The sequence below is a fragment of the Engraulis encrasicolus genome, chromosome 10 (assembly GCF_034702125.1).
Source record: "Engraulis encrasicolus isolate BLACKSEA-1 chromosome 10, IST_EnEncr_1.0, whole genome shotgun sequence".
In the NCBI taxonomy this organism is placed as follows: Eukaryota; Metazoa; Chordata; class Actinopteri; order Clupeiformes; family Engraulidae; genus Engraulis; species Engraulis encrasicolus.
The window spans coordinates 31497077-31785434 of NC_085866.1; the positions used below are offsets into that span (position 1 = coordinate 31497077).

Below are 288358 nucleotides of genomic sequence, written 5' to 3' on the forward strand. Positions count from 1 at the left end.
GTAATCAAACATTTCAAACAAGCAATTTAGGGTTAGGTTTAGGGTCAAGGTTAGGGTTAGGGTTAGGGTTAGGGTTAAGGTTAGGGTTAGGTTTAGGGTTAAGTAGGGTTAAGGTTAGGGTAAGGTTTAGGTTTAGGTTTAGGGGACATAAGGCGTAAGTACCGAAAGGGCGTCGAATTAGTGAGTCCCGAGTGTATCAGCAGTGTTCTGTCAGCACCCCCTCCCCGCCCCTGCAGACGTTTGGATAACCATAGCAGCAGTGGGGCAATTCAAGTGAATAGGCAGTGTGAAAATTAATCTATTATTTTCGTGAAGACTTTACGAAAGGCGGGCAATAACGTGAATGCACCACGAAAATTACTCTATTTTTTTCGTGAAGACTTTATGAAAGGCGTGAGATAGGGCTCGCAGATCAGAGGGAATCCTTGCTTGCTAGGCTAACACATAATGCTACTAAAACACTACTCCTCACCCACCCCTGCCTTCGTACCTTACCTCACCTACACTGCCATCACCGTGTGCAGGCCTGTGTTACAAAGGGAATCCTTACTGGCAACCCTAGGGTTGTCAACCGTCCCTTGAAATACAGAATCGTCCCGTATTTATAAACAAAAGTATGGTACAACACAGGGGCGGAGTGGCCCACCTTTTCCCACCGGGAGAATTTTCCCCTTGGCGGCCCTCTTTAAAAAAAAAAAAAAAGCGAACAACATGGTTTCCTAACCAAAAAGACAAAAGCCACGAAATCTGCAGTCGTACTATATGTGAACATTAGTGTTGTCAAAATATCAACCTGAATTGGAGAATTTAGCCTACACCTTGATGAAATGCACAGCCAGTGGTGTAGTCGTAAAACGAAGTATTATACACACCCATTTCAAAATTTCAGGGATTACAGTATACCCACTTAAAATTGTTTGATCCATTATTTACAATAGCACAAATATATACATAGTACACATCAAAAAATGCTCAAATATACAGTATACCCACTTCAAAAAGTAGACTACACCACTGGAGCCATCATCACAGTCCAAAGCATTCATAGGCCTACTAGGTTAGGCTACATCACGCTACTGTTCCATGGAAATGTGCACTCCACTGTCATTTTGACAGTTTGAAATTGAAATATCGTTAAGGAAGACAGGATTAGCATGGGCACAAAGTTTTGAGTGTGGGGATTTTTAGAAGAGTAGGCTTACAAAACATATAGTAGCCTATAGCTTACAAAAAGTCTGTCTACATTGTGCAATAAACCCACCATGCAGCAAATAAGCCAAACCTAGCTACTTCAAAGCACAACCATAAGTCAACAAAATGTATAACCAAACGGTGTAGGCCTACCTTAAAACGCTTTCTTCATCGCAGCAAATGTCTTTGCTTCTTGCAATTACATTTTAATCCACAGTTTAGGCTACACACCCAGCACTGCTCACATCAGAATTTGTGGTAATTATTTTGTTCCATTTCTTCAGACATTACATAGGCTACATCCTAAATGTGCCACATATAAATATATGTATGATATACATTATACTGTAAGGAGATATAGGCCTACCGCTAGTTCTAACAAACCAATGCCATCAAAACATGTACAACGTGTTTTCCTGCTTAGCTGCAGTTCACCTCCTTACCACTTGGTGGAGTCTGTTCGTAACCCAAGTCAATAACCACAGAACAAGTGAATCTGGAGTGGCAGACTGTAAACTGTAACAGTCATGTGGAAATCGGAAAATAAATAACAACTTACTAATATTTCCATTCCTTGGTAACCAATATAAATATCACAGGTTCTTGAAATACTGAAAACGAAACTATGTTACTAAGATCTAGTAAACATCCGCGATCTACGGTGTATGAACATTATCAGTAGAGAAGGGGTGTGGCCAAATTACTGTTTGACACCGTCACTGAGGTATTGCGGTGGGGTAGACGGTATATATAGTGGTGAGTCAATGTTTTAACTGTAAGTAATGAATTGGAGTTAGTTAATCTATGCAATACCGCACGAACATTTCGGGCCGGCTGAGAACATAAGGGGTCTGACACACCAAGGCGGTAAAGCGGCGCGGAACGGCCGCGTTTTTTACCGGCGTCAGTGAAAATACATTGAAACCTATCTGTCCTTACACACCAACCGGCGGTAGTCGGGCGTCAGCGGCGCGGGAGCCGGCTCCGCGCCGCGCTGGATTTGGAAAATAGAACTCGAGCGTATTTTTCACGCCGGCGACCGGCGGTGTCTCATTCAAATGAATGGCAAAGTAGCATGCTAGCTTTGGCTGTGGGGAGGGTTTTGAATGGGACTGGCCGCGCACGCCGACGCTGTCAGTGTGCAAGGCAGAGAAAAGCACGCCGGCCAAAACTAAGCAGAAAGACCGCGTCCGCCCTGCGACCGTTCCGTTCCGCCTTGGTATGTTTTGGCCCTAATGTGGTCAAGCACTGCGTGGCCGGCCGAGAACATAATGCGGCCGCTGAAATATATTTCGCGGCCGCGGCCCACCGGGACAAGTCCCCGATCTCCCGATGGCCACTCCGCGCCTGGTACAACATTTCCTGGGGGATGGCCCCAGACCACTGCGAGAATGAGCGGCATTTCTCAAAGTGAATTGGTCTAGCCTTGCTAGGACGACTAACGCCCATTTTTCGTGGATAGTTATCCATAGTTCTAAGTGCAATTGATAATTGGATACACCTTGGAAAAATTGGCAAATATAGCAAGGCTAGGACACTTCACTTTGAGAAGTACCCACTGTCTCCTGTTTTTGTCCCACACAGAGTTGGCAACCCTAAGCAACAACACTAACACATATTGCCTCCTGCTCCTGCTTCTCCTGCCACCCAATCTATCTACCCTACCCACACCTTCTACTGCTGTCATCAACCATCTTCTGTTGAGCTTACTTTCCTCACAGCATATATTTTGGATGATGGTCAGCGAGAATCATGGATAATGGTAGTGAAAAATCCTAAGGTGATGTAGGCCTATATATTTGAATGTAGTTATGGAGTTGGACATCTTGAAGGTTGTTTTTTGCTTCCTGACATTCATAATTGCTTTGATATCAGTGATCTCAAAATGTGTCGAATGTTTTGGATCTACCTCAAAAGATATCCAGTTACATGAAATTGACACATACTGAGTGAATGTTGCCAGTTAATGTGAACATACACTGTAAATCAAATCTCCTCTTTCCCATCCTCCCCTTCCCTTATTCTGCTCTTCATCTCTTCCCCTCTCCCCCACCTACTCCTCCTCCTCCTCTTCTCTTCACCTTCTTCTTCTTCTTCTTCTTCTTCTTCTTTTGTTCCCCCTATCCCTTTCCACTCTCCAAACATCACATGCAGACCTGTGACACCACAGATCTGTACCCTTCCCACCCTTCCACTCCCTATGTTACTCCATGGCTGAGGTGCCCATGAGCAAGAGACCTAACCCCACACTGCTCCAGGGACTGTAACCAATACCCTGTATCTAAAAATAACTGTAAGTTTCCTTGGATAAAAGTATCAGCTAAGTGTAATATAATTTAATGACACAGACTGAATCCTGCTTGCTATCTAGCATATACCTCAATTTTTTTCTCTGTTCTTATCATCCTTCCCCTTCTCCTCTTTCCCATCCACCCCTTCCCTTCTTTTCCTCTCCTCCTCTTCCTCTCCTCTCCAGGCCCGTGATGCCGAGAGCGACGCCGACGCGGCAGACGCACCTGTGGACGTGAGAGACCACCTGTAAACACCACCTGACCTGGGGGACCTGCCACCCCAATGGCAGTGGCTAGCGAGGACCCCCACCTGGGCGTGGGGCCCGACCCCGACCTGTCCGAGTGCTCCCTGGCCGGGGAAAGCGACGACTCGGGGAGCGTCCTGTCGGAGGACTCGGTCCTGCCGGCGTACGAGCGGGAGGAGCAGCAGGGAGGCCCCATCAACACCCTGTACCAGGCCTGCAGCAGGAACGCACCTGCCTCTCTGAAGAGGATCCTGGAGCGCGGAGTCACCAAGGAGGAGGTCATGGAGCTGGACATCAACGGCAGAGTAAGATTGATTGATGGACGATTTGTTTGGGTCATAGCCAGGGATATATACTTACTATACAAAGAACTTGGATATCGAGGACAGTCATCTGATTCACTCATCATGGTTGCCTGGCAAGCCAGACTAAATGTGAGATGAAATGTGAATATTTAGTCCGGCCCAGATCAATGAGACATTGGAAGATTGTTGATGGGAACAACCCATTGTTTTTCAAATCGTGTCTGTGCCTGTAGGCCAACGCTCTGACCAAAACCCAGCCCGATTTGCATCCAAAGATTCAAAACAAATCTCCTGCGTTGTGATTGGTCATGCCTAATTCATTCAGTTATTTACTAAATATACGACTACATTGTTCCCATAAGAGTCGTGACTTGTGTTGCATTGAAGTGCTCTGTACATACTGTACCATGAAGCATGGGCATGCTGTCTTTATTGGATAAGATTAACAGGAATCAAGTGGAAAAGAGAGAGAGAGAAAGAGAGAGAGAGAGAGGGGTTGAAAAATGACCCAGGGCAGATTTCAAACTGGGTCCCCATGGACAGGTGCATTAGCCTTTTTTATTTGGGCAAAGTTTGAAGATTTCAGATGATTTTAGCCCACATTAGCAATGGAGTTGTGTATACGCTTCACAGTAAGAGTTGAGACAGGTCCCATTAGAACCAGAGTGTTTAGTGGCTGCTCTTGGATGATAGTCCCTATCCAGCTCAGTAAACAACAGTAACAACAGTTAGCAGTATATAATAAACAAAGCCCTATTGCATCACTATGTGTGTTGTTATATAGCTCAAGGTATGTTGTTTAGTCTAACCGCGCAAACACACTGAACACGTCATAAGCGACAACGACAATGGAAGTAATTTACTTTATATAGAGGAGCTGGTGACAAAAAAGACAAAAACAATTTGGGTGACAAGAACGACAGTTTGTAGTTGAACTTCAGCGAATATTATGGTAATGATCTATGATGCGACTCTTAACCTACAGACTCAGCAGCCAATTGGAATGTTGTAAATACTTGCATGCTGCTTTTATTGGTCCTCCTCTGCTGCTTTTATCACCCGTGTTACTCTTGATATGAAAACAGTCCAGCGGGCCCTGCCGTGGCCATCTGGTGGGGCACTCACTTGCCGTGCAGCTGACCCGGGTTCAATTCCCGGCCCGGGGCCTTTGCCGACCCCTCCCCAAAAAATATCTTTCAAAAAAAATAAGAAAAGGAAAATAATGAAAACGTCCAGCGTCTCTTCTGGTGTGTTTGTGCGGTTCCAAGTTCCATCTTGTGTTTACTTCATGTATACTTGATACATGTTTTATGTATTAAGAAGAGACTTGAGACTTGATTTAGACAACATACTTTTTTATAAAGACTGTAACGATGTGAAAAAGATGTGAAAAATCGTGTACTTAGAGTAATCATTACCGCTGTATACAATAATTGAATGAAATAACTTCAGAGCAACAAGATGACTTATTTCAGATGAGCTGAGTCAGAAAATATGTTTTACAGTGTTTCAAATCCGGCCTTTTTGTCTTTATTGTATGTTTTTCTCTCTTCACTCTACCTCAGAATGGACTGATGACGGCAGTGGCCAAAGGCCTCATAGACATAGTGAGCATACTCCATACGTGTCCCTACATTGACATCAACCACCAAGACAACGACGGACACACAGCTCTTATGCTGGCAGCACATTCAGGTTGGCATCGCCTCTACGAATAACACTCTCAGTGCTAATTCAACACTTTGGGAGTTAAATATAGCACTCATGGTGTTGGTGCTACCTTCTAATTGTTGAATTAACGCTCACAGCTCACTCACTCGCTAGCTCGCCCACTCACTCACAAGTCACTCACTCATTCATTTATTTACTCATTCATTGATTCACTAACTCACTCACTCACTCACTCACTCACTCACTCACTCACTCACTCACTCACTCACTCACTCACTCACTCACTCACAAGTCATTCACTCACTCACTTTCACACTCTCTCACTCACTCACTCATTCACTAACTCATTCACTCACTCCCTCACTCACTCACTCACTCACTCAATTAACATTCATTGTGTAGCAGCTAGCATACAGTTTATGGTGTCCAAATAGTTGTAGGCAAATTGTTATTATTGGACTTCTTATTGAACCTTGAAAGACGTTTAGTTCTTCAACTGAGGGTCATTGATTGAAGAATGACAAGTCTTTCACGTTCCAAGAAGGTCTGTTGGTTAGAGCTGAACTTTTTGGATAACATGACCTGGAGCAATGAGAATGTTCAAAAACATTTCGGGTAACTCTGTGTTTCTCAAACTCATTGGGTTAGAGGTGAGCCCCAAACATTTGTCAACATTTCAAACGGGCACCAAGTTGTACGGCGTTGCGAAGGATACAGATGAGTGGGGCGGGGCTTAGTTCCCATTGGAGGGCATTAGTCTATTTTATTTGTCAATACTAAGGGGGGGCATTTGCAGACTTATGATCAGGTCAAGGGGGCGTTTGGAGGCTTATGATGAAGTCAAGGAGGCGTTTGTTCAAAAGGTTGAGGAGCCACTGGTCTAGAGTGTATTTGGTCCCAGATTAGGCCTACTCTCTATGTGATGAATTAAAGCATTTTTACTGTGCTTCTCCCTTGCAAGTGGTTCCCTGGGTGTGGTGCTGTGTTACTCACTCACCTGCCCTTACACAGTGTGAACCAGTCACTGGATTCACCTCTTATTCCCTGGCCTTCCCTTACCTGCATATCACTAACCAGGTCTACCTTCATACAGAAAATGCTTCATTCTTTTCCAGCACCAGCTTTTCTATCACTCACCGGTCCTCCTTAGATAGTGTTATCAGCTTCCTGTGTCCATTTCTCAACTCGTCGTAATGTACACAGAACTAACCAGTCCCTGTACCCACCACCCTTCATCCACTGTCTTTTTCTCGGTTGGGATTGGGGAAAGCTTTTTTTTTTACTGCTGTGTTTCTGCTTTAGTTGGCACAGTCCAAGCTGTTTTCTACATGACTTCACCTCCTAGATATATAAAAATGTGAAATTCGTCCGTCTAGTCCCATTTTAAAAGAAAAAGTAAACCTCTCTGTGTGCCCTCTGTCTGTCTCTGTTCCCAGGTTTCGTGACCATCCTCAACTACATCCTGAACTATTATCCTGGAGTGGAGGTGGAGCTGATGGACACCAGAGGCTTCACGGCCCTGCTCAAGGCATCCATCGCGGGACACAATGATTGTGTGTCCACCCTTGTGATGGCAGGTGAGTACATGGCATGGGCATAACTTTCTCTTTGTGTGGCATAGTGTTTCTCAACAGGGGCGCTACAGCCCCCCAGGAGACGTTGGGGGGAACGTTGGGGGGCGTTGCGAAGTAGCCTATACAGATGAGTGGGGCGGGGCTTAGTTCCCATTGGGGGGCATTAGTCTATTTTATGTTTTAATACTAATGGGGGTGTTGGGAGGCTTATGATGATGTCAAGGGGGCATTTGTTCAAAAAAGGTCAAGAACCACTGGAGCAGCACAATATCCCAGCTGCAGTTGACTCAAAGTGCTTTCATTCACACACATAATCCTACACACCAGCACACACACACCAGCACTGGAAACTCCCATGAAGGTTGAAGAACAGTGGTGTCATCTTGGGTTCAGGAAGTAACACACACCTACCAGAGCTTGACATTTACTTTTTCACTCACCGGACACTGTGGCTAGTGGTATTTGTGAGTCGCTAGCCATTCAGGTATTCCACTAGCCACAGATTTTATATTGTGTTTTTTTTTCTTTATCATGATAGTGGACGTCTCACCTCAGAAGATGAGGTGCTAATTCAAGATGAGTGTATAGCTTTCTACATGGAAGTATATAGCAAATAGAAACTTTTAAGTTGAGCTTAAATACAAACAATTGATACACAAGGGGCAAACATTAGAATATAGGCTACTATGATGTGTATGTCAAACTAAGGAATAAGCTGCCAGCCAAATTAGCTAGTAACACTGACAGTGTTACTAGCCACAGACAAGTTTTACCAGCATTTGCCGGGTTGTCAGGTGCCAATGTCAAGCCTTGACACATACACACAAACACCATTTCCATCCATGTAGGAGCTGACATTGTAGCACTACAGGAGTGTCAAGAGAGCCAACCAGAAATGTCATGTTCATAAATGCAAAGCCTGTATAATTAGTCCCCACCACTTTTTCAACAATATTATGCAAAAATAGCATACCTGGACAATTTGCCATGTCCCCACCACTTTCCAAGCCAAACCTACACCTTTGGGTGAGTGGCTCACCAGACTTCCAATCTGTATCTTTTCTTTAGTTATTGTAGACACACATCAGGGTGCATATTATGGCGGCCTTATACATTCACTTGCAAAAACAATTGTCCAAAGATAACATTTCTGAATGGGTAGTACGCATTTTAGAACATAAACTGCTACATCCTCTACCTTTAATGTACAAAAATAGAGGATTGGTCCCATATCTCTAGAGACTGTTAAGAAACTTTCAAAACATTTTCTGGTTTATGAGTAAGGATGTGTGTGTGTGTGTGTGTGTGTGTGTGTGTGTGTGTGTGTGTGTGTGTGTGTGTGTGTGTGTGTGTGTGTGTGTGTGTGTGTGTGTGTCTGTGTGTCTGTGTGTGTCTCTGTGTGTGTGTGTGTGTGTGTGTGTACGTTCTACTGTATGTGTGTTGTGTTACACGGTTACACGTGGGGTGATGATGACGCAAATGCAGGTTTAAGGCCCAAACCTGAGGACAGTGACTTTTGCTGATCCTCCAGCTAATCTGCAGCCACTCTTGGCTAGCGCTGGATTAGCCATGTGTGGACTTAGAGGGAAGTTATTTTGGGCCCTTGGCTTGCCTTGCCTTCGCCTTTGCCTGGCTGACTGGACTAGAGCTATTTATTCCTGACACGCCTATTAATGGCACCATCAAATTAGCGGGAGTCAAAAATCAACTCGCAGATTTCTTTTTCTGTCAGTCTGCGCGGCCCCGCGAGCTAGCATCGTTTCCTGATTTAAACAATACATGAGGTGACGGGCTGTCTGCAGACTGTGTGGGGGTGTGTAACGTAATGCAAGGGACCAACTTAGTAGCGAGACAAGTACGTTATTGATCATTTATTTTCTTAAAATATAAATACTGTAAATGACCAAGTGACCATTTTATCATGATGAATGCTTTCATTCTCATGTACAGTATGAAAAAGTACAGTCAAACTAAATCCTGATATATTCCTTACAACATCTGTTCCATTTATGACCACAGGGTGGGGTGATAGTAGTCATGAGCTTTCCTTTCTCTTGCAAGATGAGCCTTTTTTTCCCCTAGAATACTTGAAAGACCATTCACACATTGCTTCGCAAATAATTTTTTGGGTTAACAAATCTTATATCGGGTAAAGAAGAAATCGGCCACTTATTCCTCCATCTAGTTATGGCATCCTTCAATCTATTGATGTATGTATCCTCCATCTGTGCTTTGTTGTTTTGCAACTCATTTTTAAGTGGTACGCACGCACACACACACACACACACACACACACACACATACACACACACGCGCGCGCGCGCACACACACACACACACACACACACACACACACACACACACACACACACACACACACACACACACACACACACACACACACACACACACACACACGCTCATTTGCACCTTTTTGACAGACAGGCTGGTGTACCTGCTTGTTCATTGCTCATTATTTGACTTTTCATTCATCATCAGGTGATTTACGTAGATGAATCAGAGCTGTTTGAAATAAACTTTGCTGCAAGCTTTGCAGCAGAAATTGTAGAGATTGATATTTCTGGTTGGCTCTCCTGTCACTCCTGTAGTGCTATAATGTCAGCTCCCGCATGGATGAAAATGGTGTTTAGGTGTGTAGGTTTGTATTACTTCCTGAACCCCAGATTCACACCGCTGTTCAACCTTCATGGGAGTTTCCAGTGCTGGTGTGTGTGCTGGTGTGTAGGAGTATGTGTGTGAATAAAAGCACTTTTGGTCAAGCGGCAGCTGGGATATTGTGCTACACAAATAAATGCTGATTGATTTGATTTGGGAAACAGCGTAGCCCCATAATGCATGCAGTTCGACCAGTGGAGCACTGTAATAGTCATTGTAAAGTTAATGCCCATAGTCTAACACTACTATAACATTACACAGGGACTTTAGCAACAGTACACTATGACATGGCCATTGCCATTCTGCTAACCGCAGATTTATAATGCCGTGTCTTAATGGCTTACGTTAAGACATGGCGTTAGAAATTTGCTGTTACCATAATAGCAATGACCAAGTCGTAGTGCATTACTAAAGGCCTAGTGTTACACTGTGGTACTATGGTAGGTTTTATGTTAGTAATCATATCCATGACTATTATAGTGTGCCACTGGAGGTACGGCATGCATTAAGGAGCTACAAAAACTATTAAAAACTATCCATTGAAAACTCATGACTCATGATTTCTCTTGCCTGTGCTCAGGAGCCGACGTGAACGCCGTGGACGGCCACCATCTGAAGGACGCGCGCGACTGGGCCCTGAAGACGGGCCACTGGGAGACCTTCCAGCGCATCCGGCGGCTGGCGGCCAAGCCGCGCGCCGACCAGTTCTGCGACAGCTACGTGCCCGAGTGGCCCGACCTGAAGGAGCTGGTCGCCAAGGCAACCGCCCCGCGGAGCGTCGGGCAGCGCGTGGCGCACAAGCTGCGGCAGACCTTCACCTTCACCTTCCCTCAGGACCCGCAGGACGGCGGCGTGCTCGACAGCATGGTGCGGATGACCAGCAGCGTCCACAGTCCCCTGATCGCCACGGGCTGCCACCCGCTCTGCCCCACCAGCCCGCCCGAGGTGGGCAAGCGGCGCATGGCCGTGCCCGAGCTGTCGCAGGTGCACTCGGGCAAGGAGCTGGAGGGCCGGACGCGCCACAGCGCCGACCGCGCGTCCATGTCGTCCGGCTCCTCTGGCTCCTCGGCGGCCTCCGCCTCCTCCGTGTCGATGTCGTGCGCCAACGGCGTCAAGACCTTCATCCCCAGGAACGTGGGACGCCGCAACAGCGTCTTCCCCGCCGGCTGCATCCCGCAGATCCGCGTGACCAAGTCCAGCGAGCCCACGCCCAAGAAGGAGAAGAAGAAGAAGAGGTCCAAGTCCAAGACCCACCTGGAGCCGCCCATCTGGAAGTACAAGGAGGCCAAGGAGGAGAAGAAGAAGGAGAAGAAACGGCTGGAGAAGGAGGCCAAAGAGAAGGAGAAGGAAAAGAACAAGAACAAGAAGAAGTAAATAAACGAGACAGTGCCATCGTGGCAACCGGCCAGTTGTTTGGAGCACACCTCTTTATGCTGCTGGGCGGCTCACAGCGATGCTAGCGGACCTCCCTGCCAACTAGCATTCGTTTGTTTTTGCACTGTTGTTCCAACACACATGGCTTCTGAATGGAGATACTCTGCTGACTCTTTTGATGTTACAGAGTCCTCAGGCCATGTTGGCAGTTCTGCCCTGCACTGTGTCGCAGTGTGTCCACTACTTTTGGGGAGAGTGACATGTACTGTACATGTACCACTGTACTGGCAAGGACTTTGTGGCCAAAGCACTGAGATTATACCTAAACTAATGTTTTTTTTTTAGCTAAGGGCCCTGGAACTGAAACGAATGAGCCCATCACCGAAAAGACGGGTGTGAATTCTTCTCATATGGGCCTGGTTTTGATATCCAGATACAGATATGTAATGTATGTTTCACTCGAATATGAATCTTCTTGCTTCCTTTTTTGAGCCATGGAAAGTACCCAACGCTTGTCACACCATCCAGAGTTGTGTTTTAGGACATCATGTGTCAGGATTCACATACTACATTTTTTCTCCCACTATCTATATTTACCAAGCAAACAGAAGGAGGCACCTGAAAGAGCCTTTGCCAATTGTTTATTGGGGGATTAGCGAAGTCTCCATATGTTGTCTGCTAATTAGTCCAAGGCTTCAGGGCCGCTGCTAAGGTGTTGGAGGGCCTAAGCACAACTGGTCAGGAGGCCCCCCTCAAAAAGAAATAATAGTAATAATAATAATAGGCCTACGTTTTTTTTAGTTAGTCTCAATTTAGGAGGCCCCCATTTTGGGGCCAAAGTGGTGGAGGCCCTAAGCACTCTGCTTACTCTGCTTATGCCAAGTGGCGGCCCTGCAAGGCTCTGTGCTGCTCCCTGTGCACCTCCTGGCAGCAGTGATGTCTCACTACAAGGTGTCCAGCTTTCAGAGGTTTTACTTTCCCCAGGGCTGTTGATGAAAGCCATAACTTCACGCACACACATGCACATGCACACGCACACGCACACGCACACACGCGCGCGTGCACACGCACACACACACACGCACACGCACACACACGCGCGCGTGCACACGCACACGCGCACGCGCGCGCACACACACACACAAGCATGCAATGTGAGCACATGTACTACAGTACATGTCTATCAGCTTTGCAAGTCTTTTCTCAGGGCTGTTAAAAAAGGCCACAGCTGTCCATAAGTCATAATGTACAGGTTTGTTTATGGATGTCAAAGGACACTTGTTGATGTTTGTCTTTTTCCTCCCTCTTTGCTCATGTCGTTTGCGTGTAGGGAAAACATATTGACCCATTTTTGCCATCAAAAGGACTTGCTAAATAAGCACTCTCATTACCACTCTCAGTGATTGGCTGTGTGACCTTGGTACACTACTCCACTACACTCAATACATAATAATAATAACAATAACAATAATAATAATACCATCATGATAATAATAATGATACAGTACACCACAAATGACCACAATGTCAAAGTCACACTGCCGGTTTACAGTTTTTTGGTTAGTAGTTTCTGTGTATGGAACCCTGTATGCAGTGGCTTAATGCTATGTCTCCTCCAAGTGCTACACTATGCCCAAACATACAAGAAGAAAATAATGCTAGCAGAACCTCAGCACCTCAGCCAAATGAAAAAGTATTGTATTAATAATTACTTATCTCTGTACAGTATATAAATTGTTGACAGTAATTTTGTAAATACCCTGGAGTTACATCAAGAAGTAGCATCTTGCAGCCGAACGTAAATTCTTAAGTATGTACACTGGGTTTAATGTAAAATAAAAGTGTATAGGTCTTTTAGACGGTAAATACTGTTATGTTGTACTGTTTTCCTTATGACTATGACTATTATGGCACACTACGGGGTAAAAAATGCATTGTTTATTCTACAATAAGATGTTCATTCTTCTATCAGATGTTGAATCAACTCTCTAAGTGATGACATGTAAACACTATATGTTTACTGTGTACTAGAAAGAAGACACTGAGAGTGTAGAAGCACTACTATGTACATACTCTTGTTACATTGGCAGGGCCTTTTATGTAGAATGATGCATTTGTATACCATGTACTGTATCTAAGGTACAACATGGTATTTTGGGGGTGCAAGATTATACAGCCAAAGCAAAACGATCCGTTATAATCCCATATTACTTTAGCAAAAACACAATTGTTTTACAAAAAGGTTCTTCCATTGTGAATAGCTAAGGAACAGAGTAGTGCAAAGTAAAACATGCATTGTTAATTCAACACTTAGTAATATGTATTAGTAATATGGGACCAAATATTCTCCAAGAAGATGTTAAATTGACTCTCTAAGTATTGAACTAATATTTCATTTTTTTTACAGAGTACTTCCATTTCTGTATATGTGTGAGTGGGTATTTTGATTCCTATTGTGATTTTTCTGTCAAGACGTCAGCGTATATGACATGTTATCAGGAGGGAGAGAGAGAGAGAGAGAGAGAGAGAGAGAGAGAGAGAGAGAGAGAGAGAGAGAGAGAGAGGTGAGTAAATGAAGATATCAGTTAGATAATTTGTGCTATTATAGGATCTGGGAGGGTTTACTGTGGCAAGGCTGGTCTCAAACTGGTAATCCACTCACAGAGGTAATGTTGCGCAACAGCACACACCTCCAAAGCTGCTCTGGCCTCGTGTGATTAAAGATAATCGGCGACACCAACCGTGGCCTGCACATGGCTGCTCAAACCATAAGCTCTACGTTGTTTTGCTGTTGGTTTTTGTTGGTTTTGAATGAAGGAAGCAAAGGACAGCACTCTTCAGATTTTTCTGTGTTTATTCGCCCACAGTGGACAAATAAACACAGAAAAATCTGAAGAGTGCTGTCCTTTGCTTCCTTTATTCATTCATGGTTTATGTGGGATTCGGCACCCAGTTAAGAACGGTGAAAACCATTAGGCGATAGTGTGAGCGCGTCTTCTTTACTTTTTTTGTTTTTGGTGGTTTTGCTCACACTTCCCACACAAGTATCACTCTGGAATGTTCAAATCTAAAAAAGGTCGCCCCAAATGGAGAAATCTCGAAGGCACTTCAGGAGAAAGAGGAACGAAAGTTTTGAACCTCTTGTGAAATGCTATTAAATCATGGGAGTGTACGTAAGTCTTGTGACAGCAACATTTCTGTGTGGAAGTTCTAGTTCATATGTCACGAGAAAGACTATTCTCACTGCGTAAACAAAACTTGCACTTAACTCAGCTGAACTGCAGTTCCCTTTTTATACACTTTTCAAGACAGCACAAATATAGCCTCTACTTTTTAGATGCGTCCCACGCATCTCTATAAGAGGCTTTGGTGTCCGTCCGTCCGTCCGTCCGTCCCTCCGTCCGTCCGTCCGCCCTCCCGTGATGTGTTTCCCTCCCGTGATGCGTTTCTGAATTGTGATTCCCTCCTGTGATTCCCTCTTGTGTCCACAAGGTGGCAGTCGCTCAGTTTTGGCCTGGAGCTCATGCGTGCAAACCAACCGTGCTCTTTGCCAGTGAGAAAAACATGGCGGCACTTCCTGTTGATTTTCACATGAAAGTTTTGCTTAATTTAAAGTCCCTAAGCGACTATAAATGTTGTGGCTTCCATATATTGATGTAAAAGTGCCCCACGAAGTAATGAAGCACAACAAAGTTACTCCACATTACCATTTGACCACTCGTTTTTCTATGCTAACAGGGTAGCTAATGTAGCATTGTAAATGATCCAGGGAGAAAGGGGGAAATGTTGTGATTTCAGTCCGCCTGAGGCAACGATTTTCGTGGGGAAGATGACCTGCATCTCGGTGGCATTGAACCACGCCCCCGTGCCTTATTTGGCTCGCTCAGCACGTGCGTCCTCAGTCCAATCGCAATGCTTTATTTTCCCCAGACGTTTAATCGCATTTAAGTGAAAGTGCCATGTATACACATCGCAAAATAACTCTTAATCCGATCTATTTAAATCGCATTTATTAAATCGGACTTAAAAACATCATGTACACGTAGCCAATGTCTCATTGATTAGTTTATGGAACTTACGGTTTGTCTGTTACGGTCCACGAAGACAATATCCACGTGAAAACGCAAACGCCTGCAAACCACTGTTTTGACAGAAATACAGTTCACCTGTCGCCTACTCTGTTTTCTTCCCAAAGCGGCATTTAAAAGTATTCCATGAAATCCAACATCAACGTCACTTCAAATAGGTGACAGCATCATGCTCACACATGAAATAACACTTCAGTGAGGGGGGGACATCACTGCTCTCATATTAAAGTGAAAAGAGAATTTCACATTTTAGTTTATTTAATGTAGGCCTATGCAAAATTGCAAATAGCCTATTCATTGAAATCTGTCCAGAAAGGGTTGTAATGTTTGCCTGTTTTTTATGTTTGTAATTTAAAAAAAAAAAAAAAAAAAAAAAAAAAGGTATTTAAAAATAAATAAATAAAAAAAATAGAGATTTTATGTTAAAAAAAATGTGATATGGGATGGACCGATGGCCCCCCTAAGCTAAATTCGCCTTAGGTCCCCACATTGCTAAATGTAGTGTAAGGGATTATTTTGAAAAGACAGTAACATGTAATCAGCAATGCATTACAGTTTTTCAGTAAATTGCCCAACACTGTTGAAATCCTATGGTACTTTTTCAAATCCAGGCTTATACAGTACATGGTAGGCTTATTGATAAATTGCCTTGACAGGTTATGAGGAGGCCAAGGGGGCGTTTGGGCAAAAAAGGTTCAGAACGGGCATAGACGGACGCATCTGTTGTCCGCCTGTCGGACTTGTTTTCTGAAACAAAAGCACTGAGCACTGGCACCAGGAAATGGTTACTTTGTCTGACAACTCTTTTTTTCTAATGCTAACATGAAGCGTTGTCAGGTTGATGCAAGGCTTGTCGTTAGACATACAGTAGAACATGCTTTGTATATGTTGCCCAAATCTATATGCTAATCTGTATTCAATGTATAGTCATACTGTACAATACAATACATTGATAGGTGCAGCAGTGGCCTTGTGGTTCAGGAACTGGACTTCAGATCAGAGAGTTTCAGGTTCAAATATCACCCTTCCACTATATCTCAGAACATGGCTGAGGTGCCATTGATCAAGACACCAAACCCCACACTGCTCCAGGGACTGCAGCCAATACCCTGTACTCAAAGATAGTAATAAGTCGCTTTAGATAAAAGCATCAGCGATATGTAATATGATGTTATTATTGAGTGGCATAGTAAACATGTTTCTCATTAGGCTGCATGATGCGCAAGCAGTGAATTGGGCGGTGGTGGCTCAGGTGGTAGAGGAGCCTGTTCGCTAACCAGAAGGTTGCAGGTTTGAGCCTCACTATGCTTAACCTTAATTGCTCCTGGTGGCAGGGTGGTACCACAGTGGGTTTACATACAGTGTCCAAACTCGCCATCTAACCCGTGCCTGCAGTTCACCTAGGGAGCGCTGTCGAGACAGCGCAGCCCATAAGGCTGGCGCTAATAACTGACAATTGTGCTCGCTGTCGGCTGAAACCTGACAATATTACTGTGGGTTCTGAGAAACCAATGTGGATTTAAATGAAATGTACAATAACCTGGGAGTTATATCCTGATTTCGTACAGGTTTGGCATTTATGAGTCAGTCTCCGCTTGCATCTTGCTAACGAAATTGCTTTACGGCAGTCATGATCAGCAATGCAATCGGTCGACCAATCCAAACGCAGCCTCTGCGCTCCTCTGTGCTCCTTGTTTGGCACCACTTAGTGGACAGTGCCACCCGGAAAAAGTCGGGAGTTTTGTCAGTCGTAATCCCCATAGACACAGGGCCGGAGCTATAGGGAGGGCGAGCAGGGCACTTGCCCCTGGGCCCAGGGCCCTCCTGTGATGGTGGTGGGGGCCCTATTGTGAGCTTGGCAAGCTGTATGGGGGGCCCTATAAGTGTCTTGCCCTGGGGCCCTGTGTGCAATTGTTCCGCCACTGCCATAGACCCTCTCTGGTGGTACCCTCAGTGGAAGCCACCAGTGTGTGAATGGGTGAATGTGAGGCATGCAATGTAAAGCGCTTTCAGAAGCAGTGGAAATGCAGTCCATTTAACATTTTAATTTATACAGTGAAATAATGGTTATTCAACACTTAAAATGTGTTATAATGGCTATTCCACAATTGCAGTGATTACTATTGATATTTATAGTAGGGTTATAGGCTTATAAAAGATAGGCTGCATGTTACTAATGACATTACATTGCACTTAGCTGACGCTTTCATTTATTCAAAGCGACTTACAACTATTATTTCTCAGGGTATTGGTTACAGTCCCTGGAGCAATGTGGGGTTAGGTGCCTTGCTCAAGGGCACTCCAGCCATGGATGGAGATGTAGGGAGAGGTCAGGGGGGATTCGAACCGGCAACCCCTAGATTGAAAGGCCAACTCTCTAACCACTAGGCCACGGCTGCCCCACATAATGACATAAGACATAAAAATAGAATAGAATTAGACTGTGGCGGAACAATCGCACAGGGCCCCAGGGCAAAACACTGATAGGGCCCCCCATACGTTCTACAAAGGTCATAATAGGGCCCATATGGCATGGCTCTAGGCCCAGGGGCAAATGCCCTGCTAGTGCCCCCCTATAGCTCCGCCCCTGAAATCAGGCAGCTTCTTTACTGCAGATGAACCTGTCAACAGACTTATTCACTCTACTGAAAACACTGAACCATAGCCTGGGCAGTCATGGGTAGGCGGTTAGGGTGTTAGACTTCCATCCCAAAGGTTGCCAGTTCGACTCCCGACCCGCCAGGTTGATGGGGGTAGTAATTAACCTGTGCTTTCCCCCATCCTCCTCCATGACTGAGGTACCCTGAGCATGGTACCGTCCCGCCGCACTGCTCCCTTGGGATGCCATTGGGGGCTGCCCCCTTGCACGGATGAGGCATAAATGCAATATCATTGTGTGCAGTGAACACCTTTGTGCTGTGTCACAATTACAATGGGAGTTGGAGTTTCCCAGTTGGGCTTTAAGTGGCATGGCTACAATGCTTGTGCGTTTCACTTAATGTGCTTGTCTTAAAGACCTCATCTGGTGATGCTGAGATTTGGTCTGTGTTCCTTTCCTTGCTAGCAGTAGCAGTAACTTCTGAGCTTCTGAACTTCTGAGCACAACAGTAACGTCACGTTGAGGATGCAGAGCTTAAAGCAAAGCTTGACATCACATTCCATAACCTGAAATCGTGACAGATGAGTATTTTCATCATGTAAAGATCTTATATAGTTATTGTAAAAAAAGAAAAGTATCATTGTGTTTATTACTTATGATATATGCCTAGCCATTTAAAATTAAGCTAAAGTTCGGGTGGATTGAATTCAGTGGAATCTCAACTAGCTGATGGGTTTTGGCAGTTAAGGGTGTGTGTGTGTGTTCCTGAACATCCTATTAAAAGAAACCATGTCTTCTACAACAATGCATGATTCAGAAACTCTACATCTATTTTCCATGGAAGCCCAACGTTCTTCAGACTGTTCATTGTCCAAACATTCCCGTCACACCAGACTGTAGGTGGGAAGGGGAACAGACAAAACCAATGACTGTCTTCCTCACAGTGCTATGTAGTGTGATGGATCTCAGCTGTGCATGAAGACCCAGGCCAAAGGCACAGATAAGGCGCATTGAGAAAATACAGCGAGCCCAGTCCAGAATATCAATTTACACACGTAATAGAAAGGGAGTTGTGTTTGTTTAAGATTATGTTGTATTTCCTCATAACTCCTCCACTCCAATGCGACTGAGTGACACACCAGATAAGAATGCCCACTTTTGATCCTGTGGTCCTAGATGGGTTATTTTAGTTACTTCAAAGCTGTAGGCCTACCTCATATAATGTTTCAATATAGTCATAATTTTAAAGCCTAAAAAACAGTGATGTCTAAAACATCCAATAAAAGAAACCATATAAAACCATATAAAAGAAAACAAAATTATAGGTAGGCCTATCGTCTATACCATTGTTGCCACACTTCTGGGGAGAGGACCAGAAGTCACTCTAGTCTGTACTGTGTTGTGAGGGCCATTGGGCATGGCACAAAGGGATTCTATTTGCTGCATCATAGACAGTCGCCGAAAGCCGAAAGCCCAACCGGGAAACTCTAACTCCCATTGTCATTGTGACACAGCACTCCACAGCACACAACAAAATTGCATTTATGCTTCACCCATGCAAGAGGGCAGCCCCCAATGGCGCCCGAAGTGAGCTGTGCGGTGGGACTGTACCATGCTCAGGGTACAGTCACGGAGGAGAATGGGGGAGAGCACTGGTTAATTACTACCCCCACAAACCTGGCGAGTCGGGAGTCGAACTGGCAACCTATGGGATACAAGTCTGACGCCCTAACTGCTTACCCATGACTGCCAGCAGCAGTTCTAGCCATTTGGGGGCCCTAGGCAAAATATAGACATGAGTCCTCCTTGTAAATTACTTTTCCTGGGATTTTCCATGACAGGGGTGCCTGTTGGGGGCCCCTACAGAGGGGCAAATTTGCTGGGGCCCTTAACTGCCTAGTCGTCTTATTAGTAAATCCGTCTCTGATAATAGTTAGTTGGTAATTTCACAGAAGGCACCAATCTGCACTGTTAAACAGTCTCAATGGGCATTCTGATCCCTAGTCTGGTGGTGTATAGAAGAATAAGCTATTCACCTAATGACAGGCTATGTGGTATTGGGCCTGAAGTTGTCTTCTGAAGTCTGAAGTCATGCCTTAATGACAGTGGCGTGGAACTGAACGGCACGCAGTTGAAATATATATTTAATTATTTTATGAGAAAAGCATTTGGTCTGACCTCGGTGATATCCGTTAAACGTCAAAAAAGTGCTCTATTCATAGACGGCAGCTAGTGGAAAAAGAAAAAAGGCAGAGAAAATGAAAGGTTTGCCTGCAACAGGAAAACAGCTATGTGAACGCATTCCAAGCGGACCACGTCTGAGACAATGAGGGGTGGGACATAATTGTATATTTAAAATCGGCAATCTTACCCAAAGATCAGGAACACAACAAAGTTCGCTTGTACTTATTGAGTATGTTGCCGGGGGAAGGAGACGCTGTTTGTATGTTTATTACAAAGCGGAAGACGTCTAGTCTCCCTCTCTTGCCCGCCGAGTCGAGTTTTCGTTTTTATCAGCAGGAGATTTAGCGTCGAGATACAGCTGCCTCGAGCGCGTTGACGGGACAAATCTCAGAACACGGCCGCTCGAGAAGGATGTCGATGTGCGACAGATCTGTGCCCACACAACAATATTATTACCAAAAAAATAACCTCTGCTGAAAGCTACGCTTTTATGTGAGTCGCTGAGAATGGATATGCGTCGAGTTTGGGATATTTTCGAGCCCGTGATTCAGAAGAGGAGGATCTGAACGACTTGAATCCGGCACATCTGGAGATGGAGCCCTCTACATAACTGCCACAGCCTATTCAACGTGTTTCTTTCGGTAATGGCTATAATGTGTTTTTCCCCATTTGTCCTACGATGGGACTTGATTGGCGTTTGAAAAAGAAAAATGAGTTTGTGAGAGATTTGTGAGATTTGTGAGAGAATTTGAACGCGAACTGACCTGTTGCTGTTAAACTGTAAACCCAGGTGAAACCAGGTGCTGAAATTAGATTGACTTTGCACGAGTTTATGTAGGATTTGAATAGCGTATTGTTGTTTTACTTGACTGGTTAGGCTAAAAATATGCTATCCAAAGCCATATGGAACAGTTTCTTAAAAGTGTTATGATCGCTCTCTACGCACGGATGTTCCCTTGATCACTAACTATTCTGCTTCATTGATTCAAACCCATTTCATATAGGCTACATTTTTTTTAAATGTCACTTAATATCACACGTCTGTGAGTAGTCTGCTTGTACTTCGCAAACATGGTTTACTGTAGCAAGCCCTTCTGCCATTGCATTACGCCCAAGGTATTTTTAAAACAAATTCCTTAATCTACTATCAGATTGTCCAATCGCGAAAATAACCATATTTACATTCCAGCCCTTTGGAATGCCATTATCCTTCATTCTAGGTAGGGCCTACCCTACCCTCACTGTTTTCCAACTTTCATAAACCAATACAGAAAACTGAAAATAGACATATGCTCTGTAGCCTATATGGTTGCAGGGAAATGTCCATGCTGACATAGACCTATAGGCCTAGGCTACTCTTGGATTTATTTTGTAACTTCGTAAACGGCACCAACAAATACAAGCAGACAGATTTATAAACATTTATATTTTTGTAAATGAAGGCACTGGGCACAATGGGAACTTGGATTAATGCGGCTGAAGCTGGGACCTCAAAAATGAAGTCAGGTCATACGGAATAGATAGCCAGCAGCTAGAATAGAGCGCTGAAAAGACTAGTAGAAGTAGCCTATAGAATAATCTAGAATAATCTATTGTTATTATAATATGTATAATATTATATACAGTGAGTCCAATATGTATTTGATCCCTTGCTGATTTTGCCCGTTTGCCTACTAACAAAGACATGATCAGTCAATAAATGTTATGATAATATGTATTCTAATATGGAGAGAAAGAATATCAAAAAGAAAATCCAGAAATTAACTGAAGAGAATATATATTAATTTATTTCCATTTCATCGAGCAAAATAAGTATTTGATCCCCTACCAACTGATTACAGTACCGGGCCCACAGACCAGATGGGCACTTCCGATCAACTTGTCATCTGAATTAAAGACACCTGTACATACTAACATGCATAAAAGACACATTGAATCAGGGGAATCAGTCCATAGCATGAGTGAATCAGTCACACTCCAACCTCACCAGCATGGGAAAGACCAAAGAGTGGTCAAATGATATCAGGGACACGATTTTAGACCTGAACAAAGATTAAATGGGCTGCAAAGCCACAAAAAGAGACTGGGTATTAATGACCCAGCTGTTAATGCGTTTCTTCCAAAATGTTAGGAATACAAAACGACTATCCATCAGCCTGTCTGGGGTTCTATACAAGATTTGACCTTTTGTATGGATTTGATAACCATGAGAACAGAAGGAAATCACCCTAGAGTTGTACGGGATGAACTAGGCAATGATATCAAAGCTACTGGGACCAAAATCACTGAGAAAACTACTGGTAGCACTTAATGCCACAGAGGTTTAAATTCCTGTAGTGCACACATGGTACCTCTACTTCAGAAGGAACCTGTGCAGTCCCACTTGAGGTTTGCCAACGGACATCAGACTGGTTTAGGATATGATAAGGAGGTGCTGTAGTCAGATGAAACCAAAAGCAAGCTGTTTGGCATTATCACAATTCAATGTGTTTTGAGAAAGAGCACTTCTCTCTATGATACCAAGAACACCCTCCTCACCATCATGCATGAAAATGGTATGATTATGGTTTGAGGGTGTTTGTCTGGCCAAGGCACAGGACAACTTCACATCATCAACGAATGGATGGAGGGAGACATGCAATGTGCAATCCTGAGTGCTAACGTCCTTCCCTCCACCACTACACTGAAGGGTGGGCCATTTTTGGATCTCCCAACATGACAATAATACACAACATACAGTCAAAGCAACGAAGGAGTGGCTCAATAAGAAGCATATTAAAGTCGTGAAGTAGCCTAGACAGTCTCCAAATATTAACCCTATAGTAATTCTATGGAGAGAACTGAACCTCCCATTTGCCAAGCTACAGCCACAAACTATTAATGTTTTAGAGATAATGTGCAAAGAAAAATGGGCAAAAATATGTTCTACTATATGCACAAACATTGTCATCAACTAAAAGAAGCATCTGACCTCAGTGCTAGACAACTAGGGCTTTGCCACGAAGCACTTTATCTTCTTTAGCTAGAGGGGTCAAATACTTATTTGCCTAAATTAAAGACAAATAAATTAAAATATATTATTTTAAGTTATTTTCTGGAATTTCTTTTTGATATTCTGTCTCTCCATGTTTGAATACATATTATCATAAATTTATAGACTGATCATGTCTTTATTAGTGGGTAAACCGGCAAAATCAGCAAGGGATCAAATACATATTGGACTCACTGTATCTGTCAGCCTGTTGTCAGTTAGTCAGAGATATGCAACCTGTTGAACGTGAGTCATGCTCTGGCCTCTGAGAGACAGACACCTGTGGACCACAACAAAGAGCTGTGTCAAGGGGAAGGCATTTCCCACAGTAACCATAAACCAGTTCCTTACTTACATACTCACAGAATGGTAGCCTTTGCTCACTGTACTACTACAGGCTACTAATAGATAGCCTAGCGCAGTTATGTATGGTGCAGTTTATTATGGTAGCCTAAATGACCTTTTGCATTGCTTCACTGAGACAAATGAACAAGTGAAACAAATGAAAAGCACCAGGTTTGATTCTCTAAACTTGTATTACGTAGCCTATGTTATATGAACCAGTGCATAGACATATCATAGAGTAGACAATGAGAGATCAAGACACTGGCTAATAATACATGCCTACATAGCTCTAAAGGAGGAGTGAAAACATTGGAATGTGCATTTGAATATTCATATATACACAGTAAAAAATGCAATGATAGTTCAACACGAGTCGAATTAACATCCTCTACAGTGCATTTGGTCCCAGAGTACTGAGAGTGTTGAAATAACACTGTATTTTTTAGTGTAGGCCTACAGTGTGCTTTGTCCCGCATTGCACACATCCAATGAAAAAAACTCTTGCAAAGATTATGATGATCACTGCTGAAATTGTAGTGGGCCGAGTTAGTGGAGCTCTGTAGTCGATTTCATCTCTCTAAAGGAAATTGTTGGAGTCAGAAGCCTGGAACCTATTACGATATGGTGGGTGGTAGGTTTTTGGTAGCTGGAGAAAGGCGCAGTGTATTATTCTGCACAACATACATCACTCCCACCACAGAACAGGATACTGTAGCATAATGAGCCTGCCTCGTTTCTCAGGGCACAGTCTCAGTAAACAAACATAACTTGGCAAAGCATATAGTAAACAAGTCTGTGGAAAAACAAACAAATAAGTAGAAAAAACAATGCAACATAAATCAGCAATGTTGTGGATAAATGTTGTGGATAAACGCTCCAGAAGACCATACATACATATAGCCTACGTGTCATCTGTAATCTATGAATAATGTGATGTATAATATACATAATACTGTATAAAGACTGTGTAAAAGAGACACGTGAGGCTTTCGCTAGCCGAGTGAAAGTCTCTCAGTAAGTTTCAAAGGCCTAAACAAACACTCAGCAAGAAGAGAAGCAAGAACGAGGGAGAGGAAGTGTACTCTGAAAAGTTGAAACTGTGAATAGTACGAGCTGAGCCAGAGCGACTTGAGAAACTCTCTGTATCTCTCGTGCCATTTTGAGGAGGTTTTATTTTATACTCTCTCTGTATCTGTATCTGTCTCTGTCTCTGTCTCCGTCTCTTTGTCTTTTCCCTTTCTCTCTATCTGTCTGTGTCTCTCTCTCTCTCTCTCTCTCTCTCTCTCTCTCTCTCTCTCTCTCTCTCTCTCTCTCTCTCTCTCTCTCTGTCTGTCTTGTGCCATTTTGTAGAAGTTTTACATTCTATTCTCACTCACTGCCCTTTCCAAGACTCAAGAACATCTCTCTCTCTCTCTCTCTCTCTCTCTCTCTCTCTCTCTCTCTCTCTCTCTCTCTCTCTCTCTCTCTCTCTCTCTCTCTCTCTCTCTCTCTCTCTCTCTCTCTCTCTCTCTCTCTCTCTCTTGTGCCATTTCATTGAGGTCGGTTTTTCATTCTATTCTCATGCACTGTCCTCTCAAGAATCTCCCCCCCCTCCCTACCTCTCTCTCTCTCTCTCTCTCTCTCTCTCTCTCTCTCTCTCTCTCTCTCTCTCTCTCTCTCTCTCTCTCGTCTTCATCTGATTTAGCAGGGCGACAGCAGCAGCAGCAGGGAAATGATGGACAGTTATGTGGTTCCGTGGAGGATAGTCGCAGTCTAACGAGGAGGCACTGTGTTTATGTTCGGTGCTCTCTCTAATGGCTCACAAATTACACACGTCCAGTCCAGTACACAAATCCCCCCTTTCGGGACCCCAGGAGGCCGCGTTCTGTAGCCTTAACTTTCAACATCTGTAAACTCACAGTTGCAATTTGTAGCTGAGGCAGTCTTGTCTCTCTCTCTCGCTTCGAAGTGAAGTGAAGTGAAGGGTGCAGGCCACCCCCATGGAAAAGGGAGGAATGTGTCTTTCTTTCTTTATGATAGGACAGTGAAGGTGGTGACAGAAAGCAAGTGGGGATTGAGAGACGGGGAAGGACCGGCAAAGGACCTGGACCGAGAATCGAACCCGGGTCAGCCGCATGGTAGACGAGTGCCCTACTGTTTGGCCACGGCAGGGCCTCGAATCTATATATCTGCCTGTCGAGTCAGCCAGTCATTCAGTTCGCCATTTCTGTCAAACACAAATGTTACTGTTAGTTGAAAGTTCCTGCCCTTTTAGTGCAGTGAAGTGAAATGTGTAAGCCCACCTGGGAAACTCAAACTCCCTTTGTCATTGTGACACAGCACAGTACACAAGTGTGTGCACACAACGAAATTGCATTTATGCCTCACTAGTGTAAGGGGGCAGCCCCCAATGGTACCCCAAGTCATGGAGGAGGATGGGGCAGAGCACTGGTTAATTACTCTCCCCAACAACCTTGCGGGTCGAACACCGCAACCTTTGGGTTACAAGTGTGTAACGCCCTAGCCGCTTACCCTTGACTGCCCAACCGCTTACTCATGACTGTATGCTATGACTGTAATGTGCTACGACCTGCAATCTTTCAGAGACATCATGGTATCACACAGTATTGAATACAGTGTTAATTGAACACTTGGAGAGTACTCTGGGACCACATACACTCCAGAAGATATTACATTTACTCTGTAGGTGTTATAAATAACACCTGGAATAACACTGCATTTTTACTGTACTGTACTGTACTGTACTGTTCATTAAGCTCACTGACAGAAACAGTTGAGCCAGTCCATGTTTACTTTGAGGCTCTGAGACTGCGTTCGACTGGCAGCAGCAATGAAGTCACTTTTGGTTATCTGGTACATGCAAAGTCACCCCAAACCATTACAATGTCCAATAGATTGTGCAGATCTGATGGAGAAGAAGCAGTGTTGCCAAATTAAGCGGTTTCCCGCCCAACTGGGCTGTTGAGGTTGGCTGAAATGGTCAAAAGCGGGCATTGGTTGGGTTTTGCGTAGATTTATGGCCATAGAAATCAATTCAATTTGGTTCAAATGGGGTTCAGGCTTTTTTTAGCCTTATTTAGGCTGGACATTATCAGCCACATCTGGCAACCCTGTGGCGAGGCTTTCTGCATATACAGGTGAACAGACAGGAACCGCAGAGTGCTGCATCATGGCCTTATTTGAAGTCACAATCTGGCGGATGTGGCATTATTGGCTGCTGTGCTGTGACTTGTATATGTAATCTCTTATAACAATCTCTTGTAAGATACCAGACACACACTAAGCATTATACAGAAAAAAATAAATATAAATATACAACAAGAGCTATTGGACACGGCAACCTGGCCCCATGCCCAATGTAGATGCATGTGATGGTGTGTGTACTTGTGTGGTGTGTATTATGCAGTATATTATATTATATAGTATATTATAAGTATATTATAAGTATATTTCTTGGTGTATGACTTTACCTGCGACATACACACACCTCGGGTATACAGACAGACAGACAGATAGACAGACAGACAGACAGACAGGGTCATAGCGATACACATCGATACATTCATTACATTATTGCACATGTATCCAAAGTGGCATACAGATGAGGACATAAAAAAACTACAGATGTGGGTCAGGGACATATTTAGGAAAGTATTCAGGAGAATGGAGTTGATTAAACATTATTGCATACTAAATATTTTAGCAGCTATCAAACCGTAGGCGCCACAGCCATTTAGTTTAGTTTGGACGGGCTGTTGATGGCCCTTATTTCTTTACTCGCCAACGATTGAACGCTTTGTTGTGCCAACCGATGAGCGATGTGATTCTTGCTTGTGAGAAGCGGGCCCCGTTCAACAGGAGATTAATCTGTGTGTCATCGCCGGGGCCTGGGAATGAAGCTACTCCTACGGGAAACATAATACAGGAAAAGACTCGACTTGACTCGGGCGCTCTCTCGCTAGCTGGCATCAATTTTACAGCAAGCACGCCACAATAACTTAAGGGCCATCCTCCAGAGCAGAGCAGAGCAGGAGGGAGAAGACAAGAGCAGGGCCTGCTGGGACGTTTTTAAATAATAATTTTGCTCGTCTTCGCTGCTGTGTGTTTTTATAATGTTTTTATGCACAATGGAAAAAATGTGAATGGATACAAATGACTCAAGCTGGGGTGCACTGTTATGAAAGTGTCAAAAGCAAAGACATCAAAAATATTTGACTCAAAACGTCTAACAGCTGTGTCTTCCGTGGTACTGTGTATAGGTGTGATAAGAATAACTGTAAACATATTTTAGCTGGCTTAAGTATTTCATGCAATTATGTTACACTTATGTATGGAGATTGCGCAATCGGTCTCACTCTTTGAGGAAAGGCACTAGTTCACAAACACAAATGCACACTCACCCTCTCTCTCTTACACACACACATACACACCCACACACACACACACACACACACACACACACACACACACACACACACACACACACAAAGACACACACTCGCCGTCAGCCATGTTATGTGACTGCGTGCGTGACCCGGTGCAAGCTAGCTGCCCCTGAGTTCCCGGCTGGCGTCCTGTCCTGTCCTGTCCTGTCCTGCGCCGCTCTGTTCTGGGTTGGGCTGGGGTGGTGGGCGCAGGGCTGGACTGGCCATCTGGCATGGCGGGCATTTCCCAGTTGGCCCTGCACCCTCGTGGGCCCCTATTTTTGAGAAATGTAAAAAAAAAACACTGAAAATAGGGGCCCACGAGGGTGCGGGGTCCACCGATGAGTCAATTCTGCGCCGCTAATTATGAGGAGGAGGCCCTTTAAAGTGCCCGGGCCCTATTTCTCCCCCAGTTCAGCCCTGGAGTGGGCTGGGTGCGGGCCCTCAATGGCAGGAAGCATGGCCATCAATATTTACTCTGCCTGTGGAGGAGCCATGCAGGCTCCAGCCAGTCAGCCGGCCAGCCAGTAAGGGAGGCAGGACAGCCATGAAAGGGGAGGCAGGGAGGCAGGACGCAACACAGTCAGGTCTGCACACTCACTCACTCTCTTTCTCACCCACACACTTGCTGTCTCTCTCTCCCTCTCTCTTTCTCTCTCACCTCTCTCTCTCCCTCTCTCTTTCTCTCTCACCTCTCTCTCTCTCTCTCTCTCTCTCTCTCTCTCTCTCTCTCTCTCTCTCTCTCTCTCTCTCTCTCTCTCTCTCTCTCTTCTCCTCTCCCTTATATGCTGCCTCTTTCTTTCACTCTCTCTTAATCATCTCCCTTATCTACACTCTCTCTCTCTCTCTCTCTCTCTCTCTCTCTCTCTCTCTCTCTCTCCTCATCTCCCTTACTCCCTTTTTTCTTTCTTTTCTATGTATTTCTTTTCTCTCATGTCTCCTCATCTGCCACACCTCCTTCCCCACACCCTTTCTTTCACTTGTTCCCTCAGTCCTCATCCCCTTCGCCCCGTCTCTGCCTCATTCTCTTTCTCTATCTATCTCTCTCTCCTCATCTCCTTCCCTCTCTGTCTTTAGCAGTCTCTCAGTCCATCTTCCCCGCCTCTTTCTCTGTCCTCATCTCTATCACTCCCTTTGTCTCTTCCTCTCTTTCTTTTTCTTTTTAGACTCACCCCTCATATCCCTCACCGCCCTTCTCTCTTCCTCCTTCTCTCCCCTCTCGCCCTCTCTCTCACCCCTCTCCCCTCCTCTCTCTCCCAGTACGGCCACCCTCTTTGTCTCTCCCTCTCTTCCTTTTTAAACTTACCTCTCATATCCCTCACCACCCTTCTCTCTTCCTCTTTCTCTCTCTCTCTCTCTCTCTCTCTCTCTCTCTCTCTCTCTCTCTCTCTCTCTCTTTCTCCTCCTTCTCTCTGCCCCCCTCTCTCTTCCTCCTTCTCTCTCTTCCCTCTCCACCCCTCCCTTCCTCCTTCTCCCCCCCCCTCTCCCCCAGTGCTGCCTGTAATTAAAGAGGCAGCCAGAGTGGCTGGATTGGATACATGGCTGTGTGTGTCTGTTGTTATTTCAGCTCTGTCTGGACCTCCTCCATGGAGACACAGAGACAATGCTGTGTGGGAGTGTCACTGGCCGCGTTTACATGCACAAACATAACAAAGATGATGAGTTTATATCTTATTATTCAAGTGCTCACGCTAACAGAATAAACTGATTATCTGAAAAATCTGGTTAATGTACTGTAGGTAGAATATCGGCACTAATTCTTCAAGACTTGTACATGTAAAAACCTTTGTCCGTTTTCTGACGTTCTAGAATCTTGCAGTGTCCAATCACAAGCTTTGAATGAATTAATGTCACACACGTGGGTTTTTTGTGTGTCATTGTTTCCGTATGTGTCTATGTATTCGTGTGTATGTGGTAACGGAAATTCATGTTTGACCTGTGACACAGTAAGAGGTCAACTATTTTGAATGTCTGCTTTGCTTTGCAGAGATGGGAGCAGCTGCCACTCTCAGGGCTCTGCTGGCCGCGGCCTGGATTCTAACTATTAACGCAGGTGAGTCACTGCTGTCACCAGTCACCACAAACCACTGTCACCACGCTTCCTCTCTCTCTCTCTCTCTCTCTCTCTCTCTCTCTCTCTCTCTCTCTCTCTCTCTCTCTCTCTCTCTCTCTCGCTCTTTTCAAGTGTGTGTGTGTGTGTGTGTGTGTCTGTGTGCGCGTGTGTGTGTGTGTGAATCAGATGCAGATGTGTTGATTGTGTGCCGTGTGCAGTAGCAAGACAATGAAAGGGAGGAAGTGGGGGCCTTCCTGCAATGTGCCCGTTAGTTCAACTCTCAAACGGCAACCTTGCCTGCTCTCAACCTGTGGGTGGTGTTGCAATACACTTGCACACACACACACACACACACACACACACACACAAACACACACACACACACACATGCACATACACACACACACACACACGGACACATGCGTGCGGACACACACACATGCACGGATACATGCACGCTGACACTCACACACACACCAACCATTCAACCTCTCACAGAGCGAGGGAGAGTGAGGGAAAGAGAAAGAGAGAGAGGTAGAGAGAGAGACAGAGAGAGGGCTTCCTATCCAGTGCTATGTGTCAAAACCTCTCCTGCTTACCGTTGAGCAGCACTAAGTAGTTTTCCTCTACAGGTTGATAGTGAAATGAAGTCGTCTCTAACTCAGACTGCAGAGAGACAACGCACTCCTCCATTTGGGACTCGCAGAGCGAATTCAGAAGAATAGTTCACTTGTTAGAAGCAGAGGTGTATAATGTAGAAGAGTCGAGTAGAGTAGGATGACATTTATTGATGCCCAAGAAAAGTTGCCTCTTACTGCAGATGGGCCCTATTCACTCTGCTGAAAACACTCAACTACATCATAACCAGAGCCAAATCTGGGGTCAGCTGGGGCCCCAATCAAAAACTCAATGGAATGTACATTTGAACAAAAATCGCCACAATTGCTGTAAAGTGTGAGCAGTGATTTACCACCTAGGGGCTTGGGGGACAAGATACGCCAGTGATCATAACAACATCGCTATGACAATGCAGTGAGTCTTAAGTAACCAATTAAGACTTGGTCATTACGGCCCTACCATCGCTCTAACGGTAGGGCACTGGGCTTCTTGATTCCGGCCCGGGTCCTTTGCCAAGCCTTCCCCATCTCTCTCCCCACTCATTTCCTGTCCAATCTCTCACTGTCCTGTCATAAATTAACTAATAAAAGACTTTGATATGACGTAGAACAGCTAGGGTGTTGCTTTATCGTGTCTCAGCCTTGAGTTTGAGGAGGAGTAGGAAAAACCAGAACGTGAGACCTTAACATGTGTTTCTGTATGACACATTGCCAACTCATACTTTTTTCAATCTTGCAGATCTGATAACAGACCCGCTCTTCACACAGGATGGTAAGGACCTTCTCACTCTCCATTCAGCAAGTTCAGCTTATGTGTGAAACATTTCCACTGATAAGTGTTACAGTGAAAATGCAATGTGGTGATATGTATCGCATAGCTCAGTCTTTGTCGCATTATTATTTCTTAGAAAAAGAAGGTATCGCACACCCACATCACTTCAAACAAAACATGGAGCAGAGTGTGCAGCATTTTCTTTGCCATTATTACTTCTATGAAAGGGGGTTATGTTTCTGACGCCGCTCATTTTACAGTACGAATACACTGAGTGCAGCAGAAGCGCCGGATGTAATTGACTTTGTGCAGGCTCAAAATTACATTACATTACAATTAGCTGACGTATTTATCCAAAGCGTCTTACAGTTATTTACAAGTGTTAAGAAAACTAATTAGCCTAATATACAACTAGATCACAGCAATCAGATCATGTTCACAATTGACTTCAGCGAAAGGATAGAGATTGAGAAGCCTGGAAAACGTGTTCCTCGCTTGGCTTCCTTGGTCTCTCTGTCTCTCCTTTCCACGCGGCCGTTTTAGTGAAGACACAGAGAAAAATCACAGTGGTTACACAGGTGTGGAGAGAATTCTTTTGCACTTTTGCATCTTATCAGAAATGGCCTTGACTGTCTCTTCCTAGTCAGAGTTACTTTGGGAAACTGAGAAAGGGAACAGATATAAAAGGGAACAGAGTCCAACAGATATAAAAGTGAATAAAGTCTTTGCTACAGATTATTATAATTATTTCTACAACAGGGTATTGGTTACAGTCCCTGGAGCAGTGTGGGGGTAGGTGCCTCGCTCAAGGGCACCTCAGCCATGGAGTGAGGTAGGGAGTTGAAGGGTGGGATTTGAACCAGCAACCCTCTGATCTAAAGGCCCTCTCCTTAAACACTAGGCCACAGCTATCCAAAAAAATGCATAAGAATGAAGTGTTTCATGTGGACTACACAAGTTGTATATGCCACATACCATAGAAGAAGGCCATTTGTGACCTTCCTCATGTATGAATAAGGCACCCATGCATATTCCATCTACAATGATTATATAGCAACATAATTGTAGATGGAATGTCAATGTGTGCTATAATGTACTGGCCGCATTCTCATTTTGTGGGCAGTCATAAGCAATTAGGATGCCAGGCTTGTAGTCCAAGGGTTGCCACATCTGGGTGGGTGGGGGGAGTGAATAACCAGTGCTCTTTCAGTGCTCACTATAACCGTATGGGGCAGCCATGGCGTAATGGGTGGTGGTGTAATGGCTAGGGAATTGAACTTTACAGTAGATCACAGGGTTGCAGGTTTCAATCCCCTCCATAGCTGAAGTGCCCGTGAGCAAGACACCTACGTATCCCTACACTGCTCCAGGGACTGAACCTGGGTCGCCAGCCTATGGTATGGTGTGTAAGTTAGCGTACTGCGCCACAGCACCTTGTACGTAAGTTTCATTTATTTGTATCCTGTGGGCTCTTCAGGTGGTCTGGGCTCCGAGTCGGCGCCCACGGTGGTGGAGTGTGTGTGTGAGAACTACCACATGTGCGAAGGCGGCGTGTGCAAAGGCCACTACTGCTACTTCTTCATGTACCATGGCAGCGAGCAGCGCGGCTGCCTGGAGGTGGAGCAGAAGGACCAGTGTGGTTCCGGGTTCGACAACCTGTACATGAAGTGCTGCACGGAGCACCACTGCAACTCCAACATCACCAAGCCAGAGGAACCAGGTCAGGACCAGCCATAGAATACAGTACTGCCCCCCACAAAGGCAAAATGCAGTAACTACATTTTTTTTTGTTAAAATTGAGTATAGAGTGAAAATGGTCTTCATTACACTCACATCTTGTGACAAAGCCTTATGATCCAAATGTGATCCAAATATGTCCCGTGTCAGAGACATTGCGTCAAATTTGCAGTAACTCCAGTATCCAACTTAATACCAAGGTTTTGAATGCATTTTTCTCAGTTTTGATGTTGGTATTGTTACACTTTGCCTTTGTAGGGCAGAATAGACTGGAAATGGTGCATATCGTGTTGCATTTATCACATATAACCAGGGCTCTAATTTAACTTTTTTTATCACAAGCCAAAATGGCTGATGTTACAGTAATCTTACTAGCCAAACACACACTCACTAATGGGTCGAAGTGGCTTGTAAGTTACCATTTTCTACCTGCCAAACTGAAATTTCACCAGCATTTTTTACCAGCCCTGTATATGATATGTATCTCTAACATGTTATAATAATAATAAAATCGGTGATCCTAAAATAGAATTGGATTGGGTTGGGCTGAGTTGAATTGAAAGGAATGAGTTTTTATTGTCATTATACTACTGTGTCTTCACAACTACACATTTGCACCATGACATCAGTCGTCGGTCTGAGTGGTAGGCTATGAATGATGTGGTGTAATGATTTCTTTATGACCTAAAATGAAAAGAAAATCTGCTAGAAAGTCAACGGGTGTGTGCCTGTTTTTACAAGGCGATTGATTAGCCAAGGTTTCAATATTTTTCTCTTATTTCAAATTTGTCCCTTACGAATTAGCAAATAACAATTACATGCTAGCCTCTCCCCCTACCCTCTCACATGAGTGAGACGGTACGGACTCCGCAGTAAACAATGGCTATGTCTCAAATGGCGCACTTTTGTCAGTGCACTGACAGTCAGTGCATAGTGCACACAGTGCTCTGAGGTCTTTAGTGCATAGTGTCGAGGAAAAATGTGAGCACTATGCACTGTGCCCTCGCTGGAAGTGACGGCTGAGCATGCCATTAGCTTGCCAAAATATGAGTTGGCTACCGTTTACAATGCACAGCGTCTGGTGCTTGTATTTCCATGTCCTTCACCCCAAAGGACAACAATCACACATACAATGCTTTGGTTTGCATGAAAAGGTTGGTGTCCCATCAACATTACTTACAGAATTAGGAGACTGTTGACCAAACTCTTCTACTGAACTGAATGCCACATTTCCTCCTTGTCATAGTCAACATGGCCGCCGTTTAGTGCGTGTCCATCATTCAAGCACTGCATTTTTCCGCCATTGTTAGATCATCCTGGCACTTTCAGTGCACTGGCTCAACTGAAATTTTCACCATGAGCGCCCTAGGCACTGAAAAACAGTGCCTGAAGTCCACAAGTGCGGCATTTGAGACACAGCCAATGTATTGTGCCCCTAGGGCCATTTGTTGCAAATGGGATGCTGCCACCTAGTGGTTATTGATATGCACTTGCTATTTAGGACTCCATCCTTCAACAAATGGCTCACAGTGACGGAAGATGAATACATTCTGTTGACATATAGGATGGAGAATGTCTGTGTGTGCGTGCGTGCATTTGTGCATGTGTGTTTATGAAGGTGAGTGTGTGTGCATACATACTAGACATACGCGCTCATTGCTTGCCCCCACAACTGACTCTACATGTGCCTTGCTTTGCCTCAACCACTTGGAACACACTGGAACATGGCTCATGTAATTAGTCAAATGTGTTTAATACAATGACAGATATTTCTAATACAATGATTAATAATGCTGGCTATAAGCCCTACACAGTGTGTGCATGCATATTAGATTACATTATATTACATTTGGCAGACGCTTTATAACCAAAGCGACTTACAAACGAGGACATAATCATAGCCAACATCCCTAGCAGATACAAAGCGCACAGGAAATATACAGAGCAACAAGTGCAGATGCAAAAAAGGGTTAGTTAGGCTTTTTTATAACGTAGAGTACACACACACACACACACACACACACACACACACACACACACACACACACACACACACACACACACACACACACACACGTGTGTGCAGTCACTGCTTCTCCACACACTTGACTCTTCTTCACGTGTCCCTTGCCTTGCCTTGCCTTGCCTTGCCTTGTCCACAGAGCCGACGGAGGAGGGCGGTGCCAGCCTGGTGATGCTGGTGGCGGTGCCTGTGCTGGTGCTGGTCCTGGTGGGCATGGGAGCGTGTGCCCTGCTGCTCTGGCTGAGGTCCAGGAAGCCCCACTACAGGCTGCCAGAGGAGCACAACAACACCACACTCATCAAGGTCCCCGCCGGGGTCGACCCTACCTATGGGGTAAATGCATCATGCGTGTGTGTGTGTGTGCGTGCGCGTGAATGCGTGTTTGTGTGTGTGTGTGTGTGTGTGTGTGTGTGTGTGTGTGTGTGTGCATGTTGAGTATGTGTATACTTGTGTTCCACATACCTGGGTGATGTAAAATCATCGGACATGCTTAAAAAATAGGCAAATATTTTATGCAGTTGTTTTCAACATAATGAATAATGAAGTCTAATGAATACCAGTAGTCTATGTCAGTGTCAAGTTTTTAACTGAGTTATCAATGTGGTGTAAATGTGTACATATCCCATCCACATGGTCATACTACAGAGTGTTTGTGTGTTTCCTGTAGGACATCTTTGATGAGTTCTGCACCTCAGGCAGTGGGACAGGACTGCCCTATCTGGTGCAGAGGACCATGGCCAGACAGATCTCCCTGGTGGAGTGTGTTGGTAAGTACAGCTTTTGGAGTTTTGGGTAGGGTGCGCACATCCAAAAACATTGCTTTTTAAATAATGAAGTTCATTTTTTGGAGCGTAAGTACAGCTTGTGGCCATCAATTTCTATCTAGCTAATAGACACCAACATCACAGACAGGGTGTGTTAGGAAGATGCAGGGTAATTGTGGAGGATTCCATAGTATATATGTTAATATATATGTTAAATGTTCACTGTTAAATGTTATATCACTATTTATACTCTATCACTTATTGTTACTGGTGTATCACTGGTCCATCACTGTCACTCATCAATGTTAAATGCTAAGTTATTTTGTTTATTACTTCATCACTTTACTGTTATTGGTCCATCACTGCTACTTGTCCTGTCTCACACTTTGATGTCAGTCTGTAAATGTCAGTCCTGTGCATGTCTATGTCCTTTCATGGTATAGAGAGAAAAACGTAATTTGACCTGTGCATATGAAGAAACTAACAACAAAAGTTGACTTGACTTGACTACATTTTGCAGTGTTAACCCAACACGCAGAGAATCAAATTGAGTACATTTGCCATTTAGTATTACAGATGGAACATAAAACATAAAATCATATTTTCAACTTTTTAAAATGTTTTGTATTTATGATGTATGTTGATTTGCATGGGTGTGCACTCTTGCATGTGTGTGTGCATGTATATGTGATTGTGCGTGGATGGGTTTGTGTGTGTGTGTGTGTGTGTGTGTGTGTGTGTGTGTGTGTGTGTGTGTGTGTGTGTGTGTGTGTGTGTGTGTGTGTGTGTGTGTGTGTGTGTGTGTGTGTGTGTGTGTGTGTGTGTGTGTGTGTGTGTGTAGGCAAGGGCCGGTATGGCGAGGTGTGGCGGGGCACGTGGATGGGGGAGAGTGTAGCTGTGAAGATCTTCTCGTCTCGTGATGAGCAGTCCTGGTTCCGGGAGACGGAGATCTACAACACCGTACAGCTCAGACACGACAACATCCTGGGTGAGACCACATATGAATCTCTCACAGGCCATGGAACCAGGGCTGGACTGGCCATCTGGCATAGCAGGCATTTCCCGGTGGGCCCTGCACCTTCGTGGGCTCCTATTTTCAGAAATGCAAACAGTGCATGTCCTGCAACTGAAGGAGGAGTCTGAACCAGGCTTTACTCTTCCATGTCTCCCGTTAGGCTTCATTGCGTCCGACAGGACGTCCAAGCCTCTTCTCTGACTTTCAATTTTACTTCATTGCATCTGCTGCCATACAGGGCTCTGAATTAACACCAGCCAACCGACCAAATGCTGGTGAAATTTCGGTTTGACTGGTAGAAAAAACAACTTACTAGCCACTCTGACCCTATTAGTGAGCATGTGTTTGGCTAGTAAGATTAGCATCTACTAGCCATTTTGGCTAGTGATAAATAAAGTTAATTTAGAGCGCTGTTGCCATATGACTGATAAACAAAATAACACATACTAGAAACAACGAAACAACGCTTGCAAATACACTGTTTGTTTTAGAACCTGGTGGCCCTTTCTCCTCACGCTTACGCTGAATCCATGTCTCCCGTTAGGCTTCATCGCGTCCGACATGACGTCCAAGAACTCCAGCACGCAGCTGTGGCTGATCACGCACTTCCACGAGCTGGGCTCTCTCTACGACTTCCTGCAGTACAGCAGCGTGGACCCCGAGGGCTGCCTGCGCATGTGCCTGTCAGTGGCCAGCGGCCTGGTCCACCTTCACACGGAGATCCAGAGCACGCAGGGCAAGCCGGCCATCGCCCACCGCGACCTCAAGAGCCGCAACATACTGGTCAAGCGCAACGGGCAGTGCTGCATCGCCGACCTGGGTAGGCTCTGTTCTGCTCTGCTCTGGCTGGCTGGGGAGTCAGGATCATAGACACACACATGACAGCTACACAAGCACAAACACACACACACACACACACACACACACACACACACACACACACACACACACACACACACACACACACACACACACACACACACACACACACACACACACACACAGACACACATATGATATAGAATAGAATAGAGTAGAATAAAATAGAATAGAATAGAATAAAGTAGAAATAAAGCCGTAATTGACATTATATACCATACAACGTAATGTCCTTTGAAGACAGAGATAGTCTTTACCAGAAGTCATTATTTTGCCATTACACTCCAAATATAGTCAATGATTGTCCACCAAAGTGCTGAATGATTCACTATATAGGGCAGTAAAGGGGCTATGAGTTGGGTCGTGCAGTGAGTGGGTCGTGAGTCATCATTTATGGGACACTCTGGCAAAGGTTTGACTCTGTTGCAAGACTCTTATGTCTGATGACGGTCTAGCAAAGGAATGCTATAGCAGCCGCAGAAAAGCCTTCATGCTTGAAGACTATAAGTGTGCAGATTTTAACAATCTAACAAATTCCTCAATAATGTGGACATTTTTTAAAAAGCCTAGCTGTCTTAAAATTGTACCACTCAGTCACTGCCTTCATAAGTACATAGGGTTTGAGACTGTACCGTAGTTGTGTCCCCAATGTAGTAAATGTGTGTAAATTGTTGTAATCAATAAGGGGTGTGAGTCTGGCATTAGACAGCATTAGCAGTGACATGTTATGAGGACATTCTTTTACATTTCAATCTAAGGTAGCATCAGGGCATTAGGATCTGAGTTCAAGTTATCTGAATTGTGATTATACTGCGATTAAAGGAGAACCAAGAGAAAAGCATGTAATATGGCTACATACACTAAAGCCAGGGGGGCATTTTGTCACCAGGCAAGGCAGGCAGCTGTTTGGGGTCCCCAAACCTATAACAGCCTATAACAACCTAAAACAGCTCAACTTTAAACTATAATGGTGGCGATTTGTTTTGAATGTTCATTCCTTTCGTTTTTTTGCTCGGGGCCCCCACAAACATTAGAATCGCCTCTGACTAAAGCAATTCTTATTGTTATTTGCGTGACTGACAGGCCTGGCAGTGATTCACTCGCAGAGCAACGACGTCCTGGATGTGGGCAACAACCCGCGCGTGGGCACCAAGCGCTACATGGCTCCCGAGGTGCTGGACGAGAGCATCCGCGTGGACGTCTTCGAGTCCTACAAGCAGACCGACATCTGGGCACTGGGCCTCGTGCTCTGGGAAATCACACGACGCACCATCGTCAATGGTACTTTTACAGTCCCTTAGTGTGTGTGTGTGTGTGTGTGTGTGCACCCACTTCCACGTGCGTGTGTGTGTGTGTGTGTGTGTGTGTGTGTGTGTGTGTGTGTGTGTGTGTGTGTGTGTGTGTGTGTGTGTGTGTGTGTGTGTGTGTGTGTGTGTGTGTGTGCGGGCATGTGTGTGTGTGTGTGCGGGCACGTGTGTGTGTGTGTGTGTGTGTGTGTGTGTGTGTGTGTGTGTGTGTGTGTGTGTGTGTGTGTGTGTGCGGGCACGTGTGTGTGTGTGTGTGTGTGTGTGTGTGTGTGTGTGTGTGTGTGTGTGTGTGTGTGTGTGTGTGTGTGTGTGTGTGTGTGTGTGTGTGTGTGAGAATCACTTTTGCTCTGGGTGTAGTATGGGAAATGACCTCTCTCTCATTCTGAAACTGAGCCAAAGAGTTGAGCTGTGCCATGCTAATGTATGATTATGATCATCATGGCCTCTTATTAAAATACAATCATAGTATGAATCAGTTCTTTACTGCCTGCAGAATCAGATGCATATCATAATGACCTGCTCACTATCTCTCTTCATCTTGTCTGCGTTTACGAGGAAAACAGTTAAGATCTCCAGCAAGAATGTCTCGTTATTAGTTAGGTGTGTTTAATCATGCTCCAAAACCTTCTGAGCTGGACATGCCTCCTCAGGCAGTTAGATAATAATTAAGATAAAGAGAGATTAGCTAATTAGTGAGGACCCGAAGGCAGTAGGAGTATATTTGGCAGGACACCTACTTTCTCAGTCCAGTTTCTCCACCTCGAATGGTCCTGTTCATTTGGAGGAAGATGCAGTTTGCAAAAAAGAAAAAGGGAAAAACCATAATAAAATCTATAATAAAAAAACATATAAATCTTATCATTTACAAATATATATATTATATAAACATATTACATAAATACATGTATAAATATATACTGTATTCAGAGTGTCCTGGTCATTGCTGGGTTTTAGTGGCTAGGCCCAGCCCAGTGGGGTTTTTTTTCTGCTAATGACCGCCGTTCGCACTCTCACACACACTCTAAAATTGAGCTGTCACGAGTGGCCGTAAATTGAACTCATTTGCGAGTCCGTAGGCCAGATTAATCAACCCCCCGAAGTCAAGAGCTTTGCCTCGCAGCCTGTATAAATTCTTTACCAGTGACAGCGGCCGGAACGATGCAGTTAGTCATGACTGAATGAACTGTAGATTCTCGCTGATAAGAGTAAGACCCCCACCACCTCCCTCCCTCCCCCGCTCATATTAATTCTCAGCGATGGAAAATACTTGTAACCGAGCCGGAACCCGAGGCCACTGGGGACCTCTCCCAATCAGACATTACTCAGTTGGGAAGGTGATTATGAAATTGCTTCCCCTCTCTCTCTCCGATGGGGAATTGCAATGTCCATGTTTGTGTTGTATGCTGAACTGGCCAAAGCATGTTCCACATATCTCTCCTCGCCTTGTCTCCCTCTCCCTATCTCATCCTCTCTCAGTCTTCTCTCTCTCTGTCTCTCTCTCTCTCTCTCTCTCTCTCTTTTGCTCTCATGCTCTCTGTCTCTGTACAATGTATATAGATTTGCCTCTCCTTGTCATTCTTTCTATTCAGTATCCATCCTCTATCTCTCTCTCTCTCTCTCTCTCTCTCTCTCTCTCTCTCTCTCTCTCTCTCTCTCTCCGTCTGCCCTGCCTGTCTGTCTGCTGTGTCTGCCGCTATCCTCTTCCCTGATTAGCAGGGCAGTAATTATAAACAGTGCTATCTGGTGTCAGCACCCTCTCCCTCATACAGTCCAGATGCTCAGGCCAGGCCCCTAACCAACACACTCCGCCTGGCTCCGTGCTGCTCTGCTCTCCCCACACAATACACTCTCCAGGGATCCAGTATCAGAGCCTCACTCTCTTTCTCTTTCTTTCTTTCTTTCATTTTTTCTTTTCCTGTCTCTCACCCCCCATCTTTTTTGTTCTCTTACACGTACTGTATTGCCCACGGCCCCTTGCAAACCGAGCCCTAATCTCCAGCTTCGTGTCGGCACAAATGTTGTCTTTTATTTGAGCTGGTGAAATTCGAGGCACCTTACGTATTTAATTCCAGTGTAATCTCCTGGGTAGATACTCCCTCTCTCCCTCTCCCTCTCTCCCTCCCTGTCCCTGTCTCCCTCCCTCTCCCTCCCGGCTGCTTGCCTCAAACTTCACTTTTCTTTACATTGCTTTGCACTGCTGTCCTTTCTTCTTCTCCCCTAAGGCCTGAGCTGGGTCTGAGCCTGGCTGCAGTCCAGAAAAACTCCCACAGAGCCGGTCTCAGGTTTTCACCATCTTACTCACATACCTCATGTGTGATAGATACAGACAGCCTTCACCCATCTCACTCACTCACATAGACCTTCATGGGATATGCCTACAGATAACTAGAGAGTTGAGTTTTAATCATGACTTCGGGCTTTTGCTTTCTCGCTCTTTTGTCAGTTATGTCGCAACAAAAGCACACCATCCTCCTCCTCCTCCTCTCTCAAGCCAAATCACTGACCAGTGTGTGTATGTGTGTGTATGTGTGTGTGTGTGTGTGTGTGTGTGTGTGCGTCTGCATGTGTGCGTGTTGTTGTTATTGCAGGAATTGTGGAGGAGTACCGCCCGCCCTTCTTTGACATGGTGCCGTCGGATCCCAGCTTTGAGGAGATGAGGAAAGTGGTGTGTGTGGACCAACACAGGCCCAGCTTGCACAACAGACTCTACTCCCATCCGGTGAGGCATATGCACGCACACACACACACATACTTAGACTTAGACACACACACGCGCGCACACACACACACAAGCATGCATACACAGTACACGCATACACACATATGCATACACACACACACACACACACACACACACACACACACACACACACACACACACACACACACACACACACACACACACACACACACACACACACACACACACACACACATGCATACACAGTATACACACACACACACGCACACACACTGGTCAGTGCTAGAAGACACACGCATGTGTAAATACAGTACACCACAATGAAACAACATCTCTGTGTGCTTGCTGTGTGAAGTGTTTTATGGAGCTCGGTGGGAGACTAAGAGGGTGTTGTTTCAGCTGTATGTGTTTGCCATCGAACTCTACCCAGCATGCCCCCATCGCATCTAGTCCTGACGAGATGCAGAGAAAAAAATCTGCTTTAATCTGGCTGATATCTCCTTTGATTTTTTATTGTGCAACAAGTTTTATTATTTAGCAAGTTATTTTGTTATCGAGCAGTTTATGTGTAGTAGTTAATAGTTCTATTGAAAGAATCTCACAAATGCATGTGGGAATATGTGTTATGGTCTGATGAAACCGAGGTTGAACATTTTTGACATAATTCCAAAAGGACGACAACAAAAAACTCCACTACATCACCAAGGTAACACACCATGCGTAAAGTGATGCATGGTGGTGGCAGCATCCTGCTACGTGACTGCTGTTCTTCAGCTGTAACTGGGGCTTTAGTCAGGGAGGAGGGAATAATGAACAGTTCCACCTGGGCAGTGGTAGTGGCACAAAACCTTGGGCCCCTGTTGGAAAGGTGAAGATGCAGAGGAACTTAATCTTTCAGAACAAAAATGACCTTAGGCGCACGCCTAAATCAACAGAATAATGGCTTCACCAGAATAACTCTGAGGTTTTGGAATGGCCTGACAGAGTATCCCAATGAACATCTGTTGGGCGATCTGATGGGAACTGTGCACAGGAGATTTATTCGCAATCTGGCAGATTTGTAGGGTTTTTGCAAAGACAAATTTTGCCATATCAACATGTGCCATGCTGATAGACTCTTACCCAAAAAAGACTGAGTGCTGTAATCTAATATAAAAGGTGCTGCAACAAAGCATTCATTTATATTTGTGCAACCATGTTAATCTAAGTTTTTATTTTCTATTCTTTCCCTTTAAATCTTCAAGTTTGTTTCTCCATTGCTTTGTACAGGATTAAAGTTTAGATTTAAGTGGGAAAAGTTTCAGACATTTTTTCAAATCACAAAAACCTGCCATTTCAACAGGGGTGTGTAGACCTTTTATAGGCACTGTACATCCATAATGACAGTAAAGGCCTTCTATTCTATTCTGTTCTATGTGCAGCTGATAAGCACTTGAGCATGACACCGTATTCTGCAACCCTGTATCTAAATACAGGTGACTACCGTTAATTTGCTTTGGATGAAAGTGTCAGCTAATGTCATCTCCTTTTTGTGCTTGCCATCAGATTCTGTCCACCATCGCCAAGGTGATGAAAGAGTGTTGGTTCCAGAGTCCTCCAGCTCGTCTGACTGCCCTCCGGGTTCGCAAGACCATCGCCAAGCTGGACCAAGACACGGATCTGATCATGGACAAGCTAAAGCAAGATGTCTGAGCAACCAATGTCTTCAGCAAACCAAAGTTCATGCCTTGGACTCTGGGCCAAGACGTTAGTTATGGAGTTCAACCTTCAAGGATTGATATTAATGTTTTTTTTTGTTATAATTATTATTATTTTTATTAGGTCCTGCTCTCTCTTACTGCCTTGGACGTTGAATTTCATGTTCAAGCCAGGCTGGCAAATTTGCCAATTTCAGTTCTCCCGGATCCAGAAAAATCTGGCAACAAAGAAAAAAACAAACGCAATGTGCGTGCCATCAAAGAAAGACATTTTGATATCGTCTGTGGCAACTTCCAGTCTGTGGGAGGCTTGCCAGATCAAAGTTGTGTCTGCATTGCAGGAGTCTGGTGCGACAGCCAGGCTCTGTCTTCTCTGCCAGGACTGGAATGTTTTCCCTCTTTAGAATTTGGAATGTTTTGCTCTGAAGGATTTGGAATCTTGTCGTCAGTGTTCTCTTCCTGGAGATGGTCTGTCCCTGGTAGGCCTCTGTGTAGACAGCCCTCTCGATCCATTCCAACCTATGACATCACTGTCCACTCTCGTTGCTTGTTTTGATGGCGCCAGAAGTCTCTTATGACTTCCGACTTCCTTAGCGTCTCAAAGCTATTAGCCACTGTTTTGGACCGTGCTGCAATCTGACTTCAATCCTACTGCTGCTGCTGTTGCTGCTGCTGTTTTTTTTCATCTACATGTTCCTGTTTGCCCTTTTTCTTTTTTTGTACAGGAATGTAATCCCGGATTTAGTGCCTTCTTGGCGTCGTAAAAGCCAGTCATGTGCTGCGAACGGCGCAGCAACTGAACAAATGACACTGGGGAAAGTTGATGTCCTTACTTAAGAGAGTAAGAGTTAAGGCAAGGGACTTATAGAGACTTACAGTAATTTGGCTTGCAAGTCTTGTTGTCCTTCTCGGTTTTCCGAGGCTTTTGTTGGTGCCAGGATGTGCGTGTCATGCTGGCTTCCCCAAAACATTTCCGCAAATTCCTAAAGGATTTTCCTGCCATTCCTGGAGGAGGTATTTTGTTCCAAATAGCTGAGCTGGGTGGGATCTGTCTCCCATTCAGTCTGTGTGTGTGTGCGTGTGTGTGTGTGCGTGTGTGTGTGTGCGTGTGTGTGTGTGTGTGTGTGTGTGTGTGTGTGTGTGTGTGTGTGTGTGTGTGTGTGTGTGTGTGTGTGTGTGTGTGTGTGTGTGTGTGTGCGTGTTTGTGTGTGTGTGTGTGTGCCCATTTATGTGTGTGTGCGCCCGTGTGTGTGTGTGCGTGCGTGCGTGTTTGGGTGTGTGGACGAGACATATTGATTTGACTGATTCCTGGAAGTCCAGTGTAGCATGCATGATGCTCATTTTCAGTAAAAACACCACGTTCTATATCACTTACACATGCTTGGCCACTAGACACACATACCACTACAAGTATGATCAAATAAGTACACATGCAAGCAGCTACACGTATGATTAAATAAGTTGAAAATGTATCTGTTGCTCTTAGGCCTATTGTGTCACATATTTTTGTGACACATCCGTGTCACATATTTTTGTATGATATATCTTTTTTATTGGCAGGATTTTTTTAATCATTATTTTAAGGACGTACATACTATTTTGTAATTGTAAAACATAATGCAATACAGGAGTCTCCAACTGGTAGGCCTATTTCAGAAGCCTTCCAGATACTTCATTAAGAAAAGGCTCTGTAATGAATGCTAAGAACAATGTAATCTTCAAGTTTTGGCAAAGGACGCGCTCAACTTCTTGGAAAAACGAAAGTCTTTGGGTGTGCGATAAAATGTATCAACTTAAGGAAGAAAAATCCACACTCACAAGCTGCGTCTCATTATTTATTTACAGTTGAGGACGATATTACTAGCCCCCCTCCTGAAATTAGACATATCTCTTCATTGATCATTGAGAATGATCATTATTAATAAATGTGTGTTATTCTGGAAACAAATACACCATGGAGATAGTATCCAATAAGTTAAATTTGGACTTTTCCATTTTCACAATGAGTTTAAACAAAAAAGTGTAAAAATGGCAAGGACAAAATTATTAGCCCCCTTATCATTAATAGTCAATACAGTGCCATTTATGAACAAAAATTGACACCAGGCACTTTGATTAGTTGTTAACTATGTTGGCACATGTCCTACCAGGGATTTTGGCCCATTTTTTTCATCGCAAATAGTTAAGCTGGTCCAAATGGCATGGATGTTGAGGATGGACATTCATTTTCAGCACTCTTCAAATACTATCTAAAGGATTGAGGTCTGAACCACTCCATGACCATGGTTTTAGTATCCTTGAGGAACATTTGAACTATTTTGGATGCAAGTTTTGGGTTATTATCTTATTGAAAGATCCAGTGAAGATCTTAGCTCCCTCTATGAGCATATTTTTGCAAGGTCACTTTCCACATTCTATCATAATTTTCAGTTTGTATGGTGCCGTACACCCAAACAAGATTTCCTGTGGCTGAGGCTGCCACAGAATGATGCATCCACCACCATGTTTAATTGTGGAAACCATCTTATAACGATTCAAGGCCTATCCCTTTCTTCACCTGACAGAAGCAGAATTCATGCATCAAAGCAGGTGCAATTGAATATCATCAGATGAAAGCAGAGATGTTCAAAACTCATTTTTGACTTTGAAATGTTCACAGGCAAAGCTCAATAACACTCTGATATGCACTGCCTTTAGTAAAGGGGTTCTTCTGTGATGATGGCCCCAAAGCCCAATATGATGACAATCCCTAACAACTGTCTTTCTTGGTGGGGAAAAAAACTCCAGGTGAGGCCAGGTCAATAACAATCATCTAGGCAGGTGTCCAATGCTTCTTTGGTCTAATGAGGCCAAGCAGTTTCTACAGTTACACACAGTGATGGGTCATCAAGTTTAGTCTGTTATTCAGCCTCAGACACAGTGAGTCTGGGTCTGAATCTAGATTGCTGGGTCTTCCAACAACATTGTAACCCAAAGCATACATTTAGATTAGTTCAGAGGTTCTTCAAGGACACTAAAACCATGATATTGGAATCACCCGCTCATAGTCCAGTCCTCAATCCCACTGAGAGTCTGTGGTTAATGTCTATGCTCAGCATCCATGCAATTTGGACCAGCTAGAACACTTTGCAGTGAAGAAATGGGCCAAAATCCCTAGTGGGGCATGTGCCAACCTATGTAGCAACTTATCAGAGCCTGTTGTCAGTTTTGGTTCATAAATGCCGCCATATTGACTATTAATGATCAGGGGGCTAATAATTTTGTCCTTGTCATTTTTGCCCTTTTTTGTTTAAACTCATCGTAACAATAGAAAAATCCAAATTCAACTCATTGAACATTATCTCCATCAGTGTATTTGTTTCCAGAATAACAGAAACGGTTAATAATGGTCATTCTTACTGAGAAATCAAGAGAAATGTCTAATTTCAGGAGGGGGGCTAATAATATCGTCCTCAACTGTATATTACCACCATGTCCAAAAAGCAAACGTACCACGTATCACGCACTGATGAAGGCTTGATAGCCGAAACGCGTTTGCTTTTTGGACATGGTGGTAATTTAAATAAATAATGAGACGCAGTTTGTGAGTGTGGATTTTTCTTCCTTAAGAACAATGTGATCTCACAGACACAGAAACAAAGGTAAAGCTTTTAACATTCCTGTGAGTTTAAACACATTCCTATTCAGAAATCCTGAATGATTTGGTCTTAAAAGGCTGTTTTCCACTTAACTACTCGTTACATGCTTTTTTTGTTTGGATAGCTAATGATGTTGACTGGCTATTGGTGACAGACCAGTTGACAATACCTAGGCTAATCTCTCTGCACTTATGGAAATGTAACATCTATGATCAATGAAAGTCAAGAATTTCTTTGAGTTTCAATTGAGAAGGGCCAAATACCTGTTGAAATGTGCCATAACTGTTGGCAACATGAACAAATTATGTTGGAGATCCCTGATCTAAGCTGTAACTGTACAGGGTAAAATATTTTAAAGAAAAAATAAATAAACACCATGTTACATCACTTTCTCTTTCAGCTGTTTTGGCTGCCTTCTATTTCCAGTTGTTGGATTAAGTGTTTATTTATAGTGGATAGTCTTGTGCTTACTAATTTCACACCAGGGTAAAAAGGTCTATGACGGCCACAAGGGGGCACCAAACCATTGTGGACTTCGAGTTGGTCCATGTCTATAGCCTCCTTTCAACAGTTTTGGTGATCTTGCATTATTGTTCTGCGATATTGTGTTTCACCAAAAAGTAAACATTTTGCTATAAGTATACACAAATATAATTTATGTTCAGATACAACCATGTGTTTAAGGCCAGTTTGTCTAAAGCAATATTTGGGCTGCTTTTGGCTGACAAAAATTGTAGAGAAATGTTGTAATATTAGATTTAAATCTAGTATATCACATATCTGAAAGGATGTACCAGCTGATTGACAGAAAATACCACATTTATAGTCATATTTCAGACATGCGGTATATCTGCTGATGCGAAATTTGCATTTTATACGCGGGTCTATTCCTTCAATATAGCCTAATTGCAAAGTTTGACAACATAACTTAAATGTGAACTATTAAATGTGTTGTTAATGACTTTATTACATTGTAGCACTAGCGGGTTCTATGTATTAATTACACAGTTGCAAAAAACTATAGTGAGTTGGTTGCGGCTTTAACGCCTGCAGGCAAGAAAGATAAGTGTTTGCAGACAGTGAGTGTGTTGCTATTTAAAATGCATGTCCATCCATTTATTCAAGTGGCTGGTGGTAGGCACCAGAATAGACAGACAGGCCGTGTCAATTGATTTGTGTCCATACAGCTCCCACTGCATTTCAGCGCGCATGTGTGTTTGGGTATGTCTGTCTGTGTGTGTGAGTCTGCATGGTCTCTTGGGAGCTTGCGCGTACTCCTTCACACAGCCCCCCCAGTCTGTCTGCTGTGGAGGCGAGGAGGAGGGATGGAGTGGGAGTGGGGGTGGGGTGGGGTGCAGACGAGGGGGTGTGTATTTTTAACAGAGTGCAGGGGGGAGGCCTGTTACAGTATCAGCCCTCCCTATAACCCCACAGCCTGACTGGGGTACTGACTCCCGACTCATCCCTGCTCCATCGCCTCTCCCTGAACTCTCACTCCCCACTGTCTCCACGTCCAGGGCCTCTGACAGCTTTGGCCTGGCCTAGGAGAAAGTATTCTGAAAAGTCCCCCCCGTCTCATATAAACACATTGCAATGGGGATTTAATTCTGGGCCCCTCCTTAACCTGGGCCCGGAACAACTTACTGCTTTTGTCTCCATCCTGTCGGCTGCCCCGTCCACATCCACTACTATACTACACTGACTGCCCAGTTGGTATGCACTGCAAGTTTACTGTGATGGATAGGCCCTGGGTTTTTATACATGATATGTAGGACACCCCCCCCCCATGTGTGTGCAAAAAGACAGCAACATCATGCATGTGGGAAAGTAGCCCCTTGGTTGACAACAAACACCCTAAATCATGCAATCAGCAACTCCTGCTAAAGATTTATGCAAGTACAGTTGCTCTGGTCAGGACACATCTCATATCACTTAATTAGGCACCACATTTTTCTGTGGTGGAAATATTTGACCACTTAAGCAAATGTACATCCAGGCCTACATCTGGCAACAATAGGCTATCAACTGGTATTAATGACATGGGGAATTTGTGTGTTATTATTAAACAGTTTTTTTCATGATGCAAAAGAGGTTACATTATTTAGTGAAGACATTTGCTAAATTAAATAAGGCCATAATCTCACACACCCAGAATAGTAGAACATTTCTGGAGCATGTTTTTTTTCCCAGTGTCATGTGGCTATTGAAATGCCATGTGGAGGGGAAGGGGGAGGAGGATGGGAGTGTAGTGTGGACATCAAATGCCTCCATTATTCAACAAAGATTAAAATCACGAGTTTTCCGTCAGGCTCTGCCATCTTGAGACAGTAAACACTACATTAAAAAGTGGGAGACTGGACAAGCTACTGTTGTTCTACAAAAATGTCTCTGGTGTAAAATAAGCCTGTTGAAGATTATATCACTTCACTGTCCTCGAGCCTATAGGTCTGCATTTGTTCACCATGGGGTTAAATGTTATCTTTTTTCCCTCAGGTTAATGTTTAACCTTTACTTTCACACACAGGCCTACATTCAAGGCCTCGAGCACTGAGATCTGACTATAACTGCAAACAGGATCTATTCACTTTTTTTCACCAGCCAAAATAGTAGCTGAAATATTAAGCTTACCAGCCAAACACACTTATGGCTCAAAGTAAAATGGTCTTTTCTACCAGCTAAACTGAAATTTTACCAACATTTGGCCGATTAGCTGGTGTGCAAAGCCCCTGTTTCAGAGTGTATGAACCAGCACAGCAGTCTTTCCAGGAAGGAAGCCGCTGGCATCATCACCTACTGGGTTTTCAGCAGGAGAAGGCCGTCAGGCAGTTCCCCTTCTGGCGCCAGGAACTGCCCTCTGTCCTCACGACAATCCTACTAGGCCTACTCAGAAAAAAAGTACCTCGACGTTGGACATTTGACATTGGACGCTGCGGTGTGCATTCTCAAAAGTAAAACTGATGGCAATATTGCCTCTACCTGTGCTCTGAAAACGGGTAATTCTCGCAGTGATTACATTGACGAAGCCTGCTGGCAAAGCTGATGGGCAGTGGCAATTTACAGCTGATTTCTTTTAAGGCATACATTTGACCCAATGTATCCTAATTGGATAGGCCTACAACATTATCCTGAATTATCCACCCAAATTCCTCTGGGCATACGCTCTTTTCTTTGTTTTATTTCTCAAATTTATTCATGCATGTATTTATAACACATTGGGAGAGTATGGTGTAAAATGCATGGAATTCATTATTAATCAGTGATTTACATGTGATTCTGAATACGCTTTAAAAAAAAACGCATTGACATGGGCCCTCCCCTTTTTAACATTAGGGCACACCCCTTTAAGAACGCCTGTATCAGAGCCTGGCTGGCTGGCAGTGTATGGTTTGTGGTTGTGTAGGTCTCGCTCTGTTGTCAAATATCACACTCCGAATGCATTAATGCAAAGCGATGGGAATCCTGCAATTATGTCTGCCAAAGGAACCGCTTTAACGCTGCTTATATTGTCCAGCCTGGTAGCAGTTGGCAATGGTAAGTGAAATATCTCGTCTCAAAACCTCTGATCTTCAGCCGCTCGTTGTGTATTTATATACGTGATTGCGGTGAGAGGGGGCGACTGGGTTGGACGAAGCGTTGCCTGTCGCTCATCATGGCGGTGTCTGGGATTTGTTAGCTGGCGAACCCTAAATCACTAGCTTCTGTGATTCGGTCGGTGGTGTGGTTAAACGACGGGGACACTGTTATAGATATATCGTATCAACTTGCCTCGTGTGGTTTTGAAAGCTATAAATCAATCTGGCGTGAATTATAACCATACCGTGGTTGCTAATCGGCTAGCTTGTTATTGTGGCCAACTACGTAAGCTGGTCCAACTCGTAGAGCTACTACTCAGAATCTCGATAGGCTCGTCCATGAAATTAATGAAGACATGAAATTGTGAGGCTCATTTTCACGCTTTGATCCATTTGGAAGTCTTGTGTAAATTATTTCTCACAATGTTATTGTGGAACACTCACTGAAATAGTTCGCTTCCAAAGTTAACCGCAACCTGATCCTGGGACCGAAGACAATATGCGTAGGCTATTAATACCTCAATATCTGGCTATCAATGTATTTTTGCAAACATAAGATTTCATCTGATATTTGCTACTATGACTGATGTCTCCTATTTGGGAATATGGGAATATTCATAACTGGTTGACTGACGCGCATGCACGCCGTTCTCCCTGAGACTACACGCCAAGTGCAGTTTAGGAATTATTTAGCTTGGGTGTATTTGTTCCCAATGAGCTGTTGAAATCGTTTGTTTTCAACAGACGCACACAGAAGAGAAAGTCCAATGGCGATATGATGGGTAATTTGGTATCGTTATCACAGCTATTCGCGCGCCTGTGTTATGAGCCGGTTGTTGACAAAACAATAGTGGCCTCCCGCGTACCACTTGGCAAATATGTAATGGCAGATTACTGTGGTAGCGCGCGGGCACAGCACATACCGGTTATCTTGTCTTTCTTAATTGCTGATGTAGTCCGTGAAATGTTGAAATATGTATCGTTCTTCTGAAATAACCGGTCTACGTTTTTCGAAACAGTCGGAGTTACATTTAGAAGTATTTTATATCACAAGGTCGGCTATGATGGTGGGCATGGGTCGCCAATTGTGTATTCAGGCGGCCCAGACAGAAGTCAAAGTTGTAGTCTGGGTCTTTTGTAATGGAAATGTTGGCAATGAGCTTCTTTCACTGTCCAGTCAAGGGGGCCCTCTCCCCCCTTTTGTGCGACCAAGGCTCGTTTTCCGCAAACACTCACAGTGCAAATGTTGAATACATTTATGTAGCCAGTCTGGCATATGGTGGTCTTCAGGATTTCTTTTTTTTTTTGTGAACGCCGCTCTGTCTGGATGTCAACTGTCCGACATAGTTTGGATCGTTGTGTGAAAGGTCTTGTTTTTACTGCGTCGCAACGCTGACTTGTAGGAACTGCTGTGAGAAACGTAAACATGAGTTTCTTTCCATAGCAGTCCACACATGGAGTCAGTGGTGGGGAAAATAAGATTAATGTAGGCCTATTCTCTCTCTCTCTCTCTCTCTCTCTCTCTCTCTCTCTCTCTCTCTAATATGAATGAATGCAACTCCTTGTTCCAACTTGCCACACATCAAACGCAGTGTAGAAAGCCAGATGAGAAATGAACCCTGTGCACTGGCGCTTATTGTGGTGTGAACAATTACACACACTGCACTCCTGTTTGTTCAGTGGTTGAGCACACACAGCCATAATGGCAGCGTGATTTACTCAATATCCGGGAAGTGCCCCGCTGCGGCATGATTGCGATAGGTTGGTGATGTGCAAGATTGTCAATCTGATAAGGTGTGTGTGTATGTGTGTCTGGTGGTAGAGGCTACCAGTGAATGTGTGAAGTTTCAATGATCCCAGTCCAACTGGTAAGATGGAAATCTGCATAGATATAGATAGATAGATCGCCTTTATATGTCTCCAAAGGGACATTTGTTTTCACTACCATCATAACTTGTTACAGCCAACACAAAGACATAAAGTATACAACCCCATACACAATAAGTTACATGTACACAAGGACACAAGCGCCATACTGACACAAAAATACATTACTGTCAGACACCATAAGCACATACACCCACACTCACTATGACGAGTGAGATATGTGAGATATTGTTAGGGTTGTGTAAAGCAGCATGGGATTTCCCGGCCTAGCGTATTTCAGGTGTGTGTGTGTGTGTGTGATGCCATAAAGCGAGCTGGGCAACATGCAGGCAGATGAAGTGGTCCGCACACTGGGCATTAGCTCAAAAAATATAAACTATTTATTTTTTATAAACTACAACGTTTCGATCCAACAGTGTTGGATCAAAACGTTGCAGTTTATACTTTTGGAGCTAATGCCCAGTGTACGGACCACTTCATCACAGTCTGTCTACCACTTGTGTCTGGCACCTGGATAACTGCTTTGTGGATGTGCGCACCCCAACCTCCAAACAACACGCAGGCAGAGCCATGATGGGTTTGCACAGCTGTTGGCCACTGGTCAGCAGGGGCTGATGGTGGTGGTGGTGGTGGTGAGAGAGCTTTGGCTCGTTCATGCCACAGCTCAAATTCTAATGGAGGTTTGAGAAAATGGCAGCAGTTTTGGGGGGCCATTGTGAAGCTGATCTTCTTTCTCTGTCTCACTCTCTATCACTCTCTTACACCTTTTCTCTCTCATACTTTCTCACTCTGACACTTAAAACAAACGTATCGCATAGCAGGGCTTTTATACTGAAGAAAGCCCTGTTGTTGCTTAGTAAGTGTGGCACGATTCACAAAATTCACGATTCGGTCCATGTCACGGTATCAAGGTCATGGTTTTTGGTTGTTTATATCTTTTTTTATTTGTTTAAATTAAATTCAAAATGTGCATCGGAAATATAACACATTTATATAATTATAATGTCGTCCTGCTCAATTTTGAATTTGAATGAAGCACATTATTTGAACGATGTCTAAGGAACAGTAGGAGATGCTGCAAGAGGAAAGCCATTGATGATTTTCTCACGCTTTTCATTTAATTGACAAAAAAGGATAAGAAAGTTCTACCTTTTTAGTACACAAATATTTAAATATTACATATTATTATTATTATTATTATTATTATTATTATTATTGTAAAAATAAAATTGCTGTGGGCTATTCTGTATGCAATATGGGACTTTCAGTTAATGCATTCACTAATACACATGCAAAGATATGGGTCTATGGTTTTACTTGGGGAGATCTTACTTTTGGGGAACCGCATGCCACAGTTCAAGAACGCTGAACGGTGCGGTTTCATCATGGTTTTTGCCAAGCCTATTGCTTATCACACACAAACACGAAACAGGGCCCGCGTCTACTGGCATTGAAACGAGCCGTGATGGTGCTTATTCGAGTAGTAGCACAGTGCACTGCAGTTCGTACAGGTGTTAAAGGGACAGTTTGGTCAATTTCAACATGCAGTTGTAATGCTCACACTACCCTGGACTTGTCAGTGCCTGAGATTTTTTTTTCTTCTTCTTCAGCCGTTTCTGAGATCCTGGTCATTGTAATGGGGGCAGCTCTTTGTTTACATTTCAAAAAAACATTTTTATTTCTTCCCAAAAACATCCAAGAGGTTATAAAACATCAGCAGACAACTAGCAAACAGCAGTACCTTTTGGGAAAATATTTGTAGTTGGCCTATGTTTCATTTTTTAAAAATGTAAACAAACGCTGCCCCCATTAGAATTGCTCATATCTCGGAAAGGGCTGAGCCGAAAAATGTGGCATCACCAGGTACTGACAAGTCAAGGGTAGCGTGAGCAATTCAACTGCATGTTGAAATTGACCAAACTGTCCCTTTAAGGTGATGACCTCGAGAATCACTCGTCATCCCCACTTATTGGCCTTCACAGCCTGCACTCTTATGTGCTGTATGTTCTGTTCCTGAGTAACACACACACACGCACACACACGCACACACGCATACAGAAAGGGAAAAAAGAGCAACAGCTATGTGATACAGCCAGAGTGAGCGGCAAGACAGCCAGCCTCAAGGCAGGGTGCGTCTCTTTCTCTCTGTCTCTCTCTCTCTCTCTCTCTCTCTCTCTCTCTCTCTCTCTCTCTCTCTCTCTCTCTCTCTCTCTCTCTCTCTCTCTCTCTCTCTCTCTCCCTCCCTGCCTCTATCTGTGTTAAACAGACACTTGCGCAAACTCATTCACTCACACACTGAACTCATCTTACTTTAATGTGGTGCTGGGTATCTGTGGTCGACTAGACTAGACTAGAGTAGAGTTTCTAGGGCATGAAGTGTTTCGGTAGTATTACTTTGGGTTCCAGGGCTGAGAGGAGGAGGAGGAGAAGGAGGAGGAGAGGGGAGGAAGAGGAGAGGAAGCAAGGCAGAACAGGAGGAGGGGAGAGGGAGTTGGAGGAGAAAAAAGTGAGAGAGGATGTAAAAGGAGAGGAGAAGTGATGGAAGGGGAGACGAGAAAAGGAAGGGTAAAAAAAAAGAGGAGAGGAGAGGAGGGGAGAAATGTGAGGAGAAAAGAGACTGTAATTAGCTGCCATGTCAGCATACCGTGCCAGCATGAGGAGCAGAGGAGGGGAGGGGAAATGAGCTGGATTCATTCATCCTCCCTCTCTTGCCCATTCTGATAGAGAAAGTGAGGCTTTAAATTACAGAGCCTGTTCCATCCCGCCACCGTCAGCACATGAAGGAGAGATAGAGCGAAGAAAGGCGAGAGAGAGAGAGAGCCAGGGAGAAGGGAAAAGAGGAACACAGAGAGAGGGATTAGCGAGAGCCTGGCTGAGGCAGACGGAGAGGACCTAAACGCCACCGCTTAGATCATTTCTTGCTTTGTTTAACAGTTGAAAGGCATTTAATGGTTCTTGGAGAGGGTGACTGACTACTCAGAAGGCGTAATGAGTTTGAAGCGTAAACAGTGTTTTTGCGTTTTTCTCTTTTTTTTCCCTCCTCCCTTCACTCACTCTTGTCTCTTCCCAGCCCACTGGCAGTAATGGAGAGATGGAGAGCGAGCGAGAGAGGGATAAGAGAGAGAGAGAAAGAAAGAAACGGCTACAGAGACTGAGAGATGAGCGGTTCACCGAGTTCGTGGCGCGGGCCGGCTCAGGTGCCGTGCGAGTGGTGTGTAGACTAGAGCACCAGTATAATGTTATGGAAATCAAAGGAGAGACGCACATCAAGTCATATTTTGCATGTGTGTGCTTGTCGACAAGATCAGAGCCGGGCCGGCGCAGCGGAGAGAAAGGCTGCATGAAAGCGTGCAGTGGAAGTGAGGAAGAAAGGGAAGAGGGGAAGACTATATATACACACACACACACAGACGCACACACACATATAAGCATATGCACTGCACGCGTGTAGTCCACAATACTAAGCGCAGTGCCAGCTGTGCGTAGAATCCACTCCTGTGTGTAGTGAAGTCCATACTACTATTCATTGTGTATAGTGTTCACCTCTCCACTGTGTGTAGAGTCCCAGGGTCAGGTCAGGGTTGGGGGTCGGGGGTTGGGGGGGGGCATGGCTCTGTCTGTGGCAGACGGCCTTCGTTAATGACCTCTGTAATGACCTTCTGCCGACATGCATATGTACGCATGTACAGCTCTAATTGTCCAGGCAGACAGACTAACCCCGCTCTGACCCTGCCCTCTGTCAGGGGGATTCTCATTGTGTGTGTGTGTGCTTGTGTGTGTGAGTGCACAGCAGTGAGGAATGGCTCAGCGCTTTGAGACAGACACACCAAACCACACACCAGCCTCTCCCCTTTCTCCTCCCAAAATCCATTTTTCTGTCACCCAATATCAGTCTTTTTCTCCCTCCTGTCTGCTCTCTCTCTCTCTCTCTCTCTCTCTCTCTCTCTCTCTCTCTCTCTCTCTCTCTCTCTCTCTCTCTCTCTCTCTCTCCTCTCTCTCTCTCTCTCTCTCTCTCTCTCTCTCTCTCTCTCTCTCTCTCTCTCTCTCCTGTTCAGTTCACCCCCCAAACAAGACTTGCGATGTAATGAAAGCCAATAAGCTTACAATATCATACCATGTATACGATACAGTGGAGGGGGCCATATTACCAATACTGCACCTTTATCTGCTAAAAAGTGGTTTCAGTGAAGTGGTGCTAGTCAGTTTGTGTAGGTGCACTTGATTTATACCGATTTCACATCTAAACTGTCCAGAAAGGCCATGTCTAGAGTCTATACGTACGTACAGTGCATCATCTGTGCTGTTTTACAGGGAAAGGGTGTTGCTTTGATTTGTCCTGAATGAATCCATCAATCCTTCCTCTGTCTTATACGAGAGAGAGAGAGAGAGAGAGAGAGAGAGAGAGAGAGAGAGAGAGAGAGAGAGAGAGAGAGAGAGAGAGAGAGAGAGAGAGAGAGAGAGAGAGAGAGAGAGAGAGAGAGAGAGAGAGGAGAGAGAGAGAGAGAGAAGAGAGAGAGAGAGAGAGAGAGAGAGAGAGAGAGAGAGAGAGAGAGAGAGAGAGAGAGGAATGTTGGGCAGAGTAGGAGAAGAAATATGAGAGAGGAATGACAGAGGTATAGAGAGGAAAAGAGGATGGAGTGATGATGGGGGATGAATGAACGAGGGAGGGATGTGGAGACTAGACATCAGGAGGGAGAGAGCGAGGAAGAGGCAGTGTTGCCAGGTTGGGCTGTTTCCTGTCCAATTGGGATGCTTAGTTCAAGTTCAAGTTTTATTCAGCCATATCAACAGCATAACAACTGGTATTTTATACTGTTGATATGGCTGAATAGAACTTGAACTGGAACTAAGCATCCCAATTGGACAGGAAACAGACAAATCTAGCAACACTGGCCCTTTCAGTCTTTCTGCCTCTTGCTCCTCGCTCTCTCCCTTCTGATGTCTCCACATCCCTCCCATATCCCCCATCATTAGAATGGCTGTCTGCAGGTAAAAACGGGCATTGGGCAGTCAATACAATTTGGTTGAACTTGGGCGAGACTCCCCCACACCCCCCCATCAGACACATCTGGCAACCCTGAAAGAGGGGTGATGGGTGGAGGGAGGGAGGTAGGAAAGAAGGGATGTAGAGAGAGAGTGTAAGAGAGAGCAGTAGGTGACCCAGAGGTGAATTCTGAGCCCCTGCTGCTGCTGCTCCTGCTGCTGCAGTGGAGCTGCTCTGTGGAGCTGTGGAGCTGTGGGGGGGGGGGGGGGGTAAATGGCTGAGCCAGCCCCATCAGGGGTAACCCGAGCAGGCCAGGGGCACACACACACACACACAAGCAACACACACAAGCAACACAACACAACACAGCCCAGCCGGCCCGCCAGCCAGCGGAAAAGACTGGCCTGCTTCCTCTGCATTGATTTGGGGGGTGGGGGAGGGGCGGGGGGTATGTGGCGTGCGCATTGCATGCACATGACTGTGTGTGAGACTGATTGAGAGTGTGTATGGGTTTGCGTGTGTGTGTGTGTTTTTGTGTATATGTGTGTGTGTGTGTGTGCGGCACACTGCCTTGTCTGGTGGCGCGGCATGTCTTAATCAGCTGCCTGTCTGGCTGCGCCACGCCGTGGATCTCATTTCAGCAATGCATCTTGGGTAACGGACGGCACAGCAGACCGCAGCTCGGCTCGGCAGCAGTGAGTGGAGTGGCGACCATGCCTGGTGTCTCGGCATCACATCACATCCCCTGCCCCTAGCCAGAGAGGAAGAGAGATGGAGAGATTAGAAAAAGGAGAAGAAGATGAAGAGGGCAAAAAGGGAGATGGGGAGAGAATTAGGAGAAAGAAAGACCGAAAGGGAAAGTGTGTGTGTGTGTGTGTGTGTGTGTGTGTGTGTGTGTGTGTGTGTGTGTGTGTGTGTGTGTGTGTGTGTGTGTGTGTGTGTGTGTGTGTGTGTGTTTAGTGGACTCATGGAGGGAGCAAAAGAGGCACAAAAGAAGCACTTATTGTGTTTTTGTGTGTGTGTGTGTGTGTGTGTGTTCGTTCTGCAGCGCTGGGCGCCTCGAGCCAAGGAAAATAAAAGGCAGAAGGATGACAGGAAGTCGGCCATTAGCATTAAGCCGGCAAAGTGTGTGTGTGTGTGTGTGCGCTTGGCCCCTCTATATCTTGGGGCAAAGTGTGTGTGTGTGCGCTTGGCCCCTCTGATGTACTGTAGTGTGTGTGTGTGTGTGTGCTTGCCTCCCTTGTGATATAGTGGTGGTGATTTAGGCTGGTGGAGAGGCCCCATCAGCCATTTAGACCCTGCACCCCCACCCCCACCCCCAGTAGTTACATCGTAAAGAAAGTGCTCCATCACAGAAGCTAATCCTAGTCCACCACTCTACTCTATTCCTCCTCCTCCTCCTTCTCCTCTTTACTCCATTCTGCTCCTCGCTTCCACTTCTCCTCTCCTATTTCCTTCCTTCTGCGCTCCTCCACTTCTCCTCCTCTCCTCCTTTCTGCTCCCGCCCGTCAATTTCTCTCCCCTGAGGAGGGCCAGCTGTGAGGCCTTCGGCCAGAGTTCAGCTGGGTGCAGTGCAGTGCAGTGCAGTGCAGTGCAGTCATCAGAGCAGCATGGCACCATTCTCTCTCTTTCTCTCTCGCTCTCACGCTCTCACTCTCACACACATTGTATAGCTAGTCTCCCATAGCTGTTCAGACATTTATGCTGTCTTTGACACACATGCACACACAGAAGAAGCACTCTCACTCGTACACACACACACACACACACGCTCACTGAGTCACTCTCCCACATGCATAGACCCGGCAGGCGGCCATCACATCGCGTCCCCTGCCAGCGGAGCGTGTAGTTCTAGTGGTGGCGTGTGCATGTTTGTGTTGGGGCCATTTGTGGTTAGCGTTCCCCGCAGCCCCCCCCCCCTCACTGCCGCTGGAGCTCCAGCATCAGCCTATTAATGGCAGCCATTTTCTTTTCTTTTTTTCCTCTTAATTCGTTTCTTGCCGTCAGAGAGCCGTGTCTGTCGTTTCCTGTCTCGACACGTGTGGAATGACAGGAACTTTGGCTGGCGCTGGCAACATAAAGTTTTTTTTTTCCCCTTAAACTGAGGCGGCACCCCCTTTTTCTGGTTTCTTTTTCCCTACCCCTCTCTTCTCTCTCTTCTTCTGTCTCGCTTTCGGTCCATCTTCTCTCTCTCTTTCTCTGTCTCTCTCTCCCTCTCTATCTCTGTCTTTCCCTTTCTTTTTCTTTTCTCTCATTCTTGGCCTCCTCTAAGTCTGAGTCTAGACTGTTGTGTGAGTGCTTTTTTTTCGCTCTCTCTTCACTGTCTTCTAACTGACAGTTGCAGCTGCACCCCTCAGCACAAACCTCACAGCCAGGGGGCTATACACACACACACGCACACGCACACGCACACGCACACGCGCACACGCACCAGCCTGCTGCCTCGTCTGCAAGCTAACAAACTGTCACCTCTTTCTCTCCTGCACCAGTGACTTGGTTTCACCCTGCACTGCACTGCACTTCCAGACAGTCTGTTTGCTCTTGACTTGGCATGCCATCATGCCACACCATGCCCCGCCACTGCCAGTGCCATCACTGCTGCCACTACTACTGCTGCGGCTGGCACTGCCATGTCTGCCACCTACAACAGGGTTTCCCCCAGCACTTTATTGCTAAGGCTACCACCTTGACAAGAAACGCCTACCACCTTGACTATGTCCCCTGAAAATATAAAGATTTCATGTTGTGACTGTAGTTTCTAAAGTTGCTTAGCGGCACAGCTTCTTCTACCACCATTACCACCACCTATGCCTCTGCTGCGTCTACAGTCGTTTCTCTATGCCACTAGTACCAATGCTGCACTATTCTACTGCCATAATCCATCCATGCCACTGAATTCTACTGCCACTGCCCATGTTTGCCACTACCAATACTACTACATAAAAAAGAGAGAAAAGTCCGCTACGACCACGATTGTTAATTTGCTCTTGGGAGCAAAAAAATCCTGGTTGTAGCGAACTTATCTCTCTCTTTTTATCTGGCTATTTATTGGTCCTGCTCCCAGGTCAGGCGCTTGGATGTGCGAGCTTTTACCTTCAACTTACTACCAATACTACGACCACTGTCTATGTGTATGCTCCTTGTGTAGGCTGCTTGACGCATACGTCTCCCTTCGGGGCTAATAAATGAATTCTGCTCTACTCCCCTCTATGCCACTACCAATACTGCTGCAGCTTAGGGGTGGGCGATATGACGATATTATATCGTGAATCGCGATATTGAGTAAAATTATCGTCTCGAATCTGCCAAAGTGGAGAAATTGTATAGATCGTCTTGCAGTGAGGATGTTTATTATCAGTATCAGAGTGACGTTTTCTCACTTGTGTTGTTGTCTTCACTTTATTCTTTACATTATTGTATTCCAATTGTACAGTTTATGAGAGTATCATCAGTGTGTTAACATTTTATTGACTGCAAATTACAAATTGCAAGTATATGAAAGTTGTTTTTTGTTTTTATTTTTTTGGATGGAAGATCGTGATAAAATATCGAAATCGTGATTTCATGTTAAAAAATCGTGATACAACATTTTTGCCATATCGCCCACCCCTACTGCAGCTAATGCCATTTTTTACACAATTACGTTTACTCTGGCCACTGCTATTGACACTGACATTATAGCTACGTGCATTACCACTGCTACATAGGCTTTATTACATTGTAGCTACGTGCATTACCACTGCTACGTAGGCTGTATTACATTGTAGCTACGTGCATTACCACTGCTACGTAGGCTATATTACATTGTAGCTAGTTACGTGCATTACCACTGCTACGTAGCCTATATTTCATTGTAGCTATGTGCATTACCACTGCTACGTAGGCTGTATTACATTGTAGCTATGTGCATTACCACTGCTACGTAGCCTATATTACATTGTAGCTATGTGCATTACCACTGCTACGTAGGCTACATTACATTGTAGCTATGTGCATTACCACTGCTACGTAGGCTACATTACATTGTAGCTATGTGCATTACCACTGCTACGTACATTACATTGCCACTGCTATTGTCTATCCATGCTATGACTATCCACTGCCATTGTCTATCCATGCTATGACTATCCACTGCCATTGTCTATCCATGCTATGACTATCCACTGCCATTGTCTATCCATGCTATGACTATCCACTGCCATTGTCTATCCATGCTATGACTATCCACTGCCATTGTCTATCCATGCTATGACTATCCACTGCCATTGTCTATCCATGCTATGACTATCCACTGCCATTGAAAGTACTGTAGTTTCTTATGCCACCGCTGCCAGGGCTGGGCTGTTGCTGCTTCCATTGCTATGGCCACTGTCAAGTCAAATGTACTTCATGATTGATTGTCAAAAATCTATGTAACAGGGTTGGCACAGAAGTTTGAAATTGCGTTTGACCAGTCTCCTATGTGCAGTTTAACTAAAACATTTAAATAAGACATTGACATTGTCACTGCCACCATTGCCCCTGTTGTGACGGACACCACTACAGCCATTGCCATTGTTACGGCTACTACTACTGCTATTGCCACTGCCATTACTGCAGCGGACTCTTTATTCAGCTGCCCTGCTCTCACACCCTGAGAGCAGCTCCTTCCCCTCTCCCTAGTCTGGGAAGTTTGTGGCTGTCGTGAGTAGCACAAGTCTGCTAACGACCGCACATACCCCCACTACCCCAACAACACTCCCGACAGCCGCCTGCTGCTCAGCCCACCCGTCCCTTCCCCCCTTTCTCAAACACACTCAAAACTCTCTCCCCTTGCTCACCCTCCTCTTTTGCATACAGGCTCTCTCTCTTTTGCTCTCTCTCTTTTGCTCTCTCTCTCTCTCTCTCTCTCTCTCTCTCTCTCTCTCTCTCTCTCTCTCTCTCTCTCTCTCTCTCTCTCTCTCTCTCTCTCTCTCTCTCTCTCTCTCTCTCTCTCTCTGGCTACCTCACACACTCCTATAGTACCTACCCCCACTCACTCAAACTCACCCACCTACCCAAGACCAATACCATACACACAACACAATTATACACACACACACACACACACCCCACCACAACTCCACAGCACTCACACAAGCTCTCCACTCCCATAACACCCCCCACCAGCCCCACTGTTACACACTGCACACACTATGTGCTATTTTCACCCCCACTCTACAGGATACTCATGCACACACACACACACCACCACCAATACCCCCCGGACACCACTCCAGAGCACTGCTCAACATACAACCCTGGTACTTGCATTCCCTCAAACCCCCACTCTCTTACACACACACACACACACACACACACACACACACACACACACACACACACACTCGCATTCCCCTAAACTCCCCCACTCCACTCAAGAGAGCCCACTCCTGCTCTTTGTTCCACCACAGCCAGTCTCCCGTCCCTCCTCTCCTCACGTCACGTCGGCCTAATCTTCACACAAAGACCCAGTGTAATGCCAGCCACCAATTACACACACACACACAGTGGCCGCCTCACCTCCAAAAGCTCCACACACACAACAGTGTGTCTCTCTGCTCCTGCAGGCCTTTTGTTGGCCAAACCTAAAAAGCGCCTCAAACTAATTATTGTTTTTTTTCCTTCTGATGTGTGTGTGTCTGTCTGATTGCTAAGCTTCCAAAATCTTCTCCAAGTGTTGGAGGGAGCAGAGCCAGCCGGCCTGTTTGTTGTCTTGTCTGGTTGTGTTTGGCCTCTGTGCCATGCAGGCAGCCGTGCATGCTGCTTGGTGTTTTTATCTTTGGTGTTTTGTGTTTGTGTTTGCTGTGTTGTTGTTGTTGTTGTTGTTGTGGTTTAGTTGCGTTGAGGGTATTGTCTGTGTGTGTGTGAGGCCAGGCGGCTCTCTTCTCCAGCCCAGTGCGGAAGGAGAATGTGGCGCTGAGGGACATTAGTCACAGCTAGTTAGCACCCAGAGAGCTGCCTGTGGCCTACGCTCTGAGGAGACAGACAGAGCTGAGCTGGCCATGGGAGAGAAGAGAGAGAGAGAGAGAGAGAGGGGCAGAGGAAGAGACTGGGAGAGAGGGAGAGAAAGGCTGGGAGAGGGAGAGAGAGACTGGTAGAGGTCGACAGACTGGGGGAGAGAGAGACTGGGGGAGAGAGAGACTGGGAGAGGTCGACAGGCTGGGGGAGAGAAAGGCTGGGAGAGGGAGAGAGAGACTGGTAGAGGTCGACAGACTGGGGGAGAGAGAGACTGGGGGAGAGAGAGACTGGGAGAGGGAGACGGACTGGGAGAGAAGAGGGAGAGAGACTGGCAATATATTCAAGCCTGTCATTCTGAAAGGGAAACCGTAATTCAAGGTTAACAAATAAGTTCCCTGGAAATATCTTCAGTTGTTTTTTTCTCCCTTGTTCTATATGGTTGTTTGTTCTTTTTCGCTTTTTAATTTTACTTTATTTTTTCTTATGATGAGACTGAGAGAAGAGAGAGGGAGAGAGAGACTGGGAGAGACGGAGCGAAGAGAGAGGGAGAGACTGGGAGAGAGAGAGACTGGGAGTGATGAAGTGAGTAGAAGGATGGAGGGAAGAGAAGCAGATAGACAACAGTTACGAACAGAGGGACAGAAAACGGAGGGTCGGAACACTCACACACACAGAGAGAGAGGACAGAAAGATAATGAGGAACAGAAACTGATGGGACGCACATAAAGAGCTGAGAAGGATAGCAGCTAGATAGGGCACAGACGGACGGACAGACAGACAGACAGACAGACAGACAGCATTCCTGCGTGAAGAGACCACTGATCACCCTCTGCCACCCCCGTCCACTTTTCCATTTTATGCTCGCACCTTAAAAAAAAAATTGTCTAAAGAAGAGTACATGATAGGGATGCAAACGATTAATCGACTTTAATCGATCAATGCATTAATCGATTAAAAAACAGTAATCACAATTAATCGATAATTCAACTGACAAGAGACTGGTGAAAGGTGAAATGGGCATGTGAAAAGTGTGTGTGAAGAGGGGTGTGAATAGTGGGAATATTTATATTTCCGGGGGAAAACGCCGCAGATCAATTAATCGTAAGTCGATCGATAAGGCTATCAACTAATGATTAATGAGTTACCGTATTTTCCGGACCATAAGACGCATATAAAATCATAAAATATTGTCAAAAACTGCCAGAGCGTCTAATAAGCCAGTGCGTCCAATGTGTGAAAAAAAATCATGGCCGCGAGACTCTGTCGATATTTTAGAACGACTTTGGGGGGAATCGGGTCTGCACGTCATGAAAAAAAAGGCTACTTCTGGGTAGCCTATACCAGTAATCAAGAGCGTCGAGGGGCAGGCTGTGTACAGTAGCCAGGTTACAATGCACCTGTTAAGAATGACGCCTCTCTCTCTCTCTCTCTCTCTCTCTCGTGCGCGCATTGCAAGCTGTTGCATATTATTTGCTCGATGCAGAGTTATGATGGCGTACGCGCTCTCGTTGACATGGTTGTGTGCATGGTTGCATGCATTCGCAAGACGTTATTGCAGTAAAGCATGTGAAAAGCGTGGAAGGGCCGTTGACTGGTATTTCAGTGTCCTTGACTGAAACAAGTTGCAAGACTCTACACTTCAACATCCTTTGCGATCGGCACAACAGTGATTCTTATCAGAAAGCTACTGTGCCTACGCACAGACCCTTTAGTTAAATTTCAAACATTAGCGAACATTGAAAAAAGATCAGACAACAACCGTCGGGTAGGTTTATGAAAGCGGAGTTGAGAAGTTCCGCGAAAATGCATCGTCACGTCAGAGAAAGATGTTTGCTATTGTGCGACAACACTACCACTATTTCATGACTGCCTAAGTGTCTTCGTTATGGATGAATGGGCAACAATGTTTTTTTCCAGCCAGGATTGCACTGAAAAGTAGGCTACTCCTGTTAAAAAAGGGCACGGGTGGCCGACGCTGTGCCTGCGCGTGTGTGTGTGGGAGGGAGAGATGAGGGTCGCGACTCCTGAAATACCAGGCGATTCTTTTTCAATGTTCTATGAATCTTTTGCTGAATAGCCTACATTAAATGTGTTTAAACATTTGTTTTCTTTCAAAGAACATGCGTACAATTTAATGTTGGCTTCATGTCATAGCCTACTTTAAGAAACTGCTCGAAAACGCTAGTGATATTCGGCAACGTTTGATATTGCGTGTATTCGGCCACGCATGTTATTTTTTGTGCATTCCTAACAACAACAGCATTAGTTATGAAATTATGACACAAGTTATGAAGTGCGTCCTATGACGCAGTGCGTCTTGTCTGTGAAAAAAGTCATGGTCCTTGGTGGTGCGTCTTTTAACCCAGTGCGTCTTTTGGTCCCGAAAATACGGTAAACGATAATTTGCATCCCTAGTACATGAGAAAAATGATAATGGCACCATAAAATTCTGGTTGTCTTCTAATTTGGTCCCCAGTCAGATGTTTGGATTTGCGGGTTTTGACCCGTTTCAGCAGTTGCCTGGTGTCACACTCTTGGAGAGAAAGAGGGGGATGGAGCAAAAAAGATGGAGAGGAAAGGACAGAGTGATGACTACCATTGGCAGAAGACACTGGATATGTTCTGTGTAGACTTTACTGTTTCAGTGCGCAGGGCTTTTTAGTTCATTGAATTTTACTTGAAAGAATTATTCTTGCTCGCAATCTTAACTTTAACATAACATAATCTGTCGGAATTCTTTTGTTCACATTTCTGTTTTTTTTTTTAAAGCAGGCTTACTTCTACAAGGCTTATATTCGGGGTAATTTAATGAGTGGGCAAATGCACCCACCACACAAATTCCACAAATTCCAATCCACGCAAATTTCACCACATCAAGCAGACTTTACTGGCGAGATGGGGCCAAAGTCCAAAGAAAACTCATTGAAGGGTGTGTGTGTCTGTGAATAGCTGTGTCAACTCCCTGCAAATTCGAAGTTGTCTTACAGTCACAAATACACACACACACACACACACACACACACACACACACACACACACACACACACACACACACACACACACACACACACACACACACACACACACACACACACACACACACACACACAAATACTGATATGACCATACTTTATTTTCCCACAAGCAAGCAGCTGTAGGCTATATGATTGTGTGGATGTGGTTTCTGTGTGAGAGAGAGACACACATGTTGTTATGTGGTCAGTCAGACTGTATGTTGTATGTTGTGGTGGTCATGTGTTGGCCTGATGGCCTGTTGGGGTTGCAGGGAGGAGGCATTCTATAGTGAACCAAGTGACCACAGCTTACAGCAGCCTGGTCAGCCACAGACCACACACACACACACACACACACACACACTGTTGTTGCACACACGTACTACACACACACACTCATGTCCGCACAAGGTCAGGAATCCAGTAAAGGAAAGGAAAGAGTGAATGAGAAGGAAGGAAGCAAGATGAGCCGAGATGAGATGACAAGAGAAGATCACGTCATGTCCTCGTCACCCTCGCTCAGTCGGAACTAGAGTGTCTTCATCCTAGCACGTGGTGGTCACATCTGCACACATCTGGTGCTTCTGCTGTTTATGTGTTTGCGGCCGAGATGTTTACACCATATTTGTCATGCCGCACTTTCTCCTCTCCTACAGATGCTCCTAAAGTGTGCATGCATGTGTGTGTGCGAGCAAGACTGTGTGGTCCAGATGCCTAGTAAGTGGGGGAGGATTGTGTGGGTGTGTGTGTGTGTGTGTGTGCGTGTGTGACGTTTAGCTGTCTCCTCTGACACTGTCCAGAGTGACGCCCCAGAGTTAGAGGCTTTCTTAGGTTGCGTGTGTCTGCCACTTCCCCCTCCGTTCCCCTGGAAACCAAATCAGTAGTTTTATATTGTCCAGGCCCCTCCAGCTCAGTTCAGCACAGCTGCCAATCCTGGCTTCAGAATGTAAAAAAAAAACATACCAGTACTGCCACACATTTGATCCATCCAACCAACTGTGAATCAACTGATCAAATAATGAGCACTGGTAAGCTGGTAAATTGGCTGTGGTTTACTAAGTACTGTAGTCATCTCTGTTAGAGGGAAAACATGTCAGGGGCTTTTCTCTGTGAACCTAATGGCATTGGCTCCCATTTACAGTAGGGTTCTTATAGATAGGACTAAATCTCTTTAAAAAAAAAAAAAAAAACTTGCGCTTTGAAAGTTTTTGTCATACTTTGAGTCCTTGCTGTCGTCAATTTATCGAGGCCTTCTGTAGCCATCTTTAAAATGTCTCCTGGAACTGGAAGGTGTGGTTGTGTAATCCTGTGTGTGCGTGTGTGTGTGTGTGTGGGGGTGGGTGTGTGTGTGTGTGTGTGTGTGTGTGCGGTCATTGTAGGTGGACGTGTGGTCCTGCATGTTTTCTCCCACCCTGACCTTTCTGCTAGCCGCCTGTTTTGGCGACGGGGTTTGTCAGCTCCATCAGGGCAGCGGCTTGTTTTTCAAAGCTTTTCTTTTCTCTTCTCTTTTTTCCCCTTTTTCTTGTCTCTTTTTTCTTGCTGGATATTCTGTATGCATGCAATGAAGGCCAGGTCACTTTCTGCGTAATCGTCAGGAAATTCCGTCTGAGCGAGAGCGCAAGAGTGTGAGGAAGAGAGAGAGAGCGCAAGAGTGTGAGGGAGGGAGAGAGAGAGAGCGCAAGAGTGAGAGAGAGAGAGAGAGAGAGAGGGAGAGAGCAAGCAAGCGAGCAAGCGCAAGATTGAGAGAGGGAGGCAAGGGAGTGTAACTTGGAGTGGCTCCATCTGTGATTACTGGCACTGCGAAGGCGAGCCCTCTACACGGCCGACGGCTCTGCCGAGAATTGCACAAGGGGGTCGCTGCTCCCTCCAGCCCCAACTCCTCCTGTTCACGGACACACACAAACTTTTACACACTCACACACACACACTTATACACACTCTTACCGGTATACACACGCACACTTTTTCACAAGCTTTTACATGGACACACACACACACACACACACAAACAAACTTTTACACGCACACACCCCCAGTTTCACACACACACACACACACACAGTTTTACACTCACACATTCACACACACACTCACACACCCACAGTTTTACACACATATACACACGGACTACACACATTGCTACCCCCCCCACTCCCCCACAGTCGTTGATAACATCCTCACTCAACAACTTACTTTACTCACCCACTAACATTACACACACTTACGAAAAGTCTCTCACTTAAGAAAACTCACTCAGTCACACACGCTCTATCTCTGTGTCCTGATCTGACGGATGTGCTCACCTTCAAATATCTACATGCACACGCACACGCACACACACACACACACACACACACTAGAATTCGCCCACGCATGCTTACACGGAGATGGACGTGGGTGAGGCCGTGGCTGCCTGCCTGCCTTTGCGCGTGCGTGCATGCCTGCCTTTGCGCGTGCGTGCATGCCTGCGTGCATGCCTGCGTGTGTGCGCCTTCCTGCGCGTGTGTGCGTGCGTGTATGTGTGTGTCGCAATCAGGGTGAGGGAGGTGGGGAGGAAGCGCCCGGTGTGAGTAAGACTTCTCAAGAGCTGACGGATGACAGAGAATAATGACCGAGCTGGAAGAGGAGATCAGGTCAGAGAGAGACATGAAAGGATAGGGGGAGCGAAAGAGAGAAAGGGAGGACGAGAGTGAAAAAAGTCGTAGAAAGAGAGAGTGATGGACATGCAAAGAAGAAAAAAGTGTGAAAGGATGGGAAGAACGGATGCAGAGATCCGCTGATTCCAGAAAGAAGGGGGCAAAACGAGTACAGAAAGAGAGACACACACTTTTCACACAGAAGGGGTGCAAATAAATCCTGAAAATGCGTCGCAATACCTTATTTTTACGATATACTGCATGAGAGAGAGAGAGAGAGAGAGAGAGAAAATATTTGGAGAGGGCCGATTTTAAGAAGGCTTTTAATGTAAACAAAATCTGCCCCCATTAGAATAGCTCAGATCTGAGAGAGAGAGAGAGAGAGAGAGAGAGAGAGAGAGATGTCCAGAGAGAGATGTCCAGAGAGAGATGTCCAGAGAGAGATGTCCAGAGAGAGATGTCCAGAGAGAGGGGGAGAGAGAGATGTCCAGAGAGAGGGGGAGAGAGAGATGTCCAGAGAGAGGGGGAGAGAGAGATGTCCAGAGAGAGGGGGAGAGAGAGATGTCCAGAGAGAGGGGGAGAGAGAAGCGGATCTGAGGGTGAGGGTGGCTATATGGGGATTTGGGAATAAAAGAGCCTGTGCAAACAGCAGTTATAGGCAGCATGGAGAGGGGAGGAGAGGAAGGAAAGGAGCGGGCACCGAGCACACACACACACACACACACACACACACACACACACACACACACACACACACACACACAAACCCTGTGCTTTATGTGCCCTGGAAACTAAAGGACGCCTGGGTCTCGTATGTCAAAAAAAGTATGTCCTGTGCGTGAGAGTGAAATGTGGTGTTGGTACTGTACTGTTTTTTTTCTGAGCGTGCGTGAGAGTGTGTCTGTGTGTGTGCCGTGTGTGCCGTGCGTGCAGCCCCGAAAGGATAACTTCAGCCAATTTCGACATTTCGACACTACCCTGGACTTGTCAGTACCTGAGATTTTTTTTCTTCTTCAGCCTTTTCAGAGATCCTGGTCATTGTAATGGGGGCAGAGTTTGTTTACTATTCAAAAAACATCTTGATTTATGATTCCCAAAAACGTCCAAAAGGTTATGCAACATCAGCAGACAACTAGCAAACGGCGATACCTTTTGGGAAAATATTTGGAGAGGGCCGATTTTAAGAAGGCTTTTAATGTAAACAAAATCTGCCCCCATTAGAATAGCTCAGATCTCGGAAAGGGCTGAGCCGAAAAATGCAGCATCACCTGGTACCGTCAATTCAAGAGTAGCCTGAGCAATACAACAGCATATTGAAATTGGCAGAAGTTCTCCCTTAAGCTCAGAATGAGCCTGTATGGACGAGTGTGCATGTGCGCTTGTTCGTGTGCGTCCGTGCATGCGTGTGCGTCCATTTCTTCTTATTGATGGAGAAGGAGAGCGAGTGGGTGTAAGCGGCGGGTTGTGGAGGGAGCGTCTGCACTGCAGACAATATGGCACAGTAGCCCTGTTACTGGGGTCAGGCCAGGTCTGGTCTGGGTCCTGGATGCCTTTCCACTCATTACAGCCCTTTAGACTCTCCTGAAGAGGAGACTTCACTTTTCTAATGGGCATGGAAAGGGATGGCTTATTGCTTGGAAGGGTCAGTGTGTATGTATATGGGGCGGTTAAATTAGCTTTTCGGAGCGAGTATGGGGGTAGGAGTGGGTAATGGGTAATGGGGGTAGGCTGTGTGTGTGTGTGTGTGTGTGTGGGGGGGGTTGTGTTGGTTTGAGGCAATTAGTCTAAAATGGTTCTCTGCCCTGCGTGGCTGAACAGGCTCTGGACTCTTGGCTGATAACAGTGGGGTGCGAGACATTTGGTATGGCACACACACACACACACACACACACACACACACACACACACACACAAAAACACACACACACACACACACACACACACACACACACACACACACACACAATCAAGCCCCTCTATATTCAGAACAGTACTTTTGGAAACAATGTCTGCACACACACACACACTCCTGCACTGACACACAATGCATTCTTTTCAAAATGACATGTAACACGGCGACGCACGCACTCATACCCAATAGAGAGAAATGCCAAGGTGCTGGGCCTCTCCAGTGCTAGATAGCCTGCTTGAGCAGATTATCTTAAAGGCTGCCACACACACACACACACACACACACACACACACACACACACACACACACACACACACACACACACACACACACACACACACACACACACACACACACACAGCGGGAGCATAATCCAGAGGTCCAGCCGTGTCCTTTTTAGCCAACGGCTGACTGAAATAGCCTACACACGCACACACACACACGCACACGCACACACACGCACACACATAGCACTCAGAGCAGCAGCCCCAGAGGTATTATGGGATTTTTAGTGCTGCATTGTGGGTAATGTAGTGCGGTGTTCAGTCCAGATCAGCTGTTGCTTTGTGTAGCTCCTATCGACGTGACACCGGTGTTACGGTAAGCCAGTCATGAAGCGTGAAGTACAGTGTATGTATGTGGTGGTGGTTAGGGGTCCATTAGGCCCGACTGGCCGTCTGTATGTCTGGCCCTCCTGCCTGCCTCTGTGCCATTCCAGCCCCTTTAAATAGATCAGCAGACAGAGTAGTACACCATGGGCTCCTACACACACACACACACACACACACACACACACACACACACACACACACACACACACACACACACACACACACACACACACACACACACACACACCTCAGCTCTCCTCACCCCTAAGTAACCACCCATAGCACCCACATCACTCCCTCCCTCTCTCTCCATCTCTTTCTGTGGTGCTGTCTTGTGGTGGTAGTCTCTCTCTCTCTCTCTCTCTCTCTCTCTCTCTCTCTCTCTCTCTCTCTCTCTCTCTCTCTCTCTCTCTCTCTCCGGTCTCTCTTTCTCTCTCCGGTCTCTCTTTCTTCCGGCCCCCACCCCCTTCTCTGGCTATCTGATCTACCCTCATCATTACCTCCAGACGATTAATGCAGGGCTGGATGTGGGGCTAATGATTTTTGGAAAGGGACCCCTGCACTGGCCGTCTGTCTGCGGCCCACTGAGACTCACTCTGGGCTTGGGGTGGCTGGGGGGCCACTGAGACTCTGGGCTGGGGGTGGCTGGGGGGGCTGCAGTGCGGGACACTGAGCTGGGGGGGGGTCAGGGCTGGGAGGCTAGTCAGCAGTGGGTTATTTACTGTCACCGGTGGCACTTACTGCAGTGGCCATGGAGGAAGTGTGCGTGCGTGCGTCATTCTTTCTCGCAGGGCCACTTGGTGTGTGTGTGTCTGTCTGTCAGAGCGTCGCTACAGGGCTATGTATGTCAGTGTCGTGAGGGGGGTGGGGGTTTGTGGCAGGCTCGTCTGAGGCCCGGTCTGTTTTTGTTTGGGTCTCCGCAGTGAGGGATTCGGTTACATGTCATGCAGTCTTTCAAGGTGGATGGGTGGGGGTGGGGGTTTAGCGTGCGTGTGTGTGCGTGTTTGTGTGTGGGTGGGGGGTGAAAACGAGACTGTGTTGGTCGGCTCAGACCTTGAGGCGACTGGCTCCCACCAGTGGAGTAGCGGCAAAGAGTTCCTGTACAACCTGTGCCCCCTGCTGGCAGGTGGACAGTACTGTATGAAGGAGCAAGTACATGATGCTAGTGCATGGTTGGACTGTCAGTTGGGGATATTTTATTTGGTTTAGAGGCAGGAAAAACTGGATTGATAAAGTAAAAATCATGCCATGTATATCTTCTGCCTTCTGCCTGTGTGATCCTACTACTTCACTGAGCCAGGTGATGTCAGGGGTAGGGAACCTATGTCTCGATGACCGTTTACAGTCCCCCGTTATAATTGTAATATGCAGTTTCACATGAAGTATGACACGTTTTGTAAAGAAGTCTTAGAAATTGTAGAATAGTAGATTTGCAATACAATGAAATGATATCTTCAGGGGACCTAGTGAAGGTGGGGTCTGTTGTAAAGGTGGACACCTTCAACATAGGCCTGAAGAGCAGGGGGTTGTGTTCATAGGTACGGCCCTTGGAGGACTTTATACAATTTTAAGTGGCCCCTTGAATAAAAAAAAAACCAGATCAAGTGATTAGTTGAAACAAATATGGGGCACAACTTTTTTGGCTTCTATCTTTCTGGACCTGGGTTCTTGTGCAGAAATCTTGGTCCTCAAGCAAACAGAACACTTCTGGACTTATCATCATCACCAGCGTTTGTGTGTGTCGTTCTTTTTGGCTCGTGTAGCAGAATGCCATCATGCCAGCCAGGCGTGCAGATTAGAATGAGTGATCAGAAGCCGTCAAACTGGATTGAACGAGTCAGAGTGGGGCTGTGCGTTACCTCATTTCACTCGGTTGAGCAATTGTGCCAATTTGCATCAGCCGGTTGTCAGGGAGCTGGCAAGAGCTAACGTGTGGTGCGGAGTTGGAGCTCCTTCAAGCCATGTTGCCCCATAACTGTGTTCGTTTAAGGGAAGGGTGGGGAACCTTTTTCATTTGAGGGACCACTTCAAATTCATCCGAGGGCCGTAAACGTCCTCCGAGGGCCATACTATGAACACAAACCAGGATTTCCCCCTGCACTTTAGGCCTATATTATTTGAAGGCAGCCACTTTTAAAACAGACCCCACCTTCTCTAGGACCCCGGAATATAACTTAAATGTAATGCACATGTAATTAAAATGTAATTTAAAGATTCCTTTTATTCCTCATATTTCATGTGAAGCTGCATAACATTAAAATAATATCGGGGACCTCAAGGGCTGTAAATGGCCCTCGAGATATACCGTTCCCCACCTCTGTTTTAAGGTGATGATGCACTGGGCAACTTTTTGAGCAATATGTCCAGGCAACGGTACTAGATGTTGTTTTAGATTATTTACCATATGCCATTTTTATTAGGAGAACTGTCCTGATAATTCGTTATGTAAATGGACCGTAACTCAACATGTTTTTGTCTTCTCCTCTCTCTGTGCAGGTCTGTGGTGTAACTGCACCGAGTGTGGCAGCACGGGCTATGAGTGCCAGACGGACGGCGCGTGCATGGTGTCCACCTCTAAGATCTTGGGCGTGGAGACGCACGTGAGGATCTGCCTGTCGCGCGACCGCCTACAGCCGCCCGGACAGCCCATATACTGCAAGGGCTCCAAGGGCTACCAGAACACACACTGCTGTTACCATGACTACTGCAACAGCATCGACCTCAAGGTGCCCATAGGTGAGGACACGATTAAGTCAAGTCAAGTCAACGTGTGTCTGTCTCTGTGTCTGTCTCTGTGTCTGTCTCTGTGTCTGTCTCTGTGTCTGTCTCTGTGTCCGTGTGATGATGGAAATTCTATTCTGCAGACATAGGAAACACACGTGAACGACCCCCTTGTGGTATTTTCCACTGGACAACTCATAGAAAATGGTTGTATACAAGTTAAAGAGACTGGGTAATATCTACTCCCCAAAGCATGTGAAGGACACAATAGTTTCCACTCTGAGCTTCAGGAACGAGACTATTTGGGTGGGAGGGTTGGTGGGTCTCCTTCAAATGAGATTAGTAGTCATGTTGGTAGAAAAACAAGTCCGACAGGCGGACAACAGATGCGTCCGTCTATGCCCGTTCTGAACCTTTTTTGCCCAAACGCCCCCTTGGCCTCCTCATAACCTGTCAAGGCAATTTATCAATAAGCCTACCATGTACTGTATAAGCCTGGATTTGAAAAAGTACCATAGGATTTCAACAGTGTTGGGCAATTTACTGAAAAACTGTAATGCATTGCTGATTACATGTTACTGTCTTTTCAAAATAATCCCTTACACTACATTTAGCAATGTGGGGACCTAAGGCGAATTTAGCTTAGGGGGGCCATCGGTCCATCCCATATCACATTTTTTTTTAACATAAAATCTCTATTTTTGTTAGGCTTTTTTTTTTTAATCACGATTTTTTATTTAAAATAAATAAATAATTACAAACATAAAAAACAGGCAAACATTACAATGAATTACAATGAAACATTTCAATGAATAGGCTATTTGCAATTTTGCATAGGCCTACATTAAATAAACTAAAATGTGAAATTCTCTTTTCACTTTAATATGAGAGCAGTGATGTCCCCCCCCCCTCACTGAAGTGTTATTTCATGTGTGTGCATGATGCTGTCACCTATTTGAAGTGACGTTGATGTTGGATTTCATGGAATACTTTTAAATGCCGCTTTGGGAAGAAAACAGAGTAGGCGACAGGTGAACTGTATTTCTGTCAAAACAGTGGTTTGCAGGCGTTTGCGTTTTCACGTGGATATTGTCTTCGTGGGCCGTAACAGACAAACCGTAAGTTCCATAAACTAATCAATGAGACATTGGCTACGTGTACATGATGTTTTTAAGTCCGATTTAATAAATGCGATTTAAATAGATCGGATTAAGAGTTATTTTGCGATGTGTATACATGGCACTTTCACTTAAATGCTATTAAACGTCTGGGGAAAATAAAGCATTGCGATTGGACTGAGGACGCACGTGCTGAGCGAGCCAAATAAGGCACGGGGGCGTGGTTCAATGCCACCGATATGCAGGCCATCTTCCCCACGAAAATCGTTGCCTCAGGCGGACTGAAATCACAACATTTCCCCCTTTCTCCCTGGATCATTTACAATGCTACATAAGCTACCCTGTTAGCATAGAAAAACGAGTGGTCAAATGGTAATGTGGAGTAACTTTGTTGTGCTTCATTACTTTGTGGGGCACTTTTACATCAATATATGGAAGCCACAACATTTATAGTCGCTTAGGGACTTTAAATTAAGCAAAACTTTCATGTGAAAATCAACAGGAAGTGCCGCCATGTTTTTCTCACTGGCAAAGAGCTTTTGGTTTGCACGCATGAGCTCCAGGCCAAAACTGAGCGACTGCCACCTTGTGGACACAAGAGGGAATCACAATTCAGAAACCCATCACGGGAGGGCGGACGGACGGACGGACGGACGGACGGACACCAAAGCCTCTTATAGAGATGCGTGGGACGCATCTAAAAAAATAATTTGCAATGTCAGCACAGTGGCTTGGTTTTTCTTTTGTTTTCATAAATTTAATCCTGTGGAAGCATTTTTATAATAGAAGTTTTTATATTCATGTCCCAGCATTGAAGCCTATTCGATTGGATCAGAATTTGGACATTGTTGTTGTTTTCGCTTTCGGTTACTTGGTTTGCTGTGACTATTTCAACTGTATAGCCCCAGAGTGTAATTTCAAATCCTGTCGGCCTAGTTTCTCAGGTAGAAGGTCATGTATTTTTAGAGGGCTCATTTTCAAATACACAACAGAGTACGAGCTGTATGTACATGGCCCTCATGTGTATACTCACTCTTCTGATTGATCAATGATCATGGAAGCAAATATGGCAAAGGTCAATTAACTTTGAATTCATATGAGTCCAGACCTATGTGAAGCAGTCTATCTCCAAAAAGCAGTTCCCTTTTCTCCATAACGGCATTTCCCATGTCAGTGTGAACAAACCACCAACTTAACATCTAAAATGATGGACAATGCTGAAAAGATGGGTGGCTTGTTCATACTAGTCTGGCGAGTTTGGTTTGATTTGACTTCAAAAAAAGTTTCTGTTAACACAGTGTTGTGTAACGGATGCCACCTAGCAGGGTTAGGGGGTGAAATGTTAGCAGAGCTCTAAATGAACACCAGCCAACCAGCCAAATGGTGGTGAAATGTCAGTTCGGCTGGTAGAAAAGGCCAACTTACTAGCCACATTGACCCATTAGTGAATGTGTGTTTGGCTAGTGAGTTTAACATATAGCCATTTTGGCTGGTGATGAAAAGAGTTAATTTAGGGCACTGAATGTTAGTAAACATAGTAACTTCGGTAGCCACTCAGCTATCAGCCAAGACCTTGAGCTCAGTGGTGTTGTGCCTGTGCTTCCATGCCAAACTGTTGTGATTGGGAGACCGCGGGTTGGAGTTCAGAGTGGCGAAGTTGCTTGGATGAGTACTACCACTGTTACACATTGCTCCTTTCAAAGTGAGTGTTGCAATGTGTATTGACTGTGAATGTTCTCCTCTCCAGCACCATCCGACGGCAGTCTGGTGGAGCAGGTGGCGGTGATTGTGGGGCTGATAATCCTGTTACTGTGTGACTAACGGCACTCTCCTCTCCTCTCCTCTCCTCTCCTCTCCTCTCCTCTCCTCTCCTCTCCTCTCCTCTCCTCTCCTCTCCTCTCCTCTCGTAGCCCCATCTGACGGCAGCCCGGCGAGCTGGGGTCCGGTGGAGCTGGTGGCGGTGATTGCAGGGCCGATCATCCTGGTGTGCCTGCTGCTGATCGTGGGCGTGCTGCTGTTCCAGCACCACCAGCGCACCTACAACCACCGGCAGCGTCTGGACGTGGAGGACCCCTCCTGCGACCACCTGTACCTGGCCAAGGACAAGACCCTGCAGGACCTCATTTTCGACCTCTCCACCTCCGGATCTGGATCAGGTCAGATCACAGGGGATGGTTGATTACTACTGCACAGTTCAAGAAGACGCTTTAGCACCCCTCTGGTCGGGCAGGTGCGTGGGATATTATCCCAGTGGGGTTGTCGTTGAAGTGAAAAGAAATCCTGCACACTGTCCATTCCACCAACAAACTTTAATACAACGTTTCGGTCATCCGACCTAGAAGGTCAGATGACTGAAACGTTGTATTAAAGTTTGTTGGTGGAATGGACAGTGTGCGGGATTCCTTTTCACTTAGATTGCTACTGCACACCTGGGGCTGGGCTACGGGTTGATTGTCATTGCCAATCACGTATATGCTCAACTCTACAATTATAGTCCATTACACTATGAACCTCTGTGCATAGTATACGGAAAAGAATAGACATTCGTTGGAAGGCCTTTGTTAATAAAACTGACTTGGTCTATGTCTAATGTAAGTTTTAGGTGTGAAGGAGCATTCAAGCAATGAGAAAGTATACTGACAATACTTGCATATTCAAGGAGTTTGACTAATGTAGATGTTGGCTCTCTTGAGCCAATGCTCTCTGTGTCAAAATGTGTGGACTGCACACTCAATGGCTTGACTGACTGCTGTAGATGTGGGGTTCTAGCCAATATGCGGACTCCTGTCCTCGGCCTGTGCGTGTGGCCTCGCGTTTCGCTCCGTCCGCCTCCGTGTATAAAACAAAGACGTTTCCTAGTTGTTAGCCTAGCCACAACAACTTTTGGGGGACTGTTCCTCATCCACCATCCCAATTGCAATAGAGATAATGACATTAGAATTGAGCTTGTGCGAGATATTGAAATACATGTCTGTCGTCAGTGACGTCACCACAAGGCCACAAGCAGGCAAGTAAGCAAGAGAGGACGGGAGTCTGCATATTATAGAAACACAGAGGGCTCTCTACACTCTGGATAGACTACCATGACTGGCGTTTACATGCTGTATTTAATCCCAAATGAATAAATCCGAATTAAATAGCTCTGTCGAGTTTGCTTTGATCTTTCATTTAATTCCAAATTAAGAGGTGTTTACATGGCGTTTTCAAAGCGGAATTAAAGTGAGTTAATTCCAAATTAAATGTCTCGTGTAAACATAGCAATTGACCCTTCTTCCTGTGTCCTCCAGGCCTGCCGCTGTTCGTGCAGCGTACCGTGGCCAGGACCATCGTGCTGCAGGAGATCATCGGCAAGGGGCGCTTCGGCGAGGTGTGGCGCGGCAAGTGGCGCGGCGGCAACGTGGCCGTGAAGATCTTCTCGTCGCGAGAGGAGCGCTCCTGGTTCCGCGAGGCCGAGATCTACCAGACCATCATGCTACGCCACGAGAACATCCTGGGCTTCATCGCTGCCGACAACAAGGGTAAGAAGAAAAGTTATTTATTTTTATTGTATTGTTTATCTGGAAATAGTGTTTCTCAACGGGGGCTCTACACCCACTGGGGATGGGGATTGCTAAATTGCCAATGGGGGATAAACTGTAAGTCTATTTCATTTTTTTTAATACTAAGGGCGGAGTTGGCAGGCTTGTGATGAGGTCATAGGGAAGAATGTTCAAAAGATGTTGAGAACCATTGGCATAGTAAACTCAAGAAGTCCACAGATGATTTAGATCAAAGTCATGAGATTATTCTGACAGTCATCATGACAATCCTGCTTAATATTAGTTCCATTATCTATGCAACTATTCCAGGTAGTTAACCACTACTAGTAGCTACTGTGAGTGAAATTCAGCTCATTTACCCATGCTGAGACAGAAGACATGCATTACAAAAGTTAAACTTTTTTTGCATGATCAATTAAATTCATAGGTATTACTTGTTCAACTTACAGAGTACAGTAATGACAAGGTGCTAATTTACTCAAATCAAAGTACAGCATTACCAGTCAGATTCACCTTAATTGCCTGTCAAACATTTCAACTGTCCCCTTATTTCTGTCGGGCCTTTTCTCAATTTGGAGAGACTTCTTATAAACTAAGGCCTTGGCTTTGGTTTAAAATCCACATATTTTTTAAAAAAAAAAGGCTTTTAAAAATATCCCATTTTGGGGGCTAAAGCGCACAATGGAGTTTGTATTTTTATCCACACGTTGCGTGTCCACCTAAACAGGAGAAAAAATATCCATGGCAGGCTACTCGTTAACGGCACCAAAATCAGGATGCAAATACGCTGTAGATGACCATAGTAGACTGCAGGCCAAACGGATGTTGAGCAGTGGGACTTGTTGATACAGTCCAATCTGGCCATCTAAGTACACCTCACCTCACCTGTGTGTCTGTCATGCCACTGCTATTGTAGAAACACAGATATACAAATGAGTTAGTCAGCCTGTTGGCATGCAAGTCTTTAGTTTCCCTGTTCTCATTTGCCCTTCTGCTCTCTCTTCCTCCCTCCCCTAACACCAACACATTCTCATCATCTCACGTCCCCTCTGTCCTCTTCTCTCTCTCTTCCTCCCTCCCCTAACACCAACACATACTCATCATCTCACGTCCCCTCTGTCCTCTTCTCTCTCTCTTTCTCTCCCTCCTCTCTCTCTCTCTCTCTCTCTCTCTCCCTCTTTCCCTTTCTCTCCATCTCTCCCATTTTTCTCTTTCTTTCTTGCTTGCTTTCTTTCTTCTTGTGCTCTCTCTCACTCTCTCCCTCTCTCTTGCTCTCTTGCTCTCTCTCTTGCGCTCGCTCTCTCGCTCTCTCGCTCTCTCGCTCTCTCGCTCTCTCTCCCCCTCTCGCTCTCTTGCTTTCTCTCTCTCTCTCGCGCTCTCTCTCTCTCTCTCTCTCTCTCTCTCTCTCTCTCTCTCTCTCTCTCAGACAACGGCACGTGGACTCAGCTGTGGCTGGTGTCTGACTACCATGAGTATGGCTCCCTGTTTGACTACCTGAACCACTACTCCGTCACCATCGAGGGCATGATCAAGTTGGCTCTGTCGGCCGCCAGTGGCCTGGCACACCTGCACATGGAGATCCTGGGCACACAGGGTAAGCTACTCACTACTCGCTCCCAACGCATTTTAAATGTATATGTATTACAGTACAATACATAACAATACAATATGTATTTATATAGCACAATATCACAACTATGAAGTTGCAAAATACACACACACACACACACTCTAACACACACATTCACACACCGGCTGAAGCCCAAGGCCCAATTCCATAAGTCACTTATTTAATTAATATTAGCATATTTCATTTGACTATCAATTGTACGTCATGGCTACATTTTCGACTTTTTATCTGTTCATTGACAATAGTGTGTAAGTGAGTATTTGCGTGCATCCGTCCCCAGGGGCTAGTCTTAAGGGGTTTTGCAAACGTTGCAGTGTTGCCTCAGCTAATGGCCATGGGCCGGGTGTCTCCACAGGAAAGCCGGGCATCGCCCACCGCGACCTCAAGTCCAAGAACATCCTGGTGAAGAAGAACGGCACGTGTGCCATCGCAGACCTGGGGCTGGCCGTGCGCCACGAGTCGGCCACCGACACCATCGACATCGCGCCCAACCAGCGCGTAGGCACCAAGAGGTACAGATATGTGACCAGCCACGGGGAAAACAGGCCAGAAGTAGACAAGGGGGTATATTAAGTTAAGCATATGGGCCAGCGGTGGCTCACGTGGCCTGACCTGTCACCTGACCCCTCTCGATGTGTCCTTGAGCAAGATGCTTAACCCCCTGTGTGTGAATGTGAGTGTAAATGGGTGAATGTGAGACCTACAATGTAAAGCGCTTTGAGTGCTCGAAGGAGTGGACCGGCGCTGTATAAATGCAGTCCATTTGCCATATATTCTGATAGTGCAGATTCAAAATTTCTAATTTCAAATTCTAAATTTAAACAATGATGCCTCACACATGGAGATCTGGTGATATCAGATGAATGTGTTCACTTCTTAACCACCAACCAGGATGTGGGCACCAAGAGATTTAAATATGCACCACAAGTACTGTTGTGCCACCTGGGTGGGCGCTGCAGTGGAGCAGGGTGTGCATATCTGTACAACAAAACACTTGACTTTGTCAGTCCTCCCACAGACAATTTAAATATGGCACCAAGAAGTATGCAGGGTAGGCAGACCAGGCAAAAGCAGACCAGGATGTTGTCTTGTACGTACATGTATATACTACAAACATCTCTCTTTACTTAGCTAGTCCACCCACAGCTTGCTTGCTGAAATTCTGTATGTAGCTAGTGCACCCTGAAAAAGGTACATCAACACATCCTTTTGTTTTTGCTGTTGAACTAACTGTTGGACTATCCAAAAACAGTTCAGTTATTGTTGTATTACCCCAAAATGGAAAACTGAAATGACCAAATCCCTCCCCCTCTTCTCCCTCAGATACATGGCTCCAGAGGTGCTGGATGAGACCATCAACATGAAGTTCTTTGACGCCTTCAAGAACGCGGACATCTACGCCCTGGGCTTGGTCTACTGGGAGATCGCACGTCGCTGTAACACTGGAGGTGAGTCGGGAGGGCACACACACTGGCAAAAGTCGACGGTCGTTAATTATTCAGTGAATGCTTTGCAGTGTATAGTGGAGCTGTTAGATTCCGCAGAGTTAAGAAAGTTAATATATTTACAATAGCATTCACAATATCACCCTATCGCCTGTAGATATACACCATGCTCAGTGGCAGCTGTTTAAAGCAGACTGCCGTTCCATTACGACCCGAGGTCATTTCCCAATCTTTCCCCCATCTCTCTGCCACTCATTTCCTGTCGCATTCTCGAACTGTCCTATACTATATGTTAACTGCAGTGTGCTATAATATGTTTGGGGGGGTGTTGGATAAACTGAGGATACAAAGGATACACTGAGCTGTGCTTAGTTGCCATTGAAGAGCATTAGTCCATGTCATTTTGTAATACTAAGGGGGGGCGTTGTCAGGCTTATGATGAGGCAAGGGGGCGTTGGGTGGCTTGTGATGAGGGCAAGGGGGCGTTTGTTCAAAAAAGGTCGAGAACCACCGTTTTAAACAAAGCAGACTGGTGACCCTTCCCTCTTCCCCGTAGGTGTGCATGAGGACTACCAGCTGCCGTATTACGACCTGGTGCCCTCGGACCCCTCCATAGAGGAGATGAGGAAGGTGGTGTGCGACCAGAGGCTCCGGCCCAACGTGCCCAACTGGTGGCAGAGCTACGAGGTAAGACCAGGGACCACCCCTCCCCTCCTGGAACCCTTTGTGTATTCTTTTTTAATATACCAGATGGATGTGGAGATGAACAGTTTTTCAGGTCAGAAATTAGAATTTAGCATTACTAGCAAATGGACCGTGTGTGGGAGTTTATATATTTCACAAACAGCTATGGACATGAATTTGTTGGATAACCTTCATCGAGTTATCAAAAACCGGTAAATGCTTGTAAGTCTATACAGTGTTTGGACCATGAACTGTATTTTACTCTTATTATTATACTTTTTCTCCACTTTGTGGCAGAAACGTGGGTTAAATTGCGTTCATGTAGCCGCGTATGTTTGTGATATAATGTGGTGTTGTGTGCTAATGTATGATCCAGATCTTTATTTTGCACTCTGTAGTGGAAACGTGTGTTAATTTGCGCTCATGTTGCTAACGTGTTTGCTAATGTGTGTGTTCCAGTCGCTGCGAGTGATGGGGAAGATCATGCGGGAGTGCTGGTACGCTAATGGGGCCGCGCGGCTAACGGCCCTGCGCATCAAGAAGACGCTCTCACAGCTCAGCATTGAGGAGGACGTGAAGATGTGATTGGCTCCTGCTTCATTGCAAACCACTCCCACCTTCTCCCAGGACACTTTAACAGAGATGAGGAAGAAAAAAACAAAAAACGCACGAAATGTAACGAGACGCGCCAACGACTGGGTTAAGAGCGCACAGACTCGAGAGAAGAGATGGGGAGGGAATGTAGAGTAAAAAATATATCAGTGATGTTGGAGAATTTGAAAGAAAGAAAAAAGAGGGAGACAAGAGAAGAGACCCTGCCAGTTTTTTTCAGCGCCACATGTCTGTGTTGTGAAGAGGCCTACCTCACCTTTTTTAGCCAAAACTACTGAACCCTGCCGTCCCTTCCGCTGTTGCCCCCACCCCCACCCCCACCCACCTAACCTGCCTGATCCAGCCCTCATCCCCCAAGCCCCCAGATACCTGGACCCCAGCCCTAGTGGACCACCACACGCAACCCCATCCCCAACTCTCCCTCCCCACTGTTCCCACCCCAACCTTCAAGGTCCTGACCCCCTTGCATCCAGCACTAGCAGACCCCCATACCTACCCCCATATCCCCTCCTCTCTTCCACCTCCTCCTCTAAAACCCTCCTTCTCACTCCACACTGAAGCACTGGGCTCCTCCACCCCTGGAGTCCATCCCCCACCCCCCTCCTCACTCCTTCCTCCTCCTCAACCACTCCAACCACTCACCTCCTCCTCCTCTTCAACTGCCCCCCCCCTCCCCTCCTCCTCCTCAACCACTCCAACCACTCACCTCCTCCTCCTCTTCAACTGCCCCCCCCCCACTCCCCTCCTCCTCCTCAACCACTCCAACCACTCACCTCCTCCTCCTCTTCAACTGCCCCCCCCTCCCCTCCTCCTCCTCAACCACTCCAACCACTCACCTCCTCCTCCTCTTCAACTGCTCCCCCCACCCCCCCTCCTCCTCCTCGTCCTCCTCAACTACTCCAACCACTCACCTCCTCCTCCTCCTCAACCGCTCACCTCCACCTCCCCTCCTCCTCCTCCTCTTCCTCCTCCTCCTCAACCACTCCAACTGCTCACCTCCTCCTCCTCCATTTTGACCTCAACTTCACTGTCTGTGTATCTGCAAAGTTTTGTGTTCTGGTTTCATTTGGTTTTGTGTGCGTGTGTGTATTTTATCATGGCAGGAACTACTTAATGCACAATGCTAGACATTTTGGTTTGAGACTTTATTATTGCGATTCGAAACCTCGGCACTCCATATTTCTTTTGTTTTTGCTGTTTTTTTGTTTTTGTTTTGTTTTTCGCCATTGGAGTATGGAAGAAATGTTTCCCAACAAAACATTTGTGGCAATATACACTACAATTCATACCTAGGAAGAATGTCTAACATTACAAGTACGGTATTTTTGTTGTTCTTTTTAATGCATCATTTCCCTCCACATGCATGTGTTTTAGTCTTTTGTCATTCCTGTGCTAACATGCGCTACCCACCGCTGTTGTGAAGAGGCAGATGTACTCGTCTGGAGGTGTGGTGGTGCGCTCCAAATAGCATAGGCAGGGGTGTAGTAGCAAGCCTGTATGTCTGTGACTGTTCCATGTGAATATTATATAGACCTAGTGTTATAGCTCTGATGTACTATTTAAAACGGCAGGAAAGGTGATGTGTTCGTGCGTTAGGGGAGGAGTTCTATATGTATGAACATGGAATAGGCCTCTGAGTTGTATTGGGAGAAGTCCTCCTGTGCATTTGTGTGATGACGATGTGCTAGTGTCGTCATGCTGCCTAAAGCCAGGAATGATGTGGTTTTAGGAAAAATAGGACTCAATCTAAGATTGAAGCATCATGAAAATGCTTCAAGGCAAATGACTGCGCATGTATGTTTGTGTGTGTGTGTGTGTGTGTGTGTGTGTGTGAGCGTGCCTGTGTGTGTGTTTTAAGTATTTTTTTTTTTATTATTATTATGGATCATTCTCTGGAGGTGTTCCACGATTCATTTTCCTTGCTGACTTTTCGTTTGTTTTTTTGTGTTCACTGTTTTGGGGTGATTGACATTTTATTTAACTGTTAATATTTTGTATGTCATGATTTTTGTTTTTAGTCTTGATGATTTTATTTGTTCACTGTGACATGTCAATCAGGGGATTCTAATCAGTGGAGCCCAGGTCACTATCTATCTAGACAAAATGGCCGATAGGAAGTGACCGAACGTAGATAATCAAACCTGCTGGACGCGAGAGACTTAGGGTGCAAGTCAACCATGGTCTTTGTCTACCCGCCCTTTTCTGATGCCTGTGGCCCTCCAGCCTTGTGACGCGAGGCTTAACCTCAACGGAGATCAAAGTATTTATTCAATGTTGTGCAAAAAATCATCCTCGCATTTGCTGATTGGGATGTTGAATGGGAGAAAGCCCCTGGAAAGGGGCTCTGCGCTGGTTAACAGCAGGGAAACATATTTTCTGCACAGAGGAGAGGCAACAGCGAGGCAAGAGGCAAGAGTGCACAGGGAAGGATGGGAGGGCAGAGACTGACTTGCACCCCTAATAAGACGCCACACACTGAGGAAGTCAGACCTGTAGGGAAAGGGGGATGACTTTAGAGCTGCACTGTCCTGCGAGACAAAAAATGATAGAAAAGAGAAGATGATGGGTTTTTTTTCTACTTTGATTTCAGTCAAGGACTATTCTTAGCTGTATTGAAAGACGAGGCGTTTCATGTTTTTTCCTGTAACATTTTAACTGTAAAAATCATCCTGAATGACAATCTGTGAGGAGGCTGGCTTTCTTTTTTCTTCATTTTTTGCATAGTGATTTTTACTGTCTGGGCACTGTGAGGTGACTATGATGATGCATATGGTTAAAAGATTGAGTGAATATATGGACCCCCAAGGCTGGTTCACCACTTAGCATAATGTACAGTGATTGGCATCTGGCTTTATTGACTTCAGTTCCAGTCTCATATACTCCAAAATGATCTGATTTTCACCTGTCCCAAGTAGTGCAATCGCCTGGTTGAATTGGGCAGGTAAAACCACCAGGTCATTAGGAATATGTGGCACTGGACTGTAAGACTAATGGGTCCAGGTTGCCCATCATTGATTTATTGTATATTTGTATTGTAAAATACTGCATCTTTTAGCCAATCAGTATCACTTGTTTATAACCTACTACTCCAAAATATATCTCCTTTTTGTTTCTTTTCCATTTCATTTTTCTACTGTTTGTATTTTTAGCTTTCCAAACAAACTTGAAGGTACTACTGATCTGAACTACTACTACTACTACTACTACTACTACTACAACTTCTATTACTACTACTCTGCCTCCCAATGCTGTTCACGTGTTGTCATTTCGAGCCTTTAGTGAAAAACAAAATGTGTTTCTACCCTCATAGCTGGTTAGATTCTTCTTTCATTTGCATACAGCGGCTTGGGCCACGGGTCACAGGTGAAAGTATTGTATTAAAGGGACAGTTTGGTCAATTTCAACATGCAGTTATAATGCTCACACTACCCTGGACTTGTCAGTGCCTGAGATTTTTTTCTTCTTCTTCTTCAGCCGTTTCCGAGATCCTGGTCATTGTAATGGGGGCAGCTCTTTGTTTACATTTTAAAAAATAATTTTTATTTATTCCCAAAAACATCCAAAAGGTTCTAAAACATCAGCAGACAACTAGCAAACAGCAGTACCTTTTGGGAAAATATTTGGAGTTGGCCTATGTTTCATTTTTTTAAAATGTAAACAAACGCTGCCCCCATTAGAATTGCTCATATCTCGGAAAGGGCAGAGCCGAAAAATGTGGCATCACCAGGTACTGACAAGTCAAGGGTAGCGTGAGCAATACAACTGCATGTTGAAATTGACCAAACTGTCCCTTTAAGTCCTTGAAAGGCGATCTCCGATCCTGTTAAAAAATCCAAGTGGTGTGGTGTGCATTGTTGAACAACTCTGTCAGTGACACTGTTGGGCAACCTGCATTTATTTAGTTATTAGAACCCAGTTTCTCATATTCCAAATTACCTGCACGTTTTACCTGTCCAATTCAACCCTGTGATTGCCCTAATCACCTGGTTGAATTAGACAAGTACAAACCAGGTCATTTTGTGCCTATGACACTGGATAGTCAATTAATGAATGCAGGTTGCTTATCATTGCTGGTCAGTGATCTACATCTGGTCAGGGGGAAGTTGTCCAGAACTGCATTACTGGAAGAGATAAAGAATTGGAGAGGTTGTCGTCTGAGTCACTCTGCTCTCCTCCTCCATCATGTAACCGAACCCCCCAACGCACCACATCACACCACAGTGAAGCACACACACGCTGTTAAGAAATCACTGCAAGGCCACGTGTTGTGCACTGGTGTGTCCTTGGATGACCTTTTAAAAAGCGGCCTCCCAGGTTTCACGCTGTGTGGTAAAATGTGTGACGTTAAGGGTTTAACCTTGACCTCATATGGAGGCTGAACTAAGTGGTGGTGGTGGTGGTGGTGGTGGTGGTGGTGGTGGTGGGGGGGGGGTGTTGGTTCAGTCGGCATTCCTTTCACTAGAGACGGAGAAAGTAAAGCTAATAGAAATAGGAGAAATGGGTACTCTGCCCTACAAAGGCTAAGTGCAGTAACGACTTTTGTCCAAATTCAGTTAACTTTAGACTGAAAATGGTCTTTATTACACCTTTTATCTTTATCTTGTGACAAAGCCTTATGGACCAAATGTGTCCCATTTTAGTGATTGTTGCTATGTTGAATTTGCAGTAAATGCAATATCCAACCATCCAATACCAAAACTTTGAAGCCATTTTTCTTCAGTTTCAATGTTCGCATAGTTACTGCACGTTGCCTTTGTAGGGCAGAACTGTTGGGTTATGAGGATAAACATGGTGCTCTGTACAATACGATAAGAACACTTGGCTATGGGCATCTTTTTGCCTCAAGAGTGATCTGAAATGACGAAATGGCAAGAGTAGAGTTGAGTTGTGCTTTTGTGTATGTGGGGGCTCGATCTCCAGCACATTGGACGACTGCATCTGTCTGCACCAGAGCCCACTCGACAAAGACAAAGTCTACGACAATAGTGAAGTCCCACAGACAGAAGTTTTAATATTGACGTAGACTTGCACATAATAGCCTGCACCCTTTTCTCTGCTCCCCCCAATACATCACTGTTAAAACTTTTTGGGATCTCACTGATGTGGCAGATTTTGGTGGTTGACTTCTCTGCCTTGGTCCAGTATCAAAAGTGGACGTGAGCGCTTTTTAGCCTTCAGCAATTGAGCGCACAGCTGCAGGTGTGACTGGAGGTCTGTGGCATTGATGTGTGACACACAGGGTGTGCTGGGAAAATGTCACTCACTGTTCAGGACGGCCCACTGTTGACTGCACCTATATGGATGGACTGGCACGATGATGTAAACCAAAATGTCAAACATGACGGCACATGCTCGGTGTGTCAGCCAAGACTGACTTTAGCGGACCGTAAAGGATTCTTTGGATGTCATTCTACTACGCCTGTGTCAACGTTATTAGGCAAAACCGTGTATAAAAAATAAGATGCAAGTCTTCAGGATTAGTTTGAAATGTGTACATGAATGATACATTAATAAACTTGTACTTTGTAATCATGTCTCTGACTTTTTTTTCCTCAGATGTGATCATATCCAGAAGGGCCTCTTTGTATATGTACTGTAGGCCTACTGTATGTATAAACGTTCAGACCATTTCCCAGATTTGCCATTTTACTTAAAAGGTGCACCCTGTAATATTTTTTGTAGATTATTTCCAGAATTCGTGCTGTCCATTCACAAATGTTATAATTTGGTGGTGGTGGTGATAAGATAAGTATTCATTATGACTGGGAAAATTGCACTTTTCATACATGAAAAGGGGGATCTTCTTCATGGTCCACCATTTCCAGAAATAGGCATTTTAGCTGCAAAAAAACGTACTGTACCTTGTTTATAATAGTAAATATTGGTTTATTATGTAGTAAATATTCATGAAAAGGTCAAATGAGCAGCATAGCTGCAGTACCCAGTCTGGCCACAATCTACACAGTGTACCTTTAAAGGCTATCGGCAACTTGTAGATTGCCAATCTCTTCCTGCCTTTCAGGATGACCAAATATGGTAGAAATGCCCAACAGATGATCTCAAGACTGTGTCTTTTAGAGCAGTGGTGCTCTTACATTTCTGGACCAGGGGCCCTTGCATAATCACATTCTAAATTGCATTTAGACTGCATGCAGTACATTCCTGCATGTCTCAAGTCGTTTAAAATGGGCTCTGCAACTTTGAATAGGAAACGGCAACATTCACTGAGGGTTTTATATTTAAAATGCATTTATTTTCCTTTACAAGAAAGCAGACAAAGAAATCAATGGGAGAAGAGGGGAAGGAGTCAGGGGGAGAGGGAAGGGGCAGGAGTATATAAAGAGATGCATCTTCTGGCTTCGTCAAAAAATATGTACAATTCAAAATGATAGATACAAAACATGCCACATAGAATAAAAATGATCACTTATTTCATCTGCCCTAAAAGGAGCTCTGCTGTACAGATGAGACATCTTAAAAAGTAGGTTAAGTTAAAAAAAATCCAACTTCAGCCATTTCGTTTTATTAAATTATAAAGATATGCAGAAAGAAAAAACAAAAACAAAATAAACAAAGCAAATTAAATTTAAAAAAAATATCCAAACACAAATACGAAGGTGAGAACAAATTGCAGGCGGTCATCCAGTGAGGGGCAATGTGTGTGTTTTTAACTTTTATATTATGGTCTTCCCTTGAAAACATAAAAATATATATATATAGCTATTATCGCTGCATCTGGTCGTCGCTTTAACATCTAACCTTTAGAGAGAAGAACTCCAATAAAATGCTGAGTGCAATTCTTTCTTGGGTAAATATGGGGGAGATCCTGTAGAATATCAAGTCATAACATACATAAGGCTACGTAGCCAGTTCACAAGCTATATATATATTTATATATATATATATATAATGTATGTATATATATGAAACACATTCACCTCTAGAGGGTAGAACCCTTTACCAGAAAACAACCAAAAAACAAACACCAATCATATTCAAAAACTACCTTCAAGAGTTTTTCTGTAAGATTTGCCATTTACTGAGTCGGCTATTTCCAATTCTTCCCAAATTCAGGGACAGATTTATCATCTGAAGTTTTACAAGCAGTAGCATAAATAAATCAAAAGTAAAAACAATAGGGAGAACAATATTACATAAATACACAAATGCTATGCACCATTTCACTGCCTTTCTTTCCCATGATGAAGTAGAATTATTCAGCAAAACGTTCAACAAAATATTTCTCCCTCGTATACATTTTTGTCAAAATTCACCTGAACCACGTTATCTATGTCACCGGTGAAGACAAGAAATCCAGCACACGTTATTAAATTTTTTTGAGATTTTTCGTGTTTTTTGTCAAACTTGTTTGTGGTGTTATAGCAAAAAATGCTAATACAAAAAAACACAAATGCAAAAAAACACTCTGGTTCATATACATATCAGGATAGTACTTTTTGTTTAGCCATTTTACATATATTTATATTTATATATACACACATTTTAATCTTTCTGATAAAATGATATCCAGTGGTTGATTTTGCGTTGATTTTTATTATCTCTACAATTTGATTTCTTTTATTGATTAAAAAGGGAGAGCAGGCCTCTCGCCCGCCCCCTTTTTCCATATTTACAAGTTTGTACAGGTTTGCATGTTCTCCATTATTATATCTCTATGAGGTCCTACGCGAGTCGAGAGGGAGAAGGAGGAACAGTAAGTAGCATGGGCTTTACGGACCGCTCTCTTACAAGCCGCCCCCGCGCTTTGAAGACTTTGAAGACAATTTCTATACAGCTTTTTATTTGTTTTTCAATTTACTTAAAAAAGGGGGGAGATATCTGAAAGAGGAGAAGGAAAAAGCAAATGCCCTTTTACAGTCTGTCTCTGCCATCGCTTGGAGCCAATTCAAGGGAAGTGTGTGTTATGCGTGTTGTGTGTGTGTGTGCGTGTGTGTGTGCGTATGTGTGTGTGTATGTGTGTGTGTGTGTGTGTGTGTGTGTGTGTGTGTGTGTGTGTGTGTGTGTGTGTGTGTGTGCGTGTGTGTGTGTGTATGTGTGTGTGTATGTGTGTATCAACATAGCCACCACTACCAAAGTCAATACAGGGAAGGAGAAGAAACACACAAACACACACAACGGTGGCACACACCAGCTGTAGCTAATGGCAGAGAAAGACTCACTACAGTAAGTTTACAACAGTCAGCTAGTAAAGAGGAAGAGGCCTACTGTAGGATCAAGTCAGGATAGGGAGGAGGAGGAAGAGGAGGAAGGGCTGGGGCACATGGCACCACATGCCTGGGTGGGGGGTGGGGGAGGGTCAGGGGGGGATGGTTCCTCAGAACAGGAGAACACACGCTCAACCTCAATAGTAGTCTTGCATCATCAGTTACCCATCATCATCATCATCGTCATCATCATCATCATCACAAGCAGACTCGCCATTGCAAATCACAAATACACAAAAAACCCAGCCAGCCCGAGGTGGCCAGGTAGTACAGTCTCAAGTGAGGTTAGCTCAACCATGATCAGAATAAAAAAGCTAGAGGAGCAGGAGAAAACAAAAACAAAACAAAAACTTCAAAGTGCACCCATGATTCAATAGGCTGTGGAACCTGTCATTCACATCATTAGCTCCGCCCCTATAGCGACAAGTCTTACGTTTTTTATTTCTATTGTGCGTTTACACACTCCACTCTAGTTGTTTGTCTTTAACTTAACAACAAAAAATAGCATGATTGCTTAGAAATTAAATAAGATTTTCTTGTTGCAAAAGCAAAACAAATGGATTAAGTTTAAGCTACAAGTGATGAGCTGGTCCAGGAGGGGTTAGTTTCATCTCCCTCTGGCCGCCCTCACCACACCATGATTATTAGTTAATGCTTCATGATTTCTGGTCTGTGGCCCACGTGCAGGCTTCAGAAGAGATAAATAGATAGCGAAAATGTGACCCACGAATGCACACTCCCATCCAAGCAAGCAAGCAAGCCAAAAAAAACAACCGCAACCTCCCTCTCTCAAAAAACAGCACGCACGTTTAAAAGAAGCATTTCTAAATAGACAGCTAAAGAAGAGGAGCAAGAGCTTCTGCTGCTTTTTAAAAGTTTTCCCTGCTTATCCGAGAAGGCATTTCACCATGAGAGACATTCCTACCTTCCCCCCCTTTTGCCACAGTAGCACTATTAACAGTTTTACCATTTCTATATATATTTTTGTACAAAGCAGTCACTTCCCACAAACTCAATGAGGTAGACAAGGGGTTATAAGCAACACCCACCTTTTGAACTCCATTAAAACTAAATAATAACAATAATCATCGTTATCATCAACAACATTATCTGGTGCCTTGTTGTGAAGCCACAGGTCAAATAATAGCATCTTCTCAATCTTTAAAGTTTTTGAGGGTTTTTTTTCTTCTTTTGTTTTTATATTATCTTCTTAGCATCTGATCCATCAAAAGAAAACAAAGAGACACAGTTCTGTGCGGAGCCCCTCCGAGATTGTCTTGCTGAAGTCCTGGTTGATCTTTCTCTTCATTGATGATGTGTAACGTGGGAGAGTGAGCGTTGCGCTGGGGGTTAGGGCAGGGAGGTGAGGAGGAGGAGGAGGAGGAGGAGGAGGTGGAGAGGAGGTGCGAAGGGTTTGGATGGAGGTGGTGGTGGTGGTGGTTGTGGGAGAAAAGACAGACCAACGAGGAAGAAAGATACAATAGGTCCAAAAAACCCTTGGGGAAAAAAGTCTTAGTTTATCTGAGTATTGTTTTTTTGTTTTCTTTTAGTCTTGAAATGGCTTTTAAAAAAAATCAAAATCAACATTCTCTCCATTTATTACTAAAACCCTACAAACGCACTGATATGATCTCTTAAAATCAGGGGGCTTTTGGTAAGAGTAGAAAGGATTGATTCCAGCCGGGGCGGTCAGTTGGAGTCAAGTCAGCTAGCTTATTATGGGATTGCAGTAGAGTAGAGGAAGGAGAGAGAGAGAGAGAGAGAGGTGCTTTTGGCAAAGCAAAAGGGGCTCTTCTTGGTTTGTTTTTCTCTTCTGTTACTGGTGGTATTGGTGCTATTGTTTATTCCAAGAGTCACACAACAGAAAGAAAACCAACAAACTAAACGAATAAAAATCTATATTCAAGCATGTTGCCAGGTCTGCCATGGCAGGGCAGACAGGTGGCGTCTTCCAAGGGCATGTTAAATATCCTCCCTTCAGAACTTTGGCTCCTGGGTAGACTAATGCTAAGTCTTGTCAATTCAGTGGGAGAGGGGGCGGGAGTTTCACCCTCCTCTCCTCTCCTCGTCTCGTCTCCTAGTATCATATTGTCTCTTGTCTTCTCTTGGCCCCCCAGCCTCAGAGCTCTGAGGGCAGCTTATGAATCTGGGTGATGAGTGAGTGAGGGTCCGACAGGCTTTGGCGCAGGTAGGCGAGGTCAGATCAGATCGGGTCAGATGAGACCGGGTGGGCCGGGATTGGGAAATGGGACTATACCAGGTGATGGGGAATGCGGGGGTTGGTTGGTTGGCGTGGCAACAGCAGTGGCAGCAGGCGTTTGCTTGCCCCCCTCCCACACCCCTTTACCCTTCCTTATTCCCGATGCGCCACCATGCTTCAGTTGAGTCGAATGGAGTTGAGTTGAGTTTAGTTTAGTTCATCCACTTCCTGCAGTTCCACGCTCCACAGCTGCAGGGGATCTTGTGCTGATCATCTTCAAAGTCAAACTGATAGTCGTACGTCAGCTGGAGTTTAGGAGAGAGAGAGAAGGAAGAGGAAGCATTAGGGACAGCTTTAGCTGTGATGCAATATTAAAGCATAGAAATAAACCAGTTTCTTGCACAAGAAGTGCAATACAGAAGGGCAGAATATCTACAGCTCCTTAAGACCTCTCGCTTTTAAGTGAGTTCTTATTCTCTACAAATATCAATGCTGCCTGAAAGGTTACACATTAACTAAGAGAAACAGGAGCTTGGTGTTGCGGACCTCATTGTATTTGCTATAATTTGACTTTGCTAGTTCAGCACCCATTTTTGAGACGAATGGATGTGCATGTTTTGTTCTTTGTTTAACATCTTGTTCCCCAACCGAACACCACTGACCTCCTCCCCCTTTGGGATGCGGCGGCTGGAGATGATGATGATCTTGTCCTCCTTATCAAAGGTCACCACCTCCGCAACACAGTTGGGGGCACACGAGTGGTTCACATAGCTGGACCAGGCAACAACAACAAAAATATATATACAGATATTAGTGATTCACAGAGCTGAGACTTAAAGTGGAAGACAAAATAATTCAGCATCAAAATGAAAGTGTTCCACATAACGCATGAAAGAAAAAGACCCGAAAGAGGCTGTGGTTTCTGACATCACAAAATACAAGTAAAAAAAGAAAGAGAGAGAAAAAAAAAGATTTTTTTTTAAAGAGAGATATTAGTGATTCACATGGCTGAGATTTTAAAGCAAGAGGATATAGCACATGAAACAAAAAGACCAGCAAGAGGCTGTAGTTTTCGACGTTGCAAAATACAAGTAAAAAAGAAAGAAAATGGATCTGTAAAGAGGGTGCATAACCGAAGTTGTAAATAGCAGGCTAAACTATTGTAATGTTAAGACTTACCGAGCTGGCCCACCAGTGATGGTTGCGTCGATCACATGATCGTTGTTGATGCGGAACATGTAGATGCCACGATTCTAGGAGAGGAGAGGAAACATTTAGAAACAAATTCTACACATTTCCCACCATGCTAACTACCTCACCCTTAGGGCTTTCAGGTCGACCCAAACGGAGCCGGTGCTGGTGCCCGCACTAGCTACGTTCGGCACGAAAGTGCTTATCTGCGAACCGCCCGTGTTCATACCGGGCTCTAAACTTTTCCTGCACGTGACTGTGTTACCCGGATGAACCTGCTGACGGTCACGCTGTCGTCACGGTTCGCGGAGAAAAACCTAGTATTTTGCGGTTCGCATTGCGAACCAACTTTCCGGTTCGCGAACGCTAAAATCTGTGGCGTGAACACGACGGCTGGTTCACGATTAGGTGCGGGAACGGGCACCAGCACCGTTCTCATTCAGCCTGAATGCGCTACCTGAAGACTACCTTGAGCAAAAACATTAGAACGCACCCCACAATCATGTAGTGGTGTAGTTAAATATTAACCTACAGATTCAACTATGACACAAAAGGTTGCGACTTAAAATGCCCATCCAAAAAGTTGGTGTGTCGCTGCCAGGGCTCGAGTTGTAGGGGGATTGTCCACAATGAAAATGGTCTAAAATCACCCCCCTCAATGAAAATGGTCAAAAATCATCCCCCTCTAAAACAGGCATCCCTTCTTCACATATTGTGTTAAAATTGCACTTTTTAACAACTACATTTTCAACATTTTCCTCAGGGAGAAACCCCCGAACCCCCAATAATCAGAATCCATTTCTGACCATCCCCCCTGCTTTGATTTTACAACGGGACCACTGGTCACTCCCTCCTACCTGCTCCTCGTAGACCTTCTCCCTGCGGTTGGCCACCTCGTTGCGGATGATGGTGCCGATGTACTCGATGACCATGGTGTGTTTCTCCAGGTCCTTGGCGGCATAAAGCCCCAGGCCCTGGATGCGCGAGCGGGCCAGGTACACGTTGTTCTTCCACTCCGTCTTCAGACGGCGGTACTGCGAGGACTTGGAGTGCACAAACTGCTTGCTGTAGGGGGTGTTGATCTCCCCAGTGAAGGTGCTCTGGTAGGCCTTGGACATGCTCGTGCTGTTCAGGGTGTGGGGCCTGGAGGATTTACAAGAAATGAGATTCAGGATGAAAATTACCTTTTATTGAAGCAAAATTAGACAACAAAGCCAAGATCGTCAAGTCAAGTGACAAGCCCATATTGAATATCAGTCAACAGCAACCGTAATTTACTAAGAGCAGCATTCATTTATTAAATAAATTCAGTAAACACCACAGCATGGAACACATCTTGATAACACGTGGATGTGGGACCAATTAGTCTGCTGCACTACAGTGCCCCCTACAGACTGGGCTCCATATGACACTGTATAGCGAGAATATGATTGTTTGACAGGTTCAGGTATCGCCAGTGCATGTGGGGACGGGTAGCAAAGTTTTTGAAACGAAAAATAAACTTCGATGTGGGTCCTGGACAAGGCCCTGGACAAAGTTTGGACGCAGATGAAAGAAGACAAATACTGTGAGCTCGAGGCAATACAATGACAGTAGCCTACATTTCATATGGATTTACTACGCGGGATGCAACTGCACTGATTCCATTTTGCTTGGTATGTGGTGAAAAATTATCCAACAGTGCAGTGGTACCAAGCAAGCTTAGACGCCATCTCCAAATGAAACACCCTTCACTTCAAAACAAGAATGCCTATTTTGTTAGCAAGCATAAGCAGGCAGAACCAGGCAACATTTACCGGCATGAGAAAAAACACAAAGGTAAATGAGAGCCCTTAAAGCTAGCTACCACGTAGCTGAACTTGTAGCTAAAAAGCTAAAAAGTCCCAAACAGTGCGTAATCACATCTGTTTTTGTTTTTTCCCCCTTTACTGTGCTTACAAAGCCTTTGGTGCGCCCGACCATGGCTGCAGCTCCATCAATGCAGACATTCGTGCAGTTTTCCCACTTAGTCCTCTTTTTTCAAGATATTCTGATTTTTTTTTTTCCTGTTGTTTTTTCTGCCAATGCCTTCCAAAATGGGAAGTTTTCTGATTGCGTCCCCATCCACAAAACGCACAATGGAGTTGGGCATGTATTCTTGCTAATATACATAAACATATATACATATATATAAACAGGGCAGTCATGGGTGAGCGGTTAGGGCGTCAGACTTGCATCCCAGAGGTTGCTGGTTCGACTCCCGACCCGCCAGGTTGGTGGGGGGAGTAATCAACCAGTGCTCTCCCCCATCCTCCTCCATAACTGAGGTACCCTGAGCATGGTACCGTCCCACCGCACTGCTCCCCATGGGGCGCCACTGAGGGCTGCCCCTTGCACGGGTGAGGCATAAATGCAATTTTGTTGTGTGCAGTGTGCAGTGTTCACTTGTGTGCTGTGGAGTGCTGTGTCACAATGACAATGGGAGTTGGAGTTTCCCAATGAGCTTTCACTTTCACTTCCACTATAATCAGGGCTCTAAATTAACATCAGTCAACCAGCCAAATGCTGGTGAAATTTCAGTTTGGCTGGTAGAAAAGACCAACTTACCAACCACTTTAACCCATTTGTCAGTGTGTGTTTGGCTAGTACGATTAGCATCTACTAGTCATTTTGGCTGGTGATGAAAAAAGTTAATTTAGAGCCCTGAATGTAAAGCTTTTGGACAGAATAACAATTTGTAAATAGTAGGACTACTTTGAAGTTTATAGCCTCTTTAAGAAGTGGACATGCTAAGTGCACTTTCTATTTGAAAGAGGAAATATAAAAGATGATAAAAAGTACAGTTGTGTGTTGATTTGATTGGTAGGCCTAATACACTTTGATACGAATAGCTATATTGATAGGCACGGCTACAGAATATATTTTGTTTTCATTATTTCATCAATTTGGTTGGTGGTGTGCCGCAAGATTTTTTTCACGGGAAAAAGTCTGCCTTGGCTCAAAAAAGGTTGGGAAACACTGGCTTACTGAATACTAATAAGGGAGCTCACCTCTTGCCGTGTGTGAGTATCTTGGGTTCGGAGCGTGCGCAGCCGGTGGGGTTGATCATGAGGGGCAGCTCCATCAGGGGGTGGCGACCATAGCGGAACACATAGTCCTGACACGCCTCCACGCCAGGCAGCTGGTAAAAGGGGAAAAATAAAAACATATTAGAGATTAACACATTAGCACTTCAGACCCACAAATCAGGGACATACTAGAACTACAATGGATTAAAATGCCACAACATAAAATACCAATGTCAAATAGAAGCACCTTTTAGACAACTCTCATCAATGACACTTAAATATAATTTAAAAACAAACCAATGAGGATAATAAGGATAAATAAAGGCACTTACGGATTCAGTGATGCGCATGACTGCATGCAGGCGTAGGCCGTACATCTCCTCTCCCTTGATGTGCTCGGTGAAGAGCTTCAGCATGCCGGCCTCCTGCCGCAGCTTAGCCACGCGCTGCACCACCTTACCCCAGATACCTACAGGACCAGAAAACATCATTAGATAACTCAAACACTTTTTATACCTGAACCACAACATCATAGTCATCATTACTTAAGAGTAATCAAACTCTTTGAGGAAGACGCAGGTGCGTCGAAACATCCGTCACTTTGTGCACCAAAAAATCCTCTAGAAGTATGCAGAGTGCTCCGATCATCCCTGGGTCTAGTCACTGAGAAGTAGCCCAGTCTGTCTTCATTCTGCTGTCCTGGACTGTGAGTACCACAAGGGCTGAAGCGCAGACATCCTTTCTCTAAGTAATCGAACTCGTTAAACCACACACTGGACCTCATTATAAGCCTGCCAACGCCCTCCTTTGCATTAAAAAAATAAAATGGACTAATGCTCCCCCAATAGCAACTAAGCACAGCCCCCTCTCAGCTGTATCCTTCTCAACGCCTCCATAGGACTCCCCAACACCACTCTAGGGGGGCAGTAGAGCCCCCAGTTGAGAAACACCAACAAACTTTACAGAGACACGTACCGTCAGGGGTGTCGTCGGCAAAACCCAGGTCGTCCTGCCCCCTCTCCAGTACGCGCACCTCGAACATGGGCCTGCCCTCGGCCTCGGAGATGCGGCACTTGTAGCGGCAGCGCTTGTTGGGCACGCGTGTGCTCCAGTAGATGCGGGTGGCCTCGTAGCCCACGGGGAAGAGGGCGGTGGGCGAGTGGAAGTGGGGCATCTGGGAGGGCAGCAGCTGGCCCACGGCGTGGAAGATCAGGCTGCCCACGCGGAACAGGTGGATGCGGTCGCCGCGCTGCAGGATGCTGGCGATCTGCTTGACCTCGTCGCGCTCCACGTAGACGCGGCGGAACACGGCGAAGGTGCTGAGCTCCTCCTCGCTGGCGGCCTTCAGCTTGTGCTGCGTGCACAGCATGGTCTTGTCCTTGAAGAACATGCAGCGGGCGCGGATGGCGCAGGCGAAGTGGTAGACATTGGGGCAGCGCAGGCGGTTGCAGCTGCTGGTGGCGCCGCTGGTTTGGCAGTAGGCGCAGCGCGTCCGCAGACCTCGCCTCAGCGCCACCTCCACGTTCATCAGCGCGCCGCCCTGCGTCTCGTAGACCTCGGTGGACCACAGGGCGCAGTTGAGGTGCACCCAGAGGTCCACGTCGATGTTGAGGAGGCGCGCGGGCCCGTCGGTGACGCCGTCGCCCTCCTCGTGGCAGAAGCAGCACTTGCGCTTGTCGCGCGGCATCTTGTTGGGCCGCAGCGTGATCTGCAGCCACTCCATGAGCTCCGAGACCTCGCGGCTGCTCTCCTTCTTGGAGCCGCCCTTGCGGATGGTGATCACCACGTTCAGACGCTTCCAACGCAGGCCCTTCCACTTCTTCAGCTTCGGCTTTATCTGGAGAGGAGAGGGGAGGGGAGAGAGGAAGTAAATTAACTCATCAATGCGGTTTAAAATAAATTTAAAATGGGTAGCTCACCAAAACACTGGTAGGTTTTATGTTGGACAAAATGTTTAAATAAAAAGTGCACAGAGAGTGCAGACCTCCGCCAAGGAAGCTGTTTGATAGAACCTTTGATTATGTTATACCCCATTTCCGGATGACCACCAAAATTGAATCACTTGAACCTTTAAAAAAGCAACACAGAGCCTAGTAGTAGTCCAGGTCTAAAGAGGAGAGCCCGACAGATTCACAGCAGCCAACCAGCCAAACATAACAGACTCACGTCCATCTCGTCTCCAGAGAGGGGGCGGCAGCGCTGCTTCATCATCTTGGGGGACAGCACCATGGTGAAGGTGGCGTGGGGCGGCAGGGTGGGGGACATCAGCGGCGATGGGGACGGCTCCTGCTTGGGCACCGGGGAGGTGATGGCAGCAGGGGCAGGGGTAGGAGTAGGAGTAGGGGTCGCGGCAGATGGCCCGTCCCCACCGGGAGTGGCAGATGAGGGCTGCTCAGGCGGGGCGGTGATGGCCTCTGGCTCCGGTTCCGTTTTGATGACGGCATCAGCAGCGGTCACTAGGGCTGCTGGCGGCGCAGGAGAACCGGGCTTCACTGGAGGTCCAGACTCCGCAGAGGTCTCCACAGGTGGGGTGGACGTTGGTTTTGTGTCTGCAGCACCTGGGGGTGTCTGTGTGGCAGGGACTGCTGGAGAGAGTAGTGGACCCGGAGGTGGAGCAGGAGCAGGAGCAGGAGCAGGGGCAGGGGCAGGGGCAGGAGCATGGACGGGGACAGGGGCGAGGATGGCGGGTGGAGAGGCAACGGGCGGTGGTGGGGACGGGGATGGAGGTGGAGATTCCTCCACGGGGAAGACGGGGAGGTGCCGCACGTCCAGGTCAGACACGTTGGTGGTGTAGCAGTGCTGGGCAGGCCTGTCCTCTTCCTCCGGGAACTCCTGGACAACAAACACACGTGCACAGTCAGAGTTGCCTGATGAGAGCAATAACTACCAGCCACAAAAACAATGCTCACAAACTGTATGGAGGCAAGAAATCCTAACCAATTTGGGTAACACTTTAGAATAACAGGCGACAATAAATCACTTATAAAGTATTAGCAACACTTAGTTAATAATGAACCCATAATGAAAAAGACATTTACAAATGTTTGTAAATGATTAAGGAATAGCATGTAAAAACTAATATAAATGAGTTATAAAGCTGCATACAAAGCAATCAAAGTATTAGCAAATGATCTTTTAATGTCTACAAACTATTTACAAAGCATCTACAAACTATTTACAAAGCTTTTTGCGCCTGTTATTCTTCAGTGAAAACATTAAGGCATGTACGAAAACTTTCGTCGAGGTAATATGTACAATGGACAATTTCCGTTGAAATGATCTTTTAATATCTACAAACTATTTACAATAAATCATTTAAAATAGTTTTACATATTATTCCTTAATCATTTACAAACATTTGTAAATGTCTTGTTCATTATGAGTTCATTATTAACTAAGTGTTACTAAAACTTTATAAGTGATTCATAGTCGCCTGTTATTCTGAAGTGTTACCCCAATTTGAACTAAATTCTAGCGATTTCTTTCTCCAGAAAAAACAAGCAATTACCCTTTTTTTAACCCGCAGGCAGCAATCCTAAACAGCCCAATAGGGCAGGAAACCGCCCAACCCGTCAACCCTGTCCTCAGTTGAGCTCACCTGTTTGATGAGGGCGAGGATGTCGATCTGCTTCTTGAGAGTGCACCCGGGCAGAGTGACGTCAAACTGCCTCACCCAGTCAGCTCCCTGGCTGCCATCAGCACTCGGCTTCACGCACAGAGCTCCTGGAACACAGTCAAGTTTGGACAATTTTAATAACAAACTGCAGAGAAGTCATCAAGCATTACCACCACCACCCCCAATCACAGTTTTGAAGAGCTACCTTCCAGGTCACATACTCTTGAATTTAAATCATATAGTGATGAAAATGAGCTATGCAAGACTATGCCATAAACTTCCCAACTAGTTAATGGAAGAAGGTTGCAATGTATGAATGTAATGCAAAGGTTAAAAAAAATCCCATCATAATAATTAATTCATGACATTTTCCAGTAAGATTTTGTTTCCCAAAATGCTGAGCCAAAAAAAACAAAACAAAAAAACACCACAGTATCAGTGTGCCCAGATCCCCTCGGCAGGCATCTGATAAAACATTCAGCTGGATGATGCGGTGGTTACACAAGAGGAAGAGGGCAGTGTATTGGGTTACCTGGATTAGAGGCGTCTGGCCCCTTGCCACCAGCCCCCACAGTGGGCCCGGCTGCGGTACCGGCCCGGCCCGGGCTCTGGGGGAAGGTCACCTCGTACGAGCTGGGGATGCGCATATGCAAAAGCTGGGCCACCGCCACCATCACTGTGTCCAGATTCTAATGCAAAGGGAACAAAGGGGTGACAGAGGTTGGGTCACTGAGGTTAACACACTGAGCAGCACAGGTGGATTCGACTGTTGTGCTATGCAAATAAACTTGACTATTATTCTTAAAGCTATATTGGATATTGGACATTGGACACTGGACATGCATTGCATTGCAAACAAGTAAGTTGCTAACTTAGTTAGCAACGACGCTTTCTAGAAATGCACTGGCTCTGGGCTTTACAGATGACAGTCATCAAAATAAACAAAATAATCATGTAGGGGTAAATAAATGTAAATCCTGGTGGAAAGCTGTACCTTGGCCGCAGCTGCGGACAGCGTGAAGGTGACGGACACCTCGTTGTTGTTCTTGGTTTTGTCCCATGGAGCGCCGGTGGCCACCACCTTGCCATCCACCATCTCAAAGGGCTTGGTGTCCGGGAATACTAGTCGGACAACACCACAACAATTTGCATAAGCTGCATGCTCTTGCATGTGAACCAAAACATTTATGAATACTACTACATAGGCGGACAAAAACATACTGCTAGGATGTTTTTTGTTTGTATCAGGTACTGCGATACAATGTTTATAAAATGTAACAAGAATTTGCACAAGCCGGATGCACTGTATGATTACCAAAAACATCTCACAGACAAACAAAACCTACAGAGTTCGTCATATGGAATACAAAAAATGAAGTCCACTAAACCAAGGCTGCCCTTAATGTTTTTTTAATGTCCGCCGAAATGTCATTATTAAAAAACACAGGCCTTGAGTTCATCATTTTCTTTCTTAGCTTACTTCACTTACAGAAAACATGCACACCCATCGCTTTTAAAAAGTATTGGGTGCCCTACATGTTTTCATATGGACACAGCCAGGGCTATAAATTAACTTTTTTTCATAAATAGCCAATTTGGCTAGTAGCTGCTCTCACTACCAGTCAAAGTGGCTGGTAGTTTGTCTTTTCTACCAGGCAAACTGAATTTTCACCAGCATTTGGCCAGTTGGCTGGTGTTAATTTATATCCCTGGGCACAGCCAAACGTCAAATCCTCAACAACAAAAGACTTCTGTGCTACTTTCAAAGTGTATATGTACCAGGTATGGCGGTGCGAGGGATGATGGGTATGACGGGTGAGATGGCCCGCTCGCTCTCCTCCTCTTTGGGCTCCAGCAGAGGGAACCTTGGGTTGTCTTCACCCAGCTGACTCTCCGTCTCCGGAGACGAGGCGGGCACGATGCCATCGAATGCATCACTGTCATCGTCGCTCTCCATTCTGAGTGGTGGAGAGGGGGGGAGACGGAGAGAGAGAGCGAGAGAGAGACAGAGAGCGAGAGAGAGAGCGAGAGAGCGAGAGAGCGAGAGAGCGAGAGAGCGAGAGAGAGAAACAACAAAACACAAAAGCATGTCCTGTCAGATTAAGATCCAGAGAACACACAGTGCTCCCTAGAGGGAATACCCCTGCCTCAGTGGAATTCAGAATAACAGGATCAACTTCAGCCTGTGCTTGTGTCTGTGCCTGCCTGCCTGGTGCGAGTGTGTGCGTACCTCATGTCCTCGTTCTGGTTGTGAGGTGGCGTGGGCAGGGCTGCCAGTATGTCGACGCTCTTCACTTCCTCAGACACAGAATCTACAGAGCAGCAAAGAAACAGAAAGGAAAAACATGATCACTGCATCGCACCTGGTCTCGATCACAAGACCTTCTCTGACAAGGCCTTTCTCCAAAATGTTCAATACATCGCTCAACAGAGTACAAATTTGCATTGCTTTTATGGAATAGTGAATATTTTGAATTGAGTCAAGGTCCGTGCATTGGGTTAGTAACGTGATGTCCTGACGTGTGCTTCTGCTGAAACAACAGCAGCCAGTACTACTATTGCATGTTTTTGTGGACTAGTCATTGCAGCATATCAACCACCAATTACTAACACATTTATGGGCATTAGATGTCGTTGCGCCACCTGATGTCTAAGCCAGAAGTATTTTACCCACAAAAGTATTTTACCCACATATTGTCAACAAAGTTGACATGGGTCAGTGTGCGCCATCCTTAGCACTCACCGATAGTGTTTTCTGATGTTTCTGTGGTCTCCTTCTTGTCCTCCGCCATCTCCTCCACAGCCGTCACGCCGTTCAGCAGCTTGTGCTGCACAGAGGGTGGTGGAGTGGGGGGCAGGGAGGACGGCGGAGTTGGTGGATTACTCAGGTTGTTCTACAGAGACACATGTACAAGACAAAACACAGGGGTCAAAACACTGGCGTCATCACATCAATGAAATTTAGAGGTGCACCGAAATGAAAATTAGTGACCGAAACCGAATAATAAGTAATCACTTGGCCGAATACCGAAACCGAATATTACAATTTAATTAAAAGTTATCAAAAGTTAGGTTTTTCACTATTTTTAAAAATTGCCTAAATCTTTGGCTTACAATACATGTTTTTGAAAGAAAAAAAATGTGTATTAGAAGTCTTTAAATGCTAGAGTAGAACTGCAATTAGTTTAATTAATGCCCATTTTCGATTCGGCCACTCAATTGGCTTTCGGCCGAAAACCGAAAGTGTCTTTTTTTTTGCGTTTTTGGCCGAATATTTCCCGTGGCTGAATGTTTATTTTTCAGTGCACCTCTAATGAAATTATAATATTCAGTTCAGCTAAAACATTTTGGTATGAGAAATCCTTTCCATTCTCTCCTTCCAACCCAATTTAAGTCTTTCTTTTTCTTTCATGAAGAAAGAAATGACTGAGACTTCCTTGGAGGACTTACTAGGTCACATAGTTACGGTCAGACTTTACTCAACTGAGAGAGAGAGAGAGCGAGAGCGAGAACGCGTAGTACTAGGTCACATCCTACCTTGGTGAGGAGCTGAGAGTAATAGTCTGGGATGTTGTCGAGCACGGCACTCCCAAAGGAGCCCTTGAGTTGGGCCTTGCCGTTGGCTGGACTGCTGCCAAAGGGGGCGAAGAGATCCAAGCTGGCCGTGATGGAGGGCTCCATCAGGGGCAGCAGTGACAGGCCCTGGGGGGTGGGAGTTGAGACAGAGAACCAGGGGGTGAATAAGACATCACTGCCAAATGCAATGTAATGTTTCACATGGCTGACGCTTTATAACCAAAGCGACCCTCAAACGATGACATAATCAGAGCCAACATCACTAGCCGATACAAGTGCACAGGAACTATACAGAACAACAAGAGCAGACACTGTGAAACATTGTCAAATGTTTGAAATGATAACGCTAACACTAATCAGAAGGTATGGTGGGAAAAAGCACAAGAACCCCCTCTTATAAAACATCAAAAGAGATGTGAAACGCGTTCAGAAGTCAACAAGAAAGGATACATGAACATGAATACACTCGAGAGCTGTGCTTATTCGCCCATGTACACATTGAGGGGCAAAGCATACTTACATCTTAGTCTCAACTCCAAGACGGTATTCTAGAAAGCTTCTCTAAAACTGCTACAGTACATTGCCACAATGCATGGAGGCTGGAAAATTAAGGAGTAGAATGCCATTGGCAGCTTACCTGTTTGAGTTGTTTCATCAGGGCTTCCGTTTTGCCAACCTCGTCCTTCTTGGTCTTCTTCCTGGCGTTTGGAGCCTTGTCGCCTGTCGCCTTGTAATTGCGCTTGGCTTTGACCACTGGAGGCTTCTTTGTTATCGACTGCAGGTCCTGTTAATGAAGAGTGACGGTTTATGCAATTCATACGGATGTTGTATTTGAATACGACTTATACTACTCAACATAACACCCACCACAAAAATCCAGTTCCTCATACAACCCAAATAAGACATTGAGTACATCAGCCAACAATATATTTGCGATCAATTGGATATAAACTAACTTAATACCTGTGATGAATGCATCAACAAAACAGAATATTGGTAATGAATCTATCAAACAACAAAACAAATATTTTTGATGAATGAATTAATGAATGGCCATTTCTCCTCACCTCCATGTTGCGTGGCGTGCCCTGCAGCTTCTGCTCCAGCATGGCCAGCTTGCTGTTGATGTGTCCGTTGATCTCGTTGTGGATGCCCTCTGAGGGCCTCTGGGACGCCGCCAGCTGCAGGTTCTTGGTCCTCAGCAGCTTCTGCAGCAGTTGCTGACCCGTCTCCGTCCTGGGTAGGTCACCCCCTGGTCCTCCGGAGGCGTTGGGGAACCCACTAACGGGCTCGCCGGACGCCTCTCGTTTCACCAGCCCAGCGTGGGCCTCGCTCGACCCGTCCGTGTCACACTGCACCTCTTTGGGCTCTTGCTTGATGTTCTGGAGGGTCATCTTACACAGGGCTCCATCGTTGGATCCGGCACCCGGGGGAACGGGACCGTTCAGTGGGGTGGTTTGTCCGCCAGCAGCCTGGAGCTCAGACTTGAGACCCGACTGGTCTTGAGGGGTCCTGGTCAAAGGAGAGCGTAACGGGGAGGCTGATGCCGACAGCGGGTTGAACGGGCTATTCTTACCTGCTCCACCGTCCACTCTGGCCGGAGACGACATGTTACCAGGGGTGTTGGGGTTTGATCTCACTCTGGCCGGACTGTTTGAGCCGGACTCCTGCTTCTGCCCCGTGACGCTTGCTGGCGAGCCCACATGAGAGGGTGAAGCCTGGTAAGGACTCATGGCAGTGGCCATTTGCTGCTGCTGCTGTTGTTGCATAGGCTGCTGATACGGGTGCCCCTGAGAGGGAGGAGTCTGGCGCATCATAAGGGCCTGCCGCTGCTGTGCGTTGGGGTCCCCAGGGGAGCCCTGCCCCAGAGCCTGATGCGGAGACATGGACCTCACCACATGGCCCTGCATAGGCGCTCGGATCTGCCCCATCATGGCTGCTCGAGGCATGGGAACCTGCCCTCGCAGCATCTGCTGCTGCTGCTGCTGCTGCTGCATCATCTGCTGTTGTTGTTGCTGTTGGACCGTGAGTCCATACTGTCCAGGAACGCCTTGCTGCTGCAACACCTGCTGCTGCTGTTGCTGTGGAGGAATCATGCCCGGCTGCTGGAACTGCTGAACACCTGGCTGGCCCATCACACCTGGTTGTTGCTGCGGTGCCATCACCTGCTGGCCCGGCATCGCATACTGGCCAGGCATCCGAGGTGGACCCACCTGCTGCATCTGACCCTGCATGGCCTGCGGATGCATCTGACCCGGTGGAACTTGACCCTGGGCCGCTGCCGCCTGTTGCATCCTCATCATCTGGTTCTGCTGGTGTTGCATCTGCCGCTGAGCGATCATCTGCTGGATCTGCTGGATCTGCTGCTGAGGCGTGAGGTGGCGCAGCTGAGGGTTCTGGGCGATGATGGCCTGTATGTTGATGGGTGTTCTGATGGGAACGCCGGGCGGCCTTGGGCCCATGACTTGCTGCTGTTGCTGGGGTGGTACCCCCGGGACCATCTGGCCCATCATGGCCTGCTTTTGTTGCTGCTGCTGCTGCTGTTGGAGCAACATGGCTTGCTGCTGTTGTTGTTGTTGCTGTTGTTGTGCAATGGGAATGGATGCCATTCCTGGTTGAGTTTGGGCAGGATGAGTCTGAGCCATTGGGTTCATCAGTTGCACAGTGCCATCAGGCTGCTGGGTCATCCCGTCCTGTGGCTGCTGCATGGCCACCTGTCCAGCCTGCTGTTGCTGCGGTGTCGGTTGTGGCTGTTGCTGAGGTTGTTGCTGCTGCTGGGACATGAAGCACATCTGCTGACCCTCTTGCTTGATATTGACCAAATCTTGTCCGTTGGTAGAACCTTGTCTTTGCAGAGGCACCTGCTGCTGCTGTTGTGGTGGTTGAGCGACACCTTGCTGGTTTACAAAACCTTGAGGCTGCTGTTGCTGCTGAATTCCAGAAGATGCAGGACTTTGGGACATTTGTTGTTGTGGTCCTTGTTGCTGTTGTTGTGCTACAGCTCCTTGCCCATCGCCTTGCAGCACCTGACCAGGTGTGGCGGGCTGAGAAGGCGTTTTGGGACTGAGAATACCACCCTCTTTGGAGGAGGCTGAGGACTGGCTATCCTGGCTAACTCCTGGCTGCATCCCTTCAGGTGTTTGGGCATTTGCAGACGGAGGTGTCCCTACAACTCTCTGACCTTCCGCTGTTGTTGCCGGACTCTGTGGAGTCTGCTGCCTCTGCTGAGCTTGCTGCTGCTGCTGCTGCTGCTGCTGCTGTAGCTGCAGATTCTTCTGCTGCTGTTGCTGCAGGAGCATTCGCTGGGCCAACAGGCTCTGCTGCTGAGGCGTGAGGGGACCCTGCGGTCCTCGAAGAGCCAGCTGCGGTCCGACTGACCCCTGCTGACCCATCATCCCCGGTGGTACCGCCATCCTCTGCTGCTGTGGCACCATCTGGCCCGGAACCATACCCGGCTGTCCTGGCATCATGCTCTGGTTCTGTTGTGGCATCGGCTGGCCCATGAGGTTCTGCTGCGGCTGACCCACCATCTGGTTGGCCATCATACCCTGAGGCGTCTGCATCATGCCCGGCTGGTTCTGTGCCATCATCCCTGGCTGTTGTGCCATCATGGGATTGGGCATCATCCCTGGTTGTGCTTGTGGTACCATGCCCGGCTGCTGCGGAGCCATCATGCCAGGCTGCTGGCCTGCCTGAGGCGGCATGCCAGCCTGCTGTTGCTGCTGACCCATCATCATCTGCTGGTGTTGCTGCTGCTGCTGGAGCTTCTGAGCCATCTGCATTCTGTGCTGCTGAAGCTGCCGTTCATGAAGAACCCGCGGGTCTGTGCCCTGGGGGAACCCTTGCCCCTGGGGGAAGAACCCTCCAGGGGGGGCACCACCAGGCTGACCGGGTCCCATAGCCCCAGGGTGCGGGGGCTGGCCACCCATAAACGGCTGCCCCTGCCCAGGCATCCTGACCGGCATGCCTCCCTGGGGCACGTACCCGGGTGGTTGGCCCATCATGGGTTGCCCCTGAGGGCCCATCATGACCTGTCCTGGCATCTTGGCGAGAGCCTGGGGGTTCGGGGCAGAGGGTCCCGCTGGGAGGAGGCCTGAGCTGGACTGATGCTGCTGCTGCTTGCTGCGGTACTCGGCAATCAGGTTGGTGTGCTCCTTCTGCTGCTTTCTCACCTGTGAGACCAAACAACAGATGATGAGATAATGAGCAAAACAAGGAGGCAAATTAATTTTGTACAGCACTCTTCATACAAGGCAGAGCCAAATGACAGTATATCAAGGCTCCATTCTACCCAGCTGAATGGATTAGAAGCATTTCCAACTGCCACCAAACACCGGATTCCCTGGCTGGAATTCCCTGGCCAATCAGAAACGCCCACTCAAAATTATGTCCCGACCTGAAATTGAGTGGGCGTTTTTGATTGACTGTCAATGACAATGCCAACCAGAAAATCATGTCTTCTTGTTGCAACATTGACCGAGATCAAATCTGTGTCCATAGAATGAAGTCATTGAGTAGATTGAGCAGTTGCGTTTATTAAAAGTCAAAAGCGCGTGGCTTTCCAAACCTGGTCAAGCTGCTTCTGTATCTTGCTCTGCTCTTCAGTGACCAGCTTGAGCTTCTCCGCGTCGGCCTCTGGGAACTCTCGGCCGGCCTTCTTGGCGGTGCGCTGCTTGGCACACAGAGCCTTGCGAGATTTCCGGTGCGTGCCGATCTGCTCCTCGAGGAACTTCAGCTGCATCTGCAGCAGCTGCTGAGTGTGCAACAGCCACTCCTCATACTGGTGCTGCTCTGGGTCATCTGGGGTTTAAAAAAACAGAAAAATCTTTAGTTGATCAAGCTCATCTGTATTATGTGGTTATCAGAGCTCTAAATTAACTGTTTAACATTCCACTAGCCTCTTTGGCTGGTGACGAAATCTTAATAGCCAAACACTCACTAATGGGTCAAAGTAGCTAGCACGTTGGTCTTTCCTAATCGCTTCATTTACACTTAAGATGAATCAACACACCATTGGTGGAACTTGTGATTATGATGATTAAAAAGATACATACTTATGATGCCCTGCACAAACTGTGGTGGATTGGGCCTGGCCTGGGTCGGATCGCTTCCATCTCCCTCCTGAGGGGGAAGGAAAAAAAAAAAAAGATGAATAATGTAGCAGACAATTCATAATGCCAGTATTCATTACACCATCCTACATTAACACAAAAACGTAAAAGTAAAACGCTCATCCTCACACACCTTAGAGGACCCAGCAGCAAACTGGGCCTGTGGGTCTCCTCCTCCTCCCGTAGCCGATGCCAATCTCTGGGCCAAGAGAGACACTTGTTGCCTGGGTGGATAGACCGACAGCATCATTGTTACAACCCGCTGCACTCCATTAAGCTCACACAAAGCAAGGCTATAAAGTGACACTGAGGAGATGATTAGCAGTGTGTACACAGTACTGGCACAACACTGGACAGGACAGGTGGGAGCCATTAAACAACACTTAAATGTCTCCCCATTGTGTGCCTTGGCTTGGTAAGCTACACCACAACAAAAATAGCACAGTTGACAGCCAACACAACTGAAATTAAATAGGGAAACAATGTCTGATTCATGTAGCCTTGAAAATTAAGCTAAATGTATGCACACTTGCTCACGTTTTGCTTTTTTTTCACTAAGTGACTGTTTTCAAACTACACACGCTTCCTCACGAAGAGCATGTAGCTTGAAAAAGTCCAAGAGAGCAAGTGTGCAGACAGACATTCAACTTTATTTTCATAGCCTGACCCTTTTGTCCTGCACCTGTGTTTTGGATGTGCACACACTACAACCTTACATGTGTCAGTCATGTAGCGTACCTGTTGATGCCCGGAGGGCCGCCCATGGGGTCCTGGAGCAACACCCTCTTGATGCCCTTCAGTGCCACCATCTTCGCCTTCGCAATGGGGTCCATGATGTCATCGGTCACAAATTTGTCAAGATCTACAGAAGACAGAACAGAAGGGGGGAGAGATTTATGAACAATAATCATAAATCATGTGATCATAGCAAATATATGTGGTAGCAATATAATATTCTAAACAATTATCATAAATCGTATGATCATATCATAAATATACAGTATAAATGACATGACACAAATGACACAAATATAGAAATGAATAAATAAATGAATAGATCTATAGTAATAATAAAAGCTTAATGTAGGCTCAGCAACTACCTTTGTCTGGAAAGAAGTTATTGCCGAGAGTGGGTTTGACCATTTGCTGCGGTTGTGGCGGCTGCTGTTGTGGGTTCATTCCTGGATGCATGCCCGGGGGGACGCCCTGCTGTGGTGCCATGCCCATATGTGTCCCCGGAGGGGCCATGGGGGCTCCTATTAATCTGTGCTGTTGCTGCTGCTGCGCCATCATGTGTGGCGGCCGTGGCACCATGCCAGGCTGCCCAGGCATCAGCCCCTGAGGAGGACGCTGCTGATGGGGGGGCAGGAGGATCTGCCCAGCGGCCCCGTGGGGTGGAGGTTGCTGCGGGTGGAGAGGACCAGCCATCCCCCCTTGCTGGAGTTGAGCGTTGAGCTGCTGTTGCTGCTGCTGCTTGTGGAGTTCCTTCTTCTCGTGTTCCAGAAGGTCCTGTATCAACAAGGGGAGCTCGCTGGCTTCCAGAGAGCTCTCCACTTTGTCCAGATCCACTGCTGGCGAGTGCTGGCCACTGCCGTCGGGTAGCGAACTCAGAGGATCGTCGCCGAGGTCTGGGTGCGGTGCTGCCGACGGAAAGGACAACGGATCTGCCGGAGTGGGGAGCGGAAAGGGAATCCCTCCTAGTCGAACTGTGCTGAGAGAAGCCGTTTGGCCTTCTCCACCTGGCTGTTTGGTGGATGGAGTCGGTCCACCCAGCAGCATAGACACAGCCTCGCCCATTTCATCTTTCACGATGGCAGGGTTCGGATGCTCCTGCAGTTCAGAGAGACCATCTTTGTCCTCCAGTTTTATGGAAGCCAGCCTCGAGGCATCCGAACCCTCGGCTGACGAATCCGACTGTGAACCATTAGCGCTGGCGGCAGAGCCTTCAGTCTTTGTGGTCGGGGCATTTCCGGAAGTTGTATCCTTCCCGGTCTTTGGTTTTTCTTCCACCTTGATGTCAGCGGTGGCAGACGACGTAGGTCCCTCTCCTTCCGCCTCCACCAAGCGCAGCTGGTCAGAGAAGACGTCCTTGGGATCGCCTTGGTCGAGCTCGGGGTCCGTGTAGGCCAGCAGGTCAAACTCGTCGCTGTTGAGCAGATCGTCCAGGTGGGGGTCGGCGGTCTCCAGGTTGTCCAGGTTACCAAGGTCATCGTCTCCCTTGTCGGGGTCCAGATCCAAGGTCGCAAGGTCATCCTCATCCTCCACCCCTGCGTCGCCTAGATCAGAGAATAGGATACAACACCTTATATTCGCGTACTATTCAAACAAACAACTTACGTATGCACAATGACACAATCTAAATCATTTTATATACATATTACATCAATACTGCTGTATTGTATTTACAGATGTACGTATTGTAAATGTGTCGCCTAGAATTCAGAATAGGATGGAACAACTTTTATTCTCACTACTCATCATTACATGTACAAACTACACATGCACAATGAGATCTTCTATGAATCATTATATTCCAAAAGTCATCCTATTGCATCAATCATCATTGCATTTTTTTTTTTCCATGTGTGCGCTGTATTGTATTCATTGATCTATATATTGCAATGCAGTCCTTGTGGGCCTTGAGACTGTTTAAAAAAAATTTATATTGGCCCTGGGTTCGATGCCCGGCCCGTTTGCTGATCCTTCCCAGTCTCTCTCTTTCAACTATCATGAATAAAGTCAAAAAGACCAAAAAATATCTTTAAAAATATCTTTAAAATAGTCTATATTACCTGTGGCATCCCCAAGTCCTTTGGGAGCAAAGGGATCCTCCAGGACTGCCTCTGGAAGGTCGACACTGTCCACTGGAGCTGCTGCAGCTTGCTGGCCACTGCCAACCCCAGCTCCAGCTCCCGGAGCCACCTGCGGAGGGTTCTGCATCCCAGCTGGAGCAGCAGTTCCTGGCTGCATTTGGGGTTTGACTTGTTGTGCCTTCTGCTGAAGCTCCGCACCTTGTTGCTGTTGCTGTTGTTGCTGTTGTTGTTGTTGTTGTTGAGTCAGCAGCATCCCCAGGCCACCTGGCTGTAGTCCCTTGGCCTGTGCATCCAGAACTGCCTGAGGCACCACAGCCTGCTGCTGAAGCTGCTGCTGCTGCTGCTGCTGCTGCTGCTGCTGCTGCTGCTGCTGCTGCTGCTGCTGTTGTTGCATCAACTGGGCAGCCATGGCCTGATGGGGCATTAGGTGTCTCGGACGCACCCCCTGCGGCACTCCCCTCGGCACCATCTGCGGCCCGACTCCGAGCGGCATTCTTTGGGCATTGTGCCTCAGCTCTATGAACTGGGTCGGTGGGCCGGGCACACACTGTTGCTGCGGCACCGTCTCCACTCCGGGCGTAGGGACCATTCCCATAGGGTTAGGCATGCCTTGCATCGCCTGCATGGCCATTGGGCTGTTGACGGGGACGGGGCCTCCAAGCTGGTGCCTGGGGCCCATGGCCTCCATCCCTGGCTGGGGAAAGCGTCGAGGGCCTGCGGCCTGGCCTTGCCACTGGGGCGGGAATGGAGGACGCTGCTGGAATACCGCTTGGGGGTTGCCAGGCACTTGTTGTCTGGAGAGAGATGGAGGGGGGGAAAGCGTGGGTTATGAATGGTTTTCTTCCATTACGTGCAGCACAAATGTAATCAATTACGGTAATGGTTCAACAATGTGAAAAATTACTAATTTATGCTCCATTATGCCTCTTCATCACATGTTTAATAAATAATTTAATAATTAAAATTATATAATATATAATAATGTAATTAAATAGCCAATTGTTCATAAAGTGGTAGTCTACAAGTTCCAACTTCTGCCCTTTCCCACACCAAAGAGCTGCTGTTACTTAATATGCTGGACCATATAAATTCAGCAAAGTAGGACTCGGAGCAGATCTGCATCCAGACCCAAAGCCTTTATCCTCTTGATCTTATGTTCTCTGAGGCGGTGGAGGACACGCCATCTCAAAAGATTGCAAGCCAGAGATCTCAAAAGATTGCAGAAGTGGACAGTATACGCCTCTGGAGATGGATGACTCACAGGGTCAATGTACCAGGACAGGCAATAACAAGCGAGCCGCTGCAATTCAATGACTCTGCTACTGCAGACTCTGCAGAACTCAAACTCTGTTTCATCAAGAGTCACTTTTATGGCTACATTATAAACAGAACAGAGATTTCCTTTCCCGATACGGCTGCAGCCGGATCGCATTCGTCATCCCGATAGCTTCCTGCAAGTAGTGCCGATGTTGTGGTTTCTATTTCTCCACATTTAACCACCCTGTTCAAACTGGAATCGCTGATGTAAGTGTTAAGATAAAACTGCTCTTAGTATAAACACTTGGAATAACTGATGCTAAACACAGATTTTTCTTTCTGTATATAGAAGTGCGGAATAAACTCCTCTAACGGCCCCTGAAATATACAGCGGTGTTGATACTTAATCAAGCTGACCTCACCTTCTTCAATCGTTTAATGCTTCCTCTAGCTGAAATGATGGCCGCTGTTGAGCATAGTTCTAGCTCCTTTTTTAATGCAGACACATTTCTAAAAGTTTTCTATTTATGCCTATGTTTTTGACGCAGATACAAAATAGGGCAACCACGCGTCCCCGTTTAACCAAAAATGCCACTGATCCAAAAAATAATATGCAAATACCAAACATGGCCTGATTTTCATAACCTCATAAATAGTAGTGCGGTCTTTTTTTGTGTTACCATGTGGACTTATTCAACACCTATGAAGTTTAACATTTTCCCAGTCACACACTTGCAACATATGGTCTCAATAATGGCAATCATTTTGAATGCATGGATCGTGAAGGGAGGACTACATGCTGTACCATTTTTCATATTAGCACCATCCACCCATACTAACAAGGTGTGGCAGTGTCACATGCTGGCAAGTAAAGTCAGATATTGAATGCCTGGGTGTGATGGGCTGCCTAATAAGATACATGGGTCAATGACGTTCTAGTGGTAGCACACGCCAGAGGTGGTGCAACAACAGCTGATGCCACTATTGTATGGATTATTTTTGGTTTGTTTTAAGTGGATTATCTAAGAAGCATATTCACTGCTGTACATTAATTGCCAATTACTGATTAATTCATGGTCATTAGCTGTCATTGTACCCAAAAAGCCCCCCAAAAAGCCCATCATTGACCCACTTACAGTGGCACAGTGCCCAGGGGCACCAAGCCATTTACAGCCAGTTAGGTGGGCCCCATATGACACAAACTTTACAAATATTGTTCATAAAGGGGGCACCTGGCTGAGAGGTATAGTGCCCAGGGGCACCGCAGTGTCTTACTCCGGCTTCCGCCTCGGAAATGTGCAATAGAATGGTTACCCAAATCGGGGTTCCGAAACACAAACTCGGAGCACTTCGGTGTACTCAGAGTTTATTTAACATTAGTGTTTTCAGACGTTTGTATTGTCCCCAGCTGTTGCAATAGAACGCATTTACAACGGTTGTCAGGAGAACCACCTCGGGTCTACCGACGGCAGAGTGTCCAAAGAATGAGCCATAAATACGGTCCTGCATGTGCGTGTGTACCTGAGAGCATTGGGGTCCATCATGGTGGGTGCTCCTGGCATGCCTGGTCTGAGCAGCTTGTCGTCCAAGGGTCCCATGGGGAGGGGGAGGGGCAGCTTCCCTGCAGCCGCCGCCTGAGCCGCCGCAGCCGCCACCGCAGCACGGTCCTGCAACACCATTAACACTTATGATGACACTGCAGATTATACTTCATTTCCAGTTCAAAAGAAGACCTTTTTCACGCAATAATGGATGACCAACAGAGTCAAAACAAAATGTCTATGGTCCGTCCCTCATTTTTAATTAGCTAATCGGCAAACATCAACAACAAGGACAAGGAATTTTCAATTTGCACACTCTTATATACATGTGTCCATCATGGGCAGATGCTTGATAAAGATTTTTTTCAACCTTATCGGCGACAGGACAGTTTGAAAGGTGGACAGGAAGCGAATGGGGGGAGAGAGACGGAAAGGGGTCGGCAAACGACCGAGACCGGGAATCGAACCTGGCTCAGCCGCAGCAGCACGTCAGACGAGCGTCCCACCGGTTGGTCACGACAGGGCCGCTGGACACGTGTATTAGTTGGTGGTTGAGGCCTACCTGTGGGTATGGTGGTGGGGGCCGCTGGGTCTTGTCCTGCTGCTGCTGGTACTGTGCCATGTCTCCACCAGGCCAGCCTGGGACGCCGGCTGCTGCTGCTGCCGCTGCTGTTGCCGCCGTGGCCTCCTTCTCCTGACGAGAGCTTCTTTGCAACTTCTGCCTGATCAGGAACTCCCTCAGCCTCTGTTTCTGGGCAAAGAGGAGGTAATCCGGTTAATTGCAAGCAAATCACAACAAAATAAGCCGCTAACAGAAAACGACTTGTAGTTGGTATGGGGTGTAAATAAAAATCTAAGCAAATCACAACAAAATAAGCCAACAACAGAAAACGACTTGCAGTTAGCGTTCATGCAAACGACTGATCCATGTGTTCGCATTGGAGCAGTAAAAAGAATACACCTGAGCCATAAATCTTACGTCAAACAAATGGGCAAAAAGAACTTTACTTTAGTTCTACACGCATGTATCCACGCATGTATCCACTGGTAATAATTACTATACATGCAGGGATCTTAATTAACTTTTAATTTAATGTTCATCTTAATTTCCAAACACACACTCACTAAAAAATTCTATTCTACCAGCCAAACTGAATTTTAACCAGCATTTGGCCAGTTCGCTGGTGTTAATCTAGAACCCTGATTACATGCATGTGCATTACACTCTACCTGTTTGTTTTTGTCCATGTCTGGGCTGAGTCCGATGAACGCTGGGTCCTGTCCTGCTGGAATCTCGGCCATGTGCTGCGGGCTCTGCATGGGGGGCCCCTGGGGCGCGTCGGGCGGCCGCACAGCCCCGCTGGGGTCCTGGCCTCCAGGTGCCATGGCCATGGGCATCCGGGGGTGGAAGTCTGGCCCCATGGGCTGAACCGGTACCTGGCCCGGTACCTGGCCCTGCTGCTGCTGGAGTTGCTGCTGCTGGAGTTGCTGCTGCTGGAGTTGCTGCTGCTGCTGCTGGAGTTGTTGGTGGTGTTGGAGCTGTGCTTGCAGGGCCTGGGGGTCGGCACCAAACGGAATACGCACCTGTTGCTGTTGTTGCATCTGTACCTGCTGTTGTTGCTGTTGTTGGGTCATTGGATGAGGCCCTGGAACGCCCGGGCTCCGGCTGAACGCCTGCATCCCTTGAGGCTTCCCCGAGAGCGGGTCGGCCATGGAGGGCGAGCAGGGCGGCATGGGTGATTGTTGGTTCGGGTGAGGAGAGCCCCGGAAGTTCTGACCACCGCCGCCGCCACCACCACCCTCCGGCACGGCGGAGGAAGGGCGAGGGGGCTTGTGCAGCGTGGCGAAGGGGTCTCGGGACTGGGGCCGCGAGGGAGGTCGGGAGTACGGGTCGGGGGACTGGAAGCGAGGCGTGGCCGGCGACTGGACAGAGTAGGCGTCGTTGGACAGGGCGCCGGGTGTGAGGGGGGACTGGGAGCTGCCCTGAGACTGCGGACTGGAGGGCACTCGCGGGTGAGACTCCTGCTGCTGTTGCTGTTGTTGAGGGGGTATGGCGAGCCTCTGGGGAAGCGGAGACGAGCCGTCCCCAGAGTGGGGACGCGGAGTGAGAGGAGGCTGCTGGGCGTTAGGGTCCGAGAACGGGGCATGAGAGGGGGATTGTAGCCTGTAGCCCTCCGCCGGGTGGTTGGGAGAGGCACCGGGGTGGAGCATAGCACCACCACCACCACCACCCCCCTGCTGCTGTTCCCCTTGGTGCATGGTGCGCGGGGTCATGGGCGCCTTGAAGAGTCCGTCCCCTGAGTCCAGCATCCCCGCGGGGGAGCCGGTGCCCTGCTGCTGCATGCCCCCGGCGGAAGACGCCCGCGGGGAAGGGGCCGCGCTCATGCCCCCGTACTGGCCCATGCCCGCCGGAGAGGAGGGAACGCCTGAAGACGACGGGGACGAGGCGGCGTACTCCTGCCGTCCCACCGTCGCCACCACCCCTGACGCCTGCTGCTGTTGTTGTTGTTGTTGTTGCTGCTGCTGCTGTTGTTGTTGTTGCTGCTGATTCCGGAACGGGTCCGCGTAATGGGTGCTGTGCGTCGGGGAGAAGAGGGGAGAGTCGCCCAGCGACATCGGCCGGGATCGGGGGCTCTCGGGCGGGCACAAGGGTTCCTGAGAGGAGGCTGCTGCCTGGTGCTGAGGCTGGGCGTGGGGATGGGAGTGGGGATGAGGATGAGGATGGGGATGGTGCTGAGGCTGAGACATGTGGCCCTGCTGTTGCTGTTGCAGCTGCTGCTGCTGGGGTCTGAAGAATGGGTCAACCTGCTGAGCCCTCCGCAGGGTACCAGGCGGAGCCGACGCAGCCACGCCCGGCTGCATGTCGAGAGGGCCCAGGGTGGCTGGCCGTCCCTGAGGAAGAGGCGATGGATGTGGGTGCGGGTGCGGGTGTGGGTGCGAGTGTGGATGGGGAGGGTGGTGTGGTGGGGCACCCTGGACGCCAGGGTGGGGGTAACCTGAGGAAGAAGTAGAAGAAGAAGAAGCAGCAGCCTGCAGTGGGCTGGAGGAAGCCTGCGAGAAGGAGGGCGTGCCGGGCTGGGAGTGCGGGTGTTGTGAGTGAGGGTGATGATGAGGGGACTGGTGAGACGGCAGCTTGGCGAAGGGGTCCGTCGGCGCTGCCCCCGGCGTCGTCACCGCAGCCCCGCCTGAGCCTGGCGTCTTGAGGGGGTGGTCGGGGAAGAAGGAGGCGGAGGAGGAGGCGGCCGAGTCGGCGGCGAAGGGGAAGGGGCTCTCGGCCGAGCTGGGCTGGGAGGAGGTGGAGGCCGAGGCGGAGGGAGGGGGGATCTGGAGGTGGAGCTGGGGCCGCTCGCTTTTTACTCGACCCCCACCACCGCTACCGCCACCGCCAGGCTCCGTCTTCACCGTCCGACACACCTGACTCTCTGCCTGCTGCGAAGAGGAGAGCCGAGCAGAGCAGGGTTTCAACATGGTGTAGCAGCAAGCAGCACTAGATGTTCTTGAATATTTGATAGGCGACTTGCGAAATTTAAGATGGTAATGCTACTGGCAAAGTAATACATGGACAACCTTTTTGAAAGTGAAATTGCTATTTAATATCTTGCAAAGTCTTACATGGACATGCCGTTTCTACTTGCAGAGTTTAAAATTAATACACTATTCACAAATTAAATGAATATGCTAATTCAGTGCAAAATGGATAGGCTCCTTGGGAAGTATTGAATGGGCATGTTACTTCTGCTGGCCAAGTATTCAGTTCAGTTCAAGGTGACTCTAATCACAAAATTATACTTTTAAAAAGTGTCAAATGGATAAACTTCTGTTTGCAAAGATTTAAATAGATATGGTATTTACTTGCAATGTAATGAATGGATAGGCTACTTGCACAGCATGAAATCTATATGCTACATCAGCTTGCAAAGTATTGAGTTCAGTTCAAGGTGAGACTTCTCCATACCTTCTGTGCTTTATTGATGCGCTGAGCAGCTCTGTTGTCTTTGGCCATTTTCTATTGGAACAGAAAAGGCATCAGTCAGAATCTACAAAAAACTTGTACGACGACATCAGCGATTTAAAAAGGTACACTGTGTAAGATTTTTAGTTGTTTCTTTCCAGAATCCATGCTAAGTATTCATTATGACTGGAAAAAATGCACTTTTCATACATGAAAAGGGGGATCTTCTCCATAGTCAGTCATTTTGAATTTCCAGAAATAGCAATTTTTAGCTGCAAAAATGACTGTACTTGGGGCATACTAAAAACTATGAGTTTATTACTTCGTAAATGTTCATGAAAAGATCAAGTTTGGCAATAGACAACCCAGTTTCAATTAGCAGCATAGTTGCAGTACATTTTTTGACCATTTCCTGCACAGTGTACCTTTAAGGCAAATTTGAGAAGCTTGGCCAACATTATTGAAAGGCTGTATATACGCACCAAGAAAGGACCCTTGTCCGCAGCAGATACCTTTCTCCAGATCTTCATGATCTGCTTACACCTACTGGACCAATCTGCAATACATACAAAACAGGGTTAGCCACTCATGAAACATCTGACTACTCCGCTAAAGAGACAAAAGCAGCTCTACAACATATTACATTGAAAAATCGTTAAAAAATACATATATATAAAACTGACTTCAACCCAAAGGTGGGCAAACTCAAGAAAATACACTAGCCTAACATTTTTTACATGGTTACCAATAGTAGGGGACATTATCCAAATGTATAGGCTGCACACTATTAATCGAAATCCGTTTTGTTATAGTGTGCAGGAATGAAATGACCAACAAAAGCCATGTCAGCATAAATTATTTCTAATTATTGACACTGTCAAGTTGCCAGTGACATCTGGCCCTTACGTCAATATTCTAAACCCAATGTGGCCCTTAGGTCAAAATAATAGCTCACCTCTGCTTCAACCTAAGGATCCCGTCACCCTGCCTCTCTATAAAATATACATTTCTTGACCAATAACCCAGTCCCCCATAGGCATGCAAGCCCAGACCCTGCTTCTTTTGACATTTAACTGGCTTGACTGATATGTGTCTTTCTACAGACACTAGAGTATCATTTTATACATTACATAGCTGACACTTTCCCCAAGCAACTTACAAAGCAAGTTATTTAACAGCAACGTGGGGTTAGGTGCCTTGCTCAAGGGCACTTGAGCCATGGATGGAGAGGTGTAGGGAGAGGCAAAGTTGAGGTAAAGTTGCAATATTATGACCACCTCCCTAACCACTAGGCCCACCATATACACCAGTAGTTCTTAACCTTTTTTGAACAAACACTCCCATGACCTCATCACAAGCATTCCAACACCCCCTCTACCTCATCATAAGCCTGCCAACGCCCCCCTTAGTATTGAAAAATAAAATGGACTAAAAATAAAACAATGGGAACTAAGTCCCCACCCCCACTCAGCTACATCCTTCTCAACACCCCCCTAGGGGTAGCCAACCTCCCCTGAGGGGTTGTAGCACCACCATTGAGAACGTAAAGGTCTCCCAACCTAAGGTCTCCTAAAGGGGCGTTCACCTGACGTGATGTGGATCTCGGAGAAGTACAGGCTTGATTTATTTCAATCTACTAAATTTGGTCAGGTCAGTACCAGGGTAGTCCTGCTTGAGGGTGGGGAAGTTCATGTTGGCATGAAGGAATGTTAGGAAACAAAAAGCTATCTTTAGAAAGGTAACCCCGCACATAAGTTAGGCTACCTTCGGATTGGGTGCTAGGAAAATACCGTTTTCAGTTATGGAAAGCTGAGGTTCTCAGCTTTTAAACAAGTCCCATGGTAATGCTTTGACTTCGATATTCGAATATAAGTCGAATATTAAGAAATTTTGAGACATTCGAACGAATATTAATTGCCAATTCTGACATCTGACATGGGTATTGATTTTTTTGGGGTATTTCATTGGCATTAATTAAAATTATTTCCTTGTAAACATCGCAATTCACAGTCTCAATTTATTTCTTTCATGGCTGGTTAATCGCTACAGCTGTTTTGAGGAGAGTCGCGTGCGTGGCTCATCTCTATTCCTAGCAGGAGACTTGCGGCAGGCAGTCTCCCCCAGACCGCAAGCAGATGCGTGCTGCAGAGTTCCATTCAAGTGAATAGCTATAGTTAATAAACAAAGCATCATCACATTACTTTCTGGAGTTTCTGGAATTATGTGATTCAATCCACAAGTACCTGTGATTACGCCAAGAGTAAGATGATAACTTGTTGTTTTTTGGATTCTGACCAAATTAGCTTCGTTGGTCTGGGTGTCAGATCAGGCAGACTCCAGGTTATGTGTTTGTTAGCATGCTTTTAGCATGTTTTAACGCACTGCTAGTTTGTGTAATGTTCGTTTTTAGCTGAGCAGTCATCTTACCTAGACCTACAAGCACACAGCCTACCTAAATGTCCGTGATAAGTGATAGAAAATAATACTTATTTGTTGATATTGCTGCTGTGTGCTCAATTCACATGATTTCCAGAGCCATTCAAGTTTTAACTTGGGCTACAAGTTTGACATGGCTGCTAGCTTTGCCATGTTTTAATCTGCATTCACACCTCTAAGTACCGTCTTCTTAATAAGTGCTGAACGATCGCATAACAATAATGGCTGGTTGAATGCATGTTGTTAATGGGCCATTAGGCTACATCTCTGGTTGGAATAGCCTTTTACCAGTCACTGACTAGGGGAAAGAACAACTTCAGCTTGATATCAGGTGTAGCTGGGGCAATTTTAATGGTAAAAAATATGGATAAATATTTGAATATATTCGAATATCGTTTTTAATTTAGAAACGAACTTCGACTATGATTTTTGGGCAAAAGTCAAAGCCCTATCCCATGGTGTGTCTTTATTGGGTGGGTCTAATTAAAAATATTCTGTGTCAGATCGAAAAAATGAAGTTTTGAATGGGTTTCAATGGCTCCAAGCCAGGGGTAGTCCACCAGCAGCGGTAGATCACCACCAGGGGGAAGCACTATGACGTCAGCTGCAACCCAAGAATTCTGCGCGCCCCCTGAAGTCTCTGGTGTACTCCCAGGGTGTGCCCGCACCCCAGATTAAGAACCACTGGCACAGGGATGGTGGAGTCAGTACCTGGGTAATCCTGCTTAAGGGTGGGGAAGTTCATGTTGGCGTAGAGCACGGGGGAGATGGTGGACAGCTCTCCCAGCTCCTCGTCCTTCTCCCACCGCTGCAGGCTGCGCTGGTTGTAGGACAGGCCGTCGCCCTCGGCCTCCGTGGGGGTGGTGGGGGTGGATGGCGTGGCCGGGGTGGAGGGGGTGGCCCATGGACTCTCCTCCCCTTGGTCTGGGCTGAACAGCCCTCCTCGATCCCTGCAAAGCACAGTCCACCAACAATGATTACATGTATTTGTAGAGCACAATTCATACAAGGCATGCAGCTCAATGTGCTTAAGTTCAATTAACAACAATTTAAGAAAAAAAAAAATGAAGTAAAATAGAAATAAACTAGAAATGCATTCAGAGAACGCAGACCTCCGCCAAGGAAGTTCAGTTCGTTTTGGACATAGGTATAGAGTCATGATGTGGTTTCATGCATTTAGGCCTATAGTCTACATAGCATTTGTGTTCAGGTAATTGAACCGTCAAGTCCTCACCAAATTACAGTTCTATCTGTCACTGTTATCATTTCCATGTCCTCTAGCTGTGGACTGTTTAGTTCATCTTTGATTGTTTTATTGGCAAAGCGATTGTTCATGGTATATGCCTTCTGAGATTTGCAAATGCACTTAAGCCTTGAAGCTCATTGCTACATATTAGTCACATTGTTGATGATTGGCAGCATGCCTTTCATTAGGCTACCATCTAAAACAAAACAAAAATTAAAAAGCACAATTTTCATTTGCCAACACCCATAGTAGGCCTACATATTCTACAACAGTGCAGTGGTCCCCAACCACTGGGTCGCAGACCCAGAGCGCAGTAATAGATATATAGTCCGTCCTATATTTTTTGTGTGATAACAAGACAACATACTGTAGGCTACTTTGAGCCGTTCGCTTAGCCTAATTATTGAATCAGAATGAAATGTCCAAGAATCCCCTTATCCAGTGACAGTGCATGGATGGTTGTGGAGTGTCAGTTATTGTTTTGGGCTATTTCGTAAGGCTAAACAAACGTTTGAGAGGTAAATCCACTTGTATCATTTCTAGCTGTTTCAATATCGTGACACCAACGTTGTGCTACAAACGCAATTGCTTAGCGAGAAACATGTCGGCTCGACTGTTCGCAGCTAGCGGAAACATTGCCTATCCCGACACTACACTTGTTGGAGAAGTTCCTCCTACCTGTGAATAACAAGTCATGGGAATCCGTTCATGAGGGTTATTGCGAGTTGGTCTTGGCGCTGTGGGCAGATGATTGGCACCCGGGCCTGCTCTCTATTTCGTATTGAAAATCACTGTTCGCCGCAACTCCACAGCGTTCATTCGTTATGAAGTCTAGGAACTAGTTTATGGAATGTTGTGTAGTGCTGATGGCTTCAGTGCGCGGGGATTGGGGAAGCAGCAAATCACTGCGGACTAACGCAATTCGCGCGCGCCTTTCTTTGAGCTTCATTTTATATGAATATTTTGTGACAGTATTGTGAACTTAAACGATCTGCGAGGCTGTAGCTAAGGCTGCTTTTTGTTAGCGATTTTGACTGCGGTAAGAATTTCACTTCAATGCTCTGCCCCGGTGTGGCTGCGTGAAGGTACGCCTGCTCAGGGCTCCTCCTCAGTGGTCCTTGCGCGCCCTGTGGCAGGCCATGTAATAGCAGCGTGACGAACACACACACAAACTCGGGCGATCACATAACCTCCTGGCGGAGGTAATAAGAAAAAAATAGTTATTGAGGCATTCATGGCTGTGCATTAGTGATGGGCTTTGGTACCTACTCATTTATTTATTTATTTAGACATCATGGCCTCCAACAGGTCACAGGAATTAAAGGAAAATTTAAATATTTACCACATTTAGGGTGGTCCTAACTGATTTTTAGATGTATTATGGATTAGACCATGAAAACACTTCAAGTCACAACTCAGCCGACGTATAAAGTAAAACAAGAGATATTCTAGACAGAGATACGTCATTTTGGTTATTTTCCGGTATCCACTTTATGTCGGGTGAACGCCCCTTTAGGAGACCATAGGAGACCTTCGGAGTCCTGAGATTGAGAATAAAAGTCCTCTTAGCGCTGTAGATGGCGGTAGCACACGTCTTGTGCAAACATCTCAAAAAGAGAAGAAGAAGGAGGGGACAACGCCCCCTTAGGAGACCCAACTTGAGCACACGCTTTTGCATTGAGTGGGCGTGTTTTGATTCCTCTTGATTAAAATTCCAACCTCTTTGGTAAAACTCACCGCATGTCCAAGAAGGGTGATTGGTTGAGACCAGGAAAGGAGTCCATTACAGCAGCTGAGGGCAGCGATCCAGACAGGGAGGCACCTACAGACATCACATCATATGCCACAGAAAACCATGGAATGACTTTGCCTAATTCAATCACCTAGTTGAATTTGAAAGGAAAAAATAATAATTTTGTGGTTCTGACAACTATGTCACAGATTGGCTAGTATATCTTAATTAAAGGACTCTTTTTTTTCTGAGCTTCAGTTTGCATGAAAGACATTACAATATTTGTACTGAAATAAATAAATAAATAAACAACCAACCAACCAACCATAACAAATAGCCATGTAGTCCTACCTGGCAGAAGTCCTCTCTGAGGGAGCTTGTCTCCCTCTCCGGTCTTCACTCCGGCCAGTGTCGCCCCGTCTGATCCTCCCAGTACCTTGCGGAAGAACTGCTCAGAGTCCTGGCTCTCTACTCCCTGTGGAAGACCTGGAACCACACCAAAGCAGAGAGCACACTTAGTAGAAAATAGATTCAACAGTACATGACGTTCATCCAACATTTTAAATAGAAAAGTGATCTGTCTGAAAGTGCTTATTGTCAAACAAACTTTGAAACATAGGCAAATTTCCTCGATCTGCCACAAGGATTCATTTTCTGAATGCTAAATAGATGTCCAACACGGTTCTAAAATGAACACCATCCCACCAGTTCAAAGGCTGGTGAAATGTCCATTTAGGCTGGTAGAAAAGACCAACTTACTAACGGCTTTTACCCATTAGTGAGTTTGTGTATGGCTGGTGAGATTAACATCGACTAGTCATTTTGGCTGGTGATGAAAAAAGCTCATTTAGAGCACTGATGTCCAATATAAACCTGATTTTACCCAAGTCAACAAGGACAGAGGACAGGCTAGTTTGGAGAAATGGCTTGCAGCCATTCTGCATATGGGAGGATTAGCCTCCCCCTACTATACCCTTGACTCGTCAGAATTGTTTAATAATTACTATTCCACAGTGAACCACAGGGAGGCGCTACCTTCGCTCTTGTCCTTGTCTTGCGTCCCCGATGAGGCCTGATCTTCGAGCAAAGAGGACTGCCCCATTGACTCTGGAACATTAAGGAAAAATAGTTTTAACTGCAAAAAATTACAGCACCTTACCTTGTGCGTGCGTGCGTGTGTGTGTTACAGAGAGAGGGTGTGTGTGTGTGTGTTACAAAGAGAGGGTGTGTGTGTGTGTGTGTGTGTGTGTGTGTGTGTGTGTGTGTGTGTGTGTGTGTGTGTGTGTGTTACAGAGAGATGGTGTGTGTGTGTGTGTGTGTGTTACAGAGAGAGGGTGTGTGTGTGTGTGTGTGTGTGTGTGTGTGTGTGTGTGTGTGTGTGTGTGTGTGTGTGTGTGTCCGTCCTACCCGTCCCGACTCCCTGAGATGACTGTCCTCCACCTCCCTCCTGCTTCAGCTGAGCAGCACCCAGCATTCTGTCCTTCACCTCCGCCCCTGACACATAAAGAAGAGGGAACCGTATATTCAGCTTTTAGCTTTCCATAATACCAGTCAGAGAGCAGACAACCGTCACTTTGATTTGGCTGTATTTCCAAGACATTATATGTCCAGTACAGAGGTCGCGTTAACCGACAAATGTCCGTCATTGACGGATTTTTTTGAAGGATGACGGAAAATTCTGAAGCCTGTCCGTCATTTTGACGGATCAATATTCAGGGTGATGATAAATAAATTACAAGTTTAAGTAGGCCTACACCTCTATCGAGTTGAGCAAATATGCATTTAAATTAGGCATAGTTATCAGCGCAGATAATTTCATGCTATCATTTGCCTTTCTCCCTCTCTCCCTGCTTGTCATACCATGCGCCGCAGCTGGGCTGTGCGGCTGGCTGCAGCAGAGCGCGCGCCTCTCCACTTGTTTCAAATAATGAATTAAAATAACTAAGACGTTGCCTCCATACACGTGTGACTTCGACTTTAAGATTCAGAACTATGTGTAGACCTAGGCCTACTACATTTACCGACTATCTGATTTTCTGCCAATGACTAAGTTGTCCCTCTATCGCCCTTCATAGAAGCATTGTTTCATAACTCCTCGCTTGAAACATAAACAAATATGCGAATAGCATGTTTGCTAGCCAGAACCTTCACTCAAAGGCAACGCAGGTCTAAAACGGCTTCAGGACATTAACTAATAAAAACGACGGATATTCAAGAGCCTAACCAGGCAACGCAACTTACAACTTGGCAAACGTTGCCTGAAACGGCTAACCTTCTCTCATTTCGATAGCTGGTTCACCCATTATAGGCGATATATGTTTTATTCAGACAACTTTACCGCGCTCCCAGAGCCAACATATAAGCCGATGTGGCTACGTACAGAGAGGCTCCCTTTACCCTCGCTGACATTTTTCAACAAAGTTTTGCGAAATCTGGTCGTCTTCCTGTTGTAGGCTTCAGTGCCTTTGTCGACTGCCTGGGCTAAACCTTTCTGCTTCAAGACGGTTTTCCTTTCCATCGTGCATGTTAACCCATTTAACACTGCGCCTTTGTATTACAATCGGTGTATTAATCAGAGCAAAACGATGACTGACAGCTGTTGGATAAAGCCCTCCACGCGTCTTTTAAAAAAGTGCTTGTGGTGACCATAGCGCTGAACACTGAATCAGATGCGCGTCACGAGAGATATCTGCAGCTTTAGTGCAACGAGGAGGGCAGAGAGAGAAAGTGGACAGCAAAGTTGACTCCATCCTCAAAGTTGGATAGTGAATGTCGAGTGAAAGGGGGTGTATTCACAGCGGTTTACTCTCAATTGGCCGCAATTGCGCATGTGTTGTTCCCGGTGCTGGGTCGCGACCCCCCACATTGAGAAACGAGATGGAGAATTAAAAAAAAATAGGCGATGACGGATTTTTTTCGACCCTGTCCGTCAAAATGACGGACTGTGAAAAAGTCTAGCGCAACCTCTGGTCCAGTATATACTTATATACAAGAGAACAATAAAGCATTGAGGCATGACAAACTGGAGGAGATTACCCCAAGCTGTGCTTAGCAAAGGGCCAAAAAACAGCAGGAAAATCCACACAAACACACACACACACACAAGGGGTGGAACTTGAGTTTTTTCCCTACCAGTCACTGTGGCAGGTAGATTTCAAAATTTACCTATCACTCGCCGTTTTACCAGTCAACTCATATAATAACAATAGTAGTCGAAATCTGTTCATTATTATTATTATTATGAGTATTATTCTTGGAATGGAATGATTATTATGATTATATATTTATATGTTTGCGTTAGGTTGACCATGTCCTTAACACCAGCAAGGAGGACTTCTTACATGGTTGGGGTGTGGGGACCTTCCCCCAGATGTTCTGCATTCTAATCAATTTTAGGGTGAAGAATGGCCAAACCCATTGTACAAAAAAAACAATTGGACATTCTGGCTGGTCGAGTGGAGGTGAAAGTTTTCACCCGTCAAAGTGACTGGTGGGTTGAAAAATTCACCAGTCCACGGCAGGTGGACGGGTGCTCATTTCCATCACACACACACACACACACACACACACACACACACACACACACACACACACACACACACACACACACACACACACACACACACACACACACACACACACACACACACACACACACACACACACACACACACACACACACACACACACACACACACACACACACACACACACGACAATGGGTTTGGAAGAGAGTTTTCAGATTGAACATCAGGAATTGTTAATTAAGAACTTTTTTAAGGCAAGGCACCGGCGTGCTAGCCAGGTTGTGTCCTCCTAGTGGCGCCAAACCTTCTGCGTTGCCTTTAGTCAGGCCAAGAACAATACAAACACGATTCTGAGCTCCTGAAAAAACGGGAACTCCTCCCACTTTGTCAGGGAGCAAACAACCATTAGCAAACTAAGGGAGGTGGGTCAACCATACCGAAATAATAATTGTTGTTGTTGTTGATGTTTTATGTGATAGTTTGGTATAATGACAATGTTTTTGTAAGCTTTTGTAAGCTTTCCGTAAGTCGTGAAAGTCCACCTAGGAAACTCCAACTCCCATTGTCAAAGTGTATTTTCAAATTTAACCAAAATAAAAACCCCACAAAAAAACAGGAAATCCTTATCAAATCAAGAAAATAATAGTAATACATTAAGAAAAACAGCCTCTGCTTCTCTGTTTTTTTCATCACTGAGGAGAGATAAGGGTGTGTTCTCTTTCTCACCTGGCTCCAGAGGCATAGGTCGCGGCCCCTGCCCAGGCAGAGGGGGTCGCAGTAGGCCCTGAGCGTGTCTCTGGCCGGGGGGAACCAGAAGCGCTTTCTTGCTCTGATCCAACAGGGTCTTGCCAAAGAAAGCCTCCTTCAGGGGGAAAAACACATTACGGTTATGGCTCTGTGTGAATACAGGCACAGGCAAGATCAAGCGACAGAGAATCGCTGCTTTGCAGCATGAGCGATATGAGCGATAGAAGCAACAGATTGTGTCCGTTAAAATCAAAATGCAAGCATTCCAACATTCCCATTGGCTGTGGCGGTTGTTGCCGGACCGCATCATAGCTAATGTGCATAATATTCACCGGAGTTCAACTACAAACTGTCACTCTAGTCACCCGAATCGCCTTTGTCTCTTCTGTCTCCCTTGACTCAATACAAAGTCAATAACTTCCGTCGCTGGAATCACTCATGTTGCGCTTGGTCTATTCGTGCCCTGATACGTACCTGCAGGTAAGCGGGAAACATGTCCTCCAGCTTGCTCTTCTTGCGACCCCGCCGCTTCTTAGCCTGCTCGCCCTCCCCATCCCCTGTCTTCGCGTCAGGACCTTCTATGGGAGTGTCTGGATGGGCACCTGATAAAAAAAAACAATGAGCTGGACAAAGCACAAGAGAAGGGCATCAAACACCAATTAAGTCCTTTGCGTGACTGATACAGATTTTCGCCACTTCAAAAGGGTCAGAGGTTGGTAAAACATTTACATCTCCTTGAGCAGATGACCTATTCCTTGCGGCTCCAAAATGAAATTGGAGAAAGACAGTGGGGAAAATGGTCTGTCTATATGAATGAAAGAACCAACAACATAGGTAAATAATGAGTCAGGTGATGTGCGTTCATTTGATGACCTCAAGTTTCTTTTTTCTTTTTTGTTCTTACTTGTCTTTGAGAAAAAAGGGGGAGAAGCAACAACTTGTAACAAAAAATACCATAAATAAAAATATATTTTTTAAAGGGTCAGAGGTTAGAAGCCTGAATCAGGTTCTTCATCCACGTACCTTCTTCAAACTTGGCCTCGTGCGAGAGCCCGTCCGTATCGGCGGCCAGCATGGCGAGATGACCCTTCTTCAGCCGTGTGTGGCACTTCCTCTGCCGGACCATGAACCCTCCAATGCCTGACACACACACAGACACACACACACACACACAGACACACACAAAGTTTATTAGTAAAATAAATAACAGAAGAGGTGCCACAAATGTACGTAATGTATGTAACAGGGCAGCTGAGGAAAAACAGTTGGTGTTAGAGATTCAGAAAGCTTTTCCTCAATAAAGGGACTTAGAAACTAACAGCTGGTTATAAATTGTAGTTTTCGGTAACAGTTAACTTGACGCTGGTGTCATAGGCATGTTATTACAGTGTCATGGCACAGTTATGCAGGTGTCATAAACATTATGTCCATGTCATAAATATTTTATGACTATTGGCCTTCAGTGACATTCGGTTATGGCAAAGACAACCTTGTCTTTGCCATAACAGAATGTCACTTAAGGCCAATAGTCAAAAAATGTTTATGACATGAACATAATGTTTATGACTTTTTTATGACAGTGTCATGACACTATTATGACATGCATATGACACTGGCGTCAAGTTAAGAGTTACCTAGTCTTCTACCTGGCCTGTAGGGTTTCCTCTTTCTCTTCTTGCTGTCCTCCGTCTCCTCCAGTCCTGCGCCTCCCTCCATGCCCTCCCTCTCCGCGCCTCCCTCCCTCTCGGGGCTGCCCAGACCCTCCACCTTTGGCTCGCACTCCATCGCGTCTCCGCAACCTGTTAAAGTGGACAAAGAGTTCTCCGTTGAACGATCACGCAAAACATACACCACCATGTTACTAACTAGAGGAGCATGAGACGCATTTTCACAAGTTCAGTTTAGCAATCACAAACGTAACCGTTAAAGGGGCATTCCACCGGTGGAGACATGAATATGTTACTGAAAGTGGGTCATATTTATAGTAGCATAATAGTAACATACATTTCTAATTTGGTGCATTCTTGGCCAAGAAAAGGCAGAAAATGACTTTTTAGTGCTTGTGGATTTGTGACAACAATCCCCATAATGCACTGCGATGCTCAAGTTCCACAGGCCACACCCAGTTATTTGGGACTCTATGCATCATCCCTCCCTCAGCTTGCAGGCAGTGTTGCCAGATTGGGCTGTTTCCCGCCCAATTGGGCTGCTTAGGATGGTCGTGTGCGGGTAAAAATGGCATTTAGCAGAAAAACCCGCCCAATTTTAGCCATAGAAATCAATAGAATTGGGTGGGATTTTGAGCTTCTAGGCTGGTTTTGAGCATTTTTTGGGCTGGAAATCATCAGCCTCATCTGGCAACCCTGCTTGCAGGTGCATCACAGTGGGACAGACATCACTGGAAAGGAGAAGCTGGAGCACACTGCAGCTTAGTTTTCAAGACTTTATTTTGTGCACACACGCGACCAACGTTTCTGTGTTGCTACACCTTCTTCAGAGTCGAATGATAGCAAGAGAGAGACACACATTTCAAGACTTGACATTCACAGGTGATCCTACTTGGTTTGGCTAAATTGGTCTGATCTCATTGCAGGTAATTGACCCCACCCCCCAACACCAGGACAAAATTGTAGACAATTCATAAGGTGTAGCAACACCGAAACGTTGGTCGGGTGTGTGCAAAAAATAAAGTCTTGAAAACTAAGCTGCAGTGTGGTCCAGCTTCTCCTTTCCAGCTATGCCAGTGACTTACTGGCAGTGTTGCCAGATGAGGCTGATGATTTCCAGCCCAAAAAATGCTCAAAACCCACCTGGAAGCACTAAATCCCGCCCAATTCTATTGATGTCGATGGGAAAGATTGGGCGAGTTTTCCTGTAAAATGCCATTTTTACCCGCAGACGGCTATCTCAAGCAGCCCAATTGTGTGGGAAACAGCCCAATCTGGCAACACTGCTTACCGGAGCCTCAATGCCAGTGATTTCAAAAGCACTGGGACACTGATCTGTGATAGGTCTGTTAGAGCATTAGGTCCAACCCCCTATGGGCGGGGTTGAAAAGGTGGGAAAAAGGCTTGTAGTCTCAACAGAAATCCACCTCTCTTACACTTCCTATGTCGATGATGCAAAATGACCATTTTTACATCATTGACATAGGAAGTGTTAAGAGATGCATGCGGGTTTCTCCTATCTCAGGGGGAATTGAGAGATTTTTGCAAGACCATTCAAAAGTATGACTGGGTGTCTAGCAATGGAAAGCCTAATGCAAAATGGGTGGAGTGTCCCTTTAACATTCACATCACTTTGAGACCTAATTTCGCCATAATTTTTTAGGAAATAAAAATATAGCTACAATGTGGTTGTCAAGCCTTTTCCTCAGCATGGGGAACTTGAAGAGATGTTATTTGGAGATATTAAGAGAGAATGTTTATGGTCTGTTAAGAGCAGGGTAGAGGACAGATCATTTCAGCTAGTCAGCATAATTTAAGCAGTCATTAGCACGTGGTGACCGTTAACTCCGTTTCCCCTCATCCCCTTCTAGACAAAAAAGCTCTCGACAACAGCTTTCTTTTCCATGTCGAATTTAAAAAAACGTTGTCTGTGAGGTCATATTCTCCCTAAGCTTTTTGGACATCGGTCACCAGCGGTTAGCATCAGGGCTCTAAATGAACACCAGCTAACTGGCCAAACGCTGTTGAAAATTCAGTTTGGCAGGTAGAAAAAGAAACTTACTAGCTACTTTAACCCATTATAGTGTGTGATTAAGCTCAACATCTGTCAGCCATTTTGGCAGGTGATGAAAAAAGGCTAATTTAGAGCCCTGAAGTACATTTCTCAAAACCATAGTTTGCAATGAAATTTCCCATTGGCAACTACACAAGTTGCAAACTGGCCAACAACTACGCTTTCAAGAAACGTACCCCCTGGTTAGCTTGTTAGTGACACTAAACTCTGACCTTTGCCGTCCGGGTCGTCCCCGTCGACCTCCTTGAGCTCCAGGCCGTCGTGGCCCAGCTCCCCACACAGGCCGCCCAGACGGGAGCGCCGCTGCCTCCGCTTGTGCAGGGGGGACATGGAGAGGCTGCGCAGCAGGGACATCCCCGACTCAGTCAGCCACACGCCCTCCAGACGGTAGAACTGCGGCTCTGGAGGAGGACGGGACGGGACAGAACATAACACAACACACACAGCAACAAGATTAGAATGCTTATTATGATTATAAAACAATTAAAAAAGCGGCAAAGTCAAGTCCACCAGTGTGCAGTGATCCTTCTTGTTTACTTTGGATTACTGATGACTGCACCTCACCAGCACCTGGAACCTGGCTGTGCAAAGGAGTTTCAGATCTTTGAAGATTAAAATTGTTTCGGATTTTTTCCCCATTCGACAGAAAGTTTACATTTGCTTGAAACTTCAAAAAGCAAGAATCAGTTTCTCTGAAACCAAAGTTGCTCAAAAAAAGTTCACTACTTTGTTAGGTTGATATGTGGAGGACGGGGTGCACCGTAGCCAACAAAGTGTAAAAGTTAAGTTAAAACCTGACACTTTGTGACACTCATCTCACACTTTTGGGTGGCTTTCGCTCTTCAATGACAAATGTTGAGGTCTTGATCAGCATTTGTAGTATCGCCCATCATCAAACGAAAACAAAAAAAATGGCACCACCATCAACAACCACCAGCGTGGGAAATACTCACCCGGCTCTTTGATCTTAAACGCCGACATCATGGGGGAAATCACTGTACACAAGAGAAACAGGACACCATTAGCGAGGTATAAAAAACACACCCGGACTTATTCTTTATAAGATTTCTTTGAAATCAGCTGCAGCCGTTGTTGTGCTCTAATGCATCTTTAAACAGGAGTAAAGCTGTGGTGACTCACCCACAGGCTTGGGCACAAAGGGGATGCAGGCCGTGCAGGCAAAACCCTCGTCAGACGCCTCCTCCACCTCATCCTCAGTGTACAGACTTTCACATACAGCATGCACCCATCTGCAGAGAGGGAGAAGAGGGGGATAAGGGGATGAAATGTAAGGGGAAAAAACAAATATATGAGGATGAAGACAAAGTAAGATCGACAGATACAGAAAGTAGGAGAAGGAGAGATACTGAGGTGAGGAGAGAGAGAGAGAGAGAGAGAGAGAGAGAGAGAGAGAGAGAGAGAGAGAGAGAGAGAGAGCGAGAGCGAGAGAGAGAGAGAGCAAGAGCGAGAGAGAGAGAGAGCGAGAGCGAGAGAGAGAGAGAGCAAGAGCGAGAGAGAGAGCGAGAGAGAGAGAGAGAAAATGCAAATGACTGGCACAATCCAAAGATATAGGACACTCAGTATTGAAATCATAAAATAAAAACCTCCCGGGAAGATTTTGTAATAGAAATGCGCATACATAAGTCACATTTCCATGTTTAAATATAACCTCTGTGAGCATGAGCTTGTTCACCTCTTTGCGCAAGTGTGTGTGTGTGCGTGTGTGATTGTGTTAAACTCTGTGTGAAAATGTGTGCGTGCGCGTGAGAATGTACCGTTACCCTTTGTATGTGTGTGTGTGTGACAGAGTTCATCTCTACGCATGTGTTCACCTCCACGCGAATGCGTGTGAGTGTTAGAGATAGAGAGAGAGAGAGAGAGAGATTCAGAGACAGAGAGAAGGTGTACATTTGAAAAAATGTGTGTGCGCATATGCGAGAATATGTGTGCACGCATGAGAGAATGTGTGCGTGTGTCTGTACGCATGACAGTGTCTGTGTGTGAGCGTACATGAGAGAATGTGTCTTGGTGTGTGTGTCTTGGTCCTGTCACAGTGCTGTGTGTGTGTGTGTGCGTGTGTGCGTGTGTGCGTGTGTGCGTGTGTGCGTGTGTGCGTGTGTGCGTGTGTGCGTGTGTGCGTGTGCGCGTGTGCGCGTGTGTGCGTGCGCGCGCGCACGCTGGTGCCGACCTGTCACAGTGCTGGCACTGGAGCAGCAGCTCCTCCTCCTTGAAGTTCTCCCGGCAGACGGGGCAGGTGACCAGGCTGGCACACGGCCCGCAGTGGGTGTAGTTGTTCTGCCACTCGCAGTGGAACCCCGGGGAGCTGGCACCACACTGCATGCAGCACACACACCTGCCAGGAGGGCACACAGGAGAAACACAGAGCAGTGAGGGAGAGGGACGGAGGGACGGAGGGACGGAGGGACGGAGGGACGGAGGGATGGACTTCTCATTTCCTTTTTTTATTCTGTTTATCTATATTTTTTGTATGCGGTTTATTTGTATTCATATGCAAAGAGGAGGATGACCCCTATATCATTTCACTACAATGTGAAATGCATGTGACAAATACAGCACTTGAGCTTGGAAAGGCCAGAGGCGGCCTGGATATCACTTTGTAATGACTACAGCACAGTCTGGCTACATTTTCAGCAGGGTCACATGAAGTGTGGGTGGGCCCATGCTACAGGCAAGGCAGAAATCCCTTGCCAGGCCATGCCCTCCTAGTGCCCACCTTCACCATTGCTTCTAGTCAGACCAAGAGCAATACAAATATCGTTTCTGAGCTCCCAAAATATCAGGAACTCCTCCCACGTTCTCGGGAAGCAAACAACAATAAGGAAATCAAGGGAGGCGAGTCAACCATGCCTTTTGGGAAATGTTAATCGTTATGCTCTTGGTCAGACCAAGTCTCGAAGAGATTTGAAAGTCGATGATAATCAGGCTAATAAATCTCATGAATCCCACAGAAAATGCATGTCTGTCAGGGTCATGAGAAAAAAAAGGTCAAAATTACTATTCGACAACTCCATAAAACCCACATAGTGGGACCATACGTTTGGCTTTGCTGCATGTCCTCATGTGCGCAGCGCATGCATGCTGATGGAGACACCTTCACATCATTATTAGGGGCCAAGCAGCGAAGCTGGCGAAGGCCCCTATAGTGTTAACTGGTATTCTTATTATTACGTTGACTTCTTTCCTCTCCTTAGCAAGTCTATGGCAGCCCATAGAACCGTAGGTAGGAAAATGCTGTAAATTGGCACACACATTTGGGCCAGTCTCAGCATTACCCACAGCAATTTATAGGACCCCAGCCCCAACGCTCTAGCGCCACCAACAGGTCAAAGTTGCAGGTACATTTCTGCTTGTAACTTTTGAACCGCTGGGCCAATTTTCATAAACCTGGTATCCCTGGAATCCTTGGGCCAAGACGAATCCAACGCACCCTATGACGTCATTTTCCGCCTGGATAGTTTTCCCGCCATTTTGAATTTTGTAAAATTCAATAAAAATGCTATTTTTCCCGCAATGTTTGACTAATACGCCCGAAACTTGGTATGTAGTATCTCTGGACTGAGCTACACATGGGGTCTCAAGGAATGTTTGATATCTTTTATCATTTAGCCGTGACAGCCAATCAAAATTGTCGTAAAAGTGGCAAAACAGGAAGTGAGGTCATATCTCAGCAACCATTTGTCGAATTAGGCTAGGATTTTTCACACGCATAGTAGTCCATCCCATGACCTACCACAAAAAAAAATCAGATCCCCAGCTCAAACTCTGTAGCGCCACCAACAGGTCAAAATATTAGCTACATTTTTGCCTGTAGATTTTACATCATATGCCCGATGTAAAATATATTACTATCACTAGAATCCTTGGGCCAAGCCGAATCCAACACACTATATGATGTCATGTCAACCCACAGGAGAAAATCTGCCATTTTGAATTTTGTAAAATTCAATAAAATGCTACTTGTCCCACATTTATTGTCAGAATGACCTGCAAAAAGGTACAGATCATCTTCAGACTGATGGGCATCAGGGTATTCAAAGATTTGTTTATACCTCTTATAGTTTGCCCGTGACAGCCAATCAAAATTGTCGTAAAAGTGGTGCAAAAAGGAAGTGAGGTCATATCTCAGCAACCATTTGTCAGATTCTGCTGGATGTTTTTTTGCACACACTCTAGTCCATCCCATGACTTCCCCCCCTAAAAAAATCGGATCCCTAGCTCAAACACTCTAGCGCCACCAACAGGTAACAGGAAGTGAGCTCATATCTCGGCAGCCTTTTAACGGATTCAAACTTAACTTGGTTCACATGATCACACTCGCCTCCAAGGAATGCACACCAACATTGGCGAGATTTGGGCCAAAGGGGGCGCTGCAGTTCCTTCTGTTGCCGTGGCGACTTGGGCAAGTTTACTGCTTGGCCCCGCATTGCTGCTTGCAGCTATATTTAGTCAAAAAGTTTGCCTTTGACAACTGTGAACGTCAGGATTAATTTAGAAGTAAAGCTGCAAAAACAGCTGCCAAGGTGAGAAGTTGAGAATTTTATTTCGCGCATGTGTTATGAATGAGCTGCCATTTCACTGGGAGAGCAAAACCACAACCGACACACCCAAGAAGTTCATCACATTAATTATGACAGCTCTCTGCTCTCAGTATTCTCAGAGTCTAGAAAGGCTCCCTCCTCCATTATATATGACTTCATACACGAGAACAGACGACATTTTCTCAAAAATAATCTGTGAAAAAAAATCAATAAAAAAGACCCAACTAAAACCAATTTTATAGGGCCTACTTCATTCCAAACAGTAAATCGGAAGCCCTTTCAGAAAAACAGCTGACGAAAAAAAGGAAAACAAGCATCATTACCATTTCTAACTTCCAATGAGCAGATTTTTTTTTTAAAAGCCTAAATAAATAATTAAATCAATCAATCAATCAATGCACTTACCCACCAACCAACCCATCCATCCATCCATCCATAATTAAACACAATTTGACTCATTTTTTGGCCCTACTTCACCCCAAATAGTAAGTAACTATTTCAAACAAACAACTAGGGATAAAAAAAATCAATAAACAAATAGACCCAAGTAAAGTCCCATTACCACTTGCACTTCCAGCCCCCTTTGGGCACAGTGGTAAGGGGCGGGTCCAGGCAGTAGGTGTGGTAGCTGACGTCACAGTCGTCGCAGAGCAGCAGACGCGCGGGGTCCGAGGCCTTGCCACACACCTCACACACGATGCACTCCAGGCACCGCCAGCCCTTACGCAGCATCATCTTGGTGATCTGGGGGAAGAGAGAGGCAGGCAGGGATCATCAGTAGGGATGCACCAGACCACTTTTCACTTTCGCTTTCCCTTTCCCTTTGTACTTGGTATCGACAAGAGCAGAAATTAATGTACTTGTATCGGTTTTCAAAACAGATACTGACACTTTTACCCCCAACAACATACAATGAAAATAAATGCACACTGCACAGTCTTGCTTTTTCCACCTGTGATATTGGCTTTATTGTCCATTCACATGCAGATTTAAGTGTTAGCATATGTATGAGGAGGCGCTTTTTTACCATGCTGCTTTCAAGTCGACAAAATGTGACGAGATTAATAATGGCAACATCAGTGCCTGGTATAGGAAAGTGTTTGTGGAGTATTTGAGTATAATGAGCAAGTATTGGGGCCCGATACCAATACCAGCATCCCTAAACATCAGTTAACCCATTAATGCCTAAAACACCTGTTAAAAATGCCTGCTAAATGCTGAAGAAATTTTTTGGGCAAAGGTACTGTCAGCCTATAAAAAACTGAATATCTCAGTCTCTAAAGCACATAAACACACATGATATAAATTGAATTTAAAAGTGTTGCTGTAAATACGTCCATCTAAAAGAATAATTATAGATGTACCCAAGCTTATTCACTGAGAGAGAGAGTTCAATGGTTGAGTCAGGGCTCCAGACTAACTTTTTGCACTGGTTGCACTGGTGCGCCTAAATTTTTTTTTTAGGTGCACCAGCACAAAATTTAGGTGCACCCAAATGTTCACCCCCCCAACACACACACACGCACGCACGCACCCCAGCTTTATAATAATAATAATAATAATAATAATAATAATAATAATAATAATAATAATAATAATAGGCTAATACAAAAGCAATAGGCCTTATAATATAATAATAAGAAGAAGAAGAAGAATAAGAAAAAGAATAATAATTAATGAAATTATTATTAGGCTATTTTAAAAGACCTGGAGCCTTCCATGTGCTAGAGGCTTCTTCCAAATGTGCTCCTCAAAAGACATGACAGTAGGCTACATAACTACCACATCCTGGCTACAAGTAGGCCTAAGCTAGCCTAAGCTTTAATTTTCAGCAATAGGCTACACACAAGCACAGATATGGATGGATGGATGGATGGATAGATAGATAGATGGATGGATAGATAGATATTTTTCAAACCCTGTTAAAAATGTCATGATTTTTAAAATCATTAGACACTAATAGCCTATGTTTACAGGTGAATTGGGTTTTGTATTTCCCCATTTTTGAGCGCTCTCCCTCTGCATGATGATTGGGTATCTATCTTAGCAAGCGCTATGAACAGACACGAGAGCACAATTTCGTGCGCGCTTCTCCCACCTATCTCTCTCGTGCTGTCTCAAGGTGCATGAACGATGGCTTGCCGACAGATATTCAGTTTGGAGTCGCTATCAAAAAACTCTCACTGAAGTCCCGAGAGACTAGCCTGTCACCTGTTGTTTGGCCAGCTCTCCTCGCGGTTGAAACGGACCATTAGTTTACAGTGGTATCCGAGGTGAATTGGGTTTTGTATTTCCCCATTTTTAGCGCTCTCCCTTTGCATGATGATTGTGGTATCTTAGCTAGCACTACGACAGGACAGCACAATTTTGTGCGCTCACTCCCTCGTGCCGTCTCAATGTGCATGAACGATGCCTTGCCGACAGATAGGCAGTTAGGAGTCGATATCAAATAACTCTCATAGAAGTCCCGACAGTGTCACCTGTTGAATGGCCAGCTCTGCACGCGGCTGAAGCGGACCATTATTATCTGCGCACCCGTCTGCGTTTATGTGATCAGTGGCTGATGTTTCATATATCCTCAAGCCATCTCGTTTTCCCCCCGTGATTGTAACCCTCTCGTCCGTTTCAAAACTCCCCTGGTTGAGAACACAAACTCGCGAGCACACGTGAACTCGGATAGTTTAGCGAAGTCGAACATTTTATTCTGAAACGTCGGGCTGCCTCAGCGAGAGGAAGGGGGAGAAAGATAGTTCAGCGGAGTTGAATGACGCATTGACACGTTTTATTGTGTGATGGGCCAGTTACAGTAGGCCTACTGCAGAATGACTATTAATTGTATGGCCATTAAAATGGGTGTTTAGCATTGGCAATTAATTTTGTTCTACTGATGGCTGGTCGCACCGGTGCGCCTAAAAATATTTTTTAGGCGCACTATGGGAAAAAATGGGCGCATGTGCGACCAAATTGGTCGCACTCTGGAGCCCTGTTGAGGTGTTTTCTTAAGCAGTCGTTCTCATGGTGTTCATTGGATGACAGTGTGCTTGCATGCAGTGCTTGCTGATTGCTTACCTTGCTGTTGACGCAGTATGGATGGTAACACTGGGCACACTGAGCACAGGCCAGCAGCTGGCCTTCCGTCCCCTTACCGAAGCTGCCACACACCACACACATGTCCTGCAGGGGGAGGGAGGAGAGGGGGTAGAGATGAGGGACAAAGTGGCAGTGGAGGGGTAAATTAATACCTGCTCAGACAGCAGTGATGGCTGATTATTCAGATTCAGAAAACTTTATTAATTAATCTGTGGGCAATTAAGTTTGCAGTCCCAGTCTCCATCAATCAACAATAAATAGTATAATAAAATAAAAAAGTTAGAAAAATATAGGGGTCTTTTTTATGGGCTTTCTGCCTTTAGTGCAGATAGGATAGTTAAGAGCAACAATAGGAAGTGAGTGTGGAGAGAGAGAGTGATTGGGAAGGGTTGGGAAATGACCCAGGCCGGATTCGAACCTGGGTGCCCCTGGGCATGCAAGCCCATATGTGGGGGGCTTAGCGGACTGCACCACAGTTCCTCCGCGATTGATGATTATGATTGTAGGCATGACACAGGAGGTGGACATTCCAGCATTAGAAAGATAAATCTTTTGACATACCAAAGGAGCACAAAATGTCTTGACATTTTCGCAATCCTTTTTTTATGTTTACCCATTGAGGAGGGATTATATATACACTGGCTTTTAGGTTGCCATTTAGTGAAATGATCAGTGTGCAGTTCACAGACAGAGCAGAGACCGTAGTTTTCATCTCCTGAGAGCTGGGCTCTTCATCTGTGATAACGATGATGATGCAACATTGTTACTGACCTGCAGCAGGACAAATTTATCAGTGTTTGAAAAGAGCACCACGGTGTTCTGCATGGTGTCATCTTCCTCCTCCTCCTCTTCCTTGCTCGGTCCAGTGTCTGTGGTCAGTGTACTCAGCTGGAGAGAGAGAGAGAGAGAGAGAGAGAGAGAGAGAGAGAGAGAGAGAGAGAGAGAGAGAGAGAGAGAGAGAGAGAGAGAGAGAGAGAGAGAGAGAGAGAGAGAGAGAGAGAGAGCGCAAGAGCGAGAGATCAGGTTTGGAATCAGCACACACAGAGTGAGTGAGTGAGTGAGTGTCTTAAACAAGCACAGTGTAACGAAATCACAGCCTTCCCCCCCATTACAGCAGCTGACCAGAAATCCCCTCTCTCAAGCGAACGCGCACACGCACCAGTGCCGGCAGTGTTTAGTAACCAGATCTCCTGTTGAACAGGTGTACGTGTGGAGAAAGTGCTATGGACAGGTGTAACGGCCACTTGAGAGACGAGGGACAGGTGTGCTGGGGACAGGTGTAGGTGTGCTGGTGGTGGTCTAACTGACATACCAGTAAGGCATCAATACATGGATTTTCAGAAAAACACTGAGGTGCTGTTTCCACGTAGCAGGATATTTTTTGAACAGGGTATTTTTTTCTCCTGTTGAGGTGTAAACGCAACATGTGGATAAAAATAAATCCTCCATTGTAACAACAAATGCGTGTCAGACCCCTAAACAGGATATTTTTTGTCCTGCTTTTTATACCTGGGGCCTCATTTATCATCAGTTCGTAGAATGTGTCTTACGAGTGAAATTTAGAATGTCCGCAAGTACAGAAAAATCGGGATTCATCAAACGTGCGTTGGCTGCTCCTACGCACGTGTCTGCATGATAAATCCCACACCTTCCAAATCACTGTGCACGCGCGCATTCTGGGTAATTTGCATCCCGAAACGCCTCCAAGTAACCATATATGGTATTAAAATATATTCAAATGCCATGTTAATTCGAAGGCGCCACCCTGTTTGGACACACATGAACACACGCGCCAGTCGAAGTGCTGGCGGGAAGTGCGGAGATAGAAACATTTCCGCGGCAGAAGTGGAGGTCCTGTCGACAGGAGGACAGTGTTTCAAAATAAGTAATAGAAGGAGACACACATGGACGAAAACACTGTAAAATATCACACTGTCATACTCCGTTGTCATTCAAAGCAAACTGTACCTTGCACGGTCAATATTATTTGCAATTTCGTGATTCTTCCACTCGCACGCATGCATGGTCTGAGGTGTGCGTAGATTTAGGGACATTTCTGCGTTCAAGTACATGTTCATAAATCCCACACTTTACTCAGGAATGATCGCACGCACGCTTTACGCACAGATCTGTGCCTAAGAACGCTTGATAAATGAGGCCCCAGGATTTTAAATGTCTGCTACGGGGAAACGGAAGGCCAAAACCAATGCAAAACCAATACAACCAGGAGAAAAAATATCCACATATAAAAATATCCAGTTACGTGTAAACGGCACCAGAGAGTCATCCCAACGGTATTGTTCAGCATGCAACTGCCGTTATAGTTGATATGTGAACGATATCATTCATTAGAGTTAAGCACTAGAATTAAAACAATATTTAAAGTTATAGTTATCGGTCTAATCACTGTTGTGGGTGTGAATGGGCCTTCACAGGTGTAGCCGTGCTAGTGGTTGGATAACCAACGTACCAGGAAGGCATCGATGCAGGAGGCCATGGCTTTTAACCGCGAGCGCCCCCTTCCCCGTCCAGTGCCGCCGCCACCACGAGGGCGCCTCCTCCCTGGGAAACCGCTGCCCCGGCCCTGGGGAGGGAAACACGGGCCAACACCACAACGTTACATATGCACACAAGACAAGAAGAAAAACACCATTCAAAATGTGTGTGTGTGTGTGTGTGTGTGTGTGTTTGTGGTCATTTCAGGTTGGAATTTATTCACGAAATAAAGTGATCATAGTTGGAAAAAGAAAAGAAAATAGCCATAAGTACTCGGCAGGATTTTATCTATTCATGGTCCAACATGCATGGCAACTGGGAAGTCTCACAAGGTTGCTTTACAAAACGTATTCCAAAGGCCGATTCCTGTGTCTGTGCAGGGTTTTGTTCATTCAAGTCGAAGTGCTACCTATCACTCTAACGCTTCAAGAACACTTCTTTACAATTGCTTCAGGTATTCAGGTGATGGTCCCCTCACCTACTAAAATACCAACAACATGGTGCTCACTCAGGAGTGCTGCTAAACTGATTTTTTTAATCTCTGAAAGCAGGTGCTCTTTGTATCAAGGAAAGTAATCACAAAAAAGTGAGATCAACCTTAACTTCAATGGTTGCTATGGTCTCGGTCTTGCCAAGGATTTCTAAAGGCACACGTGAACGGAACACATGTTTGGGTCAATGAAGTTGTTGTAGTAATAGTAGCACACGCAAAGGGGATGCAAGCCCAACTAATACCACTATTGTAGAGATTAAATGTTCTCATTTGCTTTTATTGGATTATCTTAAAAGATTATTTGTTGCAGTATATTAATTACCAATTACTAATTCATTTCTGGGCATTAGCTATGGTTGTACCACCTGACATCTGAGCTCAAATAAATTGAGCAGTTTAACTGTCATGGTCCTCACCTGTCTTATGGGGGGCGGTTCAAGTTGGCGTGTTATCTAAACGCATTGGCATCATGCCATGTTGTGCAGAGAGATTCATATAAAGAGCCTTTAAAGGATAACTTCTGCCACTTCTTTTGACATTGTTGTAATGCATTGTTTGGCAGTTGTAATGCTCACCCTGGCAGTACCTGAGAATTTTTTTTTCGTCAGCCTTTTCCGAAATCCTGGTCATTGCAATGGGGCTGAGTATGTTTACATTTCAAAATACACATCTTGATTTGTTCCCAATAACATCCAAAAGGTTATGCAACATCAGCAGACAATTAGCAAACAGCGATTCCTTTTGGGACAATATTTGGAGTAGGCCTACTATGTTAAGAAGGTTATTAATGTAAACAAAGTCTGCCCCCATTAGAATAGCTCAGATCTCGGAAAGGGCTGAGCCAAAAAACGCAGCATCACTGGGTACTGACAAGTCAAGGGTAGCGTGAAAGATAACATATTGGATCAACATATTGAAATTGGCCAAAGTTCTCCTTTAATGTTTAACCGTCGTGGCTCTCACCTGTCTGATGCGGGATCGTCCCGGCGAGCCTCTTCGCCTCACCCCTTCGGGCTTGAGCGGGTCGTAGGGCAGCGAGTCGTCCGTCTCCTCCGTGAGCAGCGAGTCCGAGCGCAGGCGGCCCGACGGCACCATGCTCATCTCCGAGTCCGGGTCGGCACCGTCACCGTCGCCACCAGACGCCCCGTGGTGGGACTCGTGGTCCAGGAAGGTTCCGGCGGCGTCCCCGTGGCTCATGTTGGAGGCCTCCCCCAGCAGGAGCAGCTCGGGCTTCAGGCTGCCGCTACAGCCGCCCTCGGCCTCCAGAGGGTCCACGCGCCGCTTCTTCTTCACGCGCCGCACCACCACCTCCTCGTCATCCTCGTCTTCATCATTAGTCACCGCCGACGTCACCACCGCACACTCTTCCTCTTTCGCAGACGATGTGGCCTCCTCCTGCTCCTCCTCTTCCTCCTCCACGGCCACCTCCTCCTCCTGCTCCTGCGGGTGAGGCTCCTCGTCCTCCTCAGACTGGCCAGGCCTGTGCTCCTCCACGGGAAGTGAGGGAGTCGCAGCCTCTGGTTCAGCCTGCGTTGGCGTCGTGCTGACAGTGGTCGCAGGTTCCGACACAACACCTTCTTTAGAACCCTCGACGGGCTCCTCAGAGGGTGTGGCCTCATCCGTCTCCATGGCTACAGGCTCCGCCTCCTGGGAGTCCGTGGGAGGAGTCTGTGGGCGAGGAGGAGACTGACTGGAAGCTTCAGCAACAGAAACAGCAGATGCAGCAACAGTCGTGCTGTCAGAGGTTTCCTCCTTGGTGGCCTCCTCAGTGTCTGGCACCATAGGCTTCACCTCCTCCTCCTCCTTCTGTTGCTCCTTCTGCTCCTCAGGCTGCAAGTGCTGCTGCTGCTCCTGTTGCCGTTTGTGCTCCTCTCCCTGCACTGTCACGCTCTGGCTCTCCGTCTCACTCTGTGCTCGGGCTGTGCTGTCTGCCACATGGCTCTCTGTGCTCGGCCGGATGGGCTGGCACGCTGCCTCTGCCTCCTCCATGTGTCTGCTCTTGTCCTCCTCCTCCTCCTCCTCCTCCTCCTCCTGCTGCTGCTGCTGCTGCTCTCCTCCTCCTCCTCCTCCGAGGCTGCTGGCAGCAGTTAGGCAAGCGGCTTCCTGTTCAACGCTTCCACTTCCTCCTGTTGACAAAAGGCATGACAGTTAAACTGCGCACTTGACCTTCTCGCAAGGACACAGGGGGGGCTTCTCAAACAACCTGTTGCTACACTCACTGCAGAACCACGCTTAAGATATCGCCATATATCTTTCGCATTTCCATGCAACAGAATTTTTTGATTTAAGGGGAGTGATTCACCACAGATAAGTTATTGCGTCGAGGATTATGACTCGAGTTTTGATAGAGCCAAAAAAAAGGAACGGCACTACTGCAAAGATATGTTTTATCTCTTCCCATCTGCATTCATATTTTACTTGGAGACCAGACAGACAGGCACATTATTGTATAGCCTTTTCACTATACACTATACACAGAAGTAGGTGAAAGGGACAATGTAATTCAATGAAACAATGTTCAGTTTAGTGCTGTGTGCACAGATATTGGATTGATATTGGCTGCACTGATATTACAGATATTGCTTTTACCTGAAGCCTCAGCGTTAACGGACGTCTCGTCTGTCGTAACTGGCTGCTCCTCTTCCATTGGAGCCTCACTCTCCAGAGCAGGTGCAGCATCAGCAGTGGCCTCCCCGTTGACAGGAGCCTCAGAGGGGGCTTCACCTCCCTCCTTCACCCCCTCCTCCTCCTGCTGCTGCTGCTGCTGCTGGAGCTCCTCGCTGACTGAGGCCTCCTCTGCTGGGAGGACGCCACCCTCCTCCTCCTCCTTTTTGGGAGGCTCAGTGGGTAACTGCTCCTTCTCCACAGAACCCTCAGTGGTGTGTTGTTGGTCTTCCACAGGGGGTTCTGCAGCAGTGTCCCTTTCCATAGGAGACTGTGGCGGTGGTGGGACCTCCTCAGTGTCCACGGTCACCTCACAGGGCACCTCCGTGACCGTGACCTCCTCTGTCAGAGGTGGCACCACCTCCTCCTCCTGCGGCTGCTGCTCCTCCATGATCACCTCCTCCACCTCAGTAGCTCCCACCACCTCCTCAACCTCTGTGCCTGCAAAAGACGACACAATATGCTCACCACCGCTGAACGCCTCATGGGTCAAAAAGGTATTTGTATACGCTGCGTTCCTAACCACAGTGAGAAGGCCAGACCTGTGCCATTGCACTGTTCTATATAATACAGATGAGTTCAAGCTTAAATGACTATGATTTAATTCACTTTATTAATTCCATTTTGCCTTGTGTTTTCCTTTTTTTAGGTAAGGATATTAAGTCCATGTTTTTATTTATGGACCGGTCTGCCCATGACAGAACCTCCCTCAAGCCTCTAAAAAAATCAGGAGTGCATTTCCGAAACCATAGTTGCTAACTATGTTACTTACTATCTTACTTTGTTGTTTGCAATGCAATTTCCCATTGTCAATTACTACGCTTTCGAGAAACACAACCCAGACCGAGAAACAGAGATTAACCCCCAAAAAGCCACACTCACCCAGCTCCATGGGCACCTCCTCCTCAGTCTTCTCCTCCTGTGCGACTGGAGCGGGCACTTCTGTGGGGGCCTCAGGAGGAGCAACTCCACACAGCACACACACCGTCTTCTCCTCCGAGGAGCCGATCACCGCACACTCCCCGTGCACCCACCTGCCAGGTCCCAAACACACAGACAACCCTGAGTCAGACTAGAGAGTAGAGTAGAGTAGAGTAGAGTATCGTTTATTGATCCCAGAGGGAAATTAAGGTGCCAAGTAGCATACACACATAAATAAAGACATTACCCACAAGACATAATACACATATTTACACATAAAATAATCATATATAGCTTACTGTTGCATACATTTTGCCAAGGCATCTCTCTCTAACACACACACACACACACACACACACACACACACACACACACACACACACACACACACACACACACACACACACACACACACACACACACACACACACACACACACACACACACACACACACACCAAATATAAAGTGTAAAAGTCCACAGTGTTAACATGTGCCTTAGCCAAGTGGCACATAGAAGCCAAGACAAAGTGTTCATAAAGTGTCCAGGAGTGTCCATAGTCTCTCTGCCTAGTACAATGTCCATAGTATTCCCTGGAAAAAGGATGGGGGGGGGGTGTCGCCCCCTGCGTCACTACACACACACTCTCTCTCACACACACACACACACACACACACACACACACACACACACACACACACACACACACACACACACACACACACACACACACACACACACACACACACACACACCAAAACACACCCCAAAACACCAAAAGCTGCTGGAATGGTGCCGTCTGTTGAAGGGCTTAATCACAGTAAAAACGTAATAATAATAATAATAACTAGAATGGGCACTCGGTAGAGCGCAAACCTTCGCCTACGCCACTTATTTTTTTCTGGCCATCTTCAAAGTGTGGGGCATAACATTCTCCAAATTTTGGTGTCAGTTTCATTTAAATCGGACCGGAATATCGTAATATTACATTTTTGGCCCAGTCTTGACCTCTTATTCAATTCAGCATGCACACGTTCTTCTGGCATATAGTGCTTGGCAAAGAAAGAAGTTTTTGACCTTTTCGTGACCTTGACCTTGACCTTTGACCCAATCACTCCCAAAAAGTAATCGGTTGTTCCTTGGGTCATGACCAATCATCCCACTAAATGTCATAAAAATCGGCTCAATTTACGTTTTGACTTTTTTGTGACCTTGACCTTGACCTTTGACCCAATCACTCCCAAAAAGTAATTGATTGTTCCTTGGGTCATGACCAATCATCCCACTAAATTTCATAAAAATTGGCTCAATTTACGTTTTTGACCTTTTCGTGACCTTGACCTGGACCTTTGACCTTTGACCCAATCACTCCCAAAAAGTAATCGATTGTTCCTTGGGTCATGACCAATCATCCCACTAAATTTCATAAAAATCGGCTCAATGTACGTTTTTGACCTTTTCGTGACCTTGACCTTTGACCCAATCACTCCCAAAAACGAATCAATTGTTCCTTGGGTCATGACCAATCATCCCACTAAATTTCATAAAAATCGGCTCAGTTCTGTCTGAGTTATACGAAGTACAAACAAACATTTTGACCTTGACCTTTGACCTTTGACCCAATCACTCCCAAAAACTAATCGATTCTTCCTTGGGTCATGACCAATCCCACAAAATTTCATAAAAATCGGCTCAGTTTTGACTGAGTTAGACGAAGTACAAACAAACAAACAAACAAACATATTCACAAATAAATACACGGCGGGCAAAACATAACCTTCTGGCGAAGGTAATAATAATAATTAGTAGTAATTAATAGTTAATAATAATAATAAAAACAACAGTATACATCAACACTAGTAATAATAACAGTGCCCTTATCTGTAATTGTGCCTTAAATTTCATGTTCGTCAGTTACAGCAGCAGTCCTTCCCACACTGCCCTGTGTGGTGGGAGGGGTCTGTGTGGGTACAAACTGCCCTGCGGGGGGTGGGGTGCGAGGTGCATGTGTGTAACAACCTGTGACAAGTACTGCACCTGTGCAGTGGGTAAGCTGTGTGTGTAGGGCTGTTGACAGCTTTGGCTGGGCTCAAGACAAAGTAATTTGAAAGGGCCCCTCACCCAATGTAATGAGAACCCAATTCCGCCCCCCCACCCTGGTCCCAGGACAACTGTCCCCTTTGCCCCCCCTGTCAGCTACCCTGTGTGTGTGTGTGTGTGTGTGTGTGTGTGTGTGTGTGTGTGTGTGTGTGTGTGTGTGTGTGTGTGTGTGTGTGTGTGTGTGTGTCAAAGTCAGCTTTACTTTCAATGTGACTTCAATGTGCGACTTTTCTCACATGCATTTATCATACAAAGCATGGTCTCTTGCGTAGACAAAGACAGGACAAACTTTGAAATCCACGACGGGATAATATGTAAAGGTGTGTGCCTGTGTGTGCGCGCGTGCTGACCTGTGGCAGGTGCGGCAGCGGTGTGGCAGGGTGTCTGGAGGCTCGCTGCTCTTGCTGCACACCCCGCAGACGGTGAGGCGGCGCTGCTGGCAGACGTCACACACGGCGTAGCTCTCGAACCACTGGGCTTCCGCTGGCACGCTCAGACCACTTACGCCACAGTCACTGCACAGACGACACCTCTGCAGAGCACAGACACAGAGGGGAGGGAGAAGGTGAGAGAGGTCAGTTATCACACCAATATTAAAAGTCTATCGGGTTGAGGGAGAAAACTGTCATTACGTCGATACTGATAGTGGTGTGTTTTGTATGCGTTTTCATATGAATTGCTTTACATAAGCAAAACTGAAAAGCTTTTTCAATTAACTAGAAATCTACGCAAAGCCAAAGTATTATGCCATCTTCGTTCTAATTACCACTGCTAATTAATCGCTGCTAATTTAATTCAAAACGTGAACCATTTTATACTTCTACATCTGGCAGCAAAAATGAGCACTACACATCAATTGAATACATAGGTTTCCCGTTTACAAACACTTGCACTGTGAGGAGGGGCAAGATGCTAAGCAGCCAACCACATGAGCTCGTTTTTTGAGTGACAGCAGTTTACAACAATCAGAGGCTGAAGAGTGCAGAGCCAGGGGTGTTTACAAACGGGCCCATGTGTAAGACCAGGGGCTGTTTACTCACGGAACTTCCTATTAGCCACAATTGGCTAACCCTAACCACGGGACAGTGCAAAATGAATGGGTGTCAATGGAGTTTTTTACCATTATAATTTTTGTGATTTTTAATAAATTTTTGTCCTGAAATATTAATATTAAGTTCGAAGCTAGAAATAATAAGACCCCATTTGAGTAGCGTTTCGATTATTTTGCGCCACTAATTTATTATATACTGGGTCACAAAGCTCAATTTTTATGAGGCCAAACCCATAAACATTAGCACGATGCTAGCGAGTACAGGTTGAAATCTTCTAACCAGCTGTAAAACTACACACCTGAACGATTTGTCAATACAGCCTATTGTTAAACAACAGTCAAAGTGCTTACCAGGAATGTTTTGTTGATAATATTTGTGACTGGAAATGGCAGTAGCAATGTATTTAGCATGGGTTCCCCTTTCCATTCCATACATTTTCCCACATGAAGGACTGGCCTACGCTCGTTACTGCAGAATGCATGCAAAGCTAACTGGCTACAATGGGAACCAATGAGACTGAGCCTTCTCCCCTGTGTTCTAATTTCTCTGGTAAGACAATGCGGAGAAAGCTGGGACATTTACCCGACACTTCCAGGAGTCTGGGGGTACGGAGTCCATGGCTGGCTGCAGACAGAAGGTGTGGTAGCCCTTGTCACACTCCTCACACACCAGCATCTTGGAGTCATCTCCCGGTTGCCTGGTGGAAAAGAGACTGAACGTTACTATAAAGGTACTCAGAGGGCGCAGACCTCCACGGAATGTCATGGAAGGTCCGATTCCCCACAGATCCTCAAAAACAGATCAGTTTCTGAAAAAGAGTCCGATTCTAATCTTTCCTGAAAATGTAATCAAAATCCACCCATAACCTCTTGAATTAGGTTGTTAAATAATCAATAAAATAAAGAAGGGCAAAACACAACGTCCTTGGCAAACATCATAAAAATGCATGAGAGGAGATGTCTCGATTTATATTCTGACAACTACAGGGCCAGAAATGAAATAGATCATTACGGGGGAAAAAATGCTCTAGAGTTATTATGAATGCACCAACACCACCTTTTTTGAGAAACCAAAAATAGCTGCTCAATACATTTAGTGGGTCAAGTCAAGTCATGAATGTAAATATCTTATGAGCCCACGGCATTCACAGATGCATATAATTAAATCTTTCCAATCAGATAGAGGTCAGAGGTCCATTATAGCAGAAGTCATTTAGCAGATTATTTCAGAATCTATTATAAATTCATTCTGAGTCACACTACACTACACTACACTATTGAACCATGACATCCCACACTTTGAAATGTATTACTTTTCTATATTCCACTGAAATTAAACAGAATTAAAATGAACAACACAAAAAAAAATACTTTTGCCAAGCAAAGGTTACACTTGTTTTCCCAAAGCACTACACTGGAAAAAAACTGAAAAAAATAGACAATACACACATGCAATATCAAACTGGAAAAACGAAGAATATCTGATAAACCAACGATAACGAGGTGACAAGATCTAAGTCAAGTGCAAACTGCAATTTCCCATACGCAACCTAGTAAGCTGCTAACTGGTTAGCAATGACACTTTCGGGAAACGGGGGTTGTGGTACTAAAAATTGCATGTATGATGATGATAGTGGGACGGACGGTCAACTCACCTACAGTTCTGGCACACCTTACACTCTGGACACTGCCAGCCTGAGCGCTGCAGTGGCGTGGCGCTGATCTCCAAGCAGGAGGCATGGTAGTGCTGCCCACAGCCGGTGCAGAACAGCAGCTCCGACAGCTCCCCCGCAGAGTCACACACCGCACACCGCGCCTCCTCGCCCGCTGTTACACACACACACAAATACGCACACATACATGCACATGAGCATAGACACGCATAAACACAAGCAAAACAAACTTTAATATATCCATAAACACAAGGCAGAAATCTGAAAAAAAATCCATGTCTGAAACATCCAACAAATTCATAAGTTACACCTTCTACTAAGAGATGTCAAAAGTACCTCAATTCAGAGACCATGCCTAAGATCTTCCAACAATACAACATTGAAAACATCAGAACATCAAACTGTCAGTGTGCCAACTATGAAGGAAGTGAAGTGCCCTCACCGATCTCCTCTGCCTTGTCTATGTGCTCTGGACAGAGGAGGGTCAGGAACTTCATGGACTGGAAGGAGCCGCTGGCCGCCGAGCAGGGGAAGTGGTAGAAGCGCCCACAGCCCTCCGCCTGGCACCGGATGGAGGCCCCCAGCCTCTTGCAATAGTCACACAGCTGACAGGAGAACAACAAACATGGACATTACAAAGCTAGCTGAGAACCATCACCTCTTGCAATAGGTAAAGGGCCGTACACACACGTCGCTGCTAGTTACTCGCTCAGCGGATGAAGTCAATAGAATGTCTACGTGTTCCAGCGAGTCTCGCTGTCGAGTAGGCGAGGAGAGTACAAGCGATGCGATGTGGGCGGGTTCCGAGATAAACTTATTTTATCTTCGAGCGACGCGAGTTAAGCGAGTAACCAATTGGAATGCAGAATACAGATTATTGACAGGTGACGTTGCCCCTGTGGTGTTCTGACCACCCAACTTCTGCACGCCATCACACTTTAGTTAAAAGTGTTGAGGAAAATACATACAGTGTACACCATCAAAGGCTCATATGCATGGTTGTGCACAGCACACGATCAACGTTAAACAGCGTAGGCCTACATTTTGTTTCGTATGGACGTTATTGGCGCGGACAGCGGGAACCATGACAACCAGTAAACAAAATCACCCGGAGCGAGTGGCAAGTAGGCGAGTGAGCAAGTAGCGAGTAAATAGCAGCGACGTGTGTGTACGGCCCTTTACACAGCTGACAAAAGAAAAAAAACATAGGCATTACAAAGCTAGTTGAGAACCATCACCTGTTGCAATAGTTACACAACTGACAGAAGAACAAGAAACATGGAGATTATTACAACACAAGGTCAGAACCATCAACTGTTGTAATAGTCACACAGATGACAGAAGAAAAAATAAAACATGGACAATTACAAAGCTCGCACAGAACCATCGTCTTTTGCAATAGATGCACAGTTGACAGTGGGGAAAAAAAACATGGACATTACAAAGCTAGTTCAGAACTACCCCCTCTTCCAATAGTCACACAGCTGACAGAAATAAAACATAGGCATTACAAAGCTAGTTGAGAACCATCACCTCTTGCAATAGCCACACAACTGCAGTAGCACCGGACAGAAACAAACAGCTTGCATAAAGGGCTTTTTAAAAAAAAAAAAAAAAACTATAGCACAACCGTGTTTTGCTACAATTGCCACACAGGATAGAGGAGGACAGGGAAATTACAAAGCCAGTTTAAATTTGCAAAAAAACAGCAAAAAAAAACAGCAAAAAAAAAAAACTGTGCCTTGCATAAAAAGTTCTTTTTGTAAGTGAGCATCGATGCGTGTTGTGGTGTGCCGTCTTCAGTGTGTCAATTCAAAACCATCAGGGATGAATTTGAAGGCACTTCTAGACTGACAGACAACTATGTAGCTTCGGCAGCATGCAGTCTTAAACTGGCCAGTGCCCTCAGTCAAGGACAGCGGCACGTTGGCATAAACACAGACCATTCACTGGCAAACACTGACCACCAGCAACACTGGGAACAGCAGAGAAACGGCTCCAACACTTGAAAACAGCTGGCTCATACGCGTTAAGGGCATACCTGCCAGAATGTGGGATTTTTATGGTGGTGGCAAAACAAATGGCTTTGGGGGTCAAAAATTACGGGAGAATAGCATAGACCTCATTAGCAGATTGCTTGGGATTGTCCAGGAGATGGGTCTAATGTACAGGAGGTGGGCAGCTATTGGTTGAGAGCAGGCTGAATGGGGACATAACAGCACGACGTACCTGTTGAATCCCTGAGATGACTGCCTTGTCCACGTTCTCCAGCTCGTGCTCCTCACTCTCCTCCGCCTGCTTCACGCCATCAGACCACACCGCACACCAGTGGTGCACCCAGCAGCTCCCTGTGGAGAGAGAGGGCAAAGCATTAATGCACATGTCCCGTCCCAGCAACCTCAACAACCCACAACACATTTCAGCTAAATAATATGCATAATCTTATATAACCTTACCAACAGACACTCGGTCTGCAAAAAAAAAACCCCAAAAAAACAGTAGTCTCCCATGGAAAAAGTCCATTTTAAGGATTCAGGGGGGAAAAAAAATCTTTGAAAACGGAATAATGTTTTGGACCGTGTCTCTTGCTTTGGTTCAGCAACATCCTGATTTAGGTAGGCTGTACATTGCTATTGCTATTCCTATTATGTAAATGGTGTCAACAGTTTACAATACAGACACAATGTCGCATACTTCCTGGACCACTGGATACATCCTAACAGAGGCTCATCTCCTCCTGTGCATCTAGCATTGGGCAGGGGGCAAAGTTGCCATCTCTTGAACGCTCTTTTTTTAACATTTTACAGCACAGACAGATTGTTGCCGACTTCCTGAAGTTCTGGAGAGACTAGTGGTGTCAACAATAATCGATTCAGCAATGCATCGCAGGACAATAATCAATAATTGATTCGGCAAATGTCATAGGCTGCATATTTTTTCTACTTTCAATTATTTCCGTGGGTATTTCCGAAACAAATGAACATTGAATTGAATTAAAGCACTTCAAAGCATTGAATACAGCAGGACTGATACACATGACAGCCAAAAAAAGGTTCAGTATCTGACTGCTTGTATTGCCTTATGACTGATGAAAAATTTGCCTTGATTTCAGTAGAAATGTAATGTATTGAAATGCATTGTAGAATCGGGCTGGATCAAGTTCTGTTGACTCGTTACCTCCCGAATCGTAATTGCATCGAATCGTAAGGGCAATGTCAATGCACACCACTAGGAGAGACATCACGCCATAGTGTAGCAGAGGCTCGTACCCGTGTCGTCGAACAACGCGGCCAGACAGCTGGAGTCGGAGAAGCCGATGGAGGACAGGTCGTCGTTGCCGGCCTCCAGTGGCGCGGCCTCGGGGAGCTCCAAGGGGGGCCGGTCGGGGGAGGGCCCAAACCGACGCAGCTCTCGCTGGCCGTGCAGGCTACGCTCCACACAGTTGCACAGAGCGCAGGCTTTGAAGCCCTCCCTGTGGACGGGGGAGGCAAGGGGGGAGGAAGGGGGGGGGACAGAGCGAGGGGGGGGGGGGGGGGGTTGGAGGTATTAATAAAATATCTCTACTATTTAATTTCATTTTAACACCACATGACTTTACAGTGCAGGGAACCAAGCCTACCAATTGTAATTTCTCACTGTGCCATTTATGCGCGAACACTTGTTATTATGCCACTATGTTGTTACACCATGGAAAAAAGAATTATTTTTCCTCAGTAGAAACTTCCAGATAAGGTTACAGATGAATACATGTTTTACTTCACAGTTGAGGTCAATTCTAAAACAAAAATGGCTAAATATTCTCTTTTGCACTCAATCACCTCACTGGGATATAATTGCACAGAGATGAAATATACAACACATAAAACGTTTAACATGGAAGGTTCTGTTTTTAAACGGCAACACCTCCAAAAAGTAGACGTGAATCAATTCCATCAGCCTTGAGAGAGTTTCTGCATCAGTCGCAGAAATATGTCTTAAAACAGTAAGACAGTTCCTTTGACAGGATTAACGGATGACATAAAACTGATGTCGTCTTTGACAAATACAGCTGCTGAAATTCTGCAAAGAACGTCATGATGAATAGATTCCATTTCAGTTTACAGCTTCACTTTCAAGCGTAGAATATAAAAAAAAACATCTTGACAGTCAAAACTTAAGTCATTCATTACATCATTGCTAAATGTTATGTTCACAGTTTACCTTATCTGACAACCAATATACCTGAAGCGAAAGAAATAAAGAACGCAAACACAGACACATAAATGCAAAGTACTCCCTTCACATCCACTCATGACGAACGTTGCAGGCCAGCCATTGCTAGAGCGCTGGCCTTTAGATCAGAGGGTTGCAGGTTTAAATACCACCCATACCAGCACCTTCACCCATGGCTGAAATGCCCCTGAGCAAGGCACCTAACCCCACATTGCTCCAGGGCAATACCAATGCCCTGTAAATGACTAAGTCGCTTTGGACAAATGCTTCAGCTAAGTGTAATGTAATGTGCTGCAATGTTACATGGTTAGATGGATACAGGTTTGAATAGATGGTTACAGGTTCGAATCCCATCCTGCCACACTCCATGGCTGAGGTGCCCTTGAGCAAGGCACCTAAACCCACATAGTCCCAGGGCCAGTAACCAATACCCTGAAAATAACTCGGTCTCTTTGGACAAATGCTTCAGCTAAGTGTAATGTTTCGTTCCACAGTTCCACAGATGATGTTAAAGTGTGCTTAGCTTACACAATTGTGCTGGAGATCTCCACAGTAGTGTCTGAGGTGTCCCCTGTGGTGAGAGGGACTCGGGTCTCCCCCTCTGACAGGACGCTTGGGTTCGAGGGGGCACCATCATCAGCTGAGGGGGGAAAAAAGATGGTGCATTACTACGACTCAACACTGTTTTTATTCAGTCTGTAGAACTATAGCACTCTGGGGTGAACTGTGTTGTGCTCAAATGTTCTGCTATTTTAATAAAAATGATTTAATCACAATTCGATTATCATCCACGTCACTCATTACTTGCTATACAAAAACATTCCACACTGGAATGTGCAGGTCACAGAGATGATGAATAGAAAACAGTAGATATTGCTCACATCTACTACGCATTGGCACGGTGAATAGGGCAACCAAACATGAATAGGCAAGTATGCATGGTGACCCAGGTTTATATCCGGCCTGGGTCATTTCAACCTTACACCATCTCTCTCTCCCACTCTCTTCCTGACCCAGTCTTCACTACTCTACTGCCCATGAAATGTATACTTCATATACGACAAATAAAAAAACCTCTGCCTTTACTTAACCTCTGCCTTTCATTCGATGATACTAAGTACAACACATTAAAATGAGAATGAATGGACATGTTAAACATCCGTCAAAGGCATCTTATGTCATTCATCAAAGACTTGCAACATGATCCCTTATTATCACACAAAAGTGCTTCATATAATGATTTTACCCCATATGTGTACAGCAAGAGAAATCAAGTATTGGACATCATAACATGCCTCACAAACAGTACTGTACCCCTTGATTGCAAACAAACAGCGAAACATGCAAGCAACATCTGCATACAAACACAATTCAGAGCTAAACACCCACCAGTGTGTTACAAAAGCAAATGTACAGTGCAGAGCTGACGTTTACATACGGTATGCAAACATATCAAAACAAGACCGGTAACAGGCTACTTGCACCACAAAGATGCTATAAAAAGAGAGATACCAACATAGGAACATTAGCCAACATGTTACCGAACAACTGCCTTGTGTCACAGCTATGAAAGCACATGACAAAACGGAGGTTTGAGTTATAGGCTACTGGCTAAAAAAGGTATATAAACAAACACCTCATTGAAAATGTAATGTTGTTGTTGTTGCGCTTTTTACATACCTGCCGTTTCAGAATCATTCTCTTCGCAGTTTGATTTCTGCTCGTCCATACCTTCTCCAGAAGTTGATCTCCTTCACAGAGATCTGGAATACAAAAACACATAGCAGTAAACCACAGAGCACACAACACAGGATATTCAACCGCGCAAGCAATAGGGCGTTAGCGCTGAGGTCCTTTGCGAAATGTGCAGAAGGCGCCACGAAACACATACACAGAACCAAAAAGATACACCAACAATTACACTGCGTTTTGCCAGCATCGAGGAAGACAAAGGCTTTAAACCTAAAAAGGGATTTACTTGATCAGAGTCGTCTATTGTATTTACAGACACCAGAAGCATGAGGCATCCTCCACGGCTTAAGTGTCCACGCGTGATACATTTCGATTCAGGTTCGTGGTTAAAAGAAAGGCATATCCAAAACATAAACACACAGAGAGGTGTGAAGTTATAGCACTACCACGACAGACATCATAAACAGAAACAAACATTATGCATAAATAATCGAGTAAATTCCGACAGTGGGAAAACTCAGAAAAGTAACTGGAGAATGGAGCTACACACCATCACAAAGTGCATTCCTCCATGAATTGCACCATGCCAGATACGGAGAGTAATCCTGGGTGTAAATTACATATGGCTTAAAGATAAAATAAGCTTCATTCGCTTTGGTGCGTCTTCAACCACTTGGCCGCGCAACCTTGCTATCATTAGCTAGTGAAGAGCCTGCTAACCGGGGTTAGCCAACAAACTCTGCATAAATAGCTAATCGGCTGCTAGTACGCCGAAATAAAAGTATTCTGGCGAATGCCTCTTAGATGCATGTTTGCATTTCAACACTTCGACGAGTTTGATTCATATCTGAATAACTGTGGGACCTATCGGAACCCAAATTATGTTTACTTTATATAAAACAACCCTAAAGCGAGATACACAAAGAAAATGTAACTTCCGTGTGCAACACTTCCTGTGACAGCAATGACATTACCGTGTAGAAACATCGGCGAAAACTCTAGTTCCGCATATGCTTACAAGATGAAGATTTCCAACCAATAAGATCATTTTTCAATAAGATATATTTTGAATTATTTAAACACCCGCAACTATGAGAAATATAAGGACAACTTAAAATGCAAGAACATATTTGGTTGCGATTGTGGTGAGCCACCAAAGGTTCATTAAAAGTGTCCACAGAGGCAATCTGGGCATTAGTTCTTTAGGAGAACGAACGAGGATATTCTGCCTGACCCAAGTTGACCACAATTCTATGCATCTTTTTCAGGTGGAAAAGACATCCCAGCAACCTGTCACCCGAAGACTAACCTGCTCTCTCTTGCAAAACAGATACAAATGTTCTTACATTTGTCTCAAACTTGGCCAGCCTTCCGATGGTGACTCTTAATGGGGGACTATTTTGTAGAGCTTTTAAGAAGAGCGAAATTACATCTTTTCCTGCAGAAATGTTTGTGAATATGTCGTGCATTACGTCAAAAATGGAGCCACAACAATAACATCAAACCTATCAAACTCTCACGAGCGAGTGTTCCATGAACATTCTTAATTCATATGCACCTGTGGTATGCGTACTATATGGATATAACAAACATTATTAATTTATAAAATATTTAGTTAATCTCATTTTCGTTACTTATTATCCGACTGTACAGGAAGCAACGGCGAACATGGGTCTGAATTATTAGGTAGCATTAGGCATTTACCCCTTTGTTGGCTATATGATAGACTTGAATAAACAAAGGGCACGAGATGAATACAGATTCGGATGTAAACTTCCGACATTAAAAGGAAAATGTTGTGTTTAACAAGGTCTGTATGTTTGCTGGGGTAGCCGACCGGATAAAGCCGTTCAAAACAATGTTGGGAGACTGGTGTAACAGAGGGAAGAGGGGGTAGCCATTACAACCTAATTAACGAGCCATCTTGTTCATCATTATACAGTAACAAGTCATTGCAGTAATAATAAAATGACGACCGAACGGCCAGCGACACGAATGCACAATTTAGACAAAAAACAACTACTATTTATATCACACTGGCGTCCACAGTAAACATGGCGTTGAAATCCAAAACACAGCAGATTTATGGAGAACTGAAGTCCACCAATACATGTCGAATCTCAACCCAGATTTATCTTCGCCGCGACGAGCCAACACACCAGGAAATTTCGCGGACAACCCTGTTTGATAAGGCCTCGCAACGAGGATAGATTGGCCCGAGTGTTGCTTGTGTCGTGCTTGTAAAAGATTTAATTCTGTTCGATAATGCATAATACTGAGAGTCAGGTAAAACTCTGAACCGCCAGGGTAAAGGCTGGTCGAACACGTCATGTTATCATTCTTTGGAAAGATTAATGGTGGGCAAACATCAGCAGCAAGTAAACGACGCAATCAAGCACTATTATACACTAGCTCGCTAACTTCAGCTAACGTTTAGCAAAATTATTGACAGAATTATAAATGCTCGTTGGCTCTCCACCCTTTTGAAGGCCATCGAATGTAAAACCCTGCAAAATTGTAGGGGTTGTGAACGTGTTATCTATACAGACGAGGACAGAGCAGTTGATACACAATCAAGAATAGTTCCTTATCTAGGTCACTTGTTTGTAATGTTGGAGAAAGTACCAGCCATCAATGATGCCAGACCAAAATCAAGCTAGCTAACCAACCAACCCCAGTGCTAGCTGGGAGCCCTGTATCGACATTTGCTGAACTTTCAACAACATTGGCCTCCTGAAATAGGCCTTCGTATGGCCAGTTTAGTATTTCGCAAGTGAGGTTTTCGTGTGATCTGGAAATACAGATATGTGATGACCAACTACACCACTGCTCTCGGCAAACTTGGCCACCTCGACTCCTGTGGAGTTCTGCCTATCCTGCCATTGATTGCTAGCTGAATGCCATACTCCATTTGTAATAACAACTGTTACAGCGTTGTGAATTGCATTCATAAATATGTGGTGTGGATGCATTGAAATCTCTTATTTATTAATTTGTTAACCAATACCAAATAGATCATGTATGTGCGACGTGTATAGAGCTGAAACAATGACAACACTGCCAATAAATCCGACCAGCTGAAGGACCTTGCAAGCGACCAAAACTCCAATCTCTCTAATGGCTGTTTCCACTCTCGGGGCGCATTGAAGTCGCTTGGGTTGGAACAAGACATACAAGTAAATACCAAAGACCCTGCTGTATTGTTTTGAACTACAACCACATCTCCATATTTCACCAATTTCGCAATCAAACACATGACCCATATTTTTCAATGAAACAGAATTTACATGTAGCAAAACTAGCCTAAAAAAACAGCTCGAGATAGCAAGGGGACGTATTGCAGACTGCATTTCTGCGTGTCTTCCAACATACAACATGCAAGAATGGAGGCAACGTTTAGTCAATCCCCCAATGTAATCGCATACGTTATTTACAAAAGTTTTCCTCCTAAACAATTCTTAACAGGTTAGCAATTTTGCAAGTAAGGATGGCGACTTGCAAAAAAAACAAATTAACCCGTTGTGTTCGTTCTGAGGGTTAGCTAGCTGGCCGGAGTGATATTTACTTAGTAAAGACCTTGTAGCGAGCTATGTAACGGTTCTTTGAGAAAATGGCTATTTGTGTTATATAATACACGCTTACCTTACAGTGCGATGCTTCTGTCCTCATACATCAGAACAATCCAGACATTGATCGCTTGTAATAGTCTCATTTCACGTAGCTAGCTCGGATAGCTAACGGGTTGCAGATGGGGGAAGTAGCTAGCTAACGTTAGTACGTTGGTTCGACGGGTGAGTGGCTAACGTTAGCTAGCTATTAAAATAGGACAGCAGTTTCCGCTGGAGTTGATCCTGGTCATCATATGGGGAAATCTAGATTTCAGGTGAAGGTTTGGTGACATGAATATCTAGCAAGTCTTGCTGGGAAATCAGATTAAAAGATAGCGCCGTCTGGCCAAACTGACCGAGACAACCACTTCTCTTTACTTGTAGAACTAAGCTATCCTCGCGATATAACATATCACCGACCTTTTCTAACGTTTGCGCTCCTGGCAGCTGAATTCAAGTGGTTGCCGCAAGTTTTATGAGATTAATACATGTGGCCTACAACGAATCGTGTCACACAGTGATTAAAACACGTCTATTGCGGCCAATCGCGGTCGTAGAGATGACAGCAAGTGTTTACCATCTGCCATAAGAACTTCTGCTACTGTCCTCCTCCAGTCCAGTCATTGCCACTTTGACTTTTGTTCAGTTACACATCTAGCGAGGAGGACAACTTGTGTCTCGTCACCACAGCCCCTTTAGAACACCGCAACAGTCAATCGCTGTCGGAACCAACAGCATAACCATTTGAATTTAGGGCTGTTCTTGGAATGCATGAAAAGCCTATATTATTTTAGAATATTAGCCTTTTAAAATTAGTTTTCATTGACTAATTTCTCCTTTCTTCATAAACAATGGACAATCTTGACCATAGTCTATTAAAATCAAGCACAGCCTGATCAGTTATTTTATTTAATTAAATGGTCTCCACAAGAACTAGAAAACATTTGTTTAGGTCTTTAACCGTGGAGAGAGGATGCTGTTGGATGTTGCAGGCCTTTTCCTTCTAAACAGAAGGGGCCGACAGCGAGCAGGCTTTTTATGGTGCATTCCCCAGCGGTAGGATCTTCCCAATGCAACCAGGAGGCAACTACCTCCCACTTGAAAGCGTTCCAATCAGCAAGTCAAACTTGAACTATTTCTATCAGTGCACCAGGGGTGGGACTTAAGGTTTTTTTCCCCACCAGTCACGGTGGTAGGTAGATTTCAAAATCTACCAGTCACTCACTTTTTTTTACCAGTCAAAGTGACTGGTTGGTTAAAAAAATTACCAGTCACCACTGAAATTTACCAGTCATTGGCAGGTGGACGGGTACTTATGGTGCATTCCCCATAGGTACTAGTAGGCAACCAGAAGGCAGCTACCTCCCACTTGAAAGCGTTCCAACCAGCAAGCCAACCAAACTACACACATGGAGGGACAAAAATACATATCCACTTCTCTAAGATGTCAAAAATGTAAACAATGAGGTGTAAACAACACCATGCGTTCTTTTTTTTCATGTAGCCGCATTTCATCTTTGAAAGAGGCAATGCCAATAACTACACCTTAGAAAGGTTCATGGGCGTTTTTTACCCTGTCCAAATCAACTCTATTTGTCCACAGAATGGTGATTGCTGAGTAATGTGCAACATAAACTATTCCTAACACTGTGCGCTGCCATTGCTGTGATGACATCACGATTGTCAATGGGACGAAGTCGGTTTGCTTCGCTTTTGCCCCAGCTCGCGACTTGAACATTCCGCTTCAACAGGCGTTCCATTGCATTTCAGCAAGTAGGAGGTCAGAAACATCCCATCTCCCAATCCTGGGGAACGCACCATTATTTCCATCCCTGCAGTGCACCCATGCTGAGCACTGTCATTGCTGTGTTGACGTCATGATTTCGAAGTCGGGGTACTTCGATTTGGCCCCAGTTGGTGACTTGAACATTCCGCTTCAACAGGCGTTCCAATGCATTTCAGCATGTAGGAGGTCAGAAATATCCCATCTCCCACCATCGGGGAATGCACCATTAGAAGCACACAAGGGCCCAGTGGCAATAGGCCTACATAGGCATTCATAGCCTACCATTAACCAATAAAGCTCAGCCCTTTGCTAGGCCTACCGGTATATTGAAATTACACTACAGTAATTAGGCCAAATGTCATATGAAATGACTAGGCCCTGTATTAATTAAACTTCAGCCCATAGCCTACTGCAACTGTCCCGTGTTTCTGTTTGTTAAATGTGTGTTCTGTTATCGTTCCTTGTCTTGTTAAATATTATTCATGTAATGAAAAAAATCAAAGCTCAACAGCGACTGAAAAGATATTGGCGGTGTTAGTGGCCATAATGCAAAGACTGGTCCAAGAACCATCTTCCTTCTTGAGCTGTAGACTGCATACTTATGCAATTTGAATTTAGTGGAATGTAGTGCAGAACCAAGACCTGCACTAGGTATTTTTAAGGAAAGGATGGGGTCTAAAAATCAGGTTCTCTACATGTCTTCTGTTGTGCAGTCTTGCACTTTAAAATGTCTGTATGTGTACTGTCTATACTGTCTATGTCCATACCTAAAATATGTCTATGTCTGCATGGGCAAGTAAGAAACGTAATTTCAAATTCTTTGTATGACCCAGCATGTAGAGAAATTGACAATAAAATCGACTTGACTTAACCATCGTGTACCATCACTCAAAGACACAGGGGAAGTGGTCTGGTACAGACTGGGTGACCCACTGAGTCCAGTCCCATTGACAGGATTACTTGCAGCTTTCCTCAGGATTAGCCAGCAGCAAGGTTTGGGACCCATGTGTGTGTACCATAGCTTGTACAGTTTACTCGGACGCGATTGGTCTGTTAGTGATAATAGATGGGCGGCTCTGTAGAGGCTCGCCACTCGCCATTGGTCCTGATGCTGTAGGATCACCGTGACGTGACACCACATCTCCTCAGAGAAATGCTTTGCCCATCTGCCCCCTCCACCTCCAGGATAATCCTCTTGAATACCTACACAGCTGTCTTCAACATGCACCCACAGGACAATAAAATACTGTAAAAGCATTTTCATTTGTCCACCCATGTCATTCTTCCTGTATAAGGTTTATAGATACCCAAAATACCAAAAAGAATCATTTTAAGTTATTTTTTATTTGTAAGAATTACATGAAATGTAAAAAAACCCGATGTTGGTCAATAGCACATTTTTGCCTGACAGGGATCTTTCTGTACAACATCAAGAGGCCTAGAGTCACACTGTGTTGACCTGCATTTACGTCATCACGTCATACGAATGTGCATGTGCAACAATAAGGACATTTTATGGAATGCTTTGGGTAAGTGTTCCCTCTGTAGGACTTGGTAAAAGTGAAGCAGCTTTATCAGAGGAGCAATGACCTTGACACAATCAACCATTGGAATGAAGTGAGACAAAGGCAACATTCTTTTCGAGGACAGATTCCTTGACAAAATTCCATTTGCATAATTCTCCTTTTTGTCAATCATTTTCTCAACTGTGTGCTGCACACTGCCTTTGGCACACGCCGATACTGCAACGTAGGCCTCACATGTTGCTACTTCAGCACAGTGCTGCCTGTCACCATAAATCAATATTACATGCTGAAGACCTGTTGTTTTAGCTGTTGACCACAAGGAGGTGTCACATTCCCAACTCTATTAATTCAGAGTAGAGAAAAGCTCCTGAAAAGACACATTGGGAATAACTGAACCCACCAACCATGATATTAATACACTTTAACATCAATCTCAGAGCAAAAAGACAGTTGTTAATTTTTTTTCTAATTTTTCCAAGTAGATCTATTTCTTAGTCAATGGTTCAAGGGATCTTACAAAATCTAATCTCAGCTGATGATTTGCATCTGTGTCAAATTCTGTGTGGGAAGCCACGGACATACGTGTAGTGTAGGTGTTCAGAGGAGCCAACTGGGGTGGGGGTTGCAAACAGGTCAGTTGTCCCGGGGACAGGGCCCCCCAGAATTGGGTCCTCATTACATTGTTTGTGTTGTAAGGGGGCGGGGGTCATATGACTGTCCTTGGTCCGGCCAAATTTATGTGCCAACAACTAGGTTGTTCATACTTCATATTAACACAAAAAAAATCCCCAATCCTGCCACACATCCATGCCAAAAACCTTGAAAAGCAGTAGCCTAAAAGCACTTTGCCCATGGGGCCAAATCATAGGCTTGTGTTTTTATGTAAGGCGGTTTGGACAGACCAGGAGGCTTATGAGGCTATATAATCATCTACAATAGAGGAAAGCTGTAAAGGCATCTGTAAAACAAACATTAATTATGAGATATCTGGTTGTATCTTTTTTATATTATGATTTTTCCTTACAAAATTAAATAATAGTTATTATATATATGATAAACTGTCATTTTAAACGGCAAAAATGTTGACATACAGTACATGGTCATAGTGTGAATAGTTAAAAATAAGCAGATACATTTATCCAAAAGTACAAAAATAAAAGTTTTGATGGTTGTATAAAATATTTTCTCATACCATGAATATTAAAATAGAATTTTGGTAGACTACCTAGGTCTCGAGGGCCGTTTGTGGTCCTTAAGGCCGTTTTATCCAGCCCCCGATGTAACTTTAATGTTATGCAGCTTCACATAAAATATGACATATTTTGTAATGGAATCTTAGGAAGTACGTGCATTCGCAATAGAATGAAGTTATATTCAGGGGTCCTAGAGAATGTTGGGTCTGTTTTAAAGGTGGCTGCCTTCAATATAGGCCTAAAGTGCAGGAGGAAATCCTGGTTTGGGTTCATAGTACGGCCCTCGGAGGACTTTTACCACCCTCAGATTAATTTGAAGTGGCCCCTGGTGGTTCCCCTGCCTTTGAACATAATTGGGCACCCAGGGACTGTCCTGTACATGGCCCCTGTCAAATAAGCCAATAACCTACACTAAACAAATCCATAGGACTGGCTGGTATGGAAAGACTCACCCACTTTTAGATGGACTAATATAAAAAGAGGGCTGTGAGAAGGGGTAAGTGTATGTATTTTACCCTATTGTGAAGATACGCTCATGGACATACACATTTTAGCAAGTGTTAAAGGTTTCCAACATCATGTCAGCATAAGAACACCAATCACAAACACTTACACACATGTAGGAATTCATTCATTCACTTGTGTCCCATTTTACCAAAAATCTATGGAGCAAACATGTAAGTATGCACAACGGCTTTTATTTTCCCTTTTTTTCTGGTGCAGGCCACTTTTTATGTGCACATGCACCATGTATGTGCACCTCTGGATATGAAACAATAATCTGCATACTCGACCAAGTGTAGGCTCCCTTGTCAGTGTTGGGATTAGCAGTGTTAGGTTTGTTGATACGTTTTAAGCACAGATAAAACAATAACAAAGTTTTTACAAGTAAAACAATTTAGAGTCCAGTAGTAGTCGCCCGATGTTGTGCAGCAGTCTGGCATACCAGTGCACAACATTACCCTGTTTGTTCCTTTCCTTGTTGCAGGTCTGCCCGTAGCTGTCCACAAGTAAAGCTGTGTTTGGTTGGCAACTGTTGTTCTGATGACAGCCTACACCTTTGGCTCCTATTGCCGCATCCCCCCACGTTTGGCATTTCTGCTGAGCATCATTGCACACGTGTGCCCCAGTCTGGTTGGCGATGGCCACCTGTGCCTGTGCCTGTGTCTGGGTCCACTGGGTCAGAGAGTGGAGGAGGCGAACCCAGCCAAATGCCCAGTGTGCCAGCCCATGGTCTTCCACGGTGGCATAGCTGGACGCCAGCACTCCGTCCACAAACAGAGTGCCCTCCTCTGTCAGCGGGGCGTAGACCCCCGTTCTCTCCTCCCATGTCACCAAGGTGACCTTGGAGGGTCCGACTCCCCTTCCTGGTCTGTGCACAAGGACATAGTCTCCTCTCTGCACTCTGCGGGCAAACTGAGCCATGTACTTGCTGTGGTCGTGTTCAAAGTTTGAAGAACGGAATAGCAAGTGATTTGGTGTTATTGCGAGGCGGTGCCCATTTTCCGTGCACAGCACTAAGAACACAGACCTGCTACCACAGTCTTTATGTAGGAAGAAGAGGACCCGGCTGAACGCGGTTTGGCCTGACGTCGTCTGGGAGAGGACCTTGTCTCCAGGCTTCAGGAGCATCATGGGTATCTGCTCTCCACCCTCCAGAGTCACCTTCCCAGAGCCTGGGAAACAGCCACCTCGCTCAAGAGCCACAGACTGGTCTGGGGAAGAGAAGACAGGCAGAGCAGAGGAGATACTGTATATTGAATATTCTACAGCACTTTATTTTAGGGTTCACATACTAATACATGTGAATACATGTCCAACTGTCTTTATAAGTGATTTATAAGGCATGTGCTGAGAAAAATCAATGAGTTGTTAGCCCTTCATTCACATTATTTCTTGTCCTCTGCCAGTAAGGCCTTAATTGTTGATATGATTGTAATAAGGACCTTGTAGGCCCCTAATTTAGCTTGACACATATTTTATGTAACATTTACGGACGTTAATTAGGAATGAATTACTGGCTAACACGTGAACCCTTCAATAAAGTGTTACCAAATATTTCCTTGTGTAGTGGTACACAGGGCTGGACTCGTCATCTGGCATAGCAGGCATTTCCCGGTTGGCCCCGCACCCTCGTGGGGCCCTATTTTCAGATTTTCTGAACATAGGGGCCCATGAGGGTGCAGGGCCCACCGCTGAGACAGTTCTGCGTCGCTAATTATTCCGGGCCCTATTTCTCCCCCGATCCAACCCTGGTGGTACATCATGAAAGTTGAGGCTACAACAGCCAGAGAGTGATTGGAGGGAAGGGAGTGGTGGGTGGGTAGATCAAGAAGCGTTATCAGCCATATGGCTCCATGTAGTGAGGCACAAAATGAAATTCAAGGCTGCATCTATTCTAAACTTTGAGTGTGTGTAGGGAGGGCAATATCCTGGCATGAAAAAAAAAGCCTTTCCCATATCTGGGCTAACTGTTTTCTTAGCCAGCTTATCCAAATGAGGACCCAAATCATCAGGCAGATATGAACATAATACATGATACTGTCTGAAGGTTAGGCCGTCTTTGTGTGAACGTACATGAATGCATCTTTAAAAATGGACCTTCTAAAAAAACAAGCTGTAATTGCTTTTTAACAGCATTGAAGTTGCTTACAACTCGGATTTTTCTCTACACTGATCTGGGTGACTGAGAATCCTGACAGACATTAGGTCAGTTGGGGAAAAAAAACAATATGAGTTCTGACAATGAAGGTGATGGTACACAGCGCAACTTTTTGAGCAACTTTTTTTTGCCAGGCAACACCACCGGCTCATTTGAATGATTGAAAAAAAAGTTGGTTGCCCACAAACATTTCCTCAAGAGATTGCCATGTGTATAATCACCTTTAATGTTGTCTTATATAGCACACTGTGCTGTATACTATATTCTACAGCTACAGCTTTTTTTTGATAATTTAGAGCAGGGATGTCAAACTCAGGCCCGGGGGGCAAATTTGGCCCGCGGAGCCATTTTATTCGGCCCGCAAGATCATTTCAAATATCTATTACAGTTGGCCCACATACACCCTAATGTATACTAGCATAACATGACTTGAACATGAAATTTGCTGTGTCACGGGATGTGCAGACACATTTGAACTAACAAATATGATGGGAAAGAGTGTGTGTGAAATTTAACTATGAATATGAAGTGCATGTACACACAATTTTAGTCCATTTTTAAAAATAAATGTTGAGTTCGGCCCGCGACTTGGTTCCAGATTTTGATTTTGGCCCTCCGTCAATTTGAGTTTGACGCCCCTGATTTAGAGGCTTTTATGTCTTTATTTTGATAGGACAGTATGAGACAGGAAGAGAGAGATGGGGGAAGTGATCTCAGGCCGGAGTCAAACCCAGGTCCCCAGTGTACTGTCTTAACAAATTGAGCCACAGCAAAGGCCTAATGTGATGGCGTGGACATCACTAGGATTGTGGGTGCACTGCGCTCTGATGGTTACGCCAATGAGCCTGGCTCTTTGGTATAGCAGTTGGAGCGGTCAGAGCCTCAATATGGTACCCCTGTCATTTCACTGCACGCTAGCCTAAGGCTAGGGTTGTATGTCACAAATAAATTAGGCTACTCTCTCTCTCTCTCTCTCTCAGAAGGTCCAGGTTCCAGTCTCGACGGGACTTACAGTTACTTGTTTATCACTGGTCAATCACTGTCACTCACCAATGTTAAATGCTCAGTTATTATTTATTACTCCATCACTTCACTGTTATTGGTCCATCAGTGTTACTTGTCCTGTCTTGCACTTTGATGTCAGTCTGTAAATGTCAGTCCTGTGTATGTCTATGTCCTTTCATGGTATAGAGAGAGAAACGTAATTTCAATTTCCTTGTATGACCTGTGCATAAGAAACTGACAATAAAAGCTGACAACTCTACTCCCTTTCGCTACAGCTACTCACCAGCTTTGACAGAGCAGTGCACGTGGTGCTTGGACTCGTAGTGGACCCAGTCGAAGCCGGCCTCCACGGCCAGCAGGGCCAGCATGCCGTACTTGGAGGTGTTGCGGTCGGAGGTGGTGATGTCCACCGCGCGGCCCTCGTAGTGCAGCGAGTCCGGCGGGTGGTTCCCGTCCTCGTCCCACGCCTCCGTCACGCGCAGCCGCGTCTTGGGCCACTGCAACATCACGGCTATGGCCAGCCTGTCCAGGCAGTCCTTACAGCGCTGAGGAGGAGGAGGAGATGGTAAATTACAATGCATTACATTACATTACTTTTCTTTACATTACACTGCATTACATTTACACTTAGCAGGTGTCTTTATCCGCCATGCTCCCACACTGGCTACGTTCAAGAAGCACCTTAAATCCCATCTATGGACTTTAACTTCACTGGCCCTTCCCCCTGTCCCTTCCCCCTGCCTCTCTGTATGTCTTCTGTTGTTCAGTCTTTACCCAGTCTTTAAATGTCTGCATGCATGTGTATTGTATAGGTACTCTAGGTGTACTATATGTGTACTATCTATGTTTATACTGTTTATGTCTATTCCTAAAGTATGCCTATGTCTGCATGGGAAAGCAAGTCAAGTCATTTCAGTTCTTTGTATGACCAGTGCATGTAAAGAAATTGACAATGAAGTCAACTTGACTTGACTTGACTTATTGTGTAATGGATACAGTCCCTGGAGTAATGTGGGGTTAGGCGCCTTGCTCAGGGCCACTTCACATGGATGGTATGGGCATTGATTGATTAGTAGACGCAGCCCCGCCGACAGGGGGGGACTAAAGGGCTTTTTGTCCCGGGCCCTGGGAATTCTGGAATAGAGGGGGGTCCCATAACTGGGCCCCCATGACGTTGGGCTCAATTATGATACGTTCACTTCAAAATGTGTTGTTTTTTAGATTAGAAAAGTGCTTTATTTGCTTTCAAACAATTACTTATAGATCAGGGGTGTCAAACATACGGCCCGCGGTCCGCATTCGGCCCGCCAGAGGGTTCCATCCGGCCCGGAGAAAAAAAAAAAGTTTAAAAAAAAAAAATTTTTTTTTTTTTTTTAATGAAATAACCGAAATGCTCAATTACGCACAAAATCGAGACCTGCATGACATTAACCCAATGGTCCCTCTCTTAAACTGTATATATGTAGTAAAGTGCACATCACACTTCTATTATAAATGGTGAATTTGTACTGTAACAGGCATTTTGTCCAGTTTGTCCAGTTTTCTGATGAGTTGTTGTGGTATTATCAGTTCAGCATTCAATACCATAATACCACAACAACTCATCAGAAAACTGGACAAACTAGGTTTCAGCACCTCCCTCTGCAACTGGCTGCTGGACTTCCTGATGCAAAGACCACAAGCAGTACGGGTAGGGAACAACACCTCGAGCACCCTGACCCTGAGCACGGGGGCTCCGCAAGGCTGTGTTCTCAGCCCCCTGCTGTTCACGCTGCTGACACACGACTGCACAACGACCCACAGCACTAACCATCTAGTGAAGTTTGCGGATGATACAACACTGGTGGGCCTCATCACCAAGGGCGATGAGACTCACTACAGAGAAGAAGTAGACCTGCTGGCCAGATGGTGCAAAGACAACAACCTCCTGCTGAATGTCAACAAGACCAAGGAGATTGTTGTCAACTTCCAAAGGGTCCAAAAACAACTGCCACCACTGACCATCGACGGCGATGCTGTGGAGAGAGTGAGCAGCACCAAGTTCCTTGGAGTGCACATCAGCGACGACCTCTCTTGGACCACCAACACTACATCACTGGCGAAGAAGGCCCATCAGCGTCTCTACTTCCTGCGCAAACTAAAGAAGGCAAGTGCTACACCCTCCATCATGACAACATTCTACAGAGGAACCATAGAGAGCGTCGTGTCCAACTGCATCACAGTGTGGGGAGGAAGCTGCACGGAGAAAAACAGGAAGACACTCCAGCGTGTTGTGAACACAGCGAAGAAGATCATTGGAGTACCACTCCCCTCCCTGCAGGACATTTACACCACACGCCTCACCCGGAAAGCACTGATGATCATCAAAGACACAAGCCACCCTGCACACAAACTGTTCAGCCTCCTGCCCTCTGGAAAGAGGTACAGGCGCCTCCGTTCCCGTACCACCCGGCTGGCGAGCAGCACAATGCACCAAGCGATCAAGATGCTGAACACTCAACCCACTCTCCCTCCACTGTCAGCCTCTAGCCAGCAAGGCCACTGACAACCCCCCCCCCACTGTCAGCCTCTAGCCAGCAAGGCCACTGACAACCCCCCCTCCCCATCCCCCACCACCATATCTGCGACTGAACATTCCACCTGCACTACTATACTTGTGACTGAACTTTCAACCTGCACTAACTCAAAACATGCACACACACACACACACACACACACACACACACAAGCACACTGCACTTTCTGCACTAAACCCAACATACACACACTGACACACACACACACACAAACACACACACACACACACACACACACACACACACACACACACACACACACACACACACACACACACACACGAACACACACACAAGACGCACACCGCACCTTCTACCTGCACTAAACACATACACACACACACACACACACACACACACACACACACACACACACACACACACACACACACACACACACTGCTGCTGGTGTACTTGACAGACCTTTTTATATTTATTTTCTTCAAAATGCTACTATTACCATGTCAGAACGCTATAAAGGACTTTTTTTTAGGAAAAGCACAAAAACACAACAAATACCTCTTAATGTATGTCCTCTACAAGTTTTCTGTTGTCCAGTCTTGCACTTTAAATGTCTGTATGAGCACTGTCTATGTCCATACTGTCTTAAGTCCATGTATAAGTACTGTCTATGTCTATACTGTCTATGTCCTTACCTTAATTAGTCTGTGTCTGTATGGGAAAGCAAGAAATGTAATTTCAAATTCTTTGTATGACCAGTGCATGTAAAGAAATTGACAATAAAACCTACTTGACTACTTGACTTGACTTGACTTGATTTGATAAAGCTCATATATTATAGACCTCATATAGGCCTATATAGAGATACAATTTTAATATGTCTTATTCGTATTGTATTGGTATTGGTTGTAATTAAATAATAAATATAATTGGATTTGTATTGGTTCCTATTAAGCTGAAACTGGAAACGGGATGTTAGAATGCGTGAAAATGCAGGAAATTACATCTAAGAAATAAAAAAAATTCTGGGGGAAAACCCCCAGACCCCCTGCCAAAAATAACTGTCCCTTATTTAATTCATTGACGGTTAGCAATGAATGAATGAAGTCAAGGAAATTTTGCATAGGATTATCAGTATTGCATTGCTTTCTACATATTCAACACACTTAAAACGTGATAGCACTGAACACTAATCCTCTGCTTTACGTTTTTTTTTTTTTTTTGCGATGATGTTACTAATGCGGCCCGCTTGAGGTCCACATGGGTTGTATGCGGCCCCCGGACCAAAATGAGTTTGACACCCCTGTTGTAGATGTTTGTCTTCATTGCCCTTGAAAAAACGGCCAATAACCCCCTATCACCCCTATTCCAAAATGGATTGGTCTTTCTAGAAAAAAAGACGACAGCATTCGATAAGTGGTCAGTGTGCGCGAGCCAGTTAGTAAACATGCACAAGTCAGGAGAGCAGAAAAAGAAGGAAAAACGAAAAAGAGAGGAAGAAGCCAAAAGGCTGAGGGGCTCTCTGGCTAAATATTTCAGGAAAGACTGGAATGATGTAGCAGGCACCAGTAAAAGCAGCTGTGCAGCAGATCCAGGTAAGACACTTTTTCCAGCCCCGTCGTCAAGTAGGCTAGCCAAACATTGGCACAGGAGGCCGTGAGCAAGTCGCACGGGATTCAGTATCAGAGAGACAGGGGGTATCGAATAATTTGATTACCACAACGGCTTAATAACAATGTGTTCCATGCGCCTATGTAATTGAATCAAAAGTTTCAGGCAGGCACGCGCACGCCAATCAGGCTGAATTGATATGAGAATCATCCCCGGTCAGCTGAATTACAGCCAGTGTAACTCGACTCTGGTTTAAACTTATTTGGTTTAAAATAAGCCAGTGGTATGTCAACGTGTGGAATTGACATTTAGATAGCCTAGAATTGAATGTAACGAATGGGTTATAACATTGTCGTCTTGGGATAACCTGTAACTTTCGGTTCTGATTGCGGTGAACTTAATAACTCGCAAGATGAATGTGGTGATAATCACAACACTTTTAGCACTTGTGATGTTTATCTGAAGTTATTACTACGAACAGCAAGTCTTGTCATATTCCCTGCATTGCATCGCATTGCATTTGCTGTGTGCTACGCCCACTACTAGGAACTAACATTCGCAACGCTGAGCAGTACTGAGAAGCTAAAACAGCTAATTTTGCTAATGAGGAAGTCGGCCCTAGGACACAGCGGAGATCGCCTGACTCTGTTCTCTGTATGGCTCTGGGTTGGGCGTTTGACTATTTCGTGTAGGAACCGTCAGGGATGAGGGGGTGGGGGGCTTTTTTGGTGTTAGGAGGGGGGGCCCATAGAGCTCGAAAGTCCCGCCCCTTAGTTCCGCGTTTCACGGGACCTAAGCTGACCATCTAACAACATGGTAGAGAGTAAATATCTTCTGATCTCAATCATGATATGCGCTGGGCTACAAATATGCTGTTTAAGAGGCTAGATAAAGATTATTCATGCCGAAGTATCAATGTTTTGTTCCGAGGCCGTCGGCATGAAAAATGTGAAGAAACGTTTGGGGGTTCGTACGAAAAATTAAGCAAAAATATCAGAAACAACATATATGGAGCTCGTGGCACAACTCGAAGGGGATCGAAATATCATTTTAATACCGCCATTGGATTACATGCTACGATTTTCGGCTAAAAACGCTGTTGAGGTCCCATGAAATCGGGGGAAGTGACGTCACTTTCGAGCTCTATTGAGAAAATTTTGTCCCGGGCTCAGCCAAACCTGTCAGCGGCCCTGAGTAGACATAATGATGATCCCCTCCATGCTGCGCCTCTAGAGTAGTGGTTCTCAACCCTTTTTTAATAAATGCCCCCTGGACCTCATCATAAGCCGCCCAACGCCCCCTTGAACTCTTCATAAACATATCAATGCCCCCCAATGGCAACTAAGCACCCCCCCTTTCAGCTGTATCCTTCTCAACACCCACCCATGGCTCTCCGACGCGCCCCTGGGGGACTGTATAGCCCCCGCTGAGAAACACTATTCTAGAGACTTACTGTTTCCAAGATGGTAATGACCATAGCAAGGTCATAGCAAGCTTCTGATTCCATCTGCATGAAAGGGCTACAGCTCTTGACAATGAACATAATGTACGAATGTCAAGCAACACTAAGCACTTTTTATATACTAATGTTTCCAAAATGTTCCAAGTGGTTAATCAACATGTAACAGGGCGAATTTCTAAATTCACTTTGATGTTCTCCTCAGGCCATAACCACAGCAAGTACACTAAACTACTAGGCTCCATTTGGTGAAGCAGGCAGTCTGTAGTGTCTTTGAATGACAAGTCATTTCCCCTCACACCTGCAGGGCCAACTAAAGACAAAAAAAATACTTAATGTTGCTTTAATACTGTATGTTATACTTTTAATTCAACAAACATTGCTATTTAGAGTGCCCACCATTATAGTCCCCAGAAAAGCAGAAAATCTCCCTGTCCCTCCCTGAGAGGCAATTCCTCTACTCTCTTGACTGACTGAGGAAAAAAAACTAATAAGTGTTGCTTTAATGTGCAATGCTGCTTATTCAGCTCATATTACTGTTTTGTGTGCATGGACCATAAAAAGTCCCCAGAGGGGTTAATCGTCCACTTTGGGAGGAAGAACCATCTTGAGCTTTTTTTGTCCCACCCCATTAGTTTCCTTATGTAGTAAATCCAGCCCAATCAACAGACCTGTCACCATCTCAACCGCCTGAAGTGGAGACATCCTCTGTTACTCATTCACCACTTTGAGAGAGAGTGTGTGTGTGTGTGAGAGAGAGAGAGAGAGAGAGAGAGAGAGAGAGAGAGAGAGAGAGAGAGAGAGAGAGGGAGGAGGGGGGAGTTCTCTTCTTTCACTTCTCTTGCTCTTTCAGGGTTTTTTTTTCATTCGTGCTCTTTTGCTTGTTGAATTTGGTCATTTGGTGACAAAATGCCAGCCAAAATGCCACCGACCACAGACACCACTGAGACTAGACTAGACTACACAACAGCAGGACTGTATAATCAGTGTTGTCACATTGCACGTCTTTGGTTGACATCATGAAAAATTCTCTCCTGTGTGCTCAGCCTTCATAAAAGGCCATCTCTCCTACCCCGCCCTACCCCCACCCTCCTTTCCTCAAACAATCAGAGAGAAAAGCTACTGTATCCAGAACCCAGCATTCCGTGGTCATCCCTGCCGAGTGAGAGAATGATCAAGGTCAGCTTCCTTTGTTTCCATTGGGCGACTTACATTTTTTTTGTGCAAAATACAGTAACGCCCCCCTTAAATGAATCTCTCTGTGCATGTAAGTTACATTGTGCATACAAGGGATCGAGAAATTTGAGAAGCTACATTTGTCAAATCAAAAATAATGTGTATTATAGTATGTTGCATTATGTAACATTCTACATGTAATTACAAGTTATAACATTCAGTTTCTTATTTAAATTCACATCAAGAATTGTTCGACTGTTAAGAAATGTTTGAGACGTCTGGCTGAGTGCCGGTTAGGCAATTCATTAACCCGACTGTATTTACACTGAAGGAGGTCACCTGGTTAAGAATCTAGGTGCAAACTATGAATGGCTTGCTCTTACAGCCCATTCCAAAACCAGAGCTGTTTATTAACAGTGGACTGAAGCCATTAGAAAAACTATAAATATGAGAGAATACAAAGACATGGCTCCTGTTAGAAACCTGCTGTAACAGGAGAGACAGGCAATGAGTCAGTCAAAATGTAGTTGTTAAAGGTTCTCTGTTATGATGTTTCAAGTAATGGCAGTGAAGTCTACAGCCTTCCACTGGTAGAACAATGTAGAACATTATGAGATTACTGCAGCCATGACAGAATATGAAAGTCAAATGTCAAAAGGAATATAAACAGAGTGGGTTGCTGTGCATGTTACGGACCATGGTATCACACAGCAAAAACAAAGCAAGAGGGGATAAAGTGAGAACATGTTTTCTTTTCCTTTGGGAGTTGGTTATAGTTTGTGGGTGGTGTAATGTGTGTGTAATGTAAGGCACTGGGTTGGCATGTTAAGCTACACTGGGTTTATATTCAAGTTATACCCTACCAGACCTCTGTTTATATTCAAGGTAGCAGAAAGGTGTGTCATCCCCACAGCAGTTTGTGTGTGCCTGTATTTAAGAAAGAGGTGGGTTGTATCTGTTGGACAGATGAGATCATGAAGAAAGTGGGGGGGGGGGGGGGGGCTGAGGCTGAGTTTCTTTGGCTTGCCTGTATGCGACGAGAGGGCAGCAAGCAAAGCGTGGTGGAATGTATGGGCATGAACTTGGGAATGTGACAGCCAGGGTGAGAAAGAGAGAGGAACAGAAAACAAACTGGGGACATTTTCCCTCCTGCGCCGCTGTTTGACAGAGGCGTGTCATTGTCGGAACCACAATAGAGGCCCTTTCCAGCGCGTCGGCCATTACTTCAGCACAAGAGAATTCTTGCACAAGGCAAACCCCGCAAAAAGCCTACCCCCTTCCAATCCTGACGCCGCGCAACAAAGAGCCGCTTTCAAGCCTTGGTCAAGGAGAGGGCACATACATACATACACACCATGCTCGGAAGCCGGCATCGGAGAGGGCACAGCTTCATATAATCATAAACACACATCACGTACGATCATTCAGAAGGGTAGCATAGATTAGGCTTCCCGTGGGAACACTGTGTATAGGGGTGCGCATAGATAAGGCCTCTTTATTGGCTACTACTGGGAACCAAGTGGCCCGAGCTACAGCCTGGTGTGTAGTAGTAGCTTAGCGCTGCTTATTATGACTGGCAGTGTCTGCAAACATCAGCACTGGGCAGTGTTGCCTGATGTTTCTAATCAAATCCTGCCGAAACGGTGCTCAAAAACCACCTGCCAATAAATTCCGCCCAATTTCAACAACTTGTATTGATTTTTTGGACATAAAAATGCTGAAAAAAACCCCAAATGGCCAATTTTTACCATTTTTACCCGCAGACGGCTTTCCCAAGCAGCCCAATTGGGGGGTTAACGGCCCAAACTGGCAACACTGGCACTGGGGCACAGCAGGTCTGCACCGGGGCTGCATTGTATTGTGCCATGATGCCAATGTCACGCCTCACATGTTTGAGAAACTAGCACTCATAAAATCAGGCACATGTGTTATATCAGACCTGTTAAAGTGGCTAGTCCGACTTAAATTGTTAAAAGCCACAGCTGAGTTTTACCAGTTATTTGGCCGGTTGGCATGCAGTGCCAATGTCAAGCCTCGGACTGCACCAGGCTGCATTGTGCCATGCATGCCAATGTCTCGTCTCGCATGTTTGAGAAACTATCACTCGTTACATCAGGCACATGGCTGCGTCTTATCTAGCTGTCTTTATGCTTCTTATCTAGGTGTCGGGCAGTCATGTGTAAGCAGTTAGGGCGTCAGACTTGTATCCAAAAGGTTGCTGGTTCGACTCCTGACCTGCCAGGTTGGTGGGGAGAGAAATCAACCAGTCCTCTCCCCCATCCTTTTCCATGACTATGGTACCGTCCCGCTGCACTGATCCCTTGGGGCGCCATTGAGGGCTGTAGGAGTGAAGCATAAATGCAATTTTCTTATGTGCAGTATGTGCAGTGAACACTTGTGTGCTGTGGAGTGCTGTGTCACAATAACAATGGGAGTTGGAGTTTCCCAGCTGGGCTTTATTGAATGAGTCAACACCTGACTATCAAATACTCCATCAGATAGCCAAGCTGCTGCTGCTGTGGTGTTAAACTGCACCCCCCATGATTGTTATCCTAACTGAGACCAATAGAAGACAAGTGAGATAGGCCCTTTCAGCCGTTGACAGTGCATGCATTGTCTCCATCTCTGAGACAAATCACTTCCTCCTCCACCAGCAGTCTAACACACATAAGAGGTATGACTTATGGATGGTGGAGCGCCAGTCGGCCGGCCAAGTGATTTTGCAGAGTAGCACCTGGTGACTCAAGGTGTGGTGTGATGGTGGCTTGTTTATCTATGTTCTGGAAACTCCAGTGAAAGCCCAATTGGGAAACTCCAACTCCCATTTTCATTGTGACACAACACTCCACAGCACACACGTGAACACTGCATTCAACGAAATTGCATTTATACCTCCCCCGTGTAAGGAGGCAGCCCCCAATGGAGCAGTGCAGCAGGACGATATCATGCTCAGGGTACCTCAGTCATGGATGAGGATGGGGGAAAGCACTGGTTAATTACTCCCCCCCACCAACATGGCGGGTCGGGAGTCAAACTGGCAACCTGTGGACTACAAGTCTGATGCCCTAACCAACCACTTATCCATATCTGCCCTAGAGGTAAAGAATCTGAAGACTTCAATGGTCGAAACTCAGTTCTGCCATGGAATAAAACACACAGACAGACACGCACAAAAAATGATTTGAAGTGTGCTGCTCAGACACCTCACTCAAAAACGTTACGGCAGCCATTATCCTGCTCCTTAACCTGGGATGTGCCCAATATTCCTTTTCAACTTAATCTTGTTTATCTATCTCACACTCTCACTGGATGAGTCTAATGCGAAACAACTGTTATTAAACATGTAAAAGGCATGTATTTTCTTTTCAAAGGCCCCTATATGAGAATTTGCATTGGTTTGATGGACCTTCAATCAGATGTGGGTTCATGCAAATGCCACTACTGTATTCATGACTTACCTGCAAAGCTGCCCTGGAGGTATTTTATGGATACCAGGGAAGTGAACCTGGTGACTGTTTCACTGTCTAGCCTCAGGCAGTTGGTTAAAGATTACAAAGGTGACCAAATGCTTGACTGTACATTATGATCATGTAGACAAAGCTATAGGTGAATACTTTGTCCGAAGAATCCTCTGGGAGTTGGCTTTTACAGATCACACACGGCATGTCATGGCATGGCATACAGTTGTGAAGCCTTTCAATCACACATACTGACAACAGTAAAACAGTAAATCTTTCACACCTGAGGTCCTCACCTTGGTCATAAAGCGGTCAGCTTGAGTGTGTTCTTCGTCTTTGAAATCGACGTGAATGTTGTAGTTGCACATCAGCTCGTTGAAGCGCTCTGATTCGCGTGTGATCTTGCCCTCTGGACGCCCGCTCGCGCCCAGGTTATTCTCGGAGATTTGGGGCACATACTGCTTGTACTTTAGAGGAGCTAGTCTGCGTGGAGTGGGACGGACGCCGTAGCCCCGGCCAGGCCCGCATCCCTGGACCAAAAGGGATGTGAACGTGCACACCGACAGCAGGACGAGCAGTGCCCGCCTATGCCATGGAGACAACGTCATTGGTGTAACTTCACAGTCTTGGGCACCTGCTGGCATTTTGGGATGACACTGATACTCCCCACGTCCATATCCTGTTGTCGATTGGTGACGGTTTTGTAACCTATCAATGATCAACTGCAATAAAAAATTGTTTGTGTTATGTCAACTAAGTTTCTTAGTTTATTGGCAAATAGTGCACTCTATTTTTGGTTTGAAACACATTCGTATCTGTAGTCTGTTGCCCATTGTTGTTTTAAAAAACGAAGGTATCGAAGGTAATTGGTCAAGAAATGAAATTGTCATTTTTCAATGCGCAGAATTCCTTTCATGTTTACATAATTCATGAGATGATGCAAACTGACTCTGTCGCGCATGTCCTGAAGTGTATCATCCCTTGTGTCCGTGAAAGGTAACAGGTGTATTCCAGGTATCCAATCACCTCTCGTCCTTTGATCCATAACAAACAACTGGCACATGTCCCTTAAGATCCATGTCTCTCCCGGGTCCGCTAGCTCTCAAAACCACAATCTTTGCCTTCATTCCACCGACTACACTGAAGCCACCTCCGTGTCAAACCATTCGTTATTCTCCGTTGGCAGTCTCCAATAGAGACTGAGGGCTCCTGTCCGTTTTGCTCTCGCCGCCAGGTCTTATTTGTGACCGGACAAGATTGCCCTCCCTTCCTGCGCGCGCTCCGAAGGCGACAGTGGCGCACACGCCTCCAATTCCACCTCGTGCGCCACACAGGATGACTCTCCTTAATGACTCCCTCCCTCTCTATTTACTTTGTTTCATTTACCATAATTTCTTACAATTCTATCAAACATACAAATCCTCTGACACATTTTTCTTTTACCTCTAATTGAAAGGGAACCTAACTGCAAGCTAAGGACTTTGTCCCTTGGCTTGGTGGGGTAGATCGCGGCGAAACAGTAGTTTCCCAAGGGATGAATTGAGGAGAAATGCCTTTTGACGGTAGTATATAAATAGCTCGGTTTAAAGGTGAGGGTCTGTGACACACAGCCAACTCCGCTCAACGGCTTCCTGCTGAAGAGACAGTGCAGCCCTGACACGCGCGCTCTCTCGAGCCGCCTAATCTCCCTCCTTTTGTTTTCTCCTGAACCACGAGACATGGCCTCAGCGCTCCTAAGACCTCTTGACTGGAAACACCCAGTGATTCTGTCGACGTAATATTTTTGTCCCCGTCATTACAATGGCCTGTGTTTCAGAAAGCAATAAAATACCTACATGATAATGTCTACTTGTGATAGATGATGATGAAGAGGACAAGGGGACTTTTCAAATTACTTCCTGGAGATGATTGTACTACGAAGAATTTGACAACTTATCTTTTTCATTTAGATTTTAAAACGCACTCTCCACAATGAGGCTATATGGCGTTTCCCCACACAATGAAATGTTTCAAGTATTTTATTCCACGGGGCCTTTATTCAAGGAAGAGATATGTAAACATTGAAAATGCCATGGCAGTGAAGGACAATAGGTGGGTGAAATGACTTCTTCTGGTTTGGGTGTTTCGGGCTGGTTTGTTGTGGCTCCTGCCCTTTCATCCATTGTCCTGTAAATCAATGATAAGTAACTAGGCCTATCACCTCATGACTCAGTGTACAGTCCATTGCTTAATGGTAGAAATAAAGGCCTTCTTGACATTACTGACATTTGCTACAATGCAACAAAGACTATTCGTTATTAAACACAACTGACATTCCATCTGGATGTGGTACAGAGAAACCCTATGACTCACTGCAGTCAAATCATTCCATCGTGAATACTAATATTACGCCTTAAAAAATGGTGTTACAGTAGTATATGATACATAATGAATGGGCTAATCAGACCAGACAGACGTGACATGGCATTTCAAGTTAGTTCAGTGAATGAAAAGTTAGTTAGTTCAGTGAAAATGATGCTTCATTAGTAGAGTGTTGGTTTGTATATAGGCCCTATATGCGTCATTTGATGTGGCGGTGAGAGGATGGAGGTTATTGCAATGCAGAAACTAACAAGAGGTACATTAAACCACAGTTAGGACTCTTGTAAACAGTGGAGTCTTAAGAACATCAGGAGCCCGACATGGACCGGGGCCCTTTGAAGGCTACTATCCTATATTTCAATTGCATTGTCCGCCACATTTGTAGGCTTTCTAGCAGTGCCTAGGTTTCTAGCAGCATTACAAATGGTGTATAGAAGTGGAACTAGTATAGTACTCGTATGATATTATAATACAGTTGTTACGCCACATCCATTATTCCACTGTACCTAATTATCTACCTAAGGTTTACTTCTACACTACTTCTAGTTGTTGTCTTTGATGTTGGAGATGTGCCAAAACAAAGTTTTTTTCTTCTTCTTTTTTTTTTTGAAGATATTTTTTGGTCTTTTAGACTTTATTAGTGACAGGATAGTTTGAGAGAGAGACAGGACATGTTTTGGGAGAGAGAGATGGGGAAGCGTCGGCAAAGGACCCGGGCCGGAATCGAACCCAGGTCGGCCGCATAGTAAACGAGTTCCCTACCATTAAGCCACGGTAGGGCCAAAACAAATTCTTATCAAACTGTGTTCACATGGCAATACATTCATGTAATTTTGAATACAACTCTGTTCCAACCTCAGGACTTGCACTGAGAGCCAGTGAGGACCCTGACAGGTCCCAGACGTCCATATGGAGGGGTGGAGGGAGGGGTTGAGGGGTGCTTAGTAGGCTGCCTCATCTTCCTGCCTGGAGCATAAACACACAAGGAGTTTGGGTTTGGAACAAGAGTGCGGCCGATGAATATCACCAATGACTGACAAAAACAAGGAATGCCTCAATCAGAGAGAGGGTAAATACGTATTAAAAAAGCCACTTTCATGCTCCACGGGTGGGTGGACTGGACAATCAGTGATCAGTCATATCCTTTTCAGCTGCAACAGAGCGGGAGAACACACAAAAAAGAGGTTAAATTCACCCGCTATCAGACATGAAAGGAGAGGAGTGAAGGGAGGGAGGGGAGGGCTGGCGGGCTGGCAGAGCAAAAATAAACATGCACACGAGTTAAAAGTTTCAGAATGGAAACTGAGTAATTAGTATTAGTTTTTATTTGTCTGCTGCAGCCTTGTCCACCCTCGCTTCTCTTCCCTAAGTCTCCCTCCTCCTCCACCCCCACTTCTCTCCTCCATCCCCTTTCCCTCCTCCATCTCGCTCTCCTCCACCACCTCCTCCCTCTTTCCCCTCTCCCTAACTTCTCCTCCATCTCACCCCAACCACTCCTCCTCCATCCCCCCTTCCTCCTCTCCCTCTTCTCCCTCCTCCTCCATCTCGCTCTCCTCCTTCACCTCCCTGGCTCTCTCTCTCTCCGAGGCCCTCACTCCCCCACTTCAGGATGGGAGTATATTGCTTTGTGAATGGCTCCGTTTCCTGCTCTGCTGCCGTGCAGAAAACAAGATCTTTCCTGCCCGCGCTATTCTACCCCCTCTTTGTTCCAGGCAGCAGCGCATTCAGGGCTGAACTGGCCATCTGGCATAGCGGGCATTTCCTGGTGGGCCCTAGCCAGGTCGTGTCCTCCTAGTGACGCAACACCTTCACCGTTGCTTCTAGTCCGGCCAAGAGCGATATACATATAATTTCTCAGCTCTAGAAAAATCGGGAACTCTTTGTTGGGAAGCAAACAACCATTAGCAAGCCAAAGGAGGCGGGTCAACCATACCGTTTGGGAAATGTTAATTGTTATGCTCTTGGTCAGACCAATTGTCGAAGAGATTTGAAAGTCGATGATAACCAGGCTAGGTGGACCCCACACCCTCGTGGGCTCATATTTTCAGAAATGTAAAAATAAAATAAACATAATAATATATATATGTTTTTTACATTTCTGAAAATAGGGGCCCACAGGGGTGCGGGGCCCACCGGTAAGTCAGTTCTGCGCCGCTTATTAAGAGGGGCCCCTTTAAGTCAAAAGTGCCCGGCCCCTATTTGTCCCCCAACCCAGCCCTGAGCATATTACTGCATTTCCACCTGCGTGGGCCCTCTTCGGTCAGAGCTCTGGGGGAGTACTGTGTGTGTGTGTGTGTGTGCGTGCATGCGTGTCTGTGTTCACGTGCGGGGGTGGCAGGGTGGCAGTCGATGTGTGATCATTTCTCCCGGGGGTCATTTTTCATCTCGGCCTCCATTCACAAATGGTCAAACACAACAACTGTTAGTTAGTTAGTGTGAAACTCCATTGTCCCCATGGGAGAATTTTGCGCAGCAAATGTCAACTCCTCTCAGCTTCTCTACAATGTACAACATTGCATTGCTTGTCTCGTTTTTAATGTAACCACATTACACCTGTCTGACATTGACATGTCCGTTTGCAAGGCACACACAGAGTTGTATTCTATTTTATTACACTGCATTACATTACACTAAGTTGACACTTTTATCCAAAGCGACTTTCAGTTATTTACAAGGTATTGGTTACAGTCCCTGGAGTAATGTGGGGTTAGGTGCCTTGCTCAAGAGCACTTCAGCCAGGAATGGAGGTGTAGGGAGGGGTATGGGTGGTATTCAAACCTGCAACCCTCTGATCTTAAGACCACCTCCTTAACCATTAGGCCACGGCTGCCCAGTGTATGTGTGTGTGTTTTTTTTTTCTGTGTGTTAACGTTGTGCCAATGCTTTAGGCACACCTCACATCAGCTTCAGCTGTCTACTAGCGTAGTGTGATGGCTGCTGCTGTGATATCGCACTCTGGTTCTCCTTTTCTTCTTTTTTCTTATTTACATACTTTTACCTACTTTTTTACATCTGTTTTTCTGCTGCTATGTCAGAAAGAAAAAAGAAGGAAAGAAGAACCCGAATGCGATCCACCTTTTCACCTTCTAAGTTATTCAACTGGAGATGCACCACACGGAACAGCGCAGTGTTTGAACTACCACTGCTGCTGTGATATGGCCAGAGAGCTGAATAGACACTCTGGCCTTCCTGGCTGAGAGGCCATGGAGGAGGGGAGGGATGCGAGGTGGAAAAGCGAGTCAAGGCGCTGGCAAACTCCAGACACACGCAAAACCCCACTCATCCCTAAACACAGACACACACATGCAAACACAAACACACACACACGCTTGAATTCATGCACGCACGCACACATGCACGCACACACACAAACACACACACACACACACACACACACACACACACACACACACACACACACACACACACACACACACACACACACACATACGCACACACCGCATACGCACACGTATGTGTTCATGCATGCACGCACACATGCACGCACACACACACACACAAAGACACACACACACACACACACACACACACACACACACACATACACATAGGCCCTCCTACCCCCAACATTCACGATCCCTACCAACCAGCAGCAGCAGTAATGTTCAGTTCAGCTCCCCCCCCCTGGCCTGGCCTGTTCCACTGTCTCTCACCCCCGTTATCACTGCAGGAAGGGGCTGGGTGGTGCACTGCAGGCCGACGGGTGCAGCGGCCAGAACAGAAGTGGATGATTTTTGGCTGGGTAGTGTGACAGAGTCAACACTACGCATGGAGCCTTCAGATGGGTACCCTTCACCTCACATAACACCCTGCCCAGCAACACCACCGCACCACTGCATCATGGGTGGGTAATCACAGGAAGTTCTTGTGGCCTAAGGGGCGCATAGCAGCAGATTTGGGGCCCTATGTACAATCAGCCCCAATGGGACCCCCCCACCACCACCACCCCCCTAGCCATATATCTTCATAAATCGAACTGTGTGTGGGCCCCTTACTGTATATACTACATTTGCCATGGTGACTCAGTCACGCTTTACCCCCCTAAAGGACACCCCTGCCCACCTACATAAGATAACAACACTCCAAGTGTGTGTACAATGTACATGTATAAGTACGATGCGTTATGCACAATATGGAGACGTTGTCGATTCTTGTAACGTGACGATGAATACGATGGCCTTACTAAAATAGCACGGGGCAGGGCGGTCATTTGGGCTATATTGTGATTGTGGTGTGATGCAGCAACAGTCGGGACAATAGCGGTGCAGGGTGGACACTTCCTGACCTGAGACAGGCGGCCCAGAGGTTGAAAGCAGCATGCATATATAGTGTGCAGCGTGTCTGATAAGGGGCCCCCTCCGATACAAATACTGTACTAGCCAGGGCCCCGATAACGCAGGTCAAGGCTGGTGTTATCCACACCGGTGACCAAACCCTTTTGCGGCTCCTCAACTTCTGACCTCACTCTGTCGGTCGGTCCTCGACACTTGGCACAGTTCTGAAAGGGTTTTTTTTTGTGGTGCAATATACTGTACCTGCCTCTTTCTGGAAGTCGCAGCGGAGGCATCTTTTTTTCTAGGAAATGTGACATTTGTAATAGGTTGAAAAACTGTTTGAACCTTTTCTTTTAAATATCTGCCTGTTTTTTTTAAGTTATGAGGTAGACCTCGAGTTTTTCCACCCATGTCATTTGTTAGACTTCCCAGGTGAAAAACCCATATACTTAAAGTGTACTTTTTTTGACCGTACTTAGTACAAAGTGTACTATTTTCGGCGATTTAAAGTGCGCTTCATTGCACTATTAGTGCGCTGAAGCACTACTAAAGCAGTACTTCAGCACACTTGCAGCACACTGAGGATGCTAAATTGGCACCGCTTTTGGACAACTTTAAGTGCACTACAAGCATACTTTTGAAAGTATGCTCCAAACACGCTTTTCATGCATTCGTATGGCATTAATAGTGTGCTTGAGTACACTTCTATAGCATTTTATTGTTACTAGAAGTACAATAAAAGTATATTAACTTCATGCTTCTTTGGACTACATTGGAACATTTTAAGTCTGTAAAAAGTATATCATATTAAGTATTGTAAATATATAACAGGTATGCTTGAAGTATATTTACAGTACACTCCAGAGTACATGAAATAATATAAATGTAATAGTACAATCCATGCTGGTCCTCAGAGCTTGTACATTACACACAGCCACATGTCACAGCAGTGATACAGTATGCATGCCTAGCACGACTGACATTTACAATCATTGCACTGTTACAGAGATTTCAGATACACATTTTACTTTATTTCATTCTTGTTCCACCTTCCTGCAATTGATCAATTGAATTGATTATTAATGATGACCCTTGAATATTTGTTTGAACAACTAGTTCCAACTTACCTCTCACCATAATGTCATGGGAAGTGTGAGCCTATATATACCAGAACATATATGTGACCATCTTAATGACGGTGGGAACATAGTCATTTTTTGTGTACCACTTTAAAAATTTTAAACTCCTACAATAAACGCAGAATATAACAATGAGTAATATTTTCATGCAAACCAAAGATATTCCTTAGAGGTCAATGGCTTTCTGTTTGAGAAATTGAGCTCCAAGAAGTGCATTACATGATGGTACATGCATGATGATGCATGATGGGTAAATGCACTTTGTGTAAGCACACTTTGAATATATTTGGATGAAGCACAATCATGGTGCACTTAGAAAAAGTATACTTCCAATATGTTAAAGTGATTTACTTTAAAGCGCACTATAGAAAATCACACTTCGAAGTCACTTGGGTGAAGTATAATCAAAGTGCACTTAAAAAAAGTGCAATTGCAATATGTTATTAAAAAATACACTTTTAGTAAGTTCACTATTAGAACACTATTAGTATATTCCTCTAAATACACTTTAGCCAAACATCTTCTAAGTGCACTTTATGTATGGTTCGCAAAGTGTACTTTCTTTGAGAGCAACTTAATTACATCTAATTTTAAGTACACTTTAAATAAGCATATTGTAAACATACTTTTTCTTAGCACAAAAAGTGTGAGTGCGCTTTTAACATGCTAAGTACACTTCAGTTGTGCTTTTATTGTACTAAATTGAACCACTTTTTCACCTGGGTTATGATAAGTAGCCTAAAATAACAGGCTACTTCATACCTCTCCTCACCCAATGCCCTTTAATGCCTGTCCTGTCGTTGTTTACACAACCGACAATAGGCCACATCATTTGTTTAGTAGCCTACACTTGCCGAAATTGACAATAAAGCCGTCTGACTGTTTACTGATTGATAGAGGCCCCTAATACAAATTCAGGGTCCGATACAAAAAAAGGTCACGATTCATCTTATCCATGGGTGACTTTGCTTTCTTCGCCTGATTCCATGGTCTCTTTAGAGGAGCAGGTCGTCTGTGGTTCGAATGGGAGACAATTCCCTTTCCAGCTGGTGTAGTGTTAGCCTGGGCGAAAAGCCGACTGTTGACTCCGTCAATCAGATGTGCGGAGCCAAAATCTTTGGGTGGAGCACAGAGGATGGCGTCGCGAGGCTAGTGTAGTGTGACCTAAGAGGAAAAATCACTTGGTGCCACTTTAATAAAAAATGTAGGCTACTTCAGAGGATTTGGCATTAGATGATGGCATTAGAATGTGAGATGGCATTAGATAGTGGGTATTCTGTTCAGTTGTGAATGCATATTTACTGATGATATAAAGTGCCATGACGGGCACACCGGATGGGCAGAGGGTGTGTGTGTGTGTGTGTGTGTGTTGTGTGTGCAGGCAAGACAAAGTCTGTGTGTACTGTGTGCTGTGTTGTGTTTGCTGTGTGTGTGTGTGTGTGTGTGTGTGTGTGTGTGTGTGTGTGTGTGTGTGTGTGTGTGTGTGTGCGTGCGTGCGTGCGTGCGTGCGTGTGTGTATGTGTGTGTGTGTGTGTGTGTGCGTGTGCGTGTGCGTGTGTGTTGGGCAGGGGGGTTCACTGACAGTACCATCAATAATCAGTTGATTAGCTAGACAGCCTTGCCTTTTCCTGTGTGCTGCAGGCTCTGCTGCTTAGCAGAAGCTAACCGTAAAAATAATAACCTATAACGCACTTTGGCACACACTTCAAACAGCAAGCTGTCAGGAAAGCTAATCGCTGTCTCTTCCCCCCCTTCACTCTTGTGTTTTGACAATAAAGATAGCCTATCGGGGCCTGTGAAAGGCTGACCGTCTGCCTCACAGGCTCCGATACGTTGAGATCATTTGGAGCACAGAGACTAAGCTACCACGCCCTCCTTACCAACTAGCCAGACAGCAGTAGGCCTGCTTTGGTGCGTTTCTCGAAAGCGTAGTTGCTAGCCAGTAAGAAACTTGGGGAGTTGCCACTAGGAAATTGCATCGCTTACAACAAAGTAGCTACCGTAGCAACTGTGGTTTCAAGACATGCTCCCCTGCTGGTCCAACTAGTCACAATTACTCAGTGGCAGTCATTTGCCTTACTTGAACAGTCTTACAAGAAACAGTTTATAATTATACATTTATTTTGAACACCATTCATTTAGATCATTTTTTTCCACAATGTGCCAGTTCTGGGCATCCTCCCTCAATGTGTTATGGTTACATGGATGAATTTACTCCCCATGCTATGGTGCAGGATTTGAAATTCCAAAATCCCCCTGAAGGATTCTGATTCCAAGACAAACTTCCAGACCCATATGCCCCCCACCCTGTGGCCCCCATATTCAGCAGAAGCTATTATAACATGTGTAAACAAGGTCATCCTGTGATAGTTTGCCACTCAGGGCTTGAACCAGCAACATTCCAGTTCATACTCCAGTTTGACAATGGGAGGCACAGTAGGCTGCAAGTCCAGAGGTCCAGACTGACCAGAGGTCCAGACTGATAGCTCAGTGCAACCAAAAGCATCTCTATGGGCGCATTCAGGCTGACTGAGAACTGTGCCGGTGCCCGTTCCGGCCCCTAATCGCGAACTGGCTGTTGTGTTCACACCACAGAAATTAGCGTTCGTGAACCAGAAAGTTGGTTCGCAATGCGAACCGCAAAATACTTGTTTTTTCATCCGTGCCACACAGTCACATGCAGAATAAGTTTAGAGCCCGATATGAACCCGGGTGGTTAACAGATAGGCATTTTAGTATCGAACGTAACTGGTGTGGGCACCGGCACCGGCTCCGTTCTGGTCGGCCTGAATGCGCCATATGAGGCTTTAGAAGGAAGGTTTTAGTAGGGCTCTACCGCTGAACTCTGCTAGTTGGCATCCATTATACCCATCACCTTAAACCACACTCCCGTCCGGGTCACGGCACCAGTGTAACCAAGGACATTTTGCGCTCGTTGGACACTTGGGGCCCACAACCTTCCAGTTCATGCTCCAGTTCGACATGGGAAGCACGGTAGTCAGTACTATGAGCTGAAAGGACCAGTTCAGTCAATTTCAACATGCAGTTGTAATGCTCACACCACCCTGGACTTGTCAGTACCTGAGGTTTTTTTTTTTCTTCTTCAGCCCTTTCTGAGATCTTGGTCATTGTAATGGGGGCAGCGTTTTGTTTGTTTTGTTTTTATTTATTCCCAAAAACATCCGAAAGGTTATACAACATCAGCAGACAACTAGCAAACAGCGGTACCTTTTGGGAAAATATTTGGAGTAGGCCTGTGTTAATTTAAAAAAAATGTAAACAAACGCTGCCCCCATTAGAATAGCTCATATCTCGGAAAGGGCTTAGCCGAAAAATGTGGCATCACCGGATACTGACAAGTCAAGGGTAGCGTGAGCAATACAACAGCATATTGAAATTGACTGAACTGGTCCTTTAAGGTCCAGACCGAGAGACCGAGAGCTCAGCGCTACCAACCACATCTGTATGAGGCTTCGGGAGGGAGGTCTACTAACGTTCTACCGTTGAACTCTGCTGGTTGGCATCCATTACACATGCAATAGCTGACATCAATTACAACGCCTACAGTGTTTATTAGGTCCGGTACTGTAATGCCTCTTTTCCACTGCCGTTTTTCTGGTAGGCCTACAGCTCGACACAGCGCGACTCAGCCACCTTTTTTGCTTTACGATTGATACTATACGATTGTTGTGCCTATTCGAAAAGCAAAAAGTGGCGGCCGAGTCACGCTTTGTTGAGCTGTAGGCCTACCAGAAAACCGACAGTGGAAAAGAGGCATTAGTTAAGTCCGAGCTATGATGCCCATTTTGATTACTGTAAACTGGGGGAAGTCAGCAGCTAACAGGCTTTTAGCTATGGACATTAACAAAGATCTGATTATAATTTTACACAACCTCAGGAAAACCCCACTTCAAACAACAAAGCCAAGAACGAATCAAATTTGTCCTATTAGGTCACCCCACCAAAAGAAAGAAAACAAGAAGTTGGACCTCCAAAACAATACAGAGAAAATCGAGTGGGCAAAATTCATTAACTCACAGACTGTTTCTGGTTTCAGACATGAGTGAAGGGGGGAAGCAAGAGAAAAGAGAAAGGGAAATGGACACTCAGCAAGCCAAACAGATGGAGAGTGGCATTGTAAGCAAGGATACAGGGCTGTGATAGGGCGGCGGGTGGCCACAACACTAATGGTGTGTGTGTGTGTGTGTGTGTGTGTGTGTGTGTGTGTGTGTGTGTGTGTGTGTGTGTGTGTGTGTGTGTGTGTGAGTGTGAGTGTGAATGTGTGGTGGTCATTGTTGGGGGTTATCTAACCTCAGCATCCCTGCAGAGGGTGTGTGTGCGGGTGTGGGTGGGGGAAGCAGACAGCGAGTGTTGTAGCTGCCGGCTGCTGTTGATAGACTGCAGGACAAAATAACGCCACTGATTAAAGCCGCGCCGGCCGACAGCCACCCATACGTCGCCACTGACCGACGCTCGGACAGGCGCAACGCCACACTCTCTTCCCCTCTCTCCATCCTCCTCCAACGCCACGCTCTCTTCCCCTCTCTCCATCCTCCTCCACCCCACTCTTCTCCATCTCACCCCTCCACTTCCTACCCTGTCTTCCTCCTCTCTATCTCCTCCCAGGGTTGCCAGATGAGACTGATGATTTCCAGCCCAAACAATGCTCAAAACCCGCCTGGAAGCGCTAAATCCCGCACAATTCTACTGATTTCTATGGTCATTGGGCGTTAAATGCTTAGCAGCCCAATCTGGCAACATTGTCTCCTCCTGTCTACTTCCCTCCTCCCAACTCTCCTCACTCATCCCCCCACCCACTCCCGACCCACTCTCCCATCTCTTCTTCTCTACCTCTTACCTTCGTCCCTACCTCCTCCCCTCTATCCCTCCTCCCTCCCTCCCCACTCCTCTCCTCCCATCCCTCATTTCCTCCACCATAGTCAAACTCTCCATCTCCACCTTACTCTTTACCTCCTCACATGTCTCTTCCTCATCCTTCTCTTCTCTACCCCCACCCCCCTCTTCCTCCACCATAGTCAAACTCTCCATCTCCACCTTACTCTTTACCTCCTCACATGTCTCTTCCTCATCCTTCTCTTCTCTACCCCCACCCCCCTCCTCACCCCCCTCTTCCTCCACCATAGTCAACCTCTCCATCTCCAACTTACTCTTTACCCCCTCACATGTCTCTTCCTCATCCTTCTCTTCTCTATCCCCCCTCTCACCCCTCTCCTCCTCAAACTCTGTCCACCCCCACTCATCCCGGACCCCACGTGGCAACCTAAACGACAGGATGGAGATGAGCAGAGGGGCCATGAATTACATGAATCAATATAAGTTTTATAACATGCTCAACTCAACCGAAGTAAAAAGCAACTGGAAAATAAAGAGAACTGGACAGCACTTCTCGTTGTGTACACTATTGCCTTTCAAGTGTAAAGAAATCCCGCACACTGTCCATTCCACCAACAAACTTGAATACAACGTCTCGGTCATCCGACCTTCTTCAGGTACACGTTGTTAAAGTTTGTTGGTGGAATGGACAGTGAGCGGGATTTCTTTACACTTGAATGTCATCCCCACTGGGATAACATCCTACTCACCTGCCCAACTACAGAGGTGTGCAAAAGCGTCTTTGTTGACTTGTACTTTATTGCCTTTCGGTTTTCACCTTCTTCAGTGTCAGACCCGAAACGTCGGACAGGCAATAAAGTACACAACAAGGATTTACATGAATGTTATCAACTGCAGCCCTCTGTGGAGCAGTCTATACTAGGGAGATGAGAGGTGTCAAAAATGAAAGCAGAAGTAAACAAAATAAACATTTTCCTTCTAGCACAAGTAACTTATATGAGTAACCAGTAGACCTATGTACTTGTCTTACGATCAGCTAACTCTGTACTGGTTGGATCAAGTTTGTCGTGGGTCTTTGTTAGGTTTTCAGTAACAACACAGTCTATCTATCTCATTAGGTACAATGGAGTAAATGCTGTAACAGCTAATGCCATGTGCCAATGTTATTACACCACAAATGTACTTCTACTTTGACACCTCAGTGGGAGATACAACTGAGCCCTTTTCTTTTCTCTGTCGAGGGTAGATCTTGCCTCGCTTCCTCTTCATTTGGGCTCTTTGATCCTCCAATCCGGATGTATTAATCTGTTTCTTTGCAAGATATCAGGTACACACTTCATTATCCTAACTCCTGTCCTTGGCATCGCGGATGCCCCGCCTCTGTGGAGAAAACAATAATATTACCCCACTGTCAGCCTAGACACAACAACTTTTGGGGGACTTTTACCCTTTCAACATACTAATTGCAAATGAGAAAAGGGCCTTTCAATTGCGCTTTCGTGACATATTTAATTAAAACTTGTCATCAATGACGTCTTGTGCCATCATCTTCACAAGGCTACAAGCATTTGGGGAGGACGGGAGTTAGGATATTGCCTCACATAATAATAATAATACCTTAGTTTTATATAGCACCTTTCAAAACACCCAAGGTCACTTTACATAGTATCAGTGTAAGTGTGTGTAGGTGTCATGTAGGCGTCATGGAGCCACTAGCAAAAGAAGAGGACAGGAGGTTAGATATTGAAAGGGACACCCTGTTCCCTTGTCAGAGCTCCTGTCTCCATCTTTATTTAGCCCCATTTTGTTTGGTGTACCTTTGTTGTTTTGCTTCTCTAGTTGCGTTGTACAGGAAATCATAAAGCCATGAACATTCCCAATTTAAAAAAGGTCTCCCAACAAGAATAATGGTTTAAGGGATACATTTATTATTCATTTCCCCATTTTTAAAAACAGGCATTATGAGTTACAAATGTATAATATAAAGGTAAATAAATTACCGATAAAAAATTGCAGTCATCAAAACAAACATTCTCTACAAGAACAGATTCACAGTTGAATTATCTGAAACGCTTGCAATCCCATTCACAACAGTGGTCCCACTTTTAAAAATGTCTCCTGGAATAAATATTTAATGTCCACAAATATTGTTGATTTTCTCCTTCAAAAACAGACACCATCCCTGACCCATGTGTAAGATGCAGTACAGCCCAATAAAACACAAACTGACCAAGATAAGCCTCTTTGGTTTCCGTGTGACATTCACTGCAACTATTCAAACATTTGAAACAAGTCATGTGACAACAAAACAAAAAAGTTAAAAGGAAGGAGAAAATATATTCTATATCCATCCATTGAGTTACACATAATTAGCCAAGAGGGTTATAAAAAGATATACATTGGGGCGTTTAGAGTAAAAACATGTTTGGGCAGTGGGGGACAGTTTCAGTGGCCAGATGTAAATAATTTAGCGCGGCTATAATTTATATTCAGTTTATCCACCATGATGTGACAGAGGGAGGAAAAGGGGTTTGTAGAAGAGAGGACGTCCATGCACCACATGTGGACATCTGCAGCACAGTGCCCCCTGCAGGTCACAAGACGAATGGCAACTCTCCTCACTAGCGACATGTTCAGCGAAACAAAGTGTGCCATCATCATGCAAATAACTCCTCACGCACCCCATGAACCCACTCCACAGTCTGGCTAGGCAAGGCCAGGCCATGTCAGCCATTGTGAGGCAACTCACAGGCCCTAGTTTGGATATTAAGGGGAACAGGTGAACCACAACCAATTGAGTTAAAGAGACACTGTACCATTTCTGGAAATAAGCCAATATTACACCTCCTCTTCAATGAAATGATTGAATCTTATGGGTCCAGCTAGCAGAAAGGTAAAACTCAATGACAATTGCTGGCTTGTGACTAGAAGTAGAATCAACAGACAACGAGAATGGCTGAAAGAATAGGAGAATGGTAAAACTCAATTATTTAACTGAAGAAGAGGGGTAAAATAAGCTTATTTCCAGGAATGGTACAGCATCGCTTTGAGAGAAGATAGTGTTTTAAGGTCATTCAGATAATGTGCTTCTTCATAGTGTTACAGGGAAAAAGGGGGATCACATTCAACATTTAGAAAACCCAAGGCTCTCGTCACCCTCCCACCCATTAGTCTAAACAAACAGGTCATCTGAATGGGATTGGGATTGTCATTGGCACATGAGGAAGGGCGTGCATGAATTGTACAACAATGTTCCTCTACATTTAAGAAAATTAGTAGCCCCAAGAAAATCATTCTCCGGCTCAGTCATTCCGGCTCAGTCATTCAGTATTATTATGTACATAAAACTAAAACCCCTTTTCCATTATGTTGAAACAATATAAAAAACACAGAGCATAATTTTAATTTTCAAACCTTTTTTTTTAAAGAATATTTTTTGCAGAATAACGGCACACACTTATGTATTGCACATTTCCACAGAGCTGGTTCAAAAAAGGTTTTGGATATTATTGAGGGCCCAGAGTCCTTCAATGCCTACCATCACATTAAATGTCTGAACATCAAATATAATAATATTGCACTTTGATTCATACAACACAGAGTAAAAAAAGATTTACAGTATTGATATGAATGAATCATCACAGTTAATATGGTCTAAGGCAGTTGGAATTTCCAAACACCTCGACCAGCATCACCTGATACACATTATTTTTTTGTTTTTTCCTCCCCCCTCAGTTTTTTAACCTCAGTTCATTTAGTGTGAAGCTTCGTCTAGACTGAGTGTAGGAGCGTCATAGGAAGAAAAAAAAAACACAAACGAGACATGAACTTCCATGTACATTTACTCATCCAATGCCTTTAAAAAAGCAACTCTCAATGTCTTCCCTACAGTTCATCTGACAGGTGCACTCCCGTGTGACGACTGATGGAAGAATTTCCTTTAAATCATCTCCCTTTAGCAGTGCAACAGTGAGCCTGTGAGTGGAGCAGTAAGCTTCTCTCTCAGGCTCAGGCATGAAGGATGTGTCAGAGGGAAACCTTAGGGTTTGGGTTGGAGTGGGGGTGGGGGTGGGTGCAAGTTGGCCGTACGACAGGGCAAGGGTATAACTTAAGGGGAGAAGCTGTGCCATCCATTAACTTGGAAGAGGAAATGACTCGAGTGCCAGCCTATAAGGATGGGTGGGAGTTGCTTATGGGGTGGCGTTAAGGCACTGGTCCAAGGGCACGTCAACAGATGCTGGGTGCTGCTGCTGCTGTTGTTGCTGCTGCTTGTTGTGGTGTCCGAGGACACTGCAATAGCTTCATGTCTATTTGGGGCTTCAACACTTTGGTCACCGATTCCTTGAAAAAGAAATCCAAGCACCCAAGGGCAGTCATGTCAACCTCTGGCAAAGTGGGCAGGCTGGGGACTGTCCCCATAAGCATGTCTGCTCTGTCAACTCACACCCTCCCAAGTCACTCTTCAATCCCGCCACCCATCCATGTCCATCCATCCACAGACACCCAGTGGCCCTGGCTGTGTTTGGAGCCAAGGAAGTGGTCACCATCAACAAGGGAGATGACACATCTCCAATCCAGTTGGTCAATGTGTAGACCCAATTAGCGTGTCTCACCATATCCAGTAGATCTGATGGGTGCCACTGCCACTCACTGGACCCAGTGGATCTAATGGGCACCCTGAGCTGGACCCAGTGAATATGATGTATGCTTCACACTGGGTTCAGTGGATCTGAGGTGTTCCTCTCAACAAATCCAGTGGATATGATGTTATGCATTTCACCGCAGCAGAATGTGCATCTCACTGGATCCACTTGATCTAATGTGTACCTCTCTCTGGATCCAGCAAATATGATGTGTGCTTTTCAACAAATCCAGCGGATCCAATGGATCTAGTAGATCTGATGCATCTTCACTGGATCCAGTGGATCTGATGTTGGCTCTTCACTGGATCCAGTGGATATGATGTTGGCTATTCAGCGGATTCAGTGGATCTGAGGTGTTCCTCTCAACAAATCCAGTGGATCTGACGTTTGCTCTTCACTGGATCCTGGAGAGGCCGCTGGCCACCAGCAGCTTGAAGGGGATGGTGGAGCGCGAGACAGTCTGCGGCAGCTTGTGGAGACCTAGGGATGAAAAAAAAATGGAAGCAAAACAACAAAAGAACAAAGAAAAACATTACAATCAAGTTAGATCTCTACCTCTGGCATAGCCCATCATAAAACAATGGAGAAATTAAAGAAACTATTCCTGTAAAAAAAAAAAAGAAACCTTTGGTTTTCCAAGAAGGTAGGAGAAAGCTAGTGGGTGCGTGAATGTGGGAACAAAGGGCTGAGGGGGCAGGAGGGGGGGAGAGGGGAGAGGAGGACGGGTCCTGCTGTGCGGTGAGGAGAAGGAGATGCTATCTGCATACAGAGGAGGGGGGTGGGGGGGCTGTAGGTGAGCGAGCGCGCGTGCTGGACAATCGTGCCGGGCTGTGGGCTGTGCTGTGTTTATATTGGAAGGAGGGAGGGGAATTGTGTGTGTGTGTGTGTGTGTGTGTGTGTGTGTGTGTGTGTGTGTGTGTGTGTGTGAGTGCAGGCGAATACATTTGTGTGAACTGGTGCGGGCATTTGTGAATGTGTGCGATTGTGTGTACATGAACATGTAACTATGTACAAATGTGAGTGTTTATTCTCTGTACTGTGTGAGAGCGTGTTTGTGCGCATTCCCAGCTGTATGGTCATGTACCGTATGTGTACACTTGTATGTAAGCTTGTGTGTGAGTGCTCTCGTATGCTGGTGTATAAGTGTGTGTGTGTGCGCATGTGTGTGTGTGTGTGTGTGTGTGTTTGTGCGTGCGTATAAGTGTGTATGTGCGTGTGTGCATGTGTGTATATAAGTGTGTGTGTGGTCATGTGCTGGAGGTCCCTGCCAAATGAAGTCCCCTGGGGAGGGAGTGTTTCAGCTGTTTGGCCCCCGTGGCCCCGGCGACCCTTCCTGAGGGGATTGTGCTCTTTCTATCTGAGGAAGAGAGACCAGCCCATAGGGAAACACGCCGCCCGGCCCGGCCCCGAGCAGGGAACACCACATTCGCTCACTCCTACTGCTGCTGCTGCTGCTGCTGCTTACTGTTGCTAATGTACTGCTGCTGCTGGTACTGTACAGTATGTCTGCCTCAAATCTGCTGACAATGGCCATTGTAGCCACTATATTCCCACACAGATGATAACAAGTCAGTATTGGAGAGTTGTATTCTTGGTTCTAGTTTACATGATTACCTGGCAACGCCTTTGTGCTAGATACAAAAAAAAAGTGTGTTTATGTATTTATAACCCACGGGTAATTTTGACACTTTCCAAAAATGGCACAGTATCGCTTTATTTTGCGCCTCTCCTTGAGTTAAATGATGGAGGTAAAATTTGCACTAAATCAAGTAGGTAGCAGGCTTCACTCAGGTTTCTTGATGACTTTTAAGGGTGCTGTCCCAAATGAATACTTAGAATCAAAGAAAAGGGGCATCAATATTTTCTTCTTTATTTTTGTGCACGGACGCGTTTCGGCGTGTGCCTTTCTCAGTGTGCAACCACAAAACTTGCACTGCCATGCACAGACACAGAGGATGGCTGGGAGTACAGGAGAAAGGTAAGCCTCAATGCCTAGCAATCAACACTGATTTGCAGTGAGATAGGAAAACAGGGTGCAAGTCAAACTGCTTCCTCTCATCCTGTCCCATGTCCTCTGGCCTCTTAACGGGAGGCACAACATAGTCGATTATCCGTTTTTATTCAATACCTTGCAAAACCACATTATAAGAGATCATCATCGAATTTGCAATCGATATGTAGAATGAGGGGAAAGCCCAACATGCCCCAATGTCACTATGTGCAGTTCGGCAATGGGGAATCTTTTGTTTTCTCCGCAGAGGCAGGGCAACATTGAGGTAAGAGGAGAAGAAGATCAGGAACGAATCATCGAGTTAGCAATCGAGATGTAGAATGTGGGAAAGCCCAACAAGCCCCAAAGTCACAATGTGCAGTTTGATGATGGGCAACTTTAATTTTCTCCGCAGAGGCGGGAGGCACAACACCGAGGTAAGAGGACAAGAAGATCAGGAACGGATGGGAGAGATGAGTTGAGCTGAGAGAGATGAGTTTTTTTATATTTTACTTTAAAAGCCCTTCTAGGGACGGGCATTGGAAATTAACCAATGGCTACAAATGCTATGATGCCTTTCTGCTAGGCTACTGTGCAGCCTACATGATGTGTATTTGTCCCTATTCAAATAAACCATCATTGAACTGAACTGAGACGTGATGTGATGTGAGACTGACCGAAGGCTTTGATGAGCTCCCTCTGCAGTGCCCAGGTGAGGGTGTTCATCAGGCAGGCGGAGGTGAGGCCAGCGAACAGCACGTTGTACAGGAACACGATGTGGAAGTTACTCAGCCAGTTGTAGCGGCCAAAGTCCCCCAGCAGGTCAAACCTGGTGATGCCTGGATGAGAGAGAGAGAGGAGTAGAGTAGAGATGCATTACTGATCAAAGGAAGTTAGTTTACACATAATAATACACATTGCATGCACAGATATATGCAATATGTTTGATATGAGTCATGTTTATTATTTGTGTGTTTGTGAGAGAGAGAGAGAGAGAGAGAGAGACAGAGAGAGAGAGAGAGAGAGAGAGAGAGAGAGAGAGAGAGAGAGAGAGAGAGAGAGAGAGAGAGAGAGAGAGAGAGAGAGAGAGAGAGAGAGAGTTTTTGCCATTAAATGTACATTCCACTGAACCCACCAAGCTGCTGTGCACTTTTAAAATTGAAATTAAAAGAACCATTAATACTGCAATTTAGTTTGAGGTTTTTCATTTAGATTTACCAGACTACGAGAACTCAGATTCTACGATGGTGGACTGTGAAATCCTTCTGAAAAAGTAGTGGAAGGTAGGCCATGTCTAAAAATCTGACATTAGCCTAAATATGTTAAGAACATAAACATAATACATATTTTAATGTAACGGGGGTTGTATAAAAAATGTAGGTCTGGGATTAGTGGTGAAATGGACACTGTAGGCTGCAGACCAGATGGGCAGTGCATTAAATGCCTGCACAATATTCTCCACATTAATATGCTGCACATGGTAGCATTGCATGCCCCCTTGTGGTCAATTCACTTCAGTACTTCATTTGTCATTTTTCAATACAATAATATTACAGAACGTTGCATCCATTCATGGAGTTCACAGTCATCAGAGATAACATTTCAAACTCCAGGCTAACATTTCAAATGCATATGAACCTTCAATGCAAATACCATGTGGCTCTTGTACCTTCAGAGCTTAGGGAAAAAAAAAAAAGAGCGAAAACCTTTTGAGTTCAGGCGAGTACAGCAGTGCTGCAGAGATTAAAAGCATGGGGATCATTGACAGAAGTTTAGGGACTTAAAGGTCTTGCAAAATCTATTAAATGTTAATTTTGCCTATGAACTAAAAAAGTGGTCACTTACCAAGTGTGCGTGAAAAGACGGGTAAGGCCGAGCTGAGTACCAACAAAGACACACAGTTCCCAATGATCTGCAAGAAAGCAACAACAGATAACATTCAAAATTTCATAGTTGAATCCACTGTGTGTGTGGTGTGTGTGTGTGTGTGTGTGTGTGTGTGTGTGTGTGTGTGTGTACAACCCTGTGTGAGGGTGGTGTAATGTGTGAGGGTAGTGTCCTGTGTGTGTGTGTGTGTGTGTGTGTGTGTGTGTGTGTGTGTGTGTGTGTGTGTGTGTGTGTGTGTGTGTGTGTGTGTGTGTGTGTGTGTGTGTGGGTGGTGTCCTGTGTGTGTTTGTATGTACCTGTGTGAGGGTGGTGTCCTGTGTGTGTGTGTGTGTACCTGTGTGAGGGTGGTGTCCTGTGTGAGGGTGGTGTCCTGTGTGAGGGTGGTGTCCTGTTTGTGTGTGTGTGTACTAACCTGTGTGAGGGTGGTGTCCTGTGTGAGGGTGGTGTCCTGTGTGAGGGTGGTGTCCTGTGTGAGGGTGGTGTCCTGTTTGTGTGTGTGTGTACTAACCTGTGTGAGGGTGGTGTCCTGTGTGAGGGTGGTGTCCTGTGTGAGGGTGGTGTCCTGTGTGTGTGTGTGTGTGTACTAACCTGTGTGAGGGTGGTGTCCTGTGTGAGGGTGGTGTCCTGTGTGTGTGTGTGTGTACTAACCTGTGTGAGGGTGGTGTCCTGTGTGAGGGTGGTGTCCTGTGTGAGGGTGGTGTCCTGTGTGTGTGTGTGTGTGTACCTGTGTGAGGGTGGTGTCCTGTGTGAGGGTGGTGTCCTGTGTGTGTGTGTGTACCTGTGTGAGGGTGGTGTCCTGTGTGAGGGTGGTGTCCTGTGTGAGGGTGGTGTCCTGTGTGAGGGTGGTGTCCTGTGTGAGGGTGGTGTCCTGTGTGAGGGTGGTGTCCTGTTTGTGTGTGTGTGTACTAACCTGTGTGAGGGTGGTGTCCTGTGTGAGGGTGGTGTCCTGTGTGTGTGTGTGTGTACTAACCTGTGTGAGGGTGGTGTCCTGTGTGAGGGTGGTGTCCTGTGTGAGGGTGGTGTCCTGTTTGTGTGTGTGTGTACTAACCTGTGTGAGGGTGGTGTCCTGTGCGCGGGGCAGCAGGCCTGAGAAGAGAGAGGAGCTGTAGAAGCCCACCACTGATGACACCATCAGGTAGCTATGGCAACAGCAGGTCAAGGACAACTAACAGCAAGACCACACACACTCAGGAGCACAAATGCACACACACACACACCACTCAAGCACATTGTCTACAACTACAAACAGACACACACAGACACACACAGACACACACAGACACACACAGCAAGGCTTCTCTCTCTCACACACACACACACACACACACACTTGATCTTTACACTACTGTTACAGCCCTACCACTCAAAGAACAGCTAACAGGCAAACTGGAGCTGTGCCAATAAAGACCCTGGCTCAGTAGTAAAACAGGTTAAGTTAACCCTAAGGTAGTGATAGTGCCTCAAAAACAACTGTGATGGGAACACCACACCACACCACAGCCATAACAGCAACAAATACAGGGTCGCCGGGACATGCAGGCGTGCAAACACATAGCCGCTGGTGCTGCAGAGATGACAGCAGCCTTATATAACATTTACACCGTTTTACCGTCAATTAAGTGCAGAAAAGGCCCTGCCGTGGCCTAATGGTAGGGCACTGGTTTACTACGCCGGCGACCCAGGTTCGATTCCGGCCTGGGTCATTTACCGAATCCTTCCCCATCTCTCTCTCCCCGCTCATTTCCTGTCCCTCTGTAACTGTCCTGTCACAATAAAAGGTATAAAAAGCCCCAAAAAATTATCTTTAAAAAAAGAAACCTCTACCTTAAGCCATACCACACCAAAGCTATGACAGTAACAAACACAAGGTGGCCAGGAAGACATGCAGGCGTGCTACAGTGTTAGCAGCACCAGCTGCTATATGTGTCCAGAGATAACAGCAGCATTATATAACATTTATTTACACAGTTTTACAGTCAATTAGGAGAAGGAAAAGCCTCTAACCTTACACCACATGGAGTCAGGTGTCCAGCTTTTTCAAGGGCACATCAGCATGAATTCTGGAAATGAACTACTATTCACAAATGCTATCTTTTTTAATACACCATTGCCCTTTTTCTACATGAAAAGGAGATCTCCATGGTCTGCCATTTTGATTTTTTAGCAGCAAAATGTACTGTACTTACTCATAAATATTAGTTTATTACTTTGAAAGTGTGCTGCCTATTGTCAAATTTGATCTTTTCATGAATACTCACAATGAGCAGCATAGTTGCAATACCTACTCTGGCCACCATCTTACATAGTGCCCCTTTAAGGGTAATGGGTAATTCCACACAATGACAAATGGATAGAAGTGAGTGAATGAGAAATATCCTTCCCTCTTCCCCCATAACTAGGTGACGTGAACATGACACAGCCCCCATATACTGCTCCCCAAGCACCTTTGTGATGGGTTAAACGCAGAGGTTAGATGTTGACATGTGTTGACATGTGCGATCACAATGACAAATGAGAATGACATTCCCTGAAGGGTAAGGACGGTCACATACACACACTTGCATGCTCATACACAGCCTCCTGATAATGCCTAACTGAACCGAAGGGCAAGGATTCAGTACACACACACACACACCTGATAATGCCTAACTGAACCGAAGGGCAAGGATTCAGTACACACACACACACACACCTGATAATGCTTAACTGAACCGAAGGGCAAGGATTCAGTACACACACACACACACACAGAAGTGAGGGCAACTGGAGGATACAGTATGAGCACCACCTCCACTGCTGCTCCCAGAGAACCGAATATGGAGATGGAGGCCAAGCCTAGCCGAGGGTTCTGGAGGAGAGAGAGGGAGAGAGAGAGAGAGAGAGAGAGAGAGAGAGAGAGAGAGAGAGAGAGAGAGAGAGAGAGAGAGAGAGAGAGAGAGAGAGAGACAGAGAGAGAGACAGACAGAGAGAGAGACAGAGAGAGAGAGAGAGAGAGAGAGAGAACAAAATAAGAGGTTAGCGTTCACACTGATGTTACATACAACCGAGACAAAAAGACCTTTTCTTTAGTCCCCTTCATTCCTATATAGTACAGCTATGGTTGCAAAGTGAAAGGCAAGCAACGCAACACATTCCTGAGTGAATCTGATGATGCTGGAAGCGATAGGGGTTATTTGCGTTAAATAAATAAATGGAAACAAGTGGAGCGACTTTTAAAAAGTTTCAATGCATCACATTTGTGCATCATCAATGTACAGTAGTACGGCGTAACATCTACCGATTTGAAAATGATCGGCCATAGAATGCGAGTCATCCAGGGGGCGCTGTGGCGCAGCTCATTGAGGCACTCGTCCATAAATGGGATTGAACCTAGGTCCCCCTGAGTGTGCGACTCTCATGTCCCAACCCTACCCCATCTCTCTCTCTCCCCCGCTAGTTTCCTGTCACACTTTTCACCATCTGTCATAAGGCAAAAAAGCCCTAAAAATATGCAAAAATAATGACAGCCATCCGTAATGCACCCCCCCCCCCCCATCCACCTCTTTTCACAAGTAGAACTGTGATTCAACCTTGAGCAGCGTGCACAGAGACACCCACAACAGATATGCTGTCGTCAATATCAGACGGCTAAACCGCAAAAAGAACACTAACAATTTCATCACGCCAACTCATTTATCAAGCCAAATTGATCCCTCTCTTTTAAAGTAAACAGTGTGTGCGTTTGTGTTTGTGTACTTAGAGAAAAAAAACCCTGCTATGGATCAGACCTTGAAGCAAAGGCTTATACATTCCCTTGTCTCCCACCCCCACTGCCACAGTGTAGAGAGAAGCAAGCTGTGTGGTGAGATTCCACAGTTAAGCAGCTGAGGTCAGAGCAGGGTCAACTGAGTTGCTGAAGAGATGTGAATCATTGGCCTTGTGTAGGCAGGCAGAGTGGGTAAGCCCACTGAAGAACGCTGAAGTTTGAAGTTTAAACAAGCGTGTGTTTATGGACTTCTTTCTTTGATCCCTTTGAGTGGGAAAAATCCTGATTAATGCATTAGCGAATCAAACTGTACACAGTGAACCAGAGGCACATGGCAGTATGTATACATGGTAGTGCGCCTAGCTGCACCAATACAGTAAAGTAGAGTTAGGGCATCTCAGTAGCAAAAGCGCTGTGAACCCCACAGGCACACTGCTTAGTATGGGGGTGTGTGGGTAGTCCCTACACTGAGAAATGCATGCGTGCGTCATAGCTGTACGACTGTGTCGTGGGCTGAGCGTGCCTGTGTGTGTCCAAATCCAGACTCAGCACTGAATCTGCTCAAGTTAGTATATCCACTGCATTTCTTTCTCCTCATCTCATGTTTAATTTTTTCAGTATGGACTTGAGTTTCAAAAGGTACTTCTAAATAAAGTGTACTATTATTGTTATTGAGCCAGGCTCTCTGCAGTCATATACAGGACTTAAAGGATAACTTCTGCCAATTTCGACATGCAGTTGTGATGCTCACACTAACCTGGACTTGTTAGTACCTGAGTTTTTTTTTTTCTTCTTCAGCCTTTTCCGAGATCCTGGTCATTGTAATGGGGGCAGGCATTTGTTAACGTTTAAAAAACACCTTGATTTATTCCCAATAACATCCAAAAGGTTATGCAACATCATCAGACAACAAGCAAAGAGCGATACCTTTTGGGGTAGTGTTTGGAGTAGGCCTATGTTAAGACGTTTTTTTTAATGTGAACAAAGTCTGCCCCCATTAGAATAGCTCAGATCTTGGAAAGGGCGGAGTAAAAAAAAAAATGCAGCATCACCGGGTACTGACAAGTCAAGGGTAGAGTGAGCAATACAACAGCATATTGCAATTGGCAGAAGTTATCCTTTAAGCCTGTGCCCATATAGACAAGCGTGTATGATGATGTCGTTGGCTACTGACCTCCATTCCTCTGGGCATGGCTCTCTCATCAAACAGCAGCTCCAGGACATGGAAGCACACCACCAGCACACACACCATCTAGAAGAGGAGAGCAGAAGGCAACATGATACACCGCCAGCACACACACCATCTAGAAGAGGAGAGCAGAAGGCAACATGATACACCGCCAGCACACACACCATCTAAAAAGGAGAGCAGAAGGCAACATGACATGGAAGCACACCACCAGCACACACACCATCTAGGAGGAATGTAGAAGGTTAAATGACGTGAGAATCGCTCAGCCCCTTTGCAAAGTGTAATCATAGTTGTAGCACTATTGCACCTTCTGTAATAGACATAATGGACATGGACACCCGGACGCCTACTACTACAGGGCTTGACATTGGCACCTGCCAAACGGGCAAATGCTGGTAAAACTTGGCTGTGGCAAGTAATAATGTCAGTGTCACTAGCCACTAGCTTATTCCTTGGTATGACATATCAGAGAAGGCTATATTCTGCTGTTTACCACAGTGTGCATAAAATGTTTAAGGAAATACTCAGTTACTTAATGTCTATTTGTTTGATTTATTTCCATGTACAAAGCTATCCACTCATCATCTTGCTTTAGCAGTTTCTGGAGGTTTGATGTACAGCATCATAATTAAGAAAAAAAAACAATCACATTTGTGGCTAGTAGAATAGCTGAATGGCTAGTGACTCGGGAAAACCACTAGGGTAAGGAAGAACAGCACAACGATGAGCTCCCTTTCTAATCCATTTTTGTTCTTCCTTACCCTACATGAACTTAACGCTTTGACCCTGCACCAGGCTAAAAGGAATTGGATGTGCGTGACCTCTGACTGGGATTCGGAAAAACCACTAGCCACAGTGGCTGGTGAATGAAAAATTCAATGCCAAGCCCTGAAACAGATATATATAACAGAGATGCAGAGGCACGCACACACACACGCGCACGCGCACGCGCACACTACCTACCGTGAGGGCGAGCAGCAGGAGCATGGCCAGTGGGTAGGCCAAGTTACGTTGCCATGGAGATGCCCTTCGGCGCATTTCTGTGGGAGAGGAAAGAAAAGTATCGATGATGACGCATGAGGACACTGAACTCACTTCAACTCATCTCTGGGAGTGTGGGCAGGTAAAAAAAAAGAAAAGGTGATCCTAACCTAGAGAAATGCGCTGAGCTTGAACGTTGAGAAACTGCTCCTTGATGGACTCCATGTTGAGATAGCAAGAGGGATTACCTAAGGGGACACAGACAAAAAACAACAAGAGTTATTTAAGACGGGTCACATAGGGTGCAAGCAGGATGGAAGGCATAGAGAGAGAGAGAGAGAGAGAGAGAGAGAGAGAGAGAGAGAGAGAGAGAGAGAGAGAGAGAGAGAGAGAGAGAGAGAGAGAGAGAGAGAACTAGTCAAAAGGAGGCGAGACGAGGACAGCAGGGGGAGTGAGTCAAGAGACGACGGAGTGAAGAGGACTCAAAGGGGGGTGAGAAGAACACTCATATGCCCCACATGTGGACAAGTGGGATGAGATCACTAAGGAGAATAGCAGCTGTGCTGTAGCGATGAGGGAGAGCAGAGCGTAGGCACAAAACTATGGCATCCCGCTCCATGGGTTCTTTCTTTTTTTAAAAAGGTACACTATGCAGGAAATGGACAAAAAGGTACTGTAACTATGTTGCTCATTGAAACAGGGTTGCCTATTGCAAAATTTGATCTTTTCATGAAAGTTAACTAATAATAATATTTTCTAGTATGATACAAGTACAGTCATTTTCGCAGCTAAAAATGGCTATTTCTGGAAATTCAAGTGGTAAGTATTCATGAAAAAGGTAACATTAGTGAATGGGTTGCATGGATTCTGGAAATAAACAACTAACAATCTTACACAGTGTACCTTTAAAACAATTTTTTGGGGGTCTTTTTAGACTTCATTGGACAGGACAATATGAGAGGTAGACAGGAAGCGAATGGTGAGAGAGACGGGGAAGGGCCGGCAAAGGACCTGGGCCGGGAATCCAACCCGGGTCGGCCGCATGACAGGCGAGTGCCCCACCGGTTGGCCACGGCAGGGCCCCATGGGTTCTTCTTAATATCCTAACTCCCGTCCTGCCTTGCACCCTTGCCTGCTTGTGGCCTCATGATGACGTCACTGACGACAGAAGTGCGCTTTTGTGAAATATTGAAATTATTTCAATATCTAACAAAAGCGCAATTCTAATGTCATTTTCTCATTTGCAATCGGGATAATGAATAAAGAATAGTCCCCCAAAAGTTGCTGTGGCTAGGCTGACAGCGAGGAAACTTTTTTGTTTTCTCCACGGGGCGTCAGCATAATGTGAGGCCACAAGCACAGGCAGAAGAGACAGGAGTCTGCATACTCGAAAGAACCCCTTTAGTGATCAAGTGATCAAGAACCCCTTGAGTGACCTGAATTCACCCCACATCCTCTCCCACTGCACCTCCTTCATAATCCTCCCTTCTTCCCACGGCCAACTTCATCTGCCCACTCTCGTCCCTCTCAAAGCACACACACACAGGCGCGCGCGCACAACCCTCTCTTCACACAGCCATCACTGTATAACCACGCTCCCCCCTCCCCCCAAGCCACCTCCATCAGCCCACTCTCATCCCTCTCCAAGCGTGCACGTACACTTCACCCTTCCCTCTCCACAGCCATCACTGTATAGCCACGCTTTCCCCAACCCTCCCAAGCCACTTCCTTCAACCCACCCTCATCCCCTCCACAACCCAATCCCTCTCCAAGCATGCACACTTCACCCTTCTCACTGTATAGCCACTCCTGCCCCAACCCCCTCAGCCTCAGCCCCCAACTCACTCTTCAGCTTCCTGCGTAGAGAGGCCTCCTCCAGCACCGCACAGCTCATCGTGTCCTCCACATTCTCCAGGAGCTGCAAACAAACACAAACACACAGACACACACACTCGTATATGAGTCACACATTAAAATCTAGAGGAGAAATGCATTGTGGGTGGATTGTGCTAGCAGGAGGGACGCCTCTTAAGTGCGTCCTTGAAGCGAGGGGAAGGATTTTGCAGAGTTGTGGAAGGAGTTCACAGAGTTTGTGATACGTCTCAGAGTGTGTGGTATGCCTTGGAGAATGAGCTGTGAGTCATGTGTCTCTCTCCGAGTGTGTAGTGTATGTGATGTGTCTTTCAGATTGTGTAACAAATAATGTGTCTCTTTGAATTTGTGTGGTGTGTGTTTCTGTGTGTGGTGTGTGTTTCTCTGTGTGTAGAGTGTATGTTGAGTTTCTGTGTTAGGAATGTAGTGTGTGGTGAGAGTGTTTCTGTGTGTGGAGTGTGAGGTGTGTATTTCTGTGTGGTGCGTGTTTTGGAGCGTGTGTGTGTGTGTGTGTGTGTGTCGTGTGTGTGTGCGTTTGGGAGTGTATGGTGTGCTTTTCTGTGTGTGTAGTGTGTAGTGTGTATGTGTGTGTGTGTGTGTGTGGAGTCCATGTCCTGTTCTCACCCGGGGCTTCACCAGTAGGCTGCCAGTGATGCTGAACATCTTCGACATGCCAAAAGGGGTAAACACTACACAGATAAAAAAAGACGACGTGCTTAGTTAGAGACACATGATTGAAAAAGATGCTGCAATAATGTAATTTTTATACAGTGGTCATAGAAATGTTGTGGGCCCTTGTAGTGATATGTAATGAGTCTGTCAAAGCATTACTTTGTGTCACTTACTCAAACATGCACACATCTAGAATCAAGTACAGCAACACTTAATGGGGAAACCAAATCACCTTGAAACAGCAGTAATGCCTCTAAGTGTGTGTGTGTGTGTGTGTGTGTGTGTGTGTGTGTGTGTGTGTGTGTGTGTGTGTGTGTGTGTGTGTGTGTGTGTGTGTGTACGTGTACACTTACACAAGAGCAGTAGCACTCCAAACAGTGAGATGCCAGAGTAGAGATAGGGCAGGTAGTATTCCCACAGGTCTGGAAACAGGACACAAACAACCCACTTAAAGTTAAATAACCACATCGATGTACTCTTATTGGTTAATCCATATCAGACACAAACACTGTTGTCATTGAAGGCAATGTTCAGTAACGGTGAGACAAACACAAAAGGTGTCAATAAATCCCATCTAAAAATCAATTTCTCACATTATGTAGTCTAGTCCCTGCACCTTCTGTCTTTGTAGAGGAACATAAGTTGTCACTGGGCTGGGTGCTATAGGAGGACTTTAGTCTTGTTACCAGATAATCGGCTAATCTGAATTATTTGCCTGATAGTATACCAATAGGCCTACTATTTTTTTTGTCAAGAATATGACTGGCAAAGGACAGCATGCATAGCAGTGCAGAGAGGTAGTGAATTCATAAACAAAAAGTAGTTGTCAAGATTGTGCATAGAATACGTGGTTACTTGAAAAGGACTGGGGGGGGGTCTATACTGTGTGGTAGTGGGGGGCTGTGTTACACAGTAAATGTTGCGGTGTTAATTCAACACTTAAAGAGTTAATTTAAGTCCAAATGATGTCAAATCAACTCTCTAAGTGTTAAATGAGCACTGCAGAATTTACTGTGTAGGTCTATACTGTGTGGTAGTGGGGGACTATGTGGGGTCTATATTGTACTATAGTGTGTGGTGCTCACCGTAGAGGCTCTCCCTGGCTCTGGGGCTGTGGTGCAGCAGTGCGGAGGCCACCCACACCATGCCCAGCACCAGCAGACTCAGCAGTAGCAGCATCACCGCCGTCTCATACACACGCGACATCACACCCTGAAAGGAGAGTAGAGTAGGAAATGAAGGTGTCTGTCAGCTTACATAAATGCACGAATACAAAAAAATACACAAAGACCTAATAAACATTATTGCAGTACTGCACACTGCAGTAAACACATAGCACACACTTAAATACAACAATCAGCCGTTCACATACGCACGCACGCACATGCACACCCACAAGCACGCACGCACGCAGCAAAAGTTCTGGTAGAACAGCGTGTTGCACGCACACACAAATAACCCCACACACATAAGTTTATTAGGACACTACAGAGATCCAAGCATTGACACATGGATGGAAGTCCATAGGCAGCTGGGTAGCTATACCCACATTGGTTGTGCTTTACACATGCTGATTGATAGAGGTTTGGATTGTTTCTCAACACTTCAGTGCAGCAAAATTGACTATATATGGTAGCCATGACGTCTTATCTACTACTATAACAACAAAGGCCGAGCGGACTCACATAAACACCCACAAATGCCGTCAGAAACATTTTATACAGATGATCCGATAGATCCCGTTTCTGACAGCTTCACCTTACATAACTTAAGGTGTTTGTCTTGATGATTTTTTGCAATAAAGGAAGACCGCAAGGACGAAACGTCATCATGCCAATGAATGAATAAAGAGAAAAAAAAGAAGACAAAAACCAAAAAGGACTGTGCGAACCTTGTTTTTAAAAAAGGACTGTGCCCAAGGCAAGCAAAGCCACAAGTGTTTTTTTTAAATGAAAATATGAAGTTACCTTTTTAGAGCCTGCGAAGCCCTCGGACTCCAGGAAGAAGTAGGCGAAGGGCATGAGGAAGACCAGGGAGAGGTTGGAGAGCAGGAACACCAGATTCCACAGGCCTGAGCACATGGGGAAAAAAAAACACACACACTATTTTCCAGACTGCCACACCATTTTTGGACAAGCAAAAATGCCATCGACATGACTTAAACTAGGCCATTTTATGAGATTACATTGGGGTCAGTCGATAACAAGCATCTGGATCTACTGGGAGTGATCCGTTCTGTCCACAAGGGGGCACATGTGTGCACAGGCATACCTCCATCAGTCAACAGGACACCCCCCACCCCCGACTACTACCAATAGGTTCCATAAGACGGGAGGAGCCCCAAAAAGCTAACCAACAGGTTTCATAAGAGGGGAGGTGGCCCCAAAAAGTTAACTTCTACCAAGAGAGAAACCTTTTACAAAAAAAAGAACAAATTTGTTTTTCCATTGCTATGTCATGTATATATTTGTATGTGGGGCTCTCTCTGCAGGTTAATACAGCGGTGCTGATTTCGAGGGAATGTTTTGCATAGCCTGCCTGCTTGCCTGCCTTGGGGTCAAGCCAGCAGCTTAAGGCATTTTACACACAAAAATCTTAATCCTGCGCTGCCAGGTGAACCAAACCTGAAATTCTGCCAACTGCAGCACATAGTTCAGCTGCCACCACTAAACATACATTACCATTAACTAAAGGGCCTCAGAAACGGGTTCACTTTATGTAATGACTTGAAAAGGGGGCAAAGTATCAGCATGCATGGGTGTGCACATGTGCCATTTAAATGTTATCCGTTCTGAACAGTAGTAAACAAAAATGCGCAAAGAAATGTTTGTGGTGATTACCACACCATGGAAGCCGCTGAGAAATGCTACTATTGGTTGTCGGAAAAGAGAAGTGGAACGTGTGAGTGATAACCCATGATGTGTGAGTGATACTAGTTGTAAGGAGAGTGTGTGTGTGTGTGTGTGCGTGTGTGCACAGACTGCACACAGTAGGCTACGTCCGTTTTCTGTGGTGGCTGTTATGCCGAGGATGAGGGGCATGCCGCTGAGTCACTACATTTAGTAGCTGTGGAGGGGAAGATTAGATTATACTTTATACTTTATTATCATGCAAGCATGAAAATTGTCTTTGGTCTCACAGGGTAAAAAACAGACAGACAGACAGACAGACAGACAGACAGACAGACAGACAGACAGACAGACAGACAGACACAGACAGAAAACACACATACAAATGCATCCACCCCCCCTCCAGCCACCCCTCCCAGCACACACATCATATGCAAGTCAGTCATTAGTTCAAAATATCTCTAGCTTTTCCATAGCTTATTGACTATGGAAATTGCATTTGGAATAAAAGAATGTTTATAAATGTTCTTCTTAGCAATGAATGATCTGTAGCGCCTCCCTGAGGGCAGCAGTTCAAACTCAGAGTGAAGAGGATGGATTGGGTCATCTAAAATGTTCGTTGCTTTCCTCTGAACTGCAGTCCTGTACAGGCTGTCCAGTGGTTTTTGGGGTCTTCCTATGATCTTCCCAGCCATTTTCACCACTCTGGACAGCCTGTTCTTGTTCAGCAGGGTGAGGTGGCCATACCAAACAGAAATGTTGTAGGTAAGGACACTCTCTATTAGGCTTACGTATGTCCTCTCCAATATGTTGCAGCTTACTCCAAAGCCTCTCAGTTTCCTGATTAAAAACAACCGTTGATTGGCCTTTTTGCATATTGCATCAACATTATCTGTGAAGTTAAGCTTGCAGTCAATATATGTGCCTAGATACTTAAAACAGCTGACAATTTCAACATTTTGATCAGAAATTAAAAGTGGTGAAGGGACACCAGTATAATTAAGAATTAGCTCCTTGGTTTTAGAAACATTAAGTAAAAGTGAGCTATTCTTACACCACTGCTCTAGCTTAAAAACATGATCCACGTATTCAGATATGCTGTCGTTCTGATAAAAGAGTCCCACTAGAGCCATATCATCAGCATATTTCACTAACTTAAAAACATTGTGGTGCAGTGACATTTCATTAGTATACACAGAGAACAACACAGGAGACAGACAGCATCCTTGTGGGGCCCCCGTGTTGAGGATTAGTTCCTCTGAGAGCAAGTCTCTGGTGCGTACTCGTTGTGGGCGGTCAGTTAAAAAATCCTTTATCCAGTGCACCAATCCTCCATCAGCCCCTAGGTCTAGGAGCCTTTGGAGTAAAATGTGGATTTGCATTGTGTTAAAAGCTGCTGTAAAATCAATAAATAAAATCCGTGCATATGCCTTGGCATTTTGCAGGTGTTTGGTGAGCATGTTAGTCAAAATGAGGGTGGCATCTTCAGTCCCTCTGTGAGGCTTATACGCAAACTGCATGGGATCCAGGTGTTGGTTAAGGGATGCAGTGAGATGTCTGATTACAACCCTCTCCATGCATTTTGCCAGAATGGGGGTCAAGGCAACCGGGCGAAAGTCATTGAGTTCTTTTGATCCCGGCTTCTTTGGAAGTGGTTTAATGACTGAGGACTTCCACATATTCGGAACAGTACAGGTGGACAATAAAAGTTGAAATAAATAAGTAAAAACTGGTGCTAGTTCATTTGCGCATGCCTTCAGTGCCCTTCCACGGAGGCCATCAGGTCCGGGCGCTTTATTTGGGTTTGTTCTTGAGAGGCAATGTCTGACTTCCTCCACTGACAGGTGGATTGTTGTGGTTTGAGGAGTGTTGGTTAAAACAGCATTGCATCTGGCTTTGTTGCCAGGAGAATCAAACCGTCCATAAAAGTTATTAAGATTGTTTAAAAAGGGGAGGTCCATAAAATTGTCCACTGGTTCCTTACGTTCTCTACCCATCATTCTGTTAAGTCCTTCCCATGCTTGCTTAGGGTTATTTGTGCAAAATTGTTCCTCAACCTTGTTTTTGAAATCCGTCTTTGCTTTTTGCATTTTTCCTCTAAATTCCCTTCTTATTTCTTTCACTTTCTCTACATCCCCCCTTATGAAGGCTGTCTTTTTCTCGTTAAGGCACGTTTTTAAGTCTGAAGATGAGGCACGTGCATATGAGGGACGTGTGTGTGTGTGTGCGTGTACCATGGATGAGTGATCCATTGAGCATCTGCATGTAGTAGTTCTGTAGAAATGTGAAGTGTGTGTGTGTGTGTGTGTACAGTATATACTGTGAGGGGGCAGTATGCATTTGTGTGTGTGTGTGTGTGTGTGTGTGTGTGTGTGTGTGTGTGTGTGTGCGTGCGCTGTGAGGGACCCGTATGTGTGTTTGTGTACCATGGATGAGTGATCCGTTGAGCCACTGCATGTAATAGCTCTTTAGAAAGATGATGTGTGTGTTGTGTGTGTGTGTGTGTGTGTTTGTGTACCATGGATGAGTGATCCGTTGAGCCACTGCATGTAGTAGCTCTGTGGGAAGGTGAGCAGCACCTCATTGGACAGAATGGAGATGGGCAGCAGGAGCACCGCCCCTACCGCCACCGACAACGTGAACGTACACAGCCACAACCTGCAGACCAGAGAGAGAGAGAGAGAGAGAGAGAGAGAGAGAGAGAGAGAGAGAGAGAGAGAGAGAGAGAGAGAGAGAGAGAGAGAGAGAGAGAGAGAGAGAGAGAGAGAGAGAGAGAGGAGAAAAAAAAGAGAAAACATGAGAACATCAGAACATACAGTCCAAAGATGTAATCAGGGTGTGGACTGTAAGAAGAAGATTGTGTGTGATTTGCAGTGATGGGAGGAGTTGGACAGAGAGGGCAGCATTGGCACTGCTGCCACATAATCAAAAAGACAGCACATGTGGCTATCACAGTGCCATGCTGGCGGGCCAAAGGTCATTGGGACAGTGACAGACACACAAACACACATTGACTTGACAGATCAGACTGACCATCACTGTGTTTGATTTCATGTCGCCATGCTCGGAGTTCTCAATGACACAAATCAGAATCACAGTCAAGTTTTATTCACCGAGATAAACACGACATTGAAACAAATACATAAATTAAAAAATGGCAAATTCTGTTTAAAGAGTAAAGTGCACTTACGCAATCTTGTTGACTGTGGCATCTTCAATGTCATCTATGGGAAAGAAAAATGCAAAGAAAAAAATGGGATTCTATTAGGAGCTTAACAACTCATCATATTGACAGCTTTAGCCTTTACAAAAGTTTGCTCTTGGCCTAAAGCCAACACAGCTCCCGCAACACCACAAGAGATTCCAAACATTAAAACATTCACGCGTTTCTGGAGCTCCCTCAGGAACACTGCGACATAATGAGAACACTACAGTATCTCTTTTCCAGGATATGTTATCTAACTCAGAAACAGGCCGTCTCGGACACTGTTGTGGAGAAGGAGAGCAGCAGAAGGGTAGGAGTAATCGAAGGTGAAGATAACACAGAGACGGTATGATAGCACCTTAGGGCACAAAGAGTCTGCTGTTGGCCTAAATTGGACAGATACGGCCAGAACACCCGTAAACGGGTTAGGAACACCAGTGTTTCCCACAGAAATTTTGGAAACTATGGGGGCAGCCGGGATTTTTTTCCGGGGGGGGGGGGGTCTTTTCACGCGGGCCTTTAGGGGGGGGGGGGGGGGGGGGGGGATGTATTTACGCAGCGTAAATGCAAAAACGGCAAAACAATGAGAGTACAGTATGACATTGGCGCATGGAGAAACTATAGGCCTACATTTTCAGCCATTTATATTTTGAGAAATAAGGCTACATAAGATTTTACCAATGACATGTATAATAGTAGTACATAAAAAAATAAAAAGCAGTACAGTGAATCATTTGTGTTTACAACACAGTTGCATTCGTCCCTCATGCAGGGGTCTATGTAATGAAAAAAATAATAAAACAAAATAGGAGCAAAGGTAAGAATTTAAGAGCACTGTGAAATTGTTAACGCACAGACAAAAAGGGTCCCAGGTGGGCTTTCAAAGCAATATATAAGCAATATAATACACCAAATCTAATAATGATAATAAAATCTCGTAAAAAATAATAATTGCCTTGGTTGAATGTCAAATTGCTCCAGTTCATACAGTCAGTGAGCCTGCTTACTAAATGGCATGTTAACAACACGCCCCCCTTTACCAACGCGCCCCAAAACGGAAAGTTGTTATCTAGGCATGGACTGTAATGCCGCTTGAGACTCATCAAAAGAGGCTCGGATTGTCAACGTCTGACAAGTGGGGGGGTTTCGGAAACTCGCCATTTTTTCACCACAGCAAAACCAAGTCGTATCGCTTAGACTTCCAACATAGCTTACACACTGCAATGCCAACAACAACACAAATAGCTAAAGTGTTCACAACAGGTCATGTGAGCGCGTGTAGCGATTCCCTAACAATGGGAACGGCTGGTCGGCGTCTTACTTATCCATCTAAGAGGCAGATAATACTCAGATGTCTTGATCATGATGACATTAGGGGAAAAATACAAAAATGCATTTTGTATAAAATCGTAGTTGCACAAAACTGCGACAAGCAGAATAGTAAAAAAAAAAAAAAAAAAGATATTGTAGGGTTTGGGAAAGGGCGGGGATGCGCCATTGCGACGTAATTAACATGCTATTACAAGACACAGTACACATGGTCGTCCGTGTGACAGCCGACACATTAAAAGAAATGGCTACAAGAAGTTCATGAAAATAAATCTAAATATTTGTTACTGATTTGAGCGAGTGAAGAGGGACGACAACTTAAGTTTCATGCGGAAAAACGCCGAAGCCAGCTAGATCTAGAGGACAGGGCACGACGCATAACTACACAGCACACATCACGGCCTTGTGACTTGTGACAAGACAAATGAAAGATTTCTATGCTGGCATTACACCATTACAAGAGAAGGGCAGGGAAAGGCATCAAAATGAGTACATGTTTTGCGAGTGATTTGATGAAGTCAGGATGACAACTTGGTCCCAGGCAAGAGAAAACGAAACAAGCAGTGCATAGTTATCACCAGACGGTAGGCCTATGGGTAATAGAGGTAACCAAAACTTGGCTACACTGCATTAGCTAGAGGGTGTGCTGGGGTGAAGACTAACCTCAATATCCCTGAGTCACGTCTCGTCTCCCGTCTCCTCATCTTTTCTTCCCTGCTCGAACCCCTCTCCTACACCTACACCACCTCCTCCTCCTCTTCATTATCCAGCACCACCTGTCCGCTCGCGGCCCCAGTGTCCCAACCTATCGAGCCGTCCAGCAGTGGTTCCTCAATCCCCACCTCCGACGGGCCGAACCACATTAGCACGACCTTATGTTTTTAGTTTTAAACAACTTGTCAGTGATTTTAGCACATTTGCCGCGTCCAATTTAGGGTATGCGTTATCTTTTGCGCTTGTCATGTAGCCACTCTTCTTTCTCAATTTTGCGTCCTATCGTCCACCAGAGTTTTAAGCCAGGTGGTCGTCAACTACTATTGAGGTGATGATTAGATTTGTCAAGTGGGGGTCTATAGGGAGGGGCGGGCCTTAGAGAACCGAAGTGTTTCATTGGACTAGCCCAATGTGCATAAGAAGAAGCATCCAATGGGCGAAGGAAATCGTAATTCATTAACAAAAACGGAAATCGTAAAAATTTTTTTAAAAAAAAGTAAAAAAAAAAAAAAAAAAATTTTTTTTTTTTTTTTTTTTTTACATTTTCGGAAACTATGGCGGCCAAATTTAAACTATGGCGGGCCGCCATAGTTTCCTCAATGTATGGGAAACACTGAACACGCTGCTCTAAATTGGTTATGTGTGTCTGTGCGTATATGCGTGCCCACGTGTGTGAAGGTATGGGTCTTGTGAATGTGTTGCCACATTTGTGTGTGTGAATATGTGTGTGTCCTCGAACAACTAGCACATTTTACCCCACAAAGTTTAATTTCCCAACACAGAGCACAAGTTCAAAAGGCTCACACAGTTTTAACGTGCTGGCTGAAACAGTTAAATGGTGCATCTTCTGTTTTGAACTTCAATGCGCACATGTTTGTTATACGTTCAAGACTTTGGGGAGCATTATCTAATATGTGAGTGTTTGTGCGCAAGTGTGTGTGTAACTGTGACAATGTGTGTGCACCAGAGAGTGTATGGTGAAAGAGTTTTGTGAATATTATTTTGCACATTTCCCCTCCTAAAAACAACAAACTTAAGTCCCGCTCCTCCACAGCTACATAGCCTAGCTCCATGGTTCAGGAAGAGAGCACGCACAGACGCACACAGAGGGACACATCTGTCTTCAATATGCTGTGATCGCTGCACAATGACGACAGACTTTCAGGATTTGCTGGTTGGTTTGTCTCTCCAGGAACGGTTGAGTTTTCTTATATTTTGGTTCTATACACATGTCTGAACATATGGACATGTATATTTCTTCTTTGGTTTTCTCCTGTATCATGTATAACTTTCTCAGTCATGGTATTAACTAGTATATCTTTTTGGCAAGAGATAGGGGGTGATGGGGGGTGATAGGGGGTGAGTGGTAGGAAGTGGTGGGGAAGTGTTTTTTTGAGGACCCTCTCGAAAACAAGATTTTTATCCCAAGAGGCTATCCTCTAATTAAGAAATTTGAAGAAATTTGTAGTCCTCCTGGTCAAGTAGTTATTCCCTCTGACAACTGTGAGCAGATTAGCTCAGTTATGAAGGCAGGCAACCTAATTCACTCAGACACCATCATTACCTCCCAGCGGGTCTCCCAACACTTCGACTATGTGGACTGGGCTTGATTACTTTTGACTTACAGTTGAAAAAAACAAAAACAAATTAAAGCAAAGTAATGCTGCAACACACAAAATAAAATAAATGCAAAGTAATTCTGCAAAACACAAAAGTTCTACAGAATGAAATGTAAAGAAACGGACGCCCCTTCAAAAAAAAAAAAAAAAAAACCCCACCGGCAAGCAAAATGCGAAACAGAGCCTTGTTTTTGTCAGTATCACCTCTGACCCTCAGAGCTCCAAATCACCAGTCTAGTCTAAACTAGTCTCTCTCAACGGGGGCGCTGGGGAGCCCTAGAGGGGCGTTGAGAACGCCACAGCTAAGAAGGGGTAGGGCTTAGTTGCCATTGTGGTGTGCACTACTTTGTCATTTTTTAATACTCAGGGGGGCATTGGGAGGCTTATGTTGAGGTTCATGGGCCGTTTGTTCAAAAAAGGTTGAGTACCACTGAGACAATAAGACAATCACATGGACACATCCGTCTTCAATATGCAATCTAACACTGTATGACAGTGTAAATCTGTGTTGTAAATGCAGTAATGTAAAGTTGTGTAGGCAACAGAAAGTACATGGTGTCCCATCTATCCAGGTGGGTTGTTTACAAAACAGCAGAGCTGAGGAGAAGCCCGAGGGCAATGGGGGCATTATGAAGATGGATGAGGAGAGAGAGAGAGAGAGAGAGAGAGAGAGAGAGAGAGAGAGAGAGAGAGAGAGAGAGAGAGAGAGAGAGAGAGAGAGAGAGAGAGACTGGGACAAAAGGTGGTCTTTAAGGTTAGGCATGTTGGTGATGGCATTGAGGGGCCTGGGGCTAGTCTGGTTCTGGAAGGGTGTGTTTATCGGGGCAGCTCGGGACATTCCTTACGGCCCCTACACCAGAGTGGGGGAAGGGGGACCCGTTGCATAACTCAACGCCCCCCCCCCCCCTTCTCCTAGAGACACCCCCACACACACACACCCACACCCACACCCACACACACACACACACACTTCAGTGGGCCCCTGACCTGGTCTGGTGATGACTGACTGAAGGCTCCTACAGCATAAACCTGACAAACGGCACACAGTTTAACCTGTGTAAGCATTGCAAGCTCCCCTGGGCCAAGAGAGAGGGGGGGAAGCAGGTCAATATACACCAGTGGTTCTCAACCTTTTTGAACAAACGCCCCCTGGACATCATCATGAGCCTGCTGTAGCGCCCCCCCCGTTGAGAAACACTAAATTATACGCAAAGGGGAAAAAGTAAAGGGCTGTGGTGTGGTTACGGACAACGTTGCGCAACGCAGCTATGGGAGAGGCGGAGAAGGAGAAGCTCATCTGGAACTGGTCTTGTTTTGGCAAGGAGTTTTGGAGAGAGATTTTGTTTTAGGGATGGGAGTGTTTAGCAGCAGAGAGAACATATCAACAAGTCAAGGGAGACTCTCGCTAGTTTAGAACACATAATTGCCTCAAGATTGTGTTGTGAAGTTGTGCAGCTGCTTACAGTACTTACCGGTGACAAACTCTGCATTTTTCTTGAAGTGAGTGAGAATGAGGTAGGAGAGAATGTAGAGGCAGCTGAAAAGAAGGACACAGATCTGTAGGGTGGAAAAAGGAGAAGGAGGATAAGACAATTAGTTATGGCAAAAAACAATTTCAACAATGATTTGGAAATAAGAACGCAGATCTGTAGGGCGGACAGTGGACAAGAAGATGAAGACATACATTACATACTGAAGAAAACACCTTTTCCATTAAAGGTACTTAGAAAGGCAAAAAATACCCACCCACACAACAATAAGAGAAGGTATGCCTTCTTTGCTACACACATCTTATGATTTTATCCATTGCATTTAATTCCTTTCCAAACTTTCATGGAACAGAAGTTAAAAGTCAAATGTGGAAAAATTTCTCCCAGTTGAAATAAAACACATAAAACTTTGTCCTGCTTCAGTGAAGAAAATATTTTTCCATGAGTGTACATCTAAAAGGCCAAGGGGGGGGTTGTTGCTATGCTGTGTGGTTGACTGTCAAAAGGCCAAATGTGAAGAACAAAGGCTTGCTGAAGGAACATACCGTACATAGATTTCTACCTGAGGCCTGAACATACCGGACTGAAAACTGAAGGTCCGGAAGGTCCAGAAGAATATTCTCTCTTCACAAAACAAATGGTGTTTTTATCACTTATCTCACCTAGCCTAACCCACTGAAGAATTTAGCCAATTAGAACCAAATGAGTTCATTAGCTGGATAGAAACACGGAGGACTTTTTTTCCTTTTCTGAAGCCCAGATGTCTTGTATTTGTACACAACACAACTTGGTGTGAACATGATCACAAACAGACAAAACACAAAACCAACATGGTGAGAGGGCCCAGTGTTTTGAGGCCCACTGTCATAAAACTGTAGTGTTTGGAGAGTGGAGTATCTGTGTGTGTGTGTACTGCCGCGTCTGTCTGCATTAGTGCCAGTCCTCCAACTGACACACACAAACACCCGCACGCTTATCTGCATTTATGGCAGAGTGACATAAGAGGTGCTTATCATGCCCTACTAGTACACTGATGTATCTGCGAGCATGATAATGTTCAATGAGTGCATGGTAATGTTCAACTTTGACAGACCACAGGAGAAGTGTCCGCATGTATGGACGCATGTTTGAGCGTGTGTACACACACACATACACACGCATGTTGACATATGTGAAATCGAGCCAAAGCACTTGGATCTATCAAGATAGGTGACAAAACAAGAAGAAAAGAAAACAGGACAGTGCCGATCAGCTCTATTGAGAACTGCTGCATAAACAGACAATAAAATTATTATCTAACTGGGTGAAAGTTCTCCACCTTTATCGCCTACATGGGATTTAATGGGCTTCATATGAATGGAATTCTTGGCCAATCAATGGAGGAGAAGCAGTGACATGGGGGGGTTTAAAGAGTAGCTCATGTCCCAAGCGAGAGAAGAATGAAAACAATGATCAAATTCTCACAATATTATATTGTATGATATGATCGCATGTAATATTGACAGGAACAAAGTCAGAGAGCATACAAAGATAGATAGTACATACTATGTACTACATTGACTTCGCACAAATATCCATAATTGAAATTTGTTGCATGTTAAAATTAATAACAAAAAATGAAACCTCTAAAACTGTATTTGCCAAAAATTCTGGAGAGTTCTGCTTTTATGCTTTTTCACCAGAAGTGGTGAAAAATCGTGCTGTCCGTGCACCACCATTTACGCGTCTTGTCTGTTTTCGTAACGGGAAGTGAAGCATTGAACTGAAAGTTAAAAAAAAACTAAAAACCTCACACGTCAGCTCAATTCTCATCTGAGTAACTCCTGCACAGAAGAGGAAATAAGGCGACAGGATGATGTGGAAATGAACCTTTGGCACAAAGACCCGTGCCCTTTAACACTGGCTGACGACTTGCTCTCCACTCACGAGTTAATATGTGAAGATTTTGTCGCCATATGCCACCCGGTTGTGTGCATGTAGAACACTTGAAGAGCATATGAGTGTTCCATGATTCTGCTGCCTGTTTTGTTCATCTAAGACACAACACTATTCAGTATTTGCAACAGGCAACACAACTAGACTTCCCATCAAAGGGGAAACAAAATAAAGCAGTGAAATCCTGTGCATCCTCCAGCGCTAGACTTCAGAGGAACAGAGGGAGCGAGAGGAAAGGGGAGGAGGTGCATCTGGGCAGGATGCAGGCATTCACCTCCACCAGCTCAGCAGATGTGAAACCCTCCCGTGGGTGGAACAGCCCAGTCTCCTCTCGATATAAGGCCTACCCATCGAGCTGCGCTACCAACCACTCCTGGATCAGTGGTTGCAGCCCACTGGTAGCTCATTTCGACGATGCAGCACTTGGACAGAACACTGAACATAAACAAAGTCTTTTAAAGCTTGGCTTCTGTCCTATGGTGGTGGGGATGCTGGATTTTGTAAGAAAAACACAACACACTACAAACAAAAATGAAGATAGATCAGGTCTGGGTTTGTGGCAGCATCATGTGCTCAATCAAGCTTTTCTGTCTTACGTCTAGATTAATCATAGAATTTAAAATCCAGACATGGATTCCTCCTGCTTAGACTGGAAAATCAAATAAACAGTGGTCTCCCTGATGCCAAATTCTCTTCCAAGTTTGCCCAATTCAGAACATGGTTGGATGCAGCATGTGTGGAGGGTTGCACTTCTCTCTGAGGCCAGGAGGGAGTCCCTCACCGAAAGTCCTTGAACTGAATTGGGAGTGTTGCGCAATAGCTCAATCGTCTGTAACCCAATCTCACTGTAAGGACATCTGTGCTCTGAGCCTGCGAGCGAGTGCCTGTGCGTCAACAACTGCCTTTGTTTGATTGTGTTGAAGCCTGAGCCTGTCTGTCCCAAGTGCTGCTGTGCCTGTCACACACCTCCAGTGTAAACATCAGGTTAGGGGCTACACCCCTCGGACTAATGTGAGGACGTACTGTAAAATCAGACACTTTGTGGCCCAACCGGCACAGATTTTTTAATGAAACTGTGTGCCTTTTTAGTGACAAGGTTGAAGTCCAGAACTGCATTTAAGTTACACAAATCTGGTACCAATATGAACAGAGAGACGCACGAAGAATGTCTATGGTTAGGAGGGAGGGGGAGCTCATTCCTTTCGCAAACAATAATGAGGATTGGAGCGAGGGAGAGAAGGGGAGGGTGGATTGAGGTGGGTAGGTATTTGGGTGGGGAGCAGTTCTCTGGTCAAAAGCAGTGGGAACTGGGAATTTATAGAGGGATGAAGGGAGGGATGTGGATGGGTGGGTGGAAGCGTTTTGGATGAGGGAACTGTTCTTCAGTCAAAAACAGAGGGGGGGGGTAGAGGTAGGGAGTTGGGTGAATGTGTGAGAGGATGTATTGATTTGGTGGGTTTTTTTTGGGGGGGTAGGGGGGTCTGAACTGTTTCCCCAGTCAAAAACAGTGGGGGTGGAGGGATGAAGAGACAGAGGGAGATGGCAGAGTGCGTGGGTGAGGGACTGCTATCTGATGAAAAACTGTGGCGATTGAAGGAAGGAGGTAAATGAGTGGATGGGTGTATTCTGTATTGGGTTGTTTTTTGGGGGGTGTGGGGGGGATACTGCTCTCTCTCATCCAAAAGAGAGTTGACAGGACGAGGGACGCAGGGAGGTCGACAAGTGTGGGTGGGGCTGGTGTTTTTGGGTGGGGAAGTAGTCATAAACATAGTCATAAAGAGAGGGGGGGGGCAACATAGTTGAGCAAGGGTGGGGGATGGGGGGGTTCAGGCATCAAAACAGAAGGCCCCTTTTTACATTCAACAAAGACCACTGCCAGATTCTGACCCACTTAAAGCAAAGCCCCACAATTGAAATTTCGGGAGGCCAGCAAAGAAACAATAGGTCTGGCACGTGCAATCTACTGGTGCAAGCAGACAGGCTTACTGTAAAGCTTGCCAAAGAAAAAGGACAAAAAATGGGCCCCGAATATAAAACGTGCAATGCAGACATACAGGGAGTAATAACTAGGGCTGATAATAGTTATATTTGAGCCTAGATAAGCTGTCTTGAGAAAAGACCCAAACAAATTATGTGTCTGTTGGCATACGCACACACACAGAGGCACGTGCACACGTGCACACACACACAATATTCCAAAAGAAGTAGATTGTGTCACTTCTCAGGGTATGTCAGTAATGTCCTAAATGGATGGTCTTTTTGATTGATTCTCATAATAAAAAACAAAGCTACTGGTGGATGCTACCTGTTCCATCTCGCCACACCACTAAAGAGAGCATAGATACCCTGCACTGAAGTGGACAGTCTTATAATATATGATCTTGATGGTATCGCTCCGTCTGCCCTGGACATAAAGCAGAACTAGACCAATGTTCCACAGTCTCTTCAGGCAGCTGACAGAGTTTACGATCGCTGCGAGGCATTACCAAAACAGCGACTTAACCTGTAATGCACTGTAATGAATGAACACAGGGCAGTCCACAACTCAAGGTTTACTTGCCCTTTTATTACATGAAGAAGACTAGGGTTTAGCGGTGGGAAGGGTCATATAGGGGCAGACATGCTACATTGCTGATTGGCATATTAGACATAACAGGGCAGGAGGGGAGATCAGCTGCAATACATTATTATGCTGGGCCAGATTAAGGCTGGTGTGGCACACGGGCAATACCAAAACAATACCAAAACAATGCCCAAAACAATACCAGGCAAACACACAGACAGACGTCTGAAAGCCATCCAAACATTTATGCTGGTAATTGTGCCAGGCGGTACTGAGAAAAGAAAAAGAACAATCACAACAAAATAGCTGGTAGAAGATGTGGCGCCTAATACAATTCCATGGCTCAACCATAGCAATAACATTTCCCTTCTACATAAAATGGCACTAGATTTAACCCATTGATGCCTAAAGCACCTGTGCTGCAAATAAGGCTGCTGAATGCCTGAGCCCCTTTTATAAAAAGTTGCCTTCAGCCTATAAAAACTATGAAATATCTCAGCCTCTGAAGCACATAAAAACATGCAATAAGTTGTGTTTAAACGCTAAGACCTTCATTTTGCATGAGAATGTGTTCATTCAGCTCTAACATAGCAAGACTTTTAATAAAATTGAGTGTTGCATCGTGCAGCTCCAGGCGCCAGGGCCAATGTTGCGCAACGTATCATCCAGCATCAATGGGTTAACTTAAATGACTTTAAATGATACATTTAAATTTCAACATAGACATAAATAATTTGGGATCTATTCAAGTTAAAGGTCTAGCCATTGGATCTGTATGAATTGCACTCCATGTTCCATTACCCGCATTTATAGTTTGGTCCAAAAGGTTGAGTTGCGTAACCTTGTTCTGTTCTACAACACATGGATCTGATAACCAGACTGGAATTAAATGGCACTATGCAACACACTAAACACAGAGATAGAGCTTGCGATAGAAATGCTCTTGTCTTCAAGGCCAGGTTCATACAGCAAAATTCTTTGTGACTGCTCTCATTCATCCAGGACATGCCAAAAGACAATCAACTTCTGATATTCAGTGGTGTAGCTGGGATTTTTTTTAAGTGGGGGTACGCGATTTTTGACGTCATCAAATACTTAGGCAACTCAACATGTCAAACCCTCCTACTGTCATTTCTTCTCCATTTTCATCCCCTGCAATACTGTTATGTGCTTATTCTATCCTTTTTGTATTCAAACATGGACAGAAGGCTTTTTAAAATCTCACCTCAGGAGAAGTGGGTGGACTGCGTACCCCCACGTACCACGTCCACTACACCCCTGCTGATATTGTAGATATAGTGTTTTGCAAAATACCTGGCCTCTTAGAATAGGCCATCATAAGAAGCCAGGTCTATAAGCCTTCAGTTCTGCATCTTCCAGCAGGTCTGTGTCTCCGGGCATAACCATACTGTGCCATGTGTGCCATACTTGATTACAGAGGATAACAAAGGATCATCTCCAGAGAAGAGTAATTGAACAGATGGGGCCGGTATTGGGGTCACTCCTCTCACTGGCACAAGGAGTGGAGGCCTGACCTCCAAGGGTCAAGTGAAAACTGATGTTTTTGTAAAATTATAACAAAAAATGCACGACTTCGGGAACCCCTAGTCAATTGATGACATAACAGAATACATTTGGTATTCACGTAAACTGGAAAGGAACGCCAACAAGAACATAATCATTAGTCTGCAGAAGATGCAAAATAATAATCCTTGAAAAGACAGCTGAGCCCAAAGCTGATTGGGCTTCTCAACAGGAGAGAAATAAACCTGTCACAGTTGCGGGTCAATAAATGTGATCAGAGGGGAATGAACATGATGTGTTCTTCTCAATCTACTGAACCCTTCCCCCCACAACCAACAGCCTGACACACACTGAGCACTGTCCTTCAGTGTTGCCAGATTGGGCGGTTTTCCACCTAATTGGGCTGCTTAGGGTGGCCGTCTGCGGGTAAAAATGGCATATAGCAGGAAAAACCACCCAATATTTGGTCACAGAAATTAATACAATTGGGCGGGATTTAGTGCTTCCAGGCGGGTTTGGAGCATTTTTTGGGCAGGAAATCATCAGCCTCATCTGGCAACCCTGACTGTGCACTGGCCTTTCAACCAGCATTGTGTTGTTTGTATCCAGTGTGGACTGCAGTTTGAAGTCAAATAAGCTCGACAACTTTTGGAATATGATTCAGGCCAGGTAAATTTTCACCAGACTATAAACAGGCTAATCGTACCAACTGTGTCAGTGATACTTAGTGAGAGGTTTGGCAGGCACATGGAGCATTTGGTCACTTTGCCACAAGTCACACTACTACATTAGCTCTCCAACAATGGCCTACGATTTAAATGCCACTTCCTGTCTCTAGCCTTTCCACTTTTTCGGTAGGACTGAGTTAATTGTGGAAAGAACTGAAGCAATTAGACAAACATTTTGACAGGTTATCATGAACGACAGTATACCCCTCATGGCAGTCAGTTTTAAAAAAAAAGAAGAAAAAAATAATAATGCCATGTACAACTGCACATGTGATATTGGCAGGTCAGATGTGGCAAGTCTTTCTTCCCTTTTCCATTAGAGCCATCTCAATATAAAGTAATTTGTTGGTCTCCACGACCCTTGCGTTGATCTTTCAGACAGATAAGTCACAGAACTTAAGCTTCTGGCATTGTGGTTGTGGTCAAAATTAGAGGGTGATTACTTCAGAGTGACTTGAGGGGCTATCCCAGGTGAGAGGAAGACCCCTCCCCCACTCAACATCATCTTCCTCAAGGCAAGGAAAAACTTACAGTAGCCAAATGATAGCCAACTTCTCATGTTTGTTGTGCTTAAGGTGTTTTTCAACGACAGCAAACTACATCACTCTACACATAGGCTATTTCCATTTATAAAGAGCGACAATACACACATTAATCTTATATTTAAACCTAAATAGCCTAATTAAGGGATGACCTACAACCGCTGGAATTTCTACCATTGTTAGGAGTCAGGCGAAAAAAAGGTCGTTCCACTCTTCAAACGACAAGTCATTCGTCAAGCTTGTAATTCTAGGCATATAAGCAGGCAAATGATTACGATAACATTGTGTGCATTGGCTATCCCCACGAGCAACTTCAACTGATAGAGAGTTTTGCGTACTTACTAGAGTCTCTCGCACGCGCCCGTGGAACTGTTGCTCCCTGACCGACACGTCTTCTATTTCCATTCTTGGAGAACATTTCTTTCAGCCATCAAACTTTTTAAAACGGCGTCAAGGTAAAATTACGGCAGCTTCGTTTCCAAAAAGATGCGGTAGGCTACCCACATATTACCACAGCTACGACTGTCCAGTTCAAGTTGTTGTCTTCAATGCGGGCACTCCAAAAAATAGCCGACTCAGCTGGCTGGTATTAACGACATTTAAAATCGGTAAAAGTGTTACGGAACTGCCCCCACAGCTCCACGGCTCCTACCCCTCGCCTGGCTGAGCGTAAAAGCGACTCCCACTTGGAGCTGCGTGACATCCACAGAGTTTGAAATGAATTGAGGGGAGGAGGCGAGGGCGGCTCTTAGGTGAGGGTGCTGCTGCTGCCCAACTAGCTAGTTCACAGAAATTATTTTTCTCAATTAGAAGATTATGATTTTCTTTAGATACATAGATATATAGATACATAGATACATGGGATGAAGGATTATACAATTAAAAATGTGTATACATTTAAAACATATTGCAGGCCTATTTATTATTATGGAAACACACAAAACAAGTAAAAAAAGAGTACCTGTTAATTTAATGTACATTGTTGTGATGTGAGCTACAATAGGCCTATGTTGACACCTTTGGAGTGACAAATTCATTAAGAATGTGTGTGAAGACTTAAAATGGGTGAAGCTATGGCATTATTAGGCCATTACTCCAAATCATGATCAAGGGTCAATCAGTAGGCCCAGTCATGGCTGTGACAGTGCTGTCATCCAAAGTCCACTTTCCCTGCCATAGCCTACTGAACACGGAAGTTGCTCTGGGGACACATTTCTCTGGGTTTTTTGTTGTTGTTGAGCAAAGCCTTGGATTTTGCTTTGAAGCATCAAATGCAGGTGAACATACAGTATGTTCCTTTTCCTGATGAATATTGCTGAAATTAACCATAGTCTTGCTAAGGACTGACGTTATGACCATTGCTTGTTAAGACATTTTACTAAGCCCTTGTGTGACAAATGGGACTATAAGCAGGATCTTTTTTGATTGTTCAACATCTGCATTTCTATACCCTTGTGTGGTATTGCAGTCTCATATGGTCACAGTTAAAACAATCTGAGGAACACTGTGTGTGTGTGTGTGTGTGTGTGTGTGTGTGTGTGTGTGTGTGTGTGTGTGTGTGTGTGTGTGTGTGTGTGTGTGTGTGTGTGTGTGTGTGTGTGTGTGTGTTTTGTGCTACCTACAGGCTTTATGGGTTGGACTGATCAGACATGAACCTCTATCCTCCTTATTTTCTGAACACCAAATGATCTTCTTGACAGGCTATTACCATGGCCAAGGGTCTTGTGGTGACATATGCCCTCTGGGCAATGGGTGGACCTATAGGCTTACACCATTTATATTTAGGAAGAGACAGCCACGCTGTGTTGTGGATGATCACTTTTGGGGGGTTCGGAGTTGGCTGGGCGAGAGACTTCTACCGCATCCCAGCGTTGTGAGTGAAGCCAACAGCACAGAGACAGAAGGAGGGCAGAGCAGGAGAAGACCACGTAATGCCAACCCCCCTTTCCCTAGTCCCTCACGCTTCGCAGGGCAGGTCTGCGTGGGTGTTTACCCCCCACCCACTACTAAGCGACTTACAGTTATTTAGGTACAGGGTACTGGTTACTGTCCCTGGAGCAATGTGGAGTTCAGAGCCTTGTTCAATGCCACTTTAGCCATGGATAGTTTGGGGTTTAAACCTGCAACCATCTGATTTCAAGACCAGCTCTCTGACCATTAGGCCACAGCTGACCAAGAGATCACTGAAATGGGTTAAAGAAGTGCATTTGCATTCTTCAACAGTATGCAAACTTGTGAGAGCATCACCCCTTAGCATGATACTCACATATGCTGTTCATAATGTAGATACACTTGTGTGTTGCTCACAACTCAGTTTGCTCTCTGATGGATGCCTGAGTGTTTGCTGTTTGTCAGACAAAACAAGCTTTTTGATAAGATTCTTGGGTGGAATAAACAATAATGCATTGATTTCTCCACCATGGCCAATATTCCTTGTCATCATGGTTCTGGTATTTGCAAATACAAAGGTGATTTTACTAATGAGTCCATTTACATGGCTGGGTTTCACTGATTGCAATCAGTTGATTTTGTCAATACACTGTATTCCCCAACAGTACTATGAACTAGAAAAGTTTACGCTGTAGTACTCAATATTGCAAAAATGGCCAGATGACATACACATTTTAGGTGTTCTCAACAGGTTTTCAGGTACCAATAAATTAACTCTGGTTGGCATTGTGTTTTTAAGTACAACTGACATCCTAACACAATGTCTTTGAGTTTGTAAATTGGAACTCTATCTGGCATATGAGTGGCTAGATGTCTTGATGACAGCTGAGGCGACCATGGAGTAGTGGTTAAACAGCTGGTCTTAAACCTCAAAGGTTGCAAGTTCAATCCCCAACATGGAGATAACCTTACCTACTTCCATACTTCCTGGAACATGGTATGGAAATGTTCAGATGGCCACCAGACCCATGACTCCAGCTTTAATTAGCAATATTTTTCACATTTAATTTTGAGCGAAATTACAAAAGAAAAATGCTTAGGTAAAGCAAGACAATGTTTGAGCTGCTGTGGTCTGGATAGGGCAATGGCCACAAGATCAGAGGATTGCAGGTTTGAATCCTGCATTACCAATAAAAAAAACACTCAAGTAGATATTTATTGCGAAACTGTGAAAGTTACAAATTCTTTAAATCATTTCAATTGGAACTATATCTGACATATGAGACTATGGATGTCAGCATGTTGTGCTTGGGCAGTCATGGACTAGCCTAACAGTTAAGCAGTTGGCCTCGAAACATGATGGTTTCAAGTTCAATTCCCAGCACGGGATGATAGTAAAAAAAAAACCCACACATTCCAATATTATTGTTTTGGTATGATATCAGTTGGCCGAAATTGAAGTGGAAAGTATGTGTGAAACACATTTGACTGTTAATTATGAGTAAGTCCAATACTTTCTAACAAGCAGGGCTAACTTTCTACTAACACAAAACCTGCAGTTGAGTGGTGTAGGGGATAGTCCTCAGCATGTAGCCATATTGGCATGTCCTTATCTTGAGGTTGAGAGTTCGAATCCTAAGGCTGGGTCACTTACTTTTTTGGTTGTTTTAGTTGGGTTTTTTTTGTTTACCAGCTTCTGCTTTGTGTAAAGAAGAACCCATTCATGTCAGAACCATAGAAACCCTATTTTATTAAAATGTAACATAAAATACAAACTTCTCTAAAAATGGTGAATCTGTCAATGGGGGATAGATTTACTCAACACCATGTGACCATCAAACCACAACCAGAGAGTGTTTATGGGTAGTACGAGAGAGGAATCTCGCAACTTTTTCCGGGTGGTACTGTCCACTAAGTGGCGCCATCCAGACAGCGCAGAGGAGCGCCAAGGAGCGCAGAGGCTGTTGAAATGAATGGGATCCCATGGAGCTCAACCACGATGCTGCCATTGCTTTGGGAGAGTATTGGTATCATCGTTTCATTTTATTTTTCCAAAAGGCAGGATAGATTATCCTTTCAAACAGCACTTAGTTTGAATGTTTAAACTCGCTGGATCTTTGTAAAATACGTCTTTATTGTCAATATGACGTCACGAGTGGCTTCACACACTGCGTTTGGATTAGTCGGCCGGCTGCATTGCTGTGATCACGACGGCCGTAAAGCATTTTTGTTAGCAAGATGCTAGCGGAGCCTGACTCATAAATGCCAAAGCTGTAGGAAATCAGAAGGACATAACTCCCAGGTTATTGTACATTTCATTGAAATCCACATAGGTTTCTCAGAACTTACAGTAATATTGTCAAGTTTCAGCCGACAGCGAGCACAATTGTCAGTTATTAGCGCCAGCCTTATGAGCTCTGCTGTCTCGACAGCGCTCCCTAGGTGAACTGCAGGCACGGGTTGGAGGGCGAGATTCAACTCTGTATGTAAACCCACTGTGCCACAACTGACAACTTGGCATGGAAAAATGTGTCTACCAACCTCAATTCAAGGTAAGAAAAGACCCATAAAAGTGTGTTGGTGTGTATGTGTAGTAGTTTACTATGTTGCTGTGTGTGACATTAGGTGCTCTTGATGCTACACTGTGTGTATGTTTTGTTAGCAACTTAGCTTAGAATGTTAGCTACTGCTAGTTAGGCTAGCACTGTGTAGGCCTTTCATACAAATCTTTTTCTTGTATCATACATCTGCAGTGTATTTACAAGTGATGCGTTGCATTTTCATGATGACATATTGCACATTGAACTTCTGTATAAATCAGTGTAGCAATCATGCTGTAGGGGCCTAATCCAACAAGTCCTCATGAAAGCCTTAAACTTATTAGGCCTATTTATTCTCCACAGGCAGCCGATATGGGACTGTAGCAACCCAATGTAAGTAGGCTGCCGGATGTGAGTGCCCGGATATCCGCCAGAGTATTTGCATGTATTTGCATTCATTTCCACCATCAGGAATGCTTTGCGGTACCACAGCTACCCTATGTGAGTCGCGCTGTGTCGCCTGACGGTGATTGTAGCCTACCGTAACAATTCGGCCTCGGCCCCCGCCGCAAATATCCACCACACCACCACGGGTCCTCTGGTGTTGTGGCCGTTTTAGGATCTTTTTTTCATATCCAATACTTGCACATTAAGAGTGACAATTCCATCATGGATGTTTAAACGATATGTGCGAATGCAGTCATGTTGAATTTAGGGTGGCCAAACCATGCCATGTCATGAAGAACGTGCATCACATTAGGCCTATTTAAACAGCTCGTGTAAACAGTTATCCTGAGTGCCCGTGTCTTTTTGGAGATCGGAGGCTTGATGAGCAAAGAGATGGGAGAGAAATTAGTTGTGCGCGTGCACACACATCTGCCACCAACTCCTAATAAAAGATTCAGAAATGGACAACAAATAAATTACTAAATTGCCTAATGTGTTGAGGTTGATTCTTTGTAATATATTGACTGTTGACTGTATAGACTGGGTCTAAATTTTAGAACAGATTGTTGTGTATTGTATGATTGTTGTGTTATTGTCTACTGTTTTTGTTTGTCAACCACAGGGAACAAAAAAAAAAAAAAACGTCATATAAAGCATTGTTCACGTTTGTGGAATTAAAGCTCATGTTATATTTGGTTTAAACAGAGGGGTGGTAGCCTAGTGCATTAGTTTAAACCAAACAATCAATAAACCAACCAAGATTTTTTTTGGCTCTAAAATGGGAAAACGTAAAACTTTTAATTTTGAAATCAAAAACTTAGAGCCAATATAGCTAAACAATGCTGTGCTTGTTTACTTAAAGGGACACTGTGTGAGATTTTTTGTTATTTATTTCCAGAATTCATGCTGCCCATTCACTAATGTTACCTTTGTCATGAATACTTACCACCACCATCAAATTCTAAGTATTCATTATGACTGGAAAAATTGCACTTTTCATACATGAAAAGGGGGATCTTCTCCATGGTCCGACATTTTGAATTTCCAAAAATAGCCATTTTTAGCTGCGAAAAAGACTCTACTTGGACCGTACTAGAAAATATTTATTTATTACTTAGTAAACTTCCATGTAAAGATCACATTTGGCAATAGGCAGCCCAGTTTCAATGAGCAGCATAGTTGCAGTACCTTTTTTGACCATTTCCTGCACAGTGTCCCTTTAAAAAATTTAACTGTCTGGTAAGTACTAATTGCATTGATTTTTGCACTATTCTCGAAATATTTATGTCAATGGAGCATGTTAGATCTTTGAGTAGCAGCTACTAAAACATTCAAGATTTAATTTTTTCTCATAACATTTGTTTTCACATAAAATGTCTGATTTTATGTAAGACTTACACAAACGTTTTAGTTTTCAACTCAAATCTTTTGTGTAAACCATTGTTTCTGTGCATTTTAGAGTTTGGAGTACATACTTGACTTGGGCTGCTAAAAACTAAAAATCTAATTATGGAATTAAAGTTTTCAATCTTTTCAGTCATTTCAAAGTTTTTGATCATCTTCTTAAAGATTTTGTGTCCTGCATATGCATGCATGTATGTAGTAGTTACATAAAACATTTGGTCACAAAACTAAAACTTTAACGGGAATAAGTTTCCACAAAAGTTTAGAGTTCGTGAAACATGTTGGGGTTTACAGTGTAGTTGGGACCAATGTTGTTTAGCCTTCTATCTACTGAAACTGGATTTGAGTAGAGAAGAGAAGCTTTATCCCAGAGGGAATAGTAGTAGCCTATGTAATCGTTGCACTTAATGATATTGGTGCATTAATAAGTATTAGTATTGTGGATATCAAAGATAAGGCATCTTTCACTGTATATTCTTTATATCCAGTCTCAGTATACAAGCGGATTCCGAAAAAGTTGGGACACTTTGTATGTTGTGAATAAAATGAAAATGCTCGCATTTTCAAAACATCCAATATGTTAATAAGGTAGAGCATTATGTGCAGACAACATATCAGTTGTTAAAGTCAAGCAGAATTATTGTTTTGAGGTAATTATGTTATCATTTAAAATTTGACCCATGCAACAAATCTCAAAAAAGTTGGGACAGGGCCAAAATATATTGTAATAGTTGGATAATTCTAAAAATAACACAAGGAAGAATATTTTAAAAGGAACTATATTGACTGCCAACATGAATGCACAAATAAAATACCATCACAGAGAGGCTGTGGCACTCAGAAGTGAAGATTTGAGGGGCTAATTACTCATCTAGTACACAGAAAGATTGAATTATCCAAATTGCAGGCATATAAGGCCTATTTCCATAATATAGAGTTCTGTGTAATCATTGCATGAGTTATGAGATCATGGCATACTCGTCGTCAATAAGCAAACTATGACATTCCAACAATGACAGCTCTCGAAAAAATGACCATAAACACAACACTTGATTAATGCACGTGATGCAGACATTAAACAGTGTTGCATGCGGAAAAGCTCATTCTAGATGGACCTAGGAGACATGTGAAACTGTCCTCTGATTACAGAATGGAAAATATTTCATCCTTTTTTAAAATCTTGGAGTCATGCACCCTCCAGGTTGTATAGAAAATGAACACTTCAACTTGATTTAGTGGTCAGTCTGAAAGAGAGCATATATGATAGTAAGGGGGTGCAGAGGTGCCTTGGCTATGGTCTTCTTGCTCATGTAGAGCATTATAATGAATGTTGAATGATATATACAGACTTTAAACAGCATACATAGCTACCAAGGCATTACATTTTGGAGCACCGCCTTTAGATATTGCCCCATAACGGTGACACATTTCAAACAGTGTGGTTCCATCATAAGAGTAAACAGGTCACAAAATTGTTTTCTTGCAGTCAGGATATGCCACATATTAAGCATAACAAAAAGGTAAACAAGTTGAAGAACACACCTATCAGTTGACCTGCTGAAATCATGTCTCGCACATCAAAATATTTAATTTTTGAATAAAATTATGCCATCAGTCAAAGTATTTAACTGTTCAGTCTCATCCCTTGTGTTGTGTTTGGTCTTATCCAATATAAAAAACATTTTATTGGCCCTGTCCCAACTTTTTGGGGATTTGTTGCAAGAGTGAAATTTTAAATGACCACATAATTACCTCAAAACAATAATTCTGTTTGACTTTAACAACTGATATGTTATCTGTATATGATGTTCTACCTTATTAACATATTGAATGTTTTGAAAATGCCACAATTTTGTGTCCCAACTTTTTTGGAATCCGCTTTGTATAAAGAATATACAGGATATACTGGATTAGGGCATTAATAGGTATCACTAGGTAGTGTAGATATAAAGGATAATTATATTCACTGCATGCTATGTATATCCTCATTAATAAAGTCATTAGTCTCAGTGCGAGGCTCTTGTTTACCCCCGTTATCTGGGCCCTCTTTCTCACCTGAATCCCTCAGGTCTCCGTCTCTATCGCCTCAGCTTAGCCTTGCTGGCGTTCTCGGCTGCCATGGGCTAATGCATTTTCCACAACACCACCGCCAACCTCTAGTACATCTCCGACTGCGTGGCCTCCCTACTGGAGATGTTCTGGTTCCTTACGTGGCTCAGGGGGGTGTTCGAGTTCTTCCTGCTGTTGCCGTACACACTGTTTAGCGTGGTGAAGGGGGGAATAGGGTACAGCGAGGAGGCCTGGAGGAAAGTGATGGAGATTCTGCTGAATGAATACACTGAAAAAGAAAGACTGGCGCTGAAGGTGAGTGTCATAAAGCAGTGGTTCCCAACCTATGGGTCACCAAAGATCCACGGGGGGTTGCGAAGCCCTCTTGATTTTAAGGGGTTTCATTTTAATACCATATGAAACTCCAACTCCCATTGTCGTTGTGACACAGCACTCCACAGCACACAAGTGAACACTGCACACAACGAAATTGCATTTATGCCTCACCCGTGCAAGGGGGCAGCCCTCAGTGGCGCCCCATGGGGAGCAGTGCGGTGGGACGGTACCATGCTCAGGGTACCTCACTCATGGAGGAGGATGGGGGAGAGCACTGGTTGATTACTCCCCCCACCAACCTGGCGGGTCGGGAGTCGAACCGGCAACCTCTGGGATGCAAGTCTGACGCCCTAACCGCTCACCCATGACTGCCCGTGGTGTATGTAGTCCATGTTGAATAAATGACAAATGCATAGAAGCAAAAAAATGAAGTGTTACATAAAACATTTATTCTGTTTTTGAACAAAGAGGAATTGAGGAATAAAATGATAACTAAAATGAGTTTTCGCAGGAAAAAGCGTATCACGTGACTACCTCTCATGTGGACGCTGGGTCACCAAAGCGTACAATGGTAAAAATATGGGTCCCTGAAGAAAAAGGTTGGGAACCACTGTCATAAAGGAAGTGGGTGGAAGATGACAGGGGCCCGCCTGTCATGTGTAGGAAAAACACCAATGAAGTGCATTTATTGAATATATACTACCTGTAGTACTACTACCTGTAGTTTGACCTTTTTAAACATCTTACAATACTGTATCATGGTTACATTCCAGGTGCTGTCTTTGAGTGAGGAGGCAGCTCCAGAGGACATCACTCTTCGATACAGAGAGCTTGTAAAAAATATGGCACTCAGACCACAACCCTCACCAGCCAGTGGAGGCCCAGCAGATGTTTATAAAGATCCAGGATGCCTATGAAATTCTTCACCGCAGAAGGAGCCCACGGCATAAAAGATGATGATGACCTCCCTGAAATAAAGAGACAGAATGTTCCAGTTACACATCAATGTCACTCAAGATCAATAAAATTGAACAGAGAACTTTCAATTGCCATGAAATATGTCTACAGCCACTATTGGATATTGTTATAGGTGTACTCAAGTGAGCCAAGGATGCTCTCCCCAAGGCAAATGATTTATCTTACATCGCCATCTTGTGGTAAAAAGCAGGAACTGGGGAACATTTGGAATTCAGCCCATTGAATTTAATTACAGATATTTTTAAATTGTATGAGATGTTGGCTACCACATGCACATCCAAACTAAAGAGAGTAGTCTATTTATTTAGTTAATTGCTGGGGAAAAATGATTAACTATTACGATATTAGCCTTTTGGAAAATGTTTGCCTGTTTGAGTTTCACTCAGCCTGATGACAGCCTGCAGGTCTAAACTTATGCAACATTCCTTATGGTGTTGCCGATTCCATACATTTGAATTAATTAATAGTCATGCATTGCAATGATTTCCTTTTCAGGAATTGTGTGCATCATTACGTTGTGTCATATTACTCAGCTGCTGTTCTTTTGCTCATTGGACGTGCCGTGGGAGCAGCTTCATTTTGCTGGTCAAGTCAGCTGTGTGTTTTGGGTAGACAATCCCATAAATGGCATATATAGAAGCGGGGAAGGATCTGCACAGTGCTTGCAAAAGACTTAATTAATTTATTGCGAGCAACGATTCAATCATAGATCTTCTTCATAAATTAAGCTTTTGCAAGCAGTGTGCAGATCCTTCCCCCCTTCTATATATATCTTACACACTCCCCAACCAACACTATGTGGCCACATGGAAAGGTGCCACCATTAGTATTTGTGTTGTAATTAATGTGATCCTGGTCAGTGCTGGTCCTTTGGGATTGACAAAGTAACTGTTACCTCAGTAATGAGTCCTTTACCTTGGCTCTCCCCAGCCACCACTATGTAGACGTGAAATAGTGGCACCACTATTTGTGTGATGTCTTTATAATATGATGTAATAGTAAATGGTAAATGGACTCTGTTTATATAGCTTTTTCACTCCTTCGAGCACTCAAAGGGCTTTTACACAAATGCCTCACATTTAGCCATTCACACTCTCATTCACACACCGGTGGCCATGGCATGGAAAAATGAATAATGTTCCTGGATCACTAAGAGGTAAAATGAACAATTGTCCTCGATCATTGTGATTGGTGAAATAAACAATGGTCCTGGATCACTGTGATTCTTAAAATAAACTTTGGCCCTGGATCATTTTGATCTGTAAGCGGTAAAATGAACAATGGTCCAAGATCAGTGTGAGCTGTAAAATGAATAATGGTCCTGGATCACTGTGAGCAGTAAATGAACAATGGTCCTGGATCACTGTGATTGGTGAAATAAACAAAGATCCAGGATCACTGTGATAAGTAAAATACAAGTTGGTCTTGGATCACTGTGAGTGGTAAAATGAATAATGTTCCTGGATCACTGAGAGGTAAAATGAACGATTGTCCTCAATCATTGTGATTGGTGAAATAAACAATGGTCCTGGGATCACTGTGATTCTTAAAATAAACTTCGGTCCTGGATCATTGTGATTTGTAAGCGGTACAATAAAAAATGGTCCTGGATCGCTGTCAGCTGTGAAGAAATTATATTTCAGGATCACTGTGAGCGGTAAAATAAAAAATGGTCCAAGATCACTTTGAGCAGTAAATAAACAATGATCATGGATAACTGCGATTGGCGAAATAAACAATGATCCTGGATCACTGTGAGCGGTAAAGAAATGATGTTCCCGGATCACTGTGAGCGGTAAAATGAACAATGGTCCAAGATCAGTGTGAGCTGTAAAATGAATAATGGTCCTGGATCACTGTGATAAGTAAAATAAACGTTGGTCCTGGATCACTGTGAGTGGTAAAATGAATAATGTTCCTGGATCACTAAGAGGTAAAATGAACAATTGTCCTCGATCACTGTGATTGGTGAAATAAGCAATGGTCCTGGATCACTGTGATTCTTAAAATAAACTTTGGCCCTAGATCATTTTGATCTGTAAGTGGTAAAATAAACAATGGTCCTGGATCGCTGTGAGCGGTAAAGAAATTATGTTCCCGGATCACTGTGAGCGGTAAAATGAACAATGGTCCAAGATCAGTGTAGGCTGTAAAATGCATAATGTAGTGGAGCGGCTACGGGAAAAATCGTGCAAATTATGATACAAGCGTGAAATTTGGCAGGTATGTCCTTTAGATCCATACAATCAAATCTACCCGATTTGCCACGTGAAATGGCGGCCATTTTCCAAGATGGCCGCCAAAAAAGAGCTCAGATATTGATTTATTGCATAGAATTGACATATAAAATTATGATACAAGCATGAAATTGAACATGTATGTGCTCAGCACCAACATAATTAAATCTACCTGATTTGCCACTTGAAATGGTGGCCATTTTCCAAGATGGCCGCCAAAGAAGATCTCAGAAATTGATTTATTGCACAGAATTCATAAAGCAAATCATGATACAAGCATGAAATTCAACATGTATGTGCTCAAGACCAATTAAATAAAATCCACCTGATTTGCCACTTTAAATGGTGGCCATTTTCCAAGATGGCTGCCAAAAATACCTCAATAATTGATGAATTGCAAAGAATTGGCTTAGCAAATTATGATACAAGCATGACATTTGACATGCATGAGCTCAAGACCAATGCAATTAAAGCTACCTGATTTGCCACTTGAAATAGTGGCCATTTTCCAAGATGGCTGCCAAGATATCAGAAATTGATTTATTTCACAGAATTGATTAATCAAATTACGATGTAGGCATGAAGTTCGACATAAATGTGCACAAGACCAATGTAATCAAATCCACCTGATTTGCCACTTGAAATCGTGGCCATTTTTCAAGATGTCCGCCAAAAGTACCATAGATTTGACCATAGATATCACCTGATCAATAGATATTGATTTTTGCTCACAGTTGACCAAGCAAGTTATTATACAAGTATGATTTTTTGTGTAAATGTGCTAACAAACTATACAATAAAATGTACCTGATTTACCACTTGAAATGGCAGCCATTTCACAATATGGGCACCAAAAAGATTGAATTTAGCGCGGAAAATTATGATACAAATTTCTAATTTTGTTTGTGTGTGCTATAGAGCAATAAAATCTTTCTGATTTACCACTTGGAAATTTACGGTAATATGGCAGGAGGTGTTAGTGTATTTCAGGGGGCATTATCCTACACAGAGCAGAAATTGATAAAAGAACTAAAACACTATAGGGGGCTAGAATAGCTATAGCAGTGGTTCTCAACCTTTTGTGAACAAATGCCCCCGTGACCTCATAACAAATCCTACTGCTCCAGGCACTCCACAGAGAAGCACAGACAGACTACTGTAGTGGAGCCAATCCTTTGGCGGTAGTATGTAGAATGGCTCGCGAGGCTAAGATGCACTGTCTGTCATTGAATTCCTTCTAAAATGAAACTGTGCACTGTCAATTTGTACACTCATTTTGCACACTGTGAAGTTTAACACCCCTACCCCTATGCCTTCCCCTTGCCCCCTCGTCCCTTCAAACCATGAAACGCAACCCCTACGAATTGAGACACCCCTTCAACAATTCCGGAATGACACCCATAGCATTAAAAAAATAGCTTCTCTATGGTTAAACCAACATTATTGCTTGTAATCACTCGGGCAAAAATTTTAAAAAAGGACAACAGTGTTGCATGACCCTCGCAATTCCTTCACAACTTCCATGCATTAAGTAGACATTAATAGCCATTTTGTTCATGCATGGTTCCTGGAGAAAATGACCCATTGAGACAATGTTTAACTTAGTAAGATGCAACAATTATTAGACAGTATAAAAGTGAATTGCATAACATACTTATGTTTGCGTGCTTTTGTGGATGCCGACCTTTTTTAAAGGCATTCGCAATGCATTTGGGGGAAATAGGTCTTACCCTCCATTTGAAGTCTGCCTCTGGAAGGGGTAGAAAGCCCTTACCCCTACCCCTCTGTCTTAACGTGAATTCAGACAGCCCTATGCCTATAAACACGCAAAACGGAGGGGAAGGGGAAAGGCGTAGGGCTAAAGCCTGGTTTATGCTCAGAATCAAAGTTGTTTGTACGATGATGCAGACAGCCACGCAGTTATTTTTACCCCCTCTGCCATCACTTGGTGTGCACCTGAAAATGTGACTGCCAGCAGACAGCTACACGGTTAACGGCAGTGAGTGGTCCTCTCGACCAGGCTGCTCTTTGCTCGAGAACAAACAGCTTGGCCTACTTCCTTGCTCTAACCTTCACTGGGCTACGGACTGTGAGATGTTCATTAAATAAGTTCCTCATGCTTTGTAGCTTCATTTATTTACACGAACCAAAGACAACACGTGCACTTGCAAGTTACGATGCTGAGGTTATATCGGTACAGTAAATAGTGTTTCCATAGTTCATTCTGCTTTGTGGGACCTGTTCTCGACAATGAGCCACTTCCTTGTTCCAAACTACCGCGGTGGCTAGTGCAATCAAAAATACAGGTTGACGTTTATTACATGTTTCATTTCCATTGTCGTTGAGTCTGTGTAGCTGTGTAGCTACAAGGCAACAGACACATATAGTTTACTCCTTGTATTGAAGGCGGTTTGAATCCTCTCATAGCGCAGTGATCGAGCAAAAATCAAAACGGTCTGCGTTATAAGCCATTAGGTCATTGGGTAAAACTGCACTGATGAATAAACCAGTGTTGTTGTTGTTCATGAATCTGGGATTCTATGAACTTGTTCACTTAGGCTGTTCTCATCAGGATGTAGCTATGTTGATGCCTCAACAGCTTCTTTACATTGGGTTATTTATTTTGGATTTTTCTAGCACCATCACACACCACCCTCCATCGGCATGGAGAACTGCCATTATTAGCTATTACCATGCTATCGCCACGTTAGAGCAACATCGCCACATTATATAACAGCAACATCGATAAAACCACGAATTAGCATATTATTACCACATTGTCATTGCATTATTAGCATGTCATTAGCAGTTATTGGAATGTTATCAACATATTATTACTATGTTATAAGGGCTTATTTGTCATTGGAGGACACATCTGTATTCCTCAATATCTGAATTAAGGCCAATTTGGACCACATTTTGAATTCTACACAACAAATCAATTTCAATGGTCTTTTTGGACGCCATCTTGGAAAATGGCCACCATTTTAAGTAGCAAATCAGGTGGATTTGATTGTATTGGTCTTGTATGCTGAATTTCATGTGTGTATCATAATTTGCTTGGTCAATTTGGTACAATAAATCAATTTCTGGGGTCATTTTGGCGGCCATCTTGGAAAATGGCCGCCATTTCAAGTGGCAAATCGGGTGGATTTGATTGTACTGGTCTTGATCACATATATGCTGAATTTCATGCGTGTATCTTAATTTGCTTGATCAATTTGGTGCAATAAATCATTTTCTGGGGTCTTTTTGGCGGCCATCTTGGAAAATGGCCACCATTTCAAGTGGCAAATCAGGTGGATTTAATGTCATTGGTCTTGTATACAAACATGTCGAATTTTATGCGTGTATCACAATTTGTTTGGTCAATTCTGTGCAAAAAATCAATTTCTGAGGTTTTCTTTGGCGGCCATCTTGGAAAATGGCAGCCATTTCACGTGGCAAATCAGGTAGATTTAATTATGCTGGTCTTGAGCAGAAACATGTTAAATTTCATGCTTGTATCATAATTTTATATGTCAATTCTTTGCAATAAATCAACTTTTGGGGTCTTTTTTGGCGGCCATCTTGGAAAATGGCCACCATTTCAAGTGGCAAATCGGGTAGATTTGATTGTAAGGGTCTTAAGCACATACCTGCCAAATTTCATGCTTGTATCATAATTTGCACGATTCTTGCCATATTGGCCTTGTAGCTGCTCCACTAATGCTCCTGGATCACTGTGAGCGGTAAATGAACAATGGTCCTGGATCACTGTGATTGTTGAAATAAACAATGGTCCTGGATCACTGTGATAAGTAAAGTAAACATTGGTCCTGGATCACTGTGAGTGGAAAAATGATTAAAGGGGAAAAAAACGTTTTTTTTGCATATGGGGCCTTATTTCTGGAGTAAAACACATCACTCTACACACCCATACCACTTTTTTCCCATTTGGTGCCGTTTGGAAGATATTGTGTCAGACGGTATCCACTCAACGGTAGCCGTAGGGGCAAATTTCCGCAATATAACCAAGCCCATAAATGAGTTGTCCCCACTTTTAAATGTTGTACAGTTGTGCCATTGTCGAATCAAACATTTACCGCGTCTGTCACACCCCTGCCTACTTGTACTCATTTGTTTCTGAAAACTGAAAGGGAAGGCGGCGCCGTGACGTCATCGGCTGGCGACACCACTGACAGCAGCAAGCTGACAGCCATTGCATCGCTTGTTGTTGCGGTCTGTGTTTGCAAGTAAGCAGTTAGCAAGCAAGGCTGTGAAAACTTTCTTTACAGAAGATGGCAGAAGATTCTGACTTTGAATTCGAAGATGACTTTGTGTATGATGGCCGCCCGTATCGTTTTGAGTCTATACAGATGAGGAGCTGTTGGAAAGGATCGACAGAGACAGGCTATGGAACAGCGGACCAAGCTACAACCAGTAGCGCGCTCACGAACAGTATCTGGTGGTGCTCTGTTCTATGATGAAAACCGAAGATGAATGGCTGTGCTGTAGGCTATCGAGTGGGATTTGCGTCCAGGAGGTGAACGGCTGGGTGATTCTAAACAGGCATGCTGTCTTACAACTCTAGAGGATGTTCGTGCCTTGATGAACCGCGGAGTCGTAGAAACGTTTTTTCGTGTTCCCAAACTAAACTGGAGGACCAAATGGACAGCTGTCTGTTGAGTAAGTAGAATGATAATGAACGTGTGATGCACATTCGTTTACGAAACATTCGAATCGTTTTACCTCTCCGTCTCAATTTTGTCCCCATGTCTAAAATGTTCCAAATGCACCCACTACTGCTTGCGACAAAAAGGACAACTTGGAATTGGTGCACACAACTTATAATTTGGCTTGTTTGAATGTGTAGCCTACTAGCAGTAGACTTTTGCACAGATTCAAGTACAGGGTACTCACATACAATTAGCTCGTGGACATGAGAAAGCTAGCTTACCGTAGTTTCCTCTGAGCGTTGTTCGGCGGCCATAGTCACAGCGCCACCGGTCTTGAGAATTCGATGCTGAGATTTTTGGCCAGGTTTCATTTCCTTTAGTGGACAAAAATCATCGGCAGAGAAATGGGCACTACAAACTCGATGATCAGCGCGTCGCAATCGCTGGGACTGATATTGGATCCATTCTCATTGCGATAAGACACAGCCTCGGTTCACTTCTCGGTTTTTCAGAGGAAGCCGGTGAAAATGTCCATCTAGTCATCTTGTTTTCGCATCCTGGGAATGTACACATTCAAACCATTTTTGCAAAATCCAAGTCTTACTCCCAAAAAGCAAATGTTTACAAGCGTTTAGCAGTCCTAGCTGATTGAGCGAGCGAATGAGGCTCTCCCTACTGCTGTCAGAATAAACAGTGTCGCCAGCCGATGACGTCACGGCGCCGCCTTCCCTTTCAGTTTTCAGAAACAAATGAGTACAAGTAGGCAGGGGTGTGACAGACGCGGTAAATGTTTGATTCGACTATGGCACAACTGTACAACATTTAAAAAGTGGGGACAACTCATTTATGGGCTTGGTTATATTGCGGAAATTTGCCCCTACGGCTACCGTTGAGTGGATACCGTCTGACACAATATCTTCCAAAGGGCACCAAATGGGAAAAAAGTGGTATGGGTGTGTAGAGTGGTGTGTTTTACTCCAGAAATAAGGCCCCATATGCAAAAAAACGTTTTTTCCCTTTAATGTTCCTGGATCACTAAAAAGTAAAATTAACAATTGTCGTCGATCATTGTGATTGGTGAAATAAACAATGGTCTTGGATCACTGTGATTCTTAAAATAAACTTTGGCCCTGGATCTTTTTGATCTGTAAGCGGTAAAATGAACAATGGTCCAAGATCAGTGTGAGCTGTAAAATGAACAATAGTCCTGGATCACTGTGATTGGTGAAATAAACAATGGTCCTGGATCACTGTGATTCGTAAAATAAACGTCCTTCCTGGATCATTGTGATCTGTAAGCTGTAAAATAAACTATGGTCCTGGATCACTGTGAGCGGTAAATAAACAATGGTCCTGGATCACTGTGATTGGTGAAAGAAACAATGATCCTAGATCACTGTGATAAGTAAAGTAAACATTGGCCCTGGATCACTGTGAGTGGTAAAATGAATAATATTCCTGGATCACTGAGAGGTAAAATGAACAATGTCCTCAATCATTGTGATTGGTGAAATAAACAATGGTCCCGTGAATCACTGTGATTCGTAATATAAACTTCGGTCCTGGATCATTGTGATCAGCAAGCGGTAAAATAAACAATGGTCCTGGAGCGCTGTGAGCAGTAAAGAAATCGTGTTCCCGGATCACTGTGAGCGGTAAAATGAACAATGGTCCAAGATCAGTGTGAGCTGTAAAATGAATAATGGTCCTGGATCACTGTGAGCAGTAAATGAACAATGGTCCTGGATCACTGTGATTGGTGAAATAAACAATGGTCCTGGATCACTGTGATAAGTAAAGTAAACATTGGTCCTGGATCACCGTGAGTGGAAAAATGAATAATGTTCCTGGATCACTAAGAAGTAAAATGAACAATTGTCCTCGATCATTGTGATTGGTGAAATAAACAATGGTCCTGGATCACTGTGATTCTTAAAATAAACTTTGGCCCTGGATCATTTTGATCTGTAAGCGGTAAAATGAATAATGGTCCTGGATTACTGTGAGCAGTAAATGAACAATGGTCCTGGATCACTGTGATTGGTGAAATAAACAATGGTCCTGGATCACTGTGATTCGTAAAATTAACATCCTTCCTGGATCATTGTGATCTGTAAGCGGTAAAATAAACTATGGTCCTTGATGACTGTGAGCAGAAAAATAAACAATGGTCCTGGATCACTGTGATTGGCAAAATAAACAATGATACAGGATCACTGTGATAAATAAAATAAAAGTTGGTCCTGGATCACTGTGAGTGGTAAAATGAATAATATTCCTGGATCACTGAGAGGTAAAATGAACATTTGTCCTCAATCATTGTGATTGGTGAAATAAACAATGGTCCTAGGATCACTGTGATTCTTAAAATAAACTTCGGTCCTTGATCATTGTTATTTGTAAGTGGTAAAATAAACAGTGGTCCAGGATCGCTGTCAACAGTAAAGAAATTATGTTCCAGGATCACTGTGATCGGTAAAACGAACAATGGTGGTCCAGTAAATGAACAATGGTCCTGGATCACTGTGATTGGTGAAATAAACAATGGTCCTGGATCACTGTGATTCGTAAAATAAACGTCCTTCCTGGATCATTGTGATCTGTAAGCGGTAAAATAAACTATGGTCCTGGATCACTGTGAGCGGTTAAATGAACAATGGTCCAAAATCACTGTGAGCAATAAATAAACAATGGTCCTGGATCAGTGTGATTGGCGAAATATAAAATGATCCTGGATCACTGTGATAAGTAAAATAAACGTTGGTCCTGGAGCACTGTGAGTGGTAAAATGAATAATGTTCCTGGGTCACTGATAGGTAAAATGAACAATTGTCCTCCATCATTGTAATTGGTGAAATAGACCAGTGTTTCTCAACAGGGGTGCCAGGGCACCCTGGGGTGCCGCGGGGCCCCCTCAGGGGTGCCGTGAAAATGTGGCTGATAAATAAATTATGTAATATAATACATATTTGTCGAAATTAATAAGTTAATGCTAGTCAGTGGAATTTTTCATCTGCCATTTACGCACAATAAAGTAAATATAGGTCGCCCCAGTCAGCTTCAATTTGAAACGTAGGTCGTGTGACGTCTCCAAATGTGTTACTTTTCTAAGCTTGTGTGGTATCGGATACGATGCCATGTTACGGCTTGTTGGTTTGGGGTGCCTTGAAATTTAGCAGGAATTGAAAGGGTGCCTTGCCTAAAAAAGGTTGAGAAACACTGAAATAGACAATGGTCCTGGATCAATGTGATTCATAAGATAAACTTTGGTCCTGGATCATTTTTATCTGTAAGCGGTAAAATAAACAATGGTCCTGGATCGCTGTGAGCGGTAAAGAAATTATGTTCCTAGATCACTGAGAGTGGTAAAATGAACAATGGTCCAAGATCATTACATTACATTCACTGTGTAGTTGGGTGCCGGCCCCTTTAAGGCACAGGAACCACTCTGCGTCATGGGTGCGTCACTTCCCTAATTTCTTGTCTGGCATTTCTACATAAATAAGCAGTCTTTATGGAGGAAGGCAAGCACGCTCTGCTCGTCCTTGGGCGTCTTCCAACTTCTGGCTTCATGCGGCTGTGGCTGTTTCTCTCGCCGAGAATTGTGTCTGTTCATCGGTCCTTTTGGAGGTATGTAGCTTGGCTCCTTTGTTTATGTCGGCATGTCGTTCTTAGCTGGTTGCTAACAGCGCTACCTGCATTGATTCCAGGTGATGTTCTCTGGATGGCGTTGCCATCTCCAGCTGTGCCCAGCACTATCCATTTCTACTAGCTGTTTCGGTTGCGAGACGATTCATTTAACGCATTCTTCCGAGGGGACCTATCATATAAAGCTTGGGGCCATTCGTATAAGGCATGGGACGTTTTGTAGAGTACCTGAGGACGTTTCGTGGAAGACCTAAGGACGTTCCGTTCAATCCATGTAGACCTTTCGTGAAACTGGGCAGACGTTTAATTCAGTCTGCCCATTTGGTAACACTTTATTTTAGGGATACATCTATTAGCACTAATACATACAATGTGCCTTTATAAGTAACTTGTAAGGCATGTACAAAGCAAATTCAATCATTTGTCAGGCATGTATTCGCAAATGTCTTGTTCATGCACAATAAGGGATTTATTACCAATTTCACCGTAGTAAGGACCTAGTAGGCCTTAGCGTTTGCTTAGTACATGCCTTAGAAGTTACTGATTGTGACGGGATGCGCAATTGCATGGATACCGAAGCTGGGAAATAGGTGCGCACTGATTATTATGGGCGGTATTTAAGGGGCTTGGCCTGGGGGTTGGCACATGCCTGGTTTCATTCGGGGAGAACAGTCCTTGTTTCGCCGTGGGATTTGGCGTGGAAGGCCGAAGGCTATCGCGTGGTGAGTGCGTTGTGCCTATCTGGTAGTTTTGGCTGCTTTGATGACCTTTTTCTGACTGCGTAATTCGCTCGCTCTGCAGTGTATCCAAACGGTGCTTTGGTGCCTCGGTTGCCAGAGGGGTTGCGTTGCCATGTGGGAAGCTGCCAGCTGACTCGTGGGGTGGCTAGCTTTGTGGCATTGTCTCTGGATGCTAGGTAAGTTACCGTAGGACTCTGTGGGTTGCTTAGATTGCATGGTGTAGCCCTTGTCTAATTCCTCTCCTTTGGCTTTGGAACAGCAGCGGAATGTGGCGCGTTTGTGTTCGGAGCTCACATTGGATAGTGGCCTTGTAGAACCATCTCCAGCCTAACGGTATGTATCCCTTCCTCGCCTTGCTGCTAGCATGGGGCATTAGTGAACCTGATAACTTAGTGTGGTTTTGTTGTTAACTAAANCCGGGCTTACACTGTGCGACTTTTACCCCGGTTTTTCCATGATTTGACACTCGCACGACTTTCTAACAATCGGGCAGATTTCTTGCAGAATCGGAGGTCAATCATGAGTCTTGCATCATGTAGTGTACATAGGGTAACGACAAGCGATTTCGCCTCACGATCGAGCAATCGCAGGGTCGCAAGAAAATCAAAACGGTTTGAAATTCTGGTCGTGGCTCGTGCGTAAATCGCACAGTTAAAGCAGCGCTACGTCCCGATTTGACACTTCACATGCACAAATTAACAGGGCCGTGCAATTCGCTGTTGAGCGCGACCTCATCTCCACCTCAGGTGCGCATGTTCCCTCCTCGGCAGATTGGGGAAACATGCCTGTCGCGCCGTACAGTGGAAGCATTTTGCTCGCATCCGACTGTCGGCTCGTGTAGTGTGAGGACGTGAGTCGTGAGCTGTGAACTTTTAAACAGTGAAATTCCATCGTGCAGTGTGAGCAGAAGCTTAAGACCCACGAGTGAAAATATCGCACAGTGTATGCCTGGCTTTAACAGATCTGCGGCTACTTGGAGATTCTGTCCCTCGACTTCCCACGGCTTCGGTGGCTGCTGTTTTGTTTCGATCCGGCTCACGCTCGGGATTCGTCAACCCGGCGGGCTCTCGCTACCTTTGATAAGGGAACGCACACCTGTGACTGCGTGTCTGAGTGCCTCTTGTCCATGTTGTTTATTTCTGTGGTCCATGGGTATATCAAATACTCGAAAACACTGATAAGTCCGTCTCCCAGGACGTGCCTTCTGCCAGTCTTATTATAACATAAGGGAGCGTGATTTGGAGTGTACTATTTGTCCCCCCACATTTAGTATTTACATTTAAGCGTTGCCACAATACTAGTGGCAGGAGTTTGTGTGCTTTACTTACTGTGAATAATTGTATCACTGTCTCTTCTTCTCTCTCTCTCACCTCTCTCTCTTTCTTTTCCTATCGGACAGTATTAACATTTAAGCATTGCCACAATACTAGTGGCAGGAGTTTGTGTGCATTACGTACGGTGAATGAGTGTATCACTGTCCTTTCTCTCTGTGTTCCTCTCTCTCCTTTTTCTATCGGACAGTATTAACATTTAAGCATTGCCACAATACTAGTGGCAGGAGTTTGTGTGCATTACTCCCTGTGAATAATTGTACCACTGTCCTCTCTCTCTCTCCTCTTCTCTCTCTCTCTTTTGGGACAGGAGACCGACCCCTCATCCCAGCGTGTGCCGTTGGCGTCCCAGGTGGTGGAATTCTGCACTTTCCTTTGCTGTGAGCACATGGGTGATTTGAGTTTGATTTTTCTATCTTAGCGTATCAATTGTGTGATTTAATTTATTTAATTTCTTCTTTGATTTATTTCTATGGTGTGATTTATTTTCTTCTTTTTGAGTGTGTTTTGAGTTTCTGTCTTTTCTTTCGCCAACTTGTACCGTTTGGGGCGGGGCCTGCTCCGCTACTCCCCCCCTACCGCTTAGCTCTCGTTATCACTCTCCACGGTCGTGGATCAGGCCCTAGGGCCCGTGGGCATTGGGGCAGTGTTGCCCGTGTACTGGGAGTGTGTGCGTGTGTGGGTGTGTATGCATGTGTGTGTGTGGGGGAAAAGGGGTCAACTGTGTTGTGGGGTTGTTATAGTGATGTACTGTGGACCTCTGTGTGAAATAAATATCCATTTTGTTGGGGAAGCATACTTCTCTTGCCTCTGAGTATCTGTGAACCAGTGTGCCTTACTTAAAGTGTATCTTCACTATTCTCCAAGTTAACTTAACTTTTGCTCTGGGGGGAATAGCCCTCAGGGCTGGCGTAGTCGGGTGTGGGCTTCAGCCCAAATTGTCAAAGTAGGCCTGCTACATTATGCAGGCATTAACATTGTATGTAGTAGTGCTAATAGATGTATCCCTAAAATTAAGTGTAACCGCCCATTTTATTATTACTTTTATATTTTATTAAACGTGTGTGTCTACCACCACAATGCAATGACCACAAAACAAAAATTGAAACATGTAGAAAGTGTGTGCACCTCTATTTTTATTAGGCTATTTAAAATGTTTAGTTCAAGCTGGATTTTTTTATTAGCCTATTATTTTCATAGCCTGTTTTATTAAATGTGTGTGCCAACCACCACAATGCAATGACCACATAACAATTTTTATTATCTTTATATTTTATTAAACATGTGTGCCTACCACCAATGCAATGACCACAAAACAAAAAATGAACCATGTAGAAATTGTGTGCGCCTCGCGTAAAGTTTTGCTAGTTAACTGTCAGACGAGGATAGCCGTCCCATGTTGGCCTTATGTTAGAACAATTAGAAACAAACAAACAAACAAACAAACAAAAACAGCAGGAACCTACACTTTGCGATTAATTCCACGAAGCATCACAAAGTCACAGAAGGCAGTTCATTGCACTGTCCGTAATTTTACAGAACGAAAAAAATAGCCACATAGAACTAAACAAGTCTCAAATTTCAAAAGTAGACATTTCAAATCTTCACACAATGCTAGTAGCAACAAGCCGTCCGCTATAAGGGGACAAGTGGTGACTGCATTGACTATAATATCCCCAAATGATGTCTTTTAAGCAGCAGTCATTCACAGGTTTTTCAAAAACTCCAAATACATAACCCGATGCATCAGTCCGATGCCGACCCCTTCGTGAAATATTAGGCTACAGTAGATGCAACCAAACTGAATTATTATTTTATTAACCATTTGCCGATGGCATTTTAGTGCTTTTATTTTCTGTTAAAACACCATGCACTTCAGCTTTTATCCCCCTGCTCTTCTGCTTGCTTAATAGTGCTCAATAGTGTCCAGTCACATTGCTATTATTTTATATACTTACACAATTAATGCTACCTTATTTTCGCTGCTGTGTCAGCTGTGATGCTATGATTGCCTATTTACTCTGCGTCTTAAAGTGTACCTCCAGGATTTTGGACACCAGACCTCATTTCCGAGTCAGCCAGGGTGTAAACAATGTGTCCAGAACGTTTTTTTCACATTCCATGCAGTCCTTGTGAATTCTCATGTCCATGTTGCTAAGCTGGCGCAAGTGAACGGCAATTGGTAGCCTGCCCCCAAAAATAGTCTTATCCAGTTGCAACAACATTCAAAATAACCCCATTATTATGCCAGACAGCAAGTGTAAATACTTGTCTTGATAGAATGAAGTTTGAAATTAAACCAACATTGCAATCATGTTTGATCACCATCAGCAATTTGTGTTCCCTGATTTGAAAGATTGACAGCCGCGGAGTGATATTCCTAGTACAAATCCTAGCTTCGTTTGACACATCCATAACTTTTCCATAGAGCGAACTCCAACATCTTTTAAGTTTGTAAAACCGAACGGTTTTCCCCTCTCCCTGACTTCGCTCGCAAACATCAAGAGTAATGCTTTCTGTCCGACTTTGTCAACCTTTCGTAACATTGAAACATATGCCATAACAATGTTTGGTTGTTAGGCTACTAGATGACCCGTGTGTCTACACAGCATGTTGGCGAACAGAACGCACACTCTTCTCCCTTTCATCCTCCCATTCCATCTCGTCTCAAAAAACATTCCATGTAATAATAACTAGAGCTACGAGTGACATATTTCACAATGTCAAGCCAGATCACATAGCGTTGCGTAACGTACGAGTCCATACGGCAAATCATTTCTAATGCCATTTGTTATAGCAATTACACAAAACAACAGTAAAGGAATACAACATGCAAATCCAAAAAGTTTGCAAAAGTGAACGTTATTCCCCTCTCCCTGACCTCGCTCGCAAACACCAAGAGTAATGCTTTCTGTCCGACTTTGTCAACCTTTCGTAACATTGAATATGCCATGACAATGTTTGGTTGTTACTAGATGACCCGTGTGTCTACAGAGCATTAGATGTTGGCGAACAGAACAGTGCACCCATCTCTTCTAAATCCCTTTCATCCTTCCATTCCATCTCGTCTCAAAAACATTCCATGTAATAACAACTAGAGTTACGAGTGACATATTCCACAATGTCAAGCCAGATCACATAGCGTTGCGTAACTTATGAATCCATAGGAATACGGCAAGTCATGTCTAAAGACATTTGTCACAGCAATTACACAAAATAACAGTAAAGCATTACAACATGCCAATCCAAAAGGGTAACTTCTAGCCCAAGTTTTGGCTAACGTAGGCGAAGCCATTATACCACTGGGCTACCATCATAGAAGCAGAAAGCATAGCAACAAACCTGTTCTTCGGAGACTGTTGGTGCGTGCCACAAAATGTAGATCTGGGAATGCGGTTGGCACCGCAGACAATTTTAGAGTTTTCCGTGTGGGTATTAGACTTCGAGAAGAACTTTGTGAAGTCGTCAGGACTGAAATGGTCACTGCAAAGCACCGGGGTAGCCTACGGAGCGTCTCCATCGGTGTGTTGATGTAGCCCTGCAGCCAGGAGCCAGAGTTTGGTTCTTTCAACATCTTTCACTGGAAACCAATGGAAACTTGCCGATACCCATCTGTGGGCTTTATTATTGCAGTTGGTATATACACACAGATGTACCATGGTGCAATGACGTTGGGTTTTAATCCACTATTCGATCAGAAAGCAATTGTAGAACTAGCCTTGATTTGCAATGTCTCTTGCGGCTCCCTGAAGTGGGTGGGTGGGCTACATCACAACTGAAGAGAGCAAAGTAAAATTCCGCCGACCCCGAGAAAATAGTCTCTCAACATGGCAAAATCCACGCAGTGCAAGGTTGGTTTAATTTCAAACTTCATTCTACTAAGACAAACATTTACACTTGCAGTATGGCATAATAACGGTTTTGTTTTGAATGTTGTTTAAACGGGATAAGACTATTTTTGGGGGCAGGCTACCAATTGCCGTTCACTTGCGCTAGCTTAGCAACATGGATATGAGAATTCACAAGGACTGCATGGAATGTGAAAAAAACGTTCTAGACACATTGTTTACATCCTGGCTGACTCGGAAATGAGGTCTGGTGTCCAAAATCCCGGAGGTACACTTTAAAGACGGCAAACCGGTTTAACTGTCCTGGCTTAAAGGGCCGTACACACACATCGCTACTAGTTACTCGCTCAGCGAATGAAGTCAATAGAATGTCAATGTGTTCCGGCGAGTCGGCGAGTACTGTACAAGCGATGCGATGTGGGCGGATCCCGAGTTGAAAATATTTCATCTTCGAGCGAGGCGAGTAACCAATTGGAAGGCAGAGTTCGGTACTTCTCGCCTGTTCAATGGGCTGTTAAAGCCACGGGAACTTTCAGCGAACGTTCCATGAAAGAGAGGCGAGTAGGCGAGCAAGCGAGAAGCTAGTAAATAGCAGCAATGTGTGTGTACGGCCCTTCAGATCAACATATTAATAAATTAATACTTATATGCTGGTAACCGGGTGATAAGCGGAATAGCGGCCGACGAGGTGTCCCGATATCAAGGGAAATAATGGACGAGGCGGACCGTTCTAAACAGCCCGACGGCGCACCAAGTCCGTTTTCCCTTGATATTAAAAACATATATCTTCGGACAAATGCCACCCATAATGTGAATTAACTCTTGGGAATGATCCTACCCCCATGGCCATAAAGCATGCTGTGGAAAAGCTTGTTCTTCTCCTGTCAGGATGGTGTTGCAACTGAAGTGGGAAATGTGAATGTCTATACATGTTACACTGGTGCTTTACAAGCTGATCAATCAAAGCTGCGCAAAAAAGTTTGATGACCGTCTGTCAGGATTTGAACCAATACAAAAAGAAACAAACCAATGAAGATCAGACGCCATCACCACTCACCCATTGCATGTCACGTATGGCAGAAATCAATTAAAGCATTTTCTAGCATAGGCTAGATCTATCCAATGAGCTAAAATGTAGGCTAGAAGTTGCCATTACTTTAAATGAACGATAAATGTCAGGAATTGTGAATGAGAAATTCATTCTTAATTCCCACTATTGTAGTCTAAGTCTTACATTACAAGATGTCCAAACCACTCGCATTGCAAACGTGGAAAATTGGCCTATACAACGGCTTTATGAAATAATGAGACATTGGGATCCTTTTAATCATTGCACATTTTCTGTACGTGGCCCGTTGTCGCTGCGCGCGATGCAGACACACACACACTGCGCTGCGTGCAGACCAAGGAGAATAGAGACAGGAGGGCTTACTGACATCATAACAGCGTATTACGAAATGATGCCGAGGGGAGTACGGAAATTTTATTCTTCTTCTACGGTCAGTATTGGAAGCATCAGGGAAGCATGCAATGCCACTTCCACGAGGGTCGGAGTGTGGAACAGGTCATAGGACAGCGTGAATGTTTGTCAGCTGTCCTTAATTACCCCCAGCAATTACTGCAGTTAATTTGGCCACAAACTGAACACTGACAACCGGATATCCTCTTTCAGCACATTTTCGCGGAGTTTCCGGATTTTGCAGAGTACGGAAATTGTATCCATCGCACCCAATGACCAATGACAAAGCGCAAGGGAGTTAATTTTCCATCCACTCGTGTCCTCCCCCGTACTACACCTGTGCTGTCTTTGGGTCTCTGTTTTGGGTCTACCATGTCTATACATGTTATTATCCATATCCTAACTAGTGAACAGTTTGTACTCAAAGTAGTGTAGTGGGCGAGACCGTTACAGGAAGTAGTTCGACTACGCCACCCCCGGGGGTGGAGCCCCCGGAGGAAATGAATTAGGGGTAGTTACAGATACCCCGGACCAACACACAATGTACCCGCATAATAGATTACCAGGCAAACACAGGTTCGTGCACAATGGAGGCAGAGACAGTGGTGACAATTAATAATTCAAATCTTTATTATTCTTTGCGTTATAAAAATATATTTTTCTCACTCTTTGTAATAAAATATAAAAAGGTACTCACAATTCAAAGTGCAGTGGGGTGGGTGTGCTGTCGCAATCACCCGCAGATAGATAAACACTTGCCCCAAAGTATGTTCACGTTAACAGTAAAGTGCAGGTGTGGGTGTGCTGCCACCACACCCTCGGATCTGTAAACACCTGCCCCAAAGTATGTCCNTTAAAGCGATGGTTCGGAGTAGAATCACCTTAATGCCATTTGAACCGTGACACCCATCCACCTTTACACCCGAAGTGTTTTCTGCCGCAGACTTACATCAACAGAGTTGCCGTGTTATTCGATGTTTATTCCGGTTAGCTTGACTCAAGCGCATATGGATACTGGGCACCGTCTCCAAACTTTCCTCACAAAAATAACATGTCATTACACCAAACTTCTGCAGTAGCACAAATATGGTCTGTACTCACGAAACGAAGCATTTGGAAGTTTGGAAATAGTCCAGGAGTTTAGTATTATCAACACAAGCTGAATAGCTTCTCTGCTGCTAAAGCTGTGCCAACGTTACTTCCGTCATATGAGACAAGCCCGTAAAAGTCTTCAACAAACTTCCAGACGAGAGTGTTAAAAAAGTTTTCACTGAATTGTGATTAAGGCTTATATTTTAAAGGCAATACTTAAAAGATATTTCAAATCTTACCTACTATCAATTAGACAAGGATTTTCGTTATCAATACTGATGCTGAATTCACTTTTCATTGTGCATATTATGAGCTTCGTTGAGGACTCTTACATGCTTGTCTTAGATGACGGAAGTAACGTTGGCGCAGCTTTAGCAGCAGAGAAGCTATTCGGCTTGTGTTGATAATAATAAACTCCTGGACTATTTCCAAACTTCCAAATGCTTCGTTTCGTGAGTACAGACCATATTTGTGCTACTGCAGAAGTTTGGTGTCATGACATGTTATTTTTGTGGGGAAAGTTTGGAGACGGTGCCCAGTATCCATATGCGCTTGAGTCAAGCTAACCGGAATAAACATCGAATAACACGGCAACTCTGTTGATGTAAGCCTGCGGCAGAAAACACTTCGGGTGTAAAGGTGGATGGGTGTCACGGTTCAAATGGCATTAGGGTGATTCTACTCCGAACCATCGCTTTAATTCACAATAAACAACACACCTGGTAGGCCTAAGGCCTTAGAGCCTACACTCAGGTTGTTAGACTTTGCCACTAGGGGCTGGCACGGCTAACACAATAGGGCGAATGGCACACCTCAGGATTAACAAAAGAAAAAGTAAAGAAATAGTTCACAACAAACAGAAATAATCCACGGCAAACAGAAAACAACAAGAAATCACAGCAACCCATGCAAAATAAATCAAAATCCAGTAAACACATGCAGTAAAATAAGAAATTAGATAATTGAATGAAATAATGAAAAAAAGGAAATTAGGCACAGCAAACGAAAGAAAACGAAAATCAAAACATGAGGTACACCAACCCCAGAGGCTCAGCTCAGTGCAGTCCCCTAGGTATCCCCACACTCACTCGTCACTACCTACACACACACACTCGCACGCACCAACGCACGCACACGCACACACACACTGTGGAATGGCTCACACACCAGCTCACACCGAGCCGAGCGCCCACACACACACACACACACACACACACACACACACACACTGAACTAAAGCGCGCCAACGTACACACACGCACGAATGTCCAATTTCCCGAGGCCGGAGCAGCAGCCGAGATACGGGTTCCCGGCGTCCAGAGGCACCACACAACCGGGGCTAAAAGTCGCCGCTCGTGCACCTAAACGCGTGGTGTGTCTGACCACGGCCACACAGATACAACCCGAAGATGAGGGCGCACCGGTGCGCAATTCTCACAGTCGGAGTGCCAATACAGGGGTACACGGCCGAGGCGCCGGTAGCGACCACACGCTGAAACCATAATAATGGCCGTCGTTAGCAACCATGGTAAGAAAACAAACAGTCAGAGCTGGGTAAAGGCACAAGCTAACCCACTATAATACATACCGGCGTGCAGGAGACGGGAAAAGCGCAAGGTAACCGTTGCATTGTCCACCGAAGTCCTTGCCAGTGGAGAAGCAAGAGATCACTCTAGCCAAGTAAGAGACGCCAAGTTGGAATCACAACCTATAGAACAGCAGACGCGAAGTTAGCCACTAGCCGCTGGCTAGCACATAAACAGCGACAAGAGATGGTCCACATACTCACGAGGACAAGAAATGGTCCACATCTCCTAGATCTGAACTGGACACCGCACTCCTCTCGACGACGAGGGGAGAAGCCACCACAGCATTCGCCGGTGGCGATGAAACGCGCAAAGGGGGACTTTGCAGGCTTACCGAATACTAGCCCTGGCAGTATTTATGAAGAGACTTCCCATAAGCCTCCACGAGCGGCGTGGTGACGTGTGCCGCAGCGTCAGACTTCCCTTAAAGGAGCAGCGCTCCATTACAGTAGCATCCCTGTGCACAACCACTCTCCAGGTGCTGGTGATGTGCAGTAAAAGTAATCCGAGTAAAGGAAGGAGGGTGAACCTGATATAGCAAGAGCGAAACGCGTTGTTCACCAAATAAACTACCAGAATACAGTGTGCAGTGATTCATCCTTCCTTTACTTGCCAGTGTGCTTGGGGCTTTTAACAATGATGGAAGAAAGAGTGACGACTGTGTGATCAATGACTGAAGGCGCTTGCTGGAGAAAGCTCAGTCTTACTGCAGTTGATCGGATGTAATAATAAAAAATGCTTAAACTCTGTGTAGCATGTTGAATGTCGTGCGCCTTTAAGCCATAGCAGTAGTCGCTGGTGAATTGGTGTCATGTGATTTTGGGCACCACCAATTGCTGAGTGTCTTGAAAGGGGCCTTGGCACCTGCTACTGCAGGAGGCAGCAGATATGTTTGCTGGTGGCATATTGGCGTGCGTTAGGGGGTTTCGTAAGCCTGAACTTAGGTCTCCAAATTGGTACTTCACGGAGAATTGGCTGCTCGCGTGAACTGTTATTAGTTCCAACTAGATTGTGGGCATTTGTTCACGAACTGTTGTATCCTGGGTACGGGTAGGCCTGGCCTATTGGAGTGTCGTGACGCGCCCGTTCTGCTGCAGATTGATTAATCTGTTTCTCATCAGTCGGTAGCCTGCAGATTGCTAGCCGTGGGGCCGTCTGCCGGTCCGGGTTGCTGCTTTGTTTGGAGAGAGTCCTGGCTGATGACGCGCGCCGAGGGCGTGTGTACAGGAGCGCGACTGTGGAGTGTATGTGCGTGTGTTTGGTGCGTCTGGGAGCAATGGCAATTGGTGCTCCCGTGAGCGGTGACTGCGCGTATGCATGTGTGTGCACTTCGGTCTGTTTTATTTGTGCTCGTTGACGAGTTTGTTCCGTTTTGTATTTATTTTCTGGAGTTGTGCACATTATCGTAATTGGACTAGCTCGTCTGGGCCACCCTAGCCTACTCCATAGCTTCACGTTTGCTGTGTAAATACTAACCGTGGTATCTACCAAGTGTAAATAATTGTGTGCATGTTCTTCTCCTGCATGTCTATCACTAACCTTTGTTTGCCGTGCAAATTGTCATAATGCATGTAGCCTAGGTATTGAAGCTCAGGTTGGTATTGCATGTAGCCTAGGTATTGAAGCTCAGGTTGGGTCCTTGTACGGCGTTGTCTATTCAGGTTCCTGTGTACAGCCTCAGTTACATTTGGCTATTGTAAATACTACTTTTACTTCAATACGAAAATTGTGTATTAATAAAACAAGAATTGAATGGTTCGCCTTTCTCCGTCTCTGTTGTTCTTAACAAACCTGGGTGTCTTAACTATAGTGAATCATCTTCACTTTCTAGACTGGGGATCCACCTCACTCTAGTGGCGTAGTCGGGTACTGCAACCAAATTTTGGTATTTAAAATTGATAAATAATCACTAACTTCCACTCTGCTACATTTGGATACCCCTAGAAATGCCTTCATTTAGCTGTTGGCTATTCGACTCTCAACATCCGAGCATGTGTAGTGCGAGATTATGACCGTTGCACGTCAATAAAAGCTGGGCATGATGCACCGACCTGTCGTTATCAGTGCATACAAACGTCAGGATGGGTAACCTCGACATTTTAAATTAGATCAGGAAATGTAATTGGATAGGTTTAAAATGACCTATTTGTTATTTTATTTTTTTATTTGTAGTTTATTTGGCAGGGACAATGCAGAGCACATTATTACAAACATGACATGGCAGAGCCATGACACAACTTGCAGATGTGAATACATGGAAGGTTTATAGCTAGATAGCTAATTTGCAACCTCAGTCCCTGATCAGGCTACCTACTCTTATAAAACATATACATCATCTAAAAGTACAATTGTACAATACAGTATACAAGACAATAATAAGCCAACTTGAAACATGCTCCCTATAATATAAAAGCCTTGTGCATTAAGAAAAAAACAAGATGATGAGGGTGACCTATATATGCTGTGTGTGCATGTGTGTGTGTTAACTATTGTGTGTTATGATTACATTTTTGGTTTTCCTTCAGCCAGTGTTTCAGTTGTCTGTTAAATGTTTTAAACTCTGTTTGGATTTTTATTACAGTTGGTAAACTGTTCCACATTTGAGTTCCAATAACTGAGAAACTAGACTGACCAAAAGAAGTTTTGCGCACCTCTGCAATGCAGTTACCATTCACTGCTCCTCTGGTGGCCGCTCTTCTTGAGCTTATTTTTGTTACAAATGGACACAGTACAACAGGAGCAATATTGTTTGCACATTTAAAAATGAGTTTAAGAAAAGAGAACTTCATAAAATTCTCAAAGCTTAAGAGGTTATATTTCTTTACTATGAGGCAGTGGTGCCACGTTATTGGTTTATATAATGATAAAATAGGTTTGATTGATGTCTGGGAGGCTTGGCTCCATACAGTAATACAGTAAGATAGGTGGGACAGTATCATGGCATGAAAGAACAGTAAGGCTGCCTTGACAGGTATGTGATGCCTTATCATTCTAAGTGGTAAGTTTCTTAATGTGTTTATTAAACTTATGCTGAGAGTCTAAGATTATTCCTAAAAATTTAAATTCTTCAACTTCGTCTATTGTGTCCTGGTCAATTTTGATAGAGCAGGAGGCTTTACCTCTTATGGAAAAACACATAGACACTGTCTTTTTGATGTTCAGAGTGAGATGGTTGTCCTTAAGCCAACGGGATACATCTTCCATCTCCTTAGTCAAAATGTCTGCTGCTGCGCTTGGTGTTTTGGCTGATGCATAAATTACAGTATCGTCAGCATACATTTGGCAGTTGGATGCCTGGCAGCATGTGGGCAGATCATTTATGTACAGACTGAAGAGCAGAGGCCCCAAGATTGAGCCCTGCGGGATGCCCAGATTTGCGGCTAATGGTTGTGACAGATCTGCGTTTATCCTAACCCTCTGCTCCCTATGCTCCAAATATGAAGCAAACCAGCTTATGGCGGGATTTGAGATATTAAAAGTGCAGAGTTTGTTTAGAAGTATGTTGTGGTTGACCGTATCAAAGGCCTTTTTAAGGTCTATGAATACGGCCCCCACAACATTACCTCTGTCCAGGCTACTCTTGATGTTCTCTGTAAGGTAGCAGTTTGCCAGTTCTGTTGAATATCCTGGTCTAAAACCAAACTGTTTACTGTGAATAAGACCATTACTCTCAAGATGGTCTATTAATTGCTCTGTGACTACCTTTTCTAAAATTTTTGAAAGAGCAGGCAGTATAGAGATTGGTCTATAGTTACAAGCCTGGTCTTTTGCACCCGCCTTAAAAATTGGTGTTATAATTGCTTGTTTCCAGCTTTGAGGAAATTTACCAACTCTAATTGAGAGATTTACTAAGTGAGTTATGGGTTTGACCAGGACAGAACAGTGAGTTTTGATGAAGGCTGTATCAAGTCCAAATGCGTCCTTTGCTTTAGACGCATTTAGTTTGTTAATGATTTTAAGCATCTGTTCCTGACTTACCTCCCTAATTTGGAAGAGCTTTGAAGACTCTATTTTTGTGGGCAGAGATACAAGGATTGCTGGTTCAAAATTCTCTGCTTGCTCTTCTACTGACCTTTTAAATTCAATTCATTTGCAATAGCTGAGTTATCTGTGCTATTAACACCATTCACGTCTAGTTCTGTAATTATTTTTGTTGACCAGGTTTAAGTTTAGCTAGGCTATTCAGGTGCTTCCATAATGCAGTGCTGTTCCCTTCAGATTCCTCTATTAATTGCATTAAAGCGATGGTTCGGAGTAGAATCACCCTAATGCTATTTGAACCGTGACACCCATCCACCTTTACACCCGAAGTGTTTTCTGCCGCAGGCTTACATCAACAGAGTTGCCGTGTTATTCGATGTTTATTCCGGTTAGCTTGACTCAAGCGCATATGGATACTGGGCACCGTCTCCAAACTTTCCCCACAAAAATAACATGTCATGACACCAAACTTCTGCAGTAGCACAAATATGGTCTGTACTCACGAAACGAAGCATTTGGAAGTTTGGAAATAGTCCAGGAGTTTATTATTATCAACACAAGCCGAATAGCTTCTCTGCTGCTAAAGCTGCGCCAACGTTACTTCCGTCATCTAAGACAAGCATGTAAGAGTCCTCAACGAAGCTCATAATATGCACAATGAAAAGTGAATTCAGCATCAGTATTGATAACGAAAATCCTTGTCTAATTGATAGTAGGTAAGATTTGAAATATCTTTTAAGTATTGCCTTGAAAATATAAGCCTTAATCACAATTCAGTGAAAACTTTTTTAACACTCTCGTCTGGAAGTTTGTTGAAGACTTTTACGGGCTTGTCTCATATGACGGAAGTAACGTTGGCACAGCTTTAGCAGCAGAGAAGCTATTCAGCTTGTGTTGATAATACTAAACTCCTGGACTATTTCCAAACTTCCAAATGCTTCGTTTCGTGAGTAGACCATATTTGTGCTACTGCAGAAGTTTGGTGTAATGACATGTTATTTTTGTGGGGAAAGTTTGGAGACGGTGCCCAGTATCCATATGCGCTTGAGTCAAGCTAACCGGAATAAACATCGAATAACACGGCAACTCTGTTGATGTAAGCCTGCGGCAGAAAACACTTCGGATGTAAAGGTGGATGGGTGTCACGGTTCAAATGGCATTAGGGTGATTCTACTCCGAACCATCGCTTTAAGTAGGCCGTTTTTGCTTTGCGCAGTTCTCTGACTACAGCATTTCTCAGTCCTTTAAAAATAAAAAGATCAGTGTTGGTTTTAGAGAGCAGAGCTTTTTTCAGTGCATAATCCCTTTTTTTCATTAACTGCCGGATATCACTCCCAAGCCATGGTAAAGAGGCCTTTTTTTGTTTCTGCTTAAATACCCTAGTGTATTTCTCAATTATATTTGTCAAAATTTTCATCAGGGAATTACAGCAGTTTTCTAAATTGTTGGATTGCGTTACAATGTTCCAGTCTGTGTTATTAAGATCATTTTTTACTTCAGCTATTTTATTTTTGGGGATAGCCTGGTTCCCCGGTTTGCTTTTGTTTGCAAAATGTTGAAAGCGCTGTTTAGTGAGTTTTTGGGCTACCAAAGTCATGTTATGGTCAGAGAGCCCTGTTAGAAGATTGTACACTCTTGTGATTTGTCAGGTCTATTAGTGACAATCAAATCTATCAAAGTTTTACTTGTTCGAGTAACCCTTGTTGGACCCTTTACCGTGCCTTGTATTATTAGCAGTAATGTTTGTACATATGGGCAGATAATACATAATACAAATAACATTACTTTGAAGTACAAATTGTCATACTGTCTGTTTTTCTGTGTATGTGTTTTAAGAAATAGAACAAACAATGAAGCAGCAAAACGGTGTTTTATTTGTGTAGATACTTAAACAAAAAATATATTTACATATATGACATTTACATGTCGCCCTTGATGGCTGTTATTTTGTGGGCAAGGCACGCATCCACCAGGGCAAAAGTGCCCTGTAGAATCTTTGGGCCAAGCCCATGTGTGGCGAGACTATAAGAGCTCCAATTGCCCTCCATGGCGCTCAGCAATTCTGCCAGGGTCTTCCTGCAAATGTAAATTAAAATTCATTGGATAAGATAGAGGAATACAATTGTAATCCATCATATGAATGGGAGATGCTGGGTGGGACAGGGAGCAAAGTATACTGGGTGATCATTGGTATTGCATGGTGAGTCTTAGTGCATTCCAATATGCACCCTTGCTTCCTCCACTTGTGCTTGTGGCCTCGCCCCGCCTCCTGGCCCCTCCTCCGTGGAGAAAAATAAAATATAATGCTGTTGTCGTCATGACATATTACTTCCTGGTACGAGGCCACAAGCACAAATGGAGGAAGCAAGGTTGCACATTGGAACGCACTCTATGTGTGGTGTGCTTCCCATGACCATCATACTGACATGGGCAAACACAACTGGTAGTGCAGTAAAAATGTAAACCATTTTATTCTTTTAACTTTCTAATGAAATTGAGCATATTAGCTCAATAATAAGACATAGAAGAGGAGAGTATACTGTAGTTAAGCATATTTCTATGTTTCTAGTACCTGCAGTTTTCAGCCTTGGCGATGGCTCCATGTACCCCATCACCATCCTCCCTTGCACAGGCTTGGCCGATGGCTTGCACTGGCATAAGTTTGGCGGCCAGATAGTTCATGTCATCCGCCAAAGCGGCACATTCCTCTACAATAACACAAAAGTATAATGTCAGTAGGGGGACTTTGAAATTTTCACCTAAAAACAAGATTTCTTGTAGCCAACCTAACATTCTTCTACAATAACACAAAAGTATAATTTCAGTAGGGAGCTGGGAAAAAATCCTTTAAAAATGTACGTTAAAACCAAATGCTTAGGGAATGTTTACTAAAGCATTGTACATTTCTTGTACCCAACCTAACTTATAGCTATTCTTTACAGTTAGCTTCACACAATTTTGTCACATGCGTTGACAGCTTAATGCGTGGAGATGGCTCCACATTAGCTCGTCTCAAACTGTCCAATATCCCTTGTTTCTGGCTTTTCCCTTTTCTGACATAAGCCACAACGGCGTTTGTAGAGAAGCTCTCTGGAGGAGAGCACCTCCGCCTTAGCTCCTCCGACCTCACCACATATCTGTCAATATATCAATATATATTTCATTCAAATCCATAGCAAAACAGACCATATCTCTGTTCTGTGCCGAGTACTATCAATAGATATGATGACTGAATTTTGACACAATAAAAGTCGAATTTGTGAGCTGGCACCTAATGCTAACAGGGGGGGGTGGGGGGGGGGGGGGGGGGGGGGGGGGGGGGGGGGGGGGGGGGGGGGGGGGGGGGGGGGGTGGGTGAGAAAACAAAACTTCCATGCCCTCATTTGTTATCGCTGCTGCCGTGATGTCCATACATGTTATGGGTGGTGGTGTACCATAAAGAAAAAAATATGAACAGTTTAGTTTGTGCCTTCAACTCGTTGCCCAAAGGAAGACGTTACTTGGATATGACAAAACCGAATATCTTCGGGAGGGCTCCAAATGACAAAAAACTACCATGGATCACTAGAACATGAGGTAATAATGTGAAATCAAGGGCCCAATGTCCAAAAAACGGTTTTCTCCTTTAAATGTAGCCCCTACAACAAGCTATAGTGCTGCTCCACTGAACATGGCAGGTCATTTGCATGACAAGACTTCACGCCCATTAGCTGCAAAGAGAGGCAAGTATGTTCAACTGCAGTGTGCAGGGCGGGGGGCAGGTCTGGATCACATCTCCCTCCTCCCCCCTGAGCACATCTTCCTCCTCCCCCCTGAGCACATCGAGTGCCTCCCCCTTGTCATTCAGCGGCAGCGCTAAGCTTCTACATGGGAAGAAAAATAGCTCTGGAAGTCACTGCACCGGTGGTGCAGAGCAGAGACGCAGAGTTTTCACAAATAAAATCGTAGATCCACTCTCTCTACTCCACTAATGTATAATGGTTTGGTGAGTGTAGGAAACACGAGCGGGGAGCTTTGAGTGAACCGCGCGATGAACAGCACGCGACCCTGTTTAGTATAATTTATTAATCCCGAGGGAAATTAATATAAGCTACATGTAGTATTTGTTAACGCATGGGTCTAATTTGAATTAATATTAAGTGTCTCTTCTTAGTATCTTAGTTTGAAGACCAGATATTTGGTGCCAGTTTCTAAAATTCGAAAGATGGGTAGGCTACTACAAGAAAACTAAAGTAGGCAGTAAAACGCCTGTGCAGTGGCGAATTAGGCTACTCCATGTGTGATCCTCTCGAAATTAAACATAGGCCTACCCACCATTGAAAAGCATGAGCACATTCTTCAAAGTCCCAAAGCCTGGATGCTGTCGCCACAATCTCTTTAGGATTGGGGACTGGACTCTGAGCAGGCCATTGCAGTAGCCTTTGGTAGGCCTATCCTTCGTGCATCTACCCCGCTTCCAAACTGACACCCTGACACATTTAGCGTTAACCTTTTGTTTATAACCGTCTAACAGCGCTTAACATTATCATTAAATCAATGGAAAGCAGTTGCAGAGACCGTTTCAATCTTCTCCTTTACTATGAAAGAGAAAGTAAGATCAAGGACAAATTATTCTATGTAAATGGAAATAAACACTCATGCAATTGGAACGTGGAAAATTAAATATAGGCCTACTTAGTAGGCTAAATATACTTAATTAGCACTCCAAACGACGAGACATGATACAAGCTGTGTGCATAGAATACAGTGTAGCCAACTACGCATTCACTATTATTGATGAATGATTCTATGCCCAGTGTTTAGTAAATGTAGGCCTATTTACTTAACACTCCAAACGACGAGACACGATACAATCTCCCTAGAATACAGGGTAACGCATTCGCTATTGATGGATGATTCTATGTCCAGTGTTTAGTAGGCTAGGTCTAAATATATTTACTTAACACTTCAAACGACGAGACACGATAACAAGCTGTGTGCATAGAATAAGCCTACTGCATTCGCCAGATAATTTGGGTCCATTTCTCAAATATGGTGCGCTATTATGATTGACGAATGATTCTATGTCCAGTGTTTAGTAAATATATTTACTTAACCAACGACGAGACATAATACAAACCACTTCACACCGCAATTAGCCTACATAGGCATTATTATTGTCCAAAGCAGCTATAAGAGTCATCAATGTATGCTGGTGTGCTACACTTGGGCCTACCGCCATCGAATATCCTGTTATGATTGATGAATGATTCTATGTCCAGTGTTTAGTAAATACATTTATTTAGCACTCCAAACGACGAGACACGATACAAGCTGTGTGCATAGAATAGTGTAGGGCTAGACTATGCATTCGCCGGAGAAGACATTTGGCGCAAATTCTCAAATAGGGTGACGTCGGGATGGTGTGGGACTGTACAGACTACTATAATAGGAAAAATAGGAGGGGCGAGATCCAAAATGGGAGGGGCGGGATCTCAGAAATCCAGACCTGCCCACTTCTGCAAACTGCAGTTGGATGCTACTCAAGAGAGGGCCGGATCCAGAGCCACAGCTTTGAGATAAACCGGATCTGAGAATGGTGCTGGAACTCCATCTCCTGTCTCCATCTGCACATTGAGGAAGATTCCTCTAAATCTTCTCCTCAAAGAGGATTGCAGTGCCCTAACCAGGCCCTTCAGGTGTCCCACGTCTTTGAGTGGCTCCAGATGGTGGTTTAGGGCAAGGACGGACGGGACAACGAAGCTGATGGTAACCACATTCTCCCCCTGAGTCAGGTTTGTGGCTTCTTGGAATGGCGCCAGTTGGATAGCTCCTTCAGAAAAGTCCACTCCCTTTGCGACATCAGGAGTTCGTTGTGTCCGGCCTGTTGGAGCACATTACTCAGCTTTTGGGCATTACACTGGAGGAGGGCGCTTACCTGTGTGGGGAAATTAAAGATTTAGACTGGCACATAGTCGATGAAATCTGCATTCTCACCCTGATTAAATCGGCCCTGCCCCCCACCCTGCCAATTCTGGCCATGCCAGAGGCAGATTCTTTACTAATTAGCCCATTCTCACCCAGCTCTCAGCCTTACAGATCCTGGTGTTACAGTAAATTTAACCAGACTGAGAGTAAACATGTATATCCACATACATACCTATACACACAGACAATATAGTGTATGTACATATAATATATAATCTGAAAATTCTACTATACCTGTCTCAGACGAGAGTTCCATCTGGTACTCACTGCTGCTGGGATACCCCTTTCACCAAATGCAGCCTCAAACAGATCTTTAAAGGTTGTGCTGGTGTGCAGCAGTGAACTCAGTTTGGTGAGCTTGGCCAGTGTTGGTACAAGGGCTCTGGTCTCCTTCAAGCCGTCACTGACCACAAGCTGGAGAGAATGTGCCAAACATTGGAGCCATGTTTGTTTTGCCAGTGTGGTGTTCACTTCCTCCATTTCTTGCGTGGACAGGTCGTGCCACAGCTCCGGATCGTCCTCATCATCCTCCCTATCTTCATCCTCGGTGGGGAAGCACACAGTGAAGGCCTTCTTCATATTGGCAACATTGTCGGAGAGAATGAAGTCAAGCTTGTGTTTGATAGTGTACTCTTGGCAAATGCTTTCAAACTGTTCACATATGCGCTCAGCAGTGTGCTGTCCTTTAAATCGGCTGCATGACAGTAGACTGGACCTCAGATGTACGTCCTGCTGCTCCTGATATATGTAATGGACTGTGACACCCAGGAACCCCCTCATTACCCTGTCTGACCAAATGTCAATGGTTACGGACAGGTGGTCAACTTTCTTCAGTTGCTCCTTTGGCCTATTTTGGCATTCAGCAGCCAGGGTAGCCACATTGCTGGTCAGGGTTCGTCGGCAAATGGGCTTGTATTTATGGTCAACCACACATAAAAACTTGCGGAAATGTCCGTTTTCCACTACAGAAAGGGGTATGTTGCAACCAATGACTAAATCAGACAGGATTGCATTTGTGATGGCTTTTTGCTGTGGGTGGGTGGAATTGTATTGTGCATCTTTAACCGAGAAAAATCCAGTAATGAAAGGCTGGTCTGCCTCACTGGGGATGCTTTTGTTCTTCAGATATTCTGCAAATCTAAATCAAGAAAAAAGTGAATTAGGTATTGTTTTCTGTTTTTAACATTCATTCCCATGTTCATTGTCAATAAAGTTCAATGAAGTTTCTTTTTTTTTATCACATTCAATGTCTAGAGTTCATGAAATATAAACAAACATGCCTCAGTTAAGAGATAATAAACAATGCATTTATTGAACTCTGAAAAAGGCTACCAGTAGTAACAGCGATGCAGATTCTGTGAGGCTCTTATTATGACATGGACTGTGATCAATATGTATGATTCAGCCAATCATTAACAATTATTTGATTATAGCGTGTGATGTAATCACACACGCATCCTGAGCAGTCGGGTGAAACATGCGAGTGCGGTCATGCCTAAATTTGCCCAAAGTAGTGCAATAAAGATGGACAGAATTCCAACTGAAACGGCATTCAGCTCATCAGTCATCACGTTTAAGTCTGCACAATTTTACATGTTGGCGACACGGGCTGACATGAGTGATGGTGCACCTAAATACAGCAGCCCTTTTGATAGTTTAAACGCCATGAATCAAAGTTTCGAAAAGACGCCCAGCTGCAATACAACTAAACGTCTTGTGGCATGGACGACGGAATGTCAAAATTGGTATCTACTGAAGACACGGATTAACTGAAAGGATTGTATTTATGTTGGACAACTCGGATAGATGTGAGCTATGATGTCGAGGACAATAGCAATGCTAACATATGACATGATTAAGCACTGTCTTGAAAACTATGTCAAAAATGTGGATTATAGAGACAGATTACGAGATGCTACGGGGTCAAGATATAGGGATTTGCGCAGTCAGAGTTTGGGACCAGTGTTGCTAAAGTCGCTATGGGCTTGCTGAAAAGTCGCTAGAAGTCGCTAGATGACGTCATGACGTCACAATGACACGCACGGCGCGCTGATCTACAGTAAACGTGCCCACATGCCTTCGTGCACAGTACAAATGGGCGGTGCTAGCTACTTTTTGGAGATCAGAGCTTATCTGCAGCCCCACTTAACCGTGGGAAACGCTTCTGACGGCGGCGCAGAGTCAGAATTATGTGGAAAAACGATTCATTTGTCACTGAAAATGCACGTTTTAAAAAGTCGCCACATGCACCAAAAAGTCGCTAAAGGCGCTAGATGAGTTTTTTGTCGCCATGTGCCCGAGATTCACTGCGGTCGGTGCGGCCAGCCTGCTAGTGCTCATTTAAATTTGTCATATGCTTGTAGGGTAGACCCGAGTAAAGTTAAGTACAGGGTACAGTTTAGGTAAATCAAATATACCTGTGTAACAACAAGACTCTGATCTAATTCCAAAGTGTAGGCATTAACATAACTTAAATGACAGTCCCAAAACATTTGGTGACCATATATACAAGATTGTGTAATGTCGGTTTATGTTGACATTCGGTTCCTGCCATATCTTTGTCCCATATCGCTTGCCGTAGTCTCATACAAGCAGATGTACGTGCATGAGAATTCCTGTGCGTATCACAAAAGCTGCCACACTGGTGCATCATGTGTCACGTCTGTCTCTACCCGCCACTGGAAATGCATTGTGTGGTGTCGTGGGGAGGGACACTGATTTGCCTCTCACAAGACAAGCGAAATAGTCGCTAGATTCGGCCAGATTGAGCCTGAAAAGTCGCGAGACGATTTTTTATGTCGCCAGAGGTGGCCAAAAGTCGCCAAATCTAGCGACAAAGTCGCTAAATTGGCAACACTGTTTGGGACAATGACGTGATTCAAACAGAGAATGTAGGCGGGCTGTTACATTTAGACCACACACTCGCCAAGTCACGGCAAGTCATCGCAAGCCAAAACTGTCAAGTCGAGTCGAGTCTCAAGTCAGTAGCGCGCAAGTCGAGTCAAGCCGCAAGTCGTTCCTAATCTTGAAATTTGAAGTCGCAAGTCTTCACACCCCCGACTCGAGTCGAAGTCACTAGACTTGAGTCCACATGTCTGCTATTTATTGTGATTGAACAGAACCAGAGTGAACATATAATTTATATTTATATTATATTTAATATATTTTTATATTTTTATAAGTGACAAAGAAAAATAAAGATTTCCACAATAGAATTAAAGCCAATGTCTCTGACTTTCCTTGCACGAACCTGTGTTTTGCCTTGTGAGGGTAAACTGTGAGTAGTTTGGTTAATTGTGACTTCCAAACTAATTTTTCCTTCGGGGTCTCATACCCCCCGGGGGTGGCGTAGTCGAGATTACTTCCTGTTTAGCCACTTCGCTACAACTGTGAGCTGTAAAATGAATAATGGTCCTGGATCACTGTGAGCAGTAAATGAACAATGGTCCTGGATCACTGTGATTCGCAAAATAATGGATCATTGTGATCTGTAAGCGGTAAAATAAACTGGTAAAGAAATTAAGTTCCCGGATCACTGTGAGTGGCAAAATGACCAATGGTCCAAGATCACTGTGAGCTGTAAAATGAATAATAGGCCTGGATCACTTTGAGTAGAAAAATAAACAATGGTCCTGTATCACTGTGATAGGTGAAATAAGCAAGAGCTGTCAGGGGCGCCGCCAGGGATTTTGGGCCCTATGAAAGATTAGGCCAATAGGCCTAAGACAAATTTCAATATCATTTTCACTAACACTTAATTAAAATAGCGCAAATAGCTTACTCATAATTTTCCTTTTCCTTTCTTTGCGCCTACTCCTTAGTTCTTAATGCCGCCTGCTGGTCCGCGACGCAATTCCATAGGGTAGGGTTACACTCGAGCTTATTGGTAGTCGGCGTCAGTCAGGTAACCATAGGCTGTGCAATGCGCAGATCATCCAAAATGCTTTAGTGACGGGCCGGCAATATGTAACCTGCAGCTGTCTCGTCAAATCGCTGTTCATTTTCTGCATCCAAGTTTTCTGTCGGACTGAAACCGAACGTGACCAGATTGACGAGTTTAAAATGGTGTGCTGTCTGTCAGCACCACGCTGACATTTAGTCTAATTTAGACGTCCGATAAGCATTCATTTCCTGCCAAGGGTAAAACTCTTCGCGATTTTATGAGAACAAAACAATCTCTTGTCCTAGCCATTAGGCTTCTCTGTGTTGTTGCATTGTTGTGTGAGGGATAATTGTAAACAAGGCACCGCTAGTAAAAAGCACCGCTCTCCTGCGCAAACGTCAGGTTATGAATATAACCACTGTTCCCTGAGGGAGAGGAACGAGGTACAACACAGATAGTATGGGATATCGCGCCCCCGCGTGGTCTGGCTTGAAGACACCTTTATTCACGCCTGAAAGGCAAGTCGCGTGGTGACGTAGCAAGCACCAGCGATGCTTCCCCAGTTCAACCCAGCGAACTTCACCGAGCATGAGCTGAGCGGGGCAAGCTGGTGTTGTACCTCGTTCTTCTCCCTCAGGGAACAGTGGTTATATTCATAACCTGACGTTCCCTTTCGGTCGATTCACTCGGTACAACACAGATAGTATGGGACACAGACATCATATATGAAGACTAGATACGTCATCGTGTATTTCAAGCACGTCCGCACAGGTCGGCCATATTAGAGCAGCCTAAACTCTCCACAGACCCTCCGTGACACCTGAAGTAAACTGAAGAGCTGAAACGTTGGGGTACTTAAAAATGTATTCTGTTGCTTCGCTGAAATATTGACACGTGTTTATAAATGGTAGGGCTCCTTAAAACTTAAAGGGACAGTTTGGTCAATTTCAACATGCAGTTGTAATGCTCACACTACCCTGGACTTGTCAGTGCCTGAGATTTTTTTTTCTTCTTCTTCAGCCGTTTCCGAGATCCTGGTCATTGTAATGGGGGCAGCTCTTTGTTTACATTTCAAAAAAACTTTTTTATTTATTCCCAAAAACATCCAAAAGGTTATAAAACATCAGCAGACAACTAGCAAACAGCAGTACCTTTTCGGAAAATATTTGGAGTTGGCCTATGTTTCATTTTTTTAAAATGTAACCAAAAGCTGCCCCCATTAAGTAGAATAGTTCAGATCTCGGAAAGGGCTGAGCCAAAAAATGTGGCATCACCAGGTACTGACAAGTCAAGGGTAGCGTGAGCAATACAACTACATGTTGAAATTGACCAAACTGTCCCTTTAAGTGTAGACTGGGGTAAAACGCCCAGGAGAGTAATAGGCCTATGCTTCCCACTTAACCTATTTGTCCAAAAAAATAGATAGACCTACAGCTAATACACATTTGAATCATTGTTGTGCATTACGTTGACGGCACGGATATATTCATTGCATCAAATTATAGACGACAGAGATGACGTACCGGAAGAGAGATGTAGCTTACAGCGCAACAAGTTAATTCTATCTGGATGGTTTTAGCATCACGACTCATTTTGAACACAAGGTGGAGCTGTCGAAACTAAAGTAGAATGTAGACTGAAGTGAACGTTTATTTGTTATTTTACTGAAAATATAAAAGATTACTTTGTGAATTTGTTTATGGGATCTATTTAATTACCTGAATAAGCCTACTGAATTATATTATACATGATTTTAGACCTATGAACATTATAATATAATGTAATATAATATAATAATATTGTGGATATGCATCACTATGCAGTATCAACATATACTTTCGTTTGGAATTTTTTATACTGTGTAAAAAACCAACCCTTTCGAAAATCGAAATAAATTTGAGGGAATTATGGCCATCTGAAGAGTATACAACACCAAAAACTCACTGCAACTGGTTGAGCAAGCAGGCTGCGCTAACATGGCCGCCATGCGCGGACGTTCGGCTTGCATGACGGGAACGCGGACGACGCATCTAGTCTTCATATATGATGTCTGTGGTATGGGACCTATATACACGCTCCGCACAGCAAGGGCTGACACATGTCAACATCCTGTCCCAGAGGAAAGGACCGAGGAGGCCACCGATGGGGCCGCCACGTCCAAACGGTAGAAGCGTACAAAAGTGTGAGAGGAGGACCAGGATGCTGCTGAGCAGACCTGATCCAGAGATACACCCTTGAATAAAGCCCAGGATGCTGCCATCCCCCTAGTTGAATGAGCGTGCAAACCCACAGGCAATGCCATGCCCCTTGTGCTGTAGGCCAAAGCAATAGCCTCGACAATCCAATGGGAGAGACGTTGTTTAGACAATGCTTTACCGCGAGCTGGCCTAGCAAAGCAAACAAAGAGCTGGTCACACAACCGAAATTCGCTAGTTAGTGACATGTATCTGCGCAGTGCGCGCAGAGGGCAGAGACAGTGCAGACGCCTTTGCTCCTCAGAGGTAAATGGAGGGGGTGAAAAGGTAAATAATTAAATCGCCATAGACTGATAAGACCTAGGCATGACCTTGGGCAGATAAGCAGCGTTACCGCAGAGATACACCAGCTGCGACGCGATTCAAGTGACAGAGTGTAGCAGCAAGCGATACGAGAGATTGAGGAGACTAGAGTATGTCCGTACAGGCAGAAGGCAAAGCATTCAAGCATTCCCATTGGCTGTGGTCACTGACCTCTATACAGTCATTGGCTGTCGCGGCTTGTCGCCGAACCGCGTCATAGAAAGTTGAAAAGATTTCAACTTCAAATTGTCGCGCTCGTCGCGCAAATCGCTCTAGTCTCCAGAATCGCTTTTGTCTCTCGACTCAATACAAAGTCAATTACTTCCGTCGCTCGACTCGCTCAGATCGCCGCTGGTGTATCTCTGCGGTTAGGCAGCAAAACAACTTTGCCCCATCAGGCGCAAACTGAGTGCAAGATGGGTGTACTGAAAGAGCGTGAATGTCAGATACGCGCTTTGCTGACGCCAATGCGAGCAGAAGTGCGGTTTTGAAGGACACGACTTTAATGTCCACTGACTCCGGACGTTCGAAAGGAGGGCCACACAGCGCCTCCAGAACAGCAGGGAGGTCCCACGAGGGCACCGACGACCTATTAAATGGTCTTAGACGATGCACACCCCTCATGAAACGAATAGTTAGAGGATGCGCTCCAGGTGACACGCCCTCAAAGCCTACATGACATGCTGATATAGCAGCCAAATAGACCTTAATGGTAGAGAAAGACAGGCCCTGCTCGAAGAGCTCCTGCAGGAATGTCAAAACATCAACTACAGAACACTGAAAAGGCACAATACGTCTGCTGTGGCACCAGTTCTCGAACGCACGCCATTTATACGAATATAGATTTCGCGTAGATGAAGCTCTAGTATTCTGTATAGTGGCAATAAGGTAGGGGAGGTAGGCCCCTAGCTACTAAACCTGACCGTTCAGCAGGTAAGCCTGCAGGTGCCATAGCTCCGGTCAAGGGTGTAGGTCGGATCTGCCCCCCCGCCTGTGACAAGAGATCTGGCCGCAGGGGAAGAGGCCACGGCTCGTCCGTCAGTAGGCCGACTACTTCGCTGGCCAGCACGGGGCCACCAGAATTAGATAGTGATTGTCCCGACGCACTCGTTCCAGTGTAGGCGTGATCAGTTCATCCGGAGGGAACGCATAGAGCAAGCGCCTTGGCCAGCTGTGCGCCAGCGCGTCCACCCCGAGTGGAGCGCTGGGATCCAGCATCGAGAAGTACAGAGGGCAGTGCGCGTTTTCTCTGGATGCGAATAGATCGGCGTGGGCCCTGCCCCACCGGTCCCAAATCTGAGACACCCCTTGGGGGTTGAGGCGCCACTCTCTCAAAAGGGGCCCGCCCCTGGAGAGAAGATCCGCACCCAGATTCAAAGCGCCCGGGACGTGCGTTGCTCGGATTGAACAGAGATGTTGCTCGTTCCACAGGAGGAGCGACCTCGTTAACGTTAGTAGCGGGAGTGAACGTGTCCCTCCTTGTCTGTTTATGTATGACACTACTGTAGTATTGTCCATCTTGATCAGAACATGATGCCCTTCTACCGTGGGGAGGAAGTATTTTAAGGCCAGGAAAACAGTCAGCAGCTCTAGATAGTTTACGTTGAGTCTGCTCTGACATGGGGTCCAGACCCCTCTCACTGTTCTGTTCTCGCATATGGCTCCCCAGCCCCTGAGGGACGCGTCTGTCGTTATTAGAATTCGGGAATAAATCCTGCCTTTGGGAGTTCCCCTGCGCAGGAGATCCCTCCGTCTCCATGGCGACAGCGCAGCTAGACACGCCGCATCTACCAACATTCGCCTGTTTAGGTGGCGTGAGGTATTTAGACGGTGTGACAATACCCACATCTGAAACGGTCTCATGTGCAAAAGCCCCAGTGGGACAGCCGCTATCATGGAGGCCATTAGACCTAATAGGCGAAGGAACGTGCGAAACCGGAGTTTGGGTCCCAATTGAAACAGAGCTAGACATTCGTGGAATGCAGCTGTTCTGTGTTCTGTTAGAAAGGCTCGACCCGTAAGTGAGCAAATCTCGAGACCAAGAAACTCCAGACGTTGACGAAGTGTCAGGGAACTTTTCATGTAATTCACTGAAAACCCCAAAGCCTGAATGTGAGACAGCACCATGGCCGTGTGTGTGACTGCTTGTTCTTCCGAACGGCATATGATCGCCATGTCGTCCAAATAAGCTAGAATTTGAATTCCCTGAGGGGTGCAAGGGCTGCTTCCAGTGTTTTTGAAAAACAACGGGGAGAGAGCGCTAGGCCAAATGGGAGGACGAGATACTCGTAAGCAGTGCCCTCGAATGCGAATCTGAGAAATTTTCTGTGGGCTGGGAGAATAGCTACATGTTGAAATGCGTCGGTCAGATCTATTGATGTGAACCACATTACCGGTCCGACTACTTTCAGAATTTGACGTGAAGTTAACATACCTTCAAGCGTTTGTTTAGCACACGCAGATCTAAGATGGGACGTAACTTCCCATTGCGTTTTGGCACAACAAAGTACTGACTGTACCAGCCGCCCTGTGCTTCCGTGTGCGGAACTATTCGTATAGCCCCCTTCGAGAGAAGAGAGTTTATTTCCTCCCTCATAGCCCGACAGCACTTTCTAACACATTTGTCTCGCCAATTGTGGAGAACTGAGGCGGGGGAAGGCGAAACTGAAGTCTGTACCCCTGAGCTATGATTGAGTGTACCCATGGCGATATTGCGCATGCGCGCCACTGAGATAATCGAGACGCAAGGCGACCTGCCGGTGGCTGCGTTGGTAGAGCACTCGCGCCCTCCTGTGGAGGGAGGCAAGCACTGTTTAGCTCTGTCTTGTACCCCTTAAAAATTGTGTGAGAATGAACTGCATCTTTTATTTGAGGCGATTTCACAACAACAGACACGCACTGTGATGAGGGTTAGCCTTGGGCTTAGCATTACGTCTTGGCAGCACGGTCTGTAGAGCTTCAGCTTGCTTCTTCCGCATATCGAAGGAGGTCTGCATAGCATCGAGTGACTGCCCAAACAAGCCCTCGGGTGAGACGGGCTCGTCCAGATATGAGGCCCAGTCTCTATCTGGCATATCCGTCAGAGTGAGCCATTGGTGACGCTGTGCCACTACGGTCGTACCCATTCCTCTTCCCAGAGATAGAGCAGCGCAGCGTGACATGCGTAGCGAGTGGTCAGTAGCTACACGAATCTCGTTGAGTAGCTCCGGGAGTGTACTTCCCTCGTGTAGCAGGCTGGCTAGCTCCGCGAGACATATTGCCTGGTAGGTCTGCAGCATAGATACGGAGGACATCGCCCGAGCCGTCGTCGCCTGTGACCTGTAGCATTTTTCCAATTGCGCATACGAGAACCGGCAGTGCTTCGAAGGCAGCGTTGTGGGGCCGGCCACGCCGTATTTTTGCGTTAGGGGCCAGGTAGGCTGCTAGGGACAACTCCATTGGGGGAGGATTAAGAAGGCCCGCTTTATCTGCCCCTTCGTGTTCCAAAAATGGCGCATATCCGGGCAGGGAGGCCCGAGTGGATAGGGGTTTATTCCAGGAGGCTGTTAGTTCTGTAACAAAATCCGGAAATAAGGGCAGACAAGGCTTCGCTGCAGTTGGTGTTTGAGGCAGGAAGAACCCAGAAAATCTAGTCGGCTTCTGAGCAGGGGGGGTGGGGGGCCACTCCACATCCAGCTTCTGGGCTGCCCGGCGATATAAGGCGAAAAACGTGTTATCCGCCTCAACCGGGGGTATAGCCTGAGTTGCCTGTAAGTCGGTCTGGTCTTCGTCCTCCGAAAAACCATGTTCATCCAGACCCAAGTCGAAAATTTCGTCCTCGGTAGCATCGATTATCGGAGCTAGCGGAGCAGCTAGCTGTTGTTGAGCAGCTAGCTCCAACTCACTGATCTCCTCCATTTGGTCCGCCCAGCTGACCACCGTACCAGCAGAGCCCTCTAGGTCGCCCTCGGAGCCCGGCAGGGGGTCGGAGGAATCGGAGAGGAGAGGGTCTTGGGCGGCGGTAGCAGCCTGGCCGAGGCTTCGCTCAACAAACTTAACACGCCGCTTCAGCGTTGAGTTCCTAAGCTGGCGGCAAACCGCACATGCCTCATGGTCGTTCAATGCTCTGCGAGCGTGGAGGATCCACAGACAGACCGGACAGGCGTTGTGGTGATCCCTCTCATGAAGGGAAAAACCACAACCGTGTGGACACGGTCTAGGGCCGGGGTTAGCGGAGTGAGACGGTTTCGGCGAGCTCATTGTAATGAGACACACACATGTACACGTCAAGTAGTACACACTTAGAACCAGACAGGCAGTGTTTCAGAGTTAGGTGCCCAGGCGAGGTGAAGAAGCTTGAACTGGGGAAGCATCGCTGTTGACTGCGCATAAGTACCACATAGGCGGTGCTTGCTACGTCACCACGCAACTTGCCTTTCAGGCGTGAATAAAGGTGTCTTCCAGCCAGACCACACAGGGGCGTGATATTCCATACTATCTGTGTTGTACCGAGTGAATCGACCGAAAGGGAACATGATACTTCAATGGATGATGGCAGCCTCCAAAACGTAGGTTAGCCTACAGGTTGTTTGTCAAATCTGCGTTAATTTCACATTAGTTTCAACTGATGCTGTCAAGTGACCAGAGGGAAACAAAACTTTACTGATGAGAGCAGTGGCGTAGGCAGAAAATGTAAATACTGTGGGCCTTTGGAAATTTAGTGTGGACCCCTTTTTTCACTTTAATAACAGGACGAAGTTAATTTTAATCCCTGGCACCGAATAGGCTATCAGCTTTGCAGAAGCCTGGAGCTTTGTCTAATTGACTCCTTCATACATACATGTAGGCTATATTTCAAAGCACCGTGTGCTTTGGATGCGTTACTCGAGGCACTGCGTAAAACAGAAAAACGTTTTACCATTGACCTCGGCAGTTTCAAGTGCGTGCGTGTGTGTGAGTGAGTGAGAGAGCGAGAGAGAGAGAGAGAGAGAGAGAGAGGGTGCGCGCGAGGGAGAAAGAGTTTTGCAACCATCGGACAAATTCGGCAAGTTCTTCACGGTTATGTAGCTTGATTTCACAGTGCAAAACAGGCTTTGACCGTTTTGGCATACTGAAAACTGTTCCTCATCGGACGACAGAACTTTAACATAGAGGCAGGCGTAGCCTAATTGCAAGAGGCAGACCTATGGACAGAACGATGAGAAATGTTTGGTGGGATGCAAGATGTATCGGCCAGATGTATCGGTATCAGCCGATATCGGCCGATATTCAACACATCGGACATCGGTCTGATGGGTAAAACTGGGCCGATGTTAATGCCGATGTTTTTTTTTATATGTTACGGTTCTAAAAGAATGGACTTGACGATGACTTTCACTGTTTGTCTTCTATTTTGTCTCTATTTTTTTATCTAATTATCACAGGGAGTTAAAAAGTGTTTTTGGAAATAAGACGACATTCAAAAATTCTGTTTGCTTGCATCATTGTCATCTCTTTTTTTTAAAAAAGAAAGAAAAACATCGGTATCGGTTAATATCGGTCATCGGCCAAAACCGGAATATCATAATCGGATATCGGTATCGGCCGAAATTTTTGACATCGTGCATCCCTACTATGACAATACGCATTGGACACTAGCCGTGATACCAAAGTTGCTGATATGCCACCACAGAACTACGTAGGATAATAGCCAATATAAATCCAACATCCTACACATTAAAAGCACAACTGTTGCTCATATAACAAAAGGGGATGCTACAAGTCAAACATCAATCACCACGGTGGGTGAAGGCTGTTCCACACACACACAAGCCCACTATCCCTAGATTAGACTGCTTCACCAAAAGAAAGTATTCCCTTAACTGCCAGTAGAACAAATGATTCACACTTCGTGGTCAAATATTACCTTAATTGCCCTGCACCACTATGATCGTTTTTCTATAGCCAATGTTAGCTTGTGTTTTTTCCATTCTTGGTAGTTTGAAATGAATATCTCCTACCTTGTGCATGGTGGTAGCCTACATCCATAGTCAATTCCTTAGTATTCCATCGGGTAAAGTCATCCATTAATTGCCATTCTTAGCAAAGAACTGTTGAATGCTTAACTAACTTCTGTGACAGCAGCAACAGCATTTCTGCAAAACATAGCACTGGCTAGCAAAAACCCGCTGCGAGTTCAAGCGATAGTTTACAGTTATGAATGTGCGTTGCTGCTGGCCAATCAAAATTAAGCTGATAAAATAATTCTATCGGGCATGATCAAAAAAGTTCTAAGACAGCTATACTGCATTGAAGCAGGATGTTGACTTACATTGTTAATGGCTGTTTTATTTCGTTCCTTGATTTTTTTCTGTGTCTTTCACTTATTATTAGGCCTATTATTATATTTTTTTTAACTTGATGCTGGACACTTCTGATAGCGTGGGCCAGCTGTCAATCATAGTGGCACTGGTCCACACTGACCCTTATGTCCCTATGCCACTGGTATGAGAGGGTCAAAACCGAACACAAACAAAAGCAGGGCAACGAGTCGCTGTCGGTCCTCACCTCGCTGACATTGACATTTGATAGCGTTTGAAAATGCGATGTCATTGAGTGAGCATACCTTCTCTCTTGGAGAAAAATTGAGTGACCAATTGCCTGCCTCGTCTGGCCCTCTCCTTTCTCCCGTCTTTCCTTAAGTTTTTGCCAACCTGCCTTCACTACTCTGTCACCACCAGCTCACCATCATGTGATTAAGACATAGATTGTATATTACTAACATTCTATGGGTTAGCCCACGCCTAAGACCTCAGTCGCTCTGTAGCCTACACCTGCTGCCAGCATTTTTCGGATGCTGTCCGATTCAACGCCTCTCGCGCATTGCCAGATTGGACTGCACCATTTCGCAAGAGCTCAGGGGGAAGGGTAGGCCTAAATGACAACATAATAAAGAACTGACGAAAACATTATGGAAATCGACAGTTGTGGGTTTAATAAGTTCATCCAATTACCATTTCTTTGTAATTAGACATTTCTGGGAAAAATTAATTGCCATCTGCGGGCCGTTTGGGCCGCTACAATCAGTACCACCTTTCCCCCCCTGCCGGCGCCCATGAGAGCTGTGTATATATGGCGCATTTTTTGCCGATCGGAATAGATCTGATCCAATTAGTCTGATCGGAATGAAGTGTATACATTATATTGACCTTGAACGTTCAAATACCTGCCACGCGCGGTCACCAGTGACCGTGCTTAGTAACAGGCCAGGTTATATGGTTGAAACTGCGTTAAACATGAAAGTATCGCTTGCTTTATTTATATTTTTAGTCTTTCTGAAAGTGCAGCGGGAAGCGACACTGCTGTACTTAATCTTGCGGATATGGGGAGGTGCGTAACAGCGGCACACCGACGTGCTGTTGTGACCAGTTCACTTAAAACACTCACAAACAAGAAAGAAGTCTGTGGATGAGAGTACGAAGCCAGGGTTGGTGGGAGAGAGTTGTTCTGCAGGAATTAAGTGACCAATGTGGCGTGAAAATGTTAGGATAACCAGAGCTTCATTTGTTAAAATATGTGACACGATTGCGTCACAAACAACCAAGCGGAATAGAGTGTATACATGGACCATCTGATCGGACTACACCACCTCTTCTAATCCGATCAAAGAAATCTACTCCGATCGGGCCGTATACAAGGGGATTCCTGATCCGATTGAAAAAATATCCCTATTCTTCAGATCAGAAGTGCCCATGTATAAACTCCAACTCCCATTGTCATTGTGACACAGCACTCTGCACACAACGAAATTGCATTTTATGCCTCACCCGTGCAAGGGGGCAGCCCTCCGTGGCGCCCCATGGGGAGCAGTGCGGTGGGACGGTACCATGCTCAGGGTACCTCAGTCATGGAGGAGGATGGGGGAGAGCACTGGTTCATTACGCCCCCACCAACCTGGCGGGTCGGGAGTCGAACCGGCAACCTCTGGGATGCAAGTCTGACACCCTAACCGCTCACCCATGACTGCCGTATGTATACATACCTAATGATCCAGCATCACTGTAATAAGTAAAATGAAAGTTGGTCCTGGATCACTGTGAGTGGTAAAATGAATAATGTTCCTGGATCACTGAGAGGTAAAATGAACAATTGTCTTCGATCATTCTGATTGGTGAAATAAACAATGGTCCTGGATCAATATGATTCATTACATAAACTTCGGTCCTGGATCATTGTGATCTGTAATTGTTAAAATAAACAATGGTCCTGAATCACTGTGAGCGATGAAGAAATTATGTTCCAGGATCACTGTGAGTGGTAAAATGAACAATGGTCCAAGATAAATGTGAGCAGTAAATAAACAATGGTCCTGGATCACATTGAGCTGTAAAATGAATAATGGTCCTGGATCACTTTGAATAGAAAAATAAACAATGGTCCTAGATCACTGTGTTTGGCGAGATAAACAATGACCCAGGATCACTGTGATAAGTAAAATAAAAGTTGGTCCTGGATCACTGTGAGTGGTAAAATAAATAATGTTCCTGGATCACTGAGAGGTAAAATGAACATTTGTCCTCGATCATTGTGATTGGTGAAATAAACAATGTTCATGGGATCACTGTGATTCTTAAAATAAACTTCGGTCCTGGATCATTGTGATTTGTAAGCGGTAAAATAAACAATGGTCCTGGATCGCTGTCAGCGGTAAAGAAATTATGTTCCCAGATCACTGTGAGCGGTAAAATGAACAATGGTCCAAGATCACTGTGAGCTGTAAAATGAATAATGGTCTTGGATCACTGTGAGCAGTAAATAAACATTGGTCCTGGATTACTGTGATTGGCAAAATATACAATGAACCTGGATCACTGTGATAAGTAAAATAAACATTGGTCCTGCATCTCTGTGAGTGGTAAAATGAATAATGTTCCCGGATCACTGAGAGGAAAAATGAGCAATTGTCCTTGATCATTGTGATTGGTGAAATAAACAATGGTCCCGTGGATCACTCTGATTCGTAAAATCATGATTCGTAAAACTTTGTTCCTGGATCATTGTGATCTTTAAGCGGTAAAATAAACAATGGTCCTGGATCGCTGTGAGCGGTAAAATGAACATTGGTCCAAGATCACTGGGAGCTGTAAAATCAATAATAGTCCTAGATCACTGCAAGCAGTACATAAACAATGGTCCTGGATCATCGTGATACATTGGTCCTGGACAACTGAGTGGTAAAATGAATAATGTTCCTGGATCACCGAGAGGTAAAATGAACAATCGTCCTTGATCATTGTGATTGGTGAAATAAACAATGGTCCTGGATCACTGTGATTCATTACATAAACTTCGGTCCTGGATCATTGTGATCTGTAATTGTTTAAATAAACAATGGTCCTGAATCACTGTGAGCGATGAAGAAATTATGTTCCAGGATCACTGTGAGTGGTAAAATGAACAATGGTCCAAGATAAATGTGAGCAGTAAATAAACAATGGTCCTGGATCAATGTGATTGGCGAAATAAACAACGATCCTCAGGACCATTCCACAAATCACGGTAAAAACAGCGGCGTTAATCCATCTAAATCTGGGTTGAGGTAGTGGCACCTTAAACTTAAGCCTCAACCAGTTCCTGTAACTCAGATCAGCTGCGCGTAGTTTTGGTTAACTCAACCCAGCTAATCAAACCTCGTGTTCGGCAATTGGGCAGGGTATTTAAGGAGACCAGCACATCGATTGTCGATCTAGAGGTCAAAATGTCGAAGGTAAGAGCTGACTTTCAAATCTGCCGAGCAGACTCTGCTTCTCCAACTGTATGAGGAGAAAAAAGCTGACATCGTACAAAAGGGAAACACAGTGGCAATTACTAAGGCCCATGACAGGGCCTGGCAGGACATTGCCGACCGTTTAAATGCGTAAGTTGCGTTTCAACAGTCAATATGTGTCATAAATGAGCTCCCCCCCCACCCCCTACATGTTAACCCTACGAACGAATAATGTACTCTGAGTGAAATTGGCAAGGCCATTTCCATTTTTGCTAGTGAAAATGTTTTTTTTTTTTTAAACTCTCCTCCCTGCTTACTGTGTTGAAATATTTCTATTGAAAATGCGGCGCCACCTGTTTGCGATAGGGTAGCGGTAACGCTGCTGCGTACCACACGGTCAACCCACGTTCGAACCTGATCTGTAGCTGAGCTTATCTTTTTTTTTTTTGTAACTTTATTTATAGATTTTCACAATTATACAAACAGCAACCCACATCCCACCCACCCAGAGGTACACATACAGCATCCAATTTGAAGTAATAATAATACAAAAATGATCATTAATAAATAAAGTAAATACATAGAAACAATGATAACAGAAATATAACATAAAGAAAGTACAATGATAGTAATAATAATAATAATAATAATAACAGAAATAAAAACAAACAAAAAGGTCTGCTACATTGAGGAGCATTTTAACATTGTAACATTATGTGGATTTGTTTGAGTGTCAATTTCTAATTAGTGCAACTGTACTACGCCCAGTGTCTTTAAGTAGGCATCATTGACGCTCAAAAGAAAGACTTTCTGCAAACTCCAGGAAAGGGCTCCACGTTTTGTGAAATCTGCTAGAGGATCTACCCCTTGAGTATCTAAGTTTTTCTAAAGGTAAAGAAGCCAAAACCTCCTTGACCCAACAAAGGAAAGACGGAGAATTAGCAGACTTCCATTGTCGCAAGATGAGTCTCCTTGCAAGAAGTGAACCAAATGCAATGGCATATGTTTGGGACGTAGAGATCTTAACATGATCACCTATAACACCAAATACAGCAGTGACGGGGTCTAATGGAATGGGACTACCACACATATGTGTAAAGGCATCAAATATTTGAGTCCAGAAACTAGTCAGTGATGGACATGACCAGAACATATGTCCAAGAGTGGCCAAGCCCTGATGACATCTCAAACAATGTGGGTCAGTGTTGGGGTAAATGTTGGCCAACCTTTCCCTACAGAAATGCAGTCTGTGAAGAACTTTGAACTGAATCAGAGTATGTCTAAGGCATAAAGATGAAGTGTGTATCCAATCCAGGCAACCTTCCCAGGTCGACGCAGGGATTGGAACACCCAAGTCCTGTTCCCATGCGCATCTTGTCTTCTCAATTGAAGGCATAGCAAAATTTAAAATAATATTGTACATGAAAGAAATTATGCCCTTTTGAGTAGGATGCCGCCCAAGTATTTGGTCAAGCAAATCATTATCAGGCAAATGAGGAAATGGATAATGTTCTCTGGCAAAACTGCGTGCCTGTAAATATCTGAAGAAATGGACCTGAGGCAGTGAAAAGTTCTTGCGTAAAGTCTCAAAGGAAATGAAGGTGTTACGATGAAATAAATCCTTGAAAAACACTATGCCACTATCATACCATGAAAGAAAAGCTGAGTCTGTTTTTGCAGCAGGGAAAATATCGTTATGAGTTATGGGCATAAAGCCACTTGGGTGCTTCAAATTATAATGCTTTCTAAATTGGCGCCATATTTTAAGAGTGTGTTTAGTCACAGTATTGGAAGGAGAGTAATTCGATTTCTTAGCAAAAGAACTGCAAAGGCTGGATAGTGGTGTAGATGAGGGACAAGATTCAATTTCCATGGTCACCCAGGTGGTGTTCTGTCCTGTTCTAAATGCAGTGATCCAATGAGGCAATTTAGAGAGATTGGCTGCCCAATAGTAGATCATAAAGTTGGGAAGTGCCAGTCCACCTGCTTGCTTAGGCATCTCCAAAATAGCCCTCCTTGCTCTTGGAACAGAATTATTCCAAATAAATGTTGAAATATGAGAATTCAACTCTTTAAAGAAAGTAAAAGGCAGAAACAAAGGTAACATTTGGAACGCATACAAAAATTTAGGAAGAACTGTCATTTTCACTGTGTTAACACGGCCTGCTAGTGAAATAGGCAAGGTAGACCACCGCTTCAAATCAAGTTTCATTTTTTCAATTAACCTTTAAAATTGGCCTCATACAAATTTTTGTAAGTGCGTGTGACCACAATACCAAGGTAGGTGAATGATTCTCTGTCTAGTCTGAATGGACATGTATGGTAATCCAGATTTTGAGCCAAACTGTTAATAGGAAAAATTACACTTTTAGAAAAGTTCAATTTATAGCCAGATATCCTTTTGACATGATCTAGAAAGTGTATGACACGGGGTAGAGAGACTGCAGGGTCAGAGAGGTATAACAGAAGGTCGTCTGCATAGAGTGAAACTTTATGGGAAAGGCCCCCCCTTACAATGGCAGGAAGTCTATTGTCAGCTCTGAGAGCTATGGCTAAGGGTTCAATTGCTAGATTAAACAAAAATGGTGATAGACAGCAGCCCTGCCTTACCCCACAATGAAGTGTAAAGAAATTAGAGTTTATTAAGTTTGTGCGCACAGCAGCCTGAGGAGCGTTATAAATTATGTTCATCCATGTAAGGAAAGTTGGGCCAAAACCAAATTTTCTCAGCACCTCAAAGAGAAATGGCCACAATATGCGGTCAAAAGCCCTTTCGGCATCTAATGAAAGCAAAACTTCAGGGGTATCAGAGGAATGGTTAGAATGAAGTATACTAAGGAGGCGCCGCATGTTGAAAAAGGATTGCCTCCCAGGCATGAAACCTGTTTGATCAGTGGAAATGAGATCAGAGATGACAGTTTCTAGTCGACGTGCTAGGATTTTTGTGAGAATTTTGTAGTCATAACAGAGGAGGCTTATTGGTCGATATGCATTGCATTCCAGGGGGTCCTTTCCCTTCTTTATTAAGAGTGTTATTACAGCCTGGTTCATGGTATCTGGCATTCGGTTAGAAGATAGAATGTCTGCATACAGACGACTTAATATGGGTGCCAATTTATTGGAAAATGCTTTATAGAATTCCACTGATATCCCGTCGGGACCCGCTGCCTTTCCGCTCTGTAAAGAGCTTATGGCTTGCATGATTTCCTGACATGATATAGGGGCGTCGATAGAGGTTTGCGCTTCCTGATTTATCTGCGGAATTTCAAGTTTATCCAAGAACTCTTGGATCTCCCTAGAGTCCAAATTTGCCTCTGGTGTATAAATACCTGTGTAATAATCTTTGAATTGGTCATTAATAGCTTGTGGGTGTGTGGTGGTTTTATCTGGTGCAATGC

At 44.9% G+C, this 288358-nt stretch overlaps 6 protein-coding genes and 2 pseudogenes across 14 annotated transcripts in view; 4 read left to right on the plus strand and 4 right to left on the minus strand.

The window, feature by feature from the left end:
- Positions 1 to 11634, plus strand: part of ankrd33aa (ankyrin repeat domain 33Aa) — a 15159-nt gene extending 3525 nt beyond the window's left edge. The window contains exons 2-5 of the mRNA XM_063207586.1: positions 3668 to 4032; positions 5598 to 5727; positions 7140 to 7280; positions 10534 to 11634. Of these exons, the coding sequence (XP_063063656.1) occupies positions 3766 to 4032; positions 5598 to 5727; positions 7140 to 7280; positions 10534 to 11327 (1332 nt within the window). The 5' untranslated portion in view covers positions 3668 to 3765 and the 3' untranslated portion in view covers positions 11328 to 11634. The remainder of the gene's footprint in view (positions 1 to 3667; positions 4033 to 5597; positions 5728 to 7139; positions 7281 to 10533) is intronic.
- An 8728-nt stretch (positions 11635 to 20362) lies between these two features.
- On the plus strand, positions 20363 to 45426 carry acvrl1 (activin A receptor like type 1). Its single transcript, XM_063208633.1, has 11 exons — positions 20363 to 20839; positions 29986 to 30051; positions 31408 to 31440; positions 32918 to 33160; positions 35340 to 35533; positions 35868 to 35967; positions 36806 to 36952; positions 37524 to 37799; positions 38942 to 39139; positions 41754 to 41884; positions 43412 to 45426. The coding sequence occupies exons 2-11, from the start codon at positions 29988 to 29990 to the stop codon at positions 43556 to 43558; spliced, it is 1533 nt and encodes a 510-aa protein (XP_063064703.1). The 5' UTR covers positions 20363 to 20839; positions 29986 to 29987; the 3' UTR covers positions 43559 to 45426.
- A 4033-nt stretch (positions 45427 to 49459) lies between these two features.
- Positions 49460 to 84261, plus strand: acvr1ba (activin A receptor type 1Ba). Its single transcript, XM_063208634.1, has 9 exons — positions 49460 to 50732; positions 74293 to 74532; positions 77546 to 77791; positions 78923 to 79153; positions 80601 to 80768; positions 81160 to 81316; positions 82128 to 82252; positions 82806 to 82936; positions 83393 to 84261. The coding sequence occupies exons 1-9, from the start codon at positions 50642 to 50644 to the stop codon at positions 83516 to 83518; spliced, it is 1515 nt and encodes a 504-aa protein (XP_063064704.1). The 5' UTR covers positions 49460 to 50641; the 3' UTR covers positions 83519 to 84261.
- Positions 84262 to 91548: 7287 nt separating this feature from the next.
- Positions 91549 to 162709, minus strand: kmt2d (lysine (K)-specific methyltransferase 2D). 6 transcript variants are annotated; one of them, XM_063208638.1, is made up of 57 exons: positions 162097 to 162709; positions 158443 to 158525; positions 157291 to 157402; positions 155820 to 156022; positions 154780 to 154898; positions 152993 to 153155; positions 152533 to 152704; positions 151461 to 151575; positions 150177 to 150358; positions 147688 to 147839; positions 146731 to 147246; positions 145105 to 146267; positions 143623 to 143736; positions 141924 to 142040; positions 141132 to 141236; positions 138625 to 138806; positions 135692 to 135856; positions 134644 to 134753; positions 134457 to 134498; positions 133716 to 133904; positions 131409 to 131561; positions 130786 to 130902; positions 130237 to 130385; positions 129742 to 129877; positions 126896 to 126982; positions 126524 to 126595; positions 125840 to 125974; positions 125494 to 125578; positions 123222 to 123460; positions 120557 to 120630; positions 120078 to 120128; positions 117353 to 119551; positions 116685 to 116873; positions 116103 to 116248; positions 113304 to 114118; positions 111612 to 112787; positions 111250 to 111373; positions 110645 to 110735; positions 110455 to 110521; positions 109968 to 110200; positions 106468 to 109572; positions 106038 to 106184; positions 105362 to 105526; positions 104568 to 104718; positions 104055 to 104136; positions 103604 to 103782; positions 102819 to 102946; positions 102357 to 102513; positions 101807 to 101931; positions 100375 to 101040; positions 99184 to 100045; positions 98541 to 98677; positions 98191 to 98321; positions 96019 to 96304; positions 95150 to 95223; positions 94633 to 94741; positions 91549 to 94275 (listed from the first exon to the last, which is right to left on the minus strand). In XM_063208638.1, the coding sequence occupies exons 2-57, from the start codon at positions 158489 to 158491 to the stop codon at positions 94183 to 94185; spliced, it is 16905 nt and encodes a 5634-aa protein (XP_063064708.1). In that variant the 5' UTR covers positions 158492 to 158525; positions 162097 to 162709; the 3' UTR covers positions 91549 to 94182. The 6 variants fall into 6 exon arrangements, with proteins under 6 accessions (XP_063064708.1, XP_063064709.1, XP_063064707.1 ...); XM_063208639.1 differs by having other exon boundaries at positions 130237 to 130364; positions 131397 to 131561; XM_063208637.1 differs by having other exon boundaries at positions 116685 to 116867; positions 131397 to 131561.
- A 2464-nt stretch (positions 162710 to 165173) lies between these two features.
- dhh (desert hedgehog signaling molecule) lies at positions 165174 to 181971 on the minus strand. 2 transcript variants are annotated; one of them, XM_063208642.1, is made up of 4 exons: positions 181425 to 181971; positions 180772 to 181197; positions 170518 to 170779; positions 165174 to 168282 (listed from the first exon to the last, which is right to left on the minus strand). In XM_063208642.1, the coding sequence occupies exons 1-4, from the start codon at positions 181536 to 181538 to the stop codon at positions 167450 to 167452; spliced, it is 1635 nt and encodes a 544-aa protein (XP_063064712.1). In that variant the 5' UTR covers positions 181539 to 181971; the 3' UTR covers positions 165174 to 167449. The 2 variants fall into 2 exon arrangements, with proteins under 2 accessions (XP_063064712.1, XP_063064713.1); XM_063208643.1 differs by having other exon boundaries at positions 180772 to 181971.
- A 13058-nt stretch (positions 181972 to 195029) lies between these two features.
- lmbr1l (limb development membrane protein 1-like) lies at positions 195030 to 229276 on the minus strand. Of its 3 annotated transcripts, XM_063208644.1 has the most exons (17): positions 228947 to 229276; positions 221295 to 221379; positions 216146 to 216179; positions 215474 to 215613; positions 212074 to 212177; positions 211192 to 211318; positions 210460 to 210528; positions 210059 to 210123; positions 209408 to 209480; positions 207733 to 207810; positions 207545 to 207621; positions 206564 to 206641; positions 204419 to 204492; positions 202693 to 202783; positions 201603 to 201669; positions 200435 to 200596; positions 195030 to 198247 (listed from the first exon to the last, which is right to left on the minus strand). In XM_063208644.1, exons 1-17 carry the CDS (start codon positions 229007 to 229009, stop codon positions 198162 to 198164), a joined length of 1473 nt encoding a protein of 490 aa, XP_063064714.1. In that variant the 5' UTR covers positions 229010 to 229276; the 3' UTR covers positions 195030 to 198161. The 3 variants fall into 3 exon arrangements, with proteins under 3 accessions (XP_063064714.1, XP_063064715.1, XP_063064716.1); XM_063208645.1 differs by lacking the exons at positions 215474 to 215613; positions 216146 to 216179; positions 221295 to 221379; positions 228947 to 229276 and adding an exon at positions 215382 to 215406; XM_063208646.1 differs by lacking the exons at positions 215474 to 215613; positions 216146 to 216179; positions 221295 to 221379; positions 228947 to 229276 and adding an exon at positions 215190 to 215201.
- A 3745-nt stretch (positions 229277 to 233021) lies between these two features.
- On the plus strand, positions 233022 to 238332 carry LOC134457441 (dnaJ homolog subfamily C member 22-like; annotated as a pseudogene).
- Positions 238333 to 268350: 30018 nt separating this feature from the next.
- Positions 268351 to 269374, minus strand: LOC134457442 (uncharacterized; annotated as a pseudogene).
- Positions 269375 to 288358: the final 18984 nt, after the last annotated feature.

What these genes read in the sequence shown, in the direction of transcription:
- acvrl1 (XM_063208633.1), top strand. Translation starts at nt 29,988, where the DNA reads ATGGGAGCAGCTGCCACTCTCAGGGCTCTGCTGGCCGCGGCCTGGATT. An exon ending in CAGACACGACAACATCCTGG is followed by an intron (nt 36,953 to 37,523) that starts GTGAGACCACAT and finishes GTCTCCCGTTAG; the next exon opens with GCTTCATCGCGTCCGACATG. An exon ending in ACGACGCACCATCGTCAATG is followed by an intron (nt 39,140 to 41,753) that starts GTACTTTTACAG and finishes TTGTTATTGCAG; the next exon opens with GAATTGTGGAGGAGTACCGC.
- dhh (XM_063208642.1), bottom strand. Translation starts at nt 181,538, where the DNA reads ATGTGCCAGTTGTTTGTTATGGATCAAAGGACGAGAGGTGATTGGATA. An exon ending in TTCAGGACATGCGCGACAGA is followed by an intron (nt 181,198 to 181,424) that starts GTCAGTTTGCAT and finishes TTTTTATTGCAG; the next exon opens with TTGATCATTGATAGGTTACA. An exon ending in GCACTGCTCTGTCAAAGCTG is followed by an intron (nt 168,283 to 170,517) that starts GTGAGTAGCTGT and finishes TCTCTTCCCCAG; the next exon opens with ACCAGTCTGTGGCTCTTGAG.
- acvr1ba (XM_063208634.1), top strand. Translation starts at nt 50,642, where the DNA reads ATGCAAAGCGATGGGAATCCTGCAATTATGTCTGCCAAAGGAACCGCT. An exon ending in CCTGGTAGCAGTTGGCAATG is followed by an intron (nt 50,733 to 74,292) that starts GTAAGTGAAATA and finishes CTCTCTGTGCAG; the next exon opens with GTCTGTGGTGTAACTGCACC. An exon ending in GGAGATCCTGGGCACACAGG is followed by an intron (nt 80,769 to 81,159) that starts GTAAGCTACTCA and finishes GTGTCTCCACAG; the next exon opens with GAAAGCCGGGCATCGCCCAC.
- lmbr1l (XM_063208644.1), bottom strand. Translation starts at nt 229,009, where the DNA reads ATGGAAATAGAAGACGTGTCGGTCAGGGAGCAACAGTTCCACGGGCGC. An exon ending in CAACGGATCACTCATCCATG is followed by an intron (nt 212,178 to 215,473) that starts GTACACAAACAC and finishes CCATGTGCTCAG; the next exon opens with GCCTGTGGAATCTGGTGTTC. An exon ending in TCTACGCAGGAAGCTGAAGA is followed by an intron (nt 207,811 to 209,407) that starts GTGAGTTGGGGG and finishes GTGTCCCCTTAG; the next exon opens with GTAATCCCTCTTGCTATCTC.
- kmt2d (XM_063208635.1), bottom strand. Translation starts at nt 158,491, where the DNA reads ATGGACGAGCAGAAATCAAACTGCGAAGAGAATGATTCTGAAACGGCA. An exon ending in ACCTATGCCTCTGGAGCCAG is followed by an intron (nt 126,983 to 129,741) that starts GTGAGAAAGAGA and finishes TTTATGTGTCAG; the next exon opens with GGGCGGAGGTGAAGGACAGA. An exon ending in TCAGAGAGGACTTCTGCCAG is followed by an intron (nt 125,579 to 125,839) that starts GTAGGACTACAT and finishes TGATGTCTGTAG; the next exon opens with GTGCCTCCCTGTCTGGATCG.